Raw genomic sequence first — 236,516 nt, 5'->3', positions numbered from 1 at the left:
CTGACTCCACCTTGCCCAGAAGATGGCATGCTGGGACAAAACACAGCTCTGCTCGGACGTGTTTTGGGGTGGGAGAGTTATCCCGTGAGGAGAGCTTTGAGCAGAGAGGCTCTGCACTGTCTGGAGTTTAGGTCATCTCATTGAACTGGACAAGATCCTGAAGGGTCTTGGTGGGGTGGTCACTGAGACACCATCAGGAGGCTCGGTCTTAGTATTAGGAGCACTGGGAGGGCCGGTCTCAATATTAGGGGCACTGGGAGGGCCGGTCCCAGTGTTGTGGGCACTGGGAGGGCCGGTCTCTGTATTAGTGGCACTGGGAGGGCCGGTCTCAGTATTAGGGGCACTGGGGGGCCCGGTCTCAGTATTAGGGGCACTGGAAGGCCCGGTCTCAGTATTAGGGGCACTGGGAGGGCCGGTCCCAGTATTAGGGGCACTGGGAGGGTGGGTCTCAGTATTAGGCACACTGGGAGGCCCGGTCTCAGTATTCGGAGCACTGGGAGGGCCGGTATCAGTATTAGGGGCACTGGGAAGGCCGGTCCCAGTGTTGTGGGCACTGGGAGGGCCGGTCTCTGTATTAGTGACACAGGGAGGGGCGGTATCAGTATTAGGCGCACTGGGAGGGCCGGTCTCAGTATTAGTGACACTGGGAGAGCCGGTCTCAGTATTAGGGGCACTGGACGGGCAGGTCTTAGTATTAGGGGCACTGGGAGGGTCGGGTCCCAGTGTTAGGGGCACTGGGAGGGTCGGTCCCAGTGTTAAGGACACTGGGAGGGCCGGTCTCAGTGTTAGGGGCACTGGGAGGGCTGCTCCCAGTATTAGGGGCTCTGGGAGGGCTGGTCTCAGTATTAAGGGCACTGGATGGGCCGGTCCCAGTGTTGTGGGCACTGCGAGGGCCGGTCACTGTATTAGTGACACTGGGAGGGCCGGTCTCGGTATTAGGGGCACTGGGAGGGCTGGTCCCAGAGTTAAGGGCACTGGGATGTCCGGTCCCAGTGTCAGGGGCTCTGGGAGGCCCGGTCTCAGTATTAGAGGCACTGGGAGGGCCGGTCTCAGAATTAAGGGCACTGGGAGGGCCGGTCCCAGTATTAGGGACACTGGGAGGGCTGGTCCCAGTGTTAAGGGCACTGGAAGGTCCGGTCCCAGTGTCAGGGGCTCTGGGAGGGCCGGTCTCCGTATTAGGGGCACTGGGAGGGCCGCTCCCAGTATTAGGAGAACTAGATGGGCCGGTCCCAGTGTTAGGGACACTGGGCGGGTCGGCCCCAGTGTTAGGGGCACTGGGAGGGCCGGTCTCAGTTTTAGGGGCACTGGGAGGGCCGGTCCCAGTATTAGGAGCACTGGATGGGCCGGTCCCAGTGTTAGGGGCACTGGGAGGGTCGGTCCCAGTGTTAGGGGCACTGGGAGGGCCGGTCCCAGTATTAGGGACACTGGGAGGGCTGGTCCCAGTGTCAGGGGCTCTGGGAGGGCCGGTATCAGTATTAGGGGCACTGGGAGGGCCGGTCCCAGTATTAGGAGCACTGGATGGGCCGGTCCCAGTGTTAGGGGCACTGGGAGGGTTGGTCCCAGTGTTAGGGACACTGGGAGGGCCGGTCTCAGTGTTAGGGGCACTGGGAGGGCCGGTCCCAGTGTTAGGGACACTGGGAGGGCCGGTCTCAGTATTCGGAGCACTGGGAGGGCCGGCCCCAGTGTTGTGGGAACTGGGAGGGCCGGTCCCAGTATTAGGGACACTGGGAGTGCTGGTCCCAGTGTTAAGGGCACTGGAAGGTCCGGTCCCAGTGTCAGGGGCTCTGGGAGGGCCGGTCTCCGTATTAGGGGCACTGGGAGGGCCGGTCCCAGTGTTAGGGGCACTGGGAGGGCCGGTCCCAGTATTAGGGGCACTGGGAGGGCCGGTCCCAGTGTTAGGGGCACTGGGAGGGCCGGTCTCAGTGTTAGGGGCACTGGGAGTGCCGGTCCCAGTAGTACGGGCACTGGGAGGGCCGGTCTCAGTATTAGGGGCACTGGGAGGGCCGGTCTCAGTATTAGGGGCACTGGGAGGGCCGGTCCCAGTATTAGGGGCACTGGATGGTCCGGTCCCAGTGTTAGGGGCACTGGGGGGGTCGGTCCCAGTGTTAAGGACACTGGGAGGGCCGGTCTCAGTGTTAGGGGCACTGGGAGGGCTGCTCCCAGTATTAGGGGCTCTGGGAGGGCTGGTCTCAGTATTAAGGGCACTGGATGGGCCGGTCCCAGTGTTGTGGGCACTGCGAGGGCCGGTCACTGTATTAGTGACACTGGGAGGGCCGGTCTCGGTATTAGGGGCACTGGGAGGGCTGGTCTTGGTGGAAAAGGCACTGGGAGGGCCGGTCCCAGTATTAGGGACACTGGGAGGGCTGGTCCCAGAGTTAAGGGCACTGGGATGTCCGGTCCCAGTGTCAGGGGCTCTGGGAGGCCCGGTCTCAGAATTAAGGGCACTGGGAGGGCTGGTCCCAGTGTTAAGGGCACTGGAAGGTCCGGTCCCAGTGTCAGGGGCTCTGGGAGGGCCGGTCTCCGTATTAGGGACACTGGGAGGGTCGGTCCCAGTGTTAGGGGCACTGGGAGGGCCGGTCCCAGTATTAGGGACACTGGGAGGGCTGGTCCCAGTGTCAGGGGCTCTGGGAGGGCCGGTATCAGTATTAGGGGCACTGGGAGGGCCGGTCCCAGTATTAGGAGCACTGGATGGGCCGGTCCCAGTGTTAGGGGCACTGGGAGGGTCGGTCCCAGTGTTAGGGACACTGGGAGGGCCGGTCTCAGTGTTAGGGGCACTGGGAGGGCTGGTCTCAGTATTAGGCACACTGGGAGGGCCGGTCTCAGTATTCGGAGCACTGGGAGGGCCGGCCCCAGTGTTGTGGGAACTGGGAGGGCCGGTCCCAGTATTAGGGACACTGGGAGTGCTGGTCCCAGTGTTAAGGGCACTGGAAGGTCCGGTCCCAGTGTCAGGGGCTCTGGGAGGGCCGGTCTTCGTATTATGGGCACTGGGAGGGCCGGTCCCAGTGTTAGGGGCACTGGGAGGGCCGGTCTCAGTATTAGGGGCACTGGGAGGGCCGGTCCCAGTGTTAGGGGCTCTGGGAGTGCCGGTCCCAGTGTTAGGGGCACTGGGAGGGCCGGTCCCAGTATTAGGGGCACTGGGAGGGCTGGTCCCAGTGTTAGGGGCACTGGGAGGGCCGGTCTCAGTGTTAGGGGCACTGGGAGTGCCGGTCCCAGTAGTACGGGCACTGGGAGGGCCGGTCTCAGTGTTATGGGCACTGGGAAGGCCGGTCTCAGTATTAGCAGCACTGGATGGGCCGGTCCCAGTGTTAGGGGCACTGGGAGGGTCGGTCCCAGTGTTAGGGGCACTGGGAGGGTCGGTCCCAGTGTTAGGAACACTGGGAGGGCCGGTCTCAGTATTCGGAGCTCTGGGAGGGCCGGTATCAGTATTATGGGCACTGGGAGGGCCGGTCTCAGTATTAGGGGCACTGGGAGGGCCGGTCTCAGTATTAGGGGCACTGGGAGGGCCGGTCTCAGTATTAGGGGCACTGGGAGGGCCGGTATAAGTATTAGGGGCACTGGGAGGGCCGGTCCCAGTGTTGTGGGAACTGGGAGGGCCGGTCACTGTATTAGGGGTACTGGGAGGGCCGGTCTCAGTATTTGGGGCACTGGGAGGGCTGGCCTCAGTATTAGGGGCACTGGGAGGGCCGGTCCCAGTATTAAGGGCACTGGGAGGGCCGGTCCCAGTGTTAGGAGCACTGGATGGGCCGGTCCCAGTGTTAGGGGCACTGGGAGGGTCGGTCCCAGTGTTAGGGACACTGGGAGGGCCGGTCTCAGTGTTAGGGGCACTGGGAGGGCTGGTCTCAGTATTAGGCACACTGGGAGGGCCGGTCTCAGTATTCGGAGCACTGGGAGGGCCGGCCCCAGTGTTGTGGGAACTGGGAGGGCCGGTCCCAGTATTAGGGACACTGGGAGTGCTGGTCCCAGTGTTAAGGGCACTGGAAGGTCCGGTCCCAGTGTCAGGGGCTCTGGGAGGGCCGGTCTCCGTATTATGGGCACTGGGAGGGCCGGTCCCAGTGTTAGGGGCACTGGGAGGGCCGGTCTCAGTATTAGGGGCACTGGGAGGGCCGGTCCCAGTGTTAGGGGCTCTGGGAGTGCCGGTCCCAGTGTTAGGGGCACTGGGAGGGCCGGTCCCAGTATTAGGGGCACTGGGAGGGCTGGTCCCAGTGTTAGGGGCACTGGGAGGGCCGGTCTCAGTGTTAGGGGCACTGGGAGTGCCGGTCCCAGTAGTACGGGCACTGGGAGGGCCGGTCTCAGTGTTATGGGCACTGGGAAGGCCGGTCTCAGTATTAGCAGCACTGGATGGGCCGGTCCCAGTGTTAGGGGCACTGGGAGGGTCGGTCCCAGTGTTAGGGGCACTGGGAGGGTCGGTCCCAGTGTTAGGAACACTGGGAGGGCCGGTCTCAGTATTCGGAGCTCTGGGAGGGCCGGTATCAGTATTATGGGCACTGGGAGGGCCGGTCTCAGTATTAGGGGCACTGGGAGGGCCGGTCTCAGTATTAGGGGCACTGGGAGGGCCGGTCTCAGTATTAGGGGCACTGGGAGGGCCGGTATAAGTATTAGGGGCACTGGGAGGGCCGGTCCCAGTGTTGTGGGAACTGGGAGGGCCGGTCACTGTATTAGGGGTACTGGGAGGGCCGGTCTCAGTATTTGGGGCACTGGGAGGGCCGGTCTCAGTATTTGGGGCACTGGGAGGGCCCGTCACTGTATTAGGGGCACTGGGAGGGCTGGCCTCAGTATTAGGGGCACTGGGAGGGCCGGTCCCAGTATTAAGGGCACTGGGAGGGCCGGTCCCAGTGTTAGGGGCACTGGGAGGGTCGGTCCCAGTGTTAGGGACACTGGGAGGGCCGGTCTCAGTATTCGGAGCATGGGAGGGGTGGCCCCAGTGTTGTGGGAACTGGGAGGGCCGGTCCCAGTATTAGGGACACTGGGAGTGCTGGTCCCAGTGTTAAGGGCACTGGAAGGTCCGGTCCCAGTGTCAGGGGCTCTGGGAGGGCCGGTCTCCGTATTAGGGGCACTGGGAGGGCCGGTCCCAGTGTTACGGGCACTGGGAGGGCCGGTCCCAGTATTAGGGGCACTGGGAGGGCCGGTCTCAGTGTTAGGGGCACTGGGAGTGCCGGTCCCAGTATTAGGGGCACTGGGAGGGCCGGTCTCAGTGTTAGTGGCACTGGGAGTGCCGGTCCCAGTATTACGGGCACTGGGAGGGCCGGTCTCAGTATTAGGGGCACTGGGAGGGCCGGTCTCAGTATTAGGAGCACTGGGAGGGCCGGTATAAGTATTAGGGGCACTGGGAGGGCCGGTCCCAGTGTTGTGGGAACTGGGAGGGCCGGTCCCAGTATTAGGAGCACTGGAATTGCCGGTCCCAGTGTTAGGGGCACTGGGAGGGTCGGTCCCAGTGTTATGGGCACTGGGAGGGCCGGTCCCAGTATTAGGGACACTGGGAGGGCTGGTCCCAGTGTCAGGGGCTCTGGGAGGGCCGGTCTCAGTATTAGGGGCACTGGGAGGGCCGGTCCCAGTATTAGCAGCACTGGATGGGCCGGTCCCAGTGTTAGGGGCACTGGGAGGGTCGGTCTCAGTATTCGGAGCTCTGGGAGGGCCGGTATCAGTATTATGGGTACTGGGAGGGCCGGTCTCAGTATTAGGGGCACTGGGAGGGCCGGTCTCAGTATTAGGAGCACTGGGAGGGCCGGTATAAGTATTAGGGGCACTGGGAGGGCCGGTCCCAGTGTTGTGGGAACTGGGAGGGCCGGTCACTGTATTAGGGGTACTGGGAGGGCCGGTCTCAGTATTTGGGGCACTGGGAGGGCCCATCACTGTATTAGGGGCACTGGGAGGGCTGGCCTCAGTATTAGGGGCACTGGGAGGGCCGGTCCCAGTATTAAGGGCACTGGGAGGGCCGGTCCCAGTATTAGGGGCAATGGGAGGGCCGGTCACTGTATTAGGGGCACTGGGAGGGCCGGTCCCAGTGTTAGGGGCACTGGGAGGGCCGGCCTCAGTATTAATGGCACTGGGAGGGCCGGTCACTGTATTAGGGGCACTGGGAGGGCCGGTCTCAGTATTAGGAGCACTGGGAGGGCCGGTCTCAGTATTAGGAGCACTGGGAGCGCCGGTCCCAGTATTAGGAGCACTGGGAGGGCCGGTCCCAGTATTAGGGGCACTTGGTGGGCCGGTCCCAGTATTAGGGGCACTGGGAGCGCCGGTCCCAGTAGTAGGAGCACTGGGAGGTCCGGTCCCAGTATTAGGGGCACTGGGTCGGCCGGTCCCAGTATTAGGGGCACTGGGAGCGCTGATCCCAGTATTAGGGGCACTGGGAGCACCGGTCCCAGTATTAGGGGCACTGGGAGCGCCGGTCCCAGGATTCGGTCTATTTTGTACTGAAATGAGGATAAATGTCAGTTGTGAACCTTCGCAGTTCTCTCACGTGAAACACTGTTGTTGCTGACTTATTGAATGTATTCCAGGGTGTGGGATAGATTGTTGGATTGTCAGGAATATGGGAATTCAGAGGGACCGTGATCTTAGTGAATGGTGGAGCAGCCTGTTCTACTGCAGAAAGCCAGTTGGTGAAGGATAGCACTGGAGCCAATCTTTACACACTCTTTCTATTTATTTTTAGAGTTGCACATTACAAGCGTCCGACCAGCTGAACAACTATACCTTCAGCCTGTCTCTGCTTATAGGGGATTAAAGCCCTCATTAATGCACACAATCTGCATATAATTAAACACAATGAATGTATAATCAACACTGGGTGGCACTGCTGCCTCACAGAGACAGAGATCCAGGTTCCATTCCGGCATCAGGTTCCTGTCTGTGCGGAGTCAGCGCGTTCTCCCCGTGTCTGCGTGGGTTTCCTCCGGTTGCTCCGGTTTCCTCCCACTGTCCAAAGATGTGCAGGTTAGGTGGATCAAATGTGTGTCCAGGGATGTGCAGGTTAGGTGTGGTTACTGGGGTAGGGTGGGGGAGTTGGCCTAGGTAAGGTGCTCTTTCAGAGGGTCGGTGCACACTCGATGGGCCGAATGGCCTCCTGCACTGTAGGAATTACATGGAACACCGGCTCGAGAAGCTGTGAGACCTATTCCTCTTGTTCCTTTTGTTCTTAAGGGAGATGTGCAGGGTAAGCTTTTCACACAGAGAGTGGTGGGTGCCTGAAACGCGCGGCTAGAGGATATGATGGAAGCAGGCACATTGGCAACATTTAAGAGGCACCTGGATGGGTCCATGAATTGGAAGGAAATAGAGGGATACAGATCGAGCCAGGGCAAAAGGTTTTGTTTTCAGTTAGGGCATCATGACCGGCACAGGTTTGGAGGGCCGATGAAGGAGGCAGGTGCTGTACTTTTCTTTGTTCTTCAGTAACCAAAGTGGGGCTTGAATCCACAGCCTTCTGATCAAAAACAAAAAGGCCAAGAGACCGAGGGGGGTAAATGCAAACAATTGGAATTAAACGTCATAAAATCTTAGAACTTTACAGCACTGGCGGGGACCATTCGGCCCATCCTGTCTTTAATGGCTATTCGAAAGAGCTATCCGATTAGTCCTACAATTCTGTTCTCACCCCATACTCCTGCAAATATCTTCCCTTCTAGTATTTATACGATTCCCTCTTGGAAGTTACTAATGACTACTTCCATCGCCATCCTTGAAGCAGCACCTTCCGGGTGAAATTTGGGTAGTTGGAAAGATGTGTAGTTAATAGTACGTAGTAAGGAAATGGCGTTTGAAATAATAATCTTTATTGTCACAAGTAGGCTTACATTAACACTGCAATGAAGTTACTGTGAAAATCCCCTCATCGCCACACTCCGGCACCTGTTTGGGTACACAGAGGGAGAATTCAGAATGTCCAATTCACCTAACAGCACGTCTTTCGGGACTTGTGGGAGGAAACCCACGCACATTTAGGGGGCACAGTTAAAATTAGGGGTTGACCTTTTCGGACATAGGTGAGGAGAATATTTTCTCAGGATTGTGTGACTTTGGAACTCTGCTTCAGAAGGGGGCGGAGGTGGGGTCATTGAATATCTTTAAGGTGGCGGAACATAGAACGATACAGCGCAGTACAGGCCCTTCGGCCCACGATGTTGCACCGACATGGGAAGTCAAAAAACAAAAGCCATCTAACCTACACTATGCCATTATCATCCATATGCTTATCCAATAAACTTTTAAATGCCCTCAATGTTGGCGAGTTCACTACTGTTGCAGGTAGGGCATTCCACGGCCTCACCACTCTTTGCGTAAAGAACCTACCTCTGACCTCTGTCCTATATCTATTACCCCTCAGTTTAAGGCTATGTCCCCTCGTGCTAGCCATTTCAATCCGCGGGAGAAGGCTCTCACTGTCCACCCTATCCAACCCCCTGATCATTTTGTATGCCTCTATTAAGTCTCCTCTTAACCTTCTTCTCTCCAACGAAAACAACCTCAAGTCCATCAGCCTTTCCTCATAAGATTTTCCCTCCATACCAGGCAACATCCTGGTAAATCTCCTCTGCACCTGCTCCAAAGCTTCCACGTCCTTCCTATAATGCGGTGACCAGAACTGTACGCAATATTCCAAATGCGGCCGTACCAGAGTTTTGTATAGCTGCAACATGACCTCCCGACTCCGGAACTCAATCCCTCTACCAATAAAGGCCAACACTCCATAGGCCTTCTTCACAACCCTATCAACCTGGGTGGCAACTTTCAGGGATCTATGTACATGGACACCTAGATCCCTCTGCTCATCCACACGTCCAAGAACTTTACCATTAGCCCAATATTCCGCATTCCTGTTATTCCTTCCAAAGTGAATCACCTCACACTTCTCTACATTAAACTCCATTTGCCACCTCTCAGCCCAGCTCTGCAGCTTATCTATGTCCCTCTGTAACCTGCTACATCCTTCCGCACTGTCGACAACACCACCGACTTTAGTGTCATCTGCAAATTTACTCACCCACCCTTCTGCGCCCTAGGTCATTGATAAAAATGACAAACCGCAACGGCCCCAGAACAGATCCTTGTGGTACGCCACTTGTAACTGAACTCCATTCTGAACATTTCCCATCAACCACCGCCCTCTGTCTTCTTTCAGCTAGCCAATTTCTGATCCACATCTCTAAATCACCCTCAATCCCCAGCCTCCGTATTTTCTGCAATAGCCTACCGTGGGGAACCTTATCAAACGCTTTACTGAAATCCATATACACCACATCAACTGCTCTACCCTCGTCTACCTGTTCAGTAACCTTCTCAAAGAACTCAATAAGGTTTGTGAGGCATGACCTACCCTTCACAAAGCCATGCTGACTATCCCTAATCATATTATTCCTATCTAGATGATTATAAATCTTGTCTCTTATAATCCCCTCCAAGACTTTACCCACAACAGACGTGAGGCTCACCGGGTTATAGTTGCCGGGGTTGTCTCTGCTCCCCTTTTTGAACAAAGGGACCACATTTGCTGTCCTCCAGTCCTCTGGCACTATTCCTGTAGCCAATGATGACATAAAAATCAAAGCCAAAGGTCCAGCAATCTCTTCCCTGGCCTCCCAGAGAATCCTAGGATAAATCCCATCAGGTCCCGGGGACTTATCTATTTTCAGCCTGTCCAGAATTGCCAACACCTCTTCCCTACGTACCTCAATGCCATCTATTCTAATAGCCTGGGTCTCATGGATAGATTCTAGATAGATCAAAGGTCATCGGGGTCAATGGGAATGTGAAATTCAAAACACAAAGGATCGGCCGTGGTCGAATTAAATGCGCCGATTTCAATGGATTTCAGTGAGGCATTTGATAAGGTTCCCCATGGTAGGCTCATTCAGAACGTTAGGGGGCATGGGATACAGGGAAATTTGGCTGTCTGGATACAGAATTGGCTGGCCGAAAGAAGACGGCGAGTGGTAGTGGATGGAAAGTATTCCGCCTGGCGGTCAGTGACCAGTTGGTGTCCCACAAGGATCTGTTCTGGGACCTCTGCTCTTTGTGGTTTTCATAAATGACTTGGATGAGGAAGGGTGGGTTAGTAAGTTTGCTGATGACACAAAGGTTGGTGGAGTTGTAGATAGTGTTGAGGGTTGTTGCAGGTTACAACAGGACATTGACAAGATGCAGAGCTGGGCTGAGAAGTGGCAGATGGCGTTCAACCTAGATAAATGTGAAGTGATTCATTTTGGATGGTCGAATTTGAATTCTGAATACAGGGTTAAAGGCAGGATTCTTGGATGTGTGGAGGAACAGAGGGATCTTGGGGTTCACTTACATAGATACCACAAAGTTGCCACCCAGGTTGATAGGGCTGTTAAGAAGGTGTATGGTGTGTTGGTTTTCATTAACAGGGGGATTGAGTTTTAGAGCCACAAGGTTTTGCTGCAGCTTTATAAAACCCTGGTTAGACCACATTTGGAATATTGTGTCCAGTTCAGGTCGCCTCATTATAGGACGGATGTGGATGCTTTGGAGAGGGTGCAGAGGAGATTTGCCAGGATGCTGCCTGGACTGGAGGGCATGTCTTATTAAGAACGTTGAGGGAGGCTTTTCTCACTGGAGCGAAGAAGGCAGAGAGGTGACTTGATCGAGGTGTACAAGGTGATGAGAGGCATGGATAGAGTGGATAGCCAGAGACTTTTCCCCAGGGTGGAAATGGCTGTCACGAGGGGACATAATTGTAAGGTGATTGGAGGAAGGTATAGGGGAGATGTCAGAGGTTCTTTACACAGAGAGTGGTGGGTGTGTGGAATGCACTGCCAGCAGAGGTGGTGGAGTCAGTGTCATTAGGGACATTTAAGCGAGTCTTAAACAGGCACATGGACAGCAGTAAATTGAAGGGGTGGAGGTTAGGTTGATCTTCGATTAGGATAAATGGTCGGCACAACATCGTGGGCTGAAGGGCCTGTACTGTGCTATGTCCTATGAATGGCCTAGTTCTCCTCTTTCATCTGTTCCCAGCTCAAAAAAACTTGCTCCAGAGAAAAAAACGGCTCATCTCATCTTTGGCTCTTTTGCCAATGATCACGTTTATTGATTCTTTTGTAGTTTCTCCTTATTTACTCTAATTGGGAAATATAAAGAAAATTATAACATGGAAATAGATTTCAACTTAACTCATGAATGTTGGTGTTCCCCCTCTTTGTGAGCTGCATTTGGGGCAAGCATTGCCTGTGCAGTAATTAACTTGTGGATTATGAAATATAGTCAAGATCAGAAAATGACAGACGTGCAGAACAGCTGCGTTGTTTCAGTCTTGACTAGACGATGAGGATAAATAGAATCCGGGGTGGCTAGGGTATGGAAGCCCAGTATGCCCATACCGAGGCCTCTGCAAGAACAGCTTTCCAAGCCCTTCTCTCTCGCCTTTTTACCCATGGCCTTGCTCGTTCTCTTCCAACAGTATTTCACTTCGCTTTTGAAGGCTTCGATTGAATCTCTCTCCACGCTCTCAGGCAATATATGTTCCAAATCCTAACCACACATAACAGAGATAGCAGTAAGGCTAAAATTGAACCAACGAAAGGAGGGAGAAACTAGAAAATTATGGACTTTTTAGTCTGACATGCTGTCGGACAGTTCATAGAATGTGTTATTGGGAATCATCGAATCCCTGCAGTGCAGAAGGAGGCCATTCAAGTCTGCGTCGACCCTTCGAATGAGCACCCCCCCCACCGCTCCCCCCTATCCCCATAACCTCATAGCCTAACCTGAACATCCCTGGACACTAAGGGGTAATTTAGCGTGGCTAATCCACCTAACGTGCAGATGTTTGGACTGTGGGATGAAAGCGGAGCACCCGGAGGAAACCCACTTGAGGATCGAGTAATTGAACATTTGAACAAGCCTGAAGTGATCAGAGAAAGTCCAAATAGATTTCTTTTTTAAAAAAAATATATTTTATTCAAATTTTTCGGCCAAACAAAACAATACAAAGGTTTTCCTTTTTACAACAATAAAACAATATAAATAACAGTGACCGTTTTAACAAATAAATAAATAATATATAAACTAAATGGCAACTGCCATAACAAAAATAATAACTCTCCAGAAATAAAATCAAACAATCCAATATACATAACCAGGTACAAATATCTATACAAAAACACCCCTGAGGACCCGCCCTCCCCCCCCCCCTCCCCCCCCGGGTTGCTGCAGTTACCTTCCCATTTCCTTTATCGTTCTGCGAGGTAGTCAATGAACGGTTGCCACCGCCTGGTGAACCCTTGAGCCGAACCCCTTAGTGCAAACTTTATCCGTTCTAGTTTTATAAACCCTGCCATGTCATTTATCCAGGTCTCCACGCCCGGGGGTTTGGCTTCTTTCCACATAAGCAATATCCTACACCGGGCTACTAGGGACGCAAAGGCCAAGACATCACCCTCTTTCGCCTCCTGCACTCCCGGCTCTTCTGCAACCCCAAATATAGCCAACCCCCAGCCTGGCTCGACCCAAACCCCCACCACCTTCGAAAGCACCTTTGCCACCCCCACCCAGAACCCCTGCAGCGCCGGACATGACCAAAACATGTGGGTGTGGTTTGCTGGGCTTCTCGAGCATCTCCCGCACCTATCCTCTACCCCGAAAAATTTACTGAGCCTTGCTCCGGTCATATGCGCCCTGTGTAAAACCTTAAATTGTATCAGGCTTAGCCTGGCGCACGAGGACGACGAGTTTACCCTACGTAGGGCATCAGCCCACAGCCCCTCCTCAATCTCTTCCCCCAGCTCTTCTTCCCATTTCCCCTTCAGCTCATCCACCATGATCTCCCCCTCGTCCCCCATTTCCCTGTATATATCCGACACCCTACCATCCCCCACCCATGTCCCTGAGATCACTCTATCTTGAATCTCCTGCGTCGGGAGCTGCGGGAATTCCCTCACCTGTTGCCTCGCAAAAGCCCTCAGTTGCATGTACCGAAATGCATTCCCTTGGGGCAACCCATATTTTTCCGTCAGCGCTCCCAGACTCGCAAACGTCCCGTCTACGAACAGATCCCTCAGTTGCACAATCCCAGCTCTCTGCCATGCTGCAAATCCCGCATCTATTCTCCCCGGGACAAACCTATGATTATTTCTTATTGGGGACCGCACCGAGGCTCCCGTCATTCCCCTATGTCGTCTCCACTGCCCCCAAATTTTTAGCGTGCCACCACCACTGGACTTGTGGTGTATTTCTTCGGGGAGAACGGCAGCGGCGCCGTCACCAGTGCTTGTAGGCTGGTTCCTTTGCAGGGCGCCATCTCCAATCTCTTCCACGCCGCTCCCTCCCCTTCTCCCATCCACTTACACACCATTGAGATATTGGCGGCCCAGTAGTATTCACTTAGGTTCGGTAGTGCCAGCCCCCCTATCCCTGCTACGCTGCAAGAACCCCCTCCTCACTCTCGGGGTCTTCCCGGCCCACATAAAACTCATGACACTTTTCTCAATTTTCTTGAAAAAAGCCTTTGTGACCATCACCGGAAGGCACTGAAACACAAAAAGGAATCTCGGGAGGACTACCATTTTGACCGCCTGTACCCTACCCACCAGTGACAGGGGCACCATGTCCCATCTCTTAAAATCCTCCTCCATCTGTTCCACCAATCTTGTTAAATTAAGCCTATGTAAGGTTCCCCAACTCCTGGCTATCTGAATCCCTAAGTACCGGAAATCTCTTGTTACCTTCCTCAGCGGTAAATCATCTATTCCACTGCTCTGCTCCCCCGGATGCACCACAAACAACTCACTCTTCCCCATATTCAATTTGTACCCCGAGAATTCCCCAAACTCCCTGAATGTCTGCATTATCTCAGGCATCCCCTCCACCGGGTCCGCAACATACAGCAGTAAATCATCTGCATAGAAAGATACCCGGTGTTCTTCTCCTCCCCTGAGTACTCCCCTCCATTTCCTGGAGCCCCTCAGTGCTATGGCCAGGGGCTCAATCGCCAATGCAAACAGTAACGGAGACGGGACACCCCTGCCTCGTCCCTCTATGAAGACGGAAGTAGTCAGACCTCTGCCTGTTCGTGACCACACTTGCCACCGGGACCCTATACAGCAGCTGTACCCATCCAATAAACCCTTCTCCAAAACCAAATCTCCTCAGCACCTCCCACAAATAATCCCACTCCACTCTGTCGAATGCTTTCTCGGCGTCCATCGCCACCACTATCTCCGCCTCCCCCTCTGGTGGGGGCATCATCATTACCCCTAGCAACCTCCGTATGTTCGTGTTCAGCTGTCTCCCCTTAACGAACCCAGTTTGATCCTCGTGAACCACCCCCGGGACACAGTCCTCTATCCTCGTCGCCATCACCTTGGCCAGGAGCTTAGCATCTACATTTAAAAGGGAAATGGGCCTGTAGGACCCACACTGCAGCGGGTCTTTTTCCTTCTTCAAAAGGAGCGATATCGGCGCCTCCGACATAGTCGGGGGCAACTGCCCCCTTTCCCTGGCCTCATTAAAGGTTCTCGTCAAAAGCGGGGCCAATAGGTCCATATATTTCCTATAAAATTCCACCGGGAATCCGTCTGGTCCCCGGCCTTCCCCGCCTGCATGCTCCCAATCCCTTTTACCACCTCCTCCATCTCAATCTGTGCTCCCAGTCCCGCCCTCTCCTGCTCCTCCACCTTCGGGAATTCCAGCTGATCCAGGAAACACATCATTCCCTCCTTCCCTTCCGGGGGCTGAGCCTTATACAACCTCTCATAGAATGCCTTGAACACCCCGTTCACTCTCTCCGCTCTCCGTTCCATCTCTCCCTCCTCATCTCTCACCCCACCTATCTCCCTCGCTGCTCCCCTCTTCCTCAATTGGTGGGCCAGTAGCCGACTCGCCTTCTCTCCATACTCGTATGTTTCAGCGGGAGCATTGCGGAAGGAGGTTGCTGGGAGGTAAGTCAACCTTTAAAAGCACTTGTCTTTGCAGGGGCAGGCCAGTCGATTTCGGCGGGAGAACAGCTGGTGAGTCAGTTTCAGCGGGAGCAGTGCGAAAGTGGCTGCTGGGAGGTAAGTCTGTCCTTTAAAAGCACTTGTCTTTGCAGGGGCAGGCCAGTCGATTTCGGCGGGAGTGGAGCTGGCTGGTTAGTCAATTTCAGCAGGAGCTGAGAATTTTTCTTTTTTTTAAAATTAGTTTTTTAGGCGGGAACAGGAAGTCGACCCGCGGACGTCTGGGAAGACCCTCACCAATAAATTCTGGTGGAGAGGAAACCCGAGACACTACACGTGTAGTGTCTCCCACCCACCCTCCTCCTCTAACCTATTAATAAAACCCATTGGTCTGAGGTAAGTACCATATTTTATTATATTATTATTATTTTTTAATAAAAATTTAATTTAGTTGTTAGCCAGAGCTTGGTAGAAAGTTAGAGGAATGGCAGGGAAGGGAGTGCAATGTTCCTCCTGCAGGATGTTTGAGGTGAGGGATGCAGTTAGTGTCCCTGCTGATTTTACCTGCAGGAAGTGCTGCCATCTCCAGCTCCTCCAAGACCGAGTTAGGGAACTGGAGCTGGAGTTGGAAGAACTTCGGATCATTCGGGAGGCAGAAGGGGTCATAGATAGCAGCTTCAGGGAATTAGTTACACCAAAGATTGGAGATAGGTGGGTAACTGTAAGAGGGACTGGGAAAAAGCAGTCAGTGCAGGGATCCCCTGCGGTCGTTCCCCTGAGAAACAAGTATACCGCTTTGGGTACTTGTGGGGGGGACGGCTTACCAGGGGTAAGCCATGGGGTACGGGCCTCTGGCACGGAGTCTGTCCCTGTTGCTCAGAAGGGAAGGGGGGAGAGGAGCAGAGCATTAGTAATTGGGGACTCTATAGTCAGGGGCACAGATAGGAGATTTTGTGGAAGCGTGAGTGACTCACGTTTGGTATGTTGCCTCCCAGGTGCAAGGGTACGTGATGTCTCGGATCGTGTTTTCCGGGTCCTTAGGGGGGAGGGGGAGCAGCCCCAAGTCGTGGTCCACATTGGCACTAACGACATAGGTAGGAAAGGGGACAAGGATGTCAGGCAGGCTTTCAGGGAGCTAGGATGGAAGCTCAGAACTAGAACAAACAGAGTTGTTATCTCTGGGTTGTTGCCCGTGCCACGTGATAGTGAGATGAGGAATAGGGAGAGAGAGCATTTAAACACGTGGCTACAGGGATGGTGCAGGCGGGAGGGACTCAGATTTTTGGATAACTGGGGCTCTTTCTGGGGAAGGTGGGACCTCTACAGACAGGATGGTCTACATCTGAACCTGAGGGGCACAAATATCCTGGGGGGGAGATTTGTTAGTGCTCTTTGGGGGGGTTTAAACTAATGCAGCAGGGGCATGGGAACCTGGATTGTAGTTTTAGGGTAAGGGAGAATGAGAGTATAGAGGTCAGGAGCACAGATTTGACGTCGCAGGAGGGGGCCAGTGTTCAGGTAGGTGGTTTGAAGTGTGTCTACTTCAATGCCAGGAGTATACGAAACAAGGTAGGGGAACTGGCAGCATGGGTTGGTACCTGGGACTTCGATGTTGTGGCCATTTCGGAGACATGGATAGAGCAGGGACAGGAATGGATGTTGCAGGTTCCGGGGTTTAGGTGTTTTAGTAAGCACAGAGAAGGAGGCAAAAGAGGGGGAGGTGTGGCGCTGCTAGTCAAGAGCAGTATTACGGTGGCGGAGAGGATGCTAGATGGGGACTCTTCTTCCGAGGTAGTATGGGCTGAAGTTAGAAACAGGAAAGGAGAGGTCACCCTGTTGGGAGTTTTTTATAGGCCTCCTAATAGTTCTAGGGATGTAGAGGAAAGGATGGCGAAGATGATTCTGGATATGAGCGAAAGTAACAGGGTAGTTATTATGGGGGACTTTAACTTTCCAAATATTGACTGGAAAAGATATAGTTCGAGTACAATAGATGGGTCGTTTTTTGTACAGTGTGTGCAGGAGGGTTTCCTGAAACAATATGTTGACAGGCCAACAAGAGGCGAGGCCACATTGGATTTGGTTTTGGGTAATGAACCAGGCCAGGTGTTGGATTTGGAGGTAGGAGAGCACTTTGGGGACAGTGACCACAATTCGGTGACGTTTACGTTAATGATGGAAAGGGATAAGTATACACCGCAGGGCAAGAGTTATAGCTGGGGGAAGGGCAATTATGATGCCATTAGGCGTGACTTGGGGGGGATAAGGTGGAGAAGTAGGCTGCAAGTGTTGGGCACACTGGATAAGTGGGGCTTGTTCAAGGATCAGCTACTGCGTGTTCTTGATAAGTATGTGCCGGTCAGACAGGGAGGAAGGCGTCGAGCGAGGGAACCGTGGTTTACCAAGGAAGTGGAATCTCTTGTTAAGAGGAAGAAGGAGGCCTATGTGAAGATGAAGTGTGAAGTTTCGGTTGGGGCGATGGATAGTTACAAGGTAGCGAGGAAGGATCTAAAGAGAGAGCTAAGACGAGCAAGGAGGGGACATGAGAAGTATTTGGCAGGAAGGATCAAGGAAAACCCAAAAGCTTTCTATAGGTATGTCAGGAATAAGCGAATGACTAGGGAAAGAGTTGGACCAGTCAAGGACAGGGATGGGAAATTGTGTGTGGAGTCTGAAGAGATAGGCGAGATACTAAATGAATATTTTTCGTCAGTATTCACTCAGGAAAAAGATAATGTTGTGGAGGAGAATGCTGAGCCCCAGGCTAATAGAATAGATGACATTGAGGTACGTAGGGAAGAGGTGTTGGCAATTCTGGACAGGCTGAAAATAGATAAGTCCCTGGGACCTGATGGGATTTATCCTAGGATTCTCTGGGAGGCCAGGGAAGAGATTGCTGGACCTTTGGCTTTGATTTTTATGTCATTATTGGCTACAGGAATAGTGCCAGAGGACTGGAGGACAGCAAATGTGGTCCCTTTGTTCAAAAAGGGGAGCAGAGACAACCCCGGCAACTATAGACCGGTGAGCCTCACGTCTGTAGTGGGTAAAGTCTTGGAGGGGATTATAAGAGACAAGATTTATAATCATCTAGATAGGAATAATATGATCAGGGATAGTCAGCATGGCTTTGTGAAGGGTAGGTCATGCCTCACAAACCTTATTGAGTTCTTTGAGAAGGTGACTGAACAGGTAGACGAGGGTAGAGCAGTTGATGTGGTGTATATGGATTTCAGCAAAGCGTTTGATAAGGTTCCCCACGGTAGGCTATTGCAAAAAATACGGAGGCTGGGGATTGAGGGTGATTTAGAGATGTGGATCAGAAATTGGCTAGCTGAAAGAAGACAGAGGGTGGTGGTTGATGGGAAATGTTCAGAATGGAGTACAGTCACAAGTGGAGTACCACAAGGATCTGTTCTGGGGCCGTTGCGGTTTGTCATTTTTATCAATGACCTAGAGGAAGGCGCAGAAGGGTGGGTGAGTAAATTTGCAGACGATACTAAAGTCGGTGGTGTTGTCGATAGTGTGGAAGGATGTAGCAGGTTACAGAGGGATATAGATAAGATGCAGAGCTGGGCTGAGAGGTGGCAAATGGAGTTTAATGTAGAGAAGTGTGAGGTGATTCACTTTGGAAGGAATAACAGGAATTCGGAATATTTGGCTAATGGTAAAGTTCTTGAAAGTGTGGATGAGCAGCGTGATCTAGGTGTCCATGTACATAGATCCCTGAAAGTTGCCACCCAGGTTGATAGGGTTGTGAAGAAGGCCTATGGAGTGTTGGCCTTTATTGGTAGAGGGATTGAGTTCCGGAGTCGGGAGGTCATGTTGCAGCTGTACAGAACTCTGGTACGGCCGCATTTGGAGTATTGCGTACAGTTCTGGTCACCGCATTATAGGAAGGACGTGGAGGCTTTGGAGCGGGTGCAGAGGAGATTTACCAGGATGTTGCCTGGTATGGAGGGAAAATCTTATGAGGAAAGGCTGATGGACTTGAGGTTGTTTTCGTTGGAGAGAAGAAGGTTAAGAGGAGACTTAATAGAGGCATACAAAATGATCAGGGGGTTGGATAGGGTGGACAGTGAGAGCCTTCTCCCGCGGATGGAAATGGCTGGCACGAGGGGACATAACTTTAAACTGAGGGGTAATAGATATAGGACGGAGGTCAGAGGTAGGTTCTTTACGCAAAGAGTAGTGAGGCCGTGGAATGCCCTACCTGCTACAGTAGTGAACTCGCCAACATTGAGGGCATTTAAAAGTTTATTGGATAAACATATGGATGATAATGGCATAGTGTAGGTTAGATGGCTTTTGTTTCGGTGCAACATCGTGGGCCGAAGGGCCTGTACTGCGCTGTATTGTTCTATGTTCTATGTACTGTACACCCTGTGCCCTCCTCCACTGTTCCTCTGCCTTACCCGTGGTCAGCAGGTCAAATTCCACATGTAACCTTTGTCTTTCCCTGTACAGTCCCTCCTCCGGTGCCTCTGCATATTGCCTGTCCACCCTCAAAAGTTCTTTCAACAATCGCTCCCTTTCTTTACCCTCTTGCTTCCCTTTATGTGCCCTTATGGATATCAGTTCCCCTCTGACGCCTTCAACGCCTCCCAGACCACTCCCACCTGAACCTCTCCATTGTCATTAAGCTCCAAATACCTTTCAATACACCCCCTCACCCTTAAACATACCCCCTCATCCGCCAATAAGCCCATATCCATTCTCCAGAGTGGGTGCTGTTCCTTTTCCTCTCCTACCTCCAGGTCTACCCAATGTGGAGAGTGGTCCGAAATAGCTATGGCCGTATATTCCGTCCCTGTCACCTACGGAATCAGTGCCCTTCCCAAGACAAAAAAGTCTATCCGTGAGTATACTCTCTGAACATGGGAGAAAAATGAGAACTCCTTACTCCTAGGCCTACTAAATCTCCAGGGGTCTACCCCTCCCATCTGCTCCTTGAAGTCCTTAAGCACCTTGGCCGCTGCCGGCCTCCTCCCGGTCCTGGACCTCGACCGGTCCAGCCCTGGATCAAGCACCGTATTGAAGTCTCCCCCCATTACCAACTTTCCCGCCTCCAGGTCCGGGATACGTCCCAACATACGCCTCATGAAGTTTGCATCATCCCAGTTCGGGGCGTATACGTTCACCAGAACCACCGCCTCCCCTTGCAATCTGCCACTCACCATCACATATCTACCCCCACTATCTGCCACTATGGTCTTTGCCTCAAACAGTACCCGTTTCCCCACTAAGATAGCCACCCCCCTATTCTTCGCATCTAAACCCGAATGAAACACCTGCCCCACCCATCCTTTACGTAGTCTGACCTGGTCGATCAGTTTCAGATGCGTCTCCTGCAACATAACCACATCTGCCTTTAATTTCTTTAGGTGTGCGAGTACCCGTGCCCTTTTAATCGGCCCTTTCAGCCCTCTCACGTTCCACGTGATCAGCCGGGTTGGGGGGCTCCAAACCACAGCTTGGTTCGACATGGACCCCCACCACCTTCGAAAGCACCTTTGCCACCCCCACCCAAAACCCCTGTAGTGCTGGGCATGACCAGAACATGTGGGTGTGATTCGCTGGGCTTCTCGAGCATCTCGCATACCTATCCTCTATCCCAAAAAATTTACTGAGCCGTGCTCCAGTCATATGCGCCCTGTGTAACACCTTAAATTGTATCAGGCTTAGCCTGGCACACGAGGACGATGAGTTTACGCTACGTAGGGCATCAGCCCACAGCCCCTCCTAAATCTCCTTCCCCAGCTCTTCTTCCCATTTCCCTTTCAGCTCATCTACCATGATCTCCCCCTCGTCCCTCATTTCCCTATATATGTCCGACACCTTACCATCCCCCACCCATGTCTCTGAGATCACTCTATCCTGCACCTCCTGCGTCGGGAGCTGCGGGAATTCCCTCACCTGTTGCCTCGCAAAAGCCCTCTGCCATCCCCTTTTTTAACCCAGCTCCTCACCCGGTTCCCACGTACCCGTATATCCCCCCGACGGTGCCCTCCCGCCTAGACCACCCCATCCCATAACAGCTCCCCCTTCTCCTTAGCAGCAGCAACCCAGTTAACCCCCCCCCCTCCGCTAGATCCCCCTCTAGCGTAGTTGCACCCCCCATGTTGCTCCCAGAAGTCAGCGAACTCTGGCTGACCTCGGCTTCCCCCCTTGTCCTCGGCCCCCACTGTGCGAGGCCCCCTCCTTCCTGTGTCCCTGTTCCCGCCATAATTACCATAGCACGGGAACAAAGCCCGCGTTTCCCACTCGGCCCCGCCCCTAATGGCCGGCGCCCACAGTTCCTCATACCCCCCCCCCACCCCCCACCCCCCCAACATGGGGAAGAGAGAAAAGTTACAGGATCACAAAATTAACAAATTGCAAAATCATCCCCCCCCCCTTCCCCTTCCCGTTCCTCGCCCCACATAATCACCCCACCACTTTGTCCCAAAAGCTCTTTCTCTCGCCAGACTATTCCAGCTTCTCGTCCACAATGAATGTCCACGCCTCTTCTGCCGTCTCAAAGTAGTGGTGCTTCCCTTGGTGTGTGACCCACAATCTCGCCGGTTGCAACATTCCAAACTGGACCTTCTTTTTGTGAAGCACCGCCTTAGCCCGATTAAAACTTGCCCTCCTTCTCGCCACCTCCGCACTCCAGTCCTGGTATACGCGGATCACTGCGTTCTCCCACCTACAGCTCCGGGTTTTCTTCGCCCATCTGAGGACCGTCTCTCTGTCATTGTAGCGGAGAAACCTCACCACTATAGCTCGAGGTATTTCTCCAGCCTTTGGTCTTCGCGCCATAACTCGATAAGCTCCCTCCACCTCCAAAGGGCCCGTCGGGGCCTCCGATCCCATTAGCGAGTGAAGCATCGTGCTCACATATGTCCCGACGTCCGCCCCTTCTGCGCCTTCGGGAAGACCCAGGACTCTTAAATTCTTCCTCCTCGAATTATTCTCCAGTGCTTCCAGCCTTTCCACACACCTTTTGTGCTGTGCCTCGTGCGTCTCTGCCTTCACCACCAGGCCCTGTATTTCATCTTCGTTTTCAGCAGCCTTTGCCTTCACGACCCGAAGCTCCTGCTCTTGGGTCTTCTGCTCCTCCTTTAGCCCTTCAATCACCTGTAATATCGGGGCCAACAGCTTCTTCTTCAACTCCCTTTTTCAGCTCTTCCACACAGCGCTGCAGGAACTCTTGTTGCTCCGGGCCCCATAACAAACGGCCACCTTTCGACGCCATCTTGCTTTGAGCTTCCCTTCCTTGCCGCTGCTCCAAAGGATCCTCCGCAATCCGGCCGCTATCCTCTCCCTTTTCCATGCGTTTCCGGGGGGATTCCCTTCTGGTTTACCGCATAGTGTTTTTGGCCGTTTAAATTGCCGTTGGGGCTCCTATTAAGAGCCCAAAAGTCCGTTTCACCGGGAGCTGCCGAAACGTGTGACTCAGCTGGTCATCGCCGCACCCGGAAGCCTTCGTCCAAATAGATTTCTGAAGGTAAGTTGTGTCTAACCAACCTCATTAACCTTTCTGAAGATGTAATGAATGTTGTGGATAAGGAGTATCTTTGGCAGACAACCTGGAGGTGTGGCTAACAGCAAGGGAGGCGATAGATTTCTGAGGATTTCGACAGAACTGCATGGCCACATTTGCGGATTATACAACGGTGGGAGGGAAGGCAGGCTGTAAGGAGGATATAAATAGTTTACGGAGAGATATTGACAGCTTAAGAGAATAGAATTCAATGTGGGAAAGTCAGGGGCATCCGCTCCATATCTCAAATCGTTCTTCATCTCTGCAGTGGTTAGCATTGCTGCCTCACAGAGCCAGGGACCCGGGTTAACACTGCTGTCACACAGTGCCAGGGACCCGGGTTAACACTGCTGTCTCACAGTACCAGGGGCCCGGGTTAACACTGCTGTCTCACAGTGCCAGGGACCCAGGTTAGCACTGCTGTCTCACAGCGCCAGGGACACGGGTCAGCACTGCTGCCTCACAGCACCAGGGACCTGGGTTAACACTGCTGTCTCACAGTGCCAGGGACCCGGGTTAACACGGCTGTGTCACACTGCCAGGGACCCGGGTTAACACTGCTGTCTCACAGTGCCAGGGACCCAGGTTAGCACTGATATCTCACAGCGCCAGGGGCCCGGGTTAACACTGCTGTCTCACAGCGCCAGGGACTCGGGTTAGCACTGCTGTCTCACAGTGCCAGGGACCCGGGTTAGCAATGCTGTCTCACAGCGCCAGGGACACGGGTCAGCACTGCTGCCTCACAGCACCAGGGACCTGGGTTAACACTGCTGTCTCACAGTGCCAGGGACCCGGGTTAACACGGCTGTGTCACACTGCCAGGGACCCGGGTTAACACTGCTGTCTCACAGTGCCAGGGACCCAGGTTAGCACTGATATCTCACAGCGCCAGGGGCCCGGGTTAACACTGCTGTCTCACAGCGCCAGGGACTCGGGTTAGCACTGCTGTCTCACAGTGCCAGGGACCCGGGTTAGCAATGCTGTCTCACAGTGCCAGGGACCCGGGTTAACACTGCTGTCTCACAGCGCCAGGGACCCAGGTTAGCACTGCTGTCTCACAGCGCCAGGGGCCCGGGTTAGCACTGCTGTCTCACAGTGCCAGGGACCCGGGTTAGCACTGCTGTCTCACAGCGCCAGGGACCCGGGTTAGCTCTGCTGTCTCACAGTGCCAGGGACCCGGGTTAACACTGGTGTCTCACAGCGCCTGCGACCCGGGTTAACACTGCTGACACACAGTGCCAGGGACCCGGGTTAACACTGCTGCCACACAGTGCCACCCGGGTTAACACTGCTGCCTCACAGTGCCAGGGACCCGGGTTAACACTGCTGTCTCACAGTGCCAGGGACCCGGGTTAACACTGCTGCCTCACAGTGCCAGGGACCCGGGTTAACACTGCTGCCTCACAGCACCAGGGACCCGGGTTAGCACTGCTGCCTCACAGCACCAGGAACCCGGGTTAGCACTGCTGTCTCACAGTGCCAGGGACCAGGGTTAACACTGCTGCCTCACAGCGCCAGGAACCCAGGTTAGCACTGCTGCCTCACAGCACCAGGGACCCGGGTTAGCACTGCCGTCTCGCAGTGCCAGGGACCAGGGTTACCACTGCTGCCTCACAGCGCCAGGGACCCGGGTTAACACTGCTGTCTCACAGTGCCTGGGACCCGGGTTAGCACTGCTGTCTCACAGCGCCAGGGACCCGGGTTAGCACTGCTGTCTCACAGTGCCTGGGACCCGGGTTAACACTGGTGTCTCACAGCGCCAGCTACCCTGGTTAACACTACTGCCTCACAGCACCAGGGACCCGGGTTAGCACTGCTGTCTCACAGTGCCAGGGACCCGGGTTAACACAGCTGTCTCACAGCACCAGGGACCCGGGTTAACACTGATGTCTCACAGTGCCAGGAACCCTGGTTAGCACTGCTGCCTCACAGCACCAGGGATCCGGGTTAGCACTGCTGTCTCACAATGCCACGGACCCAGGTTAACACTGCTGTCTCACAGTGCCAGGGACCCAGGTTAACACTGCTGTCTCACAGTGCCAGGGACCCGGGTTAGCACTGCTACGTCACAGCACCAGGGACCTGGGTTAGCACTGATGCCTCACAGCACCAGGGACCCGGGTTAGCACAGTGGGCTGAACAGCTGGCTTGTGATGCAGAACAAGGACAGCAGCGCGGGTTCAATTCCTGTACCAGCCCCCCTGAACAGGCGCCGGAATGTGGCGACTAGGGACTTTTCACAGTAACTTCATATATAAGCGATTATTATAATGATTTCATTTTGGAAGAAAGAATGAGACGGCCTATTGTTGAAATGGAGAGGGACTTGGGGATTCTTGTTCATGAAACCCGGAAAACTATCACACCGGTGCAGATGGTAATAAGGAAGGAATATGAAATTCCGTTTTTTATTTCAAGGGGGCTGGAGTATAACAGTAAAGAGGTGTTGCTGCAACTGTACAAGGTACTAGTGTGGCCACATTTAGAATACTGCGTACAGTTTTGGTCCCCTTATTTAAGGAAAGACATATTATCATTGGAGGCAGTACAAAGAAGGTTAACTGGGATGATAGAACATAGAACAGTACAGCACAGAACAGGCCCTTCGGCCCTCGATGTTGTGCCGAGCATTGTCCGAAACCAAGATCAAGCTATCCCACTCCCTGTCATTCTGGTGTGCTCCATGTGCCTATCCAATAACCGCTTGAAAGTTCCTAAAGTGTCCGACTCCACTATCACAGCAGGCAGTCCATTCCACACCCTAACCACTCTCTGAGTAAAGAACCTACCTCGGACATCCCTCCTATATCTCCCACCCTGAACCTTATAGTTATGCCCCCTTGTATCAGCTACATCCACCCGAGGAAATAGTCTCTGAACGCCCATTCTATCTATCCCCCTCATTACCTTATAAACCTCTATTAAGTCGCCTCTCATCCTCCTCCGCTCCAAAGAGAAAAGCCCTAGCTCCCTCAACCTTTCCTCATAAGACCTATCCTGCAAACCAGGCAGCATCCTGGTAAATCTCCTTTGCACCCTTTCCAATTCTTCCACATCCTTCTTAGAGTGAGGTGACCAGAACTGCAGGGGCAGCACGGTAGCATTGTGGATAGCACAATTGCTTCACAGCGCCAGGGTCCCAGGTTCGATTCCCGGCTTGGGTCACTGTCTGTGCGGAGTCTGCACATCCTCCCCGTGTCTGCGTGGGTTTCCTCCGGGTGCTCCGGTTTCCTCCCACAGTCCAAAGATGTGCAGGTTAGGTGGATTGGCCATGATAAATTGCCCTTAGTGTCCAAAATTGCCCTTAGTGTTGGGTGGGGTTACTGGGTTATGGGGATAGGGTGGAGGTGTTGACCTTGGGTAGGGTGCTCTTTCCAAGAGCCGGTGCAGACTCGATGGGCCGAATGGCCTCCTTCTGCACTGTAAATTCTATGATAATCTATGAAACTGCACACAATACTCCAAATGTGGTCTCATCAGGGTCATGTATAGTTGCAGCATAACCCCGCGGCTCTTAAACTCAAGCCCCCTGTTAATAAACGCTAACACACTATCAGCCTTCTTCACGGCTCTATCCACTTGAGTGGCAACCTTCAGAGATCTGTGGACATAAATCCCAAGATCTCTCTGTTCCTCCACATTCCTCAGAACCCTGCCGTTGACCCTGTAATCCGCATTCAAATTTTTTCTACCAAAATGAATCACCTCGCACTTATCAGGGTTAAACTCCATCTGCCATTTTTCGGCCCAGCTCTGCATCCTATCAATGTCTCTTTGCAGCCTACAACAGCCCTCCACCTCATCCACTACTCCACCAATCTTGGTGTCATCACAAATTTACTGACCCACCCTTCAGCCCCCTCCTCCAAGTCATTGATAAAAATCACAAATAGCAGAGGACCCAGCACTGATCCCTGTGGTACACCGCTGGGAACTGGTCTCCAGTCTGAAAATGTTCCATCCACCACCACCCTCTGTCTTCTATGTGATAGCCAGTTACTTATCCAATTGGCCAAATTTCCCTCTATCCCACACCTCCTTACTTTCTTCATGAGCCAACCATGGGGAACCTTATCAAATGCTCTACCTTCATCTACACACTTAGTTACCTCCTCAAAGAATTCAATCAAATTTGTGAGGCAAGACCTACCCTTCACAAATCCGTGGTGACTATCCCGGATTAAGCTGCATCTTTCCAAATGGTCATAAATCCTATCCTTCAGGACCTTTTCCATTATCTTCCCGACCACCGAAGTAAGACTAACTGGCCTATAATTACCAGGGTCATTCCTATTCCCTTTCTTGAACAGAGGAACAACATTCGCCACTCTCCAGTGCTCTGGCACTATCCCCATGGACAGCGAGGACCCAAAGATCAAAGCCAAAGGCTCTGCAATCTCATCCTTTGCCTCCCAAAGAATCCTACGGTTAGGGTTAACCCTAACCCTAACCCTAACCCATATGGCCCAGGTGACTCGTTGACCCTCCGGTTTTTCAAAATTGCAAATACATCCTTCCTCAGAACATCTACTTCCTCCAGCCTACCCGCCTGTATCACACTCTCATCCTCAAAATCATGGCCCCTGTCCTTTGTGAACACTGAAGAAAAGTATTCATTCAACACCTCTCCTATTTCTTCTGACTCCATGCACAAGTTCCCACTACTGTCCTTGATCCTGGGTATGGAGGGACTGCCATATGAGGAAAGATTTCCAAGGTTGTGTCTGTACTTGTAGTTCAGAAGGATGAGTGGTGATCTGATTGAAACATATAAGATTCCCAGGGGGTTAGATAGGGAAAGTTTGGGAGGATGTTTCCATTTATTGGAGGGTGTAGGACCAGAGAGCATCGTCGCAGAATAAGGGGGAGCTCATTTAAGAATTTCTTCTCCCAAAGAGTGGCGAATCTTTGGAATTCTTTACCCCAGGAAGCTGTGGAGGTGGGAGTCCGTGAACATTTTCAAGGCTGAGATCGCTAGGTTTTTAATCAGTGCCGGAATTCAGGATTACGGAGATAAGATAGGGATCATAGAGTCCTGAGAAGGCCAGTCAGCCCATCAAGTCAGCACCGACCCTCCCTATCCCTGTAACCTAACCTGCACATCTCTGGACACCGATGGGAAATTTAGCATGGCTAATCCACCTAAACTGCATATCTAGTGGACTTTGTTAGATCAGCCATGATCTTATTGAATGGAGGAGCAGGCCCAAAGGGCTGAATGGCCTCCTCCTGTTCCTATTTCATCTGGTCTTATGGATACATATGCGATGAAACTCATCGCAGAACAGTGGGGATGATGCATTTGGGAGGAAGAAGGGGGACAGGGGATACAGAAGAGATTTGCTGGAATCATCCCTGGCTATGGGATTATTATTAAATTGTTAGAGCAGGGACGGCCAAGGGGTGATTTGATAAAAATGTTTAAAACCAAGAAAATTATAAATGTCTTCATAAAATATTTTCTAAAAAACAAATCAAGACGGGTTTACATGAAATAAATAAACTGTTTCCGGTGGTTGAATGGTGATTGGAGAGTTGAGAGGTAACAAGAGGAAATACATACTTATGTAATGCGTGTTTAGGATTTGGATTGCACTGCGTGATAGGGTGATGTGTACAGATTCAATATTAGCTTCCAAAGGAGAGTTGGACAATTACTCGATAGAGAGACATTGCAGTGATATGGGGAAGGCAAGATGTGGGACCAACGGCATTGGCCTTTGAAAGAGCTGGCAGAGACGTGATGGGTTGAATGGTCCTCCTGTGCTGTTCTGGAAGACATTCAATGACGTTCTATGTAACAGGCTGTTAACCAACTGATGTGGTTGGGAATTGGTTAGGAGGTAAAAAACTGGGAGTTTGAATAATGTGCAGATGTGGCTGGTGGTGAAATACAGGAACTTACACCTGAGTCTCTACACTTTGCGATATTTATCAAGGTCTTGGATGAAGGGAAAGGGGGACAGGACAGGTCTGCTGATGGCACCAAGTGTGATGGCACAGGTTTAATGTGGGGAAAGTGAGACCCAAGACAGATCAGATTCCCACATTGATTAAAAACCAATCCATCGGCTTTGGTCAAAAGTATTCATTTTTTTTCTATCTCGCGTACAGGTCGACCCCCAACGTTGGGCCAGGAACCTAACTCGCTGTACTCACCACCTGCTCACTATCTCGCTAATGGAATCTCGGGGGATTGGAATATGAAAAGGTGGTTTATATAAAACTTTGGTTAGATCCTATTTGGATTCCATTCTTGGTATCACATTGCGCGCAGCAAGGACCCATCGGCCTTGCAGCATGTGCGGACACCGGGGTTTAAAGGGTTAAACCAAGATGGACAGATGAAGCTAATTGAATGGAGGAACAGACTCTCGGCTGACCGGCCTACTCCTGTTCCAGTGAGAAGCACCCTGGGCTAATTATCCGACCTGTAGGCTTAGGAAGAGGCATCTTGTGACTGCGGTTAATAATTTTATTTACCACTATCATAAACAGGGCCCAGGACTTGAAAACGAAGAAGCACCACATTCCCGTGGTTGACCGGACACCTTTGGAGCCCCCACCTATTGTCGTTGTTGTTGTAGGACCCCCGAAAGTGGGAAAGAGTACCCTGATCCGGTGCCTTATTCGGAACTTCACCAAGCAGAAACTAACAGATATAAGAGGCCCAGTCACTATCATTACAGGTAAGTCTATAAATTTTAGTATTTAGTATGATTTGAAGATACTGAATGAGTGGTCCAGATTGAACAACTTCAATGCAAAACAGACTCTAAAGATGCTTCACTGACAGCAAGTACCCATTGGGACCATGGGGACAGACAGGAGGCTGACCAAACTCTGGGCCACAAAAACTATTCGGGCTCAGTGGTATCAGTTGCTGTGAGAGATTCAACTAATATCTAATTACGTGGGAGAGAGATCTGAGGGCGTAACAGTAAAAACTTCTTGTGAAAGTCAGGGGCCTCCACTCCATATCTCAAATCTTTCTTCATCTCTGCAGTGATTAGCACTGCTGTCTCACAGTGCCAGAGACCCGGGTTAACACTGCTGTCTCACAGTGCCAGGGACCCGGGTTAACACTGCTGTCTCACAGTGCCAGGGACCCGGGTTAACACTGCTGTCTCACAGTGCCAGGGACCCGGGTTAACACTGCTGTCTCACAGTGCCAGGGACCCGGGTAAACACTGCTGTCTCACAGTGCCAGGGACCCGGGTTAACACTGCTGTCTCACAGTGCCAGGGACCCGGGTTAACACTGCTGCCTCACAGCACCAGGGACCCGGGTTAGCACTGCTGTCTCACAGTGCCAGGGACCCGGGTTAACACTGCTGTCTCACAGTGCCAGGGACCCGGGTTAACACTGCTGCCTCACAACGCCAGGGATCCGGGTTAACACTGCTGTCTCACAGTGCCAGGGACCCAGTTAACACTGCTGTCTCACAGTGCCAGGGCCCCGGGTTAACACTGCTGTCTCACAGTGCCAGGGACCCGGGTTAACACTGCTGTCTCACAGTGCCAGGTACCCGGGTTAACACTGCTGCCTCACAGTGCCAGGGACCCGGGTTAACACTGCTGCCTCACAGCACCAGGGACCCGGGTTAACACTGCTGTCTCACAGTGCCAGGGACCCGGGTTAACACTGCTGTCTCACAGTGCCAGGGACCCGGGTTAACACTGCTGCCTCACAACGCCAGGGATCCGGGTTAACACTGCTGTCTCACAGTGCCAGGGACCCAGTTAACACTGCTGTCTCACAGTGCCAGGGCCCCGGGTTAACACTGCTGTCTCACAGTGCCAGGGACCCGGGTTAACACTGCTGTCTCACAGTGCCAGGTACCCGGGTTAACACTGCTGCCTCACAGCGCCAGGGACCCGGGTTAACACTGCTGTCTCACAGTGCCAGGGACCCAGGTTAACACTACTGCCTCACAGTGCCAGGTGCCCGGGTTGGATTCCAGCGAAAAGTGTCTGAGTGGACTTTGTACGTTTCCCTGTGTCTACTTGGGTTTCCTCTGGGTGCTCCAGTTTACTCCCACACTCCAAAGATGTGCAGGTTAGGTGGGGATAGGGTGGGGGAGTGGACTTAGGTCGGGTGCTCTTTCGGAGGGTTGGGGCAGACTGGACAGGCCGAATGGCCTCCTGCACTGCAGGGAGTTTGCGGATCTCTGTGGAAGTGGCCCACCTTAGCACTACAAGACAGGGCTAGGTTTTAAGCAGCTTCATTTCAGAATATCTTGGTACAGCGTAATAATGATCAGATGTTCCAACTTCACTATCTGTAAAACCGGGATAAAGAAGCCACTTGATGGGTCGCTGTGCTTGATTTCAGCTAATTCTTCAGCACCCGGTCCTACAGATCAGCGCAGAGGTTATAATGTCTGTCTTTGCCCAGAGTGTGTGATCTATTAGTGCAACATTTTCTGCACCCACACCTTTCAGTTTGTGCCCTGTAACCAGTGTCAATTATCCCCAAACTACTGAAAGTTATCTGGCCCAGATACCCTGGGGGCCTGTACACGATGTAATAAGGCCTCAGTTTGAGGACCTTGTGCAGTGTCAGGAAGTTCAGTTTCAGGGGCGTACAGCACAAATTCAGTCGGAACGAGGAAAGATCTGAAAATTCGGCCCTTTATTTTTATTGAAGATCAGAATCACAGAATAATACAGTAAAAAGGCCCTTCGGCCCATCGAGTCTGCCCCGCTGCATGAAAAACACCCGACCTGCCCACCTCACCCCATCCACCAGCACTGGGCCCACAGCCTGGAATGTTATGCTGTGCCCAGCGCTCACCCAGGTACTTTGTAAAGGATGTGAGGCAACCCGCCTCTCCCACCCTCCCAGGCAGCGCGTCCCAGACCCGCCTCTCCCACCCTCCCAGGCAGCGCGTTCCAGACCCGCCTCTCCCACCCTCCCAGGCAGCGCGTCCCAGACCCGCCTCTCCCACCCTCCCAGGCAGCGCGTCCCAGACCCTCACCACCCTCTGGGGAAAAAGGATTTCCTCAAATCCCCCATAAACCTCCTGCCCCTCACCCTGAACTTGTGTCCCCCTCGTAACCGACCCTTCAACTAAGGGGAACAGCTGTTCCCTATCCACCCTGTCCATGCCTGTTATAACCTGCCTACTTACCATTGGCTGGGGACTAATGACTATCCCACAATCCTGTGGGAGTATGAGCTTCCCCAATGAGGGGGGCGGAGAAACCACTAGTAAACTCCTAGTATAAATAAAGCTGGCCAGTTCAGGAACCAGCAGTATGTAGCAAGGGAAGTTACTGCTACCGTTATGTATATATGTTACGGTAAATAAATGTTATTACTTTGTATCCTTAAAACTCGTGCTGGATTCTTCGTGGCCCTTACAAAACTGGCGACGAAGGTTAAAGTGAATAGCTGTCTACACTGCTGAAGCCACCTCCCTGGATTTTTGTTGGTTACAGGTTGGAAGTTGTTTTCTATTATACCATGCCTCTGTTCGGACGTTTGGATGTTTTTGATGCTGCGCTGGAAAGCTGGAACCAGTACACACAGCGGATGCGTTACTATTTCCGGGCAAACAATATCACCGAAAACGAGCGCCAGGTGGTCATATTGCTCACCGCCTGCGGGCCGCATACGTTTGGGGTGATTAGGAGCCTTGCGTACCCAGCTGCACCGGACACCAAAACGTTTGATGAACTTGAATATAGTGGGGGCAACATTTTAACCCAACCCCGTCCACGATAGTCCAGCGTTACCGGTTTAATACCGCTGAGAGGACCCCTGGAGAATCCTTTGCCGATTTTCTATCCAGGCTACGCAGGATTGCGGAGCACTGTGACTATGGTGAGACCTTGTCAGAAATGTTACGCGACCGTTTGGTTTGCGGTATTAACAATGCGGCCACCCAGAGAAAGCTGTTAGCGGAGCCAACATTGACTTTTCAACAGGCCATTCAAATAGTATTGTCCCGAGAGAGCGCAGAGCGAGGAGTACAGGAGCTACAGGGAATGGAAGTGCATGCCTTGGGGCGCAACCCCTTCCATCCGAAAACGTCCCCCCACACTCCTGCGGTACCTTGGGCGAGGTGACGTCCGGACCGACGCCAGTGGCCGTCGGACATTCCTCCCCGAAGGGAGCCTTCTCCAGAGCCAATGGATGATGAGCCATGTCCGTGTCAGACTTGTAGGCGCCGACCCCGTCGCGGACGGCGGTCCTGGGGGCGCCAGAAGCGCTGTCGTTCCGACCGAAACTGGGACCAGCCCAGGGGCCGTACCTTCCATGTGGATGAACCTGCGGCGACTACTCCTGAGGACGTGGAGACAGAGGACTACTGCCTGCAGCTGCATTGTGTGGCAGCTCCCCGTGTGGCCCCCATTAAGGTGACAGTACGGGTCAATGGCCACCCGCTGGAGATGGAGTTGGATACTGGCGCAGCGGTCTCGGTGATCGCCCAGAGGACATTCGACCGCATCAAGCAGGGTATACAGACCCTTACATTAACCGACTCACTGGCCAGGTTGGCCACCTACACGGGGGAACCACTGGACATTGCAGGAACTACAATGACCCCTGTTGTCGATGGACGCCAGGAAAGGCTTTTCCCACTTATCGTGGTGCGCGGCCATGGGCCTAGCCTGTTGGGTCGGGACTGGCTGCGCCATTTGCGGTTGCAATGGCAGCACATCCTCCAAACAGTTTCTGAAGGGTTGACTGAGGTGCTAGGACGATACCCAGATGTATTCCAGCCTGGTTTGGGGAAAATAAAAGGGACCGTAGCCCGTATCCAAGTTGAACCAGGAGCTACGCCGCGCTATTTCCGGGCGCGCCCAGTGCCTTACGCCTTGCTCGAGAAGGTAGAAGGGGAGCTCACTCGTTTGGAGAGTTTGGGTATTATCAGGCCCGTCCGTTTTGCTGACTGGGCAGCACCAATTGTACCTGTAATGAAGCCAGATGCCACAGTTCGCTTGTGTGGCGACTATAAACTTACAGTGAATACGGTTTCCTGACTCGACCGATATCTAATGCCTCGCATAGAGGATCTCTACGCGAAACTTGCAGGTGGACTCTCATTCACAAAATTAGATATGAGTCACGCCTACCTGCAGTTGGAGCTGGACCCTGCCTCCCGACCATATGTAACGATTAATACACACCGGGGCCTGTATGAATATACACGGTTGCCCTTTGGAGTATCCTCTGCCTGCGCAATTTTTTAACGTATTATGGAGGGCATTTTGAGAGGTTTACCACGTGTGGCTGTCTACCTAGATGACGTTTTGATTACCGGGACGTCGGAGCAGGAACATTTGGAAAATCTGGAGGCTGTCCTTAGACTCCTTTCGGAGGCTGGAGTCCGTTTACGTCGCACAAAGTGTGTATTTCAGGCAAAGGAAGTAGTCTACCTAGGTCATCGGGTGGACCGCGAAGGTTTGCACCCCGTCGCAGAGAAGGTGCGTGCAATTCAACATGCCCCCGCCCCGACTGACACTTCGCATCTTCGTTCTTTTCTCGGTCTCGTAAACTATTACGGGAAGTTCCTCCCCAATCTGGCAACTACGCTGGCCCCTTTGCACCTTCTGCTAAAGAAAAATCACACCTGGGTTTGGGGTCAGCCGCAAGAAACCGCTTTCCAACGGGTAAAGCAACAATTGTCGTCGTCTGGGTTACTAACCCACTATGATCCTGGAAAGCCTTTGCTCATCACATGTGATGCATCCCCGTATGGTATTGGGGCCGTCCTGTCCCACAAGATGGAGAACGGGGCCGAACGACCGATAGCTTTCGCCTCCCGCACATTGACTGCAGCGGAGAAAAAGTACGCGCAGATCGAGAAGGAGGGCCTGGCAGTGGTTTTTGCGGTGAAACGCTTCCACCAGTACGTGTACGGCCGCCATTTCACTATCGTGACTGATCATAAGCCCCTGCTGGGACTTTTCAGAGAGGATAAGCCAATACCGCCCATTGCTTCTGCACGGATCCAGCGCTGGGCTTTGTTGCTTGCTGCATACGAGCATTCTCTGGAGCACAAACCAGGTACGCAGATAGCAAATGCCGACGCACTGAACCGATTGCCTTTATCGACCGGCCCCATGTCGACCCCCACGACTGGTGAGGTGGTTGCAACACTAAATTTTATGGACACCTTGCCTGTCACGGCATCACAGATCAGTGAGTGGACCCAGACGGAGCCAGTCCTGTCAAAGGTTCGGCACATAGTTCTGTATGGTGGGCAGCATAGACAGCTCCCAGGCGAGTTGCAGGCATTTTCCTCCAAGCTGTCAGAATTCAGCGTGGAAGACGGCATCCTCTTGTGGGGGACGCGTGTGATTGTCCCGGAAAAAGGCCAGGAGCTGATACTAACAGACTTGCACAATGGGCATCCAGGCGTGACCAAAATGAAAATGTTGGCCAGGAGTTATGTCTGGTGGCCAGGCCTTGACACCGACATTCAGAAGGTGGCCCAAAACTGCTCCATTTGCCAGGAGCATCAGAAGCTTCCGCCGGCCGCACCCCTACATCACTGGGAATGGCCAGGGCGGCCTTGGGCACGCTTGCATGCAGATTTCGCAGGCCCTTTTCAAGGATCCATGTTCCTTCTACTAATTGATGCCCAGTCCAAATGGCTAGAGGTGCATAAGATGCAGGGGACAACGTCCTGCGCAACAATTGAAAAGATGCGTTTATCGTTTAGTACGCATGGCCTCCCCGAGGTGCTGGTCACGGATAACGGCACTCCATTCACGAGTGAGGAGTTTGCGAGGTTCACGAAGATGAACGGCATCCGCCATATCCGCACTGCCCCATACCACCCGGCTTCAAATGGGTTGGCAGAGCGCGCAGTGCAGACATTCAAAAGAGGCCTAAAGAAGCAGTCTTCCGGATCAATGGACACGAGACTGGCTCGCTTTTTGTTTACGTACAGGACCACCCCCCATGCAGTGATTGGGGTAGCTCCCGCAGAACTCCTAATGGGCCGGAGACTTCGCACCCGCCTTAGTATGGTTTTCCTGGACATTGGCGCAAAAGTACGCCGCACACAAGAATGGCGGGGACAGGGATTTTCTCGGCATCGGCTGATTCGGCAGTTTGCGCCCAGTGACCCAGTGTTCGTTCGGAATTTTGCTGGTGGTGCCCAATGGGTCCCTGGTGTAATCTTTCGCCAAACGGGCCCTATATCTTATCAATTGCAAGCCCAGGGTCGTCTCCAGCGAAAACATGTAGACCACGTTCGGTCCAGAAGACTATCCCCTCAAAGGATTCCCCGCCCCCGGAGCTAATTTCTACAGCCGCAGAGACCAGAGACAAGGGAAGGTAATACTCACAATCTTCCACTGGTGCCTCACTCGAAGCCTGCGCAGGTCGTTACGGGACCGAATGGAGATAGAGATGCTGACATGACGGAGGCAGCAGACTCTGACTCCGAGATGGAGACACAGGATGCATCAGAGGGGGAATCCTCGGGTCCACGGGCCGTGGATGTACAACCGTTGCGCCGTTCATCACGGAAGCGGCGGTCTCCGTCTCGTTACACACCGCCTGATCCAGCGCCGCGTGCAAGTGGTGTCCGGCCTGCGGCCAAACGAGTCCGACGCCCTCCTTCGCCAGGGTCTTTGGTGGATTCCTTGGACTTTGTGGGGGGAGGGATGTTATAACCTGCCTACTTACTATTGGCTGGGGACTAATGACTATCCCACAATCCTGTGGGAGTATGAGCTTCCCCAATGAGGGGGGCGGAGAAACCACTAGTAAACTCCGAGTATAAATAAAGCTGGCCAGTTCAGGAACCAGCAGGAAGCAGTATGTAGCAAGGGAAGTTACTGCTACTGTTATGTATATTTGTTGTAGTAAATAAATGTTATTACTTTGTATCCTTAAAACTCGTGCTGGATTCTTCGTGGCCCTTACAAAAATGCCCCTCATAATCTTGTCCACCTCGATCAGGTCGCCCCTCAGTCTTCTCTGCTTCAGCGAAAACAACCCAAGCCAATCCAACCTCTCTTCATAACTGAAACGCTCCATCCCAGGCACCATCCTGGTGAATCTCCTCTGCATCCCCTCCAGTGCAATCACATCCTTCCTATAATGTGGTGACCAGAATTGCACAAGCAGATTGGTCTTCCTTAGCATTGTCCTTTCAAATCTTTGTGGCTAATCAGATGCTTTGTTTCCAATAGGGAAAAAGCGGCGTCTCTCAATCATCGAGTGTGGGAACGACTTGAATTCCATGATAGATTTAGCCAAAGTTGCTGATCTGGTGAGGATGATTTTTGTTGGCTTTTTCGGAAAAATACTTGGCTTATTTGTTAAAAGATTGCTTGGCAAATGAGTGTTGTCAAATGTCATAGCCCTCAGTTTATGTGAACAACAGGAAATCTGAATTAAAAACAGAAAATGCTGGAAATACATAGCAAGAAGTCTTACAACACCAGTTTAAAGTCCAACAGGTTTGTTTGGAATCACGAGCTTTCAGAGCACTGCTTCTTCCTCAGGTGAGTGAAGAAGTGGGCCCCAGAAACATATATATAGACAAAGTCAAAGATGCAAGACGAGACTTTGAACATAGAACATAACAGCGCAGTACCGGCCCTTCGGCCCTCGATGTTGCGCCGACCTGTGAAACCACTCTAAAGCCCATCTACACGATTCCCTTATCGTCCATATGTCTATCCAATGACCATTTGAATGCCCTTAGTGTTGACGAGTCCACTACTGTTGCAGGCAGGGCATTCCACGCCCTTACTACTCTCTGAGTAAAGAACCTACCTCTGACATCTGTCTTATATCTATCTCCCCTCAATTTAAAGCTATGTCTCCTCGTGCTAGACATCACCATCTGAGGAAAAAGGCTCTCACTGTCCACCCTATCTAATCCTCTGATCATCTTGTATGCCTCAATTAAGTCACCTCTTAACCTTCTTCTCTCTAACGAAAACAGCCTCAAGTCCCTCAGCCTTTCCTCATAAGATCTTCCCTCCATACCAGGCAACATCCTGGTAAATCTCCTCTGCACCCTTTCCAATGCTTCCCCATCCTTCCTATAATGCGGCGACCAGAATTGCACGCAATACTCCAAATGCGGCCGCACCAGAGTTTTGTACAGCTGCAACATGACCTCATGGCTCCAAAACTCAATCCCTCTACCAATAAAAGCTAACACACAGTACACCTTCTTAACAACCCTCTCAACCTGGGTGGCAACTTTCAGGGATCTATGTACATGGACACCGAGATCTCTCTGCTCATCCACACTGTCAAGAATCTTACCATTAGCCCAGTACTCTGTCTTCCTGTTATTCCTTCCAAAATGAATCACCTCACACTTTTCTGCATTAAACTCCATTTGCCACTTCTCAGCCCAGCACTGCAGCTTATCTATGTCCCTCTGTAACTTGTAACATCCTTCCGCACTGTCCACAACTCCACCGACTTTAGTGTCATCTGCAAATTTACTCACCCATCCTTCTACGCCCTCCTCCAGGTCATTTATAAAAATGACAAACAGCAGTGGCCCCAAAACAGATCCTTGTGGTACACCACCAGTAACTGGACTCCAGTCTGAACATTTCCCATCAACCACCACCCTTTGTCTTCTTCCAGCTAGCCAATTTCTGATCCAAACTGCTAAATCACCCTGAATCCCATGCCTCCGTATTTTCTGCAGTAGCCTAACGTGGGGAACCTTATCAAACGCTTTACTGAAATCCATATACACCACATCAACTGCTTTACCCTCATCCACCTGTTTGGTCACCTTCTCAAAGAACTCAATAAGGTTTGTGAGGCACGACCCACCCTTCACAAAACCGTGCTGACTATCTCTAACAAATTATTCCTTTCCAGATGATTATACATCCTATCTCTTGTAAACCTTTCCAAGACTTTGCCCACAACAGAAATAAGGCTCACTGGTCTCTACTCCACTTCTTGAACAAGGGGACAACATTTGCTATCCTCCAGTCTTCTGGTACTATTCCTGTGGACAAAGATGACTTAAAGATCAAAGCCAAAGGCTCCCTCCCTAGCTTCCCAGAGAATCCTAGGATAAATCCCATCCGGCCCAGGTGATTTACCTATTTTCACACTTTCCAGAATTGCTAACACCTCCTCCTTATGATCCTCAAGCCCTTCTCATCTAGTAGCCTGAATCTCAGTATTCTCCTCGACAACATTGTCTTTTTCCTGTGTGAATACTGACGAAAAATATTAATTTAGCACCTCTCCTATCTCCTCGGACACCAAGCACAACTTCCCACTACTGTCCTTGACTGGCCCTACTCTTACCCTAGTCATTCTTTTCTTCCTGACATATCTATAGAAAGCTTTAGGGTTATCCTTGATCCTACCTGCCAAAGACTTCTCATGTCTCCTCCTGGCTCTTCTTAGCTCTCTCTTTAGGTCCTTCCTAGCTAACTTGTAACTCTTGAGCGTCCTAACTGAACCTTCATGTCTCATCTTTACATAAGCCTCCTTCTTCCTCCTGACAAGTGTTTCGACTGCTTTAGTAAACCACGGTTCCCTTGCTCAACCACTTCCTCCCTGCCTGACAGGTACATACTTATCAAGGACACGCAGTAGCTGTTCCTTGAACAAGCTCCATATTTCCATTGTGTCCATCCCCTGCAGTTTTCCTCTCCATCCGATGCATCCTCAGTCGTGCCTCATCGCATCATAATTGCCTTTCCCCCAGATATAACTTTTGCCCTGCAGTATATCCCTTTCCATCACTAAAGTAAACTTAATCGAATTGTGGTCACTGTCACCAAAGTGATCACCTGCCTCCAAATCTAACACCTGTCCTGGTTCATTACCCAGTACCAAATCCAACATGGCCTCGCCTCTCGTTGGCCTATCTACATACTGTAGATAGTTCACCCACCTTATTCCGAATGCTCCTGGCATTGAAGAAGACACACTTTAAACCACCTTCCTGCCTGCCGGTACACTCCTGCAACTTTGAAACCTTACTCATGACCTCACTACTCTCAACCTCCTGTATACTGGAGCTACAATTCAGGTTCCCAATCCCCTGCTGAACTAATTTAAACCCTCCCGAAGAGCATTAGCAAATTTCCCCCCCAGGATATTGGTACCCCTCTGGTCCAGGTGTAGACGATCCCATTTGTAGAGGTCCCACCGACCCCAGAATGAGCCCCAATTATCCAGAAATCTGAAACCCTCCCTCCTGCACCATCCCTGTAGCCACGTGTTCAACTGCTCTCTTTCCCTATTCCTCGTCTCGCTAGCACGTGACATGGGTAACAACCCAGAGATAATAACTCTGTTTGTCCTAGATCTAAGTTTCCACCCGAGCTCCCTGAACATAGAGCATAGAACATTACAGTGCAGTACAGGCCCTTCGGCCCTCGATGTTGCGCTGACCTGTGAAACCACTCTATCTCCTCTCAATTTAAAGCTATGTCCCCTCGTGCTCGACATCACCACCCGAGGAAAAAGGCTCTCACTGTCCACCCTATCCAATCCTCTGATCATCTTGTATGCCTCAATTAAGTTACCTCTTAACCTTCTTCTTTCTAAAGAAAATAACCTCAAGTCCTTTATCCTTCCCTCATAAGATTTTCCCTCCATACCAGGCAACATCCTGGTAAATCTCCTCTGCACCCGCTCCAAAGCCTCCACGTCCTTCCTATAATGTGGTGACCAGAACTGTACGCAATACTCCAAATGCGGCCGTACCAGAGTTCTGTACAGCTGCAACATGACCTCCCGACTCCGGAACTCAATCCCTCTACCAATAAAGGCCAACACTCCATAGGCCTTCTTCACAACCCTATCAACCTGGGTGGCAACTTTCAGGGATCTATGTACATGGACACCTAGATCCCTCTGCTCATCCGCACTTTCAAGAACTTTACCATTAGCCAAATATTCCGCATTCCTGTTATTCCTTCCAAAGTGAATCACCTCACACTTCTCTACATTAAACTCCATTTGCCACCTCTCAGCCCAGCTCTGCAGCTTATCTATATCCCTCTGTAACCTGCTACATCCTTCCACACTATCGACAACACCACCGACTTTAGTATCGTCTGCAAATTTACTCACCCACCCTTCTGCGCCTTCCTCTAGGTCATTGATAAAAATGACAAACAGCAACGGGCCCAGAACAGATCCTTGTGGTACTCCACTTGTGACTGTACTCCATTCTGAACATTTCCCATCAACCACCACCCTCTGTCTTCTTTCAGCTAGCCAATTTCTGATCCACATCTCTAAATCACCCTCAATCCCCAGCCTCCGTATTTTCTGCAATAGCCTACCGTGGGGAACCTTATCAAACGCTTTGCTGAAATCCATATACACCACATCAACTGCTCTACCCTCGTCTACCTGTTCAGTCACCTTCTCAAAGAACTCGATAAGGTTTGTGAGGCATGACCTACCCTTCACAAAGCCATGCTGACTATCCCTGATCATATTATTCCTATCTAGATGATTATAAATCTTGTCTCTTATAATCCCCTCCAAGACTTTACCCACTACAGACGTGAGGCTCACCGGTCTATAGTTGCCGGGGTTATCTCTGCTCCCCTTTTTGAACAAAGGGACCACATTTGCTGTCCTCCAGTCCTCTGGCACTATTCCTGTAGCCAATGATGAAATAAAAATCAAAGCCAAAGGTCCAGCAATCTCTTCCCTGGCCTCCCAGAGAATCCTAGGATAAATCCCATCAGGTCCTGGGGACTTATCTAATTTAAGCCTGTCCAGAATTGCCAACACCTCTTCCCTACGTACCTCAATGCCATCTATTCTATGAGCCTGGGGCTCAGCATTCTCCTCCACAACATTATCTTTTTCCTGAGTGAATACTGACGAAAAATATTCATTTAGTATCTCGCCTATCTCTTCAGACTCCACACACAATTTCCCATCCCTGTCCTTGACTGGTCCTACTCTTTCTCTAGTCATTCGCTTATTCCTGACATACCTATAGAAAGCTTTTGGGTTTTCCTTGATCCTTCCTGCCAAATACTTCTCATGTCCCCTCCTTGCTCGTCTTAGCTCTCTCTTTAGATCCTTCCTCGCTACCTTGTAACTATCCATCGCCCCAACTGAAACTTCACACCTCATCTTCACATAGGCCTCCTTCTTCCTCTTAACAAGAGATTCCACTTCCTTGGTAAACCACGGTTCCCTCGCTCGACGCCTTCCTCCCTGCCTGACTGGTACATACTTATCAAGAACACACAGTAGCTGATCCTTGAACAAGCCCCACTTATCCAGTGTGCCCAACACTTGCAGCCTTTTCCACCTTATCCCCCCCAAGTCACGTCTAATGGCATCATAATTGCCCTTCCCCCAGCTATAACTCTTGCCCTGCGGTGTATACTTATCCCTTTCCATCATTAACGTAAACGTCACCGAATTGTGGTCACTGTCCCCAAAGTGCTCTCCTACCTCCAAATCCAACACCTGGCCTGGTTCATTACCCAAAACCAAATCCAACGTGGCCTCGCCTCTTGTTGGCCTGTCAACATATTGTTTCAGGAAACCCTCCTGCACACACTGTACAAAAAAACGACCCATCTATTGTACTCGAACTATATCTTTTCCAGTCAATATTTGGAAAGTTAAAGTCTCCCATAATAACTACCCTGTTACTTTTGCTCTTATCCAGAATCATCTTCGCCATCCTTTCCTCTACATCCCTAGAACTATTAGGAGGCCTATAAAAAACTCCCAACAGGGTGACCTCTCCTTTCCTGTTTCTAACTTCAGCCCATACTACCTCGGAAGAAGAGTCCCCATCTAGCATCCTCTCCGCCACCGTAATACTGCTCTTGACTAGCAGCGCCACACCTCCCCCTCTTTTGCCTCCTTCTCTGAGCTTACTAAAACACCTAAACCCCGGAACCTGCAACATCCATTCCTGTCCCTGCTCTATCCATGTCTCCGAAATGGCCACAACATCGAAGTCCCAGGTACCAACCCATGCTGCCAGTTCCCCTACCTTGTTTCGTATACTCCTGGCATTGAAGTAGACACACTTCAAACCACCTACCTGAACACTGGCCCCCTCCTGCGACGTCAAATCTGTGCTCCTGACCTCTATACTCTCATTCTCCCTTACCCTAAAACTACAATCCAGGTTCCCATGCCCCTGCTGCATTAGTTTAAACCCCCCCAAAGAGCACTAACAAATCTCCCCCCCAGGATATTTGTGCCCCTCAGGTTCAGGTGTAGACCATCCTGTCTGTAGAGGTCCCACCTTCCCCAGAAAGAGCCCCAGTTATCCAGAAATCTGAATCCCTCCCGCCTGCACCATCCCTGTAGCCACGTGTTTAAATGCTCTCTCTCCCTATTCCTCATCTCACTATCACGTGGCTCGGGCAGCAACCCAGAGATAACAACTCTGTTTGTTCTAGTTCTGAGCTTCCATCCTAGCTCCCTGAAAGCCTGCCTGACATCCTTGTCCCCTTTCCTACCTATGTCGTTAGTGCCAATGTGGATCACGACTTGGGGCTGCTCCCCCTCCCCCCGAAGGACCCGGAAAACACGATCCGAGACATCACGTACCCTTGCACCTGGGAGGCAACATACCAAACGTGAGTCTCCCACGCTCCCACAAAATCTCCTATCTGTGCCCCTGACTATAGAGTCCCCAATTACTAATGCTCTGCTCCTCTCCCCCCTTCCCTTCTGAGCACCAGGGACAGACTCCGTGCCAGAGGCCCGTACCCCATGGCTTACCCCTGGTAAGTCCCCCCCCCCACAAGTATCCAAAGCGGTATACTTGTTTCTCAGGGGAACGACCGCAGAGGATCCCTGCACTGACTGCTTTTTCCCAGTCCCTCTTACAGTTACCCACCTATCTCCAATCTTTGGTGTAACTAATTCCCTGAAGCTGCTATCTATGACCCCTTCTGCCTCCCGAATGATCCGAAGTTCTTCCAACTCCAGCTCCAGTTCCCTAACTCGGTCTTGGAGGAGCTGGAGATGGCAGCACTTCCTGCAGGTAAAATCAGCAGGGAAAAAAATCCGTAGATTGCGTGACAATCGCCAGGCAGGAATGTTCCCTTCCAGTTGGGGAACACTTCAGTAGTCAAGGGCATTCAGCCTCTGATCTCCAGGTAAGCGTTCGCTAAGGCGGCCTTCAGGACGCGCGACAACGCAGAATCGCTGAGCAGAAACTTATAGCCAAGTTCCACACACATGAGTGCGGCCTCAACCGGGACCTGGGATTCATGTCGCATTACATTCATCCCCCACCATCTGGCCTGGGCTTGCAAAATCCTACCAACTGTCCTCGTTTGAGACAATTCACACCTTCTGGACCTGTAACGACTTAATTACCTGCAAAGACTCGCATTCAAAGTATCGCCTTGCAGCATTGACTGTGTCTATATATATATATATGTGTCTGGAATCTACATTCACCCGCAAGCTAGTGATTTGCAACAAACCTGTTGGGCTTTAACCTGGTGTTGTAAGACTTCTTACTGTGCTCACCCCAGTCCAACGCCGGCATCTCCACATCACGGAAATACATAGAGGAGAGCAGCAAATACGGTCAACTAAATTGTAAGGAGGTGAAAGGGAAGGTGTTGCGTCTTCTCCACTTGTTTGGAAAGGTGTTGTGGGAAAGAGGGATCTGAACACCCTATCACAGACCTGACTTTGCTTCCTCCCCCACCACTACCTCCCTTCCTCTATCAACCATTCCATATTTCCCTCGTTCTGGTGATCGATCACAAACCTGAAACAATCCAGGGGGAAAGAAAAATTCCAAGGGGGAAGGCCCACCATCATGGTTAACTGAAGAAAAGTTAAAGGCCGTATCAAATTTAAAGAGAAAGCATATCATTGTACAAAGACAGGCGGCAGATGGGAAAGGAGATAACGAACAGCAAAGAATTAAAGTGTGGGAGCTAGCTAGTAATATAAAGACGGATACTCAGAGGGCAGAATCTCAGAGTATGGGGTCACCCATTTCAGACAGAGGTAAGGAGGAATTTCTTCTCTCAGAGGGGAGTGAATCTGGAATTCTTTACCGCAGAGAGCTGTAGCGGTTGGGCCATTAACTATGTTCAAGGCTGAGATAGACAGATTTTTAATCAGTGAGTGAATCGAGGGTTATGGGGATAAGGTGGAAAAGTGGAGTTGAGGATGATCACATCAGGTCAGTCATGATCTCATTGAATGGCGGAGCAGGCTCAATGAGCCGAATGGCCTACTTCTGCTCCTCCATCTTCTGGTGCTGCTCCTACTTTCTCTGTTTCTCTTTCCACAGTTGCTGCCTGGCCTGTGGACTATTTTCAGGATTTTCTGTTTCATTGCATTTAAACAGCAGCTTAGTAAAATGTCTCAGAGCCCTTCACAGTATTATCAAGCAAAGTTTGACGCCTGTGAAGAAATTGGGATGTCCTTGCACGCAGAAGAGGTTGCAAGCTGTGTTCTTTATGAATAGACAGGCAGAGAGAGTTTGAGTTAAAATTTCTGAGTACAGAGTCTGGACTAATTCCAGGGATGGCGGACTGTCATAAGAACATAAGAACTAGGAGCAGGAGTAGGCCATCTGGCCACTCGAGCCTGCTCCACCATTCAATGAGATCATGGCTGATCTTTTGTGGACTCAGCTCCACTTTACGGCCCGAACACCATAACCCTTAATCCCTTTATTCAAAAAACTATATCTATCTTTATCTTAAAAACATTTAATGAAGGAGCCTCAACTGCTTCACTGGGCAAGGAATTCCATAGATTCACAACCCTTTGGGTGAAGAAGTTTTTCCTAAACTCAGTCCTAAATCTACTTCCCCTTATTTTGAGGCTATGCCCCCTAGTTCTGCTTTCACACGCAAGTGGAAACAACCTGCCCGCATCTATCCTATCTATTCCCTTCATAATCGTATATGTTTCTATAAGATCCCCCCTCATCCTTCTAAATTCCAATGAGTACAGTCCCAGTCTACTCAACCTCTCCTCGTAATCCAACCCCTTCAGATCTAGGATTAACCTAGTGAATCTCCTCTGCACACCCTCCAGTGCCAGTACGTCCTTTCTCAAGTAAGGAGACCAAAACTGAACACAATACTCCAGGTGTGGCCTCATTAACACCTGATACAATTGCAGCATAACCTCCCTAGTCTTAAACTCCATCCCTCTAGCAATGAAGGACAAAATTCTATTTGCCTTCTTAATCACCTGTTGCACCTGTAAACCAACTTTTTGCGACTCGTGCATTAGCACACCCAGGTCTCTCTGCACAGCAGCATGTTTTAATATTTTATCATTTAAATAATAATCCCTTTTGCTGTTATTCCTACCAAAATGGATAACCTCACATTTGTCAACATTGTATTCCATCTGCCAGAACCTAGCCCATTCACTTAGCCTATCCAAATCCCTCTGCAGACTTCCAGTATCCTCTGCACTTTTAAGAACCCATGCTGCGTCTGCCCAATGGGACAATTTCCATCCAGATGCCTCGCTATTTCTTCCTTGATGATAGATTCCAGCATCTTCCCTACTACCGAAGTTAAGCTCACTGGCCTATAATTACCCGCTTTCTGCCTACCTCCTTTTTTAAACAGTGGTGTCACGTTTGCTAATTTCCAATCCGCCGGGACCACCCCAGAGTCTAGTGAATTTTGGTAAATTATCACGAATGCATTTGCAATTTCCCTAGCCATCTCTTTTAGCACTCTGGGGTGCATTCTATCAGGTCCAGGAGAATTGTCTACCTTTAGCCCCATTAGCTTGCCCATCACTACCTCCTTGGTGATATCAATCCTCTCAAGGTCCTCACCTGTCATTGCCTCATTTCCATCAGTCACTGGCATGTTATTTGTGTCTTCCACTGTGAAGACCGACCCAAAAAACCTGTTCAGTTCCTCAGCCATTTCCTCATCTCCCATTACTAAATCTCCCTTCTCATCCTCTAAAGGACCAATATTTACCTTGGCCACTCTTTTTTGTTTTATGTATTTGTAGAAACAAATGAAGAGAGATTGACTAGGTTGGGATTGTTCTCGCTGGAGTTCAGAAGAATGAGGGGGGAATCTCATAGAGACTTATAAAATTCTAACAGGACTAGACAGGGTAGATGCAGGAAGATGTTACCAATGATGGGTGTGTCCAGAACCAGGGGTCACAGTCTGAGGATTCAGGGTAAACCATTTCGGACAGAGATAAGGAGAAATTTCTTCACACATTAGCAGCCAGAGTGGTGAGTCTGTGGAATTCATTACCACAGGAAGTAGTTGATGCTAAAACTTTGAATATATTCAAGAGGCGGCTGGATATAGCACTTGGGGAGAATGGAATCAAAGGCTATGGGGAGAAAGCAGGATTAGGCTATTGAGTTGGATGATCAGCCATGATGGTGATGAATGGCGGAGCAGGCTCGAAGGGCCGAAAGGCCTCCTCCTGCTTTGTATCTATGGACAGGTGAAGACATGGTCATTAATAGTGGAGTGATAAATCAGAATGATTTTGAGTAGAGCGGAGAACCTCGAGGATTGATGGGCTGGCGGAGGTTACAGAAATAGGGAGGGCTGAGGCCCTGGAAGGATTTGCAGGAATGGATGAGAATTTTAAATCCTTTTTTTTTTTTGCTTGATTGGCAGTCATTTTGTGTCAGTAAGCACATGTTTGCTGGGAAGAGCTTTGGGTGGGCTGTAAGTTATGGAAGGTTGAAGATGGGGGTTTCAATTAAGCTTATCTCTTTTGCTTCATGAAGGATGACAATAAACTCAAGTGATGTAGTGGCACGGTGGGTTAGCACACTGCCCATATTACTTTTGTGAGCCAGATTCTAAATATGGTGTCACTTGTTGAAAGTCTTTACCAATTTGAAGGATCTGGAATGAGGAAAGGTGAATCTACAGTGTCTTTAGGTAGAGGCCTGAGACGGTTTCTGGGTGTAAATCTGGGCAGCACGGTAGCACAGTGGTTAGCACTGTTGCTTCACAGCTCCAGGGTCCCAGGTTCAATTCCCGGCTTGGGTCACTGTCCGTGCGGAGTCTGCACGTTCTCCCCGTGTTTGCGTGGGTTTCCTCCGGGTGCTCCGGTTTCCTTCCACAAATTCCGAAAGATGTGCTTGTTAGGTGAATTGGAGATTCTGAATTCTCCCTCTGTGTACCCGAACAGGCGCCGGAATGTGGCGACTAGGGGCTTTTCACAGTAACTTCATTGCAGTGTTAATGTAAGCCGATTTGTGACAAGAAAGATTATTAAAAACAATTATTAAATCCTTTTCTGGGGGGCAGCACGGTGGCGCAGTGTGTTAGCCCAGCTGCCTCACGGCGCCGAGGTCCCAGGTTCGATCCTGCTCTGGGTCACTGTCTGTGTGGAGTTTGCACATTCTCCCCGTGTTTGCGTGGGTTTCACCCCCACAACCCAAAGATGTGCAGGTTAGGTGGATTGGCCACGCTAAATTGGCCCTTAATTGGAAAAAATGAATTGGGTACTCTAAATTTTTTTAAAAAATCCTTTTCTGGGATGAAGTGAGTGTGGAGGAAAGGTTTTGCTGTATCAGAGCATTCGTTTAACGGATGTGAGAATAGTTGAATAATCGCCAGCGGTAGTGAAATGTTAATTGAGACCCCTTGCCTCAATACGCACAAATTCATGAAAAATAACAAGTGGTGAATGAAATGCTGAGGAAATATAACTAAAGGTTGTCTTCAGGTTATTGTGTGTCCAGCCAGAATGGACTAAATCGAGCCTCTCCTTCAGGTTTTAATGCTGACTGATGCCAGCTTTGGCTTTGAGATGGAGACGTTTGAGTTCCTGAACATCTGCCAAGTTCACGGCTTTCCCAAGATCATGGGGGTCCTCACCCACCTCGACACCTTCAAAAACAACAAGCAGCTGAGGAAGACCAAGAAAAGGCTAAAGCACCGGTTCTGGACTGAGGTCTACCAGGTATGAGTCCGGGAGGTCAGAGAGTTGTATAAACCTTGAAAATTAATGTATCCTGTAATGTGGCACAAAATATGGCTAGCTGAAAGCTCATTGGCTGGACTCGTGGTTTGTGATGCAGAGCAAGACCAGCAGCGCGGGTTCGATCCCCGTACCGGCTGAGGTTATTCATGAAGGCCCTCCCTTCCCAACCTTGCTCCTTGCCTGAGGTGTTAAACCCCCTCAAAGGGGAAAGCAAAGATCCTAAGATGGATCAATGATGGATAAGCTAATCTCAGCCACAGCTCTCGGGGTAGTTGTTTGTTTCAGTGGCTTACAATTGGGAATGAAGGTGAAAATCACTGGAGAGCAACTCCGACCCTGTGGGAAAACTCATCCCTCAGAACCAGTTTCGCTTGGCGGTTCATGCCTGCCGCCGGATCACCAAAGCAATTCTCTCCTCAGAATTTGGGCATGCAGGAAACTCCCAGGAAGAGTCACGCAAGCACAGAGAGAGGCCCTCCAGCTCATCGTGTCTGCACCGGCCATCATTCTAATCCCATTTTCCAGCACTTGGTGCATAGCCATGTCTGCTGTGGTGTTTCAAGTGGTTGTCTAAATGCTTTTTAAATGTTGTGAGGGTTCCCGCCTCTATCACCCTTTCAGGCAGCGACTTCCAGATTTCACCCGTGAAAATGATTTTTCCTCAAATCCCCACTAAACCTCCCGCTCATTACCTTAAATCTATGCTCCCTGGTTATTGACTATGGGGAAAAGCTTCTTCTTATCTACCCTATCTATATCCCTCAGAGCTTTCCACCCCTCCATCAGGTCCCCTGTCAGTCGAATCTGCTCAAAGCAAAACATCCCCAGCCTAACCGGCCTCGCTTCATATCTGAAATGCTCCAACCCAGGCAATATCCTGGTGAATCTCCTCTGCACCCTCTCCAGTGCAATCACATCCTATAGCCATAGCGACCAGAGCACACAGTACTCTAGCTGTGACCTAACCAGAGTTTTATACAGTTCCATTGTAACCTCCCTGCTCTTGCGTTTATTAGCCAAGGCATGGAATACAAGTATCCCATATGACTTCTTAACCACATCTGAATGGGCAGCACGGTAGCATTGTGGATAGCACAAATGCTTCACAGCTCCAGGGTCCCAGGTTCGATTCCGGCTTGGGTCACTGTCTGTGCGGAGTCTGCACATCCTCCCCGTGTGTGCGTGGGTTTCCTCCGGGTGCTCCGGTTTCCTCCCACAGCCCAAAGATGTGCGGGTTAGGTGGGGTAGCCATGATAAATTGCCTATAGTGTCCAAAATTGCCCTTGGTGTTGGGTGGGGTTACTGGGTTATGGGGATAGGGTGGAGCTGTGGACCTTGGGTAGGGTGCTCTTTCCAAGAGCCGGTGCAGACTCGATGGGACGAATGGCCTCCTTCTGCACTGTAAATTCTATGATTCATCTTCCTGTCCTGCTGCCTTCAGGGATCTATGGACATTCACCCCAAGGTGTCTCTGATCCTCTGTACTTCCTGCGTCCGAGCATTCATTGTATCTTCCCTTCCTTGTTAGTCCTCCCAAAACGCATCACCTCGTACTTTTCAGAGTTAAATTGCATTTGCCACTGTTCTGCCCGTCTAACCAGCCTGTCCATATTGTTCTGTAATCTAAGGCTTTCCTCCTCGCTATTTACCACTTCACAGATTTTTGTGTCATCTCCGAACGTAGTGATCATACCCTCCCACATTAATGTCCAGATCATTAATGTACACTAGAAACAGCAAGGGAGCCAGCACCGATCCCTGTGGAATACCCCGGGACAGAGGCTTCCAGTCACAAAAACAACCTTCGACCATCTCCCCCACTGTCTCCTGTCACTAAGCCAGTTTGGGATCCAGCTTGCCAAATTGTCCTGGATTCCACGGGCTCTTACCACCTTGATCAGTCTCCCATGTGGGGCCTTGTCGAAAGCCTTACGAAGTCCATGTAGACTACATCAACTGTACTGCCCTTATCTGCACACCTAGTCACCTTGAAAAATTTTGTTTGACATGATCTCCCCTTTACAAAGCCATGCTGACTATCCTTGTTTAATCCTTGCCTCTCCAAGTGGAAATTAATTCTGCAGAAACGCTTCACCATGTCCTCTTAAAGTATCTCTGATGTGGTCAAACACAACCAGTGAATCATCGGAGACTCTACCTTGTGACTGACCAGAATGGATCAGGCTCTGTCGGGAAGGCACCGTGTGTCGGGAATGAACAGAGGCAAATTTAAGCGGCAGAAACCTCCAAACAACTCTTCGAGCACCAGATTGCTCGTTCAACTTATCAGACAGCTCAGAACCCATTGGACTGCAATAAAAGCAAGGTGTCCTCGCTTGAGGGGCTGCCTAAAAGGGTAGCACGGTGGTTAGCACTGCTGCCTCACAGCTCCAGAGACCCGGGTTCAATTCCAGCCTTGGGTGACTGTGGAGTTTGCACTCGTGCTCCAGTTACCTCCCACAATCCGTGGATTGGCCATGATCAGTGCATGACGGTACGGGAGTGGGCCTAGCTAGAGTGTTTTACCGGAGGGTGGGTGCAGACTCAGTGGGTTGAATGGCCTCCTTCTGCACTGTAGGAATTATATGGATTCTAAGAGAACAGAGGACTGATGATCTCCAATCCTCGAGTGTGAGCTCGTTGAACATTGTGGACTATTTTACTTGTATGTCATCATCAAGATGGCTTTTCAACACGGGATCCTGAATACCAGTTAGGAGCAGCAACCTGTGGTGAGGTGCCCTCCCTCCCACTGTAAATCACAGGTTCCCCGGGAAATTTGCATACTTCAACTTTTGTGCCATATGAAATATAAACAATAGAACAACAAAGAACAAAGAAAAGTACAGCACAGGAACAGGCCCTTCGGCCCTCCAAGCCCGTGTCGACCATGCTGCCCGACTAAACTACAATCTACACTTCCTGGGTCCGTATCCCTCTATTCCCATCCTATTCATGACCCTGGTGAGACCACGTTTGGAGTACTGTGTGCAGTTCTGGTCACCTCAATATAGGAAGGATGTGGAAGCATTGGAAAGGGTGCAAAGGAGATTTACCAGGATGCTGCCTGGTTTGCAGGATAGGTCTTATGAGGAAAGGTTGAGGGAGCTTGGGCTTTTCTCTTTGGAGCGGAGGAGGATAAGAGGCGACTTAATAGAGGTTTATAAGATAATGAGGGGGATAGATAGAGTGGACGTTCAGAGACTATTTCCTCGGGTGGATGTAGCTGTTACAAGGGGGCATAACTATAAGGTTCAGGGTGGGAGATATAGGAGGGATGTCCGAGGTAGGTTCTTTACTCAGAGAGTGGTTAGGGTGTGGAATGGACTGCCTGCTGTGATCGTGGAGTCGGACACTTTAGGAACTTTCAAGCGGTTATTGGATAGGCACATGGAGCACACCAGAATAACAGGGAGTGGGATAGCTTGATCTTGGTTTCGGACAATGCTCGGCACAACATCGAGGGCCGAAGGGCCTGTTCTGTGCTGTACTGTTCTATGATCTATGATCTATTTGTCAAGATGCCCCTTAAATGTCACTATCGTCCCTGCTTCCACCACCTCCTCCGGCAGCAAGTTCCAGGCACCCACTACCCTCTGTGCAAATGTCTCCTCAAGCCTCCTTCTCCATGCGGTAAGATTGAGTGATGTCTTCCTTGACTTCACTTCCCGGTTCCTTTGGTGTTCAAAAACCTATTGATCTCAAATCGGACCATCGTTGAATTGTTTAAACTATATGCATTTAAAATTGTTTAACTTGGTTTAACATCTCACCTGAAGAATTGCACCGCCCAACTGCACTGAAATGTCCGCCTGGAGTATGTGCTCAAGTCACTGGAGTCAGAATGTGTGACTTGGAGGGGAGCGTTCGATACCTTCGAGGGATCAAAATCTTCAGAAGCATGTGGGAGAAAGCGATAGAGCGATACATGGCCATTGGGATGTGGTCTGTATCTATGCTGTGAACAGTCCAAGGCAGTGGTCCTCCCTGGGCCTCGGCCATATCTGATATTACAGAGATGCCACCAGCACTGAACCTCTGCATTGTTTCTGGTATTGGAGCAAGGGAGAGTTGTCTATTGATGCAACCTGTCACTGAGGGGAAAAGATCGAATTCCCAACAAGTAGAGCACCAAGGAGGCAATCATAAAATGTGCTGGTGGTCTTGTGTGTCAGAGCAAGTGAGCCATACATTGGCAGATAGCTTATCATTATCGGCTGGTGGTCAGGCACGACCCCACAACTTCTGATGGTCAGTGCCGATACTTGTATTAGTAACCTCAGCAGCATCTTCTGTATTTTCTAGGGTGCAAAGCTCTTCTACTTGTCAGGAATGGTTCACGGAGAATATCAGAAACAGGAGATTCACAACCTGGGCCGATTTATCTCTGTGATGAAGTTTCGGCCACTCGTGTGGCAAATGGCACATCCTTACCTCCTCGCTGACAGGTAGGTACAAGCTGTTGTTGTCTATATGGACTTCAATAAGGCCTTTGACAAGGTCCCTCATGGTAGACTAGTACAAAAGGTGAAGTCACACGGGATCAGGGGTGAACTGGCAAGGTGGATACAGAACTGGCTAGGTCATAGAAGGCAGAGAGTAGCAATGGAAGGATGCTTTTCTAATTGGAGGGCTGTGACCAGTGGTGTTCCGCAGGGATCAGTGCTGGGACCTTTGCTGTTTGTAGTATATATAAATGATTTGGAGGAAAATGTAACTGGTCTGATTAGTAAGTTTGCAGACGACACAAAGGTTGGTGGAATTGCGGATAGCGATGAGGACTGTCAGAGGATACAGCAGGACTTAGATTGTTTGGAGACTTGGGCGGAGAGATGGCAGATGGAGTTTAATCCGGACAAATGTGAGGTATTGCATTTTGGAAGGTCTAATGCAGGTAGGGAATATACAGTGAATGGTAGAACCCTCAAGAGTATTGAAAGTCAAAGAGATCTAGGAGTACAGGTCCACAGGTCACTGAAAGGGGCAACACAGGTGGAGAAGGTAGTCAAGAAGGCATACGGCATGCTTGCCTTCATTGGCCGGGGCATTGAGTATAAGAATTGGCAAGTCATGTTGCAGCTGTATAGAACCTTAGTTGGCCACACTTGGAGTATAGTGTTCAATTCTGGTCGCCACACTACCAGAAGGATGTGGAGGCTTTAGAGAGGGTGCAGAAGCGATTTACCAGAATGTTGCCTGTTATGGAGGGCATTAGCTATGAGGAGCGGTTGAATAAACTCGGTTTGTTCTCACTGGAACGAAGGAGGTTGAGGGGCGACCTGATAGAGGTCTACAAAATTATGAGGGGCATAGACAGAGTGGATAGTCAGAGGCTTTTCCCCGGGGTAGAGGGGTCAATTACTAGGGGGCATAGGTTTAAGATGAGAGGGGCAAGGTTTAGAGTAGATGTACGAGGCAAGTTTTTTACGCAGAGGGTAGTGGGTGCCTGGAACTCGCTACCGGAGGAGGTGGTGGAAGCAGGGACGATAGTGACATTTAAGGGGCATCTTGACAAATACATGAATAGGATGGGAATAGAGGGATACGGACCCAGGAAGTGTAGAAGATTGTAGTTTAGTCGGGCAGCATGGTCGGCACAGGCTTGGAGGGCCGAAGGCCTGTTCCTGTGCTGTACATTTCTTTGTTCTTTGTTCTGTCTAACCTCCCTTATCAAAACCAGCCGAGGAACTCCGCGTGGTTCAAGTCCGTCCTTGGGTGATTGTGTGGAGTTTGCACCTTCTCCACGTGTCCTTGTGGGATTCCTCCAGTTGCTCCGGCTTCCTCACACAGCTCAAAGATGTGCTAGGTGGAGTTAACAGGATAAGGTGGGGGAGTGGGCCTAGGTGGGGTGCTCTTTCAGAGGGTTGGTGCAGACTCGATGGGTCGAATGGCCCCCTTCTGCCCTATAGGGATCCTGTGGTCCCATGAAGATGTGCTGAGCAGGAAGCACTGGGTAGATGACCCTGGGTTAAAATTGTTGGATGAGGGTGACTCCGAGGCAGCGGGAGGAATTCATTCCCCATGCCAACTTAATCAGATTAGCTTTCTCCAGAGAGAGACAGAGTGCAGAGAAAGAGAGGGAGAGAGAGGCAGAGCGGGAAAGGAGAAGGAGCGAGGCGGAGGGGGGAAGGGAGAGTGAGGCAGAGGGAGAGTGGGAAAGGAGAGGGAGCGCGGGAAAGGAGAGAGAGAGAGGCAGAGCGGGAAAGGAGAGGGAGAGAGGCAGAGCGGGAAAGGAGAGAGAGAGAGAGGCAGAGCGGAAAAGGAGAGGGAGAGAGGCAGAGCGGGGAAGGAGAGGGAGAGAGGCAGAGTGGGAAAGGAGAGGGAGAGAGGCCGAGTGGGAAAGGAGAAGGAGAGAGAGGCAGAGCGGAAAAGGAGAGGGCGAGAGGCAGAGTGGGAAAGGAGAGGGAGAGAGGCAGAGCGGGAAAGGAGAGGGAGTGAGAGGCAGAGTGGGAAAGGAGAGGGAGAGAGAGGCAGAGTGGGAAAGGAGAGGGAGAGTGGGAAAGGAGAGGGAGAGAGAGGCAGAGCGGGAAAGGAGAGGGAGAGGGAGAGAGAGGCAGAGCGGGCAAGGAGAGGGAGAGGGGGAGAGCGGGAAAGGAGAGGGAGAGAGAGGCAGAGCGGGAAAGGAGAGGGAGAGAGAGGCAGAGTAGGAAAGGTGGGCGGGGGGAGAGGGAGGGGCAGGGAGAGGTGGAGGAAAACATACGGTTACGCTGAGTTTCCGGAAAGCTGTGCGTGTGTCAAAGAAGCTGTGTAACTCGGGAATTGTTTTGCGTGATCATTTTCCTTGAATTTATCCAGTATTTCTGTTGTTTTCCGTGATTTCTGTTATTCTGGCTCGGAATTCACAATGCTGAACTTGTGTAGTCCTTCAACTTTGTACATTTATATTTTTCCGGCCAAATAGTATCCGAAGGAGCCAATCTCTGGCTTTAACTTTGATTTCTATGACACCCTGTGATTCACGGAAGGGTGAATGAAAGTTTGTGATTTTCAGGAATGCAACCACATCTTTAAGTCAGAATTCAGTGTATTTGAGTCTGGAGTTATTATTCCTTCCCTCTATTGTTCCCAACCTTCATGTCTTTATATTAAAAAAAGATGATCACACATTCAGTCGCCCACCAGTGGCAACAACCCTAAACTGCACGAGTGTGAGAGAACTCAGCAGGCCTTGGGGGTTGTGAACAAATACTTGCACCCTGAACTGCGTGCTGACTCTCGGTGCTCGGCCAAGCCACGTATTCCAACGTACCAACATGGGTGGCACAGTGGTTAGCACGGCTGCCTCTCGGCACCTGGGACCCGGGTTCAATTCCAGCCTCGGGTGACTGTGCGGCGTCTGCACATCCTCCCCGTGTGTGCGTGGGTTTCCTCCGGGTGCTCCGGTTTCCTCCCACAGCCCAAAGATGTGCAGGTTAGGTGGTGTTACGGGGATAGGGTGGGGGAGTGGGCCATGGAGGGTGCTCTTTCAGAGGGTCAGTGCAGACTCGGGCAGAATGGCCTCTTTCTGCACAGCAGGGATTCTGCCATCCTCGAGTGGGAAAAGTGCTGAGAAATGTTGATGCTGTTTCAGAATGGAAGATTTGACCAATCCTGAGGACGTTCGCAAAAATCGGAAGTGTGACCGTAAAGTTTCAATGTACGGGTACCTGCGCGGAACCTACCTCAGAAAGAGCAGCCAAGTTCACCTTCCAGGTATTCCTCAAATCCAGTCAAATTGCTTATTAACTGAATCATGTGGTGAGGGATTGTACAAGCGAGGAGTGAGGGAACAGCTCGTGGTTTGTGCTGAGCTTGTTACTCTCTGCTGGGGCAGTTGCAACATGAATGGTTTCTCGGGCCATGGCATAGGGGAGGGCAGAACAGAGACCGAGTTCTCTGGATCCCAGCCAAGCAGCAGGTGCTGGGACTTCCCAATAGGAGCAGACTATTGGGCACCTTTTTTAATAAACATTTTAAATCTCTCGTTGAGATCAACCTTCTAAACTCCAGTCAAGTTTCTGTAATTTGTGCTCGTAATATAACCCTTCAACTGCCATTCCTTAGCCACATGGCCACTTCTTGCAGGATCTTTGGCAGCTCAGGAATGGATCTCGGGTTTTGAGTGAGATGGAGGAGAGGAACTTTTAAAAATATGTTCTCCTCATGTTGTGCAGCTTGTAAAATTTACAACCGCTACTAATCACACACTGCAGCGTGGATTGTTCTGTGAGAGTGCAAGTACTGGGGACATGGAGGTGGTGGGCGGTGAGGGGAGTCACAGACTGAATGAGGGCGGCACAGCGCCAGGGTCCCAGGTTCAATTCCCGGCTTGGGTCACTGTCTGTGTGAAGTCTGCACGTTCTCCCTGTGTCTGCGTGGGTTTCCTCCGGGTGCTCCGGTTTCCTCCCACAAGTCCGGAAAGACGTGCTTGTTGGGTGAATTGGACATTCTGAATTCTCCCTCCGTGTACCCGAACAGGCGCCGGAATGTGGCGACTAGGGGCTTTTCGCAGTAACTTCATTGCAGTGTTAATGTAAGCCTACTTGTGACAATAAAGATGATTATTATTTAATGCATAGAGAATGTGAGGAGGAATATGCGCAGTGAGTGTTGATGGGCTGAAACTCACTGCCTGTGGAAGCAGAACAGTGAATTATTTCAAAAGGAAATTGGATGGGCATTCGCAACAGGTGAACCTGCAGGGCGAGGGGGATCAAGTGGGGGAGCGGGATTTACTGGATTGCTCCTCATGGGGCTGGTATGTCCCCATGACTGTCCAATATACATGACCAGTTCATTCTTCACTGGACCCAATCTCCATGCTTAAATTTTCCAGGTGTGGGCGACTTCACAGTGAATGAAGCTGGCTTCCTGCCAGATCCCTGTCCCCTCCCACAACAACAGAAGAAACGATCCCTGCATGAGAAGGAGAGGCTCATCTATGCCCCCATGTCTGGTGTCGGGGGTATTGTTTACGATAAGGATGCTGTGTATATCGATCTCGGCGGGAGCCATGCCCACAGAGCAGAGGAGGTAATGTCCTACACTTTCACTTGCATTTCATTTTGCTTTTCCTTGCCAGCTTTATTTGGTTCCCTTTCTGCCCATGAAACGTTTTGATGGCTGCTCTTAACCTTCCAATACCTGACCCAAGTGAAATGTGGCCTTGTTAAGTGGTGTTGATGTTCCCCTCAGCAGTGGTAAATGTCACAGTGGAAACCGACAGGACACAAACGCATGCTGTCTAACACCCGCAGTGATCGGATAGAAAAATTAAAACATTATACCCTGTTCGGACCAGCCAGAACTATTCATGAGGAAGAGGTGCGATGCCCTTGCCTTTGCTCCTCTAATCGCCCGCTGGAGAATCCAGCTGGGCTGGCGATCAGCAGCACCACCCACAGCTGCAGACTGGCTGGCAGACCTATCTGAATCCCTACACCTGGAGAAGATCAAATACACCATCCGAGGGTCATCTACCATGTCCAACTTCATTTCAGTCTTTTTCATTGAAGGCTTGATTAACAGGAAAAGTACTTCACTCAATGTCAGTACTGATTGTGATTTACCCCTACTCGAATTGCTCTGATTTCAATGTGTTAACATCATAGAACATAGAACATAGAACGATACAGCGCAGTACAGGCCCTTCGGCCCACGATGTTGCACCGACATGGGAAGTCAAAAAACAAAAGCCATCTAACCTACACTATGCCATTATCATCCATATGCTTATCCAATAAACTTTTAAATGCCCTCAATGTTGGCGAGTTCACGACTGTAGCAGGTAGGGCATTCCACGGCCTCACCACTCTTTGCGTAAAGAACCTACCTCTGACCTCTGTCCTATATCTATTACCCCTCAATTTAAGGCTATGTCCCCTCGTGCTAGCCATTTCCATCCGCGGGAGAAGGCTCTCACTGTCCACCCTATCTAACCCCCTGATCATTTTGTATGCCTCTATTAAGTCTCCTCTTAACCTTCTTCTCTCTAACGAAAACAACCTCAAGTCCATCAGCCTTTCGTCATAAGATTTTCCCTCCATACCAGGCAACATCCTGGTAAATCTCCTTTGCACCCGCTCCAAAGCTTCCACGTCCTTCCTATAATTAGGTGACCAGAACTGTACGCAATACTCCAAATGCGGCCGTACCAGAGTTCTGTACAGCTGCAACATGACCTCATGACTCTGGAACTCAATCCCTCTACCAATAAAGGCCAACACTCCATAGGCCTTCTTCACAACCCCATCAACCTGGGTGGCAACTTTCAGGGATCTATGTACATGGACACCGAGATCCCTCTGCTCATCCACACTTCCAAGAACTTTACCATTAGCCCAATATTCCGCATTCCTGTTATTCCTTCCAAAGTGAATCACCTCACACTTAGAATCATAGAATCATAGAAGTTTACAGCATGGAAACAGGCCCTTCGTCCCAACCAGTCCATGCCGCCCAGTTTTTACCATTAAGCTAGTCCCAGTTGCCCGCACTTGGCCTCTATACCCATCTTACCCATGTAACTATCTAAATGTTTTTTAAAAGACACAATTGTACCCGCCTCTATTACTACCTCTGGCAGCCCATTCCAGACACTCACTACCCTTTGAGTGAAGAAATTGCCCCTCTGGGCCCTTCTGAATCTCTCCCCTCTCACCTTAAACCTATGCCCTCTGGTTTTAGACTCCCCTACCTTTGGGAAAAGATGTTGACTATCTACCTTATCTATGCCCCTCATTATTTTATAGACCTCTATAAGATCACCCCTAAGCCTCCTACGCTCCAGGGAAAAAAGTCCCAGTCTATCCAGCCTCTCCTTATAACTCAATCCATCAAGTCCCGGCAACATCCTAGTAAATCTTTTCTGCACTCTTTCCAGTTTAATAATATCCTTTCTATAATAGGGTGACCAGAACTGCACACAGTATTCCAAGTGTGGCCGTACCAATGTCTTGTACAACTTCAACAAGACGTCCCAACTCCTGTATTCAATGTTCTGACCAATGAAACCAAGCATGTCGAATGCCTTCTTCACCACCCTGTCCACCTGCGACTCCACCTTCAAGGAGCTATGAACCTGTACTCCTAGATCTCTTTGTTCTAAAACTCTCCCCAACGCCATACCATTAACTGAGTAGGTCCTGGCCTGATTCGATCTGCCAAAATGCATCACCTCACATTTATCTAAATTAAACTCCATCTGCCATTCGTCGGCCCACTGGCCTAATTGATCAAGATCCCGTTGCAATCCTAGATAACCTTCTTCACTATCCACTGTGCCACCAATCTTGATGTCATCTGCAAACTTACTAACCATGCCTCCTAAATTCTCATCCAAATCATTAATATAAATCACAAATAACAGTGGACCCAGCACCGATCCCTGAGGCACACCACTGGTTACAGGCCTCTAGTTTGAAAAACAACCCTCTACAACCACCCTCTGCCTTCTGTCGTCCAGCCAATTTTGAATCCAATTGGCAACCTCACCCTGGATCCCGTGAGCTTTAACCTTCTGCAACAACCTACCATGCGGTACCTTGTCAAAGGCTTTGCTAAAGTCCATGTAGACAACGTCTACTGCACTGCCCTCATCTACCTTCTTGGTCACCCCCTCAAAAAACTCAATCAAATTTGTGAGACATGATTTTCCACGCACAAAGCCATGCTGACTGCCCCGAATCAGTCCTTGCCTCTCTAAATGCTTGTAGATCCTGTCTCTCAGAATACCTTCTAGCAACTTACCTACTACAGACGTTAGGCTCACCGGTCTGTAGTTCCCAGGCTTTTCCCTGCTGCCCTTCTTAAACAAGGGCACAACATTCGCCACTCTCCAATCTTCAGGCACCTCACCTGTGGCGGCCGATGATTCAAATATTTCTGTTAGGGGACCCGCAATTTCCTCCCTAGCCTCCCACAGCATCCTGGGATACATTTCATCAGGTCCCGGGGATTTATCTACCTTGATGCGCTTTAAGACTTCCAGCACCACCTCCTCTGTAATATGCACACTTCTCAAGACATCACTATTTATTTCCCTTAGTTTCCTAACATCCATGCCTTTCTCCACCATGAATACCGATGAGAAATATTCATTCAGGATCTCACCCAACTCTTGTGGCTCTGCACATAGATGTCCTTGTTGATCCTTAAGAGGCCCTACTCTGTCCCTAGTTGCTCTTTTCCCCTTTATGTATCTGTAGAATCTCTTTGGATTCTCCCTTGCATTATTTGCCAAAGCAATTTCATGTCCCCTTTTTGCCCTCCTGATTTCCCTCTTAACTCTATTTCGACAATCTCTATACTCTTCAAGGGATCCACTTGATCCCAGTTGCTTATGTACGTCATATGCCTCCTTCTTCTTTTTGACCAGAGTCTCAATATCTCGAGTCATCCAGGGTTCCCTACTTCTACCAGCCTTGCCCTTCACTCTAAAGGGAATGTGCTTACCCTGCACCCTGGTTAACACATTTTTAAAAGCCTCCCATTTACCAGCCGTCCCTTTGCCTGCCAACAGTCTCCCCCAATCTACCTCTGCCAGTTCCTGTCTGATACCATCAAAATTGGCCTTGCCCCAATTAAGAATTTTAACTCTTGGGCCAGACCTATCATTCTCCATAGCTATCTTAAAACTAATGGAGTTATGGTCACTTGTCCCAAAGTGATCCCTCACTAGCACTTCTGTCACTTGCCCTTCCTTATTTCCCAAGACGAGGTCTACATTAAACTCCATTTGCCACCTCTCAGCCCAGCTCTGCAGCTTATCTATGTCCCTCTGAACAAGCAGTAGTCATATTTTTTGGCTTTACATTGGTCTTTTAAATTAAGGGGTAATTTAGCGTGGCCAATCCACCTACCCTGCGCATCTTTGGGTTGTGGGGGTGAGACCCACGCAAACACAGGGAGAATGTGCAAACTCCACACGGAGTAAACACCGCCCCATCTGAAAGTAAATCTTCGTCTCCAAGCTTCACTTTCAGGCAACCACCATGCTAAGCTGCCAGTGTCAGAGAAACTCCCAAGTCTGGTTGTGAAGACGATTCTGAGACTAGGTGGATTGCCGCAGAGCTAGTATCTCTCTTGTCCCCATTTGGCAGACTCCTCTTTCAATAGACATCTGAATAGAATTAACTACTAAATACCCAACATCTCTTCACCTTATTATCTTAAACTACCAGGTTTTTAACATCCATCAATGAACCTATTGGGTACTTCTCTATCTCGCTTAACACACACCTTAAAACCTACCCCTTTGACCATCTGACCTAAAATATGACTGTCATTTTTTTGTTTTATAATGCTCCTGTGTAGTGCCTTGGAATGGCATGATGGTGCTGTCTAAATATAAGTAGTTGTTAGTATTATAACTGTTATTACCATATAATTCTATAAAAATTCTCTTTTGCTTGTCTGTAGGAAGAGCAAAGGCCAAGCCACGAACTGGTGCAAAGTCTTTTTGCAACTCACAGCACCATTGACACCAAGATGGCCTCGAGCAAAGTCTCCCTCTTCATGGACTCAAAGCCACTGGCCTCGGAGGAACTGGATGAAAGCGGGTAGATAGAAACTTAGATATTCCTAATTTCAACCCGTCACTCACCATGGGCCATTGGAAGCTTACTAAATGCTGATGTGATTCTGGGCAGTTTTGTCATGGAAACTGCACAATGGGTCCTTTCTGTGTTTGTCTACAGGCCGAGGAAGCCCCACATTGGCCAGTTTTCTTCCCCCAGGTTTGGAGAAGGTATTTGAAGTACTGGTGTCACCTTCAGTGAGGTGGAAGATCATTTTTAGTCTGTGCTGAGCCCCTCTTGGATTGCTTGTTTTTTTCTGTTTAATTCCGAACTGAGCGAAGGTAAACTATTCTCTGCTGTGTCTCCAATAAATTAGTTTTTCTAGATAGGGGACCATGTTTAAGGCCAGATTCATTATTCACAGTTTGCTTCCTCTGTGTGCAGCATGCTTAGTTAATGATGTCATCAACCCCAAAAAGCCCCAGCATAGTCTTTTAGCTGCACTGGTGATGTTTACAAAAGTAGAGCTTTTAAAGGCAAACAAATTGTCAGCTGGAGTTGTGACCAATCGTTTACCTGCCTCCATGACCCTCTGTCCCTAATGTGTCTCGATTCCCTCTCCATTCCCGGTTCTCTCTCCCATCCCGGTTCCCCCTCCGTTCCCGGTTCCCCCTCCGTTCCCGGTTCCCCCTCCGTTCCCGGTTCCCCCTCCGTTCCCGGTTCCCTCTCCGTTCCCGGTTCCCTCTCCATTCCCGGTTCTCTCTCCCGTCCCGGTTCTCTCCCCATGAGAACAAACAAAGAACAAAGAAAAGTACAGCAGAGGAACAGGCCCTTCGGCCCTCCAAGCCTGTGCCGACCATGCTGCCCGACTAAACTACAATCTTCCACACTCCCTGGGTCCGTATCCCTCTATTCCCATCCTATTCATGTATTTGTCAAGATGCCCCTTAAATGTCACTATCGTCCCTGCTTCCACCACCTCCTCCGGCAGCGAGTTCCAGGCACCCACTACCCTCTGTGTAAAAAAACTTGCCTCGTACATCTACTCTAAACCATGCCCCTCGCACCTTAAACCTAAGCCCCTCAGTAATTGACCCCTCTACCCTGGGGAAAAGCCTCTGACTATCCACTCTGTCTATGCCCCTCATAATTTTGTAGACCTCTATCAGGTCGCCCCTCAACCTCCTTTGTTCCAGTGAGAACAAACCGAGTTTATTCAACCGCTCCTCATAGCTAATGCCCTCCATAACAGGCAACATTCTGGTAAATCTCTTCTGCACCCTCTCTAAAGCCTGCACATCCTTCTGGTAGTGTGGCGACCAGAATTGAACACTATACTCCAAGTGTGGCCTAACTAAGGTTCTATACAGCTGCAACATGACTTGCCAATTCTTATACTCAATGCCCCGGCCAATGAAGGCAAGCATGCCGTATGCCTTCTTGACTACCTTCTCCACCTGTGTTGCCCCTTTCAGTGACCTGTGGACCTGTACTCCTAGATCTCTCTGACTTTCAATACTCTTGAGGGTTCTACCATTCACTGTATATTCCCTACCTGCCTAATATACAAACCTGTATATTAGACCTTCCAAAATGCATTACCTCACATTTGTCCGGATTAAACTCCATCTGCCATCTCTCCGCCCAAGTCTCCAAACAATCTAAATCCTGCTGTATCCTCTGACAGTCCTCACCGCTATCCGCAATTCCACCAACCTTTGTGTCGTCTGCAAACTTGCTAATCAGACCAGTTACAATTTCCTCCAAATCATTTATATATACTACAAACAGCAAAGGTCCCAGCACTGATCCCTGCGGAACACCACTGGTCACAGCCCTCCAATTAGAAAAGCATCCTTCCATTGCTACTCTCTGCCTTCTATGACCTATGATGTGGAGATGCCAGCGTTGGACTGGGGTGAGCACAGTACGAAGTCTTACAACACCAGGTTAAAGTCCAACAGGTTTGTTTCGATGTCACATTTGGTGTTGTAAGACTTCGTACTGTTCTATGACCTAGCCAGTTCTGTATCCACCTTGCCAGCTCACCCCTGATGCGACTTCACCTTTTGTACTAGTCTACCATGAGGGACCTTGTCAAAGGCCTTACTGAAGTCCAAAGAGACAACATCCACTGCCCTACCTGCATCAATCATCTTAGTGACCTCCTCGAAAAACTCCATCAAGTTAGTGAGTCACGACCTCCCCTTCACAAAACCATGCTGCCTCTCAATAATTCGTCCATTTGATTCCAAATGGGAGTAGATCCTGTCATGAAGAATTCTCTCCAGTAATTTCCCTGTTCTCTCTCCATTCCCGGTTCCCCCTCCATTCCTGGTTCTTTGTCCCATCCCGGTACCCTCTCCATTCCCGGTTCTCTCTCCAGTCCGGGTTCTCCCTCCCATCCCGGTTCCCTCTCACATCCCGGTTCCCTCTCACATCCCGGTTCCCTCTCACATCCCGGTTCCCTCTCACATCCCGGTACCCTCTCCATTCCCGGTTCCCTCTCACATCCCGGTTCCCTCTCACATCCCGGTTCCCTCTCCCATCCTGGTTCTCTCCGCCATCCCGGTTCCCTCTCACATCCCGGTTCCCTCTCACATCCCGGTTCCCTCTCACATCCCGGTTCCCTCTCACATTCCGGTTCCCTCTCCCATCCTGGTTCTCTCCGCCATCCCCGTTCTCTCTCCCGTCGCGGCCCGCTCTCCCGCCCCGGCCCGCTCTCCCAGCCCGTCCCGCTCTCCCGGCCCGTCCCGCTCTCCCGGCCCGTCCCGCTCTCCCAGCCCGTCCCGCTCTCCCGGCCCGTCCCGCTCTCCCGGCCCGTCCCGCTCTCCCGGCCCGTCCCGCTCTCCCGGCCCGTCCCGCTCTCCCGGCCCGTCCCGCTCTCCCGTCGCGGCCCGCTCTCCCGCCCCGGCCCGCTCTCCCGGCCCGGCCCGCTCTCCCGGCCCGGCCCGCTCTCCCGGCCCGTCCCGCTCTCCCGGCCCGTCCCGCTCTCCCGGCCCGTCCCGCTCTCCCGCCCCGGCCCGCTCTCCCGGCCCGTCCCGCTCTCCCGCCCCGGCCCGCTCTCCCGCCCCGGCCCGCTCTCCCGGCCCGTCCCGCTCTCCCGGCCCGTCCCGCTCTCCCGTCGCAGCCCGCTCTCCCGTCCCGTCACGCTCTCCCGGCCCGGCCCGCTCTCCGCCATCCCGGTTCTCCCTCCCGTCGTGGCCCGCTCTCCCGTCGCGGCCCGCTCTCCCGTAACGACCCGCTCTCCCGCCCCGGCCCGCTCCCCCGTCCCGGCCCCCTCTCCCGCCCCGGCCCGCTCCCCCGTCCCGGCCCGCTCCCCCGTCCCGGCCCCCTCTCCCGGCCCGGCCCCCTCTCCCGGCCCGTCCCGCTCTCCCGGCCCGGCCCCCTCTCCCGGCCCGTCCCGCTCTCCCGGCCCGTCCCACTCTCCCGCCCCGGCCCGCTCTCCCGTCGCGGCCCCCTCTCCCGGCCCGTCCCGCTCTCCCGGCCCGTCCCGCTCTCCCGTCGCAGCCCGCTCTCCCGCCCCGGCCCGCTCTCCCGCCCCGGCCCGCTCTCCCGCCCCGGCCCGCTCTCCCGCCCCGTCCCGCTCTCCCGCCCCGTCCCGCTCTCCCGCCCCGTCCCGCTCTCCCGCCCCGGCCCGCTCTCCCGCCCCGGCCCGCTCTCCCGCCCCGTCCCGCTCTCCCGCCCCGTCCCGCTCTCCCGCCCCGGCCCGCTCTCCCGCCCCGTCCCGCTCTCCCGCCCCGTCCCGCTCTCCCGCCCCGGCCCGCTCTCCCGCCCCGTCCCGCTCTCCCGCCCCGGCCCGCTCTCCCGGCCCGTCCCACTCTCCCGCCCCGGCCCACTCTCCCGCCCCGGCCCCCTCTCCCGCCCCGGCCCGCTCTCCCGCCCCGGCCCGCTCTCCCGCCCCGGCCCGCTCTCCCGCCCCGGCCCGCTCTCCCGCCCCGGCCCGCTCTCCCGCCCCGGCCCGCTCTCCCGCCCCGGCCCGCTCTCCCGCCCCGGCCCGCTCTCCCGCCCCGTCCCGCTCTCCCGCCCCGTCCCGCTCTCCCGCCCCGTCCCGCTCTCCCGCCCCGTCCCGCTCTCCCGCCCCGTCCCGCTCTCCCGCCCCGTCCCGCTCTCCCGCCCCGTCCCGCTCTCCCGCCCCGTCCCGCTCTCCCGCCCCGTCCCGCTCTCCCGCCCCGTCCCGCTCTCCCGGCCCGTCCCGCTCTCCCGGCCCGTCCCGCTCTCCCGGCCCGTCCCGCTCTCCCGGCCCGTCCCGCTCTCCCGGCCCGTCCCGCTCTCCCGGCCCGGCCCGCTCTCCCGCCCCGGCCCGCTCTCTGCCATCCCGGTTCTCTCTCCCGTCGTGGCCCGCTCTCCCGGCCCGTCCCGCTCTCCCGTCCCGTCCCGCTCTCCCGTCCCGTCCCGCTCTCCCGCCCCGGCCCGCTCTCCCGCCCCGTCCCGCTCTCCCGCCCCGTCCCGCTCTCCCGCCCCGGCCCGCTCTCCCGCCCCGTCCCGCTCTCCCGCCCCGTCCCGCTCTCCCGCCCCGTCCCGCTCTCCCGGCCCGTCCCGCTCTCCCGGCCCGTCCCGCTCTCCCGGCCCGTCCCGCTCTCCCGGCCCGTCCCGCTCTCCCGGCCCGTCCCGCTCTCCCGGCCCGTCCCGCTCTCCCGGCCCGTCCCGCTCTCCCGGCCCGTCCCGCTCTTCCGGCCCGGCCCGCTCTCCCGCCCCGGCCGCTCTCCCGTCCCGGCCCGCTCTCTGCCATCCCGGTTCTCTCTCCCGTCGTGGCCCGCTCTCCCGGCCCGTCCCGCTCTCCCGTCCCGTCCCGCTCTCCCGTCCCGTCCCGCTCTCCCGCCCCGGCCCGCTCTCCCGTCCCGGCCCGCTCTCCCGCCCCGGCCCGCTCTCCCGCCCCGGCCCGCTCTCCCGCCCCGTCCCGCTCTCCCGCCCCAGCCCGCTCTCCCGCCCCGGCCCGCTCTCCCGCCCCGGCCCTCTCTCCCGCCCCGGCCCTCTCTCCCGCCCCGGCCCTCTCTCCCGGCCCGTCCCGCTCTCCCGCCCCGTCCCGCTCTCCGCCATCCCGGTTCTCTCTCCCGTCCCGGCCCGCTCTCCCGTCCCGGCCCGCTCTCCCGGCCCGGCCCGCTCTCCCGCCCCGGCCCGCTCTCCCGGCCCGGCCCGCTCTCCCGGCCCGTCCCGCTCTCCCGCCCCGTCCCGCTCTCCCGCCCCGGCCCACTCTCCCGCCCCGTCCCGCTCTCCCGTCCCGGCCCGCTCTCCCGTCACGGCCCGCTCCCCCGTCACAGCCCGTGTGTGGCTGTGGAAGTAGTTGAGTCGGAAACATTAGGGACCTTCAAGCGGCTATTGGATAGGTACATGGATCACGGTAGAATGATGGGGTGTAGATTAATTTGTTCTTAACCTAGGACAAACGTTCGGCACAACATTGTGGGCCGAAGGGCCTGTTCTGTGCTGTATTTTTCTCTGTTCTATTCCTTTGGAGTCTGCACCTCTCAGCTTTCCCATGTTTATGCTATTTCTGGTCTTTTTCCCTCTTTATCAACAGCTCCGTGTCTGTGGAAACCTTCGTTATCACACTCCATTGCGGTTAAAACACTACAGCCTCCTTCAACTCATTTAGCAAGATCTTTCTTCCACTTTCTTTACCATTCTTATTTCCATTCTTATTTATTTGATTTTAGCCAGAAAATCATCAGCAATTCTCATCCACAGCATTAGTTTTGGTGTTCCCCAAGGATCTCCTCTTGGCCCATCCTATTTACTATCTACTTGCTACTTTACATCCAGATTGGTTTCCACAGATACGCTGACTCAAATCTATCTCATCACCACTTCTCCGACCGCTGCACCCCCGTCTCTGATTGGTCACACTGCTTCTCCGACCGCTGCACCTCCGTCTCTGATTGGTCACACTGCTTCTCCGGCCTCTGCACCCCCGTCTCTGATTGGTCACACTGCTTCTCCGACCGCTGCACCCCCGTCTCTGATTGGTCACACTGCTTCTCCGGCCTCTGCACCCCCGTCTCTGATTGGTCACACTGCTTCTCCGACCGCTGCACCCCCGTCTCTGATTGGTCACACTGCTTCTCCGACCGCTGCACCCCCGTCTCTGATTGGTCACACTGCTTCTCCGGCCTCTGCACTCCCGTCTCTGATTGGTCACACTGCTTCTCCGACCGCTGCACCCCCGTCTCTGATTGGTCACACTGCTTCTCCGGCCTCTGCACTCCCGTCTCTGATTGGTCACACTGCTTCTCCGACCGCTGCACCCCCGTCTCTGATTGGTCACACTGCTTCTCCGGCCTCTGCACCCCCGTCTCTGATTGGTCACACTGCTTCTCCGGCCTCTGCACTCCCGTCTCTGATTGGTCACACTGCTTCTCCGACCGCTGCACCCCCGTCTCTGATTGGTCACACTGCTTCTCCGGCCTCTGCACTCCCGTCTCTGATTGGTCACACTGCTTCTCCGGCCTCTGCACCCCCGTCTCTGATTGGTCACACTGCTTCTCCGACCTCTCCACTCCCGTCTCTGATTGGTCACACTGCTTCTCCGACCGCTGCACCCCCGTCTCTGATTGGTCACACTGCTTCTCCGGCCTCTGCACCTCCGTCTCTGATTGGTCACACTGCTTCTCCGGCCTCTGCACCCCCGTCTCTGATTGGTCACACTGCTTCTCCGGCCTCTGCACTCCCGTCTCTGATTGGTCACACTGCTTCTCCGGCCTCTGCACTCCCGTCTCTGATTGGTCACACTGCTTCTCCGACCGCTGCACCCCCGTCTCTGATTGGTCACACTGCTTCTCCGACCGCTGCACCCCCGTCTCTGATTGGTCACACTGCTTCTCCGGCCTCTGCACCTCCGTCTCTGATTGGTCACACTGCTTCTCCGGCCTCTGCACCTCCGTCTCTGATTGGTCACACTGCTTCTCCGGCCTCTGCACCTCCGTCTCTGATTGGTCACACTGCTTCTCCGGCCTCTGCACCTCCGTCTCTGATTGGTCACACTGCTTCTCCGGCCTCTGCACCTCCGTCTCTGATTGGTCACACTGCTTCTCCGACCGCTGCACCCCCGTCTCTGATTGGTCACACTGCTTCTCCGGCCTCTGCACCCCCGTCTCTGATTGGTCACACTGCTTCTCCGACCGCTGCACCCCCGTCTCTGATTGGTCACACTGCTTCTCCGGCCTCTGCACCCCCGTCTCTGATTGGTCACACTGCTTCTCCGGCCTCTGCACTCCCGTCTCTGATTGGTCACACTGCTTCTCCGGCCTCTGCACCCCCGTCTCTGATTGGTCACACTGCTTCTCCGACCGCTGCACCCCCGTCTCTGATTGGTCACACTGCTTCTCCGACCTCTGCACTCCCGTCTCTGATTGGTCACACTGCTTCTCCGGCCTCTGCACCTCCGTCTCTGATTGGTCACACTGCTTCTCCGACCTCTGCACTCCCGTCTCTGATTGGTCACACTGCTTCTCCGACCTCTGCACTCCCGTCTCTGATTGGTCACACTGCTTCTCCGGCCTCTGCATTGGTTGAGCCAAACCTTCCTTTAATAAATCTAGGAATCTGAAGCCATTTTCTTTGGTCACAAATTCCGTTCCCTCACCACCAAATTTATCCACCCCCCTTGGTCATCTCCTTCTCTTCCACCCTCCATAAGGTTGTGCTCGATCAACCCTCTGTCACCTGTAACTTCAGTTGAACTAACCCTGTTCACCATTGCGCCTGCCCTTGGTGACCAGCCCGGCGGCACTCCTTGCTTTTAAAATTCTCATCCCCGTTTTCCAATCTCGCTGTGGGCCTCGTCACTCCCGATCTCTGTAATGTCTTCTAACCCTTCAAGATCTCTGCACTCCCACCATAATGGCCTCCTGAGCATCTTCTATATCTACCCTGTCATGCCCTGTAAGAATTTTGTCCATTTCAATTTGGTCGCCCCTCGTTTTTCAAAACTCAAGCAATGCAGACCCTGTCTCTGCAATCTCTCCTCTCAGTCAGCCAAGGTCAGAATCAAACCTGGGTCCCTGGCGCTATGAGGCAGAAGTGCTGCTAAGTTGAATAAAATCAATATTAATATGAAGAGTTTCCATTCAACAACCTGCTTTGAAAACTCTACGGTTTTGAAAGTTGGGATACATTCCACCACAGCAGTTCAGACAGTCTGGACCATTCTAAAACATACAACAACATTTTAAATCAAACCCCCCAAAAGATTATTCTATTTAAAAGAAAAACAATTTGCCCTATCTTATGTTAATGGATCTTTTGAAAGATTCCGGGATCTGAATGTGCATCTTTGCCAAAAACTAATCAAGTTCTTCCTTAGGCCATGAATTCCTTTGATACCCACGCATGAGCTTTTGAGAGATATTGTTTATGGATAAACAGATTGACAAAAAATTACCTTTACCCATCTTCAGTGACAGAGGTAACAGTACGTTTGTTCCTGGAACAGGTGTAGAAGCCAGGTATTTCTAATACAACTAATATAGGTAAAAGATAGCTGTTTAAGCATAAATATTAAGCCCCAGTTTTAAATACCCATTTAAAAATGAGAATTTCAGCACCCATAACCTCAGGTCATCTCAAAACATATAGCTTCAATAGATACATGAAACAGCATAATTCCATCATAGATTAAAACAGCACAGTTGCAAAACAATTTGACACTATGCTTGTGCTACTGTCAAGGACAAGGGCTGAATTCCATTGCAACGAGGTGGCAGGAGTCCAGTGCAGCTTGTAGAGCATTGAATCAAATATATATTTGATTCCAGCTTTCTCGATATGAAGTCTCCATTGTTACATTAGCCAAGCTAGCTTAAAACCAGTTTATTGCTGGTAAAGATAAAGCAGACTATCTCATTCCTTAACATAGACAAGTATGCAGATACGCAACATTTAAAGCTAATGTTGCACATTGAAGATGGACGGCTTGCGGTCAAATCAAATGTGTTTGAGTCTAATTAGGATTATATTGGGGTGTGATTAGATGACTTAAGACAGACATGAAAGTGTATAACTGAAAAAGTTTCCCCCGCCATTTTAGTCTGTCAGTCTGTCAGTCTGTTAGTCTGTTTGGTCTGTCTGTCAGTTATTCTGTCTGTGTCTGTGAGGGTGTGTTCTGAAGTATTTCGTGTGTTTCTGGAGTAGTGTTTAGTATGTTTTAGTGTTTTGTTTTGGAGAGTGTTTTTGAGGTCTTGACATTTAGTTTTAGATTAGCTCTCTCTCTCTCTCTTTTTCATGCTTCATTTTCAGACTTTGACCTTTTAAAAGTTACTTTCGAACTGTCTGCCTGAGCAAGAAGATAATGTCTTTGATTCTCTGAAAGCTTCACATTGTCTACGAATTGCCTTTTAAATGACTTTCAAATTGTAATCAATAGAAGAAAAATAAAAGAATTCCTTTTGGCACCTGAGAAGTTTTAACTTAAAGTTCTGCTGAGTTCCAGTAATCGCAAAGTGCTGCTGGAAACCGAATGGTAGAAATACTATAAATTCCTTCAACTTTACACAGTTGAATAATACTCGGAATCCAACAACTTGGCGTAGTCCAAAAATATTACAGATTCTTTCAACTTGTTGTAGTTTGGCGGGATAAGATCCTTCAATTAGGAATCTAACAACTTGGCGTAGTCTAATAATATTAAAGATTCCTTCAACAGGTTAAATACGAAACCAGATTTTCTGTATAATAAAAGATTAAAACTCTAATTTCTGCCCCTAAAACAGATACAAAATGGCTCAAGAGGAGAAACTGTTTGACCCAGAGAGTGGACGGGTCCGTCGCAAAGCGGTCTTTGATGGCGATGGTGACGATGATGAAGAAATGACTGAAAATGAGGAAGAAGAAGATGACACTGCGAGTGAGGATGAGGCTGAAAGTGAAGAAGAGGTTGACAGTCGAAGCCAAGTTGACGGTGGGAAAGAAATGTCTCCCTGGCCACTTAAAGTCTTGAAGCTGGAGGAGAAAGAGGCAGAGGTTGCCGTTGAAAGACCCGCCTTTGCAGATGCCGATGATGACCTGGAAATGGATTCGGAGGCAGAGCTGACTGATGAGGAGGAAAATGAGTCAGGTGATGAGGAACATGACCTGAGTCATGATTCTGAAAAAGCTATTGTGCTCTCTGGTGATAAAACATCGAAGGAGGAATCGAGGCTAAAAACAGATTTGCAAAAACCTATGACTGGCGAGCAGAAAGAGAAGGAGCCAACCTTAAACTTGGAGGTGGATTCTGCTGACGATGATTCCACAGTGGATCTGACTAGTCCAGGTATCTCAGAGAGCAAGGCGCCAAACCCAGAAAGCAGTGACATTGAAGAACAAAAAGACGATTATAAAGAAAAGATCAGTTTGAGCTTGGAAACCACAGGTCAGTCAAGTTGTTTCGGGACCTGTTTGGACGAGATGTTGCTTTGGCCTGATCTATTGCACTTTGAACAATAAAGACAAGCAAAGCTTGCTGCTTTTGACACTAAATCCCCCCTGGCCATTAACCCTCTCGCACTTGCTGACCCGTGGTAGATCCAAGAGACTGAATTTCATATCTGTGTCTTTAGATTGTCTGATATCTGTGTCTTCAGTTCCCCCCTTATCCTCTCTGTCTCACCTTCTATCTTGAAGGTCCGAAAAACCCAAATCAAGTTTTTGGTCGTCTGCCCTGCTATCTTATTTTTTGGCTCAGTGCCATATTTTGCTTCATGAAGCATCATTATTACCATGGAGGCAACATAAACACTCGTCGTGCCTTTTGGTAACATTTTGGGCATTTGTTACTGTGACAGCAAAATGTTTCCTCTTCCCCTCTTGTCCTATATAATAATCTCATTTCATAGCACCCTACAGTGCAGAAGGAGGCTAATCGACCCTTTGTGTCTGCACCGACACTGTGAAAGAGTATTCCACCCAAGCTCACTTACCCACCCGATCCCAATAATCCCTTCACCTAACCTGTACATCTTTTCAATTTATCATGGCCAATCCACCTAACCTGTACATCTTTAGACTGTGGGAGGAAACCAGAGCACCTGGTTTATTCTTGTCCCCTTTATCCTCCTGTATATTTCCAGAGTTTTCAGTTTTCCAGAGTCTCTGCTGTTTTGATTTTGTGTTAATACATTTGCTTTCTGATTTCTGAAGGAGGTTTGAAGTGGAAAGAAGGACTCGCTCAGCGGGCAGCTGATGTCTTCAAGCAGCAGTCGGCTCTGAACCTCCAGAAACTGGTCTACGGAGCAGGTACAGGAGCACAGGGCAGGGTGTGATCAACTGGTTTGAACAGTAACAATCCATGGCATCGTAGTGAAAGGGGCAAATATTGGATCCAAAGTTATCTTGGTGGTAGGGGGCAAAGGGTAATGTTTGGCTGCTTTTGTGAATTGAAGGCTAGTTCCCGTAGGATCCTGCAGGGTCCTTTGCTTTTGATGTACATCAATGATTTACACTGAAATGGTTAAGAGGTTTGTAGGTGATACCAAATTGAGTTCTCCCAGTGAGCCAGAGAAGACACAGCCAGAGTGAGACACAACCTAGAGTAAGTTTGGGAATTTGAAGCTAGGTGGGAATTCAAAGCTGGGTTGGGAGAAGGTGCTTTTTATCCTTGATAAGTGACTGGTAAGTCGTTTTTCTTGTTTCTTTTTCTTTTCATTGTCTAATTTATTCATTTTTTTCTTTCATTTTTTGGAATTGTAGTTGTATAAGTTTACCGAAGGTTTAAGACATGGCAGGAGATCCCAGACCCGTGTCATGCTCCTCGTGTGCGATGTGGGAGCTCAGGGACACCTCCACTGTCCCTGGCTCCTTCACGTGCAAAAAGTGTGTCCAGTTGCAGCTCCTGTTAGACCGCTTGACGGCTCTGGAGCTGCGGATGGACTCACTTTGGAGCATCCGCGATGCTGAGGACGTTGTGGATAGCACGTTTAGCGAGTTGGTCACACCGCAGGTGAAAGTTACTGAGGGAGATAGAAAATGGGTGACCAAAAGACAGAGCAAGAGTAGGAAGGCAGTGCAGGTGTCCCCTGCGGTCATCTCCCTGCAAAACAGATATACCGCGTTCGATAATGTTGAGGGAGATGGCTCACCAGGGGAAGGCAGCAGCAGCCAGGTTCATGGCACCGTGGCTGGCTCTGCTGCGCAGCTGGGCAGGAAGGAGAATGGCAGGGCTATAGTGATAGGGGACTCAATTGTAAGGGGAATAGACAGGCGGTTCTGCGGACACAATCGAGACTTCAGAATGGTATGTTGCCTCCCTGGTGCAAGGGTCAAGGATGTCTTGGAGCGGCTGCAGGACATTCTGGGGCGGGGGGAGGGTGAACAGCCAGCTGTCGTGGTGCACATAGGCACCAACGATATCGGTAAAAAATGGGACGAGGTCCTGCAAGCTGAATTCAGGGAGTTAGGAGTTAAACTAAAAAGTAGGACCTCAAAGAGAGTAATCTCAGGATTGCCACCAGTGCCACGAGCTAGTCAGAGTAGGAATGTCAGGATAGATAGGATGAATGCGTGGCTCGAGAGATGGTGCAAGAGGGAGGGATTCAAATTCCTGGGGCATTGGAATGGGTTCTGGGGGAGGTGGGACCAGTACAAACAGGACGGTCTGCACCTGGGCAGGACTGGAACCGATGTCCTAGAGCTGTTGGGGAGGGTTTAAACTAATGTGGCAGGGGGATGGGAACCGATGCAGGAAGTTGGAAGGTAGTAAAACAGGGACAGAAACAAAAGGCAGTAAGGGGGAAAGTGTAAGGCAGAGAAGCCATAGTCAAAAATCAAAAAGGGCGACAGTACAAGGTACAGTGACTGAGGGGAGCTCCGTGAATAGGACCAGTAAAAGGAATAAAACGGGAAGTAAAAACATTGATGGTAAGCGACGCGGCAGGTTGTTACATGAAGATATGGGTTCAACGACGAGGAAAATTAGGAGAAAATCTAAGACGAAATATAACTTGGGAGAGGTTACTGATCGAGGTGTTAAGATTCAAAACAGACGTAAAAAAGCCAACATAAGTGTACTTTACCTGAATGCTCATAGTGTTCGGAATAAGGTATTTACCGGAATTGATTAGTTGATGGCGCAAATCATCATGAATTTCGATGATTTAGTGGCTATTACTTTAACATGGTTAAAGGATGGTCACGACTGGGAGTTAAATATCTGAGGGTATCAAAGTATTCAGAAGGACAGAGTGGATGGTAGGGGAGGTGGTATAGCTCTGTTATTTAAGGATGACATCCGGGCAATAGTAAGGGATGACATCGGTGCTCTGAAGGATAAGGTTGAATGCATTTGGGTGGAAATCAGGAATAGTAAGGCGAAAAAGTCATTGATAGGAGTAATCTATAGGCCACCAAATAGTAACATTATGGTGGGGCAGGCAATAAACAAAGAAATAACAGATGCATGTAGAAATGGTACAGCAGTTATCATGGGGGATTTTAATCTACATGTCGATTGGTTTAACCAGGTCGGTCAAGACGGCCTTTAGGAGGAGTTTATAGAATGTATCTGCGATAGTTTCCTAGAACAGTATGTAATGGAATCTACGAGGGAATAAGCGGTCCTAGATCTGGTCCTGTGTAATGAGACAGGATTGATTCATAATTCCCTGTGGTTGTCCCCCTCTCGAACAGGTATACCCCTTTGGATACTGTCGGGGGGATAGCCTATCAGGGGAAAACAGCAGCAGCCAGAGCAGTGGCACCACGGCTGGCTCTGATGTTCAGAAGGGAGGGTCAAAGCGCAGAAGAGTAATAGTAATAGGGGACTCTATAGTCAGGGGCACAGATAGGCGCTTCTGTGGACGTGAAAGAGACTCCAGGATGGTATGTTGCCTCCCTGGTGCCAGGGTCCAGGATGTCTCCGAACGGGTAGAGGGCATCCTGAAGGGGGAGGGCAAACAGGCAGAGGTCGTTGTACATATTGGTACTAACGACATAGGCAGGAAGGGGCATGAGGTCCTGCAGCAGGAGTTCAGGGAGCTAGGCAGAAAGTTAAAAGACAGGACCTCGAGGGTTGTAATCTCGGGATTACTCCCTGTGCCTCGTGCCAGTGAGGCTAGAAATAGGAAGATAGAGCAGCTAAACACGTGGCTAAACAGCTGGTGTAGGAGGGAGGGTTTCCATTATCTGGACCACTGGGAGCTCTTCCGGGGCAGGTGTGACCTGTATAAGAAGGACGGCTTGCATCTAAACCGGAGAGGCATAAATATCCTGGCCGCGAGGTTTGCTAGTGTCACACGGGAGGGTTTAAACTAGTATGGCAGGGGGGTGGGCACGGGAGCAATAGGTCAGAAGGTGAGAGCATTGAGGGAGAACTAGGGAATAGGGACAGTGTGGCTCTGAGGCAGAGCAGACAGGGAGAAGTTGCTGAATACAGCGGGTCTGGTGGCCTGAAGTGCATATGTTTTAATGCAAGAAGTATTACGGGTAAGGCAGATGAACTTAGAGCTTGGATTAGTACTTGGAACTATGATATTGTTGCCATGACAGAAACCTGGTTGAGGGAAGGGCAGGATTGGCAGCTAAACGTTCCAGGATTTAGATGTTTCAGGTGGGATAGAGGGGGATGTAAAAGGGGAGGCGGAGTTGCGTTACTGGTTCGGGAGAATATCACAGCTGTACTGCGGGAGGACACCTCAGAGGGCAGTGAGGCTATATGGGTAGAGATCAGGAATAAGAAGGGTGCAGTCACAATGTTGAGGGTTTACTACAGGCCTCCCAACAGCCAGCGGGAGATAGAGGAGCAGATAGGTAGACAGATTTTGGAAAAGAGTAAAAACAACAGGGTTGTGGTGATGGAAGACTTCAACTTCCCCAATATTGACTGGGACTCACTTAGTGCCAGGGGCTTAGACGGGGCGGAGTTTGTAAGGAGCATCCAGGAGGGCTTCTTAAAACAATATGTAGACAGTCCAACTAGGGAAGGGGCGGTACTGGACCTGGTATTGGGGAATGAGCCCGGCCAGGTGGTAGATGTTTCAGTAGGGGAGCATTTCGGTAACAGTGACCACAATTCAGTAAGTTTTAAAGTACTGGTGGACAAGGATAAGAGTGGTCCTAGGACGAATGTGCTAAATTGGGGGAAGGCTAATTATAACAATATTAGGCGGGAACTGAAGAACATAGATTGGGGGCGGATGTTTGAGGGCAAATCAACATCTGACATGTGGGAGGCTTTCAAGTGGCAGTTGAAAGGAATTCAGGACCGGCATGTTCCTGTGAGGAAGAAGGATCAATACGGCAATTTTCGGGAACCTTGGATGACGAGAGATATTGTAGGCCTCGTCAAAAAGAAAAAGGAGGCATTTGTCAGGGCTAAAAGGCTGGGAACAGACGAAGCCTGCGTGGAATATAAGGAAAGTAGGAAGGAACTTAAGCAAGGAGTCAGGAGGGCTAGAAGGGGTCACGAAAAGTCATTGGCAAATAGGGTTAAGGAAAATCCCAAGGCTTTTTACACGTACATAAAAAGCAAGAGGGTAGCCAGGGAAAGGGTTGGCCCACTGAAGGATAGGCAAGGGAATCTATGTGTGGAGCCAGAGGAAATGGGCGAGGTACTAAATGAATACTTTGCATCAGTATTCACCAAAGAGAAGAAATTGGCAGATGTTGAGTCTGGAGAAGGGTGTGTAGATAGCCTGGGTCACATTGAGATCCAAAAAGACGAGGTGTTGGGTGTCTTAAAAAATATTACGGTAGATATGTCCCCAGGGCCTGATGGGATCTACCCCAGAATACTGAAGGAGGCTGGAGAGGAAATTGCTGAGGCCTTGACAGAAATCTTTGGATCCTCGCTGTCTTCAGGGGATGTCCCGGAGGACTGGAGAATAGCCAATGTTGTTCCTCTGTTTAAGAAGGGTAGCAAGGATAATCCCGGGAACTACAGGCCGGTGAGCCTTACTTCAGTGGTAGGGAAATTACTGGAGAGAATTCTTCGAGACAGGATCTACTCCCATTTGGAAGCAAATGGACGTATTAGTGAGAGGCAGCACGGTTTTGTGAAGGGAAGGTCATGTCTCACTAACTTGATAGAGTTTTTCGAGGAGGTCACTAAGATGATTGATGCAGGTAGGGCAGTGGATGTTGTCTATATGGACTTCAGTAAGGCCTTTGACAAGGTCCCTCATGGTAGACTAGTACAAAAGGTGAAGTCACACGGGATCAGGGGTGAGCTGGCAAGGTGGATACAGAACTGGCTAGGCCATAGAAGGCAGAGAGTAGCAATGGAAGGATGCTTTTCTAATTGGAGGGCTGTGACCAGTGGTGTTCCACAGGGATCAGTGCTGGGACCTTTGCTCTTTGTAGTATATATAAATGATTTGGAGGAAAATGTAACTGGTCTGATTAGTAAGTTTGCAGACGACACAAAGGTTGGTGGAATTGCGGATAGCGATGAGGACTGTCTGAGGATACAGCAGGATTTAGATTGTCTGGAGACTTGGGCGGAGAGATGGCAGATGGAGTTTAATCCGGACAAATGTGAGGTAATGCATTTTGGAAGGTCTATTGCAGGTAGGGAATATACAGTGAATGGTAGGACCCTCAAGAGTATTGAAAGTCAAAGAGATCTAGGAGTACAGGTCCACAGGTCATTGAAAGGGGCAACACAGGTGGAGAAGGTAGTCAAGAAGGCATACGGCATGCTTGCCTTCATTGGCCGGGGCATTGAGTATAAGAATTGGCAAGTCATGTTGCAGTTGTATAGAACCTTAGTTAGGCCACACTTGGAGTATAGTGTTCAATTCTGGTCGCCACACTACCAGAAGGATGTGGAGGCTTTAGAGAGGGTGCAGAAGAGATTTACCAGAATGTTGCCTGGTATGGAGGGCATTAGCTATGAGGAGCGGTTGAATAAACTCGGTTTGTTCTCACTGGAACGAAGGAGGTTGAGGGGAGACCTGATAGAGGTATACAAAATTATGAGGGGCATAGACAGAGTGGATAGTCAGAGGCTTTTCCCCAGGGTAGAGGGGTCAATTACTAGGGGGCATAGGTTTAAGGTGAGAGGGGCAAGGTTTAGTGTAGATGTACGAGGCAAGTTTTTTACGCAGAGGGTAGTGGGTGCCTGGAACTCGCTACCGGAGGAGGTGGTGGAAGCAGGGACGATAGTGACATTTAAGGGGCATCTTGACAAATACATGAATAGGATGGGAATAGAGGGATACGGACCCAGGAAGTGTAGAAGATTGTAGTTTAGTCGGGCAGCATGGTCGGCACGGGCTTGGAGGGCCGAAGAGCCTGTTCCTGTGCTGTACATTTCTTTGTTCTTTGTTCTTTGTTTGTTAATCTCATAGTTAGGGATCCTCTCGGAAGGGGCGATCACAATATGGGGGAATTTAAAATACAGATGGAGGGTGAGAAGGTAAAATCAAACACCAGTGTGTTGTGCTAAAACAAAGGAGATTACAATGGGATGAGAGACGAACTAGCTAAGGTAGACTGGGAGCAAAGACTTTATGGTGAAACAGTTGAGGAACAGTGGAGAACCTTCCAAGTGATTTTTCACAGTGCTCAGCAAAAGTTCATACCAACAAAAAGGAAGGACGCTAGAAAGAGGGAAAATCGACCATGGATATCTAAGGAAATAAAGGAGAGTATCAAATTGAAGGAAAAAGCATACAAAGAGGCAAAGATTAGTGGGATACTAGAGAACTGGGAAATCTTTAGGGGGCAACAGAAAGCTACTAAAAAAGCTATAAAGAAGAGTAAGATAGATTATGAGAGTAAACTTGCTCAGAATGTAAAAACAGATAGTAAAAGTTTCTACAAATATATAAAACAAAAAACAGTGGCTAAGTTAAATATTGGTCCTTTAGAGGATGAGAAGGGAGATTTAATAATAGAACATAGAACAGTACAGCACAGAACAGGCCCTTCGGCCCTCGATGTTGTGCCGAGCATTGTCCGAAACTAAGATCAAGCTATCCCACTCCCTGTCATTCTGGTGTGCTCCATGTGCCTATCCAATAACCGCTTGAAAGTTCCTAAAGTGTCCGACTCCACTATCACAGCAGGCAGTCCATTCCACACCCTAACCACTCTCTGAGTAAAGCTCCCTCAACCTTTCCTAATACCCTAGCTCCCTCAACCTTTCCTCATAAGACCTATCCTGCAAACCAGGCAGCATCCTGGTAAATCTCCTTTGCACCCTTTCCAATGCTTCTGCATCCTTCCTATAATGAGGTGACCAGAACTGCACATAATACTCCAAATGTGGTCTCACTAGGGTCATGTATAGTTGCAGCATAACCCCACGGCTCTTAAACTCAAGCCCCCTGTTAATAAACGCTAACCGACTATAAGCCTTCTTCATGGCTCTATCCACTTGAGTGGCAACCTTCAGAGATCTGTGGGCATAAATCCCAAGATCTCTCTGTTCCTCCACATTCCTCAGATCCCTGCTGTTGACCCTGTAATCCGCATTCAAAATTTTCCTACCAAAATGAATCACCTCGCACTTATCAGGGTTAAACTCCATCTGCCATTTTTCGGCCCAGCTCTGCATCCTATCAATGTCTCTTTGCAGCCTACAACAGCCCTCCACCTCATCCACTACTCCACCAATCTTGGTGTCATCAGCAAATTTACTGACCCACCCTTCAGCCCCCTCCTCCAAGTCATTGATAAAAATCACAAATAGCAGAGGACCCAGCACTGATCCCTGTGGTACACCGCTGGGAACTGGTCTCCAGTCTGAAAATGTTCCATCCACCACCACCCTCTGTCTTCTATGTGATAGCCAGTTACTTATCCAATTGGCCAAATTTCCCTCTATCCCATATCTTCTTACTTTCTTCATGAGCCGACCATGGGGAACCTTATCAAACGCCTTACTAAAATCCATGTATACGACATCAACTGCTCTACCTTCATCTACACACTTAGTTACCCCTCAAAGAATTCAATCAAATTTGTGAGGCAAGTCCTACCCTTCACAAATGCATATTGACTATCCCGGATTAAGCTGCATCTTTGCAAATGGTCATGAATCCTATCCTTCAGGACCTTTTCCATTGTTTTCCCGACCACCAAAGTAAGACTAACTGGCCTATAATTACCAGGGTCATTCCTATTCCCTTTCTTGAACAGAGGAACAACATTCGCCACTCTCCAGTCCTCTGGCACTATCCCCATGGACAGCGAGGACCCAAAGATCAAAGCCAAAGGCTCTGCAATCTCATCCCTTGCCTCCCAAAGAATCCTTGGGTATATCCCATCTGGCCCAGGGGACTTGTCGACCCTCAGGGTTTTCAAAATTGCTAATACATCCCTCCTCAGAACATCTACTTCCTCCAGCCTACCCGCCTGAATCACACTCTCATCCTCACAAACATGGCCCCTCTCTTTTGTGAACATTGAAGAAAAGTATTCACCAACTCCTCTCCTATTTCTTCTGTCTCCATGCACAAGTTCCCACTACTGTCCTTGACCGGCCCTACCCTCACCCTGGTCATTCTTTTATTTCTCACCGTGGGGTTTTCCTTGATCCGACCCACCAAGGACTTCTCATGCCCCCTCCTAGCTCTCCTAAACCCTTTTTTCAGCTCATTCCTTGCTACCTTGTAATCCTCAAGCGACCCTACTGAACCTTGTTTTCTCATCCTTACATACTCTTCCTTTTTCCTCTTGACAAGACATTCAACCTCTTTTGTGAACCATGGTTCCCTCACACGCCATTTCCTCCCTGCCTGACAGGGACATGCCTGTCAAGGACACGCAGTATTTGTTTCTTGAACAAACTCCACTTTCCATTTGTGCCTTTCCCTGACAGTTTCTGTTCCCATCTTATGCTCCCTAATTCTTGCCTAATCGCATCATAATTACCCCTCCCCCAATTATAAACCTTGCCCTGCCGTATGGCCCTAACCCTCTCCATTGCAATAGTGAAAGACACCGAATTGTGGTCACTATCTCCAAAGTGCTCTCCCACAAACAAATCTAACACTGGGCCCGGTTCATTACCCAGTACCAAATCCAATGTGGCCCCCCCTTTTGTCGGCCTATCCACATATTGTGTCAGGAAACCCTCCTGCACACACTGTACAAAAACTGCCCCATCCGAACTGTTCGACCTATAGAGGTTCCAATCAATATTTGGAAAGTTAAAGTCACCCATGACAACTACCCTGAGACCTCCACACCTATCCATAATCTGTTTTGCAATTTCTTCCTCCACATCTCTATCACTATTTGGGGGCCTATAGAAAACTCCTAACAACGTGACCGCTCCTTTCCTATTTCTAACTTCGGCCCATATTACCTCAGTATTCAGATCCCCTTCAAACTGCCTTTCTGCAGCTGTTAAACTATCCTTGATTAACAATGCTACTCCTCCACCTCTTTTTCCGCCTTCCCTACTCTTACTGAAACATCTATATCCCGGAACTTCCAACAACCATTCCTGTCCCTGTTCTAACCATGTCTCATTAATGACCACAACATCGTCGTCCCAAGTACCAATCCACGCTCCAAGTTCACCTACCTTATTCCGGATGCTCCTTGAATTGAAGGAGACACACATCACCCCACTTTTCTGTCTGCCGGTACACTCCTGCGACCTTGATACCCTCCTCAGTTCCTCACTACTCTCGACACTGGCTTCTGGAACACAGCTCGTTTTCCCAGCCCCCTGACAAATTAGTTTAAACCCCCCCCCGAAGAGCCGTAGCAAATTTCCCTCCCAGGATACTGGCGCCCCTCTGGTTCAGGTGCAAACCATCCTGTCTGTACAGGTCCCACCTTCCCCAGAATGTGCTCCAATTATCCAAGTAACTGAGACCCTCTCTCCTACACCATCCCTGCAGCCACGTGTTTATCTGCACTCTCTCCCTGTTCCTCTCCTCACTAGCACGTGGCACCGGCAACAAATCAGAGATGACAACATGGTTTGTCCTGGCTCTCAGCTTCCACTCTATCTCCCTAAATTCCTGTTTTAAATCCCCGTCCCTTCTCTTACCTATGTCGTTGGTACCGATGTGTACTGTTATGGGTGAGGCGTTTTCAGAACCCCAAAATGTATCATGGAGTTCAACCAACCTCTCCCTTTAATGTATTTGTTGCTTTTCCTAGCACACGGCTTTTTCCCGAGGTGTGGGATTACAATTATGGACACGTGGGTTTTTAAACACAAAACACTGTTTATTCCATGAACTCAACTTAACATCTTAAATAAACATTGGATCTCTTAACACCCCTGACTTCAAAGATAACTCAGAAAATATTGCAACAGTAAATAATTCCTTAAACTGTTCCTTCAAACTTCCAAGAGACTTAACACCTTTAAACAATATCACATCAGGTTAAAGGATATATATATTTACTGTGGAATGGCAGAGATATATTAGTTTGGTTGATTTCAGCTCCAGCACCTTGCCTTCTTCTTGCAGCTCTCTGGACACACACACACACACACCCACTGCTTTTTAAACTGAAACTAAAAACCTGCAAAAACCCAACTGCAAAATAGCTGAACTGAGCTGAGCTCCACCCACTCTATGATATCACTGTTTTCTTAAAGGTACATTGCTTAAACATCCAGTTCTTAAAGGCACTCTCGCATGACACCTCCCCCCAAGAAAAAAAAACCCCATCAACTTCAAGATGGTTTCATTTTTCACTTTTGAACCATCCACTAAGAAATGTACACAGTAAATATACCTTTTCGTTTTCAAAAAAAAGCAACACACGCAAACAGGCATAATAATATACTCCATTTTTCATTGTTCTTCTTCCTCCAACCGAAATCCTTCTCGATTGACAGTCTCTTTGAACAAAGTCTCTGCACGATCCATCCATTCCTCTACTCCTCGGCATTTCTCTTTAGAATCAGATCATTTAGTTCAATCTGACCACAGAGTCCCTTGCAATTCTCCAATACAGGAACATTGGTGATCACAGCTTTCAGGCAGTCAAATGCACGTTGAAAGTCCGCTGTCCATTGAAATGTTTTACGTTTCTTCAGCAATTCCATCAGTGGAGTAATCACGCCACAAAAAGTTTGCACAAATGTTCGATCAAATCCACTCATGCTAAGAAATTGCATTATTTCCCGTCGTCCTGTGGATAACGGAAACTCCGCAAGGAAAGTGATTTGGGCTTCTCCAAATTCACTTTCGGCAATGTTCATCACCAAACCCGCCTCCTGAAGTCGACCGAAGAACTCCATACGATGTTTTAAATGTTCTTTCCATGTCTGGAAGTTGGAAATAAAAGCAGATTGTCCCACAATCCTTCAATGGTGGGACAGGATAAGAGTCCGTTCTTGTAACTGCATTCACCTTTCTATAGTCCACACACAACCGCTGGGTACCGTCTGGTTTAGGTACCATCACTATGGGTGAGCTCCATTGGCTGCAACCCACTTCAATTATACCATTCTTCAGCATACTCTCAATCTCTCTGTTAACCTGTGCCAATTTTAAAGGATTAAGTCTATATGGATGTTGTTTGATAGGAACAGCATTTCCCACATCTACATCATGGATAGCCATTTTAGTACTTCCCAATTTATCTCTACAAACTTGCCCATGTGATATCAATAACTCTTTCAGGTCAGTTTGTTTTTCTTCTGGAAGGTAACTTAACAATTCATCCCAATTTTTAATAACATCCTTATTTTCCAATTTAATTTGAGGTATGTCAAATTCACAGTCATCTGGATTTGGTTCGTCACTTTGAGTTAGAATCATTAAAACCTCCTTTTTCTCTCCTTCCCTTTCAAAGTACCTTTTAAGCATATTCACATGACACACTCGGTGAGTCTTCCTTCTATCTGGTGTTTTTACCACATAATTCACCTCACTTAATTTCCTTTCAATCTGATACGGTCCACAAAACCTAGCTTTTAAAGGCTCCCCTAACACTGGTAACAACACTAAAACTTTATCCCCACTGGCAAAACTACGAACTTTGGATTTCTTGCCCGCTACCCGTTTCATTACATTTTGTGCAACTTTCAAATGTTGTCTAGCCAATTCACCTGCTCTATTTAATCATTCCCTAAAATTTGACACGTAATCCAATAGTGTAATTTCCGATTTCTCACCCACCAATTTTTCCTTAATCAATTTAAGTGGCCTTCTTACCTCATGACCAAAAATTAGTTCAAAAGGACTAAATTTGGTAGACTCATTAGGTGCATCCCTAATTGCAAACAATACGAATAGGATTCCTTTATCCCAATCCTCTGGATAATCTTGACAATACGCCCTCAACATTGTCTTTAAGTCTGATGCCACCTTTCTAACACTCCCTGCGATTCTGGATGATATGCAGTTGATTTAAATTGGTTTATTCCTGAGCTATCCATAACTTCTTTGAATAACTTTGAAGTAAAATTTGTTCCTTGGTCCGATTGAATTTCTGTGGGTAGTCCATATCTAGTAAAGAATTTAAGTAACTCCTCCACAATCCTTTTAGCTGTAATATTACGTACTGGAATGGCCTCTGGAAACCTAGTAAACACATCCATTATGGTCAAAAGATATTGATTCCCACTTTTTGTTTTAGGAAGCGGTCCTATGCAATCAATTAGGTCCCTTGTAAAAGGTTCCTCAAATGCAGGAATGGGTATTAAGGGCGCTGGTTTTATCACTGCTTGAGGTTTCCCTATCACTTGACATGTGTGACATGATTGACAAAATTTAACTACATCTTTATGTAGTCGAGGCCAATAAAAATGTTTCTGGATTTTAGCTTGAGTTTTCCTTATTCCCAAATGACCTCCCACTGGTACCTCATGTGCAACTCGCAACACCTTTCTATACCCTACCGGCAATACTACTTGATGAACGTCTGCCCACTTTTCATCCGCCTGCATATGTACAGGTCTCCATTTTCTCATCAAGACATCGTTTTTACGGGAATAGCACTCTGGTATCCTCTCAGACTCCTCTTCCGTATATGCTTTCTGATATCCGTTTTATTTCTACATCTTTCTGTTGTAACTCCGCCAATTTTCCTGAACTAAAAATATCCGCCTCATCGTCCACCCGTTCTTGTTCTTTTTCAACCATTTGATCAAAAATCGTTTCTGATAATTGCACTTCATCTTCACTCTTCGATTTCTCCTCTTGTCTTAACCTGTGACTTTGCGACCTTGTTACTACACAATCCGGAAATATCCCAGGATATTCTTCCTTCAACACTTCAGTTGACTGACTTTCCACTGGCTTATCAACCGCAGTAGGCATCACTCCCACCTGCGATCCAGCTATATCATTGCCCACGATAAACTATTCCTGGACAAAATAGTTTATCTATTACTCCTACTTCCACTTCACCACTCTTCACTGGACTTTCCTACCTTACCTTAAATAATGGAACGCTACTCCTCTCACCCTGAATTCCACATATCACCACCTTTTCTGGCAACATTCTTCCCAAACTACATAATTCCTCATCTCTTACCATTAAAGATTGACTAGACCCTGTATTTCTTAAAATTGTGACTTCTTTACCTGCTCCTCCTGATGCACATGAGTAAACTTTACCCACACAAGTAAATTCTTTAAAGACATCTGGCACCTTCTGAACAATTACTTCTTGAACAGGCTGTACAATACTTTGCACCTCCTTCGCTTCCCTTGGCTTTCCTTTACCACTCTAACAAACCCCACTGACTTATCCTGTTTTACCACATCAACCTTCCCAGTGCTTTTCTTCAACCACCAACACTGTGACTTTACATGGCCTAGTTTATTACAGTGAAAGCATTCAAAACTTTTCATTTCTTTTCCACCCTCCTGGATTTTTAAAAAAATCCGAGGTACACTCTCTTAAGTGTCTCCCATCACATCACCTTTACCTTTACCACTTGAGTATTTCTCATGTCCCCAGTTTCTATCCCTCACCGGCTGAAACTGATGTCGGAAACCAATCTTTGATTTATGAACTAATTCATAATCGTCTGCTATTTCCACTGCTAATCTCGCAGTTTTAACCCTCTGCTCTTCCACATGAGTTCTCACTATATCAGGAATTGAATTTTTAAACTCCTCCAAAAGTCTAATTTCTCTAAGAGCTTCATACGTTTGGTCTATTTTCAAAGCCCTTATCCACCTCTCAAAATTACTCTGTTTGAGCCTTTCAAACTCCATGTATGTTTGGCCAAATTCTTTCCTTAAATTTCGAAACCTTTGTCTGCAAGCTTCAGATGTGGAGATGCCGGTGTTGGACTGAGGTGAGCACAGTAAGAAGTCTTACAACACCAGGTTCAAGTCCAACAGGTTTGTTTCAAACAAAGTTCACCTGAGGAAGGAGCAGTGCTCCGAAAGCTCGTGTTTGAAACAAACCTGTTGGACTTTAACCTGGTGTTGTAAGACTTCTTACTGTAAGCTTCAGGCACTAGCTCATATGCACTTAAGATGGATTTCTTCACCTCCTCATACGTTCCAGATACCTCCTCCGGTATTGATGCAAACACTTGACTAGCTCTACCTACCAGCTTTGTTTGAATCAGTAACACCCACATGTCCTGTGGCCATTTCATTTGTTTAGCTACCTTCTCAAATGAAATGAAAAAGGCTTCCACTTCCTTCTCGTCAAACCTTGGCAATACTTGGACATATTTACATAGATTCCCACCAAGCCTTCGACTATGACGCTCTTTCTCACTCTCCCCATCACTATCATTGGGAACCTGGATTGTAGTTTTAGGGTACGGGAGAATGAGAGTATAGAGGTCAGGAGCACAGATTTGACGTCGCAGGAGGGGGCCAGTGTTCAGGTAGGTGGTTTGAAGTGTGTCTACTTCAATGCCAGGAGTATACGAAATAAGGTAGGGGAACTGGCAGCATGGGTTGGTACCTGGGACTTCGATGTTGTGGCCATTTCGGAGACATGGATAGAGCAGGGACAGGAATGGATGTTGCAGGTTCCGGGGTTTAGGTGTTTTAGTAAGCTCAGAGAAGGAGGCAAAAGAGGGGGAGGTGTGGCGCTGCTAGTCAAGAGCAGTATTACGGTGGCGGAGAGGATGCTAGATGGGGACTCATCTTCCGAGGTAGTATGGGCTGAGGTTAGAAACAAGAAAGGAGAGGTCACACTGTTGGGAGTCTTCTATAGGCCTCCAAATAGTTCTAGGGATGTAGAGGAAAGGATGGCGAGGGTGATCCTGGATAAGAGCGAAAGTAACAGGGTAGTTATTATGGGAGACTTTAACTTTCCAAATATTGACTGGAAAAGATATAGTTCGAGTACTTTAGATGGGTCGTTTTTTGTACAGTGTGTGCAGGAGGGTTTCCTGACACAATATGTTGACAGGCCAACAAGAGGCGAGGCCACGTTGGATTTGGTTTTGGGTAATGAACCAGGCCAGGTGTTGGATTTGGAGGTAGGAGAGCACTTTGGGGACAGTGACCACAATTCGGTGACGTTTACGTTAATGATGGAAAGGGATAAGTATACACCGCAGGGCAAGAGTTATAGCTGGGGGAAGGGCAATTATGATGCCACTAGACGTGACTTGGGGGGGATAAGGTGGAGAAGTAGGCTGCAAGTGTTGGGCACACTGGATAAGTGGAGCTTATTCAAGGATCAGCTACTGCGTGTTCTTGATAAGTATGTACCGGTCAGGCAGGGAGGAAGGCGTCGAGCGAGGGAACCGTGGTTTACCAAAGAAGTGGAATCTCTTGTTAAGAGGAAGAAGGAGGCCTATGTGAAGATGAGGTGTGGAGTTTCAGTTGGGGCGATGGATCGTTACAAGGTAGCGAGGAAGGATCTAAAGAGAGAGCTAAGACGAGCAAGGAGGGGACATGAGAAGTATTTGGCAGGTAGGATCAAGGAAAACCCAAAACTTTCTATAGGTATGTCAGGAATAAGCGAATGACTAGGGAAAGAGTAGGACCAGTCAAGGACAGGGATGGGAAGTTGTGTGTGGAGTCTGAAGAGATAGGCGAGGTAGTAAATGAATATTTTTCGTCAGTATTCACTCAGGAAAAAGATAATGTTGTGGAGGAGAATGCTGAGACGCAGGCTAATAGAATAGATGGCATTGAGGTACGTAGGGAAGAGGTGTTGGCAATTCTGGACAGGCTGAAAATAGATAAGTCCCCGGGACCTAATGGGATTTATCCTAGGATTCTCTGGGAGGCCAGGGAAGAGATTGCTGGACCTTTGGCTTTGATTTTTATGTCATCATTGGCTACAGGAATAGTGCCACAGGACTGGAGGACAGCAAATGTGGTCCCTTTGTTCAAAAAGGGGAGCAGAGACAACCCCGGCAACTATAGACCGGTGAGCCTCACGTCTGTAGTGGGTAAAGTCTTGGAGGGGATTATAAGAGACAAGATTTATAATCATCTAGATAGGAATAATATGATCAGGGATAGTCAGCATGGCTTTGTGAAGGGTAGGTCATGCCTCACAAACCTTATCGAGTTCTTTGAGAAGGTGACTGAACAGGTAGACGAGGGTAGAGCAGTTGATGTGGTGTATATGGATTTCAGCAAAGCGTTTGATAAGGTTCCCCACTGTAGGCTATTGCAGAAAATACGGAGGCTGGGGATTGAGGGTGATTTAGAGATGTGGATCAGAAATTGGCTAGCTGAAAGAAGACAGAGGGTGGTGGTTGATGGGAAATGTTCAGAATGGAGTTCAGTTACAAGTGGAGTGCCACAAGGATCTGTTCTGGGGCCGTTGCTGTTTGTCATTTTTATCAATGACCTAGAGAAAGGCGCAGAAGGGTGGGTGAGTAAATTTGCAGACGATACTAAAGTCGGTGGTGTTGTCGATAGTGTGGAAGGATGTAGCAGGTTACAGAGGGATATAGATAAGCTGCAGAGCTGGGCTGAGAGGTGGCAAATGGAGTTTAATGTAGAGAAATGTGAGGTGATTCACTTTGGAAGGAATAACAGGAATGCGGAATATTTGGCTAATGGTAAAGTTCTTGGAAGTGTGGATGAGCAGAGGGATCTAGGTGTCCATGTACATAGATCCCTGAAAGTTGCCACCCAGGTTGATAGGGTTGTGAAGAAGGCCTATGGAGTGTTGGCCTTTATTGGTAGAGGGATTGAGTTCCGGAGTCAGGAGGTCATGTTGCAGCTGTACAGAACTCTGGTACGGCCGCATTTGGAGTATTGCGCACAGTTCTGGTCACCGCATTATAGGAAGGACGTGGAAGCTTTGGAGCGGGTGCAGAGGAGATTTACCAGGATGTTGCCTGGTATGGAGGGAAAATCTTATGAGGAAAGGCTGATGGACTTGAGGTTGTTTTCGTTGGAGAGAAGAAGGTTAAGAGGAGACTTAATAGAGGCATATAAAATGATCAGGGGGTTAGATAGGGTGGACAGTGAGAGCCTTCTCCCGCGGATGGAAATGGCTGGCACGAGGGGACATAGCTTTAAACTGAGGGGTAATAGATATAGGACAGAGGTCAGAGGTAGGTTCTTTACGCAAAGAGTGGTGAGGCCGTGGAATGCCCTACCTGCTACAGTAGTGAACTCGCCAACATTGAGGGCATTTAAAAGTTTATTGGATAAACATATGGATGATAATGGCATAGTGTAGGTTAGATGGCTTTTGTTTCGGTGCAACATCGTGGGCCGAAGGGCCTGTACTGCGCTGTATCGTTCTATGTTCTATGTTCTAAAACTGTACGTTTCCCTTTACGTCTGCCAATTTTAACTGATTGTCATGTTTCATGGCCATTTTCTGAAGTTCAAACTCCCTCTCTTTATCTTTTTTCCTGATCTGTATCTCCCTTTCTTTTTGTTCTGCTAGGGCTATTCTTTCTTTTCTCCTTTCTTCTCTTTCCTTTTCTTTTTCCTCTCTCTCTCTTTCTTTTTCCTCTCTCTCTCTTTCTCTTTCCTCTCACTCTCGTATGCCAGCCGTTTTAATTCTTTCTGATGTTCCATTTGCTTAATTTGCAACTGAATTTTTGCCATTTCCAATGAGTCAAACTCTATCTCAGGCAACTTTAAATGCTTAACCACCGCCATAATTACCTCATCTTTTCGCGTTTTGTCAGGTAATGTTAACTGCAATGTTCTTGCCAAATCTAACAGTCTGCGTTTCGTTTCTGTCCGTAAAGTACTACGTGTGACATTCTCCACCCCCAAAAACCTCTGAGCCTCTGAAAGAGCCATTGCTCACAATACACTCCCCACTTAAACTAAAATACCATACCGGAAAAGCAAGAATCCTTCACTGTCTTTAAGTTCACAAAAGACAATTAAATAGATAGATTTTTATCCCCCGCGAGCCCCCAATTGTTATAGGTGAGGCGTTTTCAGAACCCCAAAATGTATCATGGAGTTCAACCAACCTTCCCCTTTAATGTATTTGTTGCTTTTCGTAGCACATGGCTTTTTCCCTAGGTGTGGGATTACAATTATGGAGACGTGGGTTTTTAAACACAAAACACTGTTTATTCCATGAACTCAACTTAACATCTTAAATAAACATTGGATCTCTTAACACCCCTTACTTCAAAGATAACTCAGAAAATATTGCAACAGTAAATAATTCCTTAAACTGTTCCTTCAAACTTCCAAGAGATTTAACACCTTTAAATAGTATCACATCAGGTTATAGGATATATATATTTTCTGTAGAATGGTTGATTTCAGCTCCAGCATCTTGCAGCTCTCTGGACACACACAGACACCCACCCACTGCTTTTTAAACTGAAACTAAAAACCTGCAAAAACCCAACTGCAAAATGGCTGAACTGAGCTGAGTTCCACCCACTCTATGACATCACTGTTTTCTTAAAGGTACATTGCTTAAACATCCAGTTCTTAAAGGCACTCTCGCATGACGGTACCACAACTTGTGACTGCTCCCCCTCCCCTTTAAGGATTCTGAAAACACGGTCCGAGACGTCATGGACCCTGGCACCCGGGAGGCAACATACCATCCGAGAGTCTCTTTTCGCTGCCACAGAACCGTCTATCTGTCCCTCTAACTATCGAGTCCCCAATAACTATTGCTCTCCTGCTCCTCCCCCTTCCCTTCTGAGCCACAATAATGGGAGATGAGGAAATGGCTGAGGAACTGAACAGGTTTTTTGGGTCGGTCTTCACAGTGGAAGACACAAATAACATGCCAGTGACTGATGGAAATGAGGCTATGACAGGTGAGGACCTTGAGAGGATTGTCATCACCAAGGAGGTAGTGATGGGCAAGCTAATGGGGCTAAAGGTAGACAAGTCTCCTGGCCCTGATGGAATGCATCCCAGAGTGCTAAAAGAGATGGCTAGGGAAATTGCAAATGCACTAGTGATAATTTACCAAAATGCACTCGACTCTGGGTTGGCCCCAGGCGGATTGGAAATTAGCAAACGTGACACCGCTGTTTAAAAAAGGAGGTAGGCAGAAAGCGGGTAATTATAGGCCAGTGAGCTTAACTTCGGTAGTAGGAAAGATGCTGGAATCTATCATAAAGGAAGAAATAGCGAGGCATCTGGATGGAAATTGTCCCATTGGGCAGACGCAGCATGGGTTCATAAAGGGCAGGTCGTGCCGAATTAATTTAGTGGAATTTTTTGAGGACATTACCAGTGCGGTAGATAACAGGGAGCCAATGGATGTAGTATATCTGGATTTCCAGAAAGCCTTTGACAAGGTGCCACACAAAAGGTTGCTGCATAAGATAAAGATGCATGGCACTACGGGGAAAGTAGTAGCATGGATAGAGGATTGGTTAATTAATATAAAGCAAAGAGTGGGGATTAATGGGTGTTTCTCTGGTTGGCAATCAGTAGCTAGTGGTGTCCCTCAGGGATCAGTGTTGGGCCCACAATTGTTCACAATTTACATAGATGATTTGGAGTTGGGGACCAAGAGCAATGTGTCCAAATTTGCAGACGACACTAAGATAAGTGGTAAAGCAAAAAGTGCAGAGGATACTGGAAGTCTGCAGAGGGATTTGGATAGGCTAAGTGAATGGGCTAGGGTCTGGCAGATGGAATACAATGTTGACAAATGTGAGGTTATCCATTTTGGTAGGAATAACAGCAAAAGGGATTATTATTTAAATTATAAAATATTAAAACATGCAGCTATGCAGAGAGACCTGGGTGTGCTAGTGCATGAGTCGCAAAAAGTTGGTTTACAGGTGCAACAGGTGATTAAGTAGTTGAATGGAATTTTGTCCTTCATTGCTAGAGGGATGGAGTTTAAGACTAGGGAGGTTATGCTGCAATTGTATAAGGTGTTAGTGAGGCCACACCTGGAGTATTGTGTTCAGTTTTGGTCTCCTTACCTGAGAAAGGACGTACTGGCACTGGAGGGTGTGCAGAGGAGATTCACTAGGTTAATCCCAGAGCTGAAGGGGTTGGATTACGAGGATATGTTGAGTAGACTGGGACTGTACTCGTTGGAATTTAGAAGGATGAGGGGGGATCTTATAGAAACATATAAGATTATGAAGGGAATAGATAGGATAGATGCGGGCAGGTTGTTTCCACTGGCGGGTGAAAGCAGAACTAGGGGACATGGCCTCAAAATAAGGGGAAGTAGTTTTAGGACTGAGTTTAGGAGGAACTTCTTCACCCAAAGGGTTGTGAATCTATAGAATTCCTTGCGCCCAGTGAAGCAGTAGAGGCTCCTTCATTAAATGTTTTTAAGATAAAGATAGTTTTTTGAAGAATAAAGGGATTAAGGTTATGGTGTTCGGGCCGGAGAGTGGAGCTGAGTCCACAAAAGATCAGCCATGATCTCATTGAATAGTGGAGCAGGCTCGAGGGGCCAGATGGCCTACTCCTGCTCCTAATTCTTATGTTCTTATGGCCGTGTGTTGATGGTGAAGATGAATGCAGAGCATCAATGGACAGGTTAAGTGGGCAGAAAAAGTGGCAAATGGAATTTAATTCGGATTAGGCAATGCATCTGGGGTGGACGAGAAGCCTCGGGAATTCACAGCAAGTGGTAGGATACTGGAAGTGTAAAGGAAGAGAGGGACCTTGGAGTGCGTGTTCACAGATTCACGAGAGTAGCAGGGCAGAGGCTGGTTAAGGCATATAGAATATTTTAAATAATAATAAAAAGCTAGTCGCCACATTCCGGCGCCTGTTCGGGTACACTGAGAGAGAATTCAGAATGTCCAATTCGTCTAACAAGCACGTCTTTCGGGACTTGTGGGAGACAACCGGAGCGCCCGGAGGAAACCCATGCAGACACTGGGAGAACGTGCAGACTCCACACAGACAGTGACCTAAGCCGGGAATTGAACCTGGGAGCCTGAAGCTGTGAAGCAACAGTGCTAACCACTGTGCTACCGTGATGATCAAGCCAATTGGCTCTTTCCTCTATTTTATTCAATTTTTAACTGTCAAATATTTACCCAGTTCCTCTCTGGAAGCTGTGATTGAATCTGTTTGCACCATCCTGTCTGGCAGCGCATTCCAAACTCTAATCGCATTTTACATGAAACATATCTTTCTCGTAGCTCTTAATTTTCCAGACACCTTAATTCTGTGCCCTTTGCTTATCAATCCTTCGGCAATTTAAAAAAAAAAAGTGTCTCTTTGTTCACCCTGTTTAAATCCTTCATGATTTTAAATGTCTCCCGCTAATATTCTCTGCTCTCACTGTAAGAGCTCCAGCTTTTCTCATCTTGTTTCAAACAAATGGAGGAATTGAAGCCTTTACCGTCGTCAGTAACCACAGAGGGGTTAGCACAGTTAGCACCCTTCCTCGGTCCTCGTTCTGTTAGGGGTTAGCACAGTTAGCACCCTTCCTCGGTCCTCGTTCTGTTAGGGGTTAGCACAGTTAGCACCCTTCCTCGGTCCTCGTTCTGTTAGGGGTTAGCACAGTTAGCACCCTTCCTCGGTCCTCGTTCTGTTAGGGGTTAGCACAGTTAGCACCCTTCCTCGGTCCTCGTTCTGTTTTCTCTGAGGGAAGGCCCAGGGGAGGACAATTGCCTGTGACAGAGTCGAGCCCTTGGCTGCAGCACAAACTTCATTTCACACAGGGGTCTTGGAGTGAATCAACCCAGGCTCTAGCTTGAGACTGTATTTTGGCGCATTTCCCAGAGAGTGGGGTGGAGGCGGATACAATCCGGGCTTTCAGAAGGAATTGAATCACCCAGAGAGAGAAAAGCATGCAGGGTCCCGGAGAAAAGGCTGGTAATGTGACTAGCTGAATTCTTGCAGAGTTACAAAGTGCCAAATAGGTTCCTGCTGTGTTTAACCGGTCTGTGATCCCAAGTAAAAGGTGGGGGCATCAACCACACATCTGCTGGACAGGGATTGTATGGATTATGGAACCAAGGTGAATAGCCAGCTTCCTCCTGGCTATACAGTGAATGGTAGAACCCTCAAGAGTATTGAAAGTCAGAGAGATCTAGGTGTACAGGTCCACAGGTTACTGAAAGTGGCAACACAGGTGGCGAAGGTAGTCAAGAAGGCATACGGCATGCTTGCCTTCATTGGCCGGGGCATTGAGTATAGAATTGGCAAGTCATGTTGCAGCTGTATAGAACCTTAGTTAGGCCACACTTGGAGTATAGTGTTCAATTCTGGTCGCCACACTACCAGAAGGATGTGGAGGCTTTAGAGAGGGTGCAGAAGAGATTTACCAGGATATTACCTGGTATGGAGGGCATTAGCTATGAGGAGCGGTTGAATAAACTCGGTTTGTTCTCACTGGAACGAAGGAGGTTGAGGGGAGACCTGATAGAGGTATACAAAATTATGAGGTGGACCTGAGGAAGGAGCAGCGCTCCGAAAGCTAGTGACATCGAAACAAACCTGTTGGACTTTAACCTGGTGTTGTAAGACTTCGTACTAAAATTATGAGGGGCATAGACAGAGTGGATAGTCAGAGGCTTTTCCCCAGGGTAGAGCGGTCAATTACTAGGGGACATAGGTTTAAGGTGCGAGGGGCAAGGTTTAGAGTAGATGTACGAGGCAAGTTTTTTTACACAGAGGGTAGTGGGTGCCTGGGACTCGCTGCCGGAGGAGGTGGTGGAAGCAGGGACGATAGTGACATTTAAGGGGCATCTTGACAACTACATGACTAGGATGGGAATAGAGGGATACGGACCCAGTAAGTGTAGAAGGTTGTAGTTTAGTCGGGCAGCATGGTCGGCACGGGCTTGGAGGGCCGAAGGGCCTGTTCCTGTGCTGTACATTTCTTTGTTCTTTGTATGTATCATTAATCTGCCGGGGACAATGTTGACACACGTGTGACTGATGGGTTCTGTACATGGAATTGAAAGAAAACAACCTTTTTTGTATCTTTATTTTAGTCAGTGAAGAAAAGGATGAGGATGAGGAAGGTGATATATTGGGAGGAATCTTTCACGTAAGCAGACCTGACACAGAATCCAAAAAGAAGGGAAACGGTCTGGATTCCTCAATATTTCCTGTGAAAAACCCTCACGACTGGGACATGGAAGAGGTGAGGCTGCTGTGTTAATAAAATAATTCCACTATGGATGCTGGAAATAACAATAAGGTGCTGGAAAAACCCAGGTCTGACAGGGTTAATGTGTGAGTGGAATATTAGACTTGAAATGTTAAATTTTTAAAAATTTGTTGATGAGATGTGGGTATCGCTGGCTAGGCCAGCATTTATTTCCCAGTCAGGATGGTGAGTGACTTGGAGGGTAACCTCCAGGTGGTGGGGTTCCCAGGTATCTGCTGCCCTTGTCCTTCTAGATGGTAGTGGTTGTGGGTTTGGAAGGTGCTGTCGAAAGAATCTTGGTAAGTTATTGTAGTGCATCTTGTAGATGGTACACACGGCTGTTACTGTTCAACGGTGATGGATGGAGTGAATGTTTGTGTAAGGGGTGCCAGTCAAACGGGGCTGCTTTGTCCTGGATGGTGTGGAGATTATTGATGTGGTTGGAGCTGTACCCTTCGTGCAAATGGAGAGTATTAGGGGCAGCACGGTAGCACAGCGGTTAGCACAATTGCTTCACAGCTCCAGGGTCCCAGGTTTGATTCCGGCTTGGGTCACTGTCTGTGTGGAGTCTGCACGTCCTCCCCGTGTCTGCGTGGGTTTCCTCCGGGTGCTCCGGTTTCTTCCCACAGTCCAAAGATGTGCAGGTTAGGTGGAATGGCCATGATAAATTGCCCTTAGTGTCCAAAAATTGACCTTAGTGTTGGGTGGGGTTACTGGGTTATGGGGATAGGGTGGAGGTGTTGACCTTGGGTAGGGTGCTCTTTCCAAGAGCCGGTGCAGACTTGATGGGCCGAATGGCCTCCTTCTGCACTGTAAATTCGCTGATATTCCATCACGCTCCTGATTTCAATGCCTTTCAATGGCCGATGGACATTGGGGAGCCAGCAGGTGAGTTACTCGCTGCAGAATTCCCCGACTCTGATCTGCTCAAAGTTAAGAGAGACATAGAACCCATATAATTCCTACAGTGCAGAAGGAGGCCATTCGGCCCATCGAGTCTGCACATACCTTCTGAAAGAGCACTCTACCCAGGCCCACTCCCCTGCCCTATCCTGTAACCCCATAACCTCACTCTAACCTGCACATATATAGGGTAGATCGTAAGAATAGATCCCCAGGGCAGAGGTGTCCGATACCAGGTTTAAGGTGAGGAGTGAGTGGTTTCGAGGGGACCTGAGGAAACATTTATCACCCAGAAGGTGGTGGGAATATGGAACACTGTCTGAGAGGGTGGTGGGAATATGGAACATGCTGTCTGAGAGGGTGATGGGAATATGGAACGTGCTGTCTGAGAGGGTGGTGGGAATATGGAACACTGTCTGAGGGTGGTGGGAATATGGAACACTCTGTCTGAGAGGGTGGTGGGAATATGGAACGTGCTGTCTGAGAGGGTGGTGGGAATATGGAACACTCTGTCTGAGAGGGTGGTGGGTATATGGAACACTCTGTCTGAGAGGGTGGTGGGTATATAGAACTTGCTGTCTGAGAGGGTGGTGGGAATATGGAACGTGCTGTCTGAGAGGGTGGTGGGAATATGGAACGTGCTGTCTGAGAGGGTGGTGGGAATATGGAACGTGCTGTCTGAGAGGGTGGTGGGAATATGGAACACTGCCTGAGAGGGTGGTGGGAATCTGGAACTCTCTGTCTGAGAGGGTGGTGGGAATATGGAACGTGCTGTCTGAGAGGGTGGTAGGAATATGGAACGTGCTGTCTGAGAGGGTGGTGGGAATATGGAACGTGCTGTCTGAGAGGGTGGTGGGAATATGGAACGTGCTGCCTGAGAGGGTGGTGGGAATATGGAACGTGCTGTCTGAGAGGGCGGTGGGAATATGGAACACTCTGTCTGAGAGGGTGGTGGGAATATGGAACACTCTGTCTGAGAGGGTGGTGGGAATATGGAACACTCTGTTTGAGAGGGTGGTGGGAATATGGAACACTCTGTCTGAGAGGGTGGTGGGAATATGGAACACTCTGTTTGAGAGGGTGGTGGGAATATGGAACGTGCTGTCTGAGAGGGTGGTGGGAATATGGAACGTGCTGTCTGAGAGGGTGGTGGGAATATGGAACACTCTGTCTGAGAGGGTGGTGGGAATATGGAACACTCTGTTTGAGAGGGTGGTGGGAATATGGAACGTGCTGTCTGAGAGGGTGGTGGGAATATGGAACACTCTGTCTGAGAGGGTGGTGGGAATATGGAACGTGCTGTCTGAGAGGGTGGTGGGAATATGGAACGTGCTGTCTGAGAGGGTGGTGGGAATATGGAACGAGCTGTCTGAGAGGGTGGTGGGAATATGGAACGTGCTGTCTGAGAGGGTGGTAGGAATTTGGAACACTCTGTTTGAGAGGGTGGTGGGAATATGGAACGTGCTGTCTGAGAGGGTGGTGGGAATATGGAACGTGCTGTCTGAGAGGGTGGTGGGAATATAGAACTTGCTGTCTGAGAGGGTGGTGGGAATATGGAACGTGCTGTCTGAGAGGGTGGTGGGAATATGGAACGTGCTGTCTGAGAGGGTGGTGGGAATATGGAACACTGTCTGAGAGGGTGGTGGGAATATGGAACGTGCTGTCTGAGAGGGTGGTGGGAATATGGAACGTGCTGTCTGAGAGGGTGGTGGGAATATGGAACGTGCTGTCTGAGAGGGTGGTGGGAATATGGAACGTGCTGTCTGAGAGGGTGGTGGGAATATGGAACGTGCTGTCTGAGAGGGTGGTAGGAATTTGGAACACTCTGTTTGAGAGGGTGGTGGGAATATGGAACACAGTTTGAGAGGGTGGTGGGAATATGGAACGTGCTGTCTGAGAGGGTGGTGGGAATATGGAACGTGCTGTCTGAGAGGGTGGTGGGAATATAGAACTTGCTGTCTGAGAGGGTGGTGGGAATATGGAACGTGCTGTCTGAGAGGGTGGTGGGAATATGGAACGTGCTGTCTGAGAGGGTGGTGGGAATATGGAACACTGTCTGAGAGGGTGGTGGGAATATGGAACGTGCTGTCTGAGAGGGTGGTGGGAATATGGAACGTGCTGTCTGAGAGGGTGGTGGGAATATGGAACGTGCTGTCTGAGAGGGTGGTGGGAATATGGAACGTGCTGCCTGAGAGGGTGGTGGGAATATGGAACGTGCTGTCTGAGAGGGTGGTGGGAATATGGAACGTGCTGTCTGAGAGGGTGGTGGGAATATGGAACACTGTCTGAGAGGGTGGTGGGAATATGGAACGTGCTGTCTGAGAGGGTGGTGGGAATATGGAACGTGCTGTCTGAGAGGGTGGTGGGAATATGGAACGTGCTGTCTGAGAGGGTGGTGGGAATATGGAACGTGCTGTCTGAGAGGGTGGTGGGAATATGGAACACTGTCTGAGAGGGTGGTGGGAATATGGAACGTGCTGTCTGAGAGGGTGGTGGGAATATGGAACGTGCTGTCTGAGAGGGTGGTGGGAATATGGAACACTGTCTGAGAGGGTGGTGGGAATATGGAACGTGCTGTCTGAGAGGGTGGTGGGAATATGGAACGTGCTGTCTGAGAGGGTGGTGGGAATATGGAACACTGTCTGAGAGGGTGGTGGGAATATGGAACGTGCTGTCTGAGAGGGTGGTGGGAATATGGAACGTGCTGTCTGAGAGGGTGGTGGGAATATGGAACGTGCTGTCTGAGAGGGTGGTAGGAATTTGGAACACTGTCTGAGAGGGTGGTGGGAATATGGATACAGCAGATGGCACCAAACTGGACAATTGAGGAGCAAAGGATGAAGTTGGGAGGGTCGGCCAGAACAAAGAGATGGTGAGAACTTTCCCTTCAGTGAACAAAAAGCTTTGTTTACTGCTATTAGATTTATTTCTTCCGACTGTGGATAGATATTTTTACTGTGGGGAAAAATCGACCCAACCCGAAAATGCAACATGAACCAACAGTTTCATAGCGCCACAGCACAGTGGGAGACCTTTTGGCCCATTGCACCTGTGCTAGCCCATTTTAAAGGCCTATCCAATGACACCCACTCTTTCTGCAGAGCCCTGGAAGGAGCTGATATATCACCAGTGCAAAGTGAGGAGAAAATGCACCTTTAAGGGAGAATGGTTAGTGCTGAAATGTTTATTCTCTCTACACAGGCAATGAACAGTGTCCGAGATTGTTTTGTGACTGGAAAATGGGAGTCGGATAAGGATGCGACCACTCTGCTTGGAGAAGACGGTATGTGGAAGACGTAGTACGACCGTTGCGTTCTCTATTATTGAGCAACACCCAGAAATACAATTACAGACATCACCCTCCAAACTTGGTTGATATCCACGAGGATGTTGAACCAGAAAATTATTGTGCTGATCGCCTGAGGCAACAAAATAGTTGGCAACACCCACCCCACAGGGAGAGCTTCGCATGCCAATGATTTCCAGGGTAATGGTTTCGGTGGTCTCAGCTGAAGTTTTGAGTTCAGAATTCCTGAGATTCTTGAGCAGTCTAAACCAATTGGAAGTTAGCAAATGTAAGACTAAAATTCGAACAAGAGAGAGAGAAAACTGGGAACTAAAGGCTGTTAACCTGACACCAGTCGTTCAAACATGGACTAAAGGGCTGAACTCCAAAGGTGAGAGTGACTGCCCTTGATGTCAAGGCAGCATTTGACCGAGTTTGGCATCAAGGAGCCCGAGCTAAACAGGAGTCAATGGGAATCGGGGTAAACTCTCCGCTGGTTAGTCATACCCGGCACAAAGGAAGATGGTTGTGGTGGTTGGAGCTCAATCATTTCAGTTCCAGGACATCACTGCACAGGTTCTTCAGGCTGGTGTCCTCAGCCCAACCATCTCACATAGAAAACAGAAGCAGGAGGAGGCCATTTAGTAGCTTGGATCAGAAATTGGCTAGCTGGAAGACAAAGGGTGGTGGTTGATGGGAAATGTTCAGACTGGAGTCCAGTTACTAGTGGTGTACCACAAGGATCTGTTTTGGGGCCACTGCTGTTTGTCATTTTTATAAATGACCTGGAGGAGGGCGTAGAAGGATGGGTGAGTAAATTTGCAGATGACACTAAAGTTGGTGGAGTTGTGGACAGTGCGGAAGGATGTTACAAGTTACAGAGGGACATAGATAAGCTGCAGCGCTGGGCTGAGAGGTGGCAAATGGAGTTTAATGCAGAAAAGTGTGAGGTGATTCATTTTGGAAGGAATAACAGGAAGACTGAGTACTGGGCTAATGGTAAGACAGATGTCAGAGGTAGGTTCTTTACTCAGAGTAGTAGGGGCGTGGAATGCCCTGCCACAACAGTAGTGGACTCGCCAACACTAAGGGCATTCAAATGGTCATTGGATAGACATATGGACGATAAGGGAATAGTGTAGATGGGCTTTCGAGTGGTTTCACAGGTCGGCACAACATCGAGGGCCGAAGGGCCTGTACTGCGCTGTTATGTTCTATGCTCCGCCATTCATTATGATCATGGCTGGTCATCATGCTGAATACCCTGATCCCACCTTCTCCCTCCCACCCCCATATCCCTTGATCCCCTTGGTTCCAAGAGCTGTATCTAATTCCTTCTTGAAATCACACAACGTTTTGGCCTCAACTACTTTCTGTGATAGTGAATTCCACAGAATACCATCTCTTCAACCACGTATTCATCCGATATATCCTATTATTTCTACTCTGATTAACACGAGGCACTGGTAGTAATCCTTTTTTTTTAATTTAGAGTATCCAATTATTTCTTTTCCAATTAAGGGACAATTTAGCGTGGCCAATCCACCTAACCTGCACTTCTTTGGGTTGTGGGGATGAAACTCACGCAGATACAGGGAGAATGTGCAAACTCCACACGGGCAGTGACCCAGGGCAGGGATTCGAACCCGGGTCCTCAGTGCCGTAGACAATCAGGACAATCCCCTATAACTATTGCACTATCACACTTATCCCCCCTCCCCTCTGCAGCAGAACCAACCGTGGTGCAACGAGTTTGGCTGTTGCTGCTTTCCCCTGAGAGGCCATTCCCCTCAACCATATCCAAAATGGTATATCTGTCCTGCAGGGGAATGGCCACCGGAGATTCATGCACTGCCAGCCTCGCTCTCTTTCTCTGCCTGGTGGTCACCCATTCCCTTCCTGCCTGTAGAGTCTCAGCCTGTGGTGTGACCACCTCTATATGTGCTATCCACAACACTCTCCGACTGGCGGATGCTCCGCAGTGTCTCCAGCCGCTGCTCCAGCTCCGAAACCTGGGCTTCCAGGAGCTGTAGCTGGAGACACTTCCTGCACACATGCTCAACCTGGGCATTGGAAATGTTCCTGGTCTCCCACATGGAGCAGGAGGAGCAAACCAAGGCTTTCAGCTCTCCTGCCGTGACTTACCGTTTTCAATTATGCTTTGGAAGATGCTTGATATTAGATTAAATCCAATTCTTTGTCCATTCCTTGCTTGTCCTCGTGACTACCAATTAGAACCCTTACAGATTATAAACCACGAAACCTTTATTTCAAACTATAATTGATGAAAGTTATAAAGATTTACCAACACGGCTTATCAATCAGCTCTCTCCCTTGGAGCCTTGGAGCAGGGCAAGACCCCTCCCTGAAGATTTAAAAGTTATAAAGCAAGGAGAAAAGGCAAAGAGCACCTTTCTTCACACAAAGAGTGGTGAGCCTGTGGAATTCATTACCACAGGAAGTAGTTGATGCTAAAACATTGAATATATCCAAGAGGCGGCTGGATATAGCACTTGGGGAGAATGGGATCAAAGGTTATGGGGAGAAAGCAGGATTAGGCCATTGAGTTGGATGATCAGCTATGATCGTGATGAGGCCAAAAGGCGGCCTCCTGCTCCTGTCTTCTATGTATCTATGTATACCTCTTCCCGCTCTGAACCAAATTCCCACTCTGTTTCAAATTCCCAAGTTTAAAGCTCACTCTGGCTGTGGACTTACCCTGGTTGTGGCCTCTCTCCCCCACTGCTTGTGCGCGAAGCTCACTTCAGCTGTTTGATCAATGACCTCCCTTCCATCATGAGGTCAGAAGTGGGGATGTTCACTGATGACTGCACAATGTTCACCGTTTGCATCACCTCAGATACTGAAGCAGGCCAAATGCAGCAATATGTGGACAATATCCAGGTAACATTCCTGCCACACGAGCGCCAGGCAATGGCAGCCTCACTGGACCTTTAACTGGCCATAAAGATGGTGAAGCCTCCTGTATCCAACAGAGCTTCCCTTCAGAGCAAGGTCCCGGGGTGGGCTGCACTGCTTGGGTCCCACCTGACCTGAGTCGGAATGTTGGGGAGGCTGGGTGGAAAAACAATTCAGTTTTTAAAAAACAAGCTAGGAGCTGAATGGGAATCTGCCTTGGATTGCTGTTCTGAGGAGGTTCAGGACAGAATGAGTCGGGGGCGATGTATCTTCCATTTTCTGGCAATAGAGAGCTGGGTGGGAATTTAAGATGCGAGGAGGACACACAGGCTGCACCGAGACAGCTTAACTTTTTAAATATAAATTCATGGGATGTGGGTATTGCTGGCGAGGTCTGCCCGTCCTTAATTACCCTTGAGGTGGCGGTAAGCTGCCGCAGTCCATGTGGTGTAGGTACACCCACAGTGCCGTTAGGGAGGGAGTTCCAGGATGTTGCCCCAGTGACAGTGAAGGAACAGCGATATATTTCTGAGTCAGGGTGGTGACTGACTTGCAGGGGAACCTCCAGGTGATGTTCCTGCATCTGCTTCCCCTGTCCTGGGTGGTAATGGTCATGGGTTTGGGAGGTGCTGTGTCAGAAACTTTGATGAGTTACTGCTGTGCATCTTGGAGATGGTACACACGGCTGCAACTGCGTGTGGGTGGTGGACGGAGTGAATGTTTGTGAAAGGAGGAACAATCCAGTGAGGCTGCTTTGTCCTGGATGGTTTTGAGCTTGTGTGTTGTTGGAGTTGCACTCCATTAAATTCCATTACACTCCTCACATACAGAGAAACATAGAAAATGGAAGCAGAAGGAGGCCATTCGGCCCTTCGAGCCTGCTCTGCCATTCATTGTGATCAGGCCTGATCATCAATTTCAATACCCTGATCCCGCCTCCCCCCCCATCTCCCTCGATCCCTTCAGCCCCAAGAGCTGTATCTAATTCCTTCTTGAAATTACACAACGTTTGGGCCTCAACTACTTTGTGGTAATGAATTCCACAGATTCACCGCTCTCTGGTGAAGACATTTCTCCTCACCTCAGTTATAAAAGGTTTACCTCTTATCCTCAAACTATGAACCCTAGTTCTGGACTCCCCCACCATCAGGAACATTCTTTCTGAATCTACCCTGTCAAATCCTGTTACAATTTTTAAGTTTCTATGAGATCCCCTCTCACTCTTCTAACCTCCAATGAGTATAATCCTAACCGACTTAGTCTCTCCTCCATATGACAGTCCCGCCATCCCAGGAATCAGCCTGTAAACCTTCGCTGCACTCTCCATAGCAAAAAATTCTTTCCTCGGGTAAGGAGACCAAAACTGCACACAATACTCCAGGTGTGGCCTCACCAGTGCCCGAAACAAATGTAGTAAAACACCCCTATTCCTATACTGAAATTCTCTCGCTATGAAATGAAATGAAAATCGCTTATTGTCACAAGTAGGCTTCAATGAAGTTACTGTGGAAAAAACCCTCGTCGCCACAATCCAGCACCTGTTCGGGGAGGCTGGTACGGGAATTGAACCGTGCTGCTGGCCTGCCTTGGTCTGCTTTCAAAGCCAGCGATTTAGCCCTGTACTAAACAGCCCCTGTTTAACATACCATTATACCATTTGCCATATTTCCTGCCTGCTGTACCTGCGCGCTTACTTTCAGCAATTGATGCACGAGGACACCAAGGTCTCACTGAGTATTCACCTCTCCCAATTTACACCTGTTCAAATAATAATCTGCCTTCCTATTTTTGCTGCCGAAGTGGATAACCGCACATTTATCCACATTATACTGTATCTGCCATGCATCTGCCCTCTCACTCAGCCTGTCCAAATCCGGCTGAAGGATCTCTGCATCCTCCTCACAGCTCACCCTCCCACCCAACTTTGTATCATTTGCAAATTTGGCGATAATACATTTAGCTCCCTCGTCCAAATCATTGATATATAATGTGAACAGTTGGGGTCCTAGCACAGATCCCTGCGGTACTCCACTCGTCACTGCATTCCAATCAGAAAAATGCATATGCCTTGTAGATGGTGAACAGGATTTGGGGAGTCAGGAGGTGAGTTACTCCCCGCAGGATTCCTAATCTCTGACCTGCTTCCACCGCATCCTCTGGCAGCGCATTCCAGGCACCTACCACTCTCTGTGAAAAACCTTCCCGCACATCTCCCTTCAACTTTCCCCCTATCACCTTGAACCTGTGCCCCCTTGTAATTGACACTTCCACCCTTGGAAAAAGCCTCTGACTATCCACCCTGTCTATGCCTCTGTAGAAGCCAGGTATTTCTAATGCACCTAATATAGGTAAAAGATAGCTATTTAAGCGTAGATATTAAGCCCCAGTTTTAAATTAAGGATTAAAAACACATATTCTGCAAAGTCATTTAATCATTTTCTAAATACATAGTTTGAAAGAAACCGAGAAGCCTGATACATTTCTCCAAGGACAAGGGCTGAATTCCATGGCAACTAGGTGGCAGGAGTAAAAGCTCTATTCTGATTTCAGGCCACTCGTGATAACAGCTTGAACCACATTCCATAACTTAAACAGGCTGAAACATTTTAGATTATTGCTGGATTTTTAAAATGGACAGTTTATAAAACATCGAATCAAATATATTTGATTCCAACATTCTCAAAACATAACAATTTCATAGAAGCAGCATAATTCACTTTACTAGATTAAAACAGACTTTGATTTACATTTTGCAAATTATTGTCCAGCATTGCATGACAAAATAACATGAAGTCTCCATTGTTACACTAGCCAAGCCAGCATAAAACCAGTTTTTTGGTGGTAAAGATGAAGCAGAATATCACATTCCTCAACATACACAAGTGTGCAGATACGCAACAATTAGAAGTAATGTTACATATTGAAGATGGACGGCTTGCCGTCAAATCAAATGTGTTGGAGTCTAACCCAAACCAATTCGGATTATATTGGGGTGTGATTAGATGACTTAGGACAGATATGAAACAGTATAACTGAAGAAGTTTCGGCCCGCCAGTTTGAGTTTTAGTTTGGGTTTAGTTGGGGATTAGTTTTGTTGTAGATTAGGTTTAGGTAGATAGGTAGGGTCGGTTTTTGTGGGTAGTTTGTTAGTTTTCGTTTTGTTGGTTTGAAGCTGAAGGTTAGCTCTCTCTCTCTCTCTCTCTCTCTCTCTCTCTCTCTCTCTCTCTCTCTCTCTCTCTCTCTCTCTCTCTCTCTCTCTCACTCTCTCTCTCTCTCTTTTTCATATTTCATTTTCAGACTTTGACTTTTCAAAGTTATTGTTGAGCTGTTTGCCTGAGCAAGAAGATAATTTCTGTGATTCTCTGAAAGCTTCAAATTGTCTACGAATTGGCTTTTAAATGACTTTCAAATTGTAATCAATAGAAGACAAATAAAACAATTCCTATTGGCACCTGAGAAGTTTTAACTTAAATTTCTGCTGAGTTCCAGTAATCGCAAAGTGCTGCTGGAAACCGAATGGTCGAAATCCTTCAGCCTCTCAAAATGTTGTAGACCTGTCTTTCCAGTGAAAAATATCCTAATTTATTCAACCTCTCCTCATAATAATAATCTTTATTATTGTCACAAGTAGGCTTACATTAGCACTGCAATGAACAAGGCCAGCAGCGCGGGTTCAATTCCCGTACCAGCTTACCTGAACAGGCGCCGAAATAGGCGATTCGGGGCTTTTCACAGTAACTTCATACTTGTGACAATAAAAGATTATTATGAAGTTACTGTGAAAAGCCCCTAGTCGCCACATTTTGGCGCCTGTTCAGGTACACGGAGGGAGAATTCAGAATGTCCAATTCACCTAACAAGCACGTCTTTCGGGACTTGTGGGAGGAAACCGGAGCACCCGGAGGAAACCCGCGCAGACACGGGGAGAACGTGCAGACTCTGCACAGACAGTGACCCAAGACGGGAATCAAACCCGGATCCCTGGCGCTGTGAAGCAACAGTGTTGCCAACACCCTCGAGACCAGGCAACATCCTGGTGAACCTTCTTCGCACTCTCCAAAGCTTCCACGTCCTTCTGATAATGTGGTGACCAGAACTGCACACAATACTCCAAATGCAGCCTAACCAAGGTTTTATACAGCTGCAACATGATTTCCCAACTCCTGCACTCAATGCCCTGGCTAATGAAAGCAAGCATGTCATATGTCTTCTTAATCACCTTGACCACCTATGTTGCCACTTTTAGGGAACTGTGGACCTGCATGCCCAGATCCCTCTGTATGTTAATGTTCTTCAGAATTCTGCCATTTACAGTATAATTCATACCTAGATTTGATCCTCCAAAATGCATCACCTATGATGAGCGATTTGGCAAATTTTTTGGAGTTTAGAAGAGTGAGGGGCAGATTCTCAGAGGGCTGGACAGGGTAGATTCTCAGAGATTGCTTCCTCTGATTTATCTCGGGATCAGGGCTGATATTTCAGAACTGAGATGAGAAGAAATTTCTTCCCTCAAAGGGTCGTGAAACTTTGGAATTCTCGACCCCAGAGTGTTGTGGATTCTGCTTCACTGAATTTATATAAAGCTGGCGTAGACAGGTTTTGGGGAATAAATGGATCTGAGGCAGTAGATCAGATTTAACACCACGCAAGTTCGAGGGGCCATTTAGTTTACCCCTCCTATTTCGTATGTCCTTTTGATCTTACAATTTATCCCGTGTCTCTTAATCTTTCACACACTTTTTTTCCGTCTAGATGAGGTGTATGGAGCATTTGAGGATCTGGAGACAGGAGAAGTGCATACGGGGAAACCTGGGGAACTCAAACAAGACAGCGAGGTTTGTGTTAGAGAAAACCTTTCACCTCCAGAAAGATGATTGATGAATTAAAAAACACCTCATGCTTAAGACTTCTGTTTCGGAGATTCAGGCTGAAGCATAAACATCGGGATTCCTCCAGCTGGCTGGATGTACCAAACTCTGTGAGAGTCTGCGAGTTATTCACAAAGTAATGTCAACTGGCCATAATGCTTCATCAGAGGATGGGAACAAGGATGTTGAAGAGAATCTAGAATTGTGCATTATGGGATGGTTGGTGCAGATTTAATTCGATCTGTGTAGTGCATTTTGGGAAAAGAACATCAAATTGTAGCGCGTAGAGTTATCGAGGTTCTACTGCACACGAAAGGACTTTCGGCCCATCTGATCTGCGCTGGTCAAAAACAAATCCCTAACTATTCTAATCCCATTTTCCAGCACATCTCCCATGGCCGTGTCTGCCCTGGGATCGCAAGTGCACATTTAAATACTTCTTAAATGATGTGAGGGTCTCTGCCTCCACCAACCTTTCAGGCAGCGAGTTCCAAACTCCCACCGTCCTCTGGGTGAAATTGAAGCCCATAAGACATAGGAGCAGAATTAGGCCACTCGGCCCATCGAGTCCGCTCCGCCATTCAATCATGGCTGATATTTTCTCATCCCCATTCTCCTGCCTTCTCCCCATAACCCCTGATCCCCTTATTAATCAAGAACCTATCGATCTCTGTTTTAAAGACACTCAGTGATTTGGCCTCCACAGCCTTCTGCGGCAAAGAGTTCCACAGATTCACCACCCTCTGGCTGAAGAAATTCCTCCCCATCTCTGTTTTAAAGGATCGTCCCTTTAGTCTGAGATTGTGTCCTCTGCTTCTAGTCTTTCCTACAAGTGGAAACATCCTCTCCACGTCCACTCTATCCAGGCCTCGCAGTATCCTGTAAGTTTCAATAAGATCCCCCCTCATCCTTCTAAACTCCCAACAAGTACAGACCCAGAGTCCTCAACCGCTTCTCATACGACAAGTCCTTCATTCCAGGGATCATTCTTGTGAACCCCCTCTGGACCCTTTCCAAGGCCAGCACATCCTTCCTTAGATACGGGGCCCAGAACTGCTCACAATATTCCTAATGGAATGACCAGAGCCTTATGCAGGCTCAGAAGTACATCCCTGGTCTTGTATTCTAGCCCTCAAAATGAATATTAACATTGGATTGGATTGGATTTGTTTATTGTCACGTGTACCGAGGTACAGTGAAAAGTATTTTTCTGCGAGCAGCTCAACAGATCATTAAATACATGAGAAGAAAAGCGGATAAAAGAAAATACATAATAGGGCAACACAACATATACAATGTAACTACATAAGCACTGGCATCGGATGAAGCATACAGGGTGTAGTGTTAATGAGCTCAGTCCATAAGAGGGTCATTTAGGAGTCTGGTGACAGTGGGGAAGAAGCTGTTTTGAGTCTGTTCGTGCATGTTCTCAGACTTCTGTATCTCCTGCCCGATGGAAGAAGTTGGAAGAGTGAGTAAGCCAGGTGGGAGGGATCTTTGATTATACTGCCCACTTTCCCCAGGCAGCGGGAGGTGTAGATGGAGTCAATGGATGGGAGGCAGGTTTGTGTGATGGACTGGGCGGTGTTCACGACTCTCTGAAGTTTCTTGCGGTCCTGGGCCGAGCAGTTGCCACACCAGGCTGTGATGCAGCCTGATAGGATGCTTTCTATGGTGCATCTGTAAAAGTTGGTTCGAGTCAATGTGGACATGCCGAATTTCCTTAGTTTCCTGAGGAAGTATAGGCGCTGTTGTGCTTTCTTGGTGGTAGCGTCGACGTGGGTGGACCAGGACAGATTTTTGGAGCTGTGCACCCCTAGGAATTTGAAACTGCTAACCATCTCCACCTCGGCCCCGTTGATGCTGACAGGGGTGTGTACAGTACTTTGCTTCCTGAAGTCAATTACCAGCTCTTTAGTTTTGCTGGTATTGAGGGAGAGATTGTTGTCGCTACACCACTCCACTAGGTTCTCTATCTCCCTCCTGTATTCGGACTCATCGTTATTCGAGATCCGGCCCACTATGGTCGTATCGTCAACAAACTTGTAGATGGAGTTGGAACCAAGTTTTGCCACTCAGTCGTGTGTGTACAGGGAGTAGAGTAGGGGGCTAAGTACGCAGCCTTGCGGGGCGCTGGTGTTGAGGACTATTGTGGAGGAGGTTCATTCTTACTGATTGTGGTCTGTTGGTCAGAAAATCGAGGATCCAGTTGCAGAGTGGGGAGCCAAGTCCTAGGTTTTGGAGCTTTGATATGAGCTTGGCTTGCCCAGAAAAGCAGAGGTCTGTTGGCACACCATGCAGTTACCTAACATTTACTCTGGAAGACCTGTTTGTGGTGACCCATCATCATCACCATCATCCCACTGCCTCCTGGTTTCCCTACAACTGTAAGCTCACGTTCTACATAACGAGTTTGTCCTCAAACTACAGAATTCTCCAGCTTTTGCCTAACTCGCATTTAGTGGAAGTTTGATATATTTTCCTTACTTTTGTGATTTATGTATTTTTTTGTCTAATTCGCTAACAAGGTTGTATTCGACAAGAATTGCCCCTCGATGAGCAAAGGAGGTACTTAGAAATGTTTTCATCAATCAGGCCATTAGAACATAAATATTTTATAGCAAGTGACTGCTAGGTGCAGACACAATGGGCCGAATGGCCTCTTTTTGTGCTGTAAAACTCAGACTCTGACCGACTGAGCTCCACCTGTGGATTATGTAACTGCATGGTGTGCCAATGGACCTCTGCTTTTCTGGGCAACATAATATTAGTAGATGTCAGCTGACCATTTAGCCTCAGTGCCCTGTGAGGGTGGGGGCGGCAAAGAACAAAGAAAAGTACAGCACAGGAACAGGTCCTTCGGCCCTCCAAGCCTGCGCCGACCATGCTGCCCGTCTAAACTAAAATCTTCTACACTTCTGGGGTCCGTATCCCTCTATTCCCATCCTATTCATGTATTTGTCAAGATGCCCCTTAAATGTCACTATCATCCCTGCTTCCACCACCTCCTCCGGCAGCGAGTTCCAGGCACCCACTACCCTCTGTGTAAAAAAACTTCCCTCGCACATCTCCTCTAAACTTTGCCCCTCGCACCTTAATCCTATGTTTCCTAGTAATTGACTCTTCCACCCTGGGAAAAAGCTTGTGACTATCCGCTCTGTCTATGTCCCTCATAATTGTGTAGACTTCTATCAGGTCGCCCCTCAACCTCCGTCGTTCCAGTGAGAACAAACCGAGTTTATCCACCGTCTTCTCATAGTTAATGCCCTCCATACCAGGCAACATCCTTGTAAACCTCTTCTGTACCCTCTGGTAGTGTGGCGACCAGAATTGAACACTTTATTCCAAGTGTGGCTGAACAGCTGCAGCATGACTTGCCAATTCTTATACTCAATGCCCCGGCCAATGAAGGCAAGCATGCCGTATGCCGTCTTGACTACCTTCTCCATCTGTGTTGCCACTTTCAGTGACCCTTTGGACCTGTACACCCAGATCCCTCTGCCTGTCAATAAAGGGTTCTGCCATTTACTGTATATTTCTACCTGTATTAGACATTCCAAAATGCATTACCTCACATTTGTCCGGATTAAACTCCATCTGCCATCTCTCCGCCCAAGTCTCTAATTGATCTATATCCCGCTGTATCCTCTGACAGTCCTCATCGCTATCTGCAATTCAACCAACCTTTGTGTCATCTGCAAACTTACAAATTAGACCAGTTACATTTTCCTCTAAATCATTTATATATACAATACACCACTAATCACAGCCCTCCAATCAGAAAAGCACCCTTTCACCGCTACCCTCTGTCTTCTATGACCTAGCCAGTTCTGTATCCATCTTGCCAGCTCACCTCTGATCCCATGTGACTTCACCTTCTGTACCAGTCTGCCATGAGACAGGATTCTTGTTGCTTTTGACTTAACTCTGCTGCAAGGTATACAGATGAATGGCCATTATCCGAGAATAGGATTGGACTCAGCTGTCACGTCCAGCGAGGTGAGTCATCCACAAACTACAACTTGCTGGAGTCAGCTGCTGGAGTGGGACCATTTCCCAGGAATCAAGGCGGAAAATAGTCAAAACATCCCAAGCCTCAGAACTTGATGATAGGAACGGCAGGATTGGAAACATTTTAGTGTGTATTATAACATTAGGATGTGGAAATTAACTTAAAAACTGAAGGTGAAATTGTCTGTCAGGGAGGCGAAGAAGATGACTCAGGTGATCCGAGAGGCACAGAGGAGGATGAGGAACAGACCAAACGTTTGGACAAAAAGCGGAAATTGAAGGAAATGTTTAATGCGGAATACGATGATGGTGAAGGAACCTACTTCCACGATCTTAAGGAAGAGATGCAGAAACAGGCACAGGTAGGCATCAATAGTCACAGGCCTTGAGTTCTATACTTACCGTAATGCTAGTGACATGAATAAAGAATGCACTGGTCAGATATCCTCATTGTCAGACGTTCAGAGGTTATATCAGTGCTCTGCTTCTCCATTTGCTTTTGTTGACTGCTCACCTTCAGTTTTTCTTCCACTGTTGTCCCACCTTTCTTCTCATTCTTCTCCTTCCTGTTCACTGAGCTCTTTCCTTATTTTCGGAATGTGAAATTTGAACTGGTGCAGTTGTGAGACTGAGTTGACAGATTGGAAGTGAAATGCAATGTTATTGATAAGCTGTATGTGTTTGTAAAGGGATTCCCTTGTGCTTTTCCTTTGGGTGCACAATGCTGCAAGAAATCGCTACGATAGGAAAATACTGCCGATACTAGAAATCTGAAATAAAAACAGAGAATGCTGTAAATTTTCAGATCGGGCAGCATCTGTGGAGAGAAACTGAGTTAACATTTCAGTTCGACAACTTGTCGTCAGTTCTGATTCTGACGTGAGAGGTTAATTCTCCACAGATGCTGCCTGACCTGCTGAATATTGACAGCATTTTCTGTTTTTACTATAATCTGATTGTCTCTCACCTACACCACGTGCGTGCCCTCCACGTGTGTGCTCTCTGGTGAATCAGCCCTCCTGATTTCTTTTTTTCAAACATGGTTTTCCCTTTCTAACAGCTGAATCGAGCTGAATTTGATGACCAAGATGATGAGACCCGCGTTCAGTATGAAGGTTTTCGACCTGGAATGTACATCCGTGTTGAGATTGACAATGTGCCCTTTGAGTTTGTGGCAAATTTTGACTCCTGCTATCCATTGATTCTCGGTGGCTTGGGAACCAGCGAAGGGAATATCGGATACCTACAGGTAATAACCACCAAAAACAGCACTTTGCATTTAATAATTAATAATCTTTATTATTGTCACAGTACGCTTACATTAACACTGCAATTAAGTTACTGTGAAAAGCCCCTCGTCACCACACTCGGGTGTTCGGGTACACAGCGGGAGAAATCAGAATGTCCAATTCACCACACATCTTTAGGGACTTGTGGGAGGAAACCCACGCAGACACGGGGAGAACGTGCAGACTCCGCACAGACAGTGACCCAAGTCGGAATTGAACCTGGGACCCTGGAGCTGTGAAGCAACAGTGCTAACCACTGTGCTACCACCCCGCAAATATCAGCAATATTATACACCATATTTAAAAATATATATTCCAAAAGAATTCCCTTCCCTGCTGCTACTGAAGGGACCATGGGTACGAGCTTGTGAAGTTTGAGCGTGGCTGCTGCTTGTGTTTGACTTTGGAGGCCAGCTGTGGGGATGGTCACCTGACCCCAAACCGCAACCAACCTGTCTGACTTTCCTGTTCCCCGGCCCAGGGGTGTCACAGCCAAATGCTCCAGGGATAGAATCTAATATCTTGCTGCAATCTGTGACGCAGACCCTCAACTGTAGAATGTTATATTTAACATCTGTTGAGAGGAGTTGTATTTGTGAGAATGAGTACATGTGCACAATATAATTTGAGAAGGTGTGAAGCTGCAATGTTACTGAGACGGTCCAACTGAAAGAACCATTGTAATCGCTGTCCACTAATATCTCATTTTGTTTCCCGACTGAACCAGATGCGTTTGAAGAAGCACCGATGGCACAAGAAGATTTTGAAGACCAGAGACCCTCTGGTCTTCTCCCTCGGCTGGAGGCGGTTTCAGACCATCCCTTTGTATTACATTGAGGATCACAATGGGCGCCACAGACTGCTCAAGTATACACCTGAGCACATGCATTGTTCTGCTACAATCTGGGGTAAGAGACGTCCCACTTCTCTCATCACACAAAGAAATTTGAGCATTACTGTCCTTTAGGTAGATATTGAATTCCTCCAGAATTATTCTTAGCTTCCATGTTTACTACTTTTCCTTTGTCGACCTGGTAATTTCTAATCCAAGGATTTCCTTCCCTGAGAATATCACTGCTTTTCCTTCCTCTCCTGAAAGCTAGGTGAATCTTCCAGTTTCATTTTAATTCCTCATAACATTCCAGTGTGGTGAACCATAGAAACGTTCAGTCTCCAACAGCTTTCTCTCTCTCAGACCTTGGAAGACTAACCCATCTGTAACATTGTGATATTTAGGGAGGTGGTGCGTAGTGGTATTGTTGCTGGACTAGTAATGCAGAGACCCAGGATAATGATCTGGGAACCCGGGTTTGAATCCCGGCAGCTGGTGGTTTAAACTCAATAAAATATCTCAAATTAAAAGTCTAATGATGACCATGTTGATTGCCGTAAAAACCCATCCTATTCACTGATGTCCTTTAGGGAAGGAAATCTGCCGTCCTTACCTGGCCTGGCCTACATGTGACTCCAGATCCAGAGCAATGTGGTTGATTCTTAAATGCCCTCTGAAATAGCCTAGTAAGTCACTCAGTTGTATTCAACCGCTACGAAAACACAAAAAAAGAAATGAAACCGGATGGACCACTCGGCATCGAACCAGGCACCGGAAAAGACTACGGCAAACCCAGCCCTGTCGACCCTGCAAAATCCTCCGTACTAATATCTGGGGGCTTGTGCCAAAGTTGGGAGGGCTGCCTAATTCCCTTCCTAATAGCACAGTGGGTGTACCCACACCTCAAGGACTGCAGCGGTTCAAGAAGGCAGCTCACCACCACCTTCTGAAGGGCAACTAGAGATGGGCAATAAATGCGGCCTAACCAGCGACGCCCACATTCCAATTTTAAAGATTTTTTTAAATTAATTTTTTTAAAAGGAAGCCTGTAACTTGATAACACAATGGCCTGTACCCATCCATGGGCCTTGAATTCATGTGGATTAACCATTGTTGAGACCTCCTCTAGCTTGAAGGTAAGTGGACAGTTTAACACTGATTGCAACCAATATTCGCAACACTTTTCTGGGACTTTAGAGACTCGCAGTCCACTGTTCGGCTGCTGTCATTGTCTCCAAGCATAAACATCTTGCACCTTCTTCCCAGTAAAGCAGTGTGGGGTCCTTTAATCTCTAAACCAGGCTTATTGTCAGACAGACTTCAGAGCAAATCACATGATCCCCATCACTTTACCTGACACGACTCAGTCACAAAGTACGATAAATGTTATGGTAAGAGAGCTCACTGCTCAGACAGTGTCAGTGGTATCAGCGCCTCACTGAAATGAGCTTGCCTGATCCAGGAGGAATCTATCGCGTGTAATTGCACCGTCTCAGTTGCAGCTGCGGGCGTTCACCTGACTGAACAGTTGATTAAAGCTAAGACTTTGCAAGAAAAAGAGCAAAGAACCTTTCGCCTCCTTGAGACGGGCTTTGCACAGCCCATCAGCTGGATGAACTTCGGATCATTCGGGAGGCAGAGGTGGTCATAGATAGAAGCTTCAGGGATGTAGTTACTCCGAAGAATAAAGATAGATGGACTTCCGGGTGCGGCGCTGACCAGCTAAGTCGCACGTTTCAGCTGCTCCCGTTGGAACGGACTTTTGGGCTCTTGATAAGAGCCCCAACGGCAATTTTAAACGGCCAAAAACACTGTGCGGTGAAATAGAAGGGAATCCCCCCCGGATACTGATGGAAAAAGGAGAGGATAGCGGCCGGATTGCAGTGGATCCTTCGGAGCAGCGGCAAGGAAGGGAAGCTCGAAGCAAGATGGCGTCGGAAGGTGGCGTTCGATATGGGGCCCGGAGCAACAAGAGTTCCTGCGGCGCTGTGTGGAAGAGCTGAAGAAGGAGGTGTTGGCCCCGATGCTACAGGTGATTGAAGGGCTAAAGGAGGCGCAGAGGACCCAGGAGCTGGAGCTTCGGGTCGTGAAGGCAAAGGCTGCTGAAAACGAAGATGAAATTCAGGGCCTGGTGGTGAAGACAGAGATGCACGAGGCGCAGCACAAGAGGTGTGTGGAGAGGTTGGAAGCCCTGGAGAATAATTCGAGGAGGAAGAATCTAAGAGTCTTAGGTCTTCCCGAGGGCGCAGAGGGGGCGGACGTCGGGGCATATGTGAGCACGATGCTTCACTCGCTAATGGGATCGGAGGCCCCGACGGGCCCTTTGGAGGTGGAGGGAGCTTATCGAGTTATGGCGCGAAGACCAAGGGCAGGAGAAATACCTCGAGCCATAGTGGTGAGGTTTCACCGCTATAATGACAGAGAGATGGTCCTAAGATGGGCGAAGAAAACTCGGAGCTGCCAGTGGGAGAACGCGGTGATCCGCGTATACCAGGATTGGAGTGCGGAGGTGGCGAGAAGGAGGGCAAGTTTCAATCGGGCTAAGGCGGTGCTTCACAAAAAGAAGGTGAAATTTGGAATGTTGCAACCGGCGAGACTGTGGGTCACACACCAAGGGAAGCACCACTACTTTGAGACGGCAGAAGAGGCGTGGACATTCATAGTGGACGAGAAGCTGGAATAGTCTGGCGAGAGAAAGAACTTCTGGGACAAAGTGGTGGGGTGACTATGTGGGACGAGGAAGGGGGGGGGATGATTTTTCAATTGTTAATTCTTTAATCCTGTAAATTTTCTCTCTTCCCCTCGTTTGGGGGGGGGGTGGGGGGAGTATGAGGAACTGTGGGCGCCGGTGGGTAGGAAAGCGGGGCTGAGTGGGAAACGCGGGCCTCGTTCCCGCGCTATGATAATTATGGCGGGTACAGGGACGCAGGAAGGTGGGGGCCCCGCACAGTGAGAGGCGAGGGCAAACGGGGAAGCCGAGGTCAGCCAGAGTTCGCTGACTTCTGGGAGCAACATGGGGGTGTAATTACGCTAGAGGGGGATCTAGCGGAGGGGGGGGGGAGGGAGCTAACTGGGTTGCTGCTGCTAAGGGGAAGGGGAGCTGTTATGGGGCGGGGTGGTCGAGGCAGGAGGGCGCCGTCGGGGGGATATACAGGTACGTGGGAACCGGGTGAGGAGCTGGGGTAAAAAAGGGGATGGCTAGTCGACAAGGGGGGGGGGGGTAAAGAGCCCCCCAACCCGGCTGATCACGTGGAGTGTGAGAGGGCTGAATGGGCCGATTAAAAGGGCGCGGGTACTCGCACACCTAAAGAAATTAAAGGCAGATGTGGTTATGTTGCAGGAGACGCACCTGAAATTGACAGATCAGGTCAGACTACGTAAAGGATGGGTGGGACAGGTGTTTCATTCGGGTTTGGATGCGAAGAATAGGGGGGTGGCTATTTTAGTGCGGAAACGGGTACTGTTTGAGGCAAAGACCATAGTGGTGGACAGTGGGGGTAGATACGTGATGGTGAGTGGCAGATTGCAAGGGGAGGCGGTGGTTCTGGTGAACGTGTACGCCCCGAACTGGGATGATGCAAACTTCATGAGGCGTATGTTGGGGCGTATCCCGGACCTGGAGGCGGGAAAGTTGGTAATGGGGGGAGACTTCAATACAGTGCTTGATCCAGGGCTGGACCGGTCGAGGTCCAGGACCGGGAGGAGGCCGGCAGCGGCCAAGGTGCTTAAGGACTTCATGGAGCAGATGGGAGGAGTAGACCCTTGGAGATTTATCAGACCTAGGAGTAAGGAGTTCTCATTCTTCTCCCATGTTCACAAGGTATATTCACGGATAGACTTTTTTGTCCTGGGAAGGGCACTGATTCCGAAGGTGACAGGGACAGAGTACACGGCCATAGCCATCTCGGACCACGCTCCACACTGGGTAGATCTGGAGGTAGGAGAGGAAAAGGAACAGCGCCCACTCTGGAGAATGGATATGGGCCTGCTGGCAGATGAGGGGGTATGTCTAAGGGTGAGGGGGTGTATCGAAAGGTACTTGGAGCTTAATGACAATGGAGAGGTTCAGGTGGGAGTGGTCTGGGAGGCGTTGAAGGCGGTGGTCAGGGGGGAACTGATATCCATAAGGGCACATAAAGGGAAGCAAGAGAGTAAAGAAAGGGAGCGATTGCTGAGAGAACTTCTGAGGGTGGACAGGCAATATGCAGAGGCACCAGAGGAGGGACTGTACAGGGAAAGACAAAGGTTACATGTGGAATTTGACCTGCTGACCACGGGTAAGGCAGAGGCACAGTGGAGGAGGGCACAGGGAGTGCAGTATGAGTATGGAGAGAAAGCGAGTCGGTTACTGGCCCAACAATTGAGGAAGAGGGGAGCGGCGAGGGAGATAGGTGGGGTGAGGGATGAGGAGGGAGAGATGGAACGGGGAGCGGAGAGAGTGAATGGGGTGTTTAAGACATTCTATGAGAGGTTGTATAAGGCTCAGCCCCCGGACGGGAAGGAGGGAATGATGCATTTCCTGGATCAGCTGGAATTCCCGAAGGTGGAGGAGCAGGAGAGGGCGGGACTGGGAGCAGAGATTGATGTGGAGGAGGTGGTAAAGGGGATTGGGAGCATGCAGGCGGGGAAGGCCCTGGGACCGGATGGGTTCCCGGTGAAATATATAGACCTACTGGCCCCGCTTTTGACGAGAACCTTTAATGAGGCCAGGAAAAGGGGGAAGTTGCCCCCGACTATGTCGGAGGCGACAATATCGTTACTTTTGAAGAAGGATAAAGACTTCGCTGCAGTGTGGGTCCTACAGGCCCATTTCCCTTTTGAATGTAGATGCTAAGCTCCTGGCCAAGGTAATGGCGACAAGGATAGAGGACTGTGTCCCGGGGGTGGTCCATGAGGATCAAACTGGGTTCGTTAAGGGGAGACAGCTGAACTCATGTTCGTACATACGGAGGCTGCTAGGGGTGATGATGATGCCCCCACCAAGGGGGAGGCGGAGATAGTGGTGGCGATGGATGCCGAGAAAGCATTTGACAGGGTCGAGTGGGACTACCTGTGGGAGGTGCTGAGGAGATTTGGTTTTGGAGAAGGGTTTATTGGATGGGTACAGCTGCTATATAGGGCCCCGGTGGCAAGTGTGATCACGAACAGGCAGAGGTCTGACTACTTCCGACTTTATAGAGGGACGAGGCAGGGGTGTCCCCTGTCTCCGTTACTGTTTGCATTGGTAATTGAGCCCCTGGCCATAGCACTGAGGGGCTCCAGGAAGTGGAGGGGAGTACTCAGGGGAGGAGAAGAACACCGGGCATCATTGTATGCAGATGATTTACTGCTGTATGTTGCGGACCCGGTGGAGGGGATGCCTGAGATAATGCAGATGCTCGGGGTGTTTGGGGAATTCTCGGGTACAAATTGAACATGGGGAAGAGTGAGTTGTTTGTGGTACATCCGGGGGAGCAGAGCAGGGGAATAGAGGATTTACCGCTGAGGAGGGTAACCAGGGATTTCCGGTACTTGGGGATCCAGATAGCCAGGAGTTGGGGAACATTACATAGGCTTAATTTAACACGATTGGTGGAACAGATGGAGGAGGATTTTAAGAGATGGTACATGGTGCCCCTGTCACTGGTGGGTAGGGTGCAGGCGGTCAAAATGGTAGTCCTCCCGAGATTCCTTTTTGTGTTTCAGTGCCTCCCGGTGATGATCACGAAGGCTTTTTTCAAGAAGATCGAGAAAAGCGTTATGAGTTTTGTGTGGGCTGGGAAGACCCCGAGAGTGAGGAGGGGGTTCTTGCAGCGTAGCAGGGAGAGGGGGGGACTGGCACTACCGAGCTTAAGTGAGTACTATTGGGCCGCCAATATTTCAATGGTGTGAAAGTGGATGGGAGAAGGGGAGGGAGCGGCGTGGAAGAGATTGGAGATGGCGTCCTGCAAAGGAACCATCCTACAAGCACTGGTGACGGCGCCGCTGCCGTTCTCCCCGAAGAAATACACCACAAGTCCAGTGATGGTGGCAACACTGAAAATTTGGGGGCAGTGGAGGCGGCATAGGGGAATGACGGGAGCCTCGGTGCGGTCCCCAATAAGAAATAATCATAGGTTTGTCCCGGGGAGAATAGATGGGGGATTTGCAGCATGGCAGAGAGCTGGGATTGTGCAACTGAGGGATCTGTTCTTGGACGGGACGTTTGCGAGTCTGGGAGCGCTGACGGAAAAATATGGGTTGCCCCAAGGGAATGAATTTCGATACATGCAACTGAGGGCCCGAGGCAACAGGTGAGGGAATTCCCGCAGCTCCTGACGCAGGAGATTCAGGATAGAGTGATCTCAGGGACATGGGTGGGGGATGGTAGGGTGTCGGATATATATAGGGAAATGAGAGATGAGGGGGCGAACATGGTGGATGAGCTGAAGGGAAAATGGGAAGAAGAGCTGGGGGAGGAGATTGAAGAGGGGCTGTGGGCAGATGCCCTACGTAGGGTAAACTCTTCGTCCTCGTGCGCCAGGCTTAGCCTGATACAATTTAAGGTTTTGCACAGGGCACATATGACCGGAGCAAGGCTCAGTAATTCTTCAGGGTAGAGGATAGGTGTGGGAGATGCTCGAGAAGCCCAGCAAACCACACCCACATGTTTTGGTCATGCCCGGCACTACAGGGGTTCTGGGTGGGGGTGGCGAAGGTGCTTTCAAAGGTGGTGGGGGTCCAGGTCGAGCCAGGCTGGGGGCTGGCTCTATTCGGGGTTGCAGAATAGCCGGGAGTGCAGGAGGCGAGAGAGGCTGATGTTTTGGCCTTTGCGTCCCTAGTAGCCCGGCGCAGGATACTGCTTATGTGGAAGGAAGCCAAGCCTCTGGGCGTGGAGACCTGGATAAACGACATGGCAGGGTTTATAAAACTAGAACAGATAAAGTTCGCACTAAGGGGTTCGGCTCAGGGGTTCACCAGGCGGTGGCAACCGTTCATTGACTACCTCGCAGAACGATAAAGGAAATGGGAAGGTAACAGCAGCAACCCAGGGGGGAGGTGGGGGGGGGGGGGCTCAGGTGGGTCCTCAGGGGTGTTTTTGTAAAGATATTGGTACTTGGTTATGTATATTGAATTGCTGATTTTATTATTTGGGAGAGCTATTATTTTTGTTATGGCAGTTGCCATTTAGTTTATATATTATTTATTTATTTGTTAAAATACGGTCACTGTTATTTATATTGTTTTGCTGTTGCAAAAAGGGGAAAAACCTTTGTACTGTTTTGTATGGCCGAAAAAGTTGAATAAAATATATATTTTTTAAAAAAGAATCAAGCTAGATGGGTGCCGGTGAGAGGGGCTGGGAGGAAGCAGTCAGTGCAGGGATCCTCTGTGGTCAGTCCCCTCAGTAACAAGCATACCGCTTTGGATACTGTTGGGGGGGGGGGGGGGGGGGCGGGGGGGGACTTACCAGGGGTAAGCCATGGGGTACAGGTTTCTGGCACAGAGTCTGTCCCTGTTGCTCAGAAGGGAAGGGGGGAGAGGAGTAGAGCATTAGTCATTGGAGACTCCATAGTTAGGGGGATACATAGGAGATTCTGTGGGAACGAGAGAGACCCGTGGTTGGTGTGTTGCCTCCCAGGTGCCAGGGTGTGTGATGTCTCGGATCGTGCTTTCGGGATCCTTAAGGGGGAGGGGGAGCAGCCCCAAGTCGACATAGGTACCAACGACATAGGTAGGAAAAGGGATAGGGGTGTAAGGCAGGAATTCAGGGAGCTAGGGTGGAAACTTAGATCTAGGACAAACAGAGTTATTATCTCTGGGTTGTTAGCCGTGCCACGTGCTAGCGAGATGAGGAATAGGGAGAGAGAGTTGAACAAGTGGCTACAGGGATGGTGCAGGAGGGAGGGTTTCAGATTTCTGGATAATTGGGGCTCATTCTGGAGTCGGTGGGACCTCCACAAACGGGATGATCTACACCTGGACCAGAGGGATATCAATATCCTGGGGGGGAAATTTGCTAATGCTCTTCGGGAGGGTTTAAACTAGTTCAGCAGGGGCTTGGGAACCTGAATTGTAGCTCCAGTATACAGGAGGTTGAGAGTAGTGAGGTCATGAGTAAGGTTTCAAAGTTGCAGGAGTGTACCGGCAGGCAGGAAGGTGGTTTAAAGTGTGTCTACTTCAATGCCAGGAACATCCGGAATAAGGTGGGTGAACTTGCGGCATGGGTTGGTACCTGGGACTTCGATGTTGTGGCCATTTCGGAGACAGGGCTAGACCAGGGACAGGAATGGTTGTTGCACATGCCGGGGTTTAGATATTTCAGCAAGCTCAGGGAAGGTGGTAAAAGAGGGGGAGGGGTGGCATTGTTAGTCAAGGACAGTATTACGGTGGCAGAAAGGACTTTTGATGAGGACTCGTCTACTGAGGTAGTATGGGCTGAGCTTAGAAACAGGAAAGGAGAGCTCACACTGTTAGGGGTTTTCTACAGGCCTCCGAAAAGTTCCAGAGATGTAGAGGAGAGGATTGCAAAGATGATTCTGGATAGGACGAAAGCAACAGGGTAGTTGTTATGGGGGACTTTAACTTTCCAAATATTGACTGGAAACGCTATAGTTCGAGTACTTTAGATGGGTCCGTTTTTGTCCAATGTGTGCAGGAGGGTTTCCTGACACAGTATGTAGATAGGCCAACGAGAGGCGAGGCCATATTGGATTTGGTGCTGGGTAATGAACCAGGACAGGTGTTAGATTTGGAGGTAGGTGAGCACTTCGGTGCTAGTGACCACAATTTGTTTCCGTTTACTTTAGTGATGGAAAGGGATAGGTATATACTGCAGGGCAAGAGTTATATCTGGGGGAAAGGCAATTATGATGCGATGAGGCAAGACTTAGGATGCATCGGATGGAGAGGAAAATTGCAGGGATGGGCACAATGGAAATGTGGAGCTTGTTCAAGGAACAGCGACTGCGTGTCCTTGATAAGTATGTACCTGTCAGGCAGGAAGGAAGTGGTCGAGCAAGGGAACCGTGGTTTACTAAAGCAGTCGAAACACTTGTCAAGAGGAAGAAGGAGGCTTATGTAAAGATGAGACATGAAGGTTCAGTTAGGGCGCTCGAGAGTTACAAGTTAGCTAGGAAGGACCTAAAGAGAGAGCTAAGAAGAGCCAGGAGGAGACATGAGAAGTCTGGCAGGTAGAATCAAGGATAACCCTAAAGCTTTCTATAGATATGTCCGGAATAAACAAATGACTAGGGTAAGAGTAGGGCCAGTCAAGGACAGTAGTGGGAAGTTGTGCTTTGAGCCTGAGGAGATAGGAGAGGTGCTAAATGAATATTTTTCATCAGTATTCACTGGAAAAAGACAATGTTGTCAAGGAGAATACTGAGATTCAGGCTACTAGACTAGAAGGGCTTGAGGTTCATAAGGAGGAGGTGTTAGCAATTCTGGAAAGTGTGAATCCCCTGATTCACACTTTGAGGGTAAAGCAGTTGATGTGGTGTATATGGATTTCAGTAAAGCATTTGATAAGGTTCCCCACGGTAGGCTACTGCAGAAAATACGGAGGCATGGGATTCAGGGTGATTTAGCAGTTTGGATCTGAAATTGGCTAGCTGGAAGAAGACAAAGGGTGGTGGTTGATGGGAAATGTTCAGGTCCCCTGGGCCGGATGGGATTTATCCTATCTCTGGGAAGCTAGGGAGGAGATTGCTGAGCCTTTGGCTTTGATCTTTAAGTCATCTTTGTCTACAGGAATAGTGCCAGAAGACTGGAGGATAGCAAATGTTGTCCCCTTGTTCAAGAAGGGGAGTAGAGACAACCCCGGTAACTATAGACCAGTGAGCATTACTTCTGTTGTGGGCAAAATCATGGAAATGTTTATAAGAGATAGGATGTATAATCATCTGGAAAGGAATAATTTGATTAGAGATAGTCAACAGGGCTTTGTGAAGGGTAGGTCGTGCCTCACAAACCTTATTGAGTTCTTTGAGAAGGTGACCAAACAGATGGATGAGGGTAAAGCAGTTGATGTGGTGTATATGGATTTCAGTAAAGCATTTGATAAGGTTCTCCACTGTAGGCTACTGCAGAAAATACGGAGGCATGGGATTCAGGGTGATTTAGCAGTTTGGATCAGAAATTGGCTAGCTGGAAGAAGACAAAGGGTGGTGGTTGATGGGAAATGTTCAGACTGGAGTCCAGTTACTAGTGGTGTACCACAAGGATCTGTTTTGGGGCCACTGTTATTTGTCATTTTTATAAATGACCTGGAGGAGGGCGTAGAAGGATGGGTGAGTAAATTTGCAGATGACACTAAAGTCAGTGGAGTTGTGGACAGTGCGGAAGGATGTTACAAGTTACAGAGGGGCATAGATAAGCTGCAGCGCTGGGCTGAGAGGTGGCAAATGGAGTTTAATGCAGAAAAGTGTGAGGTGATTCATTTTGGAAGGAATAACAGGAAGACAGAGTACTGGGCTAATGGTAAGATTCTTGGCAGTGTGGATGAGCAGAGAAATCTCAATGTCCATGTACATAAATCCCTGAAAATTGCCACCCAGATTGAGAGGGTTGTTAAGAAGGCGTGCGGTGTGTTAGCTTTTATTGGTAGAGGGATTGAGTTTCGGAGCCATGAGGTCATGTTGCAGCTGTACAAAACTCTGGTGTGGCCGCATTTGGAGTATTGCGTGCAATTCTGGTCGCCGCATTACAGGAAGGATGTGGAAGCATTGAAAAGGGTGTAGAGGAGATTTACCAGAATGTTGCCTGGTATGAAGGGAACATCTTATGAGGAAAGGCTGAGGGACTTGAGGCTGTTTTTGTTAGAGACAAGAAGGTTAAGAGGTGACTTAATTGAGGCATACAAAATGATCAGAGGATTGGATAGGGTGGACAGTGAGAGCCTTTTTCCTCAGATGGTGATGTCTAGCACGAGGGGACATAGCTTTAAATTGAGGGGAGATAGATATAAGACAGATGTCAGAGGTGGGTTCTTTACTCAGAGAGTAGTAAGGGCGTGGAATGCCCTGCCTGCAACAGTAGTGGATTCGCCAACACTAAGGGCATTCAAATGGTCATTGGATAGACATATGGATGATTACGGAATAGTGTAGATGGGCTTTAGAGTGGTTTCACAGGTCGGCGCAACATCGAGGGCCGAAGGGCCTGTACTGCACTGTAATGTTCTATCGCCAAAAGTACGGTTAGTTCTGTCTACAGAAGATATTAGGGTCAGAGTAGGGCGTTCAGCATTCCGAGACTGCTCTGCCACGACGCGGTACAATCACGGCTGACCTACCTACTGGTAACCGTAGGTGTTTACATTTTATAGACCTTTCTGTTCAGCGTTAGGCGGTGCAGCGTGAGTAAATTATATTTGAAGAACTTGGATCAAAGGTGGCGTTTACGCTGACATCAGATAATGTCATTGGCACTTTCAAATCATTCCCACAATGACCGTTTGGTGTTCTCGGAGCCTCTGTTGTAATTCAGCAAATCCTGTCATGTTTTCAGTCAGAGTTTTTGAGTGTTGTGTAACATCACCTTCTCCTTCCCCATTGCAGGCCCAATTACTCCACAAGGTACAGGCTTTTTCGCTATTTCGCCCGTGGCTGATACTTCGGTGAGTTTTTGCATATGGGGACTTGTGCCAGCTTAAATCTTTAACTCAGCAGGCAGTGGTTAGATAGTCTCGCTGTCCCAGGGGTCCAAAGCCCTCCTGCATCACTTTCAGCCACACATTCACCTGCACTGTCTTTCTGTTCCTGTGACTCTGTGTTTCTGTGACTCTGTGTTTCTGCCCACTCAAACACGGCACTGAGAGACATCCAGAGATCTCCCACTTCTGACATCCCGTTCTTTAATTTTTTTCTTTTGCCCCTGGAACTCTGTCTTTTGGCTCTTATTCCCACAGCGAATGATTGGGGTCTGGAATGCACTGTCTGCAAATGTGGTCGAGGCATTCAAGAGGGCATTTGATGATTGTTTAAATAGAAGCAATGTGCAAGGGCGCAGGGGAATGGCACAAAGTCATAATGCTCACCTGAGAGCAGGTGATGGGCCGAATTGCCTCCTGTGTTGTAACAATTCTGTGATTCAGCTCCTCGTCTATTGCATTGGTTTCCGACATGGCCCACACCTCCTGACTGGTAAAGAATGGGTTAAGAGACATTCCAATTAGTTGTTTCATTTATGTTAAGCATCCAATAATTGACACTGATATGTAAAGGGGCTTCAGGTGGCCTTTGTGTCAGGTGATGTGATGTTAGAGTTTTGTGCAAAGTCTGTTGAAGGAAATTAAAGGTGTTTTGTGGAAAAGCATCAGAGCCTTTGACTCTTTGTACAACAGCAGCTAAACGTCTAACAAATGGTAGCAGAGGGCGGTTGCTGTGCAAATGTGAAGAGTTGAAAGATACAACTTTTCCAGATCAAACCAAGGAGTGAGTGAGAAGAAAAAAAAACAGTTATATGGCTGAACCCAGGATAAAGATGGCCGGATATAACCCCCCCCCCCCCCCCCCCCCCCGCCCCCCTATTTTTTGAAAGGGGATCATACGATCAATGGAGAAGTGCAGTAGTTATATGGACTAAGGTAACTGCCTTGGGAAAGAGAAAACAAGGAATGGCATTGGGTCTTTCTTTACCTTATGACAGTAAAATCTGGAGCAAGTGTTTTCTGAGCTGGAATTGGAAGAGTTAGACTCAGAAGAAGGTCTGGGGACTCTATTACATTATATGGATAAGATTTACAAGAAAGATGACTTGTTAAGTGCGTATGAAGCATGGTCGGACTTTGATAGGTTCCGGAAAATAGAGGAATTCTCCATGGAAGACCATATAGGAATTTGGCAGACTATATAAAAGGCTGCAGAAACACAACCTGGAATTTCCAGTCTGTGTTGGCCTTTAAATTACTTGACTGTGCTAGAGTGAGCAACATGGATAGGCTCCTGGTTTTGACAGGAGTTCAGTTTGCGGATAAGGATACCTTATGGTTAATTAATAGAAAGCAAAGAGTGGGGATTAATGGGTGTTTCTCTGGTTGGCAATCAGTAGCTAGTGGTGTCCCTCAGGGATCAGTGTTGGGCCCACAATAGTTCACAATTTACAGAGATGATTTGGAGTTGGGGACCAAGGGCAATGTGTCCAAGTTTGCAGACGACATTAAGATAAGTGGTAAAGCAAAAAGTGTAGAGGATACCGGAAGTCTGCAGAGGGATTTGGATAGGTTAAGTGAATGGGCTAGGGTCTGGCAGATGGAATACAATGTTGACAAATGTGAGGTTATCCATTTTGGTAGGAATAACAGCAAAAGGGATTATTATTTAAATGATAAAATATTAAAACATGCTGTGCAGAGAGACCTGGGTGTGCTAGTGCATGAGTCGCAAAAAGTTGGTTTACAGGTGCAACAGGTGATTAAGAAGGCAAATGGAATTTTGTCCTTCATTGATAGAGGGATGGAGTTTAAGACTAGGGAGGTTATGCTGCAATTGTAAAAGGTGTTTGTGAGGCCACACCTGGAGTATTGTGTTCAGTTTTGGTCTCCTTACTTGAGAAAGGACGTACAGCGTAATTCTGGATCAAATCGTGGAAAAATGCATAGGGACAGGAATGGGCCCACCGGCAAAATTCCTTACGGACAATGGGGGAGAATTTGCTAATGATGAGTTTAAGGGATATGTGTGAAAATGTGAATATCACAGTTATGAATACGGCTGCGGAAAGCCCATTAAGTAATGGTGTGTGTGAGAGAAACCACGCGGTAATAGATGACATGCTCCGGAAAATCTTGGCGGATAGACCAAACTGCAAGTTAAATTCAGCTTTAGCATGGGGGTACATGCAAAGAATTCATTGCAGATGGTTCAGGGGCCGAATGGCCTCCTTCTGCACTGTAAATTCAATGATAATCTGTGATTAATCTAGGACAAAGGTTCGGCACAACATCGTGGGCCGAAGGGCCTGTTCTGTGCTGTATTTTCTGTGCTCTATGGTTGGGGGCTATAGTCCCTATCAATTAGTGTTTGGTAGAAACCCTAAAATTCCATCCATCTTTGATGACCAGCCTTCAGCTTGGGAAGGGACTACAATTAGCTGTGCTTTTGCTGAGCATTTAAATGCAGTAGAAAAGCCTTTTTGGAAGCAGATCTTTAAGACATAATGTACGGCCACCAGATGCTGTTTTTCAGCAAGGAGACATGGTATACTATAAGAGAGACAATTCTAACAAATGGAATGGCCCAGGGAGATCATAGGCATAGATGGCAAAACAATTATTTTGCAACACGGTGATCAAATTGTTCGGGTACATTCATCAAGGATAATGGGTGCAGATTACAAATTTTCAAATTTAGACAGAGCAGACAGACAAGACGAGGAACCAGGGTCATCTGGTACGCACGTGTTACAGAACTATGAGGAGCAGTTAACTGATAATAGAGACAGGATTACTGCAGAGGAACACAACACTTCTGATGAATTAAAACAGGCCATTTTTCCGAAAAGGCGTGTGCCAAAAGTTGGTACAAAGGTGACATACTTGCCTGAAGGGTCTAGTCAATGGAAGGATGCAACTGTTATTAGTAGAGCAGGGAAGGCCACTGGAAAGTATAAACATTGGTTGAATGTACAGCATTCAGGGGAGGGAGTCAAGACAATGGATTGGGAAAACGAAGTTCAAAAATGGAGGCCACAGAAACGCAGTGCCAGTTCAGATAGTATATCAGATAATGAACAGGTCCGCAGGAAAAGGTCGAGAACTATTGAAAGGACATCTCACAGCAGAAGGGATAGATCAAGCAGTAGCAATATAGAACGAGATACGAAGCGGAAGAGGTGACGTAGTTTATCAAGGTCTCGGAACATGAGTAAGACTACAAATACTAATAGGAGTAGAAGCCCACATGCACGTGAGATTTTGATGGCTTCCAATAAATTAGATGAAAAAGTTATCAAAGATGCCAAACAGCAAAATTGCATAGTTGGAGTGAATTTGGGGTATACACGGAAGTACCGGATAGGGGACAAAGAGCTCTGTCCCACAGATGGATTTGTATGGAAAAGGTTCTTCCGGATGGAATTTATAAGGCAAAGGCCAGGCTTGTGGCAAGTGGATTTGAAGAAAGCTTAGAAGATCAGGATTTAAGGGTAGATTCACCTACAGCAGCAAAGGTTATTTTAAAGATCTTCTTGGCTCTATTAACCACAAAGGCATGGGAATGCAAATCTATAAATATAAAAGCTGCCTTTTTGCTCCAGAGAGACATTTTTCTCCGTCCTAAAGAAGCAGCTAACACAGAAGGGGTGCTCTGGAAGTTGAACAAATGTGTATATGGATTAAATGATGCGTCTAGGTTCTGGTACTTTTCGGTAAGGTCAGTTTTGTTAAAGTTAGGCTGTTGCCAGTTGAAAGCAGATCCTGCAGTGTTTTACTGGCACTATAAAGGAAATCTTTCTGGCATCTTTATGATGCATGTCGATGATTGTTTTTGTGCGATGGGACCAGTGATTTTGAAGCTATTGTAATCTCTGGTTTGAGGAAAGAATTCAGGGTCGGAGGTCAGGCTTCCGGTGCATTTAAATATATTGGACTAGAAATCGGACAGACTAAGTTAGGGGCAACTTTACGTCAGCAATCTTATTTGGAAAGCATCAGCCCAATAGCAATTAGTCGTGGCCGGGTTTCACAAAAAGCCGCAATGGTTTCAAAGATTCCCCACGGTAGGCTATTGCAAAAAATACGGAGGCTGGGGATTGAGGGTGATTTAGAGATGTGGATCAGAAATTGGCTAGCTGAAAGAAGACAGAGGGTGGTGGTTGATGGGAAATGTTCAGAATGGAGTACAGTCACAAGTGGAGTACCACAAGGTTCTGGGGCCGTTGCTGTTTGTCATTTTTATCAGTGACCTAGAGGAAGGCGCAGAAGGGTGGGTGAGTAAATTTGCAGACGATACTAAAGTCGGTGGTGTTGTCGATAGTGTGGAAGGATGTAGCAGGTTACAGAGGGATATAGATAAGCTGCAGAGCTGGGCTGAGGGGTGGCAAATGGAGTTTAATGTAGAGAAGTGTGAGGTGATTCACTTTGGAAGGAATAACAGGAATGCGGAATATTTGGCTAATGGTAAAGTTCTTGAAAGTGTGGCTGAGCAGAGGGATCTAGGTGTCCATGTACATAGATCCCTGAAAGTTGCCACCCAGGTTGATAGGGTTGTGAAGAAGGCCTATGGAGTGTTGGCCTTTATTGGTAGAGGGATTGAGTTCCGGAGTCGGGAGGTCATGTCGCAGCTGTACAGAACTTTGGTACGGCCGCATTTGGAGTATTGCGTACAGTTCTGGTCACCGCATTATAGGAAGGACGTGGAGGCTTTGGAGCGGGTGCAGAGGAGATTTACCAGGATGTTGCCTGGTATGGAGGGAAAATCTTATGAGGAAAGGCTGATGGACTTGAGGTTGTTTTCGTTGGGAGAAGAAGGTTAAGAGGAGACTTAATAGAGGCATACAAAATGATCAGGGGGTTGGATAGGGTGGACAGTGAGAGCCTTCTCCCGCGGATGGATATGGCTGGCACGAGGGGACATAACTTTAAACTGAGGGGTCATAGATATAGGACAGAGGTAGGTTCTTTACGCAAAGAGTAGTGAGGCCGTGGAATGCCCTACCTGCTACAGTAGTGAACTCGCCAACATTGAGGGCATTTAAAAGTTTATTGGATAAGCATATGGATGATAATGGCATAGTGTAGGTTAGATGGCTTTTGTTTCGGTGCAACATCGTGGGCCGAAGGGCCTGTACTGCGCTGCATTGTTCTATGTTCTATAAAGATGGAAAATGAGCAACTGCAAAGTTTAATTGGGCAACTGAATTGGTTAGGTAGACAGACTAGACCGCACATGAGTTTTGATGTCTTAGAGTTGAGTACAAAAATGAATGATCCCAAAGTGGAAGACATAATAAGAACAAATAAAGCGTTTGGCCAAACTAAAAATGCAGGAGTGTGTTTTGAGGTTCCCGGTTTTACGTGACCTTAGGCACTTGAAACTCATAGTTTATAGGGATGCGTCCTACGCAAATGTATGTGATGGGGTTTCAAGCGCAGGAGGATTTATAATTTTCCTTTTGGGGAACTGTTGCCCGCTTGTGTGGGAAACAAAGAAAATAAGGAGAGTGGGCGAAAGCAGTTTGGCTTCGACCAGATTTGTAGAGGCGGCGGATATGGCCGTTTATATATCTCAGAAATTTTGGGATATGGGGATTTGGGAAATATACCGATTGAATGTCACATTGACAATAAATCCCTGTGGGAAAATGTGCGCTCTACAAAAAGTGTCAATGAAAAAAGGTTAAGGATAGACATCGCAAGTTTGAAGCAGATGCTGGACAGAGGGGAGATAGCAAAAATTAAATGGGTCGACAGTCGCTGTAATTTTCTTTGTTCTTTGTTCTACTAGCAATTGTCAGACTGTTTTACAAAAAGAGGGGATGGTTCACAGAAAATTTTGGATATTGTTGAAGAGGGGCGCTGTTTCTGTGACTGCTCTTTGCTTCCAAAAATGAAAAAAAAAGAAGGGGGGAAATTGCGTGTTTTTGAGTTTCTTGTAACTTTGTTTCACCTAATTATTTTTTTTCCTCCAAGGAAGGGGAGACTGTTAAGTATGGGTTACGAGACATTCCAATTAGTTGTCTCATTTATGTTAAGCATCCAATAATTGACACTGATATGTGAAGGGGCTTCAGGTGGCGCTTGGGTCAGGTGATGTGATGTTAGTTTTTTGTCCAAAGTCTGTTGAAGGAAATTAAAGGTGTTTTGTGGAAAAGCAGCAGAACCTTTGACTCTTTATGCTACAGCAGCTAAACGTCTAACACTGACTGTTCTTCTCCTTCCCCTTACAACATTCTTGGGCAGGACGGTAGCACAGTGGTTAGCACAGTTGCTTCATAGCTCCAGGGTCCCAGGTTCGATTCCCGGCTGGGTCACTGTCTGCGGAGTCTGCACGTTCTCCCCGTGTCTGCGTGGAATTCCTCCGGGTGCTCCGGTTTCCTCCCACGGTCCAAAGATGTGCTTGTTAGGTGGATTGGCCATGCTAAATTGCCCTTAGTGTCCAAAAAAAAATGTTAAGTTACGGGGATAGGGTAGATACGTGGGCTTCAGTAGGGTGCTCTTTGTAAGGGCCGGTGCAGACTCGATGGGCCAAATGGCCTCTTGCACTGTAAACTCTATGATTCTACTCCTCAGTGACGACCCTTCTTTCTTACATCTTCATCCTAGATAAGGGCGGCATGGTGCCACAGTGGTTAGCACTGTTGCCTCACAGCGCCAGGGACCCAGGTTTCGATTCCCGCCTTGGGTGACTGTCTTGTGGAGTTTGCACTTTCTCCCCGTGTCTGCGTGGGTTTCCTCCAGGTGCTCCGGTCTTTGTGCAGGTTGGGTGGGTTGGCCACGCTAAATTGCCCCTTACTGTCGAAACATGTGCCGGGTTGGTAGGTTACAGGGAGAGGGCGGAGGAATGGGTCTTGGTGGGGTGCTCTTTTGGAGGGCAGGTGCGGGCTTGATAGGCCGAATGGCCTCCTCCTGCATTACAGGGATTCTACAGGAACAGTGGAGTTCTTCAGAGTAACTGTCGGCTTTATTTTTGCAGAAAGGTTTCAGGATAGCGGCGACAGGTGTGGTGCTGGATCTCGATAAATCTGTAACAATCGTTAAAAAACTCAAGTTGGTGGGGTTCCCATTCAAGATATACAAGAACACAGCCTTCATAAAGGTGATCAGCTTCTTTACTGCTGCCAACATCCCCTGTCTAACGTTCCATTTCTCCTCTGCCTTATCTCTCTTTCCCCCCTCACTATCCTTCCCTCTCTGCATTTCCATTGAAAAAACTCAATCAAGTTTATCTCTCACCATTTTACCCGTGTGGCTCTCTATTAATGACTGCTCTTACAAGGGACAATTAGTTTTGCCATAGATTATAATTTCTGGAACTTTCCCCACAGCTGATGTTTGGCTGACTCACGGGCAGTCACTGACTTGACTTGACTTTCTTTTTTGAACACGAGGACAACCCAACATCAAAGTCTGGACAGAATAGGTTAGTCTGGACAGAATGGGTTAGTCTGGACAGAATGGGTTAGTCTGGACAGAATGGGTTAGTCTGGACAGAATGGGTTAGTCTGGACAGAATGGGTTAGTCTGGACAGAATGGGTTAGTCTGGACAGAATGGGTTAGTCTGGACAGAATGGGTTAGTTTCCACTGGGTGAGAAAGCGGCTGAGTGACAGAAAACCACGATTGTGATAAATAATTATTTTCAGATTGGAGGGTGGTTTTGTACTGGAGTTTCCCAGGGGTCAGTGTTGGGGCCCTTGCTCTTCCTGATCTATATTAATGACCTCAACTGTGGTGTTCATGTTTTCAAAATTTGCGAATGATATGATTGCAAGCATAGTCAAGTCTGAAGATTATAGTCTTGAACTCCGCCTCTGGGGCTTCTGCTGTTTTGAGCCCTCAATATAGACAAAGAAGAACAAAGAACGTTGCAGCATAGCAAGAGGCCCTTCGGCCCACCGAGCCTGTGCCGATCCACATTCCTTATTTAAACCTACTACTTATCACCCAAACAGTCTGTATCCCTCCATTCCCCGCCCATTCATGTGTCTATCAAGATACATCCTCCGTGGTGGTCTCCATTGGCAATGCGTTCCAGGCACCCACCACCCTCTGCTTGAAAAACTTTCCCTGAACATCTCCTTTAAACTTTCTCCCCCTCACCTTGAACCTGTGCCCCTTGTAATGGAGTCTTCCACCCTTGGAAAAAACTTCTGACTGTTCACCCTGTCTATATAACTCATAATTTTGTAGACCTCAATCAGGTCTCCCCTCAGCCTCCGTCTTTCCAACGAAAACAATCCAAGTTGATTCAACCTGTCTTTATAGCTGACACACTTCAGACCAGGCAACGTCCTGGTAACCCTTCTTTGCACTCTCTCCAAAGCATCCATGTCCTTCTGGTAGTGTGGCGACCAGAACTGCACGCAATATTCCAAATGTGGCCGAAGTAAAGTTTTGTACAACGGTAGCATGACCTGCCAACTCTTGTATTCAATGGCCCGTCCGATGAAGGTAAGCATGCGGTATGCCTTCTTGACCACCTTATCCATCTGCATTGCCACTTTCATGGAACTATGGACCTGAACGTCCAGATCTCTGTATTTCAATGCTCCCAAGGGTTCTGCCATTTACTGTATAATTTGCACCTGAATTTGATCTCCCAAAATGCATTACCTCGCATTTGTTCGGATTGAATTCCATCTGTCATAAGCTTCCCTCTTTCTCCTTATCCAATGCTGTTTTTCCTTTGATATCCAGGATTCACTGGATTTCTTGGTCCCACCCTTTTTCCTGATTGGAACATGTTGACCCTGTACTCTCCCCATTTCCTTCCTGAATACGTCCCACTGTTCTGTCACAGATTTACCTAAAAGTGTCTGCTCCCAGTCCACTCTGACCAAATCATATCTGATCTTATTAAAATCGGCCTTCCCCCAGTTTGGAACTTTGATCTCAGGCCCATCCTTATCCTTTTCCATCACAATCTTGAATCTAATGGAGTTATGATCACTGTCTGCAAAATGCTCCCCCACTGATACTTCAACCAGTGGCTTAAAAAGTTCTCCTGGATGTGTTTTAAGAATTCTTCTCCTTCTAAACCATTCACACTCTGACTATCCCCAGTTAATATCGGGGAAGTTAAAATCCCCACTCTTACACTTCTCTGAAATTTGCCTACAGATCTGCTCTTCTATTTCTCCCAGACTGTTAGGGGCCTACAGAACACTCCCAGAAATGTGATTAGTCCATTTTTGGTTTTTAAGTTCTACCCCAATGGTTCAGTTGCTTTCTAAGATGTCGTCCGTCATTATTGCTGTAATTGATTCCTTGACCAAAATTGCGACAGCTCCTCCTCTTTTACCTCCTTCCCCATCTCGCCTGAAGATCCTGTATCCTGGAATATTGAGCTGCCAATCCTGCCCCTCTCTCAATCATGTCTCAGTGACAGCAATGACATCAGATGTTTTAATTTGTGCCCTCAACTCATCTGCCTTGTTCGTCAGACTCCTTGCTTTAAAATAAATACCAATCTACCAAACTGCTTTGTGATTTAACTGGTCTGGACATTCGATGCCTTCCTGACTCACTTGTTGACTCCTCTAATTCTGGCTGTGCATCTATCCCTGCTGAACCTTCTCTCAGGATCCCAGTCCCCTGTCGAGTCAGTTTAAACCCTCCCCAACAGCACTAGCAACCCTTCCTGCAAGGACACTGGTCCTATTACGGTTCGGGTGCAAACCGCCCGCCTTGTACAGGTCCCATCTTCCCCCAAAATGGTCCCAATGTCCCACAAGTCTAAAACCCTCCCTCCTGCACCATCTCTCCAGCCACACATTCATCTGGACCAACCTCCAATTTCTATACTCACTAGCACATGGCACCGGAAGTAATCCAGAGATTACTACCTTCAGGGTCCGTTTTTTTAATCTACATCCTAGCTCCCTAACTTCTGCTTGCCTCATTCCTTTTTTTGCCTATATAGTTGGTACCAATGTGTACCGCAATATTAATCTCTTTGCTCTCCTTCTTCAGGATGCCCAGCAGCTGTTCAGTGACATCCCTGACCCTGGCAGCAGGGAGGTTACACACCATTCTGGAGTCTCTTTTGTAGCCTGTCTGTTCCCCTTAACAATTGAATCCCCGACCACAATAGTCCTGACATTCTCTCCCCTCCCCTCTTGTGCAGCAGACCCACCCACGGTGCCATGGAGTTGGCTGCCATTGCTTTCCCCGACAGTCATCTCCCCAACAGTATCCAAAACGGTCTATCTGCTAGAAAGGGGGATGGTCACAGGGGACTACTGCACTACCTGCCTTCCTCTACTATCCTTGGTTGTCACTCCGCCCTTCCTGCCTGTTCAATCCTCACCTGCGGTGTGACCACCTCACTGAACGTGTTATCCACGATCTGCTCAGTGTCGCGGATGCTCCACCGTGAATCCATCCTCAGCTCCAGCTCCCAAACATGGTTAGCCAGAGGCTGCAGCTGGACACACTTGCTGCACACATGGTCATCAGACAACTGAAGCTTCCGTGATTGGCCACACAGCATAGGAGGAGCAAATCACGGGTGCGAGCTCTCCTGCCGTGAATACCCTTAAACCCCGCAATTACTCCTTGTTTACCAAAGACTAAGCTATATAAGAATACTATTTACTTACCTCCCTTATGCCAACTTTACTCCCCTATTTTTACTTATATCACTTTATTCCACTGACCCTGTCTTTCAATTATTTGTGTTGTTTCTCAGTTAATCCCATCCTCTAAAAATAAACACTTTTTAAACTCACGGCTCCTTCGCTGTGACGCTGACAGCGAAGTCAATGAGAACCGGAATCAGACCTTTGTGTTTATGAAACTCCGCTCCGCTCCTGCCCGGACTGAGACTGAACTCCGCTCCTGCCCAGACTGAGACTGAGCTCCGCTCATGCCCGGACTGAGACTGAGCTTCGCTCCTGCCCGGACTGAGACAGAACTCCGCTCATGCCCAGACTGAGACTGAGCTTCGCTCCTGCCCGGACTGAGACTGAGCTCCGCTCCTGCCCGGACTGAGACTGAGCTCCGCTCCTGCCCGGACTGATACTGAGCTCCGCTCCTGCTAGGACTGAGACTGAGACTGAGCTCTGCTCCTGCCCGGATTGTAACTGAGCTTCGCTCCTGCCCGGACTGAGACTGAGACTGAGCTCCGCTCCTGCCCGGATTGTAACTGAGCTTCGCTCCTGCCCGGACTGAGACTGAGCTCCGCTCCTTCACGGACTGAGTCTGAGTTCCACTCCTGCCTGGACTGAGACTGAGCTCCGCTCCTGCCCCGACTGAGACTGAGCTCCGCTCCTGCCCCGACTGAGGCTGAGCTCCGCTCCTGCCCGGACTGAGGCTGAGCTCCGCTCCTGCCCGGACTGAGGCTGAGCTCCGCTCCTGCCCGGACTGAGGCTGAGCTCCGCTCCTGCCCGGACTGAGGCTGAGCTCCGCTCCTGCCCGTACTGAGACTGAGCTCCGCTCCTGCCCGGACTGAGACTGAGCTCAGCTCCTGGCCGGACTGAGCTCCGCCCCTGCCCGGACAGAAACTGAGCTCCGCTCCTGCCCGGACTGAGACTGAGCTCCGTTCCTGCCCGAACTGAGACTGAGCTCCGCTCCTGCCCGGACTGAGACTGAGCTCCGCTCCTGCCCCGACTGAGACTGAGCTCCGCTCCTGCCCTGACTGAGGCTGAGCTCCGCTCCTGCCCGGACTGAGACTGAGCTCCGCTCCTGCCCGGACTGAGGCTGAGCTCCGCTCCTGCCCGGACTGAGGCTGAGCTCTGCTCCTGCCCGGACTGAGACTGAGCTCCGCTCCTGCCCGGACTGAGACTGAGCTCCGCTCCTGCCCGGACTGAGACTGAGCTCCGCTCCTGCCCGGACTGAGACTGAGCTCCGCTCCTGCCCGGACTGAGACTGAGCTCCGCTCCTGCCCGGACTGAGACTGAGCTCCGCTCCTGCCCGGACTGAGACTGAGCTCCGCTCCTGCCCGGACTGAGACTGAGCTCCGCTCCTGCCCGGACTGAGACTGAGCTCCGCTCCTGCCCGGACTGAGACTGAGCTCCGCTCCTGCCCGGACTGAGACTGAGCTCCGCTCCTGCCCGGACTGAGACTGAGCTCCGCTCCTGCCCGGACTGAGACTGAGCTCCGCTCCTGCCCGGACTGAGACTGAGCTCGGCTCCTGCCCGGACTGAGACTGAGCTCCGCTCCTGCCCGGACTGAGACTGAGCTCCGCTCCTGCCCGGACTGAGACTGAGCTCCCCTCCTGCCCGGACTGAGACTGAGCTCCGCTCCTGCTGAGACTGAGCTCCGCTCCTGCCCGGACTGAGACTGATCTCCCCTCCTGCCCGCACTGAGACTGAGCTCCGCTCCTGCCCGGACTGATACTGAGCTCCGCTCCTGCCCGGACTGAGACTGAGCTCCGCTCCTGCCCGGACTGAGACTGAGCTCCGCTCCTGCCTGGACTCAGGCTGAGCTCTGCTCCTGCCCGGACAGAGTCTGAGACTGAGCTCCGCTCCTGCCCGGACTGAGACAGAGCTCCGCTCCTGCCCGGATTGAGACTGAGCTCCGCTCCTGCCCGGACAGAAACTGAGCTCCGCGCCTGCCTGGACTGAGACTGAGCTCCGTTCCTGCCCGGACTGAGACTGAGCTCTGCTCCTGCCCCGACTGAGACTGAGCTCCGCTCCTGCCCCGACTGAGACTGAGCTCCGCTCCTGCCCGGACTGAGACTGAGACTGAGCTCCGCTCCTGCCCGGACTGAGACTGAGCTCCGCTCCTGCCCGGACTGAGACTGAGCTCTGCTCCTGCCCGGACTGAGACTGAGCTCCACTCCTGCCCGGACTGAGACTGAGCACCGCTCCTGCCCGGACTGAGACTGAGCTCCGCTCCTGTCTGGACTGAGCTCCGTTCCTACCCGGACTGAGACTGAGCTCCGCTCCTGTCCGGACTGAGCTCCGTTCCTGCCCGGACTGAGACTGAGCTCCGCTCCTGCCCGGACTGAGACTGAGCTCCGCTCCTGCCCGGACTGAGACTGAGCTCCGCTCCTGCCGGGACCGAGACTGAGCTCCGCTCCTACCCGGACTGAGACTGAACATAGAACATAGAACATAGAAAATACAGCACAGAACAGGCCCTTCGGCCCACGATGTTGTGCCGAACCTTTGTCCTAGATTAATCATAGATTATCATTGAATTTACAGTGCAGAAGGAGGACATTCGGCCCTTTGAGTCTGCACCAGCTCTTGGAAAGAGCACCCTACCCAAACTCAACACCTCCACCCAACACCAAGGGCAATTTGGACATTAAGGGCAATTTATCATTAGCCAATTCACCTAACCCGCACATCTTTGGACTGTGGGAGGAAACCGGAGCACCCGGAGGAAACCCACGCAGACACGGGGAGGACGTGCAGAGTCCGCACAGACAATGACCCAAGCCTGAATCGAACCTGGGACCATGGATCTGTGAAGCAATTGTGCTATCCACAATGCTACCGTGCTACTGAGCTCCGCTCCTGCCCGACTGAGACTGAGCTCCGCTCCTTCCCGGACTGAGACTGAGCTCCGCTCCTTCCCGGACTGAGACTGAGCTCCGCTCCTTCCCGGACTGAGACTGAGCTCCGCTCCTGCCCGACTGAGACTGAGCTCCGCTCCTGCCCGGACTGAGACTGAGCTCCGCTCCTGCCCCGACTGAGACTGAGCTCCGCTCCTGCCCGGACTGAGGCTGAGCTCCGCTCCTGCCCGGACTGAGGCTGAGCTCCGCTCCTGCCCGGACTGAGACTGAGCTCCGCTCCTGCCTGGACTGAGACTGAGCTCCGCTCCTGCCCGGACTGAGACTGAGCTCCGCTCCTGCCCGGACTGAGACTGAGCTCCGCTCCTGCCCGGACTGAGACTGAGCTCCGCTCCTGCCCGGACTGAGTCTGAGCTCCGCTCCTGCCCGGACTGAGACTGAGCTCCGCTCCTGCCAGGACTGAGACTGAGCTCCGCTCCTGCCCGGACTGATACTGAGCTCCGCTCCTGCTAGGACTGAGACTGAGACTGAGCTCTGCTCCTGCCCGGATTGTAACTGAGCTTCGCTCCTGCCCGGACTGAGACTGAGCTCCGCTCCTTCACGGACTGAGTCTGAGTTCCACTCCTGCCTGGACTGAGACTGAGCTCCGCTCCTGCCCCGACTGAGACTGAGCTCCGCTCCTGCCCCGACTGAGGCTGAGCTCCGCTCCTGCCCGGACTGAGGCTGAGCTCCGCTCCTGCCCGGACTGAGGCTGAGCTCCGCTCCTGCCCGGACTGAGGCTGAGCTCCGCTCCTGCCCGGACTGAGACTGAGCTCCGCTCCTGCCCGGACTGAGACTGAGCTCCGCTCCTGCCCGGACTGAGACTGAGCTCAGCTCCTGGCCGGACTGAGCTCCGCCCCTGCCCGGACAGAAACTGAGCTCCGCTCCTGCCCGGACTGAGACTGAGCTCCGTTCCTGCCCGAACTGAGACTGAGCTCCGCTCCTGCCCGGACTGAGACTGAGCTCCGCTCCTGACCCGACTGAGACTGAGCTCCGCTCCTGCCCGGACTGAGGCTGAGCTCCGCTCCTGCCCGGACTGAGGCTGAGCTCCGCTCCTGCCCGGACTGAGGCTGAGCTCCGCTCCTGCCCGGACTGAGACTGAGCTCCGCTCCTGCCCGGACTGAGACTGAGCTCCGCTCCTGCCCGGACTGAGACTGAGCTCCGCTCCTGCCCGGACTGAGACTGAGCTCCGCTCCTGCCCGGACTGAGACTGAGCTCCGCTCCTGCCCGGACTGAGACTGAGCTCCGCTCCTGCCCGGACTTAGACTGAGCTCCGCTCCTGCCCGGACTGAGACTGAGCTCCGCTCCTGCCCGGACTGAGACTGAGCTCCGCTCCTGCCCGGACTGAGACTGAGCTCCGCTCCTGCCCGGACTGAGACTGAGCTCCGCTCCTGCCCGGACTGAGACTGAGCTCCGCTCCTGCCCGGACTGAGACTGAGCTCCGCTCCTGCCCGGACTGAGACTGAGCTCCGCTCCTGCCCGGACTGAGACTGAGCTCCGCTCCTGCTGAGACTGAGCTCCGCTCCTGCCCGGACTGAGACTGATCTCCCCTCCTCCCCGGACTGAGACAGAGCTCCGCTCCTGCCCGGATTGAGACTGAGCTCCGCTCCTGCCCGGACAGAAACTGAGCTCCGCTCCTGCCTGGACTGAGACTGAGCTCCGTTCCTGCCCGGACTGAGACTGAGCTCCGCTCCTGCCCCGACTGAGACTGAGCTCCGCTCCTGCCCCGACTGAGACTGAGCTCCGCTCCTGCCCGGACTGAGACTGAGACTGAGCTCCGCTCCTGCCCGGACTGAGACTGAGCTCCGCTCCTGCCCGGACTGAGACTGAGCTCCGCTCCTGCCCGGATTGTGACTGAGCTCCGCTCCTGCCCGACTGAGCTCCGCTCCTGCCCGGACTGAGACTGAGCTCTGCTCCTGCCCGGACTGAGACTGAGCTCCACTCCTGCCCGGACTGAGACTGAGCACCGCTCCTGCCCGGACTGAGACTGAGCTCCGCTCCTGTCCGGACTGAGCTCCGTTCCTGCCCGGACTGAGACTGAGCTCCGCTCCTGTCCGGACTGAGCTCCGTTCCTGCCCGGACTGAGACTGAGCTCCGCTCCTGCCCGGACTGAGACTGAGCTCCGCTTCTGCCCGGACTGAGACTGAGCTCCGCTCCTGCCGGGACTGAGACTGAGCTCCGCTCCTACCCGGACTGAGACTGAACATAGAACATAGAACATAGAAAATACAGCACAGAACAGGCCCTTCGGCCCACGATGTTGTGCCGAACCTTTGTCCTAGATTAATCATAGATTATCATTGAATTTACAGTGCAGAAGGAGGACATTCGGCCCTTTGAGTCTGCACCAGCTCTTGGAAAGAGCACCCTACCCAAACTCAACACCTCCACCCAACACCAAGGGCAATTTGGACATTAAGGGCAATTTATCATTAGCCAATTCACCTAACCCGCACATCTTTGGACTGTGGGAGGAAACCGGAGCACCCGGAGGAAACCCACGCAGACACGGGGAGGACGTGCAGACTCCGCACAGACAATGACCCAAGCCTGAATCGAACCTGGGACCATGGATCTGTGAAGCAATTGTGCTATCCACAATGCTACCGTGCTACTGAGCTCCGCTCCTGCCCGACTGAGACTGAGCTCTGCTCCTTCCCGGACTGAGACTGAGCTCCGCTCCTTCCCGGACTGAGACTGAGCTCCGCTCCTGCCCGACTGAGACTGAGCTCCGCTCCTGCCGGGACTGAGACTGAGCTCCGCTCCTGCCGGGACTGATACTGAGCTCCGCTCCTGCTAGGACTGAGACTGAGACTGAGCTCTGCTCCTGCCTGGATTGTAACTGAGCTTCGCTCCTGCCCGGACTGAGACTGAGACTGAGCTCCGCTCCTGCCCGGACTGAGACTGAGCTCCGCTCCTTCACGGACTGAGTCTGAGTTCCACTCCTGCCTGGACTGAGACTGAGCTCCGCTCCTGCCCCGACTGAGACTGAGTTCCGCTCCTGCCCCGACTGAGGCTGAGCTCCGCTCCTGCCCGGACTGAGGCTGAGCTCCGCTCCTGCCCGGACTGAGGCTGAGCTCCGCTCCTGCCCGGACTGAGGCTGAGCTCCGCTCCTGCCCGGACTGAGACTGAGCTCCGCTCCTGCCCGGACTGAGACTGAGCTCCGCTCCTGCCCGGACTGAGACTGAGCTCAGCTCCTGGCCGGACTGAGCTCCGCCCCTGCCCGGACAGAAACTGAGCTCCGCTCCTGCCCGGACTGAGACTGAGCTCCGTTCCTGCCCGAACTGAGACTGAGCTCCGCTCCTGCCCGGACTGAGACTGAGCTCCGCTCCTGCCCCGACTGAGACTGAGCTCCGCTCCTGCCCGGACTGAGGCTGAGCTCCGCTCCTGCCCGGACTGAGGCTGAGCTCCGCTCCTGCCCGGACTGAGGCTGAGCTCCGCTCCTGCCCGGACTGAGGCTGAGCTCCGCTCCTGCCCGGACTGAGGCTGAGCTCCGCTCCTGCCCGGACTGAGGCTGAGCTCCGCTCCTGCCCGGACTGAGACTGAGCTCCGCTCCTGCCCGGACTGAGACTGAGCTCAGCTCCTGGCCGGACTGAGCTCCGCCCCTGCCCGGACAGAAACTGAGCTCCGCTCCTGCCCGGACTGAGACTGAGCTCCGTTCCTGCCCGAACTGAGACTGAGCTCCGCTCCTGCCCGGACTGAGACTGAGCTCCACTCCTGACCCGACTGAGACTGAGCTCCGCTCCTGCCCGGACTGAGGCTGAGCTCCGCTCCTGCCCGGACTGAGGCTGAGCTCCGCTCCTGCCCGGACTGAGACTGAGCTCCGCTCCTGCCTGGACTGAGACTGAGCTCCGCTCCTGCCCGGACTGAGACTGAGCTCCGCTCCTGCCCGGACTGAGACTGAGCTCCGCTCCTGCCCGGACTGAGACTGAGCTCCGCTCCTGCCCGGACTGAGACTGAGCTCCGCTCCTGCCCGGACTGAGACTGAGCTCCGCTCCTGCCCGGACTGAGACTGAGCTCCGCTCCTGCCCGGACTGAGACTGAGCTCCGCTCCTGCCCGGACTGAGACTGAGCTCCGCTCCTGCCCGGACTGAGACTGAGCTCCGCTCCTGCCCGGACTGAGACTGAGCTCCGCTCCTGCCCGGACTGAGACTGAGCTCCGCTCCTGCCCGGACTGAGACTGAGCTCCGCTCCTGCCCGGACTGAGACTGAGCTCCGCTCCTGCCCGGACTGAGACTGAGCTCCGCTCCTGCCCGGACTGAGACTGAGCTCCGCTCCTGCCCGGACTGAGACTGAGCTCCGCTCCTGCCCGGACTGAGACTGAGCTCCGCTCCTGCCCGGACTGAGACTGAGCTCCGCTCCTGCCCGGACTGAGACTGAGCTCCGCTCCTGCTGAGACTGAGCTCCGCTCCTGCCCGGACTGAGACTGATCTCCCCTCCTGCCCGGACTGAGACTGAGCTCCGCTCCTGCCTGGACTGATACTGAGCTCCGCTCCTGCCCGGACTGAGACTGAGCTCCGCTCCTGCCCGGACTGAGACTGAGCTCCGCTCCTGCCTGGACTCAGGCTGAGCTCCGCTCCTGCCCGGACTGAGTCTGAGACTGAGCTCCGCTCCTGCCCGGACTGAGACAGAGCTCCGCTCCTGCCCGGATTGAGACTGAGCTCCGCTCCTGCCCGGACAGAAACTGAGCTCTGCTCCTGCCTGGACTGAGACTGAGCTCCGTTCCTGCCCGGACTGAGACTGAGACTGAGCTCCGCTCCTGCCCGGATTGTAACTGAGCTTCGCTCCTGCCCGGACTGAGACTGAGCTCCGCTCCTTCACGGACTGAGTCTGAGTTCCACTCCTGCCTGGACTGAGACTGAGCTCCGCTCCTGCCCCGACTGAGACTGAGCTCCGCTCCTGCCCCGACTGAGGCTGAGCTCCGCTCCTGCCCGGACTGAGGCTGAGCTCCGCTCCTACCCGGACTGAGACTGAACATAGAACATAGAACATAGAAAATACAGCACAGAACAGGCCCTTCGGCCCACGATGTTGTGCCGAACCTTTGTCCTAGATTAATCATAGATTATCATTGAATTTACAGTGCAGAAGGAGGACATTCGGCCCTTTGAGTCTGCACCAGCTCTTGGAAAGAGCACCCTACCCAAACTCAACACCTCCACCCAACACCAAGGGCAATTTGGACATTAAGGGCAATTTATCATTAGCCAATTCACCTAACCCGCACATCTTTGGACTGTGGGAGGAAACCGGAGCACCCGGAGGAAACCCACGCAGACACGGGGAGGACGTGCAGACTCCGCACAGACAATGACCCAAGCCTGAATCGAACCTGGGACCATGGATCTGTGAAGCAATTGTGCTATCCACAATGCTACCGTGCTACTGAGCTCCGCTCCTTCCCGGACTGAGACTGAGCTCCGCTCCTTCCCGGACTGAGACTGAGCTCCGCTCCTTCCCGGACTGAGACTGAGCTCCGCTCCTGCCCGACTGAGACTGAGCTCCGCTCCTGCCGGGACTGAGACTGAGCTCCGCTCCTGCCGGGACTGAGACTGAGCTCCGCTCCTGCCGGGACTGAGACTGAGCTCCGCTCCTGCCGGGACTGAGACTGAGCTCCGCTCCTGCCCGGACTGAGACTGAGCTCCGCTCCTGCCCGGACTGATACTGAGCTCCGCTCCTGCTAGGACTGAGACTGAGACTGAGCTCTGCTCCTGCCCGGATTGTAACTGAGCTTCGCTCCTGCCCGGACTGAGACTGAGACTGAGCTCCGCTCCTGCCCGGATTGTAACTGAGCTTCGCTCCTGCCCGGACTGAGACTGAGCTCCGCTCCTTCACGGACTGAGTCTGAGTTCCACTCCTGCCTGGACTGAGACTGAGCTCCGCTCCTGCCCCGACTGAGACTGAGCTCCGCTCCTGCCCCGACTGAGGCTGAGCTCCGCTCCTGCCCGGACTGAGGCTGAGCTCCGCTCCTGCCCGGACTGAGGCTGAGCTCCGCTCCTGCCCGGACTGAGGCTGAGCTCCGCTCCTGCCCGGACTGAGACTGAGCTCCGCTCCTGCCCGGACTGAGACTGAGCTCAGCTCCTGGCCGGACTGAGCTCCGCCCCTGCCCGGACAGAAACTGAGCTCCGCTCCTGCCCGGACTGAGACTGAGCTCCGTTCCTGCCCGAACTGAGACTGAGCTCCGCTCCTGCCCGGACTGAGACTGAGCTCCGCTCCTGCCCCGACTGAGACTGAGCTCCGCTCCTGCCCGGACTGAGGCTGAGCTCCGCTCCTGCCCGGACTGAGGCTGAGCTCCGCTCCTGCCCGGACTGAGACTGAGCTCCGCTCCTGCCTGGACTGAGACTGAGCTCCGCTCCTGCCCGGACTGAGACTGAGCTCCGCTCCTGCCCGGACTGAGACTGAGCTCCGCTCCTGCCCGGACTGAGACTGAGCTCCGCTCCTGCCCGGACTGAGACTGAGCTCCGCTCCTGCCCGGACTCAGACTGAGCTCCGCTCCTGCCCGGACTGAGACTGAGCTCCGCTCCTGCCCGGACTGATACTGAGCTCCGCTCCTGCTAGGACTGAGACTGAGACTGAGCTCTGCTCCTGCCCGGATTGTAACTGAGCTTCGCTCCTGCCCGGACTGAGACTGAGACTGAGCTCCGCTCCTGCCCGGATTGTAACTGAGCTTCGCTCCTGCCCGGACTGAGACTGAGCTCCGCTCCTTCACGGACTGAGTCTGAGTTCCACTCCTGCCTGGACTGAGACTGAGCTCCGCTCCTGCCCCGACTGAGACTGAGCTCCGCTCCTGCCCCGACTGAGGCTGAGCTCCGCTCCTGCCCGGACTGAGGCTGAGCTCCGCTCCTGCCCGGACTGAGGCTGAGCTCCGCTCCTGCCCGGACTGAGGCTGAGCTCCGCTCCTGCCCGGACTGAGACTGAGCTCCGCTCCTGCCCGGACTGAGACTGAGCTCAGCTCCTGGCCGGACTGAGCTCCGCCCCTGCCCGGACAGAAACTGAGCTCCGCTCCTGCCCGGACTGAGACTGAGCTCCGTTCCTGCCCGAACTGAGACTGAGCTCCGCTCCTGCCCGGACTGAGACTGAGCTCCGCTCCTGCCCCGACTGAGACTGAGCTCCGCTCCTGCCCGGACTGAGGCTGAGCTCCGCTCCTGCCCGGACTGAGGCTGAGCTCCGCTCCTGCCCGGACTGAGACTGAGCTCCGCTCCTGCCCGGACTGAGACTGAGCTCCGCTCCTGCCCGGACTGAGACTGAGCTCCGCTCCTGCCCGGACTGAGACTGAGCTCCACTCCTGCCCGGACTGAGACTGAGCTCCCCTCCTGCCCGGACTGAGACTGAGCTCCGCTCCTGCCCGGACTCAGACTGAGCTCCGCTCCTTCCCGGACTGAGACTGAGCTCCGCTCCTGCCCGACTGAGACTGAGCTCCGCTCCTGCCGGGACTGAGACTGAGCTCCGCTCCTGCCGGGACTGAGACTGAGCTCCGCTCCTGCCCGGACTGAGACTGAGCTCCGCTCCTGCCAGGACTGAGACTGAGCTCCGCTCCTGCCAGGACTGAGACTGAGCTCCGCTCCTGCCCGGACTGAAACTGAGCTCTGCTCCTGCACCGACTGAGCTCCGTTCCTGCCCGGACTGAGACTGATCTCCCCTCCTGCCCGGACTGAGACTGAGCTCCGCTCCTGCCCGGACTGATACTGAGCTCCGCTCCTGCCCGGACTGAGACTGAGCTCTGCTCCTGCCCGGACTGAGACTGAGCTCCGCTCCTGCCTGGACTCAGGCTGAGCTCCGCTCCTGCCCGGACTGAGTCTGAGACTGAGCTCCGCTCCTGCCCGGACTGAGACAGAGCTCCGCTCCTGCCCGGATTGAGACTGAGCTCCGCTCCTGCCCGGACAGAAACTGAGCTCCGCTCCTGCCTGGACTGAGACTCAGCTCCGTTCCTGCCCGGACTGAGACTGAGCTCCGCTCCTGCCCCGACTGAGACTGAGCTCCGCTCCTGCCCCGACTGAGACTGAGCTCCGCTCCTGCCCGGACTGAGACTGAGCTCCGCTCCTGCCCGGATTGTGACTGAGCTCCGCTCCTGCCCGACTGAGCTCCGCTCCTGCCCGGACTGAGACTGAGCTCTGCTCCTGCCCGGACTGAGACTGAGCTCCGCTCCTGCCCGGACTGAGACTGAGCACCGCTCCTGCCCGGACTGAGACTGAGCTCCGCTCCTGTCCGGACTGAGCTCCGTTCCTACCCGGACTGAGACTGAGCTCCGCTCCTGTCCGGACTGAGCTCCGTTCCTGCCCGGACTGAGACTGAGCTCCGCTCCTGCCCGGACTGAGACTGAGCTCCGCTTCTGCCCGGACTGAGACTGAGCTCCGCTCCTGCCGGGACTGAGACTGAGCTCCGCTCCTACCCGGACTGAGACTGAACATAGAACATAGAACATAGAAAATACAGCACAGAACAGGCCCTTCGGCCCACGATGTTGTGCCGAACCTTTGTCCTAGATTAATCATAGATTATCATTGAATTTACAGTGCAGAAGGAGGACATTCGGCCCTTTGAGTCTGCACCAGCTCTTGGAAAGAGCACCCTACCCAAACTCAACACCTCTACCCAACACCAAGGGCAATTTGGACATTAAGGGCAATTTATCATTAGCCAATTCACCTGACCCGCACATCTTTGGACTGTGGGAGGAAACCGGAGCACCCGGAGGAAACCCACGCAGACACGGGGAGGACGTGCAGACTCCGCACAGACAATGACCCAAGCCTGAATCGAACCTGGGACCATGGATCTGTGAAGCAATTGTGCTATCCACAATGCTACCGTGCTACTGAGCTCCGCTCCTGCCCGACTGAGACTGAGCTCCGCTCCTTCCCGGACTGAGACTGAGCTCCGCTCCTTCCCGGACTGAGACTGAGCTCCGCTCCTTCCCGGACTGAGACTGAGCTCCGCTCCTGCCCGACTGAGACTGAGCTCCGCTCCTGCCGGGACTGAGACTGAGCTCCGCTCCTGCCGGGACTGAGACTGCGCTCCGCTCCTGCCCGGACTGAGACTGAGCTCCGCTCCTGCCAGGACTGAGACTGAGCTCCGCTCCTGCCAGGACTGAGACTGAGCTCCGCTCCTGCCCGGACTGAAACTGAGCTCTGCTCCTGCCCGACTGAGCTCCGTTCCTGCCCGGACTGAGACTGAGCTCCGCTCCTGCCCGGACTTAGACTGAGCTCCGAACCCGCCAGGACTGAGACTGAGCTCCGCTCCTGCCCGGACTGAGACTGAGCTCCGCTCCTGCCCGGACTGAGACTGAGCTCCGCTCCTGCCCGGACTGAGACTGAGCTCCGCTCCTGCCCGGACTGAGACTGAGCTCCGCTCCTGCCCGGACTGAGACTGAGCTCCGCTCCTGCCCGGACAGAGACTGAGCTCCGCTCCTGCCCGGACTGAGACTGAACTCCGCTCCTGCGCGGACTGAGACTGAGCTCCGCTCCTGCGCGGACTGAGACTGAGCTCCGCTCCTGCGCGGACTGAGACTGAGCTCCGCTCCTGCGCGGACTGAGACTGAGCTCCGTTCCTGCCCGGACTGAGACTGAGCTCCGTTCCTGCCCGGACTGAGACTGAGCTCCGCTCCTGCCTGGACTGAGACTGAACATAGAACATAGAAAATACAGCACAGAACAGGCCCTTCGGCCCACGATGTTGTGCCGAACCTTTGTCCTAGATTAATCATAGATTATCATTGAATTTACAGTGCAGAAGGAGGCCATTCGGCCCTTTGAGTCTGCACCAGCTCTTGGAAAGAGCACCCTACCCAAACTCAACACCTCCACCCAACACCAAGGGCAATTTGGACATTAAGGGCAATTTATCATTAGCCAATTCACCTAACCCGCACATCTTTGGACTGTGGGAGGAAACCGGAGCACCCGGAGGAAACCCACGCAGACACGGAGAGGACGTGCAGACTCCGCACAGACAATGACCCAAGCCGGAATCGAACCTGGGACCATGGATCGGTGAAGCAATTGTGCTATCCACAATGCTACCGTGCTACTGAGCTCCGCTCCTGCCCGACTGAGACTGAGCTCCGCTCCTTCCTGGACAGACAATGAGCTCCCCTCCTGCCCGGACTTAGACTGAGCTCCGAACCTGCCCGGACTGAGACTGAGCTCCGCTCCTGCCCGGACTTAGACTGAGCTCCGAACCTGCCCGGACTGAGACTGAGCTCCGCTCCTGCCCGGACTGAGACTGAGCTCCGCTCCTGCCCGGACTGAGACTGAGCTCCGCTCCTGCCTGGACTGAGACTGAGCTCCGCTCCTGCCCGGACTGAGACTGAGCTCCGCTCCTGCCCGGACTGAGACTGAGCTCCGCTCCTGCCCGGACTGATACTGAGCTCCGCTCCTGCCCGGACTGAGACTGAGCTCTGTTCCTGCCCGGACTGAGACTGAGCTCCGTTCCTGCCCGGACTGAGACTGAGCTCCGCTCCTGCCTGGACTGAGACTGAGCTCCGCTCCTGCCCGGACTGAGCTCCGCTCCTGCCCGGACTAAGACTGAGCTCCGTTCCTGCCCGGACTGAGACTGAGCTCTGCTCCTGCCCGGACTGAGACTGAGCTCTGCTCCTGCCCGGACTGAGACTGAGCTCTGTTCCTGCCCGGACTGAGACTGAGCTCCGTTCCTGCCCGGACTGAGACTGAGCTCCGCTTCTGCCTGGACTGAGACTGAGCTCCGCTCCTGCCCGGACTGAGCTCCGCTCCTGCCCGGACTGAGACTGAGCTCCGTTCCTGCCCGGACTGAGACTGAGCTCTGCTCCTGCCCGGACTGAGACTGGGCTCAGCTCCTGCCCGGACTGAGACTGAGCTCCGCTCCTGCCCGGACTGAGACTGAGCTCCGCTCCTGCCCGGACTGAGACTGAGCTCCGCTCCTGCCCGGACTGAGACTGAGCTCCGCTCCTGCCCGGACTGAGACTGAGCTCCGCTCCTGCCCGGACTGAGACTGAGCACCGATCCTGCCCGGACTGAGACTGAGCACCGCTCCTGCCCGGACTGAGACTGAGCTCCGCTCCTGCCCGGACTGAGACTGAGCTCCGCTCCTGCCCGGATTGTAACTGAGCTCCGCTCCTGCCCGACTGAGCTCTGCTTCTGCCCGGACTGAGACTGAGCTCCGCTCCTGCCTGGACTGAGCTCCGCTCCTGCCCGGACTGAGCTCCGCTCCTGCCCGGACTGAGACTGAGCTCCGCTCCTGCCCGGACTGAGACTGAGCTCCGCTCCTGCCCGGATTGTAACTGAGCTCCGCCCCTGCCCGACTGAGCTCCGCTCCTGCCCGGACTGAGACTGAGCTCCGCTCCTGCCCGGACTGAGACTGAGCTCCGCTCCTGCCCGGACTGATACTGAGCTCCGCTCCTGCCCGGACTGAGACTGAGCACTGCTCCTGCCCGGACTGAGACTGAGCTCTGCTCCTGCCCGAACTGAGACTGAGCTCTGCTCCTGCCCGAACTGAGACTGAGCTCCGCTCCTGCCCGGACTGAGACTGAGCTCCGCTCCTGCCAGGACTGAGACTGAGCTCCGCTCCTGCCCGGACTGAAACTGAGCTCTGCTCCTGCCCGACTGAGCTCCGTTCCTGCCCGGACTGAGACTGAGCTCCGCTCCTGCCAGGACTGAGACTGAGCTCCGCTCCTGCCCGGACTGAGACTGAGCTCCGCTCCTGCCCGGACTGAGACTGAGCTCCGCTCCTGCCCGGACTGAGACTGAGCTCCGCTCCTGCCTGGACTGAGACTGAGCTCCGCTCCTGCCCGGACTGAGACTGAGCTCCGCTCCTGCCCGGACTGAGACTGAGCTCCGCTCCTGCCCGGACTGAGACTGAGCTCCGCTCCTGCCCGGACTGATACTGAGCTCCGCTCCTGCGCGGACTGAGACTGAGCTCCGTTCCTGCCCGGACTGAGACTGAGCTCCGTTCCTGCCCGGACTGAGACTGAGCTCCGTTCCTGCCCGGACTGAGACTGAGCTCCGCTCCTGCCCGGACTGAGACTGAGCTCCGTTCCTGCCCGGACTGAGACTGAGCTCCGCTCCTGCCTGGACTGAGACTGAGCTCCGCTCCTGCCCGGACTGAGACTGAGCTCCGTTCCTGCCTGGACTGAGACTGAGCTCTGCTCCTGCCCGGGCTGAGACTGAGCTCCGCTCCTGCCCGGACTGAGACTGAGCTCCGCTCCTGCCCGGACTGAGACTGAGCTCCGCTCCTGCCCGGACTGAGACTGAGCTCCGCTCCTGCCCGGACTGAGACTGATCTCCCCTCCTCCCCGGACTGAGACTGAGCTGCGCTCCTGCCCGGACTGAGACTGAGCTGCGCTCCTGCCCGGACTGAGACTGAGCTCCGCTCCTGCCCGGACTGAGACTGAGCTCCGCTCCTGCCCGGACTGAGACTGAGCTCCGCTCCTGCCCGGACTGAGACTGAGCTCCGCTCCTGCCCGGACTGAGACTGGGCTCCGCTCCTGCCCGGACTGAGACTGAGCACCGCTCCTGCCCGGACTGAGACTGAGCTCCGCTCCTGCCCGGACTGAGACTGAGCTCCGCTCCTGCCCGGACTGAGACTGAGCTCCGCTCCTGCCCGGACTGAGACTGAGCTCCGCTCCTGCCCGGACTGAGACTGAGCTCCGCTCCTGCCCGGACTGAGACTGAGCTCCGCTCCTGCCCCGACTGAGACTGAGCTCCGCTCCTGCCCGGACTGAGACTGAGCTCCGCTCCTGCCCGGACTGAGACTGAGCTCCGCTCCTGCCCGGACTGAGACTGAGCTCCGCTCCTGCCCGGACTGAGACTGAGCTCCGCTCCTGCCCGGACTGAGACTGAGCTCCGCTCCTGCCCGGACTGAGACTGAGCTCCGCTCCTGCCCGGACTGAGACTGAGCTCCGCTCCTGCCCGGACTGAGACTGAGCTCCGCTCCTGCCCGGACTGAGACTGAGCTCCGCGCCTGCCCGGACTGAGACTGAGCTCCGCTCCTGCGCGGACTGAGACTGAGCTCCGCTCCTGCGCGGACTGAGACTGAGCTCCGCTCCTGCGCGGACTGAGACTGAGCTCCGCTCCTGCGCGGACTGAGACTGAGCTCCGTTCCTGCCCGGACTGAGACTGAGCTCCGTTCCTGCCCGGACTGAGACTGAGCTCCGCTCCTGCCTGGACTGAGACTGAACATAGAACATAGAAAATACAGCACAGAACAGGCCCTTCGGCCCACGATGTTGTGCCGAACCTTTGTCCTAGATTAATCATAGATTATCATTGAATTTACAGTGCAGAAGGAGGCCATTCGGCCCTTTGAGTCTGCACCAGCTCTTGGAAAGAGCACCCTACCCAAACTCAACACCTCCACCCAACACCAAGGGCAATTTGGACATTAAGGGCAATTTATCATTAGCCAATTCACCTAACCCGCACATCTTTGGACTGTGGGAGGAAACCGGAGCACCCGGAGGAAACCCACGCAGACACGGGGAGGACGTGCAGACTCCGCACAGACAATGACCCAAGCCGGTATCGAACCTGGGACCATGGATCTGTGAAGCAATTGTGCTATCCACAATGCTACCGTGCTACTGAGCTCCGCTCCTGCCCGACTGAGACTGAGCTCCGCTCCTTCCTGGACTGAGACTGAGCTCCGCTCCTTCCCGGACTGAGACTGAGCTCCGCTCCTGCCGGGACTGAGACTGAGCTCCGCTCCTGCCCGGACTGAGACTGAGCTCCGCTCCTGCCCGGACTTAGACTGAGCTCCGAACCTGCCAGGACTGAGACTGAGCTCCGCTCCTGCCAGGACTGAGACTGAGCTCCGCTCCTGCCCGGACTGAAACTGAGCTCCGCTCCTGCCTGGATTGAGACTGAGCTCCGCTCCTGCCCGGACTGAGACTGAGCTCCGCTCCTGCCCGGACTGAGACTGTGCTCCGCTCCTGCCCGGACTGATACTGAGCTCCGCTCCTGCGCGGACTGAGACTGAGCTCTGTTCCTGCCCGGACTGAGACTGAGCTCCGCTCCTGCCCGGACTGAGACTGAGCTCTGCTCCTGCCCGGACTGAGACTGAGCTCCGCTCCTGCCCGGACTGAGACTGAGCTCCGCTCCTGCCCGGACTGAGACTGAGCTCCGCTCCTGCCCGGACTGAGACTGAGCTCCGCTCCTGCCCGGACTGAGACTGAGCTCCGCTCCTGCCCGGACTGAGACTGAGCTCCGCTCCTGCCCGGACTGAGACTGAGCTCCGCTCCTGCCCGGACTGAGACTGAGCTCCGCTCCTGCCCGGACTGAGACTGAGGTCCGCTCCTGCCCGGACTGAGACTGAGGTCCGCTCCTGCCCGGACTGAGACTGAGCTCCGCTCCTGCCCGGACTGAGACTGAGCTCCGCTCCTGCCCGGACTGAGACTGAGCTCCGCTCCTGCCCGGACTGAGACTGAGCTCCGCTCCTGCCCGGACTGAGACTGAGCTCCGCTCCTGCCCGGACTGAGACTGAGCTCCGCTCCTGCCCGGACTGAGACTGAGCTCCGCTCCTGCCCGGACTGAGACTGAACTCCGCTCCTGCCCGGACTGAGACTGAGCTCCGCTCCTGCCCGGACTGAGACTGAGCTCCGCTCCTGCCCGGACTGAGACTGAGCTCCGCTCCTGCCCGGACTTAGACTGAGCTCCGAACCTGCCAGGACTGAGACTGAGCTCCGCTCCTGCCCGGACTGAGACTGAGCTCCGCTCCTGCCCGGACTGAGAGTGAGCTCCGCTCCTGCCCGGACTGAGACTGAGCTCCGTTCCTGCCCGGACTGAGACTGAGCTCCGTTCCTGCCCGGACTGAGACTGAGCTCCGTTCCTGCCCGGACTGAGACTGAGCTCCGCTCCTGCCCGGACTGAGACTGAGCTCCGCTCCTGCCCGGACTGAGACTGAGCTCCGCTCCTGCCCGGACTGAGACTGAGCTCCGCTCCTGCCCGGACTGAGACTGAGCTCCGCTCCTGCCCGGACTGAGACTGAGCTCCGCTCCTGCCCGGACTGAGACTGAGCTCCGCTCCTGCCCGGACTGAGACTGAGCTCCGCTCCTGCCCGGACTGAGACTGAGCTCCGCTCCTGCCCGGACTGAGACTGAGCTCCGCTCCTGCCCGGACTGAGACTGAGCTCCGCTCCTGCCCGGACTGAGACTGAGCTCCGCTCCTGCCCGGACTGAGACTGAGCTCCGCTCCTGCCCGGACTGAGACTGAGCACCGCTCCTGCCCGGACTGAGACTGAGCTCCGCTCCTGCCCGGACTGAGCTCCGCTCCTGCCCGGACTGAGACTGAGCTCCGCTCCTGCCCGGACTGAGACTGAGCTCCGCTCCTGCCCGGACTGAGACTGAGGTCCGCTCCTGCCCGGATTGTGAGTGAGCTCCGCTCCTGCCCGACTGAGTTCTGCTTCTGCCCGGACTGAGACTGAGCTCCGCTCCTGCCTGTACGTAGACTGACCTCCGCTCCTGCTCCTTCCCGGACTGAGACTGAGCTCCGCTCCTGCCCGGACTGAGACTGAGCTCCGCTCCTGCCCGGACTGAGCTCCATTCCTGCCCGGACTGAGACTGAGCTCCGCGCCTGCCCGGACTGAGACTGAGCTCCGCTCCTGCCCGGACTGAGACTGAGCTCCGCTCCTGCCCGGACTGAGACTGAGGTCCGCTCCTGCCCGGATTGTGAGTGAGCTCTGCTCCTGCCCGACTGAGCTCTGCTTCTTCCCGGACTGAGACTGAGCTCCGCTCCTTCCCGGACTGAGACTGAGCTCCGCTCCTTCCCGGACTGAGACTGAGCTCCGCTCCTGCCCGACTGAGACTGAGCTCCGCTCCTGCCGGGACTGAGACTGAGCTCCGCTCCTGCCGGGACTGAGACTGAGCTCCGCTCCTGCCGGGACTGAGACTGAGCTCCGCTCCTGCCCGGACTGAGACTGAGCTCCGCTCCTGCCCGGACTGAGACTGAGCTCCGCTCCTGCCCGGACTGATACTGAGCTCCGCTCCTGCTAGGACTGAGACTGAGACTGAGCTCTGCTCCTGCCCGGATTGTAACTGAGCTTCGCTCCTGCCCGGACTGAGACTGAGACTGAGCTCCGCTCCTGCCCGGATTGTAACTGAGCTTCGCTCCTGCCCGGACTGAGACTGAGCTCCGCTCCTTCACGGACTGAGTCTGAGTTCCACTCCTGCCTGGACTGAGACTGAGCTCCGCTCCTGCCCCGACTGAGACTGAGCTCCGCTCCTGCCCCGACTGAGGCTGAGCTCCGCTCCTGCCCGGACTGAGGCTGAGCTCCGCTCCTGCCCGGACTGAGGCTGAGCTCCGCTCCTGCCCGGACTGAGGCTGAGCTCCGCTCCTGCCCGGACTGAGACTGAGCTCCGCTCCTGCCCGGACTGAGACTGAGCTCAGCTCCTGGCCGGACTGAGCTCCGCCCCTGCCCGGACACAAACTGAGCTCCGCTCCTGCCCGGACTGAGACTGAGCTCCGTTCCTGCCCGAACTGAGACTGAGCTCCGCTCCTGCCCGGACTGAGACTGAGCTCCGCTCCTGCCCCGACTGAGACTGAGCTCCGCTCCTGCCCGGACTGAGGCTGAGCTCCGCTCCTGCCCGGACTGAGGCTGAGCTCCGCTCCTGCCCGGACTGAGACTGAGCTCCGCTCCTGCCTGGACTGAGACTGAGCTCCGCTCCTGCCCGGACTGAGACTGAGCTCCGCTCCTGCCCGGACTGAGACTGAGCTCCGCTCCTGCCCGGACTGAGACTGAGCTCCGCTCCTGCCCGGACTGAGACTGAGCTCCGCTCCTGCCCGGACTGAGACTGAGCTCCGCTCCTGCCCGGACTGAGACTGAGCTCCGCTCCTGCCCGGACTGATACTGAGCTCCGCTCCTGCTAGGACTGAGACTGAGACTGAGCTCTGCTCCTGCCCGGATTGTAACTGAGCTTCGCTCCTGCCCGGACTGAGACTGAGACTGAGCTCCGCTCCTGCCCGGATTGTAACTGAGCTTCGCTCCTGCCCGGACTGAGACTGAGCTCCGCTCCTTCACGGACTGAGTCTGAGTTCCACTCCTGCCTGGACTGAGACTGAGCTCCGCTCCTGCCCCGACTGAGACTGAGCTCCGCTCCTGCCCCGACTGAGGCTGAGCTCCGCTCCTGCCCGGACTGAGGCTGAGCTCCGCTCCTGCCCGGACTGAGGCTGAGCTCCGCTCCTGCCCGGACTGAGGCTGAGCTCCGCTCCTGCCCGGACTGAGACTGAGCTCCGCTCCTGCCCGGACTGAGACTGAGCTCAGCTCCTGGCCGGACTGAGCTCCGCCCCTGCCCGGACAGAAACTGAGCTCCGCTCCTGCCCGGACTGAGACTGAGCTCCGTTCCTGCCCGAACTGAGACTGAGCTCCGCTCCTGCCCGGACTGAGACTGAGCTCCGCTCCTGCCCCGACTGAGACTGAGCTCCGCTCCTGCCCGGACTGAGGCTGAGCTCCGCTCCGGCCCGGACTGAGACTGAGCTCCGCTCCTGCCCGGACTGAGACTGAGCTCCGCTCCTGCCCGGACTGAGACTGAGCTCCGCTCCTGCCCGGACTGAGACTGAGCTCCGCTCCTGCCCGGACTGAGACTGAGCTCCACTCCTGCCCGGACTGAGACTGAGCTCCCCTCCTGCCCGGACTGAGACTGAGCTCCGCTCCTGCCCGGACTGAGACTGAGCTCCGCTCCTTCCCGGACTGAGACTGAGCTCCGCTCCTGCCCGACTGAGACTGAGCTCCGCTCCTGCCGGGACTGAGACTGAGCTCCGCTCCTGCCGGGACTGAGACTGAGCTCCGCTCCTGCCCGGACTGAGACTGAGCTCCGCTCCTGCCAGGACTGAGACTGAGCTCCGCTCCTGCCAGGACTGAGACTGAGCTCCGCTCCTGCCCGGACTGAAACTGAGCTCTGCTCCTGCCCGACTGAGCTCCGTTCCTGCCCGGACTGAGACTGATCTCCCCTCCTGCCCGGACTGAGACTGAGCTCCGCTCCTGCCCGGACTGATACTGAGCTCCGCTCGTGCCCGGACTGAGACTGAGCTCTGCTCCTGCCCGGACTGAGACTGAGCTCCGCTCCTGCCTGGACTCAGGCTGAGCTCCGCTCCTGCCCGGACTGAGTCTGAGACTGAGCTCCGCTCCTGCCCGGACTGAGACAGAGCTCCGCTCCTGCCCGGATTGAGACTGAGCTCCGCTCCTGCCCGGACAGAAACTGAGCTCCGCTCCTGCCTGGACTGAGACTGAGCTCCGTTCCTGCCCGGACTGAGACTGAGCTCCGCTCCTGCCCCGACTGAGACTGAGCTCCGCTCCTGCCCCGACTGAGACTGAGCTCCGCTCCTGCCCGGACTGAGACTGAGACTGAGCTCCGCTCCTGCCCGGATTGTGACTGAGCTCCGCTCCTGCCCGACTGAGCTCCGCTCCTGCCCGGACTGAGACTGAGCTCTGCTCCTGCCCGGACTGAGACTGAGCTCCGCTCCTGCCCGGACTGAGACTGAGCACCGCTCCTGCCCGGACTGAGACTGAGCTCCGCTCCTGTCCGGACTGAGCTCCGTTCCTACCCGGACTGAGACTGAGCTCCGCTCCTGTCCGGACTGAGCTCCGTTCCTGCCCGGACTGAGACTGAGCTCCGCTCCTGCCCGGACTGAGACTGAGCTCCGCTTCTGCCCGGACTGAGACTGAGCTCCGCTCCTGCCGGGACTGAGACTGAGCTCCGCTCCTACCCGGACTGAGACTGAACATAGAACATAGAACATAGAAAATACAGCACAGAACAGGCCCTTCGGCCCACGATGTTGTGCCGAACCTTTGTCCTAGATTAATCATAGATTATCATTGAATTTACAGTGCAGAAGGAGGACATTCGGCCCTTTGAGTCTGCACCAGCTCTTGGAAAGAGCACCCTACCCAAACTCAACACCTCTACCCAACACCAAGGGCAATTTGGACATTAAGGGCAATTTATCATTAGCCAATTCACCTGACCCGCACATCTTTGGACTGTGGGAGGAAACCGGAGCACCCGGAGGAAACCCACGCAGACACGGGGAGGACGTGCAGACTCCGCACAGACAATGACCCAAGCCTGAATCGAACCTGGGACCATGGATCTGTGAAGCAATTGTGCTATCCACAATGCTACCGTGCTACTGAGCTCCGCTCCTGCCCGACTGAGACTGAGCTCCGCTCCTTCCCGGACTGAGACTGAGCTCCGCTCCTTCCCGGACTGAGACTGAGCTCCGCTCCTTCCCGGACTGAGACTGAGCTCCGCTCCTTCCCGACTGAGACTGAGCTCCGCTCCTGCCGGGACTGAGACTGAGCTCCGCTCCTGCCGGGACTGAGACTGAGCTCCGCTCCTGCCCGGACTGAGACTGAGCTCCGCTCCTGCCCGGACTGAGACTGAGCTCCGCTCCTGCCAGGACTGAGACTGAGCTCCGCTCCTGCCAGGACTGAGACTGAGCTCCGCTCCTGCCCGGACTGAAACTGAGCTCTGCTCCTGCCCGACTGAGCTCCGTTCCTGCCCGGACTGAGACTGAGCTCCGCTCCTGCCCGGACTTAGACTGAGCTCCGAACCCGCCAGGACTGAGACTGAGCTCCGCTCCTGCCCGGACTGAGACTGAGCTCCGCTCCTGCCCGGACTGAGACTGAGCTCCGCTCCTGCCCGGACTGAGACTGAGCTCCGCTCCTGCCCGGACTGAGACTGAGCTCCGCTCCTGCCCGGACTGAGACTGAGCTCCGCTCCTGCCCGGACAGAGACTGAGCTCCGCTCCTGCCCGGACTGAGACTGAGCTCCGCTCCTGCGCGGACTGAGACTGAGCTCCGCTCCTGCGCGGACTGAGACTGAGCTCCGCTCCTGCGCGGACTGAGACTGAGCTCCGCTCCTGCGCGGACTGAGACTGAGCTCCGTTCCTGCCCGGACTGAGACTGAGCTCCGTTCCTGCCCGGACTGAGACTGAGCTCCGCTCCTGCCTGGACTGAGACTGAACATAGAACATAGAAAATACAGCACAGAACAGGCCCTTCGGCCCACGATGTTGTGCCGAACCTTTGTCCTAGATTAATCATAGATTATCATTGAATTTACAGTGCAGAAGGAGGCCATTCGGCCCTTTGAGTCTGCACCAGCTCTTGGAAAGAGCACCCTACCCAAACTCAACACCTCCACCCAACACCAAGGGCAATTTGGACATTAAGGGCAATTTATCATTAGCCAATTCACCTAACCCGCACATCTTTGGACTGTGGGAGGAAACCGGAGCACCCGGAGGAAACCCACGCAGACACGGGGAGGACGTGCAGACTCCGCACAGACAATGACCCAAGCCGGAATCGAACCTGGGACCATGGATCGGTGAAGCAATTGTGCTATCCACAATGCTACCGTGCTACTGAGCTCCGCTCCTGCCCGACTGAGACTGAGCTCCGCTCCTTCCTGGACAGAGAATGAGCTCCCCTCCTGCCCGGACTTAGACTGAGCTCCGAACCTGCCCGGACTGAGACTGAGCTCCGCTCCTGCCCGGACTTAGACTGAGCTCCGAACCTGCCCGGACTGAGACTGAGCTCCGCTCCTGCCCGGACTGAGACTGAGCTCCGCTCCTGCCCGGACTGAGACTGAGCTCCGCTCCTGCCTGGACTGAGACTGAGCTCCGCTCCTGCCCGGACTGAGACTGAGCTCCGCTCCTGCCCGGACTGAGACTGAGCTCCGCTCCTGCCCGGACTGATACTGAGCTCCGCTCCTGCGCGGACTGAGACTGAGCTCTGTTCCTGCCCGGACTGAGACTGAGCTCCGTTCCTGCCCGGACTGAGACTGAGCTCCGCTCCTGCCTGGACTGAGACTGAGCTCCGCTCCTGCCCGGACTGAGCTCCGCTCCTGCCCGGACTAAGAATGAGCTCCATTCCTGCCCGGACTGAGACTGAGCTCTGCTCCTGCCCGGACTGAGACTGAGCTCTGCTCCTGCCCGGACTGAGACTGAGCTCTGTTCCTGCCCGGACTGAGACTGAGCTCCGTTCCTGCCCGGACTGAGACTGAGCTCCGCTTCTGCCTGGACTGAGACTGAGCTCCGCTCCTGCCCGGACTGAGCTCCGCTCCGGCCCGGACTGAGACTGAGCTCCGTTCCTGCCCGGACTGAGACTGAGCTCTGCTCCTGCCCGGACTGAGACTGAGCTCAGCTCCTGCCCGGACTGAGACTGAGCTCCGCTCCTGCCCGGACTGAGACTGAGCTCCGCTCCTGCCCGGACTGAGACTGAGCTCCGCTCCTGCCCGGACTGAGACTGAGCTCCGCTCCTGCCCGGACTGAGACTGAGCTCCGCTCCTGCCCGGACTGAGACTGAGCACCGATCCTGCCCGGACTGAGACTGAGCACCGCTCCTGCCCGGACTGAGACTGAGCTCCGCTCCTGCCCGGACTGAGACTGAGCTCCGCTCCTGCCCGGATTGTAACTGAGCTCCGCTCCTGCCCGACTGAGCTCTGCTTCTGCCCGGACTGAGACTGAGCTCCGCTCCTGCCTGGACTGAGCTCCGCTCCTGCCCGGACTGAGCTCCGCTCCTGCCCGGACTGAGACTGAGCTCCGCTCCTGCCCGGACTGAGACTGAGCTCCGCTCCTGCCCGGATTGTAACTGAGCTCCGCTCCTGCCCGACTGAGCTCCGCTCCTGCCCGGACTGAGACTGAGCTCCGCTCCTGCCCGGACTGAGACTGAGCTCCGCTCCTGCCCGGACTGAGACTGAGCACTGCTCCTGCCCGGACTGAGACTGAGCTCTGCTCCTGCCCGAACTGAGACTGAGCTCTGCTCCTGCCCGAACTGAGACTGAGCTCCGCTCCTGCCCGGACTGAGACTGAGCTCCGCTCCTGCCAGGACTGAGACTGAGCTCCGCTCCTGCCCGGACTGAAACTGAGCTCTGCTCCTGCCCGACTGAGCTCCGTTCCTGCCCGGACTGAGACTGAGCTCCGCTCCTGCCCGGACTGAGACTGAGCTCCGCTCCTGCCCGGACTGAGACTGAGCTCCGCTCCTGCCTGGACTGAGACTGAGCTCCGCTCCTGCCCGGACTGAGACTGAGCTCCGCTCCTGCCCGGACTGAGACTGAGCTCCGCTCCTGCCCGGACTGATACTGAGCTCCGCTCCTGCGCGGACTGAGACTGAGCTCCGTTCCTGCCCGGACTGAGACTGAGCTCCGTTCCTGCCCGGACTGAGACTGAGCTCTGTTCCTGCCCGGACTGAGACTGAGCTCCGCTCCTGCCCGGACTGAGACTGAGCTCCGTTCCTGCCCGGACTGAGACTGAGCTCCGCTCCTGCCTGGACTGAGACTGAGCTCCGCTCCTGCCCGGACTGAGACTGAGCTCCGTTCCTGCCTGGACTGAGACTGAGCTCTGCTCCTGCCCGGGCTGAGACTGAGCTCCGCTCCTGCCCGGACTGAGACTGAGCTCCGCTCCTGCCCGGACTGAGACTGAGCTCCGCTCCTGCCCGGACTGAGACTGAGCTCCGCTCCTGCCCGGACTGAGACTGATCTCCCCTCCTCCCCGGACTGAGACTGAGGTGCGCTCCTGCCCGGACTGAGACTGAGCTGCGCTCCTGCCCGGACTGAGACTGAGCTCCGCTCCTGCCCGGACTGAGACTGAGCTCCGCTCCTGCCCGGACTGAGACTGAGCTCCGCTCCTGCCCGGACTGAGACTGAGCTCCGCTCCTGCCCGGACTGAGACTGGGCTCCGCTGCTGCCCGGACTGAGACTGAGCACCGCTCCTGCCCGGACTGAGACTGAGCTCCGCTCCTGCCCGGACTGAGACTGAGCTCCGCTCCTGCCCGGACTGAGACTGAGCTCCGCTCCTGCCCGGACTGAGACTGAGCTCCGCTCCTGCCCGGACTGAAACTGAGCTCCGCTCCTGCCCGGACTGAGACTGAGCTCCGCTCCTGCCCCGACTGAGACTGAGCTCCGCTCCTGCCCGGACTGAGACTGAGCTCCTCTCCTGCCCGGACTGAGACTGAGCTCCGCTCCTGCCCGGACTGAGACTGAGCTCCGCTCCTGCCCGGACTGAGACTGAGCTCCGCTCCTGCCCGGACTGAGACTGAGCTCCGCTCCTGCCCGGACTGAGACTGAGCTCCGCTCCTGCCCGGACTGAGACTGAGCTCCGCTCCTGCCCGGACTGAGACTGAGCTCCGCTCCTGCCCGGACTGAGACTGAGCTCCGCGCCTGCCCGGACTGAGACTGAGCTCCGCTCCTGCGCGGACTGAGACTGAGCTCCGCTCCTGCGCGGACTGAGACTGAGCTCCGCTCCTGCGCGGACTGAGACTGAGCTCCGCTCCTGCGCGGACTGAGACTGAGCTCCGCTCCTGCCCGGACTGAGACTGAGCTCCGTTCCTGCCCGGACTGAGACTGAGCTCCGCTCCTGCCCGACTGAGCTCCGTTCCTGCCCGGACTGAGACTGAGCTCCGCTCCTGCCCGGACTTAGACTGAGCTCCGAACCCGCCAGGACTGAGACTGAGCTCCGCTCCTGCCCGGACTGAGACTGAGCTCCGCTCCTGCCCGGACTGAGACTGAGCTCCGCTCCTGCCCGGACTGAGACTGAGCTCCGCTCCTGCCCGGACTGAGACTGAGCTCCGCTCCTGCCCGGACTGAGACTGAGCTCCGCTCCTGCCCGGACTGAGACTGAGCTCCGCTCCTGCCCGGACAGAGACTGAGCTCCGCTCCTGCCCGGACTGAGACTGAGCTCCGCTCCTGCGCGGACTGAGACTGAGCTCCGCTCCTGCGCGGACTGAGACTGAGCTCCGCTCCTGCGCGGACTGAGACTGAGCTCCGCTCCTGCGCGGACTGAGACTGAGCTCCGTTCCTGCCCGGACTGAGACTGAGCTCCGTTCCTGCCCGGACTGAGACTGAGCTCCGCTCCTGCCTGGACTGAGACTGAACATAGAACATAGAAAATACAGCACAGAACAGGCCCTTCGGACCACGATGTTGTGCCGAACCTTTGTCCTAGATTAATCATAGATTATCATTGAATTTACAGTGCAGAAGGAGGCCATTCGGCCCTTTGAGTCTGCACCAGCTCTTGGAAAGAGCACCCTACCCAAACTCAACACCTCCACCCAACACCAAGGGCAATTTGGACATTAAGGGCAATTTATCATTAGCCAATTCACCTAACCCGCACATCTTTGGACTGTGGGAGGAAACCGGAGCACCCGGAGGAAACCCACGCAGACACGGGGAGGACGTGCAGACTCCGCACAGACAATGACCCAAGCCGGAATCGAACCTGGGACCATGGATCGGTGAAGCAATTGTGCTATCCACAATGCTACCGTGCTACTGAGCTCCGCTCCTGCCCGACTGAGACTGAGCTCCGCTCCTTCCTGGACAGAGAATGAGCTCCCCTCCTGCCCGGACTTAGACTGAGCTCCGAACCTGCCCGGACTGAGACTGAGCTCCGCTCCTGCCCGGACTTAGACTGAGCTCCGAACCTGCCCGGACTGAGACTGAGCTCCGCTCCTGCCCGGACTGAGACTGAGCTCCGCTCCTGCCCGGACTGAGACTGAGCTCCGCTCCTGCCTGGACTGAGACTGAGCTCCGCTCCTGCCCGGACTGAGACTGAGCTCCGCTCCTGCCCGGACTGAGACTGAGCTCCGCTCCTGCCCGGACTGATACTGAGCTCCGCTCCTGCGCGGACTGAGACTGAGCTCTGTTCCTGCCCGGACTGAGACTGAGCTCCGTTCCTGCCCGGACTGAGACTGAGCTCCGCTCCTGCCTGGACTGAGACTGAGCTCCGCTCCTGCCCGGACTGAGCTCCGCTCCTGCCCGGACTAAGAATGAGCTCCATTCCTGCCCGGACTGAGACTGAGCTCTGCTCCTGCCCGGACTGAGACTGAGCTCTGCTCCTGCCCGGACTGAGACTGAGCTCTGTTCCTGCCCGGACTGAGACTGAGCTCCGTTCCTGCCCGGACTGAGACTGAGCTCCGCTTCTGCCTGGACTGAGACTGAGCTCCGCTCCTGCCCGGACTGAGCTCCGCTCCTGCCCGGACTGAGACTGAGCTCCGTTCCTGCCCGGACTGAGACTGAGCTCCGCTCCTGCCCGGACTGAGACTGAGCTCAGCTCCTGCCCGTACTGAGACTGAGCTCCGCTCCTGCCCGGACTGAGACTGAGCTCCGCTCCTGCCCGGACTGAGACTGAGCTCCGCTCCTGCCCGGACTGAGACTGAGCTCCGCTCCTGCCCGGACTGAGACTGAGCTCCGCTCCTGCCCGGACTGAGACTGAGCACCGATCCTGCCCGGACTGAGACTGAGCACCGCTCCTGCCCGGACTGAGACTGAGCTCCGCTCCTGCCCGGACTGAGACTGAGCTCCGCTCCTGCCCGGATTGTAACTGAGCTCCGCTCCTGCCCGACTGAGCTCTGCTTCTGCCCGGACTGAGACTGAGCTCCGCTCCTGCCTGGACTGAGCTCCGCTCCTGCCCGGACTGAGCTCCGCTCCTGCCCGGACTGAGACTGAGCTCCGCTCCTGCCCGGACTGAGACTGAGCTCCGCTCCTGCCCGGATTGTAACTGAGCTCCGCTCCTGCCCGACTGAGCTCCGCTCCTGCCCGGACTGAGACTGAGCTCCGCTCCTGCCCGGACTGAGACTGAGCTCCGCTCCTGCCCGGACTGAGACTGAGCACTGCTCCTGCCCGGACTGAGACTGAGCTCTGCTCCTGCCCGAACTGAGACTGAGCTCTGCTCCTGCCCGAACTGAGACTGAGCTCCGCTCCTGCCCGGACTGAGACTGAGCTCCGCTCCTGCCAGGACTGAGACTGAGCTCCGCTCCTGCCCGGACTGAAACTGAGCTCTGCTCCTGCCCGACTGAGCTCCGTTCCTGCCCGGACTGAGACTGAGCTCCGCTCCTGCCAGGACTGAGACTGAGCTCCGCTCCTGCCCGGACTGAGACTGAGCTCCGCTCCTGCCCGGACTGAGACTGAGCTCCGCTCCTGCCTGGACTGAGACTGAGCTCCGCTCCTGCCCGGACTGAGACTGAGCTCCGCTCCTGCCCGGACTGAGACTGAGCTCCGCTCCTGCCCGGACTGATACTGAGCTCCGCTCCTGCGCGGACTGAGACTGAGCTCCGTTCCTGCCCGGACTGAGACTGAGCTCCGTTCCTGCCCGGACTGAGACTGAGCTCCGTTCCTGCCCGGACTGAGACTGAGCTCCGCTCCTGCCCGGACTGAGACTGAGCTCCGTTCCTGCCCGGACTGAGACTGAGCTCCGCTCCTGCCTGGACTGAGACTGAGCTCCGCTCCTGCCCGGACTGAGACTGAGCTCCGTTCCTGCCTGGACTGAGACTGAGCTCTGCTCCTGCCCGGGCTGAGACTGAGCTCCGCTCCTGCCCGGACTGAGACTGAGCTCCGCTCCTGCCCGGACTGAGACTGAGCTCCGCTCCTGCCCGGACTGAGACTGAGCTCCGCTCCTGCCCGGACTGAGACTGAGCTCCGCTCCTGCCCGGACTGAGACTGATCTCCCCTCCTCCCCGGACTGAGACTGAGCTGCGCTCCTGCCCGGACTGAGACTGAGCTGCGCTCCTGCCCGGACTGAGACTGAGCTCCGCTCCTGCCCGGACTGAGACTGAGCTCCGCTCCTGCCCGGACTGAGACTGAGCTCCGCTCCTGCCCGGACTGAGACTGAGCTCCGCTCCTGCCCGGACTGAGACTGGGCTCCGCTGCTGCCCGGACTGAGACTGAGCACCGCTCCTGCCCGGACTGAGACTGAGCTCCGCTCCTGCCCGGACTGAGACTGAGCTCCGCTCCTGCCCGGACTGAGACTGAGCTCCGCTCCTGCCCGGACTGAGACTGAGCTCCGCTCCTGCCCGGACTGAGACTGAGCTCCGCTCCTGCCCGGACTGAGACTGAGCTCCGCTCCTGCCCCGACTGAGACTGAGCTCCGCTCCTGCCCGGACTGAGACTGAGCTCCGCTCCTGCCCGGACTGAGACTGAGCTCCGCTCCTGCCCGGACTGAGACTGAGCTCCGCTCCTGCCCGGACTGAGACTGAGCTCCGCTCCTGCCCAGACTGAGACTGAGCTCCGCTCCTGCCCGGACTGAGACTGAGCTCCGCTCCTGCCCGGACTGAGACTGAGCTCCGCTCCTGCCCGGACTGAGACTGAGCTCCGCGCCTGCCCGGACTGAGACTGAGCTCCGCTCCTGCGCGGACTGAGACTGAGCTCCGCTCCTGCGCGGACTGAGACTGAGCTCCGCTCCTGCGCGGACTGAGACTGAGCTCCGCTCCTGCGCGGACTGAGACTGAGCTCCGTTCCTGCCCGGACTGAGACTGAGCTCCGTTCCTGCCCGGACTGAGTCTGAGCTCCGCTCCTGCCTGGACTGAGACTGAACATAGAACATAGAAAATACAGCACAGAACAGGCCCTTCGGCCCACGATGTTGTGCCGAACCTTTGTCCTAGATTAATCATAGATTATCATTGAATTTACAGTGCAGAAGGAGGCCATTCGGCCCTTTGAGTCTGCACCAGCTCTTGGAAAGAGCACCCTACCCAAACTCAACACCTCCACCCAACACCAAGGGCAATTTGGACATTAAGGGCAATTTATCATTAGCCAATTCACCTAACCCGCACATCTTTGGACTGTGGGAGGAAACCGGAGCACCCGGAGGAAACCCACGCAGACACGGGGAGGACGTGCAGACTCCGCACAGACAATGACCCAAGCCGGTATCGAACCTGGGACCATGGATCTGTGAAGCAATTGTGCTATCCACAATGCTACCGTGCTACTGAGCTCCGCTCCTGCCCGACTGAGACTGAGCTCCGCTCCTTCCTGGACTGAGACTGAGCTCCGCTCCTTCCCGGACTGAGACTGAGCTCCGCTCCTGCCGGGACTGAGACTGAGCTCCGCTCCTGCCCGGACTGAGACTGTGCTCCGCTCCTGCCAGGACTGAGACTGAGCTCTGCTCCTGCCAGGACTGAGACTGAGCTCCGCTCCTGCCCGGACTGAAACTGAGCTCTCCTCCTGCCCGACTGAGCTCCGTTCCTGCCCGGACTGAGACTGAGCTCCGCTCCTGCCCGGACTTAGACTGAGCTCCGAACCTGCCAGGACTGAGACTGAGCTCCGCTCCTGCGAGGACTGAGACTGAGCTCCGCTCCTGCCCGGACTGAAACTGAGCTCCGCTCCTGCCTGGATTGAGACTGAGCTCCGCTCCTGCCCGGACTGAGACTGAGCTCCGCTCCTGCCCGGACTGAGACTGTGCTCCGCTCCTGCCCGGACTGATACTGAGCTCCGCTCCTGCGCGGACTGAGACTGAGCTCTGTTCCTGCCCGGACTGAGACTGAGCTCTGTTCCTGCCCGGACTGAGACTGAGCTCCGCTCCTGCCCGGACTGAGACTGAGCTCCGCTCCTGCCCGGACTGAGACTGAGCTCCGCTCCTGCCCGGACTGAGACTGAGCTCCGCTCCTGCCCGGACTGAGACTGAGCTCCGCTCCTGCCCGGACTGAGACTGAGCTCCGCTCCTGCCCGGACTGAGACTGAGCTCCGCTCCTGCCCGGACTGAGACTGAGCTCCGCTCCTGCCCGGACTGAGACTGAGCTCCGCTCCTGCCCGGACTGAGACTGAGCTCCGCTCCTGCCCGGACTGAGACTGAGCTCCGCTCCTGCCCGGACTGAGACTGAGCTCCGCTCCTGCCCGGACTGAGACTGAGGTCCGCTCCTGCCCGGACTGAGACTGAGCTCCGCTCCTGCCCGGACTGAGACTGAGCTCCGCTCCTGCCCGGACTGAGACTGAGCTCCGCTCCTGCCCGGACTGAGACTGAGCTCCGCTCCTGCCCGGACTGAGACTGAGCTCCGCTCCTGCCCGGACTGAGACTGAGCTCCGCTCCTGCCCGGACTGAGACTGAGCTCCGCTCCTGCCCGGACTGAGACTGAGCTCCGCTCCTGCCCGGACTGAGACTGAGCTCCGCTCCTGCCCGGACTGAGACTGAACTCCGCTCCTGCCCGGACTGAGACTGAGCTCCGCTCCTGCCCGGACTGAGACTGAGCTCCGCTCCTGCCCGGACTGAGACTGAGCTCCGCTCCTGCCCGGACTTAGACTGAGCTCCGAACCTGCCAGGACTGAGACTGAGCTCCGCTCCTGCCCGGACTGAGACTGAGCTCCGCTCCTGCCCGGACTGAGAGTGAGCTCCGCTCCTGCCCGGACTGAGACTGAGCTCCGTTCCTGCCCGGACTGAGACTGAGCTCCGTTCCTGCCCGGACTGAGACTGAGCTCCGTTCCTGCCCGGACTGAGACTGAGCTCCGCTCCTGCCCGGACTGAGACTGAGCTCCGCTCCTGCCCGGACTGAGCTCCGCTCCTGCCCGGACTGAGACTGAGCTCCGTTCCTGCCCGGACTGAGACTGAGCTCCGCTCCTGCCCGGACTGAGACTGAGCTCCGCTCCTGCCCGGACTGAGACTGAGCTCCGCTCCTGCCCGGACTGAGACTGAGCTCCGCTCCTGCCCGGACTGAGACTGAGCTCCGCTCCTGCCCGGACTGAGACTGAGCTCCGCTCCTGCCCGGACTGAGACTGAGCTCCGCTCCTGCCCGGACTGAGACTGAGCTCCGCTCCTGCCCGGACTGAGACTGAGCACCGCTCCTGCCCGGACTGAGACTGAGCTCCGCTCCTGCCCGGACTGAGACTGAGCTCCGCTTCTGCCTGGACTGAGACTGAGCTCCGCTCCTGCCCGGACTGAGCTCCGCTCCTGCCCGGACTGAGACTGAGCTCCGTTCCTGCCCGGACTGAGACTGAGCTCTGCTCCTGCCCGGACTGAGACTGAGCTCAGCTCCTGCCCGGACTGAGACTGAGCTCCGCTCCTGCCCGGACTGAGACTGAGCTCCGCTCCTGCCCGGACTGAGACTGAGCTCCGCTCCTGCCCGGACTGAGACTGAGCTCCGCTCCTGCCCGGACTGAGACTGAGCTCCGCTCCTGCCCGGACTGAGACTGAGCACCGATCCTGCCCGGACTGAGACTGAGCACCGCTCCTGCCCGGACTGAGACTGAGCTCCGCTCCTGCCCGGACTGAGACTGAGCTCCGCTCCTGCCCGGATTGTAACTGAGCTCCGCTCCTGCCCGACTGAGCTCTGCTTCTGCCCGGACTGAGACTGAGCTCCGCTCCTGCCTGGACTGAGCTCCGCTCCTGCCCGGACTGAGCTCCGCTCCTGCCCGGACTGAGACTGAGCTCCGCTCCTGCCCGGACTGAGACTGAGCTCCGCTCCTGCCCGGATTGTAACTGAGCTCCGCTCCTGCCCGACTGAGCTCCGCTCCTGCCCGGACTGAGACTGAGCTCCGCTCCTGCCCGGACTGAGACTGAGCTCCGCTCCTGCCCGGACTGAGACTGAGCACTGCTCCTGCCCGGACTGAGACTGAGCTCTGCTCCTGCCCGAACTGAGACTGAGCTCTGCTCCTGCCCGAACTGAGACTGAGCTCCGCTCCTGCCCGGACTGAGACTGAGCTCCGCTCCTGCCAGGACTGAGACTGAGCTCCGCTCCTGCCCGGACTGAAACTGAGCTCTGCTCCTGCCCGACTGAGCTCCGTTCCTGCCCGGACTGAGACTGAGCTCCGCTCCTGCCAGGACTGAGACTGAGCTCCGCTCCTGCCCGGACTGAGACTGAGCTCCGCTCCTGCCCGGACTGAGACTGAGCTCCGCTCCTGCCTGGACTGAGACTGAGCTCCGCTCCTGCCCGGACTGAGACTGAGCTCCGCTCCTGCCCGGACTGAGACTGAGCTCCGCTCCTGCCCGGACTGATACTGAGCTCCGCTCCTGCGCGGACTGAGACTGAGCTCCGTTCCTGCCCGGACTGAGACTGAGCTCCGTTCCTGCCCGGACTGAGACTGAGCTCCGTTCCTGCCCGGACTGAGACTGAGCTCCGCTCCTGCCCGGACTGAGACTGAGCTCCGTTCCTGCCCGGACTGAGACTGAGCTCCGCTCCTGCCTGGACTGAGACTGAGCTCCGCTCCTGCCCGGACTGAGACTGAGCTCCGTTCCTGCCTGGACTGAGACTGAGCTCTGCTCCTGCCCGGGCTGAGACTGAGCTCCGCTCCTGCCCGGACTGAGACTGAGCTCCGCTCCTGCCCGGACTGAGACTGAGCTCCGCTCCTGCCCGGACTGAGACTGAGCTCCGCTCCTGCCCGGACTGAGACTGATCTCCCCTCCTCCCCGGACTGAGACTGAGCTGCGCTCCTGCCCGGACTGAGACTGAGCTGCGCTCCTGCCCGGACTGAGACTGAGCTCCGCTCCTGCCCGGACTGAGACTGAGCTCCGCTCCTGCCCGGACTGAGACTGAGCTCCGCTCCTGCCCGGACTGAGACTGAGCTCCGCTCCTGCCCGGACTGAGACTGGGCTCCGCTGCTGCCCGGACTGAGACTGAGCACCGCTCCTGCCCGGACTGAGACTGAGCTCCGCTCCTGCCCGGACTGAGACTGAGCTCCGCTCCTGCCCGGACTGAGACTGAGCTCCGCTCCTGCCCGGACTGAGACTGAGCTCCGCTCCTGCCCGGACTGAGACTGAGCTCCGCTCCTGCCCGGACTGAGACTGAGCTCCGCTCCTGCCCCGACTGAGACTGAGCTCCGCTCCTGCCCGGACTGAGACTGAGCTCCGCTCCTGCCCGGACTGAGACTGAGCTCCGCTCCTGCCCGGACTGAGACTGAGCTCCGCTCCTGCCCGGACTGAGACTGAGCTCCGCTCCTGCCCAGACTGAGACTGAGCTCCGCTCCTGCCCGGACTGAGACTGAGCTCCGCTCCTGCCCGGACTGAGACTGAGCTCCGCTCCTGCCCGGACTGAGACTGAGCTCCGCGCCTGCCCGGACTGAGACTGAGCTCCGCTCCTGCGCGGACTGAGACTGAGCTCCGCTCCTGCGCGGACTGAGACTGAGCTCCGCTCCTGCGCGGACTGAGACTGAGCTCCGCTCCTGCGCGGACTGAGACTGAGCTCCGCTCCTGCCCGGACTGAGACTGAGCTCCGTTCCTGCCCGGACTGAGACTGAGCTCCGCTCCTGCCTGGACTGAGACTGAACATAGAACATAGAAAATACAGCACAGAACAGGCCCTTCGGCCCACGATGTTGTGCCGAACCTTTGTCCTAGATTAATCATAGATTATCATTGAATTTACAGTGCAGAAGGAGGCCATTCGGCCCTTTGAGTCTGCACCAGCTCTTGGAAAGAGCACCCTACCCAAACTCAACACCTCCACCCAACACCAAGGGCAATTTGGACATTAAGGGCAATTTATCATTAGCCAATTCACCTAACCCGCACATCTTTGGACTGTGGGAGGAAACCGGAGCACCCGGAGGAAACCCACGCAGACACGGGGAGGACGTGCAGACTCCGCACAGACAATGACCCAAGCCGGTATCGAACCTGGGACCATGGATCTGTGAAGCAATTGTGCTATCCACAATGCTACCGTGCTACTGAGCTCCGCTCCTGCCCGACTGAGACTGAGCTCCGCTCCTTCCTGGACTGAGACTGAGCTCCGCTCCTTCCCGGACTGAGACTGAGCTCCGCTCCTGCCGGGACTGAGACTGAGCTCCGCTCCTGCCCGGACTGAGACTGTGCTCCGCTCCTGCCAGGACTGAGACTGAGCTCTGCTCCTGCCAGGACTGAGACGGAGCTCCGCTCCTGCCCGGACTGAAACTGAGCTCTCCTCCTGCCCGACTGAGCTCCGTTCCTGCCCGGACTGAGACTGAGCTCCGCTCCTGCCCGGACTTAGACTGAGCTCCGAACCTGCCAGGACTGAGACTGAGCTCCGCTCCTGCGAGGACTGAGACTGAGCTCCGCTCCTGCCCGGACTGAAACTGAGCTCCGCTCCTGCCTGGATTGAGACTGAGCTCCGCTCCTGCCCGGACTGAGACTGAGCTCCGCTCCTGCCCGGACTGAGACTGTGCTCCGCTCCTGCCCGGACTGATACTGAGCTCCGCTCCTGCGCGGACTGAGACTGAGCTCTGTTCCTGCCCGGACTGAGACTGAGCTCCGCTCCTGCCCGGACTGAGACTGAGCTCCGCTCCTGCCCGGACTGAGACTGAGCTCCGCTCCTGCCCGGACTGAGACTGAGCTCCGCTCCTGCCCGGACTGAGACTGAGCTCCGCTCCTGCCCGGACTGAGACTGAGCTCCGCTCCTGCCCGGACTGAGACTGAGCTCCGCTCCTGCCCGGACTGAGACTGAGCTCCGCTCCTGCCCGGACTGAGACTGAGCTCCGCTCCTGCCCGGACTGAGACTGAGCTCCGCTCCTGCCCGGACTGAGACTGAGCTCCGCTCCTGCCCGGACTGAGACTGAGGTCCGCTCCTGCCCGGACTGAGACTGAGCTCCGCTCCTGCCCGGACTGAGACTGAGCTCCGCTCCTGCCCGGACTGAGACTGAGCTCCGCTCCTGCCCGGACTGAGACTGAGCTCCGCTCCTGCCCGGACTGAGACTGAGCTCCGCTCCTGCCCGGACTGAGACTGAGCTCCGCTCCTGCCCGGACTGAGACTGAGCTCCGCTCCTGCCCGGACTGAGACTGAGCTCCGCTCCTGCCCGGACTGAGACTGAACTCCGCTCCTGCCCGGACTGAGACTGAGCTCCGCTCCTGCCCGGACTGAGACTGAGCTCCGCTCCTGCCCGGACTGAGACTGAGCTCCGCTCCTGCCCGGACTTAGACTGAGCTCCGAACCTGCCAGGACTGAGACTGAGCTCCGCTCCTGCCCGGACTGAGACTGAGCTCCGCTCCTGCCCGGACTGAGAGTGAGCTCCGCTCCTGCCCGGACTGAGACTGAGCTCCGTTCCTGCCCGGACTGAGACTGAGCTCCGTTCCTGCCCGGACTGAGACTGAGCTCCGTTCCTGCCCGGACTGAGACTGAGCTCCGCTCCTGCCCGGACTGAGACTGAGCTCCGCTCCTGCCCGGACTGAGCTCCGCTCCTGCCCGGACTGAGACTGAGCTCCGTTCCTGCCCGGACTGAGACTGAGCTCCGCTCCTGCCCGGACTGAGACTGAGCTCCGCTCCTGCCCGGACTGAGACTGAGCTCCGCTCCTGCCCGGACTGAGACTGAGCTCCGCTCCTGCCCGGACTGAGACTGAGCTCCGCTCCTGCCCGGACTGAGACTGAGCTCCGCTCCTGCCCGGACTGAGACTGAGCTCCGCTCCTGCCCGGACTGAGACTGAGCTCCGCTCCTGCCCGGACTGAGACTGAGCTCCGCTCCTGCCCGGACTGAGACTGAGCACCGCTCCTGCCCGGACTGAGACTGAGCTCCGCTCCTGCCCGGACTGAGCTCCGCTCCTGCCCGGACTGAGACTGAGCTCCGCTCCTGCCCGGACTGAGACTGAGCTCCGCTCCTGCCCGGACTGAGACTGAGGTCCGCTCCTGCCCGGATTGTGAGTGAGCTCCGCTCCTGCCCGACTGAGCTCTGCTTCTGCCCGGACTGAGACTGAGCTCCGCTCCTGCCTGTACGTAGACTGACCTCCGCTCCTGCTCCTTCCCGGACTGAGACTGAGCTCCGCTCCTGCCCGGACTGAGACTGAGCTCCGCTCCTGCCCGGACTGAGCTCCATTCCTGCCCGGACTGAGACTGAGCTCCGCGCCTGCCCGGACTGAGACTGAGCTCCGCTCCTGCCCGGACTGAGACTGAGCTCCGCTCCTGCCCGGACTGAGACTGAGGTCCGCTCCTGCCCGGATTGTGAGTGAGCTCCGCTCCTGCCCGACTGAGCTCTGCTTCTGCCCGGACTGAGACTGAGCTCCGCTCCTGCCTGTACGTAGACTGACCTCCGCTCCTGCTCCTTCCCGGACTGAGACTGAGCTCCGCTCCTGCCCGGACTGAGACTGATCTCCCCTCCTCCCCGGACTGAGACTGAGCTCCGCTCCTGCCCGGACTGAGACTGAGCTCCGCTCCTGCCCGGACTGAGACTGAGCTCCGCTCCTGCCCGGGCTGAGACTGAGCTCCGCTCCTGCCCGGGCTGGGACTGAGCTGCGCTCCTGCCCGGACTGAGACTGAGCTGCGCTCCTGCCCGGGCTGAGACTGAGCTCCGCTCCTGCCCGGACTGAGACTGAGCTCCGTTTCTGCCTGGACTGAGACTGAGCTCCGCTCCTGCCCGGGCTGAGACTGAGCTCCGTTCCTGCCCGGACTGAGACTGGGCTCCGCTCCTGCCCGGGCTGAGACTGAGCTCCGCTCCTGCCCGGACTGAGACTGAGCTCCGCTCCTGCCCGGACTGAGACTGAGCTCCGCTCCTGCCCGGACTGAGACTGAGCTCCGCTCCTGCCCGGACTGAGACTGAGCTCCGCTCCTGCCCGGACTGAGACTGAGCTCCGCTCCTGCCCGGACTGAGACTGAGCTCCGCTCCTGCCCGGACTGAGACTGAGCTCCGCTCCTGCCCGGACTGAGACTGAGCTCCGCTCCTGCCCGGACTGAGACTGAGCTCCGCTCCTGCCCGGACTGAGACTGAGCTCCGCTCCTGCCCGGACTGAGACTGAGCTCCGCTCCTGCCCGGACTTAGACTGAGCTCCGAACCTGCCAGGACTGAGACTGAGCTCCGCTCCTGCCCGGACTGAGACTGAGCTCCGCTCCTGCCCGGACTGAGAGTGAGCTCCGCTCCTGCCCGGACTGAGACTGAGCTCCGTTCCTGCCCGGACTGAGACTGAGCTCCGTTCCTGCCCGGACTGAGACTGAGCTCCGTTCCTGCCCGGACTGAGACTGAGCTCCGCTCCTGCCCGGACTGAGACTGAGCTCCGCTCCTGCCCGGACTGAGCTCCGTTCCTGCCCGGACTGAGACTGAGCTCCGCTCCTGCCCGGTCTGAGACTGAGCTCCGCTCCTGCCCGGACTGAGACTGAGCTCCGCTCCTGCCCGGACTGAGACTGAGCTCCGCTCCTGCCCGGACTGAGACTGAGCTCCGCTCCTGCCCGGACTGAGACTGAGCTCCGCTCCTGCCCGGACTGAGACTGAGCTCCGCTCCTGCCCGGACTGAGACTGAGCTCCGCTCCTGCCCGGACTGAGACTGAGCTCCGCTCCTGCCCGGACTGAGACTGAGCACCGCTCCTGCCCGGACTGAGACTGAGCTCCGCTCCTGCCCGGACTGAGCTCCGCTCCTGCCCGGACTGAGACTGAGCTCCGCTCCTGCCCGGACTGAGACTGAGCTCCGCTCCTGCCCGGACTGAGACTGAGGTCCGCTCCTGCCCGGATTGTGAGTGAGCTCCGCTCCTGCCCGACTGAGCTCTGCTTCTGCCCGGACTGAGACTGAGCTCCGCTCCTGCCTGTACGTAGACTGACCTCCGCTCCTGCTCCTTCCCGGACTGAGACTGAGCTCCGCTCCTGCCCGGACTGAGACTGAGCTCCGCTCCTGCCCGGACTGAGCTCCATTCCTGCCCGGACTGAGACTGAGCTCCGCGCCTTCCCGGACTGAGACTGAGCTCCGCTCCTGCCCGGACTGAGACTGAGCTCCGCTCCTGCCCGGACTGAGACTGAGGTCCGCTCCTGCCCGGATTGTGAGTGAGCTCCGCTCCTGCCCGACTGAGCTCTGCTTCTGCCCGGACTGAGACTGAGCTCCGCTCCTGCCTGTACGTAGACTGACCTCCGCTCCTGCTCCTTCCCGGACTGAGACTGAGCTCCGCTCCTGCCCGGACTGAGACTGATCTCCCCTCCTCCCCGGACTGAGACTGAGCTCCGCTCCTGCCCGGACTGAGACTGAGCTCCGCTCCTGCCCGGACTGAGACTGAGCTCCGCTCCTGCCCGGGCTGAGACTGAGCTCCGCTCCTGCCCGGGCTGGGACTGAGCTGCGCTCCTGCCCGGACTGAGACTGAGCTGCGCTCCTGCCCGGGCTGAGACTGAGCTCCGCTCCTGCCCGGACTGAGACTGAGCTCCGTTTCTGCCTGGACTGAGACTGAGCTCCGCTCCTGCCCGGGCTGAGACTGAGCTCCGTTCCTGCCCGGACTGAGACTGAGCTCCGCTCCTGCCCGGACTGAGCTCCGCTCCTGCCCGGACTGAGACTGAGCTCCGCTCCTGCCCGGACTGAGACTGATCTCCACTCCTCCCCGGACTGAGACTGAACTGCGCTTCTGCCCGGACTGAGACTGAGCAGCGCTCCTGCCCGGACTGAGACTGAGCTCCGCTCCTGTCCGGACTGAGCTCCATTCCTGCCCGGACTGAGACTGAGCTCCGCGCCTGCCCGGACTGAGACTGAGCTCCGCTCCTGCCCGGACTGAGACTGAGCTCCGCTCCTGCCCGGACTGAGACTGAGCACCGCTCCTGCCCGGACTGAGACTGAGCTCTGCTCCTGCCCGGACTGAGACTGAGCTCCGCTGCTGCCCGGACTGAGACTGAGCTCCGCTGCTGCCCGGATTGTGACTGAGCTCCGCTCCTGCCCGACTGAGCTCCGAACCTGCCCGGACTGAGACTGAGCTCTGCTCCTGTCCGGACTGAGACTGAGCTCTGCTCCTGTCCGGACTGAGACTGAGCTCCGCTCCTGTCCGGACTGAGACTGAGCTCCGCTCCTGTCCGGACTGAGACTGAGCTCCGCTCCTGCCCGGACGGAGACTGAGCTCCGTTCCTGCCCGGACTGAGACTGAGCTCCGCTCCTGCCCGGACTGTGACTGAAATCACAGTGAAATCTCCTAGATCTCTTTGTTCTATAACTCTCCCCAACGCCATACCATTAACTGAGTAGGTCCTGGCCTGATTCGATCTGCCAAAATGCATCACCTCACATTTATCTAAATTAAACTCCATCTGCCATTCGTCGGCCCACTGGCCTAATTGATCAAGATCCCGTTGCAATCCTAGATAACCTTCTTCACTATCCACTGTGCCACCAATCTTGGTGTCATCTGCAAACTTACTAACCATGCCTCCTAAATTCTCATCCAAATCATTAATATAAATCACAAATAACAGTGGACCCAGCACCGATCCCTGAGGCACACCACTGGTTACAGGCCTCCAGTTTGAAAAACAACCCTCTACAACCACCCTCTGTCTTCTGTCGTCCAGCCAATTTTGAATCCAATTGGCAACCTCACCCTGGATCCTGTGAGCTTTAACCTTCTGCAACAACCTACCTAGTCAAATAAGGCTTTGCTAAAGTCCGTGTAGACAACGTCTACTGCACTGCCCTCATCTACCTTCTTGGTCACTCCCTCAAAAAACTCAATCAAATTTGTGAGACATGATTTTCCACGCACAAAGCCATGCTGACTGCCCCGAATCAGTCCTTGCCTCTCTAAATGCTTGTAGATCCTGTCTCTCAGAATACCTTCTAGCAACTTACCTACTACAGACGTTAGGCTCACCGGTCTGTAGTTCCCAGGCTTTTCCCTGCTGCCCTTCTTAAACAAGGGCACAACATTCGCCACTCTCCAATCTTCAGGCACCTCACCTGTGGCTGCCGATGATTCAAATATCTCTGTTAGGGGACCCACAATTTCCTCCCTAGCCTCCCACAACATCCTGGGATACATTTCATCAGGTCCCGGGGATTTATCTACCTTGATGCGCTTTAAGACTTCCAGCACCTCCTCCTCTGTAATATGCACACTTCTCAAGACATCACTATTTATTTCCCTTAGTTTCCTAACATCCATGCCTTTCTCCACCGTGAATACCGATGAGAAATATTCATTCAGGATCTCACCCAACTCTTGTGGCTCTGCACATAGATGTCCTTGTTGATCCTTAAGAGGCCCTACTCTGTCCCTAGTTACTCTTTTTCCCCTTATGTATCTGTAGAAGCTCTTTGGATTCTCCTTTGCATTATTTGCCAAAGCAATTTCATGTCCCCTTTTTGCCCTCCTGATTTCCCTCTTAACTCTATTTCGACAATCTCTATACTCTTCAAGGGATCCACTTGATCCCAGTTGCTTATGTACGTCATATGCCTCCTTCTTCTTTTTGACCAGAGTCTCAATATCTCGAGTCATCCAGGGTTCCCTACTTCTACCAGCCTTGCACTTCACTCTAAAGGGAATGTGCTTACCCTGAACCCTGGTTAACACATTTTTAAAAGCCTCCCATTTACCTCCCTATGAGCCCTGATGGAGATCAGCTGATCACCGCCTTCAACGCCTCCCATACCACCCCCACTCGCACCTCCCCGTTGTCGTTGGCCTCCAAGTACCTTTCAATACACCCCCTCACCTTCCCACACACCACCTCATCAGCCAGCAGTCCCACATCCAGCCGCCACAGCGGGCGTCGGTCCCTCTCCTCTCCCAGCTCCAGTTCCACCCAGTGCGGGGCATGGTCCGACACGGCTATAGCCGAATACTCCGTCCCCTCCACCCTCGGGATGAGAGCCCTACCCAGAACAAAGAAATCTATCCGGGAGTAGGCTTTGTGTACATGGGAGAAGAAATAAAATTCCCTGGCCTGCAGCCTTGCAAACCTCCATGGGTCCACTCCCCCCATCTGGTCCATAAAACCCCTGAGCACATTGGCCGCCGCTGGCCTCTTTCCAGTCCTTGATTTGGAGCGGTCCAGTGCTGGGTCCAGCACTGTATTGAAGTCCCCTCCCATTATCAGGCCTCCTACCTCCAGGTCCGGAATGCGCCCCAACATGCGCTTCATGAATCCAGCATCATCCCAGTTCGGGGCGTATACATTTACCAACACCACCCACGTCCCTTGCAAACTCCCACTCACCATCAAATATCTCCCTCCATTATCCGCTACGATAGTCTTGGCCTCAAATGACACATGCTTTCCCACCAGAATTGCCACCCCTCTATTTTTTGCGTCCAATCCCGAGTGAAATACTTGTCCGACCCATCCTTTTCTTAACCTGACCTGGTCCGCCACCTTCAGGTGTGTCTCTTGGAGCATGGCCACGTCTGCCTTCAGTCCCTTCAAGTGCGCGAACACTCGAGCCCTCTTCACCGGCCCATTCAGGCCCCTCACGTTCCACGTTATCAGCCGGATTGGAGGGAACCCGCCGACTAGCCATCTCCTTTTCTGGGCCAGTCCCTTGTCCGCGTCTCCCTCACTCTCCAGTCCCCCAACCGGGGGACCCTCGTCCCAACCACCTCTTCTGTGTCCCGTTCTCTTTCGGCCAGTGCAGCAGCAACCCTTTCCCCCCCCCCCCCCCTCCTCTCCGCCCCCCCCCCCTCCTCTCCCCCCCCCTCCCCTCCCCCCCTCTAGATCCCCGTCTAGCTTTTTTGCTCCCCCCATTTCCCTCCCGTAAGTCAGCTGACACCTGCTGACCCCGGCTTCCCCCGCCATCCCTTTGACCCCCCCGTGTGGGAGTCTCCCAATCAATGTACATTCCTTTGTTCCCCTTCCCGCCTTTTTTGCCGCGCGCGGGAAAGACAACCCCGTGCTTTCCAGAGCCTGCCCCGCCCCCCCTGACGCAGCTCCTGTCGTGGCCTTGTCTCTCCCCCGGCCCATATAGCATTCCCTGCGCGGGGTTGACCCCTATATACAACCGCCATCATACTTCACCCCTCAAACACCCCCCTCCCACACAAACCCTCAATTAGAGTCCAACTTTTCAGGTAGTATAAAGGTCCACGCCTCTTCGGGCGTTTCGAAGTAGTGGTGTTGGCCATTATGTGTAACCCACAGTCGCGCTGGCTGCAACATTCCAAATTTTACTCCTTTCCGATGCAGCACCGCTTTAGCCCGGTTGAAACCCGCTCTCCGCTTAGCAACCTCCGTGCTCCAGTCCGGGTATATTCTGATCTCAGCATTGTCCCACTTGCTGCTCCGTTCCTTCTTGGCCCATTTCAGGACCCTCTCTCTGTCCGTGAACCGGTGAAATCTCACCACCATCGCCCTTGGCGGCTCATTTGCCTTGGGCTTCCTCGCCAGCACTCGGTGCGCCCCATCCAGCTCCAGCAATCCCGGGGGGGCCTCCCGATCATTGTGCCCGCATATGCCGTGGCATCGGCCCCCTCCACTCCTTCTGGGAGACCCAGGATCCTCAAATTGTTTCTCCTCGGCCACTCTCTCCGTCAGGCCCACGAGCTCGTCGTCGTTCTCACTCACTTTTTCCTGGATCTTCACCTCTTGGGCTTTCTGGGTTGCTCCAAGTCCTTCAATCATTGCCAGCATAGGCGCCACCATCTCCTTGCGCAGCTCCTCGAAGCAGCGCTTGATGAACTCCTGCATCTCCTCTTTGTCCGTGGGCGCCGCCATTTTGCTTTTTTTCTCTTTCTTCTCCCGCTGCTCCAGGGCCGCTTTTTTCGCCGTTTCGCTGCGGGTCCGATCCATGCCGGTTAGTAGGGGACCTCTCTCCTCCCTTCCCCACGGGTTGTCTGTATCAAAAGTTCCGTTGGGGCTCCGTTAGCGAGCCCAAAAGTCCGTCTTCGCGGGAGCTGCCGAATCGTGCGGCTTAGCTCCGCATCGCCGCAACCGGAAGTCCCTCCCCTTTCTATCCTGTGACATTGACAGCATTCTCTTATTCAGCGAAGACTGAAGTAAAGGATCATTTGCCAGCTCAGCCATGTCTGCTGTTTGCAGAAGATGGTGTCATTTTTGGTCATAAATCAACCTTCCCGTTGAATATTATTTTAGTGTTTATGAGTTTAACAAATGCCTTTCTATGTTGCCTCACTAAATTTCCCTCACTCACTTTCCCTGCATCTCCTTTCTTGGTCAGTTCTCCTGTGCCCTTTATGTTTGCAACATTTATCACAAGTCTCATTTCCTTGTCTTATGTTGTTCCAAATTTCTTTAGTTACCCGGCGATGTAGCTTTGGAAGCATTTAGTTTCCCTCCCGCGGCAATGTGTTTCGTCCGTACCTGAGCTATCGTCTTCCTCGATGATGTTTGTATCATTCCGCCGGGATCAGATTCCCTTCAGCACCTTGAAGTTATCCCTGTGGCCACATGAAGGGCTTTGGGAATAAGCTGGACCCTGGGTTAGTGACTGGGCTGATCAGCGATGTAACGAGCAATTGTTCTATTGGGCTGACCGCATGAATGTTTTCTCTGAACACAGGGAATGTTTAATTCTGCGCTGGAAGTTGCTAAATTCGAGAATGCTTCGATCCGAAGTGTGAGCGGGATTCGTGGCCAGCTGAAAAAAGCACTTCGCACCCCAGAGGGTGCGTTCCGAGCCTCCTTTGAGGACAAGCTGCTGATGAGTGGTGAGTGATGTACCTTTAAATCTAATGATTAAAGAAATGGCCCCAAAATGTGATCAGACTGATGTTGCAGACTGGAGGGGTGTCAGTTTAAACTGCCCTGATTTCCCTGCTCACTACCTGTCAGTAACCAGAAAGTAGAATGTGTTAGTCTTGGGGGACGCGATCCAAGGTTCCAGCAGTTTGGTGTTTTTGGTGGGAGCCAGAGCTCTTTCTGCTGCCTCTGGCTTTGATGGTGGACAGTGCAGGCTGAGGGCCTGCAACTGCTCTTTCCTTTAGAGGGCCAACAGCGACTCACTGTCAGATCCAAGCCAGGCCAAATCTCGATCATGTGGTACTGAGTTGTTTAACAAGGTCCTCTTGTTGAAACCATTGTTTTTTAAAAAAATATATATTTTATTAAAGTTTTCCGATCAAAAAGAATTTTCCATTTTTACAACCTTGTAACAAAATGTACATTGACCGTTATTTAAACAATATATTAAACTAACAACAAGTGCAGAAAAAGAACAAGAAAAGAGAAATAATAATACTGAAAAAATAAATATAAACAACCAGGATGGAAAAAAAAACCCAAACACCGAATACACCCCCCCCCCTCCCCCCCCCCCCCTCTCCCCTGGGTTGCTGCTGCTGTCTTTCCTGTTTTCCCTTATCGCTCTGCGAGATAGTCAAGGAACGGTTGCCACCGCCTGGTGAACCCTTGAGCCGAACCTCTTAGTGCGTATTTTATTCGCTCCAATTTTATAAACCCTGCCATGTCGTTTATCCAGGCCTCCACACCCGGGGGTTTGGCTTCTTTCCACATAAGTAGAATCCTTCGCCGGGCTACTAGGGACGCAAAGGCCGAAACATCGGCCTCTCTCGCCTCCTGTACTCCCGGCTCTTCTGCAACCCCAAATATAGCTAACCCCCAGCTCGGTTCGACCCGAACCCCCAGCTCGGTTCGACCCGGACCCCCCCCCAACTTTGAGATCACTCTTGCCACACCCATGCAATACCGGACATGACCAAAACATGTGTGTGGTTCGCTGGGCTTCCCGCGCACCTCCCGCACCTATCCTCCATTCCAAAAAATCTACTCAGCCTTGCTCCTGTCGTATGCGCCCTGTGTAGAACCTTGAATTGGATCAGACTAAGCCTGGCACACGAGGACGAGGAATTTACCCTACTTAGGGCACCTGCCCACAGCCCCTCCTCAATCTCTTCCCCCAGCTCCTCCTCCCATTTACCCTTCAGCTCCTCTACCATCGTCTCCCCCTCGTCTCTCATTTCCCTGTATATATCGGACACTTTACCTTCACCGACCCTTGCCCCCGAAATCACTCTGTCCTGGATCCCTTGCGCCGGGAGCTGCGGAAATTCCCTCACCTGTTGCCTCGCAAATGCCCTCACTTGCATATATCGGAAGGCATTCCCAGGTCGCAACCCGTATTTTTCTACCAATGCTCCCAAACTCGCGAATGTCCCGTCCAAGAACAAGTCCTTCAACTTCCCAATTCCTGCTCGCTGCCAAGATTGGAATCCCCCATCTATCCTCCCCGGGACGAACCTGTGATTGTTCCTTATCGGGGACCACACCGAGGCACCCGTCACTCCCCTATGTCGTCTCCACTGCCCCCAAATCTTCAAAGTCGCCCCCACTACTGGGTTTGTGGTGTATTTTTTCGGGGGGAACGGTAACGGCGCCGTCGCCAGTGCTTTTAAACTTGTTCCCTTACAGGACGCCATCTCCAGCCTTTTCCACGCCGCTCCTTCTTCTTCCCTCATCCACTTACATATCATGGACACGTTGGCGGCCCAATAATAGTCACTCAGACTCGGCAGTGCCAGTCCCCCTCTGTCCCTACTCCGCTGCAGGAACCCCCTCTTTACCCTCGGGGTCTTTCCAGCCCACACAAAGCTCATAATACTCCTGTCCACTTTCTTGAAAAAGGCCTTTGTAATCAGTATGGGGAGGCACTGGAACACAAAAAGAAACCTCGGGAGGACCACCATTTTAACCGCCTGTACTCTGCCCGCCAATGACAGGGGCACCATGTCCCACCTCTTAAAGTCCTCCTCCATCTGCTCTACCAGTCGCGTCAAGTTAAGTTTATGCAAGGTTCCCCAGTTCCTGGCCACCTGGATCCCTAGATATCGAAAATCCCTTGCTACTCTCCTCAGCGGCAAATCGTCTATCCCCCTGCCCTGTTCCCCGGGGTGCATCACAAAAAGTTCGCTCTTTCCCATATTCAATTTATATCCCGAGAACTCTCCAAACTCCCTGAGTGTCTGCATTATCTCTGGCATCCCCTCCACTGGGTCCGCCACATATAGCAGTAAATCGTCTGCATATAATGACACTCGATGTTCCTCTCCTCCTCTGAGCACCCCCCTCCACTTCTTAGAGCCCCTCAGCGCTATGGCCAATGGCTCGATTGCCAACGCGAACAGTAACGGGGACAGGGGGCACCCCTGTCTTGTGCCCCTATGTAATCGGAAATAGTCGGATCGTTGCCTGTTTGTAACCACGCTTGCCACCGGGGCCCCGTACAGGAGCTGAACCCATCTGATGAACCCCTCTCCAAATCCAAATCTCTTCAGTACCTCCCACACGTAGTCCCACTCCACTCTATCAAATGCCTCCTCTGCATCCATCGCCACCACTATCTCCGCCTCCCCCTCCGGTGGGGGCATCATCATCACCCCCAGCAACCTTCGTATATTGGCATTCAATTGCCTCCTTTTAACAAACCCTGTCTGGTCGTCATGTACCACCCCTGGGACACAGTCCTCTATCCTTGTCGTCATCACTTTGGCTAGTAACTTGGCATCTACATTTAGGAGGGAGATGGGCCTGTATGACCCGCACTGCAGCGGGTCTTTGTCTCGTTTCAGGATCAACGATATCGTCGCCTCCGACATTGTCGGGGGTAGTGTCCCCCATTCCTTAGCCTCATTGAAGGTTTTCGTCAGGAGTGGGGCCAGTAGGTCCACATATTTCCTGTAAAATTCCACCGGGAACCCATCTGGTCCCGCGGCCTTTCCTGCCTGCATGTTCCCAATTCCTTTAATCACCTCCTCCGCCTCAATCTGCGCTCCCAAACCTGCCACCTCCTGCTCCTCAACCCTCGGGAACTCCAGCTGGTCCAGGAAGTGTATTATTCCCTCTTTCCCCTCCGGGGGTTGGGACTTATACAGCCTCTCATAAAATGACTTAAACACCCCGCTCTCTGCTCCATCCTTCCCTCCCCGTCCCTAACTCCTCCGATCTCTCTCGCCGCCCCCCCTCTTCCTAAGTTGTTGGGCCAGCAATCGGCTCGCCTTTTCCCCATATTCGTATTGTATTCCCTGTGCCTTCCTTATGTTTTAATGCAAGGAGCATTACGGGTAAGGCAGATGAACTTAGAGCTTGGATTACTACTTGGAACTATGATGTTGTTGCCATTACAGAGACCTGGTTGAGGGAAGGGCAGGATTGGCAGCTAAACGTTCCAGGATTTAGATGTTTCAGGCGGGACAGAGGGGGATGTAAAAGGGGAGGCGGAGTTGCGCTACTTGTTCGGGAGAATATCACAGCTATACTGCGAGAGGACACCTCAGAGGGCAGTGAGGCTATATGGGTAGAGATCAGGAATAAGAAGGGTGCAGTCACAATGTTGGGGGTATACTACAGGCCTCCCAACAGCCAGCGGGAGATAGAGGAGCAGATAGGTAGACAGATTTTGGAAAAGAGTAAAAACAACAGGGTTGTGGTGATGGGAGACTTCAACTTCCCCAATATTGACTGGGACTCACTTAGTGCCAGGGGCTTAGACGGGGCGGAGTTTGTAAGGAGCATCCAGGAGGGCTTCTTAAAACAATATGTAAACAGTCCAACTAGGGAAGGGGCGGTACTGGACCTGGTATTGGGGAATGAGCCCGGCCAGGTGGTAGATGTTTCAGTAGGGGAGCATTTCGGTAACAGTAAGTTTTAAAGTACTGGTGGACAAGGATAAGAGTGGTCCGAGGATGAATGTGCTAAATTGGGGGAAGGCTAATTATAACAATATTAGGCGGGAACTGAAGAACATAGATTGGGGGCGGATGTTTGAGGGCAAATCAACATCTGACATGTGGGAGGCTTTCAAGTGGCAGTTGAAAGGAATACAGGACCGGCATGTTCCTGTGAGGAAGAAGGATAAATACGGCAATTTTCGGGAACCTTGGATGACGAGTGATATTGTAGGCCTCGTCAAAAAGAAAAAGGAGGCATTTGTCAGGGCTAAAAGGCTGGGAACAGACGAAGCCTGTGTGGCATATAAGGAAAGTAGGAAGGAACTTAAGCAAGGAGTCAGGAGGGCTAGAAGGGGTCACGAAAAGTCATTGGCAAATAGGGTTAAGGAAAATCCCAAGGCTTTTTACACGTACATAAAAAGCAAGAGGGTAGCCAGGGAAAGGGTTGGCCCACTGAAGGATAGGCAAGGGAATCTATGTGTGGAGCCAGAGGAAATGGGTGAGGTACTAAATGAATACTTTGCATCAGTATTCACCAAAGAGAAGGAATTGGTAGATGTTGAGTCTGGAGAAGGGGGTGTAGATAGCCTGGGTCACATTGTGATCCAAAAAGATGAGGTGTTGGGTGTCTTAAAAAATATTAAGGTAGATAAGTCCCCAGGGCCTGATGGGATCTACCCCAGAATACTGAAGGAGGCTGGAGAGGAAATTGCTGAGGCCTTGACAGAAATCTTTGGATCCTCGCTGTCTTCAGGGGATGTCCCGGAGGACTGGAGAATAGCCAATGTTGTTCCTCTGTTTAAGAAGGGTAGCAAGGATAATCCAGGGAACTACAGGCCGGTGAGCCTTACTTCAGTGGTAGGGAAATTACTGGAGAGAATTCTTCGAGACAGGATCTACTCCCATTTGGAAGCAAATGGACGTATTAGTGAGAGGCAGCACGGTTTTGTGAAGGGGAGGTCGTGTCTCACTAACTTGATAGAGTTTTTCGAGGAGGTCACTAAGATGATTGATGCAGGTAGGGCAGTAGATGTTGTCTATATGGACTTCAGTAAGGCCTTTGACAAGGTCCCTCATGGTAGACTAGTACAAAAGGTGAAGTCACACGGGATCGGGGTGAACTGGCAAGGTGGATACAGAACTGGCTAGGCCATAGAAGGCAGAGGGTAGCAATGGAGGGATGCTTTTCTAATTGGAGGGCTGTGACCAGTGGTGTTCCACAGGGATCAGTGCTGGGACCTTTGCTCTTTGTAGTATATATAAATGATTTGGAGGAAAATGTAACTGGTCTGATTAGTAAGTTTGCAGACGACACAAAGGTTGGTGGAATTGCGGATAGCGATGAGGACTGTCTGAGGATACAGAAGGATTTAGATTGTCTGGAGACTTGGCGGAGAGATGGCAGATGGAGTTTAATCCGGACAAATGTGAGGTAATGCATTTTGGAAGGTCTAATGCAGGTAGGGAATATACAGTGAATGGTAGAACCCTCAAGAGTATTGAAAGTCAAAGAGATCTAGGAGTACAGGTCCACAGGTCATTGAAAGGGGCAACACAGGTGGAGAAGGTAGTCAAGAAGGCATACGGCATGCTTGCCTTCATTGGCCGGGGCATTGAGTATAAGAATTGGCAAGTCATGTTGCAGCTGTATAGAACCTTAGTTAGGCCACACTTGGAGTATAGTGTTCAATTCTGGTCGCCACACTACCAGAAGGATGTGGAGGCTTTAGAGAGGGTGCAGAAGAGATTTACCAGAATGTTGCCTGGTATGGAGGGCATAAGCTATGAGGAGCGATTGAATAAAGTCGGTTTGTTCTCACTGGAACGAAGGAGGTTGAGGGGAGACCTGATAGAGGTCTACAAAATTATGAGGGGCATAGACAGAGTGGATAGTCAGAGGCTTTTCCCCAGGGTAGAGGGGTCAATTACTAGGGGGCATAGGTTTAAGGTGAGAGGGGCAAGGTTTAGAGTAGATGTACGAGGCAAGTTTTTTACGCAGAGGGTAGTGGGTACCTGGAACTCGCTACCGGAGGAGGTAGTGGAAGCAGGGACGATAGGGACATTTAAGGGGCATCTTGACAAATATATGAATAGGATGGGAATAGAAGGATACGGACCCAGGAAGTGTAGAAGATTGTAGTTTAGTCGGGCAGTATGGTCGGCGCGGGCTTGGAGGGCCGAAGGGCCTGTTCCTGTGCTGTACATTTCTTTGTTCTTTGTTTGTTCTTTGTTCCTCCACTGCGTCTCCGCCTTACCCGTGGTCAGCAGGTCAAACTCCGTCTGTAGTCTCCGTCTGTAGTCTCCGTCTTTCATCCGGGGCCTCCGCATATTGCCTATCCACCCCCAGAATCTCCCCAATCAGTCTCTCCCTTTCTTTACCCTCTTGTTTCCCCCTGTGGGCTCTTATGGAAATCAGCTCCCCCCTAACCACCGCCTTCAGCGCCTCCCATACTACTCCCACCTGGACCGCTCCATCATCATTGACCTCGAGGTATCTTTCAATACATCCCCTCACCCTTCCACCCCCTCGTCCGCCAACAGTCCTATGTCTAATCTCCAAAGTGGGCGCTGCTCCTTCTCCTCTCCTAGATCCAGATCCACCCAATGTGGGGCGTGATCTGAAACGGCTATAGCCGAATATTCCGTTCTTACCACTTTCGGGATCAGCGCCCTTCCTAGGACAAAAAAGTCTATCCGGGAGTACGCTTTAGGGACGTGGGAGAAGAAGGAAAACTCTTTACTCCTTGGTCTAGTAAATCTCCAGGGATCTACTCCTCCCATCTGCTCCATAAACCCCTTAAGCACCCTGGCCGCTGCCGGCCTCCTCCCGGTCCTAGATCTGGACTGGTCCAGCCCTGGGTCCAGCACCGTGTTGAAGTCCGCCCCCCCCCCCCCCCGTCCCCCCCATTACCAAATTTCCCATCTCTAGGTCCGGGATGCGTCCCAACATACGCTTCATAAAACCCGCGTCATCCCAGTTCGGGGCGTATACGTTCACCAGCACCATCGCCTCACCTTGCAATCTGCCACTCACCATCACGTACCCACTCCCACTGTCCACCACTATGGTCTTCGCCTCAAACGATACCCGTTTCCCCACCAGTATTGCCACCCCTCTATTTTTCGTATCTAAGCCTGAGTGGAATACCTGTCCCACCCATCCTTTCCTTAATCTGACCTGATCCGCCAATTTCAGGTGCGTCTCCTGAAGCATAACCACATCCGCCTTCAGTCTCTTTAGGTGCCCAAATACCCTTACCCTCTTAATCGGCCCATTGAACCCTCTCACGTTCCACGTGATCAACCGGGTTGGGGGGCCCTTTACCCCCCACCCCATCTGGCTGACCTCGGCTTCCCCCGTTTACCCTTGGCCTCCCTGCGTGTGAGGCCCCCTTCCTTCCTGCGCCCACTTTTCCCGCCGCAATTTCCATAGCGTGGGAAAAAACCCCACGCTTCCCTCTCGGCTCCGCCCCTAGTGGCGCAGCTCCCTCTCCCCTTCCCTGTCCCCTTCCCCACCGGCGTTCACATTTCTTCGTGTGTGTCCCCCTCGGGGGGAGAAAAAAAAAATTCTCCCGTCTAACATTTTTACAGATAAACCCTCCCCCTCTCCCCCCTTTGCATTTCTTTGCCACCACCTCGCTACTTCTTTCCAAACATCAATTCCTCAAATCTAGTCCAACTTCTCTTCTTGAATAAATGCCCACGCCTCCTCTGCCGTCTCAAAGTAGTGGTGTTTGCCCTGGTGTGTAACCCACAGTCTCGCCGGCTGCAACATTCCAAATTTCACTTTCTTCCTGTGGAACACCGCCTTGGCCCGATTGAAACTCGCCCTCCTTCTCGCCACCTCCGCACTCCAATCTTGATACACGCGGATCACCGCGTTCTCCCACCTGCTACTCCGTGTCTTCTTAGCCCATCTCAGGACCTTCTCCCTGTCCTTGTAGCGGTGGAACCTCACCACTATTGCTCGCGGTATTTCCCCTGCCTTTGGTCTTCTCACGAGGACCCGGTATGCTCCCTCCACTTCCAGGGGGCCCGTCGGGGCCTCAGCTCCCATTAAAGTATGGAGCATCGTACTCGCATACGCCCCAACATCAGCTCCCTCTGTCCCTTCGGGAAGACCCAAAATCATAGATTATCAAAGATTATCATAGAATTTACAGTGCAGAAGGAGGCCACTCGGCCCATCGAGTCCGCACCCGCTCTTTGAAAGAGCACCCTACCCAAGTCCACACCTCCACCCCATCCCCATAACCCAGCAACCCCACCCAACACTAAGGGCAATTTTGGACACTAAGGGCAATTTAGCATGGCCAATCCACCTAACCTGCACATCTTTGGACTGTGGGAGGAAACCGGAGCCCCCGGAGGAAACCCACGCACACACGGGGAGAACGTGCAGACTCCACACAGACAGTGACCCAAGCCGGGAATCGAACCTGGGATCCTGGAGCTGTGAAGCAATTGTGCTAACCACCATGCTACCGTGCTGCCCCAAAATCCTTAGATTCTTCCTCCTCGAGCTATTTTCCAGGGCTTCCAGCCTTTCTATGCACCTCTTATGTAGTGCCTCGTGCGTCTCTGTCTTCACCACCAAGCCCTGTATCTCGTCTTCGTTCTCGGCTGCCTTTGCCTTCACTCCACGGAGCTCCATCGCCTGGGTCTTTTGCGTCTCCTTCAATCCCTCAATCGCCAGCAACATCGGCGCCAGCACCTCCTTCTTGACCTCCTCCACACATCGTCGGAGGAACTCCTGCTGTTCCGGGCCCCATACCATCTGGGCTCCCTCAGCCGCCATCTTGCTTCTCTCTTCTCTTCTCTGCCGTTGCTCCAGAGGATCCTCCGCAATCTGGCCACTACTATCGCTTCTTTCCATCCACACCCGGGGGGACTCCTTCCTTTGTCGCCTCACACTGGGTTTGGCCGTAAAAAATTTCCGTTGGGGCTCCCGATAAGAGCCCAAAAGTCCGTTGAAACGGGAGGTGCCGAAACGTGCGGCTTAGCTGGTCATCGCCGCAACCGGAAGTCTGTTGAAACCATTGTTAATGCTCAGGCAATTAGCATCATTATTGGAGATTAGGATCTGCAATGGGTTGTCTTTGTTTGAATTTGGCTAGAGTAGACTAATCTTTTGTTGGGCCATCGCGTTAGCTTGACTTGAGTTTTTAAGCTATGCAAGGAGTGTTATATTCCAGACGTTTGAGGTGTTAGCCTTTGTTAACTTTGAAATAGCTCAAAAAAGACAGCATGTGACCGTCTGGAGCCAGCTCAGCAATTGTCCATTTTGAAAAGCATTTTAAACACTGAATTTACCAGGCAGCACGGTCGCACAGTGGTTATCACTGTTGCTTCACAGCTCCAGGGTCCCAGGTTCGATTCCAGGCTTGGATCGCTGTCTGTGCGGAGTCTGCACGTTCTCCCCGTGTCTGCGTGGGTTTCCTCCGGGTGCTCCGGTTTCCTCCCACAGTCCAAAGATGTACAGGATAGGAGATTGACCGTGCTAAATTGCCCTTAGTGCCCAAAAACGATTAGTTGGGCTTACTGGGTTATGGGGATAGAGTGGAGATGTGGGCTTAGGTAGGGTGCTCTTTCCAAGGGCCGTTGCAGACTCGATGGCCGAATGGCCTCCTTCTGCACTGTAAATTCTATGATTTATTAAGTAGTCCTGCTGATGAAGATATATATATTTTCTTCAGGTCCAGCAGAGGGCAGTAGAGTGGAGATGCTGATTGGCTGTTGTGTGGAAAATTTGCATCAGTGCATTGCAGTCACCGTATCTTGAAGGTGGTTTGTGGAGGAGCTGTTGTCAAGTGACAGTTAAACCCGAAACACTTCTTCAGTCATTCCCTCACTACTTCCTCCTCTAACTAAAAAATAAACACGTGAGAATACCACCCACCAGGTACGCGGTACATACTCGTGCGACTCGGCCAACGTTGCCTACCTCATACGCTGCAGGAAAGGATGTCCCGAAGCGTGGTACATTGGCGAGACCATGCAGACGCTGCAACAATCACCAGGCAGGAATGTTCCCTTCCAGTCGGGGAACACTTCAGCAGTCAAGGGCATTCAGCCTCTGATCTCCAGTTAAGCGTTCTCCAAGGTGGCCTTCAGGACGCGCGACAACGCAGAATCGCCGAGCAGAAACTTATAGCCAAGTCCCGCACACATGAGTGCGGCCTCAACCGGGACCTGGGATTCATGTCGCATTACATTCACCCCTCACCATCTGGCCTGCGAAATCCTACCAACTGTCCTGGCTTGAGACAATTCACACCTCTTTAACCTGGGGTTACCCCATCTCTGGATATGTAAACACTTAATTAACTGCAAATGCTCGCATTCTAAGCATTGTTTGGCATCTTTGAATTTGTCTATAAATATGTTTCTGGAACAGACCTCTTCATTCACCTGAGGAAGGAGCAGCGCTCCGAAAGCTCGTGTTTGAAACAAACCTGTTGGACTTTAACCTGGTGTTGTAAGACTTCTTACTGTGCTCACCCCAGTCCAACGCCGGCACCTCCACATCAAAAAAAAGACAATCACTGTGAGGATCCCAGCCGAGTAAAGATCAAGAGGGAGACTCGAGGGCAGGTAGAAGTAGAAAGAAGTTGAACCGTGATGTCACAGCCTGCAGGGAAGTGATTGGCTGGTGACTGGTAAATAGTTTTTCTTTTCCCTGAGGTATTACTGCAACACAACAACACAAAAGACTAAACTGGCGGGCGGACACGTTTCAGTTATACTGTTTCATATCTGTCTTAAGTCATCTAATCACACCCCAATATAATCCAAATTGGTTTGGGTTAGACTCAAACACATTTGATTTGATGGCAAGCCGTCCATCTTCAATGTGCAACATTAGCTTTTAATTGTTTCATGTCTGCATGTTATGGAATGTGATATTCTGGTTAATCTTTACCAGCAATAAACTGGTCTTCTGCTGACTTAGCTGTTATCTGCATTGTGAACAATGGTGCCTTCATGTTGCTATGGTGCCTGCTTCGTCCTTGATCTGATTACCGGTACAGCTTGTGTTTTAATGTCACACTGACTTTGAAAATATGCATTTGCCAGAACAACGGACCTCAGTAAAAGTGAATTATGCTGTATAAATGGGTATTTAAAACTGGGGCTTAATTTTTATGCTTAACCAGCTATCTTTTACCTATACTAGTTGTATTTGAAATACCTGGCTTCTACAGGGATAGAGGGAAATTTTGCCAATTGGATAAGTAACTGGCTATCACATAGAAGACAGAGGGTGGTGGTGGATGGAAAATGTTCAGACTGGAGACCAGTTACCAGCGATGTACCACAGGGATCAGTGCTGGGTCCTCTGCTATTTGTGATTGTTATCAATGACTTGGAGGAGGGGGCTGAAGGGTGGGTCAGTAAATTTGCTGATGGCACCAAGATTGGTGGAGTAGTGGATGAGGTGGAGGGCTGTTGTAGGCTGCAAAGAGACATTGATAGGATGCAGAGCTGGGCCGAAAAATAGCAGATGGAGTTTAACCCTGATAAGTGCGAGGTGATTCATTTTGGTAGAAAAAATTTGAATGCAGATTACAGGGTCAACGGCAGGGTTCTGAGGAATGTGGAGGAACAGAGAGATCTTGGGGTTCATGTCCACAGATCTCTGAAGGTTGCCACTCCAGTGGATAGAGCCGTGAAGAAGGCTGATAGTGTGTTAGCGTTTATTAACAGGGGGCTTGAGTTTAAGAGCCGCGGGGTTATGCTGCAACTATACATGACCCTGGTGAGACCACATTTGGAGTATTGTGTGCAGTTCTGGTCACCTCATTGTAGGAAGGATGTGGAAGCATTGGAAAGGGTGCAAAGGAGATTTACCAGGATGCTGCCTGGTTTGCAGGATAGGTCTTATGAGGAAAGGTTGAGGGAGCTAGGGCTTTTCTCTTTGGAGCGGAGGAGGATGAGAGGCGACTTAATAGAGGTTTATAAGATAATGAACGTCCACTCTATAGTGGACGTTCAGAGACTATTTTATCGGGTGGATGTAGCTGTTACAAGGGGGCATATCTATAAGGTTCAGGGTGGGAGATATAGGAGGGATGTCCGAGGTAGGTTCTTTACTCAGAGAGTGGTTAGGGTGTGGAATGGACTGCCTGCTGTGATAGTGCAGTCGGACACTTTAAGAACTTTCAAGCGGTTATTGGATAGGCACTTGGAGCACACCAGAATGACAGGGAGTGGGATAGCTTGATCTTGGTTTCGGACAATGCTCAGCACAACACCGAGGGCCGAAGGGCCTGTTCTGTGCTGTACTGTTCCATGTTCTATGTCTTGACGTTGACGCTGAGCTCACGGAATGTTTGTTAAATAATAGGGTTGTATTTAATAATGAATTTTTGTATGTTCCCCACAAGTTTGTGGCTGTTAAGGTCGGGAGCAGTCGGAACACATCCTGTTTCAGGCACAAGTTCGGCATCAAGGTCTCTCTGCTCTGGGAGGGGTACTCCCACACCCCCAAACCCCAGCCCCACCCCACACCTCCTAAACGACGAGCTTCAACCCGACCTCGAGCACCAATGCTGAAACCTTGCTTCATCCGTGCCACCTCACCTCACCACAAACTCTGGGATTTTGCCGAGTGTAGAAATTGGTTTGTTGCGACCACAGCTTTACGAATGATGACATTAGACAGGTGCCAGACTTTACCCTCTGTTGTTGGAATTGTGTCTCTGGGGAATCACTGTGAACCTGGGTCCTACCGTATCGTAACGCAAAGTTTGAACTTAATAAATGACACAAGACTGCTTCAATTGGTCTGGGACAGATTTTATTCAGCTGAAGTCATGTTGCGATGTGTTAACCAGTGTGAAGCTAATCTGCTCTTTTTGTTGATTCTCAGATATTGTTTTCATGAGAACGTGGTTTCCCGTTTCCGTGCCGAAGCTGTACAACCCAGTTACATCGCTGCTCCAACCAAGCAGTGAGAGAGGGACCTGGACTGGAATGAGAACCGTTGGCCAGCTCAAACATGACTTGGGCATTAAGACTAAACCAACCAAGGACTCCTTGTACAAGGTAATGGCAGATTAATACCTTCCGAATGACGGCAGCAAACCGTGACACACAGGTTCAGAGCTTGGAATTACTGACGTAGGACGAGCAGCGTAAAGAGACACAGGTTCCTCAGGAAAGCACGTTAGGACTGGAGCAACACCAAGTGTTGAACTTGGCATGGGGAAAGACATCAGCACTTCTGACACCCTGGTACCAGTCGGGGACCGATGCACTGTTTCCCTGGTACCAGTCGGGGTCCGATGCACTGTTTCCCTGGAACCAGTCGGGGTCCGATGCACTGTTTCTCTGGGACCAGTCGGGGTCCGATGCACTGTTTCACTGGCACCAGTCAGAGCCAGTAGCACTGTTTCCCTGGGACCAGTCGGGGTCCGATGCACTGTTTCCCTGGGACCAGTCGGGGTCCGATGCACTGTTTCCCTGGGACCAGTCGGGGTCCGATGCACTGTTTCCCTGGGATCAGTCGGGGTCCGATGCACTATTTCCCTGGGACCAGTCGGGGTCCGATGCATTGTTTCACTGGCACCAGTCGGGGTCCGATGCACTGTTTCCCTGGCACCAGTTGGGGTCCGATGCACTGTTTCACTGGCACCAGTCAGAGCCAGTAGCACTGTTTCCCTGGGACAAGTCGGGGTCCGATGCACTGTTTCACTGGCACCAGTTGGGGTCCGATGCACTGTTTCCCTGGGACCAGTCGGGGCCCGATGCACTGTTTCACTGGCACCAGTTGGGTCCGATGCACTGTTTCACTGGCACCAGTTGGGGTCCGATGCACTGTTTCACTGGCACCAGTTGGGGTCCGATGCACTGTTTCCCTGGAACCAGTCGGGGTCCGATGCACTGTTTCACTGACACCAGTTGGGGTCCGATGCACTGTTTCCGTGGGACCAGTCGGGGTCCGATGCACTTTCACTGGGACCAGTCGGGGTCCGATGCACTGTTTCACTGGCACCAGTTGGGGTCCGATGCACTGTTTCACTGGCACCAGTCAGAGCCAGTAGCACTGTTTCCCTGGGACCAGTCGGGGTCCGGTGCACTGTTTCTCTGGGACCAGTCGGGGTCCGATGCACTGTTTCACTGGCAACAGTCGGGGTCCGATGCACTGTTTCACTGGCACCAGTTGGGGTCCGATGCACTGTTTCACTGGCACCAGTAGGGGTCCGATGCACTGTTTCCCTGGGACCAGTCGGGATCCGATGCACTGTTTCACTGGGACCAGTTGGGGTCCGATGCACTGCTTCCCTCTCCGATGCACTGTTTCACTGGGACCAGTCAGGGTCCGATGCACTGTTTCACTGGGACCAGTCAGGGTCCGATGCACTGTTTCACTGGGACCAGTCAGGGTCCGATGCACTGTTTCCCTGGGACCAGTCGGGGTCCGATGCACTGTTTCACTGACACCAGTTGGGGTCCGATGCACTGTTTCCCTGGGAACAGTCGGGGTCCGATGCACTTTCACTGGGACCAGTCGGGGTCCGATGCACTGTTTCACTGGCACAAGTTCGGGTCCGATCAACTGTTTCACTGGCACTAGTTTGGGTCCGATGCAGTGTTTCCCTGGGACTAGTCGCGGTCCGATGCACTGTTTCACTGGGACCAGTTGGGGCCCGATGCACTGTTTCCCTGGGACCAGTCGGGGTCCGATGCACTGTTTCACTGGGACCAGTCGGGGTCCGATGCACTGTATCACTGGCACCAGTCAGAGCCAGTAGCACTGTTTCCCTGGGACCAGTCGGGGTCCGATGCACTGTTTCACTGGCACCAGTCGGGGTCCGATGCACTGTTTCACTGGCACCAGTTGGGGTCCGATGCACTGTTTCACTGGCACCAGTCAGAGCCAGTAGCACTGTTTCCCTGGGACCAGTCGGGGTCCGATGCACTGTTTCCCTGGGACCAGTCGGGGTCCGATGCACTGTTTCCCTGGGACCAGTCGGGGTCCGATGCACTGTTTCCCTGGGACCAGTTGGGGTCCGATGCACTGTTTCCCTGGGACCAGTCGGGGTCCGATGCACTGTTTCCCTGGGACCAGTCGGGGTCCGATGCACTGTTTGACTGGGACCAGTCGGGGTCCGATGCACTGTTTCCCTGGCATCAGTCGGGGTCCGATGCACTGTTTCACTAGCACTAGTTGGGGTCCGATGCACTGTTTCACTGGCACCAGTCAGAGCCAGTAGCACTGTTTCCCTGGGACCAGTCGGGGTCCGATGCACTGTTTCCCTGGGACCAGTCGGGGTCCGATGCACTGTTTCACTGGCACCAGTCGTGGTCCGATGCACTGTTTCCCTGGGACCAGTCGGGGTCCGATGCACTGTTTCACTGGGACCAGTCGGGGTCCGGTGCACTGTTTCACTGGCACCAGTCAGAGCCAGTAGCACTGTTTCACTGGCACCAGTCGGGGTCCGATGCACTGTTTGACTGGGACCAGTCGGGGTCCGATGCACTGTTTCCCTGGCACCAGTCGGGGTCCGATGCACTGTTTCACTGGCACTAGTTGGGGTCCGATGCACTGTTTCACTGGCACCAGTCAGAGCCAGTAGCACTGTTTCCCTGGGACCAGTCGGGGTCCGATGCACTGTTTCCCTGGGATCAGTCGGGGTCCGATGCACTGTTTCTCTGGGACCAGTCGGGGTCCGATGCACTGTTTCACTGGGACCAGTCGGGGTCCGATGCACTGTTTCACTGGCACCAGTCAGAGCCGGTAGCACTGTTTCACTGGCACCAGTCGGGGTCCGATGCACTGTTTGACTGGGACCAGTCGGGGTCCGATGCACTGTTTCCCTGACACCAGTCGGGGTCCGATGCACTGTTTCACTGGCACTAGTTGGGGTCCGATGCACTGTTTCACTGGCACCAGTCAGAGCCAGTAGCACTGTTTCCCTGGGACCAGTCGGGGTGCGATGCACTGTTTCCCTGGGATCAGTCGGGGTCCGATGCACTGTTTCTCTGGGACCAGTCGGGGTCCGATGCACTGTTTCACTGGGACCAGTCGGGGTCTGATGCACTGTTTCTCTGGGACCAGTCGGGGTCCGATGCACTGTTTCACTGGCACCAGTCAGAGCCAGTAGCACTGTTTCCCTGGGACCAGTCGGGGTCCGATGCACTGTTTCACTGGGACCAGTCGGGGTCCGATGCACTGTTTCCCTGGGATCAGTCGGGGTCCGATGCACTGTTTCACTGGCACCAGTCGGGGTCCGATGCACTGTTTCCCTGGGACCAGTCGGGGTCCGATGCACTGTTTCACTGGCACCAGTTGGGTCCGATGCACTGTTTCACTGGCACCAGTTGGGGTCCGATGCACTGTTTCACTGGCACCAGTTGGGGTCCGATGCACTGTTTCACTGGCACCAGTCGGGGTCCGTTGCACTGTTTCACTGGCACCAGTCGGGGTCCGATGCACTGTTTCCCTGGGACCAGTCGGGGTCCGATGCACTGTTTCACTGGGACCAGTCGGGGTCCGATGCACTGTTTCACTGGCACTAGTTGGGGTCCGATGCACTGTTTCACTGGCACCAGTTGGGGTCTGATGCACTGTTTCCCTGGAACCAGTCGGGGTACGATGCACTGTTTTACTGGCACCAGTTGGGCTCCGATGCACTGTTTCCGTGGGACCAGTCGGGGTCCGATGCACTTTCACTGGGACCAGTCGGGGTCCGATGCACTGTTTCACTGGCACCAGTTGGGGTCCGATGCACTGTTTCACTGGCACCAGTCAGAGCCAGTAGCACTGTTTCCCTGGGACCAGTCGGGGTCCGGTGCACTGTTTCTCCGGGACCAGTCGGGGTCCGATGCACTGTTTCACTGGCAACAGTCGGGGTCCGATGCACTGTTTCACTGGCACCAGTAGGGGTCCGATGCACTGTTTCCCTGGGAACAGTCGGGATCCGATGCACTGTTTCACTGGGACCAGTTGGGGTCCGATGCACTGTTTCCCTCTCCGATGCACTGTTTCACTGGGACCAGTCAGGGTCCGATGCACTGTTTCACTGGGACCAGTCAGGGTCCGATGCACTGTTTCCCTGGGAACAGTCGGGGTCCGATGCACTTTCACTGGGACCAGTCGGGGTCCGATGCACTGTTTCACTGGCACCAGTTCGGGTCCGATCAACTGTTTCACTGGCACCAGTCAGAGCCAGTAGCACTGTTTCCCTGGGACCAGTCGGGGTCCGATGCACTGTTTCTCTGGGACCAGTCGGGGTCCGATGCACTGTTTCACTGGCAACAGTCGGGGTCCGATGCACTGTTTCACTGGCACTAGTTGGGGTCCGATGCAGTGTTTCCCTGGGACCAGTCGCGGTCCGATGCACTGTTTCACTGGGACCAGTTGGGGCCCGATGCACTGTTTCCCTGGGACCAGTCGGGGTCCGATGCACTGTTTCACTGGGACCAGTCGGGGTCCGATGCACTGTATCACTGGCACCAGTCAGAGCCAGTAGCACTGTTTCCCTGGGACCAGTCGGGGTCCGATGCACTGTTTCACTGGCACCAGTCAGAGCCAGTAGCACTGTTTCCCTTGGACCAGTCGGGTCCGATGCACTGTTTCACTGGCACCAGTTGGGGTCCGATGCACTGTTTCCCTGGGACCAGTCGGGGTCCGATGCACTGTTTCACTGGCACCAGTCGGGGTCCGATGCACTGTTTCACTGGCAACAGTTGGGGTCCGATGCACTGTTTCACTGGCACCAGTTGGGGTCCGATGCGCTGTTTCACTGGCACCAGTCAGAGCCAGTAGCACTGTTTCCCTGGGACCAGTCGGGGTCCGATGCACTGTTTCCCTGGGAGCAGTCGGGGTCCGATGCACTGTTTACCTGGGACCAGTCGGGGTCCGATGCACTGTTTCCCTGGGACCAGTCGGGGTCCGGTGCACTGTTTGACTGGGACCAGTCGGGGTCCGATGCACTGTTTCACTAGCACTAGTTGGGGTCCGATGCACTGTTTCACTGGCACCAGTCAGAGCCAGTAGCACTGTTTCCCTGGGACCAGTCGGGATCCGATGCACCGTTTCCCTGGGACCAGTCGGGGTCCGATGCACTGTTTCCCTGGGACCAGTCGGGGTCCGATGCACTGTTTCACTGGCACCAGTCGTGGTCCGATGCACTGTTTCCCTGGGACCAGTCGGGGTCCGATGCACTGTTTCACTGGGACCAGTCGGGGTCCGGTGCACTGTTTCACTGGGACCAGTCGGGGTCCGATGCACTGTTTCACTGGCACCAGTTGGGTCCGATGCACTGTTTCACTGGCACCAGTTGGGGTCCGATGCACTGTTTCACTGGCACCAGTTGGGGTCCGATGCACTGTTTCACTGGCACCAGTCGGGGTCCGTTGCACTGTTTCACTGGCACCAGTCGGGGTCCGATGCACTGTTTCCCTGGGACCAGTCGGGGTCCGATGCACTGTTTCACTGGGACCAGTCGGGGTCCGATGCACTGTTTCACTGGCACCAGTTGGGGTCCGATGCACTGTTTCACTGGCACCAGTTGGGGTCTGATGCACTGTTTCCCTGGAACCAGTCGGGGTACGATGCACTGTTTTACTGGCACCAGTTGGGGTCCGATGCACTGTTTCACTGGCACCAGTTGGGGTCTGATGCACTGTTTCCCTGGAACCAGTCGGGGTACGATGCACTGTTTTACTGGCACCAGTTGGGCTCCGATGCACTGTTTCCGTGGGACCAGTCGGGGTCCGATGCACTTTCACTGGGACCAGTCGGGGTCCGATGCACTGTTTCACTGGCACCAGTTGGGGTCCGATGCACTGTTTCACTGGCACCAGTCAGAGCCAGTAGCACTGTTTCCCTGGGACCAGTCGGGGTCCGGTGCACTGTTTCTCCGGGACCAGTCGGGGTCCGATGCACTGTTTCACTGGCAACAGTCGGGGTCCGATGCACTGTTTCACTGGCACCAGTAGGGGTCCGATGCACTGTTTCCCTGGGAACAGTCGGGATCCGATGCACTGTTTCACTGGGACCAGTTGGGGTCCGATGCACTGTTTCCCTCTCCGATGCACTGTTTCACTGGGACCAGTCAGGGTCCGATGCACTGTTTCACTGGGACCAGTCAGGGTCCGATGCACTGTTTCCCTGGGAACAGTCGGGGTCCGATGCACTTTCACTGGGACCAGTCGGGGTCCGATGCACTGTTTCACTGGCACCAGTTCGGGTCCGATCAACTGTTTCACTGGCACCAGTCAGAGCCAGTAGCACTGTTTCCCTGGGACCAGTCGGGGTCCGATGCACTGTTTCTCTGGGACCAGTCGGGGTCCGATGCACTGTTTCACTGGCAACAGTCGGGGTCCGATGCACTGTTTCACTGGCACTAGTTGGGGTCCGATGCAGTGTTTCCCTGGGACCAGTCGCGGTCCGATGCACTGTTTCACTGGGACCAGTTGGGGCCCGATGCACTGTTTCCCTGGGACCAGTCGGGGTCCGATGCACTGTTTCACTGGGACCAGTCGGGGTCCGATGCACTGTATCACTGGCACCAGTCAGAGCCAGTAGCACTGTTTCCCTGGGACCAGTCGGGGTCCGATGCACTGTTTCACTGGCACCAGTCAGAGCCAGTAGCACTGTTTCCCTTGGACCAGTCGGGTCCGATGCACTGTTTCACTGGCACCAGTTGGGGTCCGATGCACTGTTTCCCTGGGACCAGTCGGGGTCCGATGCACTGTTTCACTGGCACCAGTCGGGGTCCGATGCACTGTTTCACTGGCAACAGTTGGGGTCCGATGCACTGTTTCACTGGCACCAGTTGGGGTCCGATGCGCTGTTTCACTGGCACCAGTCAGAGCCAGTAGCACTGTTTCCCTGGGACCAGTCGGGGTCCGATGCACTGTTTCCCTGGGAGCAGTCGGGGTCCGATGCACTGTTTACCTGGGACCAGTCGGGGTCCGATGCACTGTTTCCCTGGGACCAGTCGGGGTCCGGTGCACTGTTTGACTGGGACCAGTCGGGGTCCGATGCACTGTTTCACTAGCACTAGTTGGGGTCCGATGCACTGTTTCACTGGCACCAGTCAGAGCCAGTAGCACTGTTTCCCTGGGACCAGTCGGGATCCGATGCACCGTTTCCCTGGGACCAGTCGGGGTCCGATGCACTGTTTCCCTGGGACCAGTCGGGGTCCGATGCACTGTTTCACTGGCACCAGTCGTGGTCCGATGCACTGTTTCCCTGGGACCAGTCGGGGTCCGATGCACTGTTTCACTGGGACCAGTCGGGGTCCGGTGCACTGTTTCACTGGGACCAGTCGGGGTCCGATGCACTGTTTCACTGGCACCAGTTGGGTCCGATGCACTGTTTCACTGGCACCAGTTGGGGTCCGATGCACTGTTTCACTGGCACCAGTTGGGGTCCGATGCACTGTTTCACTGGCACCAGTCGGGGTCCGTTGCACTGTTTCACTGGCACCAGTCGGGGTCCGATGCACTGTTTCCCTGGGACCAGTCGGGGTCCGATGCACTGTTTCACTGGGACCAGTCGGGGTCCGATGCACTGTTTCACTGGCACCAGTTGGGGTCCGATGCACTGTTTCACTGGCACCAGTTGGGGTCTGATGCACTGTTTCCCTGGAACCAGTCGGGGTACGATGCACTGTTTTACTGGCACCAGTTGGGCTCCGATGCACTGTTTCCGTGGGACCAGTCGGGGTCCGATGCACTTTCACTGGGACCAGTCGGGGTCCGATGCACTGTTTCACTGGCACCAGTTGGGGTCCGATGCACTGTTTCACTGGCACCAGTCAGAGCCAGTAGCACTGTTTCCCTGGGACCAGTCGGGGTCCGGTGCACTGTTTCTCCGGGACCAGTCGGGGTCCGATGCACTGTTTCACTGGCAACAGTCGGGGTCCGATGCACTGTTTCACCGGCACCAGTTGGGGTCCGATGCACTGTTTCACTGGCACCAGTAGGGGTCCGATGCACTGTTTCCCTGGGAACAGTCGGGATCCGATGCACTGTTTCACTGGGACCAGTTGGGGTCCGATGCACTGTTTCCCTCTCCGATGCACTGTTTCACTGGGACCAGTCAGGGTCCGATGCACTGTTTCACTGGGACCAGTCAGGGTCCGATGCACTGTTTCCCTGGGAACAGTCGGGGTCCGATGCACTTTCACTGGGACCAGTCGGGGTCCGATGCACTGTTTCACTGGCACCAGTTCGGGTCCGATCAACTGTTTCACTGGCACCAGTCAGAGCCAGTAGCACTGTTTCCCTGGGACCAGTCGGGGTCCGATGCACTGTTTCTCTGGGACCAGTCGGGGTCCGATGCACTGTTTCACTGGCAACAGTCGGGGTCCGATGCACTGTTTCACTGGCACTAGTTGGGGTCCGATGCAGTGTTTCCCTGGGACCAGTCGCGGTCCGATGCACTGTTTCACTGGGACCAGTTGGGGCCCGATGCACTGTTTCCCTGGGACCAGTCGGGGTCCGATGCACTGTTTCACTGGGACCAGTCGGGGTCCGATGCACTGTATCACTGGCACCAGTCAGAGCCAGTAGCACTGTTTCCCTGGGACCAGTCGGGGTCCGATGCACTGTTTCACTGGCACCAGTCAGAGCCAGTAGCACTGTTTCCCTTGGACCAGTCGGGTCCGATGCACTGTTTCACTGGCACCAGTTGGGGTCCGATGCACTGTTTCCCTGGGACCAGTCGGGGTCCGATGCACTGTTTCACTGGCACCAGTCGGGGTCCGATGCACTGTTTCACTGGCAACAGTTGGGGTCCGATGCACTGTTTCACTGGCACCAGTTGGGGTCCGATGCGCTGTTTCACTGGCACCAGTCAGAGCCAGTAGCACTGTTTCCCTGGGACCAGTCGGGGTCCGATGCACTGTTTCCCTGGGAGCAGTCGGGGTCCGATGCACTGTTTACCTGGGACCAGTCGGGGTCCGATGCACTGTTTCCCTGGGACCAGTCGGGGTCCGGTGCACTGTTTGACTGGGACCAGTCGGGGTCCGATGCACTGTTTCACTAGCACTAGTTGGGGTCCGATGCACTGTTTCACTGGCACCAGTCAGAGCCAGTAGCACTGTTTCCCTGGGACCAGTCGGGATCCGATGCACCGTTTCCCTGGGACCAGTCGGGGTCCGATGCACTGTTTCCCTGGGACCAGTCGGGGTCCGATGCACTGTTTCACTGGGACCAGTCGGGGTCCGGTGCACTGTTTCACTGGCACCAGTCAGAGCCAGTAGCACTGTTTCACTGGCACCAGTCGGGGTCCGATGCACTGTTTCCCTGGCACCAGTCGGGGTCCGATGCACTGTTTCACTGGCACTAGTTGGGGTCCGATGCACTGTTTCACTGGCACCAGTCAGAGCCAGTAGCACTGTTTCCCTGGGACCAGTCGGGGTCCGATGCACTGTTTCCCTGGGATCAGTCGGGGTCCGATGCACTGTTTCTCTGGGACCAGTCGGGGTCCAATGCACTGTTTCACTGGGACCAGTCGGGGTCCGATGCACTGTTTCACTGGCACCAGTCAGAGCCAGTAGCACTGTTTCACTGGCACCAGTCGGGGTCCGATGCACTGTTTGACTGGGACCAGTCGGGGTCCGATGCACTGTTTCCCTGGCACCAGTCGGGGTCCGATGCACTGTTTCACTGGCACTAGTTGGGTCCGATGCACTGTTTCACTGGCACCAGTCAGAGCCAGTAGCACTGTTTCCCTGGGACCAGTCGGGGTTTGATGCACTGTTTCGCTGGCACCAGTCAGAGCCAGTAGCACTGTTTCCCTGGGACCAGTCGGGGTGCGATGCACTGTTTCCCTGGGATCCGTCGGGGTCCGATGCACTGTTTCTCTGGGACCAGTCGGGGTCCGATGCACTGTTTCACTGGGACCAGTCGGGGTCCGATGCACTGTTTCTCTGGGACCAGTCGGGGTCCGATGCACTGTTTCACTGGCACCAGTCGGGGTCCGATGCACTGTTTCCCTGGGACCAGTCGGGGTCCGATGCACTGTTTCCCTGGACCAGTCTGGGTCCGATGCACTGTTTCACTGGGACCAGTCGGGGTCCGATGCACTGTTTCACTGGCACCAATCAGAGCCAGTAGCACTGTTTCCCTGGGACCAGTCGGGGTCCGATGCACTGTTTCACTGGCACCAGTTGGGTCCGATGTACTGTTTCACTGGCACCAGTTGGGGTCCGATGCACTGTTTCACTGGCACCAGTTGGGGTCCGATGCACTGTTTCACTGGCACCAGTCGGGGTCCGATGCACTGTTTCACTGGCACCAGTCGGGGTCCGATGCACTGTTTCCCTGGGACCAGTCGGGGTCCGATGCACTATTTCTCTGGAACCAGTCGGGGTCCGATGCACTGTTTCACTGGCACCAGTTGGGGTCCGACGCACTGTTTCACTGGCACCAGTTGGGGTCCGATGCACTGTTTCCCTGGGACCAGTCGGGGTCCGATGCACTGTTTCCCTGGAACCAGTCGGGGTCCGATGCACTGTTTCACTGGCACCAGTTGGGGTCGGATGCACTGTTTCCGTGGGACCAGTCGGGGTCCGATGCACTTTCACTGGGACCAGTCGGGGTCCGATGCACTGTTTCACTGGCACCAGTTAGAGCCAGTAGCACTGTTTCCCTGGGACCAGTCGGGGTCCGGTGCACTGTTTCTCTGGGACCAGTTGGGGTCCGATGCACTGTTTCCCTGGGACCAGTCGGGGTCCGATGCACTGTTTCACTGGGACCAGTCGGGGACGGATGCACTGTTTCACTGACACCAGTTGGGGTCCGATGCACTGTTTCCCTGGGAACAGTCGGGGTCCGATGCACTTTCACTGGGACCAGTCGGGGTCCGATGCACTGTTTCACTGGCACCAGTTCGGGTCCGATGAACTGTTTCACTGGCACTAGTCAGAGCCAGTAGCACTGTTTCCCTGGGACCAGTCGTGTCCGATGCACTGTTTCACTGGCACCAGTTGGGGTCCGATGCACTGTTTCCCTGGGACCAGTCGGGGTCCGATGCACTGTTTCACTGGCACCAGTTGGGGTCCGATGCACTGTTTCCCTGGGACCAATCGGGGTCCGATGCACTTTCACTGGGACCAGTCGGGGTCCGATGCACTGTTTCACTGGCACCAGTTGGGGTCCGATGCACTGTTTCACTGGCACCAGTCAGAGCCAGTAGCACTGTTTCCCTGGGACCAGTCGAGGTCCGATGCACTGTTTCCCTGGGACCAGTCGGGGTCCGATGCACTGTTTCACTGGCACCAGTCTGGGTCCGATGCACTGTTTCCCTGGGACCAGTCGGGGTCCGATGCACTGTTTCACTGGCACCAGTCGTGGTCCGATGCACTGTTTCCCTGGGACCAGTCGGGGTCCGATGCACTGTTTCACTGGGACCAGTCGGGGTCCGATGCACTGTTTCACTGGCACCAGTCGGGGTCCGATGCACTGTTTCACTGGCACCAGTCAGAGCCAGTAGCACTGTTTCACTGGCACCAGTCGGGGTCCGATGCACTGTTTCCCTGGCACCAGTCGGGGTCCGATGCACTGTTTCACTGGCACTAGTTGGGGTCCGATGCACTGTTTCACTGGCACCAGTCAGAGCCAGTAGCACTGTTTCCCTGGGACCAGTCGGGGTCCGATGCACTGTTTCACTGGGACCAGTCGGGGTCCGATGCACTGTTTCACTGGCACTAGTTGGGGTCCGATGCACTGTTTCACTGGCACCAGTCAGAGCCAGTAGCACTGTTTCCCTGGGACCAGTCGGGGTTTGATGCACTGTTTCGCTGGCACCAGTCAGAGCCAGTAGCACTGTTGCCCTGGGACCTGTCGGGGTCCGATGCACTGTTTCCCTGGGATCAGTCGGGGTCCGATGCACTGTTTCTCTGGGACCAGTCGGGGTCCGATGCACTGTTTCACTGGGACCAGTCGGGGTCCGATGCACTGTTTCTCTGGCACCAGTCGGGGTCCGATGCACTGTTTCACTGGGACCAGTCGGGGTCCGATGCACTGTTTCCCTGGGACCAGTCGGGGTCCGATGCACTGTTTCACTGGCACCAGTCAGAGCCAGTAGCACTGTTTCCCTGGGATCAGCCGGGGTCCGATGCACTGTTTCCCTGGGACCAGTCGGGGTCCGATGCACTGTTTCCCTGGGATCAGTCGGATCCGATGCACTGTTTCCCTGGACCAGTCTGGGTCCGATGCACTGTTTCACTGGGACCAGTCGGGGTCCGATGCACTGTTTCCCTGGGACCAGTCGGGGTCCGATGCACTGTTTCACTGGCACCAGTTGGGGTCCGATGCACTGTTTCACTGGCACCAGTTGGGGTCCGATGCACTGTTTCCCTGGGACCAGTCGGTGTCCGATGCACTGTTTCACTGGCACCAGTCAGAGCCAGTAGCACTGTTTCACTGGCACCAGTTGGGGTCCGATGCACTGTTTCACTGGCACCAGTTGGGGTCCGATGCACTGTTTCACTGGCACCAGTCGGGGTCCGATGCACTGTTTCACTGGCAACAGTCGGGGTCCGATGCACTGTTTCACTGGCACCAGTCAGAGCCAGTAGCACTGTTTCACTGGCACCAGTCGGGGTGCGATGCACTGTTTGACTGGGACCAGTCGGGGTCCGATGCACTGTTTCCCTGGCACCAGTCGGGGTCCGATGCACTGTTTCACTGGCACCAGTTGGGGTCCGATGCACTGTTTCACTGGCACCAGTCAGAGCCAGTAGCACTGTTTCTCTGGGACCAGTCGGGGTCCGATGCACTTTCACTGGGACCAGTCGGTGTCCGATGCACTTTCACTGGGACCAGTCGGTGTCCGATGCACTGTTTCACTGGCACCAGTTGGGGTCCGATGCACTGTTTCACTGGCACCAGTCAGAGCCAGTAGCACTGTTTCCCTCGGACCAGTCGGGGTCCGATGCACTGTTTCACTGGCACCAGTCAGAGCCAGTAGCACTGTTTCCCTGGGACCAGTCGGGGTCCGATGCACTGTTTCACTGGCACCAGTCGGGGTCCGATGCACTGTTTCCCTGGAACCAGTCGGGGTCCGATGCACTGTTTCACTGGCACCAGTTGGGGTCCGATGCACTGTTTCCCTGGGACCAGTCGGGGTCCGATGCACTTTCACTGGGACCAGTCGGGGTCCGATGCACTGTTTCACTGGCACCAGTCGTGGTCCGATGCACTGTTTCCCTGGGACCAGTCGGGGTCCGATGCACTGTTTCACTGGCACCAGTCAGAGCCAGTAGCACTGTTTCCCTGGGACCAGTCTGGGTCCGATGCACTGTTTCACTGGCACCAGTTGGGGTCCGATGTACTGTTTCACTGGGACCAGTCGGGGTGAGATGCACTTTCACTGGGACCAGTCGGGGTCCGATGCACTGTTTCACTGGCACCAGTCGGGGTGAGATGCACTGTTTCCCTGGGACAAGTCGGGGTACGATGCACTGTTTCACTGGCACCAGTTGGGGTCCGATGCACTGTTTCCCTGGGATGAGTCGGGGTCCGATGCACTGTTTCACTGGCACCACTTGGGGTCCGATGCACTGTTTCCCTGGCACATATCTGGGTCCGATGTACTGTTTCCCTGGCACCAGTCAGAGCCAGTAGCACTGTTTCCCTGGGACCAGTCGGGGTCCGATGCACTATTTCACTGGCACCAGTTGGGATCCGATGCACTGTTTCCCTGGGACCAGTCGGGGTCCGATGCACTTTCCCTGGGACCAGTCGGGGTCCGATGCACTGTTTCACTGGCACCAGTTGGGGTCCGATGCACTGTTTCACTGGCACCAGTCGGGGTCCGATGCACTGTTTCCCTGGGACCAGTCAGGTTCCGTGGCACTGTTTCCCTGGAACCAGTCGGAGCCAGTAGCACTGTTTACCCCTCTGGCACCAGTCAGAGCCCTGGCGTGTATGTTGGTGCTCCCAGTAAAGGAGTTTAGGAGGAACCTCTTCACCCAAAGGGTTGTGAATCTATGGAATTCCTTGCCCAGTGAACCAGTAGAGGCTCCTTCATTAAATGTTTTCAAGATAAAGAGAGATAGTTTTTTGAAGAATAAAGGGATTAAGGGTTATGGTGTTCGGGCCGGAAAGTGGAGCTGAGTCCACAAAAGATAAGCCATGATCTCATTGAATGGTGGAGCAGGCTCGAGGGGCCAAATGGCCTACTCCTGCTCCTAGTTCATATGTTCTTATGTAAAACAGCACTGTCGAGGCCCCACTCTAAACAGTAACACAGCACTGGATACACCCCACACTGAACAGTAACACAGCACTGGATACACCCCACTCTGAACAGTAACACAGCACTGGCTAGGCCCCACGCTGAACAGTAACACAGCATTGTCTAGGCCCCTCTCTAACCAGTAACACAGCAATGGCTGGGCCCCACTCTGAACAGTAACACAGCACTGGCTAAGCCCCACTCTGAAGAGTAACACAGCAGTGGCTAGGCCCCACTCTGAACAGGATTACAGCACTGGATACACCCCACTCTGAACAGTAATGCAGCACTGGCTAGGCCCCTCTCTGGACAGTATCACAGCACTGGCTAGGCCCCACTCCGAACAGTAACACAGCACTGGCTAGGCCCCACTCTGAACAGGAGCACAGCACTGGCTACACCACACTCTGAACAGTAACACAGCACTGGCTAGGCCCCACTCTGAACAGGAGCACAGCAGTGGCTAGGCCCCACTCTGAACAGTAACACAGCACTGGCTAGGCCCCACTCTGAACAGGAGCACAGCACTGGCTACACCACACTCTGAACAGTAACACAGCAGTGGCTAGGCCCCACTCTGAACAGTAACACAGCAGTGGCTCGGCCCCACTCTGAACAGTAACACAGCACTGGCTGCGCCCCACTCTGAACAGTAACACAGCACTGGCTGCGCCCCACTCTGAACAGCAACACAGCACGGCTAGGCTCCGCTCTAAACAGTAACACAGCACTGGCTGGGCCCCACACTGAACAGTAACACAGCAGTGGCTCGGCCCCACTCTGAACAGTAACACAGCACTGGCTGCGCCCCACTCTGAACAGCAACACAGCACGGCTAGGCTCCGCTCTAAACAGTAACACAGCACTGGCTGGGCCCCACACTGAACAGTAACACAGCACTGGCTGGGCCCCACACTGAACAGTAACACAGCAGTGGCTAGGCCCCACTCTGGACAGTAACACAGCGCTGGCTAGGCCCCACTCAAAACAGTAACACAGCACTGGCTAGACCCCACTCTGAACAGTAACACAGCACTGGCTGCGCCCCACTCTGAACAGTAACAAAGCACTGGCTAGGCCCCTCTCTGGACAGTAACACAGCACTGGCCAGGCCCTACTCTGAACAGTAACAGCACTGGCTAGGCCCCACACTGAACAGTAAAACAGCGCTGGCTAGGCCCCACTCTGAACAGTAACACAGCAGTGGCTACACCCCACACTGAACAGTAACACAGCACTGGCTAAGCCCCACTCTGAACAGTAACACAGCACTGGCTGCACCCCACACTGAACAGTAACACAGCACTGGCTAGGCCCCACTCTGAACAGTAACACAGCACTGGCTAGGCCCCTCTCTGACCAGCAACACAGCACTGGCTAAGCCCCACTCTGAACAGTAACACAGCACTGGCTAAGCCCCACTCTGACCAGTAACACAGCACTGGCAAGGCCCCATTCTGAACAGCAACACAGCACTGGCTGCACCCCACACTGAACAGTAACACAGCACTGGCTAAGCCCCACTCTGAACAGTAACACAGCACTGGCTAAGCCCCACTCTGACCAGTAACACAGCACTGGCTAGGCCCCTCTCTGAACAGTAACACAGCACTGGCTAGGCCCCACTCTGAACAGCAACACAGCACTGGCTAGGCCTCCACTCTGAACAGTAACACAGCACTGGCAAGGCTCCACTCTGAACAGTAACACAGCACTGGCTACACCACACTCTGACCAGGAACACAGCACTGGCTAGGCCCCTCTCTGGACAGTAGCACAGCACTGGCTAGGCCCCACTCTGAACAGTAACACAGCACTGGCTAGGCCCCTCTCTGACCAGTAACATAGCACTGGCTACACCCCACTCTGAAGAGTAACACAGCACTGGCTAGGCCCCACTCTGAACAGTAACACAGCACTGGCTAGGCCCCACTCTGAACAGTAACACAGCACTGGCTCGGCCTCCACTCTGAACAGTAACACAGCACTGGCTAGGCCCCACTCTGGACAGTAACACAGCACTGGCTAGGCCCCTCTCTGACCAGTAACATAGCACTGGCTAGGCCCCACTCTGGACAGTAACACAGCACTGGCTGGGCCCCACTCTGAACAGTAACACAGCACTGGCTAGGCCCCACTCTGAACAGTAACACAGCACTGGATACACCCCACACTGAACAGTAACACAGCACTGGCTAAGCCCCACTCTGAACAGTAACACAGCACTGGATACACCCCACTCTGACCAGTAACACAGCACTGGCTAGGCCCTACACTGAACAGTAAAACAGCGCTGGCTAAGCCCCACTCTGAACAGTAACACAGCAGTGGCTAGGCCCCACTCTGAACAGTAACACAGCACTGGCTACACCCCGCTCTGAACAGTAACACAGCACTGGCTACACCCCGCTCTGAACAGTAACACAGCACTGGCTAAGCCCCACTCTGAACAGTAACACAGCACTGGCTAGGCCCCACTCTGAACAGTAACACAGCACTGGCTAGGCCCCTCTCTGACCAGCAACATAGCACTGGCTAGGCCCACTCTGAACAGTAACACAGCACTGGCTAGGCCCCACTCTGAACAGTAACACAGCGCTGGCTAGGCCCCTCTCTGACCAGCAACATAGCACTGGCTAGGCCTCCACTCTGAACAGTAACACAGCACTGGCTAGGCCCCACTCTGAACAGTAACACAGCACTGGCTAGGCCCCTCTCTGACCAGCAACATAGCACTGGCTAGGCCCACTCTGAACAGTAACACAGCACTGGCTAGGCCCCACTCTGAACAGTAACACAGCGCTGGCTAGGCCCCTCTCTGACCAGCAACATAGCACTGGCTAGGCCCACTCTGAACAGTAACACAGCACTGGCTAGGCCCCACTCTGAACAGTAACACAGCGCTGGCTAGGCCCCTCTCTGACCAGCAACATAGCACCGGCTAGGCCCCACTCTGAACAGTAACACAGCGCTGGCTAGGCCCCTCTCTGACCAGCAACATAGCACTGGCTAGGCCCACTCTGAACAGTAACACAGCACTGGCTAGGCCCCACTCTGGGCAGTAACACAGCACTGGCTGGGCCCCACTCTGAACAGTAACACAGCACTGGCTGAGCCCCACTCTGAACAGTAACACAGCACTGGCTAGGCCCCTCTCTGAACAGTAACACAGCACTGGCTAGGCCACACTCTGGACATTAACACAGCACTGGCTGGGCCCCACTCTGAACAGTAACACAGCACTGGCTGGGCCCCACTCTGAACAGTAACACAGCACTGGCTACACCCCGCTCTGAACAGTAACACAGCACTGGCTAGGCCCCACTTTTAACAGTAACACAGCACTGGCTAGGCCCCACTCTGAACAGTAACACAGCACTGGCTAGGCCCCTCTCTGACCAGTAACACAGCACTGGCTAGGCCCCACTCTGGACATTAACACAGCACTGGCTGGGCCCCACTCTGAACAGTAACACAGCACTGGCTGGGCCCCACTCTGAACAGTAACACAGCACTGGCTACACCCCGCTCTGAACAGTAACACAGCACTGGCTAGGCCCCACTTTTAACAGTAACACAGCACTGGCTAGGCCCCACTCTGAACAGTAACACAGCACTGGCTAGGCCCCTCTCTGAACAGTAACACAGCACTGGCTAGGCCCCACTCTGAACAGCAACACAGCACTGGCTAGGCCCCACTCTGAACAGCAACACAGCACTGGCTAGGCCCCACTCTGAACAGTACCACAGCACTGGCTACACCCTGCTCTGAACAGTAACACAGCACTGGCTAGGCCCCAGCTTGGGTATTGAACCTGTTACTGGGCAATACATTTTGCAAAACATGTCAAGGCATTTGAGGGAATGCAAAGAGATTGATGGGAATGATATGGATGTGGGATTTCAGTTAGATTTGATTTATTTCAAGTCCGTGGCTTAGAATCAGTAACTCAGGCACCAAATTCCTGATAGTCAATTACCGTTAACCTATCAACGTGTTCTGTAGTATTGGAGTTGTTACTGGACCTGAGCTGGTTGTTTGACCTGTGTTTGCGGTATTTCTAACTGTCTGCATTTTCCTGCAGCCCATCGCCAGGGAAGTGAAACACTTCAATCCCCTCTACATCCCCAAGATGCTGCAGAGAGCCTTGCCCTTTAAGAGCAAGCCCAAAAATCAGGAGAAATTGGTCGGTGCACCGTTGGATCGGCAGCGAGTGGCTGTGATAAAAAGCTCCCATGAGAGAAAGGTAACTGCAGGAACTGATGAAATTTGCAGCCTGTGTTTTCAGGGCAATGGGCGACATTAGTGCATCGATAGACCTGATTCTCATCTGTCCTGGGTCTGCTGTGTGACCAGATGCCAGACTGCGGTCTGACCGACAGCTTTGCAGAATTCCTCCTTTTGGAGATAATGCTTGTGTGTCAGACACTGGATATCTTTCATCTGATTGCACAGCAGCCAAGATTTGAAGTAACCGCCCTCGGTAGCAGCATGTTCTAAAAACCAGTGACAATCCATGTCTGTTAGCCTTGAATAACCTGCAAGAAAAATCACAAGGATATAACCCTCCTGTTGTGCGTTTGCACCTTCTGTCTGATCGCTGGGGAGTGTGGAAGCGAGGCGTTAGCTGCTAGCTGGGGAGTGTGGAAGCGAGGCGTTAGCTGCTAGCTGGGGTATGTGGCGAGTTTAGCTCCACCAACAGGAAGCTGATGCTAAGTCACAGCTGCAGTTGAGATGTTGGAATTGACGTTCTGTCTGAGTCACAGCAAAGTTCCAGCTGGAGATTAGCGCCGGGACCGTTCCCGGCTTCTCTCCAGCCAGTGGAGTCTGGGAATGAACAACAAGCTACAATGTTGTTCTTTTAGGCGACAGTTTTAGATAGAGGATCTGGATCGGCGCAGGCTTGGAGGGCCGAAGGGCCTGTTCCTGTGCTGTAATTTTTCTTTGTTCTTCTTCTTTGTTCTAATGTTGTATCCTGTTCACGGGAAGTAGCTTCAACTTTCCACATCAAAGTCAGAACTCTGCTCAGCGGTTTGGTGGTTAATTAAGAAAATATTAATCTCAATTGGTGACTTGTCTATAATCTACATCATTAGAGGAAGATTCCGAGATAATCTTTACTGAGGTTGTGAATCCTGCCATGAGTAACTCATCTCCTGACCCCCCACCAAAGCCTGTCCACCATCTACAAGGCATAAGTCAGGCATGTGATGGAATACTCCCCACTTGCTGAATAAGTACAATAACTGGACTGCTTGGTGGATTTTTTGAGCTTTTTTTTTTTAAATCCGAGGAGCCCGAAATCTGTACTGTTGGAAGGCTGCACAAACTGATCTTCCTTCCAGTGAAACCTGTTTGTCCAGCCGTAACATTGCCCCTCATACTTTATCAGACATAGGGGTAGAATTAGGCCACTTGGCCCATCGAGTCTGCTCCGCCATTCAATCATGGCTGATATTTTCTCATCCCCATTCTCCTGCCTTCTCCCCATAACCCCCGATCCCCTTATTGATCAAGAACCTATCGATCTCTGTCTTAAAGACACTCAGTGATTTGGCCTCCACAGCCTTCTGCGGCAAAGAGTTCCACAGATTCACCACCCTCTGGCTGAAGAAATTCCTCCTCATCTCTGTTTTAAAGGATCGTCCCTTTAGTCTGAGATTGTGTCCTCTGCTTCTAGTTTATTCAACCAGTGGAAACATCCTCTCCACGTCCACTCTATCCAGGTCTCGCAGTATCCTGTAAGTTTCAATAAGATCCCCCTCATCCTTCTAATCTCCAACGAGTACAGACCCAGAGTCATCAAGCGCTCCTCATAAGGCAAGCTTTTCATTCCAGGTATCATTCTTGAGAACCTCCTCTGCCCCTTTCCAAGGTCAGCACATCCTTCCTTAGATACGGGGCCCAAAACTGCTCACAATACTCCAAATGGGAGCCTGATACAGCCTCAACAATACATTACATCCCTGCTCTTGTATTCTAGCCCTCTCGACACAAATGCTAACATTGCATTTGCCTTCCTAACTGCCGAATGAACCTGCACGTTAACCTTAAGAGAATCGTGAACAAGGACTCCCAAGTCCCTTTGTGCTTCTGATTTCTGAAGCCTTTTCCCATTTGGAAAATAGTCCATATGGTAACTGACCTTGGGTAGGGTGCTCTTTCCAAGAGCCGGTGCAGACTCGATGGGCCGAATGGCCTCCTTCTGCACTGTAATTTCTATGATAATCTATGACTCTATTCTTCTATGACCAAAATGCATAACCTCACACTTTTTCACATTTTATTCCATCTGTCACTTCCTTGCCCACTCTCCTAGCCTGTCCAAATCCTTCTGCAGCCCCCCTGCTTCCTCAATACTACCTGTTGCATATCTTTGCATCATCTGCAAACTTAAAAAATAAATTTAGAATACCAAATTCATTTTCTCCAATTAAGGAGCAATTTAGCATGGCCAATCCCCTACCCTGCACATCTTTGGGAAGCCATGCAAACGGGGGGGAGAATGTGCAAACTACACGGACAGTGACCAAACCTGGGCCGGGATCGAACCTGGGACCTCGACACCTTGAGGCAACAGCGCTAACCACTGCACTGTTGGTTTAGCACAGTGGGCTAAATACCTGACTTGGGTAATGCAGAACAAGGCCAGCAGCGTGGGTTCAATTCCCGTACCAGCCTCCCCGAACAGGCGCCGGAATGTGGCGACTAGGGGCTTTTCACAGTAACTTCATTGAAGCCTACTTGTGACAAGCTATTATTATTATTATTATTATTACCACCATGCTGCCCGCTCATCTCCAAACTTAGCAACAGAGCCTTCAGTTCCTTCCACATCATTTATGGATATTGTGGTCCCGGCACCGACCCCTGAGGCACACCACTAGTCACCGGCTGCCATCCTGAAAAAGACCCCTTTATCCCCACTCTCTGACTGCTGCCAGTAAGCCAATCCTCTATCAATGCCAGGATTGTGGATAGCACAATTGTTTCACAGCTCCAGGGTCCCAGGTTCGATTCCCCGCTGGGTCACTGTCTGTGCAGAGTCTGCACGTTCTCCCCTTGACTGCGTGGGTTTCCTCCGGGTGCTCCGGTTTCCTCCCACAGTCCAAAGATGTGCAGGTTAGGTGGATTGGCCATGCTAAATTGCCCTTAGTGTCCAAAATTGCCCTTAGTGTTGGGTGGGGATAGGGTGTAGGTGTTGAACATGGGTAGGGTGCTTTTTCCAAGAGCCGGTGCAGACTTGATGGGCCGAATGGCCTCATTCTGCACTGTAAATTCTATAATCTTACCCTTAGCACCATGGGCTTTTAACTTATTTAACAGTCTCCTATGCATCATCTTGTCAAAGGCTTTCTGGAAATCTAAATACATCACGTCCACCGGTTCTCCTTTGTCTAACTTGCTTGTTACCTCCTCAAAGAACTCTAACCGATTTGTCAGACGTGACCTCCCCTTGACAAAGCCGTGCTGACTCAGTCCTATTTTACCATGCACTTCCAAGTACTCCGCGACCTCATCTTTAATAACAGACTCTAAAATCTTACCAATGACCGAAGTCAGGCTAACCGGCCTATAATTTCCTGTCTTCTGCCTTCCTCCCTTCTTAAACAGCGGTGTTACATTGACCACTTTCCAGTCCTCTGGGACCCTTCCTGCCTCCAGTGATTCCTGAAAGATCACCACCACAATGTCCTCGGATATCTCTTTCCATTCTGGATTCTGTCTGGCTTGTCACCTCCCCACCTGATTTAAAAAATGGGTTAAAGGGATAAGGGGAACAGGTAGGGAGGTGGATTTGAGACCAGGAAGAGATCAGCATGATCTGATTGAGTGACGGAGCAGGCTCGAAGGGCTGAATTGCCCACTTCTCCTAATTCTTATGTTCCTGTGTTCATAGAACATAGAAAATACAGCACAGAACAGGCCCTTCGGCCCACGATGTTGTGCCGAACCTTTGTCCTAGATTAATCATAGATTATCATTGAATTTACAGTGCAGAAGGAGGCCATTCGGCCCATTGAGTCTGCACCGGCTCTTGGAAAGAGCACCCTACCCAAACTCAACACCTCCACCCAACACTAAGGGCAATTTTGGACACTAAGGGCAATTTATCACGGCCAATCCACCTAACCTGCACATCTTTGGACTGTGGGAGGAAACCGGAGCACCCGGAGGAAATCCACGCAGACACGGGGAGGATGTGCAGACTCCGCACAGACAGCGACCCAAGCCGGAATCGAACCTGGGACCCTGTAGCTGTGAAGCAATTGTGCTATCCACAATGCTACTGTGCTGCCCTTAAGAACAAATAAATCTACACTATATCATTTTTCCGTAATCCATGTACCTATCCAATAGCTGCTTGAAGGTCCCTAATGTTTCCGACTCAACTACTTCCACAGGCAGTGCATTCCATGCCCCCACTACTCTCTGGGTAAAGAACCTACCTCTGATATCCCTCCTATATCTTCCACCATTCACCTTAAATTTATGTCCCCTTGTAATGGTTTGTTCCACCCGGGGAAAAAGTCTCTGACTGTCTACTCTATCTTTCCCCCTGATCATCTTATAAACCTCTATCAAGTCGCCCGTCATCCTTCTCCGTTCTAATGAGAAAAGGCCTAGCACCCTCAACCTTTCCTCGTAAGACCTACTCTCCATTCCAGGCAACATCCTGGTAAATCTCCTTTGCAACTTTTCCAAAGCTTCCACATCCTTCCTAAAATGAGGCGACCAGAACTGTACACAGTACTCCAAATGTGGCCTTACCAAAGTTTTGTACAGCTGCATCATCACCTCACGGCTCTTAAATTCAATCCCTCTGTTAATGAACGCGAGCACACCATAGGCCTTCTTCACAGCTCTATCCACTTGAGTGGCAACTTTCAAAGATGTATGAACATAGACCCCAAGATCTCTCTGCTCCTCCACGTTGCCAAGAACTCTACCGTTAACCTTGTATTCCGCATTCATATTTGTCCTTCCAAAATGGACAACCTCACACTTTTCAGGGTTAAACTCCATCTGCCACTTCTCAGCCCAGCTCTACATCCTATCTATGTCTCTTTGCAGCCGACAACAGCCCTCCTCACTATCCACAACTCCACCAATCTTCGTATCGTCTGCAAATTTACTGACCCACCCTTCAACTCCCTCATCCAAGTCATTAATGAAAATCACAAACAGCAGAGGACCCAGAACTGATCCCTGCGGTACGCCACTGGTAACTGGGATCCAGGCTGAATATTTGCCATCCACCACCACCAACAAAAACACACACACGCACACACACACGCACACACAAAAACACACACATACACACACACACACACACACACACAAAAACAAACACACACACACACAAAAACAAACACACACACACACAAACAAAAAACACACAAACACACACACACACACAAACACACACAAAAACAAACACACACACACACAAAAACAAACACACGCGCACACACACACCAACAAAAAAACACACACAAACACACAGACACAAAAACACACACACACACACACAGGGGATGTCCCGGAGGACTGGAGAATAGCCAATGTTGTTCCTCTGTTTAAGAAGGGTAGCAAGGATAATCCCGGGAACTACAGGCCGGTGAGCCTTACTTCAGTGGTAGGGAAATTACTGGAGAGAATTCTTCGAGACAGGATCTACTCCCATTTGGAAGCAAATGGACGTATTAGTGAGAGGCAGCACGGTTTTGTGAAGGGGAGGTCGTGTCTCACTAACTTGATAGAGTTTTTCGAGGAGGTCACTAAGATGATTGATGCAGGTAGGGCAGTAGATGTTGTCTATATGGACTTCAGTAAGGCCTTTGACAAGGTCCCTCATGGTAGACTAGTACAAAAGGTGAAGTCACACGGGATCAGGCAAGGTGGATACAGAACTGGCTAGGCCATAGAAGGCAGAGGGTAGCAATGGAGGGATTCTTTTCTAATTGGAGGGCTGTGACCAGTGGTGTTCCACAGGGATCAGTGCTGGGACCTTTGCTCTTTGTAGTATATATAAATGATTTGGAGGAAAATGTAACTGGTCTGATTAGTAAGTTTGCAGATGACACAAAGGTTGGTGGAATTGCGGATAGCGATGAGGACTGTCTGAGGATACAGCAGGATTTAGATTGTCTGGAGACTTGGGCGGAGAGATGGCAGATGGAGTTTAATCCGGACAAATGTGAGGTAATGCATTTTGGAAGGTCTAATTCAGGTAGGGAATATACAGTGAATGGTAGAACCCTCAAGAGTATTGAAAGTCAAAGAGATCTAGGAGTACAGGTCCACAGGTCATTGAAAGGGGCAACACAGGTGGAGAAGGTAGTCAAGAAGGCATACGGCATGCTTGCCTTCATTGGCCGGGGCATTGAGTATAAGAATTGGCAAGTCATGTTGCAGCTGTATAGAACCTTAGTTAGGCCACACTTGGAGTATAGTGTTCAATTCTGGTCGCCACACTACCAGAAGGATGTGGAGGCTTTAGAGAGGGTGCAGAAGAGATTTACCAGAATGTTGCCTGGTATGGAGGGCATAAGCTATGAGGAGCGATTGAATAAACTCGGTTTGTTCTCACTGGAACGAAGGAGGTTGAGGGGCGACCTGATAGAGGTATACAAAATTATGAGGGGCATAGACAGAGTGGATAGTCAGAGGCTTTTCCCCAGGGTAGAGGGGTCAATTACTAGGGGGCATAGGTTTAAGGTGAGAGGGGCAAGGTTTAGAGTAGATGTACGAGGCAAGTTTTTTACGCAGAGGGTAGTGGGTGCCTGGAACTCGCTACCGGAGGAGGTGGTGGAAGCAGGGACGATAGGGACATTTAAGGGGCATCTTGACAAATATATGAATAGGATGGGAATAGAAGGATACGGACCCAGGAAGTGTAGATGATTGTAGTTTAGTCGGGCAGTATGGTCGGCACGGGCTTGGAGGGCCGAAGGGCCTGTTCCTGTGCTGTACATTTCTTTGTTGTTCACACACACAAACAAAAAAACACACACACACACACACACACACACACACACACACAAAAACAAAAACACACACATACATACACACACACACACAAACACACACACAAAAACACACACAAACACACACACAAAAAACAAAAACACACACACAAAAAACAAACACACACACACAAACAAAAAAACACACAGACATACACACAAAAACAAAAAAAAACACACGCACAAAAACACACACACACACAAAAACACACACACACACACACAAAAACATACACACACACACACAAAAAGAAAAAGACGCACACGCACAAAAACAAACACACACACAAAAACAAACACACACACACAAAAACAAACACACACTCACACAGACACAAACACACACAAACAAAAACAAAAACACACACACACACACACACACACACAAAAACAAACACGCACACACACACACAAAAACAAAAAAATACACACACACAAAAACAAACACACACACATACACACACACACAAAAACAAACCACACACACACAAAAACAAAAAAACACACACACACAAAAACAAAAAAACACACACACACAAAAACAAAAAAACACATACACAAACAAACACACACACACACAAACAAAAAAACACACACACACACACACACAAAAACAAAAAAATACACACACACAAAAACAAACACACACACATACACACACACACAAAAACAAACCACACACACACAAAAACAAAAAAACACACACACACAAAAACAAAAAAACACATACACAAACAAACACACACACACACAAACAAAAAAACACACACACACACACACACAAAAACAAAAAAATACACGCACACAAAAACAAACACACACACATACACACACACACAAAAACAAACCACACACACACAAAAACAAAAAAACACACACACACAAAAACAAAAAAACACACACACACAAAAACAAAAAAACACACACACAAACAAAAAAACACACACACACACACACACAAACAAAAAAATACACACACACAAAAACAAACACACACACATACACACACCAACAAAAAAACGCACACACACACCAACAAAAAAACACACACACACACAAAAACAAAAAAACACACACACACAAAAACAAAAAAACACATACACAAACAAACACACACACACACAAACAAAAAAACACACACACACACACACACAAAAACAAAAAAATACACACACACAAAAACAAACAGACACACACACACACACAAAAACAAAAACACACACACATAAACAAAGACACACACACACACAGACACACACACAAAAACACACACACACACAAATACAAACACACACACACACACACACACACAAAAACAAACCACACACACACAAAAACAAAAAAACACACACACACAAAAACAAAAAAACACACACACACAAAAACAAACAGACACACTCACACACACGCACAAAACCAAAAACACACACAAAAACAAAAACACACACACACACAAAAACACACACACACACAAAAACACACACACACACACAAACAAACACACACACAAAAACAAAAACACACACACACACACACACACACTCACACACACAAAAAAAACACACACACAAAACCACCACTCTCTGACTTCTATCAGTTAGCCAGTTCGTTATCCAACTGGCCAAATTTCCCACTATCCCTTGCCTCCTTACTTTCTGCAGAAGCCTACCATGGGGAACCTTATCAAATGCCTTACTAAAATCCATGTACACTGCATCCACTGCTTTACCTTCATCCACATGCTTGGTCACCTCCTCAAAGAATTCAATAAGACTTGTAAGGCAAGACCTACCCCTCACAAATCCGTGCTGACTATCCCTAATCAAGAAGTGTCTTTCCAGATGCTCAGAAATCCTATCCTTCAGTACCCTTTCCATGACTTTGCCTACCACCGAAGTAAGACTAACTGGCCTGTAATTCCCAGGGTTATCCCTAGTCCCTTTTTTGAACAGGGGCACGACATTCGCCAATCTCCAATCCCCTGGTACCACCCCTGTTGACAGTGAGGACGAAAAGATCATTGCCAGCAGCTCTGCAATTTCATCTCTTGCTTCCCATAGAATCCTAGGATATATCCAGTCAGGCCTGGGGGACTTGTCTATTCTCAAGTTTTTCAAAATGCCCAACACATCTTCCTTCCTAACAAGTATTTCCTCGAGCTTACCAGTCTGTTTCACACTGTCCTCTCCAACAATATCGCCCCTCTCATTTGTAAATACAGAAGAAAAGTACTCGTTCAAGACCTCTCCTATCTCTTCAGACTCAATACACAATCTCCCGCTACTGTCCTTGATCGGACCTACCCTCGCTCTAGTCATTCTCATATTTCTCACGTATGTGTAAAAGACCTTGAGGTTTTCCTTGATCCTACCCGCCAAAGATTGTTCATGCCCTCTCTTAGCTCTCCTAATCCCTTTCTTCAGTTCCTGGCTATCTTGTATCCCTCCAACGCCCTGTCTGAACCCTGTTTCCTCAGCCTTACATAAGTCTCCTTTTTCCTCTTAACAAGACATTCAACCTCTCTTGTCAACCATGGTTCCCTCACTCGACCATCTCTTGCCTGCCTGACAGGGACATACATATTAAGGACACGTAGTACCTGTTCCTTGAACAAGTTCCACATTTCACTTGTGTCCTTCCCTGACAGCCTATGTTCCCAACTTATGCACTTCAATTCTTGTCTGACAACATCGTATTTACCCTTCCCCCAATTGTAAACCTTGCCCTGTTGCACGCACCTATCCCTCTCCATTACTGAAGTGAAAGTCACAGAATTGTGGTCACTATCTCCAAAATGCTCCCCCACTAACAAATCTATCACTTGCCCTGGTTCATTACCAAGTACTAAATCCAATATTGCCCCTCCTCTGGTCGGACAATCTACATACTGTGTTAGAAAAGCTTCCTGGACACACTGCACAAACACCACCCCATCCAAACTATTTGATCTAAAGAGTTTCCACTCAATGTTTGGGAAGTTAAAGTCACCCATGACTACTACCCTGTGACTCCTGCACCTTTCCAAAATCTGTTTCCCAATCTGTTCCTCCACATCTCTGTTACTATTGGGGGGCCTATAGAAAACTCCTAACAAGGTGACTGCTCCTTTCCTATTTCTGACTTCAACCCATACTACCTCAGTAGGGTGATACTCCTCGAACTGCCTTTCTGCAGCTGTTATACTATCTCTAATTAACAATGCCACCCCCCCCCCCCCCACCTCTTTTACCACCCTCCCTAATCTTATTGAAACATCTATAACCAGGGACCTCCAACAACCATTTCTGCCCCTCTTCTATCCAAGTTTCCGTGATGGCCACCACATCGTAGCCCTGAGTACCGATCCATGCCTTAAGTTCACCCACCTTATTCCTGATGCTTCTTGCGTTGAAGTTCAGTGTTGTCTCTCCTCGTCCTGCCACCCCCATTGCTGTTGCACTCTCAGCAATTCCTTGAATGTTGTCAGGCTCCAGTCTCGTGAGTACCTCAGCACACCCAAATAAGGAAAAGAGAATAATCAGTGGGGATTCCTGGTCTAGTTACTATCCCCTGATCCTGTGGGAAAATGTATGCCAGGCTGCTTGGGATTAGTCACATCTAGAATCCAGATTGCAGCAGGATCAGTGTGTTTTTGGACGCTCCTGTGGTTAACTGGTTACGTGACACTGATCTTCATGGTTTATCCATGAGGAATGATTTTCTGCAATAGTCCTGTTTTTGCCAGAGAGCCGAATGAAGCAGCAGCAGGAAAGAATGGGGAGCAGAGTGACAGCTCTGCAGGAGTGCACCTTTCAAACTTGGTCCATCACTGAATAATACCACAGCTCCTCAGCTCCTCAACTCCTCAGTTTCACTTGTTGCACTATCCCTTCATCCCGGAATTCCGTTTGTATCCACAATTCTGTTTCGAACATCTCCATGGCCGAACATCCCCAACTCCAAGGGATCGAGAATTGCAAAGATGGAAAGCCCTCTGAATGGAGATGTTTCTCTTCCTCTTAGTCCTACACAATTGACCCTGACTGACGGTGGGTAGAGGTATTCTTTTAGCCCATTTGTTAATCTGCTGATCGAAAGAATATATCTCAAAAGCTAATGAGTAGATTTCAATTATACCTGGTACATGGGATATGGACCGAGGGAGAGTTGATTCGTTTTCGGCAAAGATTCGGATCCTGGATCTTGGGAATTTGAGCAATTTTTGTTTGCTTTTGAAAATTTTGATTGTTTTAGGATGTTCTGGGTTGTCTTGTATGCTGCAGTAGAATTTATTGCAGCTGTCAAAATGTGAGCCGCGTTTTCAGAGTAGGTTGGATGTGGATTGGTCGGAAGTCTCCTCAACGAGATGGGACCTCTTAATACATAATGGGTTTTTTTCAGCCTTGTAGTCACACGAATACTCGCTACTGAGAGTCCTCTTCACATGTTCGGGGACTGTGATCCCTTCGCTCTGGACTCCCGGACCAGGGCAATCAGCCTCCCAGTATTCTCCCTTCTCGCTTCCAATCCCACAGGGATTGTTTTTGAATCTAGTAAATGTTGGTAGCTCAAAACCATCTCTTTAAAATCCCCAGGTGGAAGCCATCAGACCCGGGAGGTTTTCATATAATTAATTTCATCAATACTATTTCTTTAAATTTCTCATTTTCAGCAGACCTTTGGTTCCCAACTATTTGCAGAAAGTTTGTTTGTGTTACTGACCATGAAGTCAGATACAGAGAAATCATTTTAATTCTCTACCATTCATCAAAATAATATTTCTTATCTTTGCTTCCAAATAACCCCTGTTTACATTTGTTAAACTCTGGAGGGTCGGTGTACACTCAATGGGCCGAATGGGTCCTATATTCTCTTCTCCTCACTTTTGGAACAACCTCTCTAAGTTTCTAACTAGTTTGCTGTCATCCTGTTTTCTCTTTTGTTGTCAAATTATTGGTCATCCTTTGGTGAATTTTGAAATCCTCCCAATCCTCAGATAAGTGTGACTCTTCCCTATTAATCGTCCATTTCAGACAGAGGTAAGGAAGAATTTCTTCTCTCAAGGGGAGTGAATCTGTGGAATTCTTTACCGCAGAGAGCTGTAGCAGTTGGCTCATTAACCATGTTCAAGGCTGAGATAGGCAGATTTTTAATCAGTGAGAGAATCGAGGGTTATGGGGATAAGGTGGGAAAGTGGAGTTGAGGATTATCACATCAGAACAGGTGGCACAGTGATTAGCACTGCTGCCTCTCAGCTCCAGTGACCTGGGTTTGATTCTGACTTTGAGTCTGTGTGGAGTTTGCACTTTCTGCCCGTGTCTGCATGGGTTTCCTCCAGACCTGTCCACCTCGATCAGGTCGCCCCTCAGTCTACTCCGCTCCAGAGAAAACAACCCCAGCCTATCCAACCCCTCTTCATAACTGAAACGTTCCATCCCAGGCAACATCCTGGTGAATCTCCTCTGCACCCCCTCCAGTGCAATCACATCCTACTCGATGGGCCGAATGGCGTCCTTCTGCTCTGCAGAGATTCTACGATATTCTAACAATCATGGTCTCATTGAATGGCGGAGCAGACTCGATGGGCCGAATGGTCTACTCCTGCGGCCTAATACTATCTTTAACTTCTCATTAGCTCCAAATCTTTATGGAATTGTAAAATATGAAATATTTTTAAATGTATTTAATTAGTACTTCAATGTTTGCCATTAGATCAAAAACATTGTCAGTTATGTAGTTTTCCAATCTACCAACTTGCTGAGCTCATTGCAGTCATCAACGTTCACAATGTTAGAGTTGGACTGTGAATACAAGATAATATTGGTTTCTCTGTTTGGTCCTCAGATCTCGGCCCTGCTGTCTGCTCTCAGCACCGTAAACGCCTACAAAGTGAAGAAGCAGCACAGGAAGGAACACCAACAACACAAAGTGTTCCTGGTGCAGAAACGCAAACAGCAAGAGGATAAGATTAAGAGGCAAAAAGAAGCTCGCAAGAAGATCTACCGTATGCTGGGGCAGAAGGAGAAACGCAAAATGAAATCCAGCCTGAAGGGACACGAAGAGGCTTGAGGACCTGGGATTTGACAGTTCATATTGCAACGGAAGGCAGAGTTCGAGATGGGAAACATCTGTATTAACACCAGTGGGACATCAGTGACACTTTTAAATTGTTTCTCTTCTGAGACTAACTTTGCTGAAGTTTAATCTTTGTGCAGATGCTGAGTGTCAGACACATGATGAAAAGTTGAATACTCTGTGCTCTGTGATGCACCGTGTATTGAAAACCATAAAATTCTTCAATCAACCCTGTGACTAATGTCTTATTTTACAGCATTTTGAATAAATGTGATTTGTGAAATCGGTGCTTTACGTTTTTAAGAAATACTTTTATTGGTATTTTCCAGGTTTTACAGAGTAACAGTTCAAGTGTACCTGATATTTACAAATAAAGTAATTTCTTATTTACAGAGATTTTTACATGTGGTCTCCCCTCCCCACTGGGCCGGTCTGCCTCCTCGCCCCCTTCCACTCTTGGTAGCTTAGTTTTCCCTGAGTGCTGACGTCTGCCCTGGGCATCACTTACTGAGTTCCGCTTCTTTCTCTTGCAGGAATTGGTTCTTTATTTGACCCATGACTGGAGGGCAACATTATTTTTTGGGACATTTGAATAACTTGAAGGAATGTGGTCGGAAAGTGCAGCACTTGATCCCGACTCTCTGGGATGTACAGAAACCCCCCAGAGTTCACCTTGTAACAGTTACTATGCTGGTCCTGTTTAACACCCAGAGCTTTTCAAAGAACAATACAGCACAGGAACAACATTCTATATAGCTGTAACATAATTTGCGAACTTTTATACTCGATACCCCGTCCGATGAAGGCAAGCATGCCATAGGCTTTCTTTACCACCATTTCCACCTGTGCTGCCACTTTTAAGGATCTGGGGACCTGCTCGCCCAGATCTCTCTGTGTATCTATGCTCCTGATGGTTCTGCCATTTATTTTCTAGCTCCCACCTGAATTGGATCTACCAAATCTACCTCGCATTTGTCCAGGTTAAATTCCATCTGCCATTTTTCCGCAATTTTGCAGCCTATCTATATCCTGTTGTATTCTCTGACAATCTTCATCACCATCCGCAACTCCTGCAATCTTAGTATCATTCGCAAACTTGCTAATCAGACCAGCTACGTTTTCTTCCAAGTCATTTATATATATCACAAACAACAGAGGTCCCAGTATCGATCCCTGTGGAATACCACTAGTTACAGACCTCCATTTGGAAAAACATCCTTCCACTGCTACCCTCTGTCTTCTATGTTGACCCCGTGTGATTTAATCTTTTGCACCAGCCTGCCATGAGGGGTCCTCATAGACACTTATAACGTTTTAATGGGACTAGACAGAGTAAATGCAGAACCAGGGGTCACAGTCTGAGGATTCAGGGTAACCATTTCGGACAGATATAAGGAGACATTTCTTCACACAGAGTGGTGAGCCTGTGGAATTCATTACCGCAGGAAGTAGTTGATGCTAAAACATGTAGACAACATCCACAGCCCTTCCCTCGTCAATCATTTTTGTCACGTCTTCAAATAACTCAATTAAAGTAGTGAGACGTGACTTCCCTCGTACAAAACCATAATATGTCGATAATAAGACCATTCATTTCCAAATGTGCATAGATCTTGAGAATCTTTTCCAACAATTTCCCTATCACTGGCCTATAATTACCCAAATTATCCTCACTACCCTTAAATAACGGTACAACATTGGCTATCCTCTGGGATCTTACCTGTGGCCAACGAGGAAACCCTGGGGATTTTTCTACCTTAATGCTTTTTAACATGCCTAACACTTCCCCCCTCGTAATAACGACATGTTCTAAAGTATTTACGTATCCCTCAGACACCACCAATCAACGTGTCCCTCTCCTTTGTGAATACCGACGCAAAATACTCATTAAGGACCTCACATACTTCCTTTGGTTCTACTCATAATTTCCCTCTGTCTTTGAGTGGACCAACTTTTTCTCTAGCTATCCTTTTGTTCCTAATATAAGTATAACATGCCTTGAGATTCTCCTTAATCCTGTCTGCCAATGACATTTCGTGACCCCCTTCTGGCCCTGGTACCATGATCATCAATGACGGGGTGGGAACCTATGCAAGGAGGAGGAAACACTGACCGAAACAAAAGACAAAAGGGGAATAAGAAGAGTGAAGGGCGAGAAATCAAGGATCAGAATCAAACGGAGCATCAGTGAAAGGTAGTGGAACGGGACAAGGAATGTTAAAAAGATAAGCCTGAAAGCTTTGTGCCTTAATGCACGGAGCATTCGCAATAAAGTGGGTGAATTAATTTTGCAAATCGATGTAAACAGGTATGATATTACGGAGACATGGCTGCAGAATGACCAGGGATGGGAACTGAACATCCAGGGCTATTTACTATTTAAGAAAGACACACAAAAAGGTGGTGGTGTTGCATTGCTGGTTAAAGAGGCAATTAATCTGAGAAACACCAAGGGGCAAAAACCATTACTGGGGATTGTGTATGGACCCCAAACTGCAGTGGGAATGGCATTAAACAGGAAATTAGAGACTCATGCAATGAAGGAACATCTGTAATTATGGATAATTTTAATCTGCTATAGATTGGGCAAATCAAATTCGCCACATTACTGTAGAGGAATTCCTCGAGTATAAGGGATGGTTTTCTGTACCAATACGTTGAGGATAATGAGCAGGCCATTCTAGACTGGGTACTGTGCAATGAGAAATGAATCATTGGCTATCTTGTGCGTGACCCTTTGGGGACGAGTGACCATAATATGATAGAATTCTTCATCAAGACGGAGAGTGACAGAGTTAATTTTGAGACGAGAAGGGCAGCACGCTGGCACAATGGTTAGCACTGCTGCCTCATGGCGCCGAAGTCCCAGATTCGATCCCGGCTCTGGGTCACTGTCCAAGTGGAGTTTGCACATTCTCCCCGTGTTTGCGTTTCACCCCCACAATCCAAAGATGTGCAGTGTAGGTGGATTGGTCACGTTAAATTGCCCCTTAATTGGATAAAATGAATTGGGTACACTGAAGTTATAAAAGAATAAAAAAGATTTTGAGACCAGAATCCTGAATCCAAATAAAGTAAACTACGATGTTATGAGGCGCAAGTTGGCTATGATGGGTTGGGGAATGTTAGTTAAACTGATGACAGCGGATAGGCAATGGCAAACATTCAAAGAGTTCAGCGGTACAAAGAAAGGTACAGCACAGGAACAGGCCCTTCGACCCTCCAAGCCTGTGCCGCCCATGCTGCCCGTCTAAACACATGGATAGGATGGGTATAGAGGGATACAGCACGAGGAAGTGATTAGGGTTTTGGCCAAGGGTGGTATCATGACACGTGGTACAGGCTTGGAGGGCCGAAGGGCCTGTATTCTTTGTTGTTTCTTTGTTTTTAAACTAAAATCTTCTACACTTCCTGGGTCCGTATCCCTCTACACGGTAGCACTGTGGTTAGCACAATTGCTTCACAGCTCCAGGGTCCCAGGTTCGATTCCGGCTTGGGTCACTGTGCGGAGTCTGCACATCCTCCCCGTGTCTGCGTGGGTTTCCTTCGGGTGCTCCGGTTTCCTCCCACAGTCCAAAGATGTGCAGGTTAGGTGGATTGGCCATGATAAATTGCCCTTAGTGTCCAAAATTGCCCTTGGTGTTGGGTGGGGTTGCTGGGTTATGGGGATGGGGTGGAGGGGTTGACCTTAGGTAGGGTGCTCTTTCCAAGAGCCGGTGCAGACTCGATGGGCCGAATGGCCTCCCTCTGCACTGTAAATTCTATGATAATCTATTCCCATCCTATTCATTTGTTTTTTCCATATGCCCCTTAAATCTCACAATCGTCCCTGCTTCCACCACCTCTCCGGCAGCGAGTTCCAGGCACCCACCACCCTCTGTGTAAAAAAACGTGCCTCGTACATCTCCTCTAAACCTTGCCCCTCACACATTAAATCTATGCCCCCTAGTAATTCACTGCAACCATTGTTCTTTCCTGTCTGGCGCAAAAGTAAAATGGGAAAGGTGGCCAATCCATGGCCACCAAATTAAATTGGGAAATTAAGATAGCATTAGCTCCAAGGAAGAAGCATACAAATTGGCCAAGAAAAATAACAGGTCTAAGGATTGGAAACAGTTAAAAATTCTGCAAAGGAAGACCAAGGGATTAATTAAGAAATTGAAGTTAGAATACAAGAATAAAATTCCAGGAAACATCAAATCTGAATGTAAAAGCTTCTATAGTTATGTGAAGAGAAAAAGATGATGATAAATGTAGGTCCCTTACAATCAGAAACAGGAGAGTGTATAATAGGGAACAAAGAAATCGCTGAGAAACTAAACACATACTTTGGTTCTGTCTTCATAAATGAGCACTGTACGAAGTCTTACAACACCAGGTTAAAGTCCAACAGGTTTGTTTCGATGTCACTAGCTTTCGGAGCGCTGCTCCTTCCTCAGGTGAATGAAGAGGTCTGTTCCAGAAACACATATATAGACAAATTCAAAGATGCCAAACAATGCTAGGAATGCGAGCATTAGCAGGTGATTAAATCTTTACAGATCCAGAGATGGGGTAACCCCAGGTTAAAGAGGTGTGAATTGTCTCAAGCCAGGACAGTTGGTAGGATTTCGCAGGCCAGATGGTGGGGGATGAATGTAATGTGACATGAATCCCAGGTCCCGGTTGAGGCCGCACTCATGTGTGCGGAACTTGGCTATAAGTTTCTGCTCGGCGATTCTGCGTTGTCGCGGGTCCTGAAGGCCGCCTTGGAGAACGCTTACCCAGAGATCAGAGGCTGAATGCCCTTGACTGCTGAAGTGTTCCCTGACTGGAAGGGAACATTCCTGCCTGGTGATTGTTGCGCGATGTCCGTTCATTCGTTGTCGCAGCGTCTGCATGGTCTCGCCAATGTACCACGCTTCGGGACATCCTTTCCTGCAGCGTATGAGGTAGACAACGTTGGCCGAGTCGCACGAGTATGTACCGCGTACCTGGTGGGTGGTGCTCTCACGTGTAATAGTGGTATCCATGTCGATGATCTGGCACGTCTTGCAGAGATTACCATGACAGGGTTGTGTGGTGTCGTGGTCACTGTTCTGAAGACTGGGTAGTTTGCTGCAAACAATGGTTCGTTTGAGGTTGCGCGGTTGTTTGAAGGCAAGTAGTGGGGGTGTGGGGATGACCTTGGCAAGATGTTCATCGTTGAAGGAGCGCTGCTCCTTCCTCAGGTGACTTCCTGTTGGACTTTAACCTGGTGTTGTAAGACTTCGTACTGTGCTCACCCCAGTCCAACGCCGGCATCTCCACTTCATAAATGAGGACATAGATTATGTGCTAACAATGTTAGAGTCATAGAATTTACAGTGCAGAAGGAGGCCGTTCAGCCTACACTGGCCCCTGAAAGAGCACCCTACCTAAGCCCGCACGTCCACTCCATCCCCGTAACCCAGCAATTTTACCTAACTTTTGGACCTGCGGGGCAATTTAGTGTGACCAATTTAGTGTAACCTGCACATCATTGGACTGTGGGAGGTAACCGGAGCACCCAGATGAAACCCACGCGGACACAGGGTGACCGTGCAGACTCCGCACAGATCCCAATCCGGGAATTGAACCCGGGACCCGTGCGCTGTGAAGCTACACTGCTGACCACTGTGCTATCGCTATAGTTCGAGGGAGGAGCTAAAGGAAATCAGAATTAGTTGAGAAAGAATGTTGGGGAAATCTACATCCCGGAGGAAGTGGCTCTAGAAATAGTGGATGCATTGGTGGTCATCTTCCAGGATTCTATAGACTCTGGAACAATTCCTGCAGATTGGAGGGTGGTTAATGTAACTCCACTATTTAAAAAGGGAGATAGAGAGAAAACAGGCAATTATAAACCAGTAAGCCTAGAGTTAGGGTTAGGGTTAGTAGTGGGGAAAATTCGAGGTCATTATAAAAGATTTTACAGCAGAGCACTTGTAAACAGTTGTAGGAATGGACAGAGTAGGCATGGATTTATGAAGGAGAATCATGCTTGACATGCTTGACAAATCTACTGGAATTCTTCAAGGATACAACTTCAAGCTCTGTAGCTGATGAGGAGCCACACACACACAAAAGAAAAAAAAAACACACACACACAAACAAAAACAAACACACACAAACAAAAAACACACACAAAAACAAAAACAGTCACACACAAAAACAAAAAAACACACACACACACGAAAACGCACTCACACACACACACAAAAACACACACACACAAACAAAAATACACACACACAAACAAAAATACACACACAAAAACAAAAAAAACACACACACACAAAAAGAAAAACACACACACACAAAAACACACACACACACACAAACAAAAACACACACAGACACACAGACACACACAGACACACTCAGAGGCACACACACAGACACAGAGACACAGACACACACAGAGACACAGAGACACAGACACACACACGCACAGGCACACACACACAGACACAGAGACACACACAGAGACACACAGACACACACACAGAGACACACACAGACACAGAGACACACACACAGACACACAGACACACACACACACACAGACACACACACACACAGACACAGAGACACACACACAGACACACACACACAGAGGCACAGAAACACACACACACACACACAGGCACAGAGACACACACACACAGACACAGAGACACACACACACACACAGACACAGAGACACACACAGAGACACACACACACAGAGACACACACACACACAAAGACACAGAGACACACACACACACACAGACACAGAGACACACACACACAGATACAGAGACACAGACACACACACACACACAGACACAGAGACACACACACAGAGAGACACACACACACACACACACACAGAGACGCACACACGCCCACGCACAGATGCAGAGACACAGAGACACAGAGACACATACACACATACAAACATGCACACACACACACACATACAGACACAGAGACACAGACACACGCACACAGAGACACAGAGACACACACACACAGACACACACACACACACAGAGACACACAAACACACAGACACAGAGACACACACAGATGCAGGGACACAGAGACACACACACAGAGACACACATACAAACACTGACACAGAGACACACACACACAGACACAGAGACACACACACACACACACAGAGACACACACACTCACAGAAACAGAGGCACACACACACACACAAATACAAAAACAAACAAACACAATCACAATCACAAAAACAAAAAAACACACACACACACAAAAACAAACACACACGCACACACACACACAAAAAACAAACACACACACACACACTAAAAAACAAAATCACACACACACAAACAAAAACAAAAACACACACACACAAAAACAAAAAAAACACACACACACACAAAAACAAAAACACACACACAAAAACAAAACAAAACAAAACACAAAAAACACACACACAAAAACAAACACACACAAACAAAAACAAAAAAACACACACACACACACTCACAAAAACAAAAACACACACACGCACACACAAAAACACACACATACACACACACACAAACAAAAAAACACACACACAAAAACAAAAACACACACACACAAAAACAAACACACACACACACACAAAAACAAACACACAGACACACACACAAAAACAAAAACACACACAGACACACACACAAAAACAAACACACACACATACACACACAAACAAAAAAACACACACACAAAAACAAAAACACACACACACACAAACAAAAAAACACACACACACAAAAACAAAAACACACACGCACAAAAACAAAAACACTCACACACACAAAAACAAAAAAAAAGCACACAAAACAAAAACACACTCACACACACAAAAAACACACACACACACAAAAACATACACACACACACACAAAAAGAAAAAGGCCACTCGCTGCAGCCATTTCTTTGACAAAGCCATTTGTTATAAAGTCGGTACTTCATCTAAAGACTTCTTTTTTGACCAAAAACAAAGTTCACAGAGTGCTGCTTTATACTGTGTAAGGATGTCACAGTATTGCACAAAAACAAACACACACACAAAAACAAAAACAAACACACACACACACAAAAACAAACACACACACACACACACAAAAACAAAAAAACACGCACACAAAAACAAAATCACACTCACACACACAAAAACACGCACAAAAACAAAAACAAACACACACACCAACAAAAAAAAACACACAAACACACAGACACAAAAACAAAAACACACACACACACAAAAACAAAAAAACACACTCAAACACACACACACACAAACAAAAACACACACACACACACAAAAACAAAAAAACACACACACACAAAAACAAACAGACACACTCACACACACAAAACCAAAAACACACACACACACAAACAAAGACACACACACACAAAAACAAACACACACACACACACAAACAAAAACACACACACAAAAACAAAAACACACACACACAAAAACAAAAAAACACACACACACACAAACACACACACAAAAACAAACACACACACACACAAAAACAAACACACACACACACACAAACAAACACACACAAAAACAAAAACAAACACACACACAATCACAAAATACAAAAACACACACACAAAACCAAACACACACACAGAAAAAACAAAAACACACACACACAAAAAACACACACACACAAAAACAAAACACACACACACACACAAAAACAAAAACACACACACACACACAAACAAAAACACACAAACACACACACAAACAAAAACACACACACAAAAAACAAACACACACAAACACACACAAACAAAAAAACACACACACACACAAAAGCAAAAACACTCACACACACACAAAAACACACACATACACACACACACAAACAAAAACACACAGACAAACACACAAAAACAAAAAGACACACACACACAAAAACAAACACACACAAAAAAACAAAACCAAACACACACAAACACACACACAATCACAAAAACAAAAACACAGACACACACACACACAAAAACAAACACACACACACACAAAACAAAAACACAGACACACACAAAAACAAAAACACACACACACAAAAAAACAAACACACACTCACACACACAAAAACAAAAACACAAACAAAAACAAAAACACACACACAAAATCAAACACACACACACACAAAAAAAACAAACACACACACACACACCAAAACAAAAAACACACACACACGCAAAAAGAAACACACACACACACACACACAAAAACATAAAAACACACGTACACAAAAACAAAAACAAACACACACACAAAAACAAACACACAAACACACACACAAAAATAAACACACACACACACAAACAAAAAACACACATACACAAAAACAAACACACACACACACACACAAACACACACAAAAACAAAAACACACACACACAAAAACAAACACACGCACACACACCAACAAAAACACACACACAAACACACAGACACAAAAACAAACACACACACACACACAAAAAACACACACACACACAAAAACAAAAAAACGCACTCAAACACACACACACACACAAAAACAAAAAAACATACACATACAAAAACAAACAGACACACACACACACAACCAAAAACACACACACACATAAACAAAGACACACACACACAGACACACACACAAAAACAAACACACACACACAAAAACAAACACACACACATACACACACAAAAACAAACACACACACACACACAAACAAAAACACACACACAAAAACAAAAACACACACAAAAACAAAAACACACACACACACACAAACACACACACAAAAACAAACACACACACACAAACAAAAACAAACACACACACACACAAACAAACACACACACAAAAACAAAAACAAACACACACACAATCACAAAATACAAACACACACACACAAAAACAAACACACACACAGAAAAAACAAAAACACACACACACAAAAAACACACACACACAAAAACAAAACCACACACAGACAAACAAACACACACACACAAACAAATAAACACACACAAACAAAAAAAAACACACACACAAACAAAAACAAAAACACACACAAAAACAAAAAACACACACATACACACACACACACAAAAACAAAAACACACACACACACAAAAACAACCAAACACACACAGAGACGCACACACGCCCACGCACAGATGCAGAGACACAGAGACACATACACACATACAAACATGCACACACACACACACATACAGACACAGAGACACAGACACACGCACACAGAGACACAGAGACACACACACACAGACACACACACACACACAGAGACACACACAGATGCAGGGACACAGAGACACACACACAGAGACACACATACAAACACTGACACAGAGACACACACACACAGACACAGAGACACACACACACACACACAGAGACACACACACTCACAGAAACAGAGGCACACACACACACACAAATACAAAAACAAACAAACACAATCACAATCACAAAAACAAAAAAACACACACACACACAAAAACAAACACACACGCACACACACACACAAAAAACAAACACACACACACACACTAAAAAACAAAATCACACACACACAAACAAAAACAAAAACACACACACACAAAAACAAAAAAAACACACACACACACAAAAACAAAAACACACACACAAAAACAAAACAAAACAAAACACAAAAAACACACACACAAAAACAAACACACACAAACAAAAACAAAAAAACACACACACACACACTCACAAAAACAAAAACACACACACGCACACACAAAAACACACACATACACACACACACAAACAAAAAAACACACACACAAAAACAAACACACACACACAAAAACAAACACACACACACACA

At 52.0% G+C, this 236,516-nt stretch overlaps 1 protein-coding gene across 1 annotated transcript; it reads left to right on the top strand.

Annotated features, from left to right (window-relative positions):
- Nucleotides 1-28,911: 28,911 nt before the first annotated feature.
- Nucleotides 28,912-225,876, top strand: LOC140405557 (ribosome biogenesis protein BMS1 homolog; the record flags this gene model as incomplete). Its single annotated transcript, XM_072494117.1, has 21 exons — nt 28,912-29,102; nt 36,573-36,652; nt 48,097-48,285; nt 52,612-52,754; nt 55,877-55,998; nt 57,122-57,318; nt 61,705-61,844; nt 71,510-72,150; nt 72,918-73,013; nt 95,956-96,107; nt 100,218-100,299; nt 107,977-108,059; nt 112,295-112,465; nt 113,164-113,352; nt 114,120-114,300; nt 125,744-125,802; nt 132,818-132,940; nt 181,180-181,327; nt 194,175-194,350; nt 212,594-212,755; nt 225,363-225,876. Coding segments are annotated over 21 exons (3,550 nt in total), but the record flags the coding sequence as incomplete, so codon positions are not given.
- Nucleotides 225,877-236,516: the final 10,640 nt, after the last annotated feature.

Source organism: Scyliorhinus torazame, unplaced genomic scaffold, assembly GCF_047496885.1.
Source record: "Scyliorhinus torazame isolate Kashiwa2021f unplaced genomic scaffold, sScyTor2.1 scaffold_57, whole genome shotgun sequence".
NCBI lineage: Eukaryota > Metazoa > Chordata > Chondrichthyes > Carcharhiniformes > Scyliorhinidae > Scyliorhinus > Scyliorhinus torazame.
Note: the sequence above shows the minus strand (reverse complement) of the source record. Positions and strands in the feature narration are given on the sequence as shown.